We start from the raw sequence: 257,182 nt of genomic DNA, 5'->3' as shown, positions 1-257,182 counted from the left end.
GTCTTGGCGTGTGGCCCAATGATCCCTGTGCCATGAGAGCTTCCTCTTCCCGTGGATGGAGGGATTGAAGGAGATGAGCTATCCCAGCTGGATGAGCTGCTATTCTGAATTAGTCTCTCTCTCTTTTTTTTTTTTTTTTTTATCCCCAATCCAGGGCATTCAGAAAAAAAACATCCCCTGACATCATATCACTCCGAACACGTGTTTCTGCCAGCTCTGCAACACCCAGGAGGCTGCGACCGGCTTTGCAAGGTACTTAGCATGGCACCTGAGAAGGAAAAAAGTGCATTGGCAGCCAGTAGAGCTCTCACCTGGGTTTTTTTTCCCCCAAATCCCAGGAAATTTCTTCAGTGCAATCCCAAGGGTAATTCCTCGAATACCCCAGCCGATGGCCCCAAGCGTGACCAGCAATAGCACATGGCCCCAGTGCTCTTGCAGAGCCTCATATGCAAAAGTACAAAAGCCCGGCTTGGAAAAAGAAAAAAAAAATAAGATATTTATTATGCCTTTGATGTTCCCTAAGAACAGTTGTGGCTTCTGCTTAGTATCCAATGTCCGATTGACAATTGTTTATTAGTTTTAAAATAGCTGAAATTCATGTCAAACATTCCGCATGTTAGAAAAATGTTTATGAAGTGTTATCATAGTTTATTTAACTGTGAATGTTTAGGAAACTAGCATAAAATATAATGGACCACACAAGGCTCTGAGCCGCGTAGTGACGGTACACAGGTTTTAGGGACCACGGGCAGGAGCAACGTCACCTCCAGCCTCACCGCGATGCCAGTGGTGTAAAGCAGGCTCAGGTGCTTCTATGAGGCCCTAAGAGCAAGGCAAGAGGGTTTGTTGGTTTATTTTTAATTTTAAGGACATTCCTGCTAACAGATTAGCCGAAGCAATGCTCATAATTGCTGCTTTTGTACAACTGCACTGCACCAGGTGTAGTTACAGTGTACAAATATAATTCGCATTAATATTTATGGCATCCAAACCAGTGTCATTAGCCTTTGCATTTGGCGGGAAGTGCCTTCCTATTGGCAACAGGTTGGGATGACCTGGAGCTGCAGTTCCCAGCCTGACGGGCCGATGGTTGCGCCAGGCTCTCTGCACATCGCGCTTTGCATTTGGATCATATCCCAGCACTGCCGAGTATCCATGTGGCAAGTGCCAAGGAATGAGGGACTGAACCACTCCCGGGCATCCTCATCACCGGGCAAAGCACCTTCCCTTGCATCAGAGCCGTTCCAGTCCTCGGCACGCAAGCAGGTCTGTTTTAACTGGGTTTCCTGCTGCTTTACAATAAAAGGTGACTCTGTGCCTATATATCTGTCACCCCTGTCCTGGTTCTGTTTCCATGGAAAAAAAAAAAAAAAAAAAGGAAAAAAAATCCCGTTTTTTTTTTGCATGGATGCGAGAGGTCAGAGGGGAGAGTTCCCAGCCCAGCTCTGCAGTGCTGCCAGGCCCAGAGCTGGGAGCGCTTTGCACTTGCCCTCCTGCTGCTCGTGTCACCTTAATCTGAGCATTTCTTTCCCCTCCAATCATAAAATGTCCACTTTTAATATTTTAAACTCTTATTTCTCATAAAACCCCCAAGTATGAAAATTTCTTTTAAAGAAATATACCATTAATGTATCTTTATGATGTGCAGCTGATGCTCACTGCATGGGCTCTGACTTTTTTATGTTCCCTACTTGTCCTTGTGACATTTTATTTTGACACTGTATCCTTATATGTTAAATTAAAACATATTTTTATTATCTGTGATATGCCAGCAGACAGCAGTGCCTTAAAACTGTTGTACAGCAACTCGTGTCCATCCCGGGGCACCTTCCTCCCTGCTCCCCCCTTCCTCCAAAGAAACATGGATCGAGTTATCCCGAGTGACGGCAGTTTACAGTCCCCATTAGCTGCCATATAAATTCCACTGGATCAAGGAGGCTTCTCATAGCCGATATTCCAGCCAGGCTAATAGCTCTGGGATGGCTGCCGTGCCCGGCTCCAGTGAGCAGTGACACGAGTTTGTGCGTCCTCAGTGGTGCCCAGGGAGGCGGCATCCAAATGTTCGGAGTTCGGAAGCGGATGAGCTTTGCCATGCCCATGGATAAGCACCCAGAACCTTTCCAGGGAAAACTTCACCAGCACAGGGGGAAATCCAGGTTATTTTTCCAACCTTCCTGGTAATGTTGACCAAAGTGTCTCCAAGGGATGCAAAACTCAGTTGTTGCAACCAAAAACCTACTGCTGTGCATCACTGCTTTGGGATTTCTTTTTCGGCAGCTGGGATATCACGTTCCTGCTGGATCCCCACCCACACTTCCTAAATGATTCACTGCTGTTTCACACCTCTCCACTTCTCTCCTGTTTGCCAGCTTGCAAATGGGGAAAACTTTTTTTGCCTTTTCATAATTCTTTTAGGAAATGAAGATGAACCCTGTCCTTCGTGCACATTTTCAATAAATTATTTGTGAGCTCTCCCCTTTCACTGTTTGCTGTTTGCCGGCAATTGATTCCTCCCGTCCCGCTCCGGCGCGGGAGGGATTCAGTTACAGCACAATTAGGCCTGACAAGGTTATCAGACGACCTTTGGAAAAACCATAGAGCACTTTCCATCTTTATTCTTGTATTTTTTTGCAAAAACTCCTGTGGGTTTTTGCATCCGCGCGGCCGGGCCGCGGCGCCCCGAGCCCGGCTGTTTATGCCGCGGTATCAGCGGCTCCCCCATAAATCTGAGCTCCTGGCAAGAGCCGCCGGCGCTGGGGCCGGAGCCGGCGCTGGCCGCTCCAGCAGCACCTCATTTGTATGGGGAACCCGCGGGAGCAGCCGGCGCGCGGAGCCGTGTCCAGGGCCGGGAACCTGGCTGGGAAGCAGCTTTCCCAGCGGCGCCTCCGGCCCCTTCCCGGCGTCCGCTGGGTGCCCGGCTCTTGGCTGGCTCCTTCGCTCCATCCGCTTCCATCCAACCCGTTGCTCTCCCTACATTTGCAGTGGGTGTTTGTGGCTCTGGCCAAGCCCTCCTGCTGCAAATTCCTCTTGCTGGGATTTTTTTCTTTTTTTTTGTAAAAAAATAAGGCTTTTCTGCCACTTTTTTCCCTTGAGTTTTCCACAGCGCTGTGATTTCCCCATACATGAGATCTGCTGACAAAACAGGCATTTCCTTAAAAACCCCCAAAAGGAAAATGCACACGGGAGCCCATTCCCAGCTTTCCCAGGAGCAGCAGGACGCACGGCACCGCGGGAATCCGTCTCTCTGCTTCCCACTTGCCGATGCCCAGGAAGGGCCTGGGAGAAGCCCCGTGAGTGCAAGATGAATTCACGTTTAACTTTTTTTTTTTTTCTGATTTTGCAGTAAACCGAAGTTCACTAAATTGATTTTCATAGTAATAAAAGCTGAACACTCATAACCCCCAAAGCGATAAACATTTTACTGCTATTTAGAATTTATATTTTATTTCCAGTCTTTTTCTTGGATATGCCCAAAGGGGGAGTATTTTATGTGCTCTAGAAATGAACTGAGTGCAAATATTTTTATTTTCTTCTAAGTATCAAAATGTTGATGCATTCTCCCAAGACCCAATGCACTTCTGAAAAGTACAGTGCAGCTGGCAGAGCAGGCGGCCTGGTCTTCCTTTTTTGTTTTTTTCCTCCTTTTTTTTTTTTTTTTTGTGGAGACAAAGCAATATCGCTCTCAAGCTGGACACTGGGCGCTGGGCAGAGCAGTCTGGATGCGATAAGCCCCAATGTGTGATCTTCAGCACCGCTTTTCTTGATGCTTTTTCAATCAGCTTTTTTAGTGTTCTTGAGCCCCTGTAATTCCCACTTCTCTCTAAGGGCCAGAAGAAGAGGTGTTAAAGTGCCCCAAGAACCATCCCTATCACTCTCATTGTGGGATTCTCATCTCCTGGTTCAACACAGCCAGGTCTGGCTGTTTCCAGGCTCATTGCACCCATGGAGAAGCTGTTGCACTTTCTAATTGCAGGGATTAATTAGCTGCAGTGCAAATGGAGGGATCAGGCTCTCCAGTATTTACAGATTACTCGGAAGCAGGAGAGCCCACAGGATCCATGCGGTGTTGGTTGGGATGCAGTGTGGGACACCTTCATCCAACGTCTCCCAAGGGCAGGATTTGCGCACCGTTTTGTCCGTCCAGGTGACAACCTGTGATCCATGGGGCAGTCAAGGACACGAGTCCTTCATTGGCAGGACGGGAAGCTCCAGGCATCACCGGCGGATATGCAACGCTAGAGCCGAGACTTGGGAAGTCCCAGGATGCTGGATCTTAAAATAACATCGCAGTGATGGATGAGGAAGACATTGCAGGTGCTTTTTAGAGACTTCGGAAATGCCTCAGCTATAACTCTTCTCTCCTTACAAGTCCTGGGTGGCCAGATTCATGGCAAAAAAAACACCCAGCTGCCTTTTTATGCAAAGGGATAAAAGAAGCAATACATATAAATGATATTAATGCTCCCTAAAATGCCCTGGAAATGTTCCTTCTCTAGAACAGATATGACAGGTACAGATGACATCTCATAAGGTGACCCAAGTGATTCAGCACTTGGCGACACATGAGTAATGTACCCATCTCTATCTCTCTATCAATAACCTCCTTATGCCACGTAACGCCGTCCAGGAGATGATGTACAACGTTTTCCAGGTATTTAAGTGGGAAGGCTGGACAATCCAGCTGCCAGACCTCCGGGAGCTTTCTCAGCCATTGCAATGTCACCAAAAACGGGATCAGAGAGGACAGATCCAGCCCACGAGAGCATCTTAGGGACATGTCCTTTGGTTCGGCCTTCCCATCAGTGCCATTTTGCAGTGAGCCACATTTAATGAGTCAAAATGTTAATTAACACACAGATAAATTCGGCAGCCCTGCCTGGCTAGTAGCTGCAGCTGGGATGGCTGGCACATGCTGCGACTGCGAAATCCTGCCCTCATCATCATCATCATCATCACATTTTCTGCCTCTCTCCACCATTAGTTTTTATGTGATGATTTAATACTGCTGCTAGCTGAAAAGTTATCAGTGCCAGAGTGCACGCACAGTGCACTGCGAGGGAGCAGTAAAACAAGAGGCAATTCCTGCTGCAAAAACATCACCCAAGAGGAGAAACATCTCCCTCGTTCCTGCCAAGGGCTGAGGGGACGTTGAGGGGACAGCAGCAGCACTAGCATAGAGCACTTGAGTCCTGCATACCAGCGAGGCAGGAGGAAAGAGAAAAGTAACTTCTCTGCAGTAAACCTGGATGTCTTGGCCAGAAAGGAGAGGAGCATCAGCTCCTGGGACTGGCATTTTGGAGAACATTGTCTTCTGATTGCAAACCAGGAGCATTTGGGATGAGGTGCAGGGAATGTGTCTTGCACAGGCCACATTACTTTTAAAGCAGGAAAATCTAAATATTTCTCCAGAGGGTCTTCGCTTGCATCACTAATTCCCCTGCTTTGCTGCAGTAACACATAAATTGGATTTCCATTGGGTTCCCTGTGAGGAACTGGAGCTCAGGGATGGTTTTGTTCATTTTCTAACCTTCTTCCACCTTGGAAAACGCAGCTGCAGCGCGTGGTTCGCTGCATTAGCTGCTCAGGTGTGAGCCCAGGAGAGCTCCAGTAGAAATCCAAGTGGGATACTCACAGCCATGGGTCACAAAGGTTGCAGAATAGAGCCCAGAAACGTGTGACCCAGGTGACTTTCCATTCCCATCAGGATTTGTTCAACAAACTCGTTTCATTTTAAATGTGGGGGACCCAGTATCAATCAGCATGGAGAGAAGTGTTTGACAAGGACATCAGAGCCCCTGGGTGGGCTCGCAACAGTTGCTTTTCTTTGGTAATTAGGAAAGATTACGTAGGTGATTAAGCCTTTATTTACCAGCCAGGGACTGGGTTTGCACAGCCGATCTGTCATGCCCACGCTCCCAAATTCCTGCTGCGCTGCAGAAGCCGGACAGGGTTCTGGGAATGGGACGTTTGGAGAACCATCAGGGATGGAGACTTCGATCCTGCCAGACTCCAGCACTGTTTCAGTGGTTGCATTTCGGGAAATGGTCAGGAATGAACCAGTGTGGCCAGCTCTGCATCTCCTGGGGAGGAAAGCCCGGATTTCTCCCACCGTGAATATTTCTCCTGTTGACTCTACATTCCGATTGCTCACAAACCTGGGTTCTCACATCCATCTTCCTCCCTGCCATGGGCTCCGGCCAGGCACTTCTCGCTGGTACAAAACCCCTTCCCTGTAAAGAATAGCAGTTTGTGCAGCTTGGGTGTAGGGTGGCATCTGGCCAGCAAATATATACATACATATGCATATATATATATATATATATAGGTTGTACAGCCAATGCCAACTATTGCTTGGCCCAAGCGACGGTTCTGCTGGAGCTTCAGGAAATCTCCTGAGTGCAGGGAAAGGAAGGACTTGCTGGAGAAGCGCAGGTCTTGCCTGATGGGCCTGGTGCTTTGCTAGCCAAAACGCAGCCACTTCTGCCCTGGCTCAGCGAGATGTCACCACCCCAACCCCTGCCCTGCTGGTGGCAGAGGGGCAGGCGAGAGGACAACAGCCAGCGCTGCAGAGATGAGGGTGAAGGCATCAGGGAGGAAGGAGAGGGCTCGTATATAGAGATCCGCGTTAATGAGTGAGCCATTCATCTGATAGAGACACCGTGCGCTTCGCCCGGACCCGGCCCTCTGCTCAGCAATAGCACTTGGCTTTATCTAGTGCCCAAGTAACACAAACATTTATGGAATTACACTTTAAGGCTTTTAAAGGTGTGTTTAGAGCGTGTTTTCTTTGAAGTGATATCTTTGCAAGCTCTTGTGTGCTGATAAAAGACATGTAGAGCCGCCTCTCGAGGTGCGCTTGAAAGCTGCTGCTCCCAGCGCGGAGCCTCCATCTCCGCGCTCCACATCCGAAGCGAAATCCCACAGTTTCCGCACACGCAAACTCGTTTGGGGAGCGCCGGGGAGGAGGGAAGCGGCGCGAGGAATGACCTCAGCGCGGGATGGTTCCACTTAGCCCCGTCCCTCCTGCCGCGATGAAGACGTCGCTCGCAGCTCATCGCTCACTGCCGCTGGCCCAGCAGCGCACGCAGCCCCAGCGCTAGCCAAATCGACGCGAAACTCCTCAAAATCCGTGCGGCGGCTCCGTGGCTTCGTGCTGCGGGGCTGGCGCTGAGCTGAGCGCTTTGAGGCCTGTCCAGTGCCCTTTCCTAGCCCTTCCCTGGCCCTTTCCATCCATTGCCCTTTCCTAGCCCTTCCCTAGCCCTTTCCATCCATTGCCCTTTCCTAGCCCTTTCCATCCATTGCCCTCTCTCCACGCACGCCTCCACGCCGACGCCGCGAGGCGCAGCGTGCCTGAACGCGTGCCGAACCCGGTAAGCCCTTGGCAGCCTCAGGAATAAATTGTTTTGTGAAAAATGCGGACCATTTTGGGAGGGCCACGGGGAAGGGAAGCGAAAAAAAAGGCAAAAATAGTGGAGAGGTGACAGCTCCTGGGCTGCCCCACAGCAAGGCAGAGAGCCTGGAAAGTGAGCGGGAAGCACAAAGCCAAGTGTTCCTGCCAGGAGCACCGTGTGGATGCCCATCCTGACAAGCAATGCACAGAACATGCTAAAACACCCCCAAAATTATATAGGAAATCAACCTTGCCAGGGAGGACATGGGACCCCTTCCTTGGGTCTGGAAAGGAGGCCGTTCAAATGAATGCTATTCCCAATTGGAGCTTTCGCACTTAGCGAAGGAAATTTCACAGAGGTCTCTCTTATTCATGCTTGCAAGCAAGGCACATAAATCACTCACTAATGCAGTGCGAGCTGCTGCATTGCAACACTGCATCGCTGCTTTTGAAGTGTTGCATCAGATGGATCCAACCGATTATCAATTAGCCCCCAGGGCAAATCTGGCATTTCCAAAGATTTTGGCCCTAGAAGGAGAAAATAATGTTGCCAGGATCAACTCTGCAGTTTGCATGTGTGTGGCACCTGTTTGAACTGAGTCTTTTTTATTTACCTGCTGGGTTTGGAGGATGTGGAAAACATCTTATAGTTTTCCCCTTGCAGTCTCACGTGGCAGAGGGGGATTTTTCTCCCCGGAGAGCTGCAAACTGTCTCCTAAAGAAAATCACCAGCTATGGGGAGACTGGCAGGCAAAATATGCCAAATTAGCGACTCTGGGCACTTTGCAGCTGGTTTAACCTTCATTTTTTCTGCATCATTCAGACTCGGGTCCCTCGTTTGCAAAGAAAAAGCATTTCCAGGGAAAACTCTGCTAACAAAGGAGCCGGGAGAGATATTTCCCATGAGAGTTGCTTCGATGGATGCTCCCAGATGTGCACCCGGGAGCAGGAGGAAATCAGAGCTCAGATGCAAAGGGCTCATCTGCTTCTCCTTCGCAGCGAGGGAGAAATCGCAGCTTAAGGGCAAAACATCAGCAGTGCGAGGCAGAATCTGCAGGGTGGAAGGGAAGGAGAGTTTGGGGCGGGAAATTTCTCCCCCTTCTGTCTGAATCCAGGCAATATATTGCCTTTTGAAGAGGGAAAAGGAGAGGAGAGGAGAGGAGAGGAGAGGAGAGGAGAGGAGAGGAGAGGAGAGGAGAGGAGAGGAGAGGAGAGGAGAGGAGAGGAGAGGAGAGGAGAGGAGAGGAGAGGAGAGGAGAGGAGAGGAGAGGAGAGGAGAGGAGAGGAGAGGAGCCTGGTGTTATTAGATACACTGTTTGTCAGAAAAGGCCTGCTTAAAGGCTATATGTGTGTACATATATATAGATATATATATATAAAGACATATATAGATTTGCTTATTCCAAACAGCCCTTGCAGGAATAGCTGTGCTGGTGCAAGTGTGTAGATCTGAGCAATGGTGCCCTTTTGCTGCAAGTCCAAATGTTCAGTGATTTCCTAAGGGGGAAAAAAAAACCATGATCTTCCGGGCAGAGCGTTTTGCAGCCGTTCGCTCACTCCAACTCCAGGCCCGCAGGCAGATCCGGACGTTGGCATCGCTGAGACGGGACAGCGGGTGGGAAGGGGCCGTGCTGCCTCCACGAGCTCGGGCGGCCGCCAGCTCACGGTGCAGCGAGCCCTGGGCTCATCTCCGCGCTTTTCCAGAGCTTTCCCACCTCGGCGCGGATGGGAGAGGGAGCAGCGAGCTCCGCGCGCGCCGGGCGGCCGCTCGCCTTGCGCAGCCGGCGAGCAGCCTCTGCTGGAGGCAGCCCGCTGTGCGCAGCCCCGCAGCCGCTCCGGCTGGAGATCCGCGTCCTCGGGAACGGCGCCAGCTCCGCAGCATTCCCGCACGGATGTCCCTGAGCACGGGGCTGGCGGGTTGTGCTTGTAGGGTGTCCTCAGAGCACCCGGCTCTGCGGTGTCCCCATGTTCATACCTAGTGCCCGCTGCAGACACGGGTCAGGAGCGGGCTTGCATGAGCTGAGCCCCAGCAGGCTCGCGATCCATCGCCTGTGGAATACACATTTGGTGTTTCTAACCTTTAAGCCTTGCTGCTTTGGCAGCCAGCTCTGTGTCACCACCATCCTCGGTGACTCTGGAGCGTACCCGCCACAGCCCATCCTGGGAGCTGCTCCTGTCCCTGCCAAACCTCAGCAGCAATGGGCAGAGGAGCCAGCGCCGGCGTTTTCCCAGGGAATGCTCAAAGAGCGGCACTTCAAAGGCTCCAGCGTGTCCGCGTTCCCTCCGGCTCTGCCGGCCCAGGGCTTGGTGCTGGGAATTGCTTGTGTCAGCAGCTGGAGCTTGGAGGGATGCCGGGGCGGCCGGCCAGGATCAGCACCAACTACCCTGCCCTTCTTGCCAGTCCCCAAAGCATCCTCCTCTGCTGCAACGTGCCCCTGGGTGGCACTCCGGGGACACAGGCTGCAGTCCAGCATGTGCCAGCAGCAGGCTGCATGAATTCGGCATCACAAGGAATCCATGTGAACCAAGAGCTGTGGATGTTGTGCGATGTGTGCGGAAATCAAGGCTCATCAGGGCCTGTTGGTATCAGAAACAGCAGCGTTACCCATCAATGCCCACGAAGAGCAACAGTGGTTCAGTGGATTGCCCCTGTCCTGTTTTATTTTCTTTTCCTTTCTAAAATAGCTATGTTACATAAAAAGAAATAATTCCCATCTCGGTGGTGGGTGAATTATTCAGATGGGCCTGTTTGCTAATGCGATTGACTCCAACCAACAGCACAGGTCGAGCTGTAATTACAGGAAAACAATCAAATCTCTATCTGGGCTCAAACCCTACCGGTCCTGCCGCTTTCGGAGCTGGAGCAGAACCCGTCGGGCAGCTCGCGCCGAGCTGTGCCTCCTTTCTGCTGCCGGGGCAAAGAATCGCAAACCAGTAAAGCCAGTCGGACTGCAAAGGGGAAAAAAAAAATTATGGCATATTGTCTGTGCAAGTTCACCCACACGGCTCGGTCCTGCTGCTGCGCCCCAGAGCGCGGCGGGAGCGAGCGGAGCGGCGGGAGCGAGCGGAGCGGAGCGGAGCGCGCGGCGGCGGCAGCCCCAGGTGAGCCCCGCACGGCTCCCTGCCCGTCCCGGCCCCACCGCGACCTGCCCTGGGCGGGCAGGGAGCCCCACGCGCGTGCAGAGAGCGGGGGGGTCCCCAAAAATGCCCCTGAGCGCGTGGGGTGGAGCTGCCGCTGGTGCCGGAGCCGGGTCCGGTCGCGCCGTGATGGGCGGGCAGGGCGAGCGCGCGGTGGCCTTGCTCGCATTCCCGCTGCCCGGGTTTGTGGGAGGAAGGTGGGATTCCCAGGGCGGGATCTGTCGCAGTCGGTGCGTGGATGGCTGGTTGCTCCCACGAGAAGCAGGGGGGTGGGTGGGGACAGGGCTGAGTCCTGAGATGGGGACATGTCTGTCCTGCTGAAGGGCAATGTGACAGCATTGGAACCCAAAATACCCCAAATGCAACCCCAAATGCAAAGAAATGGCACCTGTGGCCAGTCCCTTTCACCCAGGGCAGACGTGGCAATCCTGGAGCTTCCCAGCGCTCCAAGGGCCCGCTTGCCATGGGGAGCAATGCTCCCGGGATGCAGAGGGTTTGTCACCTCCCTACCCCACTTCCCACTGACAGCAATGCTGGGATGGTGGCAGGAGCAAGGCTGTAACCACCCTGCACTGCCATCTGGCACTGGGACTTTGTCCTCGTGGGTTGGACCGTGCCCATCACCTGGTCCCCTCTGAACGCGATGGTCCCACGACGGGGAATGTCCTGCAAATGCCACCATGAGGCTGTGGTAGCACCACTCTAAACCCAACCTAGACCATCCTGGACCTCCCTCCTGCTTCCTTGTGAGTTGCAGGGATGACTAAACCATGGAGCGTTAGGGGATTTAGTCCCCAGCATCCTTCATCCCGACCCCGCACTGCTCTCAGTGCCGGGAACCCGACTTCCCGGTCCCTTCCGGAGCCCAGGGAAAGGGCAGGCGGGAGGTGACGGATTTGGGGCTGGCAGCTCCGCGCCCTGCCCTGCACGCGCTGCCTTGAGCTATTCCCTTCGCTGCACCACTTCTCAATTAAAATGCCGGGAAAACGCGATAGAGCTTCATTACCCACTTCCCAGAGCATTTTGAGGCGCTAATTAAGTAATGTTTACCCAAGCTGCGGTTATCCCGAGATGCACGGGCAGATAAGTGACTGGTTTTATCATTTTCCGGCTCCTGGTGCCTGCGCGCAGATGTGCCCCCTGCTCCAGGGTGGCATTGCGGCTCTGTGAGGAGGAGGAAGTAGAAAATCCCTCTCCTTGGGAAGGCTGGAGCCAATTCTCTCCCCCGGCTGAGGGGGATTTTTGCCCCTTTCCAACCAGCTCCGAGGAGAGCAAGTGGGGGCTGTTTCGGGCCAGCCTGTGCCAAGCGAAGTCAGCCGTGAAATAAATAAATGTCCAGAAAAGAAAAAAAGAAAGAGAAAGCTCCAAAGCTGCCAAGTGCACGGAGCACTGGGAAAGCAGAGAAGCTTGGCTTTGGCCTGCAAAATGCTATTGGCACGGGAGATTTTCCATGACTGATCTGCCAGCCTTTCTGAGTGTAAATTCAAGTGATGGGTCTAAAATTAGACCGGGAACACGGAGGGGTCACCAGGAAAACGAAGTTCGGCTGCTGAGAGCAATCCTGCCCAGCAATAACACGGCCAAGGGAGCGTGGCACCGAGCTCGTCCAGAGCGGAGGAACCCCTGCCCTGGCAACTGGGGAATGTTGGAGAGTAAACCCATTAAGCTTGGCTGATCCTACCATGTTAGGACCTTAGAAACTTACAATTTCTTTTTTTCTTTTTTTTTTTTCTTAATTACTTAAGATTATTTAGGTAATAAGATGCATTTTTTTTTTCTTTTTCTTTTTTTGGAAGGAAGCAGTGCCACGGATGGGGCAGCCAAGGGACCGATGCTCATGCAGTATTTGTGTTTCTCCCTTATTTTGGGGGGGGGGTCTACAGAGGAGCTGTGAGCTCCTTGTCAGGAGGCAGCATCCCACCTGCGGGAGAGAGCAGGTGCTGCTCTTTGGGGAAAGCACCAGAAATTGCAATGGCCTCTCACACCTGGAGGGCCTGGATAAAAACCACAGGCAGAGCCCGGCTTCCTTCTTTTCTGAGGAGGGAAATGCAGGTTGTAGATCAGCCCTGACCCAGGCTGCAGCTGCACTGGGAAGCTCTGGGTGTGGAGCTGCTTCCTCTATTCCAAACCCAGTTGTGGTTGCCAAATCCGGACCTGTTGGAGAGGCTCCTAGGGGCTCTTGCCCGTATCCTGGGGGGTTGCTGCCCCTGTGAGTGTCTCTGCAAAGCTGGGATGCAGCAATCCCTGGAAGCGCATCCCCACGCCTGGGTGTGCGAGTGCCAAGGCGGCTGCCGGCTCCGAGGGTGCTTCCTGCTGAGTGCTTGGAGTGGAGCCAGGAATTATTGCTCCTGGCTCATTATTAAACCACAGCTCCCGAGGCCGAGCTGGGAGATCAGTTCCTAATGCCATTTCACGTCGGCTTCGCCCTGCGAGCCGCGACATGCGGCGCCGGCCGCGCTCCGCTCGCCGCAAGGCATCAGCCAGCACTGCAACGCTGTTGGTGTCCCGGGAAGCAGGCACGATGGGTTTCTTTTGGCTTGTTTCCTAAGGTGAGGAATTTTCTACTCCATTTGTACAAGGTGAAACTCCTTTGCAATGAGTTTTTGCAGCTGGGATGTCAGTTGCAAGCTCCTGTTCTCTTGGCCAGTGCTGCGTTTACCAGGTTGCTATTTCACTGCTCGGAGTGCGCTCAGAGCGAGCGAGCAGCACCCACTGCCAGGGCTCGCCTGCGCGTGCCTCATTTCTTTATAAAATGACACCCTTTAGGGGAAAGGTTCTCCTCGCAGCTCCACGTGCCCACGTTTTGCATATGCAGCAGCGGGGCGCTCCTCCGCTCTGCATGCAGAGAGCAGCGCACGGGCAAGCGAGCAGCGCTGGGGCTGCAACAGCTGCTGCAGAGTCCTCCTGCCACCTCTCTGATCCCTTTGCAGAGGCACTGAGGGGCCGTCGGTGGCCTCTCTTGCCTGTTAATCTCCACTGGCCAAAAATGATGAGTTTAAAGTACAATTTTAGAAGTGGAATCATTTGGGGCGGGGGTTGCTTTTGTGGTGCGTTGTGCAGTGGATGGTGCTGGATGTGTCCCGGGTCGCTGTCTGCCTGTCCGGTATCTGGAGGGTTTGCAATGGGGAAGGAAGCAGCCGGCTGTTTCTGGGAAGCGGAGTGTGTTGCCCACCCCCAAGGACCGCGGGGCGCTGCCGCCGGAGCTGAGCGAGCACAGGGTGCTGGGAGCTCCAACGGGGGCTCCAGAGCTGGGAGCGCCCCAGGGCAGGCTGAGCACCCAAGGGTGCTCCCCGTCCCCAGACTCATCCGCACAACAGGGCTAATACACTCCGAGTTTGTGATTCCCGAGGGTTCGGAGTTGCATTCCACGGAGCGCGGACGATGCTGGCCAGGCTGTGGGGCACCATGTGCCACCTTTGCGCAAGCTGCACAGGTTCGAAAATCTGTCTCTGCACAAGCATGCTACTTGTTGTTCTCCTTTTTCAGTTTAGTTCTGCAAATGTTTTTTGCCTTCTCTACCGCAGCAACTCTCCCTTGTCCTAAGACTTTGCAAAACACCATGTACCCAAAATACTCGGGCACTTCTGTTTTACTGGAGGCTTTCTGTGTGTGTGTCCTCTAGACTAGAAGCCAAATGATTTAGAAGGAAAGGAGGTGCAAGCAGAGCATCGGCACAGCCCTGAACATGAGCACGGAGAGCTTTGCAGAGTTCCTGAATAAGCTCAAGGAAATCCATGAGAAGGAGGTCCAAGGTAAGGGACATGAGAAGCAGGGGCACTGGGTCCATGGGAATGGAAAGGCTCATGGCACCTTGATGTCCTTGACCCATCGTTCAGGTGGAGGCTGAGGTTCATGGAGAAAATCAGCGCCTCTTGGGGCTATAAGGAGGAAGGGAGGAAAGAGCCTGTTTTTATGCCTGATTTTGTGGTCCCCAGGGAGGCTCAGTGACTGTGGGGATCGCTTGGAGTTAATCACAGAGGATTTGACCCTTTCCTGCCCTGCTACCATATCCATGATAAAACCAAACTCCCAAGTGCTGCTATTGCCTGAGCTCACCCAGCAGCCTGGGAAAGTCCTCAGGGATCACGGCTGCACCTGGGGCCGAGGCCATGGGGCCTTGGACGATTAGTAAATACTGAATGTGAGGAAGTGAGAAGCTGCAATAACCTGCAAGGCAGAAGGAGCAGGGCTCCGAGCCTCTGCTAAAGTAAACTGCAGAATAAGGATGGATAGTTCAGTCCCCGAGGGAGTTGCCAAGTCATACATTACTAAAATCAGGACCATTAAGTTAAGCAAACAAATGCCAAATCCAATTGTTTTCCTATTAGAATAATTCCCAGTATTAATATTATGAGCACAACAGCAGCGCTTTCGCTGGATTCGGGCTTATGAATTCATTCTTGTCTTGTGTAATTTTAGGCCATGGGAGAGCACAGAGGAAGCTGTTGAGCAATTTAAAGTGCACGCTTGCAGCTATTTTGCATAAAACAGAGCTGGCAGAACCTAATGTCTGCAGATCCATCAGTGAAAGCAGTTCTTGTTGAGCTGTAAATATTCTCCGGGATGCTTTGCAGTCCCAAGAATTATAAAATACTGCCCACCTGGGAAATGCGTGGTGTAACTAGAAGTAAAACGGAACAGACTGCGAGGGTGGAGTGTAAACACATTAAATCATGAAAATACAAAATGTCCTCACATTTGGCACAACTTTTCCCATTCTGTTAAGCTGCTGTCATTTAACACAGGCAAATAAGGAATAGGGTCTGGAAATTGATGCCACTTACTTAAAGTGATGCCCCCTCCTGAAGTCAGGCTGCTACATTTTTGCTTCCAAACCACCTCAGGATCTGCAATAAACGCCCAGTTCTCAGACTCTGCTCCTCATTCCAGGTCTGCAAACAAAGCTAACGGAGCTGACGACGGAGAAATGCCGGTGAGTGACACGGGCTCCACATGTGCTGTGGGTGGGCGAGAGGTGGCTCCATGGTATTTTAAGACCTTCCTAGAAGCTTCTGTGCCTTGAGGTGCCTGCAAAAGTGCCAAGAGCTTTGGAAAGTGTTGCTCGGCTTAGCTTGGGCATTGCCATGTATGGACACAGCTTGGGGCGATGTTTTCCCTGAGACAGTTTGGTTATTCCTAGAACAAGGGCTGAGGAGTGACTTAGATGAAATCCCACCAAACCACGAGTGCCCTCACCAGTGCCCACACAAACTGGCTTCCTCTTCCTCCCCTGCATTTCCTCCAGGGCTGAGCAGGGCTTTCCTTGCACTAGTCCTTGTCTGCCAGCTGGCATCCCAGCACTCCTGCATCCCGGCGTTCCTGCATTCCTGCACCCCAGACCTGTAGTCCTTCAGTGCAGCAGCAAAGCAATGCAGAGGAGAAATCCCTCCTGTGAGCAGTGCCCAGGGATAAAGCCACAGGCTCTGGGGAAAACCAGTAACCTTTTTTTTTGTTTTCTTGCTCTGTGCTGTCTCTCATATCAGTGATGCCCAGCGGATTGAAGAGCTGTTTGCAAAAAATCACCAGTTAAGGGAGCAGCAGAAGGTCCTTAAGGAAAATGTAAAAGTATTAGAAAACAGGTGAGATTTCTTTTTGAAGAAAGCACTGTTTGGGGGTGGTGAGTGCCCCCTCCTGCAAGAACAGCCTGATTTTTCAGGGTATCCCAGCAGTGAGCTGCAGCATGGAAGGGTCTTTTCTCATCACCAGGGGATGCCAGCTCCCATACCAGCAAATGCAAAGGTGTTCCCAAAAAATGAGTGGTGGTAGGATTGGATATGGGGGACTCAGGGGCTGGGCTGCATGGATGGCAATGTCCCCTCACCATGGCAGGACATGGGGTGGCTGTGCGCCGTGGCGAGGGTGACATCAGGGTGCCAGGTCTCGGATAACCCAGGTCTTGGCTCTGCCCCCAGGCTGCGCGCGGGTCTCTGCGACAGATGCATGGTCACCCAGGAGCTGGCGAAAAAGAAGCAGAATGAGTACGAGACGTCCCATTTCCAGAGCCTGCAGCACATCTTCATCCTCAGTACGTACTGAGGTCTGCTCCGAGCTCAACTTTGGTTCTCTAAGCCCTTTCCCTGGTCAGGAAGGGAGATGTTTTCCCATGGGCAGAGGATTGGGAAGGAGCCCTGGCAGCGGGGAGGGCTCAGTGGCAGCTTGGCCGGGCTGTTTATCCCACCCCGTGCTGTCCCTCCTGCTTTCCAGAGTGCTGCTTTCTAGCTGTAATGTGGTGGAAAGGCAATGCTGGCTGCATTGCTCCTGCTGTGCCATGTCTTCCCTGGTCACCTGTCACTGTCACACTCTCTCCAGGAACAAAGGAGGTCTAAGAGACTTCTGGTCCTGGCCAAGCTCTGGTCAGACAGCTGCTTCCTTCTATTCTCAGCACCCAGCACATTTTGGAGAAGGAAGGAAAGCCAGACGAGGTCTGCTGTGGTCCCCTCTCCCTGGCACGGCACCACAGCAGCCTATGGGGAGCTCCAGCATCCCCTGGCACCACCTTAACCCCTTGCCTCTCTCTGCAGCTAACGAAATGAACCGCCTGAAGGAAGAGAACAAAACTCTCAAGGAAGACCTGAAGAGGCTCCGAAGCCTGGAGTAAGCTCCTCTGGGTTTAATTCTTCACGTGGCATGTTGGTCTGGCTAGAGGCTTTCCTATAGCTCAGCAGGGTTATGGTCCAACCACAGCATCCTCAGAGGTGTTTTAGTGTCTGGCTCTCACAGGTTCCAGTAGAAAACAGACACCAGAACACCTCTAATGATCGAAATTTCTTCTGACATCTGCTCACTCCCCGGGTCACCTGCACCTAAGGATTTAATCTGTGGGTTCTTTGGAGCAAGGCATGATTGAGGCAGGATGTAGTGGGATGAGAAGGGCAGGGGTGTCCAGGAAAGATGCGGGTGTTTTCTGGTCCTGCATTTCCCATTAGCCCACCCATGGTGGGCTATCATGGGAAGTGAAACGGGTCTGCTTGGCCACCGCCTTCGCTGTAGGATTTCACAGCTTTTCCATGCCAGCAGCATGAACAGGATAGACCCCTAGCAATACCCAGCACCTCTTTGCAAAGTCAAGGGGCTCTGCATGTGTGTGGGACCCTTTGCAGAGGCAGGTGCCTGAGTCAGTAGAGCAGGAAACAGGTTGCGTTGTGTGGAAGAGCTACAAGCAAGGAAAGGACTGAGCCAAGGTAAAGAGGGAGAAGTGATTTGCTCCAACAGGTTAGTATCTTTGCAGAGTGCTGCGGTGAAAGCCAAGTAACCTGTCACACTAGCCAATATATACAAATCAGCTCATTCCTCAAGGGTTTAAAGTCCAGAGGAATTAGCACCAAGGGATTAGTTTGGAAATGTGTTTTCTTTGGAGATCAGAAAGCCCCATCTGTTTAAAGAGAAACTCTCACTTTTATGTCCCAATGCCTTCCAAGGCCATAGGATTTTCCTAGCCCTAGATCTGGTGAGGTTCTCTGAGCCCTCAGCATTCCTGCTCTACTCTTCCCTGTGCTGCTCAACAGATATTTTCAGCCAAAAACAGGGGGGTCTCCATCAGGGAGTACTTACGGTGGGCATAGGGTTTCGAGTCTCACAGCAAGTCCCTCATACTCACTGAGAGCATCAGGCCCATTGCCTGGAAATGGTAGAGGATGACTGTCCCCAAATCCGTGTGATAAATCCACCCTACTCCATCAGGCTAAAAAGCCCAGCCAGAGACAGACCATTCCTCACCAAACTTCTGCAATAGCTGGAGTTGGATATCTATATATTCATCAGGCTCTATACCTCAGAGCTCACAGTTCCGTGTCTCAAAGGGGCACTCTCCTTCTCCTGCCTCTTCAGTCATTTGTGCCCCTCTCCTTTCAACAGGGACAGGATAAAGCACCCAGGAGTCGTCTCCAGAGAAAGCAGCTCCAGCCCCAGCTCCCCCTTGGCTTTGCTGTCCCCAGGGAGCAGGACTCCTGGCAGTGACAAAGCACCTCGGGGAGGTGCTGAAGAGGAGAACCATGATGTGCACCATGATGTGCACCATGATGTGCCCGGCCTCGAGCTGGCAGAAGGTGAGAGCGGAGGGGAAGCAGAGACCAAGTTTTTGGAAGGTTCTGTAGAGATGGCTGTAGTCAGAAGAGCCGCTGTGTGGGAAACTGCGTGTCAAGAGATAAACACACTGCTCTGTTTTAGGGCAAACAGCCCTTGGAGATGCCTGGGTGCCACTACTGTAAGAAAAATGTAATGCAAGTGTGGACCCACTACCCTTTTGGTGCAAAAACTGTTTGCCTTGCTGCCCACCCCCTGTGCAATAGAGGATACATTAATTCTGGTGCTGGCTTGAGTCGGGCAGAAATCTCAGCCCAAAATTGGCAAGAAAGCTTCCCTAGAAAATGCTCGATGCCTGCCAGGGTGTTCAGGGTTTCCATGCCACCATCAGCAGCAGCTGTGAGACTGGCATGTGGGAGAAGAATGTGGGGCAATTGGGAGCCATCCTGTGGGGCCGTCACGGTCACTGCTTGTGTCTTTGTCTGCAGAAAAGTCTACAGGACCACGAAACTCACCAAGCAGCAGGACCTCCCCAAGCACCGTCCTCCAAGAAACCGGCCTTGCAGAACTGGTGAGAGCGGCCAGCACTTGCCTAATGTTTTCAGGCTTTTTCCCCATCACTTCGGCCACCTTTGCCAGATCAAAGCGGGTGGAGTTAGGGTAGTGAATGACCAAAAGGCACCTAGAAGGTGAAGGAATTGGGCACTGAAAGACTGGGCACTAGGCCCTGAGACTTCCAGACCTGGAGCAGCATTCCTGGCTGTGGGAACTGGAGCCACATCCACACGCATGTGCATGGTTCCGTTCTGGCACCGGATTCACTTACCTGAATCCACAGAAAACTTGAAAGAGCAGGTAAAAGGGGCTTTGGTGAGGCTGCAGCCAGCTGTGAGGATGACTAGTGTCACCAGTGAAGGCTGGTGACTTTTCCCTGCCTACTAGCAAATGTCAAGTCAGAACTTGTTCCGAGCCTTGCATGACAACAGATAAAGATCATGATGTCCTGCCCTTGCAGCTTGGGCCTCCTCTGGAAATATACCCATTAAATAAAGGTATGGTAGGAACTCACATGAATAAAGCTTAGCGGCCTGAAAAGGCATCTAGAAATTTGCAGGGTCTTATCCTGTACAAGTTACTAAATCATGGCTTGACCTGAGAAGGCTCGTGGACCTCCTGGGGCATACACTGGAGCAACCATAAATAATAATAATAATGTAGATCCCATTGGAAAACATGAAGGGGAACTTTTCTGGGAAACCAAATACAAATATTGTTTAGCTGCTGGTTGGAATTGAATCAAATTACTACTTATCACTCGTGGGGTAAAAATTGATTTCAAAAAAGAGATGCTCTGAAGTCTTTCCTATAGAGCACCTGGGAGCTGTCCTTCCCATTTGCAGTGGTGAGGAGCCCTGTCCCTGCTCGTGAGGTTCTCGGCATTGCTCTGGGGGCTGCTCGATCCAAGGGGCACAGCAGAAAGGCTCACACGGACTCTTTCCCCCTGCCACAGACATCCCAGAGGATCTCCAACCAGCTACACGGAACCATTGCCTTGGTGAGACCTGGCTCCAGACCATGTCCCCTGGAAAGAAGTCCAAGAAGTCCTCCAAGAACTGCCCTGTCCCCATCAGCGAGGAAGACCCCTCTCCCAGCGGAGCGCGAGCACAGCCCTGGCCTCGAGGCGTGAGTTACCCTGTCGCAGCTCTCGGAGCGCTTGCGTAGATCTGATCTCCCAATAGCCACCGTCGTCTTCCTCATTCCATACGGGGAGTTTCTTTCCCCACCACTAGCTAGATCTTCCTGTCACCCTATCAGGCTGTGGCCACTCTCACTCATCCCAGCGAATAATGAAGGTTGGGTGGAAATGCTGGATCTGGCAAGCCGGGCTGGAAATGTCACTGAGCAGACTGTGACGAGATGGCCAGTTCTTGCTGTAACCACCCACCTTCTCCAGACTTCTTGTACTGCCCACAGCCCCGAGGATGGGGGGATGGCTCTCCCAGTTCACACCAGCAAAACCGACTGGAATCCAGCCCTACGGGAACCGTCTCTGCATCAGGCAGAACCGGAAAGTGAACCAGCTGCCCCGATCTCCAGCCCGCAGAAGAGCCCAGAGATGACTTCAGCAGCAGGCAGCAATTCCTACTGCTCCTTATCTATTCTAATGGGCTCTTCTGCGGGGCTCAGCACTTTCCAGGGCTTCTCCTTCCTGCTGATTTCAGAAGCAGGGCGCTAAGCAAAGCCAGTGAGTTCACCTGTAGAGACAGCAAGTTCCCCAGAGCAGGAATAGCTCTGCAGTCCCAGTGCTCATGCCCATGGAAGCTGCCAAATAAACAAGAGCAGTGACTGGGTTTGTATGGGCTCCCCATGCTGGCCCTGCTAGCAGGCCTGGAAAAATCTCCCAGTGGTGAGATCAGGGGAGGACAAATTGGTCACCAATGGGTTGACACTGTTCTGGAGGTCTTCAGGGGCCACCAAGAGCATCACCTGCAGAAGCTGGGCAGTTAAATGAAAGCTCTCTAATAAATGTTTTTTTTGTTGTTGTTTCTTTTAGTTATGCAACAGCAAGCAACCCAGACTCCCCCAAGCTTGTTCCATCCCACGAACACCTAAAGCTGATGGCCAGGACGGAGCAGCTCTGCCTCCTCAACAAGCACTTCCCCCTGCACCAGCTGGGGCTGGCGCGGAGCTGCGCCCCGTCTGACGGGGACGGCAGCTTCTCCAGCCGCTTCCTCAGGGCCAAAGAGGCTGGAGGCTGCAGCCGGAGGCCGCGCGACGGCTGGGAAGAGCGCGCGGCCGTGCTCAAGCTCCCCACCGCCGTGGTTTACGTGCGGGACCAGCCCCTGGAGGGGAAGCTCCGCTTGCTCAAGCCCCGCGAGCGGCTCCAGCACCTCCTCGCGCAGCAGCGCCCGCACGGCCGCCACATCGGCGAGGACGGCGACGCCGAGCCCGGCCCTGCGGAGCGGTGCCCGTGGCGGAGCGGTGCAGCCAGGTGCAAAGAGGAGAGCTCCTTCCTGGAGGACGCTGTGGATGGGAAGGACGAGGAAGAGCTTTGGCCGAGCCGGGATGGCTCCGAGCTCCGTGGGAAGGCAGAGGTGGCACGGGATGATGGCGCGGACATGCCGCTGGACCTGTCTGACTCCGGCCGTGGCAGGGACACGGCAGGGGCTCTCCGGGGGCGGCCGAACCCTGTGGAGAGCCCGGCAGCCCGGGGCTCCTGTGTGCGGCACCGGGCAGAGTGGGATGACTTGTGCCTCACCTACCGCCGCCTCCAAGCTGCCAGAGCCCAGCCTGGCGGCATCAAGGAGGAGGAAGAGGAGGAGGAGGAGGAAGCTGTGGTGAGTACAGCCTGCGCTGGCACCAGCTCCATCCCCTGCCCCTCTCCAGGGTGTCTGGCATTGGGTACTGGGGTACAGTGGCCATCAATGTCGTTCTTGAAAAGGCCCACGAGTGGCTTTGCCTCATATGAAGCTGTTGCAGATATATTTGCTCACTATAGTAGTCGCATGCACAGTTTATATTCTTTTGCTGAGGTGAAGAACAGCTTGGAAACTCCCTTCCCCGCTTGTGTCCAAAAGGTTTTTCTTGCAGGCTAGAGTAGCAGTAAGCAGAGAGCTCCCTCAGTTCTGCAGCGGGTCACAGCCGTCTCCAACTGTCCCTGCTGTGCTCATCCCTGCAGCACACGGGGGTGGCAGAGGGCCGTGTTTCTAGGAGCTAAGACCATGGCAAGAGTTTATGGGGCTGCTGCCCTCTGTGCCTTTCAGCTCTCCTTCACACGGGTGCCCCCTACAAGCAAGTTGACATCAAGTGACCCTGAGGCCCTTGTGGAGACCAGGAGGAGGCTGTCCCTGAACGCACGGAAGGAAGAAGCAGGTAAAAAGCCCCAGGGAAATGCCACATTTGAGAAGGCAAGAGCAAAAATGCATTTTGGGTTGTGTCAAGGTGACCCACAGGAGGAAACTCTGTGCTAGACTCTTCAAACACCTGCAATTCCTGCTGCCCAAAGGAATTGCTAAACAGTAAGGAACCCCTTCCAGGTGCACCTGCCCCCAGCATTTTCTGCTCCATCCTGGCTCACCTTGCAAGCCCCACAGAGCAGCCTGTGCCCTCCACTCACCCATTGGGTGGGCAGAGGCTCAAGGAGCCAAAAAGCTGGACATTTGCAGGATTGCACAGAGAAGAGCCACCCGTCCCATCCCCTTTTCTCCAAAGTGTGCCCAAGTTGGCAAGGGCACAAGGTTGAGTGGGGAGCGATGGATGCTCCTGTCTCCAAGAGCTAGGAGGGCCTGTGCTCCTCCAATCTCCCTGCTCCACCCATCGTTAAAACCCATTCCTGTCCCAAAGCGAAGAGCTGAGGACACACAGGGCTGCCCGAGTGGGACATGTGTGGGAGGCGGGTGTCCCCTGGCCATGCCAGGCCGTAGCCATGAGCAGCGCAGGGAGAAGCACGTCCTGGGAGGGCTGCTCCCTACCAGCCCTACTGGCTTGGCCAGAAAGTTGAGCTCGCCCGGATTAGTTGGTCTGGGTGTGTCGGAGTGGTTTGGGAACACTCTCCAGAGCAGGATTTTAAACGGTGGAGGGGAAAAAAAAAAAGTGGAGGGGAGTCCTCTGTGATTTACATGTTAAGGAGATATCATCATGGCACAAGAATTTCAACCGATTACATTCTGGGTGTGGGAAAATACAGGACTTTCTTCAGTTCTCACTTGAAGGTTGACACAAAGCCCAGGAAACAATACCCCAATACTTCTCATTTTCCAGTGAACCTTAACCCCAGCAGGACAAAGCGAGGACAGGAGCAGGTTCTGCAGCTCCGGGAGGGTCCGAAACACGGACGAGGGCTCCAGGCAAGGGCTTTTCTGGAGGAAGGCGGCTCTGCTGACTGTCCCACCCTGCCTAGGCCTGGGACAGGGGCGCAGCGGGACCCTCAGCGTGGTGGCACGAGGCAGCAGGAGGGCTCAGTGTGTTTTGGTGCGGGCAGGTGCCGCGTTAGCGCGTGCCTGGGGCGCGCAGCTCCCTGCCTGCCCTTCCTAGCCCCAGGGCCTGTGTGCAGCAAAACCCTTCTGCCGGGCACGCAGGCAGCGCCTGCCTCTCGCTCCTCTCCTCCGGCGCCAGTTCCCTACTAAACGGGACCAGGAGGAAACTTTGGCAATGGCTATTCCAACCCTTGCAGCCCGTGCCACCTGGGGACTTCCAGGTGTCCCAGTGCAGGCACCTGGTGGCAAAGCCCTGGATTGTGGTATTGCCCACCAGACTCCGCATCTGCCATAAAAACCCCTTCCTTTTGCGTTTCCTTAGATGATGATGATGCCGACTCTGGGAAGCAGGACTCGGAGGAGCCCGACACGACGGACAGCGAGGTTGGTTGGCTCTGCTCAGCCCCATGGCTTCAACTGCCTCTGGGCTGGCAGTGCTTTGGGTCAGGAGCCCTGTGCTGGGAGGCAATGTGAGATGTAGGAGGGACTCACTGGTGACAGCAGCGACGGCTCTTACTACACGAGATGCCAACCCCCTTTCCCACTGCCCGTTTCCAGACTGACCACTCTTCTCCTCTGTGTAGGTGGCTGCCCCATATGAACACAACATCCCCCAAGAAGCCCAAGCTGAAGGGAAATATTCTTGTGCCAAAGACAGAGCTCCTGCACTGCTAAAGAAGAGAAAAAGAGCACAGGATGCCCGGACAAAAGGTAGGAAGGAGAAGTCCATTTTGGGATTAACTCTGTTCTGGTAGAGCTCCGGACATTTATGTGAACGGGTCTGAGTCCTCATGTTTGCTCAGCCATCCCACAGAGGTGTGGATTGCAGAAAGCCAAATTCCCAGCAGGGACTTATTGACACATGGAGGAAAGTTTCTTGCCAACTCTGTCAATTTTTTTTCCAAGAGCGGCTGTAGAGGTTTCAATGGGACATGTTGTACCCTGGCTTCCTACAGGTGAATAAGCAAAAGGTTGTTCTCGATAAGGGCCAGGATAAAACAACGTGCCTGTCAAGCCTGAAATACAGCCCTGTCAGAAATATCCTGTGGTGGCAGTCGGCAAAGAAAGGGCAGTGTTGACCGACGGGAAGGACAGAGAGGGCTCTTGCGTAGGCATCAAAGGGCGCTTGTTTAATGAGGCAGAGCTGCCCCTGCCCTCGTCCGGGCCTGCCGCGATGCCTGGAGAAGCAGAGCCCTGCTCACATCATGGACCTCACTGCGATGCGCTGAACGGGGGGAAATCCCCCCCAAAACGAGTCCTGCTGATCTGGGAAAGGGATGTGGGAACACATCCTTGTTGGGGGTTTCTGTCTGCTTCTCCTCCACACGTGGTTTGTGCTTTAATACCTTCCCACCGCAATGCGAGAGGGTTTCTCTTCAACTCCCCTTTGCTGAGCTTGCTTCCTCCCACACGGTCCATATTTTGGGACTTGGCCATGTTGTCCCTGCGCACCTACATCCATGGCTCTGTGGTTAACACCTGTGCTCTTCCTCCTAACAGCATCGAAGAAGCTGCTCAAAGGAAGAAAGAAAGTCAAAGTCGAGGAGAGCTTGGCAGGGGCACCAGCGCCCACCAAGAGCCTGGAGAACTGCTCCGCTTCCCCCCGCGCCAGCCCCAAGGACAGCTAACAGCAGGAGGAACCTCGGCACAGGGCCACGCACAAAGAGAGGATGTAGGGCTCCATGCCTGCAATGGGATGCATGAGGACTCTGCATGGAGCAGAGCACCCTGGAAAGCCGCCCAGGTGCTCCTGAAGGAGGTGGGTGGATTGGGGGGTGCCTTGGGGCAGCTGCTGGAGCAGCATCAGGTGATGCAGGGCCCAGGTGGGTTCCCATCGCTGTGAGAGGAGGAGGAGGCTCTCAGCTGTGCAACGCCAGACACAGACCCCTTCCTTCCATGGGATTTTGTGCAAGGTGAGCGGCTCTCCCTCCGCCTGCTCCCTGCAACGGGCATCCTCGTGCAGACCCAGGAGGGGCTTGGACACGCACAGGGTCCTGCTCTGCCCATGCACGAAGCTCCAGCCATTAAAGCCCCGCTCAGGATTCCCATCCGCGCTCAGGATTGGTCTCCACGTGGCTCCTTGTGGGAAGGCTGCCCCTTCCCTGCTCCCTGGTTCTCCGCTCCGGTGCAGCGCGTGGCTCAAGCGCAGGAGGGAGCCGGAGGGGAGGGTCACGGAAGGCCGGGGGGATGGGGGGGTTAATCACGCTGCTGCGGGGACCCCCCTCCCCGCACGACGGCGGGAACCCGCGGGCGCGGGAAAAGCGGGGGGGCGGTGCTCAGAGCGCGGGAAAAGGGGGCGGGGCCTGGCGGGGCGCGCGGGCGGCAGCGCCACCTGGCGGGGAGGGGACGCGCGCGAGCGGTCGCGCGTGTTCGGGTTTGTGCGTGTGTTGGTGCGGGCCGGCGTGACCTCGGCCCCCCGACATCCCACGCGGCTTCACAACCCGACTGTGATCGCGGGGGGCAGCATGCGAAGCCACCGCTTGCCCTCTGGGCTCGTGGGTCCGTAACCTTCCCTGTGGGGCATCACTCCCCATGGGGATCTGTGACCCCATCCGTGGGGTCCATCATCCTCCACAGTATCTGTCATGCCCCATGGGGGTCCATCACCCTGCGTGGGGATCCTGGCTCTGCCCTGGTTCAAGTTCCAGACTTGTCTCCCGGCTCATCCAAAGGGCGAGGGGGACCACCCTGCTGGGCTCCCCTAGGCCTTGGGAAGGGCTCAGCAGGGAGCAGGGAGCAACGCGGAGCTGGATCCCACAGCCCCGGGAAGAGCAGCCGGGCACCGCAAGGGACAGCGGCTGTGCTGATTCATCCCAGCTTAAGCGCTCATCGGATCACGGCCCTGGAAGCTGGACCTGGGCCACGACCCTGATCCCTTCCCCTTTGGGCCCTGGCCACCCGGCACCGCATCCGTCACTTGCTCCCGCTGGCTTGCAGGGGGCACCAGCGCCTGGAGCAGCAGGGAACGGCGGCTCAGGGAGTCCTGTAGAAGGATTCAACGGAGAGGGGAAAATGCGACTCTAGTCCTGTAGAGAGGCCCCTCGGCCTGCAGGGAGACAGCCGGAGAGCACAGGCATTTACGGAGGGAAGGAACTTTTATGCAACTATAAAATAATCCCCTCCCTACAACGATTTGATAAGCAAAATGTGCAGAACTTCTGCCAACAATAACAAAGTCTTTTTTTTTTCCCCCCCCTACAAAGAGCTTTTTTTCCTCTTATTGCACAAGACTACCACAAAATTAATCTTCCTTTATTGGGCTTTTCTTTCATCATCTTTTATGTTGCTCCTTGCCTTGTTCCAACAGGCAGCATCAGCCAAATGTCCTGACATCTCCGTGCAAGAGGTGTTGGAAGGGCTGGCCGGGACACATATTTCACAGTTAGGACTATCCCATAACTGTAAAAACAAACAATAGTTTTATAAGAGTTGGGCAAAGTGCTTCTCCAAACAGGCTGCTGAAGTGAAATACAAGTTTATACACTGCACTTTGTCCAGCCCCATAAACTCTGCTCATAGGCATCCCACAGTATGTTGTTATTGCTCTCTCTGCGTGCTCTCCATTAGCTGCAGAAACGTGGATAATTGGGGAAGTCCTTTAATTCTTTTACTTGTGCCTGACAATCTCATGTTAACGTAATTCCTGATAGGCAGATGCATGCAGTGATTTAGTGGTACTACCCGCGCAAAGCCTGAGACTGGAGCTGTTCTGCTGCAATGGGAGATTTGCACGGGCTCCGCGAGCTCCACGGAGGGTTCCACGTGCCGGTTTGGTTCTGCTCGAGGAAGCACATTGGCAGAGACCCAGTGGATGATGTCTAGTCTGATGAGTTAATCCTGCTTCACTAAGGAGCACAGCAGCCTTTTAATAACTTCACTGGAATTTCGCTAATGACTTAAAAGGGCATCTGTGTACAAGGTCGTGAGCTATGGGCTTTGGAGAGGTAAACTTTTTTTTTTTTTGCTACATTTCTGCTTAGCACAAAGACTATTTTACATAGTGATCTTCCTCCCAAAGCCACTAAGTCACCCTTAATATTGTGTGTAAGTCTGTAGAAGCAGAATAGAAGTTGTCTCGTGTACAGATCAGTCCTGCAAGGCTGGCAGCTCTTGTTTGTTTTGTTTAGACAAATTATAGCTCTGATGTCATCAGGAAAGAAATGCAGGATGACTGGAACGATGAGCTGGTTTCCCAGAAGAATTGGTCCAGGGCACAGCTTGGTTTCTGTCAGCTCAGGAGCTGGATCTGAAATCCCACAAACTGGAAGGAACAACTGTGCAGGTACCTAGGGACCTGCTTACTTTTACTCCACCCAAAATAGCAATAGCTCCCGCACTGTCAGGCAAAACATCCCAATAAGAGCCCATCCCAAGCCCTGTCTTACTGACCTTTAAACATTTTCATATGTTCAATCATTCCTACAGCACATATCACTGCTCTCAGCTTGCAAACCTTGGCAATCTACACCAATGCCTTTAGTGTTTACTGTACAAGAGGCTCCCACTACACTCTGCAGTAAACTGTTCCCAGCTATTCTCTAGACTTTGTCTGTAAACTTTTGTAAGGAGTGAATTTGTGCAAATTTAGGCATGGATATAAATCTCTGTCCTGGAGAAAAAAAAAAAAAAAAACTGCCCTTGCCACTGAGATGCTGCTGCGCTGGAGCAGGAAAGCAGGAGGTCGAGGTAGCCAAAAGCAGAAGGGATCCGTGCGGGTGACCCAGCTTGCTGAGAGGCAGGAACTAAAGCAGCAGAAATAGAGAAGTATCAGATTCTCCTCCTTCCCTTACACCCTTCTGCAGGGTTATTTCCTCTCCAGCTGTAAATACGATGCAGATTACATGTTTACGAGCCTGCTAATCTAGTCAGGTGATTTTAACCTTCTCACTGCTGAAAGCTTTGTGTTAATTTGAAGGAATTACTGCTGCGCTCAGGGAAGCTTTCTATAGCATCAGATGTTTAAGCAAGCCCTGTTGCATTCCCCTCGTGTCGCAACCCATGCCCTTTGCAACGAGGCCGATCACCACCCTGCCTGCAGTGAGAGATCTGATTAGTTCAATGAGTTTAAGTGAGATCTGATCAGTAAGTAATGCAATTTATAGTGACGAGTTTGGATACGCAGCTTCGCTCACCAGTTCAATGCAGAAAAGCTCATTCCAGGCATTACGGACATCTTGCATAAGTCCCATTTGGGGGATTTAAGTCAGATGGGCATTTTGTGTAGGTCCTTCCCAAGGGCAGAGGCACCTGTGTTTGTGAGAAGGACAGTGACACGTCCAGGCAGCCTTAACATGCAGGGGCTGTGGGACATTTGACAGGGCAGACTCAAGTGTGCTCAAGGCAAAGGAAAAGGGCAAGATCTTAAACCTTTGAAAGGATTATAGGTGGACTGGGCGAGACTGAGAGATAATGGACAGGTTTAGCAGCTCTGGTGATTGAGCGCAGCATGCAGTGATGGCTCTCGGAAGGAAGGGAATTTAGGAGATCCTATGATGCTGTATTTTCTCTGGTGCAAATTTTCTTGAGCCGAAGAGTGCCTGACCCTTGGTTGATGCTCTCCCTTGAACAGTCGTCCATCCTTCCAAGAATCCCAGCTCTGGCAGGGCTGCTCTGTGTGCTGATCATCACTTCTTCGGAAGATGTGGGACTTCTTTGGAAAACACATCCTTACAAGAGTATCCCATGCACATTATTAGTCTAGGGAAATGCCCCGTACTGCAGCTTCTTTGCCATGTGGTTGGGAAGAGCTGATTTGAATCATTCATTCACAAATCCTCCTATAAACATCCCATACATTTTTCATGTGGTGAGCACACAGCCCTCCCTAGTGTAGAGCTATACAATTAAATCAATCAGAGCCTTATTCTTAAATACTTAATGTCACGTAGGAAAGCCTGAGTCACTTCCCAAGGCACACAGCAATCAGCACAGCGGTCTGCTGGCAGTGTCTTCCTCCTGGGGCTCTGCATGTAACTGTGCTTTAACAAGAAATCTGCAATGACAGGAGAGGATTACATAACTCGTCATGGTTGAACACACATCTATGAGGAATCCGGGAGAAATGTCCATTCTGCACCAATAGGTATCAAAAGAAACTAGGATTTCCAACTGGAAATGACTGTTGTCGTATTAAAAACACTGCACGTCACACGGTTCATGTGACAGTGAGGGCGACATCCCGAATCAATCCTGGCCAGCAGCTTTGGGATGCAAGGAGTGCTGCTTCACCTGCAGGAAACGAGAGGATTTTTCCACAACTGCTAAGGGAAATATTTCAAGTTCTTTTTTTACCAAGCTCCAGCGTGTTTGGGCCTTGGGACAAAAGCAGCATCTTTCTCTCTGTTTCCCTTTTGCTGAGACAGATGGAAAAAAAAAAAAAAGAGAGGAACTGGCAAGAAGAGATACCTGAGTGTGATATATATAGCAATGCTGGACTAGAAAAGGCCTGTTGGATCACCAGGTCTGACTTGACTTTGACTGGAAAAACCTGTACAGAAATTTCTCACACTTCATCTAAATACTAGCAGTTCCTCCAACTGGAACACTGTTCCTCTGATTCCCAGCCTAAAGATATTCCTGACCTGTTTATTTTTGTTTAGTTTTGGGCCATGATTTTGCAAAATTTTAACGCCCAGCCCACATAAGTAGTTTACATACTTTCTCATATCAAATGCTTACGCCAAATCCTGCCATTCTTGAATGTAGAAAACTCACAGTGACTTTGGTAACTCATTCCCCTCATCATGTTGGAATAAAGGCTTGTAGGTTTGACCTCATCCACAGCAGCTCCCAATTCCAGCAACACTTTGACTGCTTGAAGCTATATCTGTGCAGTCCAGTGCTTCCTGTAAGGTAGAGCTTTTAGTCCAGGAGCTTGGACTGGATATTCAAAATGATGTTTTACATTTGTGCCATCATGCTGCTGCAAGCCAGAGCTGCCTGCCTTAATATTTATCTTGGAGGGTTTACAGCAGTTAAGATTGAGGCATCTCTCAGCCCAGAACTTGAAGCTCCTGCGCAGCAACACTGTGACGAGTGAAGCTTTTTGCCAAAATAACTTCAGTGTGCCATGAATTACTGGCACGTTCAGCCAAAACAAGCCCCGTCTCCCTCTGTCCCCACAATACAGTGATTCCCTGAGGGCAGGAAAGGGTCGGAGGAGAAGGCTGCTCTGGATGTATCTATCCCATTACTGTAATTTGTGGGAATGCTGCTGACGTTATGCCCATCTGTTTTAGCAGCAGATTCCTTGAAGCACAGCAATGTGCCTGCTATATTCATGCACTGTGAACTAGTTTGCGTGTCAGATGTAGATGAAAGCTCCCCTGCACCAAAGCGTTAACAGCAGCAATGCTGAAACCTCCGAGCTCAGCTTTGAAGTTAGCAACCCACTAAGATAGCTCCTTTCTGCTTCATCCTGTGCTGACTCAGTGGGACAATTTACATCCTACAGAAAGAATGAAAAAAATACCATTTGTTTTTTAATTCAAATCTTGAGTTCTGGGGAACTCTTTAGAAAAAAAACCTTGCTAAATTTGTACGCCCATTTGTCCCATGAATTATCTCACGAGCTTGCCAGCAAGAAGAGTTTTAATTCTATTTTATCCTTTTTTAATTTTTTTTTTCTGCAAGCGCAGATTTGAAAATCTACCTGCTCTGTGGTGCCCACATTTCAAGCGATATCATTAGACTTCAGCTTGATTCATGGTCTAAACTGCTAACAGTTGTAGTCATTCTCACACTGCACCTATGCCAATGAGGTCCTGGTTGGCAGGGGAAATTACCACTGCCAGGGCTCAGGTTTGCAAATGCACCAGCCTGTGGCCAGCTCTAAATATCTCACTAGTCCCTCTTTGGTGGCAAATCTGACTGGGCGTGCTTGTCCCTATGGCAAAATCCATGCAAGAAAGGGAGCATGGCGAGTCTGCAAGGGCTGTTTTTGACGCTAGTGCTCAGCGCGCTGGCGGGACATGTTTATACAGCACAGCGTAAACATCCAAGCCCAAGGAGCGGCAAACGGAGCTTGAGTCACTGCGTGGAACGTTGCTGAGTTTCTGCTCTCCCCGGTCCCGCTGTGTCCTCTCCCCATCTGCCTTTTCCATACACAGCCCATGCCCAGCCCTGTGCTCTGTCTGCTTTTCCCAGTGACCGGGACACATGGAGATGTGCCCAATGCTGGATTTGGGTGCTGCGAGTGAGTGTCAGCGCGGGGCATCCGGAACCACTTGGAAGGTGTCCAGGCTGGAGTGGCTGTGGGGCGCAGCCGAAGGCCCTTTCCCAGGATGGTAGGCCAGGATAGAACAGCCGCCCTGGGAACGTGAGGCCACCGGTGCGTGCTGCGTGGGGAAGTAGCGGGTGTTGGTGAGGGGACAGGATGGGTGTTTGTGGGGAGACATTGTGGGTGTTTGTGGGGGGAAGTGGTCAGTGAGGGGACCGTGTTTTTATGGGCACACGGTGTGTGTGCGGGAACATGGTGGGTGCTCATGAGGGGACGCGGTGGATGGTTGTGAGGTGACGCCATGGGTGTTGCTGAGGGAATGCCTCGGGTGTTCCTGAGGGGACGCGGATGTGTGGCGGGACATACAGGGTGTGTGGGACATACAAGGCAAGCGAGGAAGGGGCTGCGGGCGGGATGTCGCGGGCAGAGGAGCGGCACGGGCCAGGGGCGGCCGCGGGGTCCCCACAGAGCGCGCGGAGCGACGCGGCCGCCGCCTCCACGACCGCGGCGCGCGGCGCCGGCCGGCGCGGAGGGGGCAGGGCTCGCGCGGAGGACCGGCCGAGCCAATGAGCGCCGCGCCTCCCGCTTGGCTCATTTGCATGGCGGCGCGTCGCGGCCAATGAGCGGGCGCGGCGGCGCCGCGCGCCGCCCCGCGCGGGCGGCCGGGGCCGTCGCGGCTCATTCGGAGAATGGCCGCGGCCCCGGCGTGCGGCTCCGCGCCCGGGCGGCCGCCCCCCCGCGAGCCGCCGCCGCGCAAGCGGGGCGACTCCCGGCGGCGCCAGGCCGCGCTCTTCTTCCTCAGCAACATCTCCCTGGACGGCCGCCCGCCCTGCGCGCCCGCCGAGAGGCCGCCGCCGCCGGGCCCGGAGGAGGCGGAGGCGGCCGCGGCGCTGCCGCGCCTCCCGCCGCCGCTCTCCTGCCCTCCGCCGCCGCCGCCGCCCGCCGCGGGAGCCAAGGGGGAAGCGGAGCCGGCCCGCGCGGGCATCTTCCTGCCGCAGCTGCTGCTGGGCGGCCCGCTGTGCCCGCCGCCCGCGCTGCCGCCGCTGCTGAGCCCCGCGCCGGGCAGCGGCTTCGCGCTCGACGTGCAGCGGCAGAGGTGAGTGCGGCGGCTCCTCCCCGCGGGGCGGCACCCGCCGGCCAACCCCCCCCCTTCCCTCCCGTCGCGTCGTTCCGGGCCGTGGGAAGCGCCCCCGGGAGCCGCCGCTTTCCCAGGGCCCGCGCCGGGGGCTCGCTCGGCCATGGGAACGCGCCGCCCCCGGCGGGCCCGGCCGTGGGAGCGGGCGGCCCCGCCGACGAGGCCCCGGCCCCCGCCGCAGGGGCCCGGGATGCCCGAGCTGCACGAGCGCCCATCGGGAGGGCTCAGGAATATTTCGGCAGCGCAAAGTGCCAGGCAGGGGGATTTGCGGAGTGTTTCCCAATCATAAGGCAGCGGCCGGGACCCTGCAGCGAGCCCGGTGCTCCCGGCTTGGCGCATCCCGCTCCTGCGGCTCCCTGCCTGCGGTAGCCGTGGATGGATGGAGCCGGCCGCAGCGCTGCTAGACGGGCCCTCACGCTGTCCAAGCAGGCTCCTTTTGCCTGAGTTTCTGCTGCTTGTTTGCACGGGGCCTGTGAGAGGATTATTAATGCAGGACGCCTCCGAGTAGACTTCAGAGAAGGACGTGCCAGGCTTCAGAGGGGATCCATGCGCAGCCAGAGCACTTTGGTCGGCCTGGAAGCACGAGGTTTCCAGCCTGCTGGAAGGCAGCATCTCTTTCACATCTGTGGGATACAGGCAGCTTCGCGAGGCCTTTCCGAGCGTGCGGAGGGGCTGACGGCACCGCAGGTACCTGCAGTGGCTTCCAGAGCTCTGCTGGCACCCCCAAATAGGGAGGATTCCTGCACTTTAAAGCTTTGCTAACACAGGCGACTAGTGTTCCCGTTCAGTGCACGTCCACCTGAGGGACGCGTCCTGTTCATGGATGAGGAACTGCTACGTGGTGGCTTCAGTGAATTTTAGAGCAAAGCGGCTATTTGGGAGGAAGGATGTATTTTAAGAGTCGCCCTTGCCAGGTTGGTTTCTTCCTGAATGATCTCGTGCCACTATTGGTTTCACCTCCTTAATGGAAGGGACCTTTTTTTCCCCTGTTTTTAAAGAAAATGAAATTGGGCCTGTGGTTTCAATGCCCTGTGTGCGCTGGTCGCGCTGTTATGTATAGTTTGGGCATTTATTGCTGTGACACAGCTCCTTATGGGCACTCGTGTGGTCTGCAAACACACAGCACGAGGTGTTGTGCCATTCACACTGTTGTTTTAATACAGGCTTTTGAGGGCAAGTTTTGCATTGGTAGAACAGCCTCTGCATGTGGCGCACAGTGTGCTCTGTGCACAGGCATGCTGGATTTTGTCCTGAATAAGGAATTCATGTAAATTATTCATTCCTTTCCTCGCCAAGTTGATAGGACACAAACAGAACATTTATAAATATATATCCCTTGGATTTTTCTCTTGTTTGGTGTCCTTCCGGCCTTTTTCCTTGGCATCTAATTTTAGATGCCGTTACGCTCCACTATAATAATTCTAATCAGTCCTTCTGAAAAGAATGATAAATCGGGACTAAATGGTAGCAAGAAGTGTGAGGATATTCAGAGGAATGAAAGGGCTTCTGCATGAGTAATGATAAAACAGACTATGATTTTCTTCAGCTTGGAAAAAGAGGGCTCCAAGGGTACATGGTGTTGCCACAGTCATTTTACGCACCTCTAATGAAGGTGGTCTGGAGCAAAAGCTTATGTCTTCTTTTTTTTTAAAGACAAAAAAAGTTGCAGGGAGCACTCATTGCGATGTCAAGGCAGACAGCTGCATGTATTTTTTATATTTGCATGATTAAGTTGTTGGATTCATTGCGGCAGGAGCCCCAAAGTGTGAATGGCTTAATATAGGGACTAGACAAATTACTGGATGTCAGGTCTCTTGGATGTTAAATTTGAGCCTGTGTCTTACTGAATTCTTCTCTCCTGGCAAAAGGATGATTTTATGGTGTGGGTGGAGATGTGTTAAAGACTCCCCTAAAGTGTTTGCTACCAGTCTGGCCGGGTGCTGGTGTGGATGGGATGGACTGCCTTGGAAAGGTGCGTTTTAACTGATGGGAAGCGTGAGGGACTTGGAGCTCTTCATCTTCTCCATGTTTGGTTTCACGGCCCATCCCACGGTGGGCAGCAGCCCTCGATCCCCGCAGCGTGTCGGTGTGTCCGTGTCTTGCAAATACCCAGCGCGATTCCATGGGATGCGTTTCCATTACGCAGGACGTTGTTGTTATCCTGCATCTCTCTGTGTACAGTGCAGTGCTTGCAAAATAAGATTCAGAAAGCATCCCAAAGCAGCGCGATACAAACAAACCTCCCTTCAACCAGTCTGTGGCAGGAGCAGCACCCAGATTTACCCGCTTTCGGTGACGAGTGTTGCTGGAGTCCGAAGCCGTGACTGGTGATGTCCCAGCCTTGGTGTGAGCCCAGGTCGCTTTAATTGCCCGGAATGAGCAGTTTCTTTGTGCAGAGCCTCGTTACAGCCTGGATCCTGTTTGACCGTGGGAAGCCGGCGGGACGCGGGGCCGGCTGCACCTTGGGGAGCTGGTCTTGGTTCAGCAGCAGCAGACGAGGGCCCTGGTACCATCCAGAGCACCGGTGACGCCGTGTTGAGTTTCTCAGGGCTGCTCTGCAGCTGTTGGGCCCTGCAGGGTAGAAACTTCAAACTCGTGGGTGCCCATAGTGCTCCCTTGAAGGCCCTTGAAGTGCCTCATTTTGATGCACTGCTGGCTGAGCATTATACACCTAAAATGACTTTAATCATCGTTTTTCTAAAGGCTGCTCTGTTTACAGGGACTCAGATTACAAATCTCTGCTCTACCAGCTTTCTTGCCCGGTTCATCCTCCCTGCTCCTTTTCCATCTTCTCCCATTGTTTTGTTCTTCCAAAGAACAAGCCTAACAAAAAGCAGCAGAGGGAGGCAGCAAATAGTGAACAAATCGGCATTCATAGATTTTAATGAATTTCTGCAGCTGGCTCTGAAGTTGGCAGCGCTTTCTTGGGAACACAAACAACAGAGAGCCCAGAAAATAGCCAGGTTACGAAAGCACGAAGCTTGGGAACAACAGCCCTGAATGTCAGTGCTTGTTGTGCACTTCGGAGCGTGGTGCCACGCAGAGCAGCTATTTTTCCCCCTGTGTTGCTGGGCCTAGGAACAAACACTGAGGCTGAATTATTTGCTTTAAAGCCCGTGATGATCAGTGGTCAAAGACTGAACTGAATGCTGGGCTTTTGCTGATAAATCAGAAATGACTGAGCTGATCTAGATCATTTGCAGGGGAGGGTTTAAACAATAGCTGATAACAGCAGCACTTTGGACTAGTTCTGCTTTTAAGTGTTAATTGGATGCAATTTTGCTGATGTAGCGGTGATCAAATCCTTTCTGTGTGTAAAACAGGTGAAATGCTTGGTCAGGCGTTTATGCTGGTGATGGTTGAGAGATTGTTTTGTCCTACTGACAGTTTCGCTGCTGATACACATATTTTGTTGAGGTGGATGACATCTAATGTTTAATGGTCTCAGTTTTTATTTCTAAGCTACACTTGGAGCAGCCTGAACACATACAATGCCTTTCAGAAAGCAACAGTATTTAGCAGAGTCTGGAGGTTTTGACTTTACAGGCAAGAACAATAGATTGAAGGGTGCTGCTCAGACCTAAAAAACAACTTTCTAAGCCAGTACTTTAAGTAAAGCTCAGCTTTAAAGGTTGCAGTCTTCTTCCTGGCTAATCAGTTGGCTCCAAAAGGGTTTGTCATCCTCACCTCTCCGTCCCTCGCTGCCAGCTTGAAGGAGGTACAGAGGAGAATGCAAGTGATGTTGTCTGGCTTCCTCCAGTCAACGTGTTGTCAGCCAAGCGGGAAAATGCCCCTGAATGAAACCTGAACAACTGAGCAGCTGAAATTCTGGGAGGAATTGGCAGGGTCCTGATGCAGACTTCCAGCAGAAACAAGTCCTGGGGTTTTCGGAGCCGATTTTTCCGATTCCGATGCTGCTATACTGTGGGTTGAATGTATTTCCAGGGCTTTATGTAGTAGTGCGTGGCTGTTTTCTAGCAGTTTACTTGCAATATGACTTTTCAAGGCTTCCATGAAGTCAGAATAATAGCAGTTTTATTAGACTGTTATTTTCAAATGTAACTCTTGGCTCTGAAGTCTGCAGGATCTCAATGTACTGGCTTGAAACGGAGCTTTTTTTGGTTCAGAGGCTAAAATACTTATCTTTTCCCCGTCTCCTCCCACAAATCTTGCTGGTGAAGAAGTGTCTCGGTGGCGTTTTAGCCCTGCAGCGTCACAGACTTCGTGCTGAGCAGCCGCTCTGCGCTGGGAGCTGGAGGGCTGAGTCAGTGTGGAGGTTCTTACTGCTCTTTGCCATCACTCTGCTCGCCACAGAAGTGCTTCTCGAGATGTTTGGTGTTCAAATGGTGTCTGCTCTGCCGTGACCCGCTCCTGCTGATCTGCTACTGGAGCCGTTTTGTCAGGGCTGAAGGGAACCGGTTCGGAAGAACCATCACCTTGGAGCGGCGTTCGTGGCGCTTGTGCTGACGGCGGGATGGGGGACAGGGAGAAATACCTTTGCTCTCACTTGTAAAGGATCGTTTAGAGCTGCAGACCAGCTCTCCTGCCGAGTGTGCAGTTTGAGAGCATTTGGGTTCTTTAGGAGCAGGATATAACGATGATGGAGCTGACTAGTGCAGGTTGGTGGTGCTCAGCTTCAAAAGCCATCACGTTATCTCCTCACACGCAGAGCTTTTAAACTCCGAACCTTTGGGCTACAGTTATTGTGGACAGAATTTACGTAAGACCTCCCTGAGCTTTCTCTGAGGTTTCCCCTAGTCACCTGCTCTGAATTCTTCCCTCTTTCAAGGAAAAAACGAGAAGCTTTCACTTCAAGGGAGTTTTATTACGCTGGGTGCTTTCATTTAAGTAAGGCCCACAACAAAATGGTGCGTCCTGGCCAGCACACATAGCTTCGCCTTGCGGGAAGCAGCTGGGATTTTAGGAGCGGGGTTTGGATGTGTGTAGAAGAAGAGGGCTCTGGGCACAGCAAATCTTACATCTGGCTTGGTAGTTCTGTTGCAACATATGGTTTTCGTAATACTTAACTGGAAGGCATTATTTAATCCTCGGATTGTCTAAACACTCTTAGCACCAAAACAATGTGATATATGAAATGCAGTGAATGCAAAGCTCGTTTCTGAGCAGCATTAGGTTCTTAATCATACGTGGTTGTGAATCAGCAATAACAGAGCAGCCGCTCTGATGAGTATCTGCAGTAATTTCTTTTCTTGTTAGTATTTGGAGGCTTTTAAGACATAGGGAGCTTCTCACTCGCTTCCAACTTAATTCAGTCTCTTTCACTTCTGTTCCTTCTCGCTTATTGCATGTGCTGCATGCTGCGTTGCTGTTTGTTTTACTTCCCTTTCTTTTGGGAAATGCTGTATTTCTTTTTTCCCGGCTCCTCTGGAGCAGCTCTGGTGCAGGGTAGCCCCTTGTGTTGGATAAAAAGCGAGGTCGAGGCACTGCCCTCCTCACTAACCCTGTGAGGTCTGATTGGGACCGGCCCTGAAGCACAGGGGTCCTTCCCATGCTAATTTAGATTAATAATTTGGATTTCTTCCTGAAAAAGACTCTTGGAGAGTGAGAGCTTCCCTCTGTGGCTCTTGCATTTATACCCTGGCAGCCTGGCTTTTTAGGAACAAATCACCAGGCCAGAGGCTTGCGAGGCAAATTGCAGCACCAGGGCCTGCACGGGGGCCCACACGTTCATGCAGCCCACGGTGCTGCCAGGAGCAGGGAGCAGCTCGGCTGGAAGGAGGGGGAACATCAGAGCCCAGCGGCGTCGCTGGCGCGGATGCCCTCTCCACTGCAGCTCTGCAGGGGATGTCAGGCTTGAAAACATCTCTGTGGAAACGTCTGGCTTGGTCCTGGGCATCTTGTGGCACAGACGATTTGCTGCACTGAGCATATGGTTGTGACAATATATTTTGAATGGGATTTGCTATGATTGTGGTTTCTGACTTCTTCTGCCTTTAATTACTGAAAGGTGGCAGCTGCTGGCGAGTTGGACTCGATCTGCTCTTGAGGAGCAGGAAGCTCGTTGCTATAAATCCAGTGGTAACGCAAGGGATGCTCCTAAGAAAATAGGGATTCTTCTTAAATGCAAGACAGTGTCTCTTGGTCTGCCTAAATAATGGCAGATGAGAAAAATTCAACTTTATTTTTATTTTCATCTGCAATGGCAGTGTTCTCACACAGACGGAAGCTCAGCTCATATCTGCTTGGTGGCTTGCATGTGAGGAAGGAAAACTATACAGCTTAATCCTTTAAAGTACACCTTGACAAAACAAACTTGACAGGGATATCTTCCTGTTGTAAACAGAAGCGGGGATCTGGACTTCATGTGCAGATTTCCTTTGGCGGCTCTTCCTAGACTTGTGCTTCTGCAAACCAATAAGTGTTTTTTGCCCTTGTTATATTAATAAATCAGTCAGCTGTTCTCTTGACAGCTGCGGTTATACTGAAGCATGTAAAAGACCTTACAAAAGGAGAGCCGTATTAAAACAAAACTCTTCCATGTGAGAAATGGGGGACCATCTCTCTTAGCCCCTAATTTCAGGTTGTAATTAGAAATCCTTGACCTCTTCTGTTGTATTAGCAGTCTGTATTGCTAAATAGTGACAGGGAATATCAGCCTTGTTGCTAATTTTAGCTGGATGCCCGTGGCTGTGCATGCATGGCTGTGTACTGTATGCATGGCTGTGCATGCACGGCTGTGCATGCATCGTGGCATCCTTCCCTTTGGCAGGCGGGCGATGGATGTGACTCCAGCTGAAATAAGTCAGTGGTGCCCATGCATTTGGCTGGCAGCGACCTGCACTTGTGTCATTGTAGCATTTCTGAGCCCTGGTCTCACCGTGTTTGGTTCCTGCTTTCAATCCTGTGGCTGCTGGGCGCACTGGAAGTGGGATGTGGGTTGGGAGCATGGCAGCAAACGGGCACAGAGCTTCCCATGGAAATTCTGTGCCATAATCCCTGGAGAGGTGACGCTGCCGTGAATTGTCCTAGCAGGTTTCACGCACAAACCTCTGCCTCCCCATGACCATTTTCCAGAGCCTACAGCCAGCGTAATCCTAAATCACTGCTTATCCGTATTGGGAGAGCAAAGCTGAACTGTTAATTTAGAGTTCAGAAATGGAAACGTGTTTCCAGCCAGAAGAGCATGAGCAGCACCTGATCCCTTGATGATCTCAGTGCAGCAGAGGAAGAGGCCGCTGACCTTCCTCACCAGGAATGGTGCAGGAGGAAGCTTGGGTGATAGGAGCCCCTTAGCACTGATCCTTTCCATGTGACATCCTTTCCCCGATGGCTCTGAGGGCTTCTCCAGGGTGCATGAAGTTCTCCAGGCTCATGGTGGGTCAGTCTCCAGATTTCTGTGTCCTGGTACTACCTGAAGCATCGCTGGAGCCGGAGCACCCTGGAGCACAGACACTACCTGGAGCATCACTGGCAACATCTTCATGCTTTTAATGGGGTTCTGTAAAGGGTTAAAGAAAGCCACTGCTTTTAAAGTGCATTTGGATGGGAGGTTTTTGGAAACTTCTGACTTAAACCCTTCCTCAGAAGGGAAGAGACCTGTTGCAGTCGGTTCACTTGCTATGACAGAAATACAGAAACCAGAAGGGTTTAACAGAGACATTTCAAAAAGGTGAAGCAGCAGCTGCATATAAGTAAGATTATTAACCACTGCAATTTAAAGACCAGACTACTCATTTTCACCTCAAGTGGAGATCATGGGATGGGTATTAAGGCTGGGAAGCCTCTGAAGGAAACAGATTGATATGGAAATACCTTTCGGGAGGCTTGGGAAATGCTAGTTAAAATGAGATTCACGAGGGCTGCTGGTTGTGAAGATTATGCAGGAGTGGAGCCTGTGTGTGGCAGCAGGCTCCGTGGCTGCAGTGTTGGTGGCCAGAAGGCTTGGAGGGCCAACACTGTCACTCGGCAGGTGACGCGGCCCAGGAGCAGACGGAGCACAAGAGCTTAAGGCTCGTGCCAGAGGGCACGAGAAGATTGAGTGTCTCTTCCGCATTTGCTCAGGGATGACCAGTCCTCAGCAGTTACCGTGACCTGCCTAATTACAGCAAATTCCTGCAGCTTCACCCGTGTCCTTCGGGGTATCTGCAGAGCAGCCTGTTGGGACAGGGACAAGCTTCTCCTGGCAGGTCATTACAAAGGTCGCTGCTTGTTCTTTAATCTGCTGTGACTGAACCAGTTTTTTCCTTTCAGTTTGCAAGCCGGCCCTTTGGGGATTACTGCTGCTATACATAGGTTGCTCTTAGCTGTGTCCTGTTTGCCTGGGACACTTAAGAGCTGCATAAGCCCCCGACCACGACACCTGCGTGTTGCTTGGCCATCGTTTTGGTTGCTGTTTGCTGGCTGTTTCCCTGTCCACGCTCATCAGGGTGCTTCAGACTGGAAGTAGATGGAGCTCCAAAGTTAGGAATACCAGCAGTTGGGCCCTTCCATGGGAAATCCATCCCAAAGGGATGGGTTGGCTGCTTCACAGGGGGGAGGCAAAACCACAATTTTTAATTTAAGGGCTTTTTTTAATGTTCCCATTTAGCTCACCCCAGATTGAGCAGCAGTGTTGGACAGTGTGTGCGTGTCTGTGCACTGATAAGCGGGGCCTGACCCAGAGCTTCTGCCCTTGACAGCCCCTTATCTCTGTGCGCGTGTTGCCTGCAGTGTCTTCTGGAAGGCGCCCGCGGGCTAGCTGTATAAACACGGGTACTATTTTTAATGCTGAGGTTCTGGGAAGGTCCTGGTTTAGTGGCTCCTCAAACGAGAGGGTACACAGCAAAAGTCATTTCTTGACCCAAAAAAGTAGAAGCAACGACTTCTGTGTAACTGGCATAGAAATATCCCTGCTTGGGGCGGGTTGCTCACAGCCTCGCGCTTCGGTGGGTGTTGGATGCATCCGAGCTGGCCTCGGGATATGCTTGAAATTAGACCCTGCTCCTCCAAACTCATCGCAGCTTGAACATTGGATGCTTTAGCTTTCAGTTGCCAAGCAGGGTGTCGGGAAGGATGTTTTCAAGGTAACTACGGTGCACGTATAGGTTTTTGATGTTCTGTTTCAGTATTTCAGTAGCATTTGGCAACAAATGGGCTCTAGAAACTAATTATAAGCCTTTGAATTCCAGTGGATCAGGGCGCAGGCGAGGAATGTTATCCTAGATGAATCTGCTTAGCGCAGGCTGTGTGTGACTCAACGTTATTTTTCATGGGGCAGAAGCCAGCAGCTGCTAAAGGGATCCCGTGTTCCTGGTGCCGAGGGATGGACTGCCCACAAACTACAACTAAAGCTGGCAGAATCAGCTCGGGGCCTCAGAAAGCCTCAGTTTGCAACTTACTCCATAAAGGCCCTGTCTAACAAAGAAGTTGCTCTGACTGATGTGATTGAGGAGACCTAAGAGTTTGTTGATGGTGGCAGCGACAGAGCGGGATTGCTGTGAGATGTTTATTTGAGCAAATTTACTATTTAAGGTACCATCTCCGACTGGCTTTGAGACCTCTGTGTGTCTAGAGACTTGAGGAGCGTGTCTTGCCCAACACCTTGGATTGCTCCAAGGTGACAACCTGGCTTAGGACAGAAAATATTAGCTTTAAGTGTAGCTAAAAGCGACACTTCCTGCTGGCGCGGCGGGGATGAGTCACTGTGGTTTCGAGCGAATGGGCAGGATCTTCCTTTCATTGCAGCAGGGTTTTTTACTTAGATACACACTTACAGAGCAGCAGGTTCAGGGGTTGTTCCCTCTCAAACCAGCACTGAGAAGACGTGGAGGTTGTTTAGAATAAATGACCGTCTCCACCAGGATGGCTCTCCGAATTGGTCCAGCTCTTCCTATACCCGTCGCTGGTGCCGGAGGCCTCGTTTTTCCCTTGCTCACCCCGATGGGGCTGCTTTCAGGCAGCCTCCAGCCTGGGAGGAACCGTAGCCGTGGCTCTGAGATGGGACTCCGCATTGCAGGAAGGGAGTTTTGTTTTCGCAGCAGCTTGGAGGCCAAGTCCAAGTGGAAAGCCACGTGATGTGAAACTGTTGAACTTTCTCGTTCCATTCTTGCTGAAAGGAACAACAAAAATGTATTTTAAGAGTGAAGTATTGGAGAAGGGCACTGAAGGCATCTCTTAGGGGTGCCAGAAATGTTCTTTAGAGGCTCCCTCAGTAGCTCCTGGTTTGCAGGAGGCAATCGCAAGCAATATAAAGGTGTTGGTTCATTGGAAGGAGTTACCTCCCCTGTGTTTACAGAAACTTCTTTGAATTGCAGGTGCTTTTCTTTTCTACTTTTCTTGCTTTTCCCTTAAGAAAGTCCGACCAGCATGTAGAGAAACTGAAAGCAGTGTCAGATTTACTTTAAGGGAAAAAGAAAGGTTATACAGGGGTGTCAGTTGGTAGAAATTACATTTTAAAGGAGCACTGAAATTGGAAGCAGACTCAGGGAGGTTGAAGAAAAATGTGTGTTTGTTCTCAGGAGGTACTCAAAAACACAAAGAAAATGATAATTTACATTCTTGTGAATGTATGGTGAGGAATTAATTTAGTTTTAGGGGTTCTTGGAGACTGTCTTTTTGGAAAACCTTTCCATAAATATTGGTGCATATAACAGCAGGCATAACATTAGGAACATCACTGCAGAAGTTTGCCTGTGGAACAGCACTGTTAAAATAACCCCTATGCCAATGTATAAGAAGTGCTAGTTTTTCCAGCTTCTTAAACTCAGAAGGACGATCTGATACAGCTTTAAACGAAAGGGAAAATACTCCTGTAGCAAACGACCTGCTTGGCAGGGAAATGTGTAGTTGCCCAGCGAGTGCTGTGTGCTGGTGCCTGCAGCTGGGTGGGATGTGCTGTGCAGTGTCACTGCCACAGCTCGCTGGCTCCCAAATAACTCTGAGAGAGGAAATAACTTGCAGGAAGGAGGAAAAGAGGTGCCAGCACCTGCTCTGGCCCTCGAGCAAGTGCCCACTTGGAGTCTGCAGCAGCTGGATTTTGTTGGTGCCCGATGCTCTGGTGCGCGAGCTGCTGCGGCAACAAAATAGTCTGTGTTTCTTACCCAGCTCAAGCTGAGGAGGATGGAAAGCAAAGTAACCAGGACTAGGAGATTGTTAAACTGTTCTGAAATCTTGACGTGCAGCACTTCAACACCAGACTTAATCCCCAGTAGCTTTTTCTGATATTTAAGTGAAGCTATAAATGTTTTCACTGATTAAGACTTTTCTGTAGCTGCTAGTAATTAATGAATCTCATTTATCCCAGATTTTTTTATTTCCCTGCACCCATGCAGGATTTTGTGCCTATAGCCTCGTGTGGGATGCTCAGCTCCAAGCCTGAGACCCAGGTGCGTGCAGGTGCTCGGAGACCCGGGACCATCTCGAGCAGGGAGCGTGCACAGCAGTGCTGCGAGGGAGGAGGGCTGCTGCCTCTTATCGCAGATCTGTAATTTATTAGAAACAGCAGCAATTTCTTTCTCAAAATATTTAATGTTTTTCTAGGGATGAGATATGCAGAGCTTAAAGCTGCAACTGCAACTTTGTCTAGTGCTGTGGACATTCACAGGAGCGTTGTCCAGCCACTGGGTTACTATGTGACCCTGTAAGAAGAACTGGGAGTTTGGTGCATGTGACTTGTGCTAAAATATAGCATAATATGTGCTTAAACAATGCAGCGAATACAGAATCTGAACGGAGTATTTTGTTGGTGGCAGCTGAATCTGAATGCCCTGTTCTTGCACAGATTGCAGCTGTAGGACTTTGCGGTTCATTTATAGACATCAGCCAACAGAGCATGAGCAGACTTTGACAATGTTAATATATCTTATTTTGACAAGGTCCATATTTCTACTTAAATGTAATAGCTCGTTACTGTTAACTAACTTGCATAATTCCTGCTATTCTTCTCTTTGCATGTTCCATTCTGGGATTTCACATGAGCAGTGAATGCTCCTTCTTCCTCTAATAACCTCCTCTATTGTTTTTCTGAGAGATCTGTCAATTTTATTGAGTAAATGTCACAGACTTTTAGACTGTTGACTCCCAGCGCTGGAGAAACAGCATGTCCTGCATGAAGGGAAAACACAGATATAAAAGGGAAAACACGGACATATAAATGTTCCATCATCATGCAGCTATATCTGTATATATTAGTAGATATTAGTATATTAAATTAGTTAAATGCAGAATTCAAAGTAAGTAAAAAGCTCTAAAGGTCCTGAAATGAGGAGGAAAAATGTTCTTACACTTACAGAAATCTGAAACTCCCAGTTCAGCACTGTTCCAAAACCAAACAAACCAAAACCAGCCCTGCCTTTCGTCAGCATGAACACATAGATCTGTTGCAGTTCTTAAACTCGGAGACCATGAACTAATACTGTTCACTCTTCGTGGTGTTGTGCGTTTTACAGAAGGCGTTTTATCTCCCAGCGCTGCTCTCTAGACTTTTTAGAAGACATAGTGGAATATGCCAGTGTACGAAGGTACTTTTTTCAAAAGCAGCATTAATCTTAACTCGTTGCATGCAGTCCTCTCCTCCTCCACCCTCTTCCACGCCAATATATGAGGTCCTGCATGCCATCTGATCATAAAACTGGCATGACTCTTAGGATTTTTTTGAGCACTTAAGGGTTTTTTTATATATATAATTGCAGAACCAAGCACATCTCGGGGTCTCCAAGACACAAAAGTTTGAAGAAGATGCACTTCATCAAGAACATGAGGCAGTATGACACGAAGAACAGCAGGTAACTTCTGGTAACTTTTACTCACGTGGAGTAGGGTCCTCTCAAAAACAGACCCCAGGAGCCATTTTGTATCAGTGATAATATATATGTGATGTCTATGCGGTCTTGTTAATTTTAAATATATATGTGTTAAATGCATTGCATGTTCATATTTGTTGTAGCTTCAGAAATCTGCTGATGTGGTTCTGCCATCCTTCTTTGAGGAGGAGCTCACAGCATTATCTATGTGATTTACAGAGCAAATTAAAAGAAATCTGGTGTTTGTGTTCCATAAAAAGCTGCTTTGTTGCTGTTTGTAACATCTGAACCTTAATTCTTATCCTGATGTCTTCCTGTCTACTTACAGGATAGTATTAATCTGCGCTAAACGAACACTGTGTGTGGCTTTTTCTATCCTACCTTACGGGGAGAGTTTACGGATCGGGTGAGTCATCTTTAACTGCTTTGTGAAATTTCTGGGATGTTGTTTGCCATAGAGCTTCTTTAAACTGCTACGGTTGTTCTAGCTCCCCAGTTCTGAGGCATGTGAATATTCGACTTGCCACATAAATATATGGACAAGAGCTTGTTGTCAGAAAGTAAAATGGGACATTGGCCCAATGTTCATTGCAACTTCAAGAGAGAATACGGGAAAAGGGCAGCCTTCTCTCCAGGCTTCTCATGCTCAAGACTCCTGCCCAAGGATCCGGTACGATCCTTGTTACCAGCCGGGAATACGTGGCGTGATTTGTTGTACTATAGGAGTATTTCCATACCCCTAAAGTAGTTGACCCAATAGCGTAGCAGAATGAGGAAAACCTGCACCTTAAACACGTCCTTCTGTTGGCATGATGACCTGTCTGCACATACTGCCACTGCAGACCTGTCCCTTTGCCACTTTGAGCACTAACTGCTGATGCTGACAGAGTTCATAGAATAATCTGGACTCAAATATCGTTCTGCTGAATCAGAGCATCCGAGAATGATGTTTGCATTCATTGCTGAAAATATAATGAATGAAAAATATAATGAAACTATATCTAAATAAATTTAAGATGCTCTGTTAGCCTTCAGCTCTTCTAAGCTGTGAGTGTCACTGTATTTGCAGTCTAAGAGAAGCTCAAACAATTTATCCTGATTAATATTGCATTTAGTTTATTTTGAGCTATATTTTTTGTAGAATTGTAAATAAGATCACTTGTGAGAAATAACCTGCTAGCTGGGTTTTCCTGCAGCTTTGCTCAGTCCCTTGTGAACTCTTAAAATGATTGTGTGAAGGTCTGTGATATACAAGTACACTATAAAAATACTCATTTTACTTCAATCCACTTCTGTCAAGACAATTGTGTTGTCACTGCTGCCCTGTACATAACGTATGGCAGAAGGAAACGGATGTTTAGTGGTGGGAATTGTATTGTATTCAAATATGCTTGCTATAAAAATAGTCAATGGGGAAATATTCTTTCATTTTATGGAAAAGCAGCAAGGTCGCTGGAGTTATTTTAGAGCCGTTCTGAGCACTGTGACATTCTGCTCGTGTGTAAGCTGGACATGCAGTTCTTCAACTGAAAGCTGCTTTTTTACACTGGAATTTAGGTGACAGTGCTGCCTGCTGCTATCACTGAAGCAGAGTTCTGCTAGCAAGCCTAATTCTTAGTGTGAGCTTTCTGCACAGTCGTTGGAAAATTGCAATTGAAAGGCAAGTTTCTAATCCTGGAAAGCTAGTAATATAACTCATGCTCAGTGTTAAGCATTTGAGCATTAGCGTGTAGCAAATTGAAGGATTTTATGCAGGAAGACTTTATGTAAAAAAACTGAGTTTACTTTTAGCAGCTGTATTGGTAGAGATGTACAAAATGAGATGAAATCTGATGATTCACTTAATCTCTACATTTGTGAATGGATTGTTCAAAAACGAATGCTCGCTTGGAAATGGGCTCAAGGGGATGCCCCGTTCCCACGCAGCGGAGCGCTGACCTTGCCGTGCTGGCTGCAGACAATGGTTTATCCTGGAGGAAGTTGGGCTTGTGCTGCGTTTTCCACTCACGCTCTCTTGTCTGCATTTAGTGACCTGAAAATGGACGGCCAGAAACAACGACATCCTTCTGGGGGAGTTTCAGTCTCCACTGAGATGGTGCTTGGTCTGGAAGGAGTAGAGCTAGGAGCTGATGGCAAGGTAAGGAAATGCTTCACATCTCTTCATCTGTAATGCTGATGATGAAACTACTGACAGGAGTAGGGGAGGAAGAGCAAAGAAATTAGCCTCTTCCAGCCATGGCATGATGTGACCCTGGGGCAAATCATTTAATTTAAGCTGTGTTTCACCATCCATAAAGTGAGAGCTCTGGCTTTCAGCGCTGTGGAAGTTTGTATTTAAATCCTTAAAGTTTGAGGTGTTGGGACCGAGTTGTGATAATGGTCCTTGTCAGGAGGCTGTCAGAGTGCCTTATTTGTTTCTGAAATTTTATTTAATTCTTGGACCTTGGGCAACTGGTGAAAGATATAACAGAAATGTGAAGAAATAAAAGTAACATTTTCAATTAAATTTATGTGCTGCCTGAAGGTTGTTGATGTGATCCTCCCCTTCTCTTCCACCATCATCTAAATTGCCTACAACTCTTCCATACTGAAGTGATGGAAGAAAGGCTTTTCTGTGTCCAAATTCTTTCCCTTTCCTCCTCTCCCCATTTCCAGGTTTGCTAGAAACAAAGGGGTCTCCAAAACCAAACAGAAATTCCAAGGGTGTCTGTGTTTCAGAAAGTCTTAGTCTGAAAGAAAGTGTTTCAGACTTTCAGAAAGTCTGAAAATAAGTGTTTAATAAAGTTCCTTTTATAACTATTGCAGTTTTTTCTTATTTAAGGTTGTGTCCTATGCAAAATTCTTGTATCCAACCAACGCCCTAGTTGTCCGTAAAACTGACAGCCACAGTGTTGTTCCTGCATGCCGAACTAGTGCTTCCCGGAGCCTCCCTGCAGCAAGGTACAAACCTGTGGCAGCAAAAGCAATACCAGCAGGAGCAGAGATAGGTAAGGTCTGAGCGGAGATTGCTCACCTGCACACACAGCATGAAATGAATGTGTTTGTTAGAAACATTGCAGTTGGTGAAATGCGTTTTTGGAAGGATTTGTTGCAGTTGGAGAGAGACTGTTTTTAACGCATCCTAGCAAAGGTTTGTTAATGAAGTGCAAAGGATGAATCTCAGGAGACTTGCGCACATTCATTACATCCTCTGGATATCTGGCCTAGTTATATTTATGCAATTCAAGAAGTGAAACCTTCTCATCATAAATCTGAGACTTTTTATTTTCAACAAGAAACATCTGATGGACAGGTGGTTCTTCTTGCCTTCCAGTGCCACAGCAATGTCTTAATAAAGAGTTTATGACAAGAATCTGTACTTCTTTTATAAAAGTGCACATCTGACAAACATACCTGAAAGATTTGAGTACATGTGAATGAATTCACTTTTGTGCTGCTGTTTCTTGCACCTGTCTGCAGAGTATGAACTATGAGAATCCGAGTCTAAAATGGTACATCAAGTATCTGTTATATATATAAAAAAAAGTAAAAAACTCTGATTTGTTTTTTATTAATAATTCTAATAACTGACTGGTGTATTTATAGAATACAGACAGGTGGCTGTAGCTGCAGTGTCTGCACACCCCAGTGTACAGGCAAACTCTTATATTTGCTGTTTGAAAGCTCTTTTTAAGAGGAAATACAGAATTTCTAAAGCTGTGTGCTTTCTTTATTCCTTCAGGAAATGAAGCTGGTGAAGCAACAGAATACGATCCAAATCTTCTGGATGATCCTCAGTGGCCCTGTGGGAAACACAAGCGGGTTCTCATCTTTGCCTCTTACATGGTAAGTCACTGACACACCTTTGAAGACCCTCCTGTAAGGAATTACTCCTAGGGAGGGGAGAATAAACAGCTATGGTGGGCTTTTTTTGAGAACTCATTACGAAAATACAGACAATTGGTTTTGTACATTGAGCCTGTGAAGAACCAGCATGGCCTTCAAGTCCATGTTCCTATTTGTTATTTATAGCCATTCATTTACTAGGTTATTAAGACTTCAAGATTGTGGCAGAAACTCAGCCTTGGCTATTAGTTAGCAGGGCATTGCAGAAATATAGAATAGTGATTAATGAAAATTGGTTTTGTCTTTGCTTTAAAGTATCCTTGAAAGGCTTGCCTGCTGTCAATACTGCTGAGCAATGACAAATTTTGTCTCCTGTGTTTCAGACAACAGTCATAGAATATGTGAAACCCTCGGACCTTAAAAAGGATATGAATGAAACCTTTCGAGAGAAGTTTCCTCACATCAAGTTAACACTGAGCAAAATTAGGAGGTAAGAAACAAGAAGTGAGCAATGAGGAAATCTAACACTGTACAAAACTGCTTTCATCTTCACTTACATGAAGCAACTACTAAATCTATTAATAGTATATATGATTAAACACTAATCTCTTGCTGCCAGTTGAGCAGACTGTAGGATGACAGCCTTGTACAGGAATGCTTTGGATTCTGTGAAAGGGTAACGGTCTCCTCATAGTTCAGCCTAAAAGGGTATTGTTTCATCAACTGCAGTGTACGAATAGCTAATTAACAATGAATCAGCATTAGGCCTTGAAACAGATACTTGCAACCTAAGTGTTTGACTATAGTGCAGTTCCACTCTTAACTGGATTATCTCTCTGAACCATTTGGCTATTTTTCCCCTTTCAATTGCAAGACTAGCTGATGGACATGGACTCTTGCCATGATTATAGTATAAAGAGTAATTTTAGAACCCAGGAGCTCAGTAAATAAGGATGCTTCATGTGGGTAGGACTGTGCCAGGCAGAATTCCGTGTCTTCTAGCAATGCTGCTGACTATTCAGCAGTGAGATGCACTGTTGCATCTAAAGAGAGCTGCACTCTTGCTGAACCCCTGAAACAGCCAGCTAAGAACATGATTCTGCTGAATCATTAGAGCTCTTGGCTCTGAGGGGAAGTCTTGCTCAGAGTCTGCGTTTTCTGCCAGCCCGTTCTGCGCATCTCTTCATAGCTGCTTTGTCGACTGTAGGTTACAGAGAGATCCTTGCATGTGTAGCATGAGTGACAGTGACAGAGGGTAGCACCTGTCCCCTGCCAGGTTCCTTTTGTGCTGGAAAGAAGGGCTCAGCACTGCAGGAAATATGTAACCAGCCTCCCTGCCCGCTCGGTCCTGGTTCCTTTAGGTGGTTTGTAGGAAACGGGTCTTGTGTAGCTGTGTGATCCACACAGCTCTCAAGTGACACTGCAGAGGCCAAGGTGATTCAGGCTTACGATATGAATTGCAGGTGGGTTGGGGAGCTCAGAGGGAACTGCACAGCAGCAGGCAGGTGTCAACGAGGCACCTGAGGCGCGGTGGCCCTGGGTAGACGGGAGCGCTCTGCCACCACGGATACTGTCAGACGGGTTCGCTCAGCACCGCGTCCAGCTCGCTGCCAGCTTCCACTCCAGTTAAGATGATACTCATCAGTTTTCCAAAGAGCAGCCTTGCCTGTGTGCTCATAGTTCCCAGGCTGTAGAGTTCCTAATGCATTTCATAAAAAACATTGTGTTTGACAGGGGTTTTTTGACAGGGTTTTTTTTTGTGGTTTTCTCTGTCTACAGCTTAAAGAGAGAGATGCGGAACCTGAGTGAGGAGTGCAGCCTGGAGCCAGTTACTGTGTCCATGGCTTATGTTTATTTTGAGAAGCTTGTTCTCCAAGGCAAACTCAACAAACAGAACCGCAAACTGTGCGCTGGGGCTTGTGTTTTGCTCGCAGCCAAGATAAGCAGTGACCTCAGGAAACACGAAGTCAAACACCTTATAGATGTAAGTACCACCAGGTTTGTTTCAAGTGTTGTCAGGGCCTTGTCTTTATTATGTTGTACAAGATGAAGATTAAAGACAAGGCTTTCAGTATAGCATGCTTGCATTTAACTATCAGTCAAAATCTCATTAGGATTATTATTATTATTATTATTATTGTTAAATGGTATGTGGCTGATACACTCCCATGTCATAGTGATCCTGCAATGAGCTTACTTTTTAATCCATGTATGTTTGTGTGAGAAAGGGTAACTGCTGTGTGGGTGTCACAGCCAAGTTGATTGGCTGGTGAAGCCCTGATCACACAGCACTTAGTCCTATTTTATACTCACTTAATCTAACAGCATGTTGGTGTCTTGTGGATAACTGATTGTTTCTCTCCCTCTCTTTTATTTTTACTATTGTAGAAACTAGAAGAGAGATTCAGGTTCAACCGAAGAGATCTCATTGGTTTCGAATTCACCGTGCTCGTAGCTTTGGAACTGGCTCTCTATCTTCCTGAAAACCAGGTTTTACCTCATTACAGACGGCTCACGCAACAGTCCTAACCAAAGCTCCGGCCCGGCTCCGAGCCGGCAGCTCTGGGACGAGCATCCCCGGACGCTGCTGCTGCGCTCGCCCCGGCCTTCCTGTGCCGCAGATCCCACGTGCCCTTGTGGCTACGGCTGGTTTGAAGCCTGCGGCATTTTTTAGACTGTCAGGGTGGGCGTTATGGGTCTGTATGCTGAGTCTGAGAGATGGTACGGAAAGAGTTGTTGAACTTTATTTTCTTTTGGACATTTAAAGCACAAATATTCACCAGTTGGCTGTCACAGCCACTGATTATTCCTTATTTATCTTTTCAGTTTTACTAAAACTGTTCTTCCCTATGAAGAATTCTATGGTATTGTGGGGGGGTTGGTTTTGCTTTGTATTTTTTGTTTGTTTGTTTGTTTGTTTAAGGCCTTTATTTGCTTCCTTGAAACTAAAGGAAGCATCACTTCCATTCCAGCACATCATAAAGTTCAGATCTTTCTAAGAATCTTCTCACACTGCAACATTAATGAAATGCATACTTTATTTTTTTAAAGATGTGCCTAAAACTGTCTGGTCTGGAACCAGTACTTTTTAAGTTAGTTATGTTGTTTAGTGGAGACTCCTGAATTTATATAGCCATTTATTCTTTACCTGCATTGGCCTTGCATATAGGGAAAAAAATTCCAATATATCTGCACTAATGATACACAGGGCATCTATGGAATACTATAGATCTGTAAGGAGCAAGACTGAAGATAACTCTGTTTCAAATTATTTAACTATAATCTTAATAATACACATTTTATTTTAAAAAGATGGAAAATTTGTCATGAAATTACACATATTGAACAAGGTAGGTACATCAAAGTACCATCCTAATTCACTCTTCCGTGGCAAATGAGCATTTGATAAAAAGCAACTTAGTCAAATGTATCATTTATGATTTTATTTCAGTGTTCTGCAGTCTGTAATGAGTACCTTTTTAGCATGACTGTCATGTATGATCTTGTGTGCTCTAAACAAATTTTTAAGTCAGCAGTTACGGCTGCCGAGCTCGGCCAATGAAACAGTTCACTCAATAGTTAAAATGCTACATTTTTTAATTTTAACTTTGTTCTTCCAAGCATTGTGTCACTGCGGTGGTCCTCATGAAATTGGCATTTGTTGTATATCTGAACAGCCACTCAACTGCTGGTGTCCAGCAGCACTCTGATGCTTATGCAGAGGTTAAATAACTGTGGCCATTGCCTATTCCTTCATGTATTTTTAAAATATTCAGACTGGGGGTCAATTCAGCTACCACAAAAGGTTCCACTTATATTGACTCTTGGTTTTCTTTTCGTAAGCAATATTATTACTGGAGTAACTGTGTCTGTTTGCAAGGAACAAAACTGATGCTTGGATGTTATGGTAGAAAATCTGTAATTTAAGTTTGACTCCTGAATGAAATAGTAGACCTCGTACTGAGGTAAGGATACCTGCTCTCAAATATGTAAAATAATGTAAATTCCTGTTCCATGTATTCAATGTTTATTGTAGATAAAGCTGAAACTGTTCTTCAGCTGTCTTTTCCCTGAAGCTAACCTGGCTTCATTAGAATTGCAGCAAACTTTATTGGAGCCCCTTCCTCTTTTAAGAAAGGCTCAAAATGTATTTTTCATATAACTACAGTGACTCTCAAATCTTTTGTAACTGTGTTCAACTCTGTGTATGTAACTTAAGGTATTTGTGTAAAGTTTAATATGCTTGTAATGTCTCTTTAACACAAAAGGACTTTCCAGTCTTCTCGAATGAGATGATAGCTAACAGGTAGACAATAAGCTTGCCCGTTATCTTCTAAAAGGTGTAAAAAATGTTTACTAGTTAAACTTTCTACTGAATATAACTGTTGCATGCAAGAAATATGTAAGTACTAACATCTAGCATATACATAAGTCTTGAAATTAGCAAGCAGAGGTGAACTCAGCTATAGTGCTCTACAACTTACTGATTGTGGAGCAGAGAGAGGAAAATTACACATAGAAATTTCCCACGCAATATCTCCAGAAATAGTAGAATACTCCAGTTAGTATGAGTGTACTCGGGAAATGTAACTTTCCAGGAACTCATATTCCTGCTTGGTATAAAAAGAGTTTCCTCTAGCAGTTAACTTCTCACAAACTAGAAAAAAAATGCTTTTGAACTCTGAGAGGTCTCTATTCAGTGGAAGTTTGTCTAGTTACAGTGGGCATTTGGACAGAACAGAAGCTGCAGCTTCACCTCATACAGTGGCAAGTTCTTGGGGTTTGTTTTCTTTTAGAAGAACAAACTAGGGTAAATAATATTACATTACAAAATGCTGTTTACTGTTTTAAAGAGAACTGAACACTTGGTCCAGCACATGCAGTTTTTAAGCTCAAAAGCTGTACCAAGTACAGGCCAAAAACGACAGCACGAAGCGACCACGGTGCTTGTATTGCTGGAGCAAGCAAAGCGCTCCTTGAGTGCCACCGTGGGACATTAATTTTGGACTGATGCCAGCCAGCCGCTTAGTGTGTGAGTCTTAACTTGGTACCTCTGTTGTCATCTGTGCAAACAGCCGTTCTGCAGAGATGCGCTAACTTACATGTGTGTTCGTGTTTTCTGTTTCATTACACCCTGTGTGCTAGTATTTATCTCGTTACCTAAAAGCTGCCACCGTGTGGCAAAGAAGTATTACTACGTTACTGCTCAAAACACCCCAAACGGGACCCAAACAGAGCTATCTGCCAGCTTTACGTTTTCCCGGTTCTCTCCTCTTGCTTTGAAGAAAAATGTTGGTTTACGGGGGGGAGAGGGGGAGCTCTGTGTGCTGTGTAAATGCGCGGAGACCCCTCTCGGTAAGAGGCTGCGTATTTTTTTCTGTAAACAGCACTGTTAGGGTTGTGTCCTCGTCCGTTAATTTAAGTGTAGCCTGTTACCTATTTTTTCACCCGAATGAACTCGTGGAATTTCAGACGCTGTGAAATAAAACCCGTTTTGATACACGTTTTGTAACCAACCTGCCTGCGCTGCCCTGGTCTTTGCGTTCGCTCGGGGGTGTTGAGGGCCGGGACAAACCCCGCTGCCTCCGCGGCGCCTCCCGCCGCCCTCAGCCGCGCGGGGGCGGGGCGCGGCCGCGGCGACCGTTAACGGCCGCGCTGGGCCGGAAGCTTCCCCGCCCTTTCCGTTTCCGCCGGCCGCGCTCCTTCCTTTTCGCCGCGCGCTCGCGTGAGGTAAGTGGCGCCGCGGCGCTCGGAGCGGCGCAACCGGGGCCGAACCGGGATGTTACGGGACCCAACGGGGCCTGGCGGAGCCCGGCGGCCCCGGGGGAGGAGAGGAGGGCCCCCATGGGGGGTTCCTGCGGGATTCCGGGTGGCCACGCGGGCGCTGAGGGGGAGCGGGGCCCGCGGAAATGGCCGCCCGCGCTGCCTCCCTCAGGTATCGCCCGCTGCTCGTGCTCGGCGTGAGGCGCAAGATGCAGAACGACGCCGGCGAGTTCGTGGACCTCTACGTGCCGCGCAAATGGTGAGCTGGGGTGCGGGGCCTGCTGTGCCCGGAGGCAGCTCCGTGTAACGGTAACCCCCTTCCTCCACCAACACAGTGGGGTTTTTAGCGTTCGTGGGGAAAAAAAGCACTTCCAAACTTCACTGCATGTGTAAGGGCCATGTTTAATGGAAGATGTATCAGAAATGATGGCATAGACTTTGAAAAAGACTTGATTCCCTTACTGCTTGAGTTTCCTCCAAAGTACAGAAATAACAAACTTTCAGACTCGGCTCTATCAGTGCAAACACAACACGTAACCACCCATTTGTGTTACGGAGCCCGTGGTGCCTCTCCGAACATCAACAGGCACTAGTGCAAGGGTGGTGTGGTGAATAGACAGCGAATCAGAAACATGGAGGTTGGCATGAAATGGCAGCGTAATTTGGACACGTATATATATATATACATATATATATATATGCATTGCTTAAATCCCTTAAATAAAGCACATGGAGACTAAAGTTCTCTAGGAGAGGTTGGACTTTTTCTGCTACATGATGCTTATCCTCGCAGTGGCAGCTGCTGACCTGCACTAACCTGCAGTTCCTTCTGGGAGAAATGCACGTGCTAATTTGTAGGACTGTAACATTTTTGCATTAAGAGCTCTCAGCCTGAACCTCTTGAATCATGTGTTGCCTTGATGCATCTTAAATGCAACATGGAGGTTGCAGCAGATGGGCAGTGAGGAGCTTTTTGTAAACATGTTCATTTAACAAAGTTAGCAGAGAAATGGCTTGTTTTATAGATTTTATAGATTTTTTTTTTAAGGCTAATGATCCCTAAAATGTGTGAGGTTTTTTTGTTGTTGTTGTTGTTTTTCTTGTTTTTGGAGAACTGACATTAGACAACATGAGTGTCTTTGATAGCTGTGACAACTCCCAAAGAAGTTGCAGAAACTGCGTTCTCATGAATTACTTGGATTGTTCCTTTTTATTTTAAACCAGAACTGCCAACTGAACTGCTGTTCTCCTTTAAAAGGTCTTAAAACTGCATTAGCTTCTGAGAGTCAGCTGGAATGTCTGAAACTTTGACTGTTACGCCAAAACTTATTGTGCTGCTTTTATTTCTTGAAGATTTGGTTTTGAATGAAGTCTGTTCATTGTCACTGTCCTTTTCCCTTTTGTTTTAAATATTCATTCTGATTTTATTCCTCAGCTCTGCCAGCAACCGAATAATTGGTGCCAAGGATCATGCTTCTATTCAGATAAATATTTCTGAGGTAAGTTTTCTAATGGAAATAGCTGTTGAGAAAGCTGTTGCTTCAACTTTGGTAGAAGTTAGGAAATACTAAAGGTTTGAGGCATCTACAAGTGGCCCAGTAGCCCTCATATCTAAATAAAATTAGAGGACCTTCAAACATGTTGTATAATTAGGTCACCTCTGGCTATTTTTTTAACCTATTGGAAAATACTTAGTAGAGGGAAATTCATAAATTAATAAATAGTCTGTTCCAGTGCTTAACTGTTAGACTAAATAAAATTTCCAGACTCTAAATATTTAGAGTTGGAAATACAGGAATTTCATATCCTGAAGGGAATAAGCTTGCTTTTTGAATAGCTTCACCTGTCTTTTAAACAATTAAAATTCTTCAGTCTTTCCTTGTGTGTCCTGTTTGTTAAATTTATATTTTGCTGATCTTCTCTGTGTTTTTTCTAACTCGTCCAAACTTTAAGATAATGTAGTTTCCCGAGCCCTTAACCCGGGTGCCATCTTCTGTTAAGCAAGCCACATGCCACCCAGTCTGCAAGACTGCAGAATTAAAAAAACAAGTAACTTCCATCTTTGTTTTGCAAGTGTGATAAGTTTTTCCAGGATTTGTGTAAGAATTTGTTTGTATGGAGTAACTTGCTTGTAATTACAGGTTGACAAGGTAACAGGCAGAGTCAACGGCCAGTTCAAAACTTACGCCATTTGCGGAGCAATTCGTAGGATGGTAGGTACCTCCTTGAGGTAGGAAGCGATAGTGCCCCCTTTGATGCCCCTTAGCCATTCTGTGGATGCAGGTTTTGCATGTGCAGAATGACAGAAGGACACAGAAACTCTTCTGATAGAATGCCCTGAAGGAACATTTATGAGATAAAGGCATATTGAAAGCACGAACAAATTTGCTTGCAGAATCAGTTTCCTCTGTATTCTTTTCCCACTTATTTACTTTGGAGAATTATGTATGTATAAACACATATGTACATAAGATAAAAGTGGAAATTTCCCTTTGCAAATGTACCGATATCTTTGTTTTTTTTTTATCTCGTGCCATCATAATTTAAATTAGCATTAAGCAATCATGATGAGAAGTTTTCCAGAGTTCATCAGAAGCCTGTTTACTCAGAAATGCATCTTGTTAGTACAAGCATATAGTCTATCAAGCTAAAATTATTTATATTTCTGCAGGATGACAGAGAACTTAACAGCTTGTTTTAAAAATGCTAATCTGCACGTATAAAATGCAATGATTTTACTTCTCTTTTTAATGTGGCTTCTTCAGAATTATCTTTTTTATTAAAGGGGGAATCGGATGACTCTATTCTGCGCCTGGCAAAAAATGATGGAATTGTTTCCAAGTACGTATGTTTATCTCGTCTTTGATAACATTTGCAAGAATGATTTCCATACCCAAAGTTAAGTTCTAGAATGAAAATGTATACAGTGTATTTATAGGATGCTTATACGGTTGGTCAAAAACATTTACTCAAACTCTTGAAGTATGTGACTCTGTAACAGATTTTATTGAATTTCTTTTTTTAGGAATTTCTGACTGAAGAACCTCTGGTATGGAACATCTGATGTAAAATAAACAGTTCCACTCTATCTTGTGCTGTGTTTTTATTTCTGATCATAACCAGTCTATTTCTCTGTCTTCAGTGAAAGACACTGTTTGGTGTCTTTGTTTTTCTTCAGAAAGAAAAACTTTCACTGTTTCTTTGCTGCTTTATTATTTATTTATTTCTTATTCCCAGGTTTGATAAGCTGTGCACGTGTAGCTAGTCTCCTTTTTCTGATCTGTAATGGCACATTTTGCAGTGCTGTAGTCTTAATTTGGCTCACTATTTCACTGGAAACTTGCACAGAATATGGCCCATAACAGGGTTGTTTTGGCTATGCTGTCAGTGTTCAGCTTTTCTTTTTTCTCTTTGGCAGAGGCTTACAGCATGTATTCTGCTGTTGATGTACAGGTTCTGAGGGAATTATTAAAACCATGAATGGTTTTATCAGAAATGGCTCTTGGCATGCTGGTAGACCCGTTGCCATGTGAGAGAGACTTGAAGGCTTTACTACTTTATTTTTTGACCTCAATGCTGAAAGTAGGTAAATAATATAAATGAGAAATAAATTTGATATTTTAATAAATAGCTTGATAGCCCTTAATGGCTAGATAATTTTTTTGCTGTATGATGTGTTATTTTTAGTTATCTTACATGCAGAATGCAGGGAGGGGGCAGATGGTTTGAACGAAGCTACATCTGCTGACTCTGCCTCTCCTTATCTGCCAGGTCCCTGTCTCTGGCTAATTGCCACTGCTACTAGCATAATGCACACCAAAGCTCCTGCATCATAGCTGGAAAGGGTTGCTTCCGAATTTTCCCTGCTGTACTTCAGGTGTTTGGTTTTATTTGGTAGTAAATCGGTGCTAGGTAGTTCATCGGTGATAAAAATTTGAAGTTAAAGGTCATGAAAGAGTCATTGTGAAAGGAAAATTAGTATTTGTTTGCTCAGACTGCACTGCCACTCTTGAGAAAATGCCAGCTTTGCTAAATCTGTGTCAGGCATTAACTTCAGCTTTTAAATTACAGATGCAGATACTGCTAATTCTGCAATGCTGAGATTCTAGAGGAACTCTGAAAATTAGGTTTATAGAACTTCTCACCATCCTGATCTTGCGATACTGTATTCTACAATCTCTGAACTTGCTCAGTTCCTCAGACTGAGTCCTCATTGAGTGTTTTGAAAAATTGCTAAAAAAAGTTAGATTCAGCTTGTACAATTTTCACTCTGTGCTGTTTCACTCCACAAGATTCTGGTAGTGCAGAGCCTTTCAGTGCTTGCTGGGTCATGATGTGGCCCCATGGGACGATGTTCTGCGGTTATCACCACTGAAATGTGTGCGCCGGCTTCACCCCGTCCTGTGGCTTCCTCCCGTGATGGAAACGGTTGCGCCGCTGCTTTCCTGTCTGTGCCGTGAGCCGTCCCCACCTAGAGCTGCTCACCAGATAACTCCATTTCTGTCCTGTTTGCGAGTTGCTGTGGATTCGTGTGGGTGTGAGAAACTTCAATCTCAGACTTCTCTGAGCAATGTGAAATAGGGCTATTACCCCCTCCAAACTAAGGAAGAGGGTAAATTAGTCCTATATACAGTATATTTGTCTAATTCTTACATATTTTGAAGGGTAACATATGCTGGAAGATAACTCCTACACTTTTGAGACTCCATAGATATCTGTTGAACTAGGCATAGTACACAGATTTTAATAATGTTTAATGGCACTAAAAATATATTTTAATATTTTTTTTTATTCAAAAAGTGAAGTAGGATTTCATGACTTTGCTACCGTATGGATATGCTGAAGGACGTGGATAAACCTTTGTTGCAGGTGCAGCTTTAGCAGAGATGGCTGAAATCAGCAGGCTACGATCCTTTTTTTCAGTTTAGCTAGGAACTAAAATGTGCTTGGTTGCACATTCTGTCTTCCCACTGATAACATTTACATTTTTTAGCCCTTCTCCAAGCTGCTAGAACTTAAAAAGATAAATAAACTCTCTATGCTTCAAGTAAGCAGGAACTTGCTTGAAAAGACCAAAAAAGGCTTCATGTTGAATTCCTGATGCAAAAGAAGCACCTTCTAAAAAAAAAATGCCCCTTTTTTAGACTTACTGTATTGCAACAAAGTCCATCCAAAAGAAAATGAGACTGTTATTTGTGATTCTCCTGGAAATATTTTTTTTTTTTTTTTCAGTAGATAAATCTCAGAAAACACTTTCTGGAAAAGCAAATCCTGTCTCCACACTGGAGAGAGTTAGGCTTGGCTTGCGTCCAGTCCTCATTACTTTCTTTTGTGCACAGTAAAAGATAACTTTTAATTGGACTTGATCAGAAGTGACTGACATAGCTTAAAATAGCTGCTTCTGTCTCCGCGTCAAGAGTAGAACTTTAAATCCAACCAGTAACTGTTTACTGCTGATAAATGCCTGGTTTACTGAAATGTTTAAATATTGTTGACTTGTTTCTAATCCTTTGAGACTCTTGTTCATCCATGTGGATTTCAGTGGAATTCCCCCATAATGCAAAACAAACAAGCTAAAAGCTCAAGATGAACTAGAGGTCCCTCAAGTCTCTTTTTAGGAAAACGAAGTCCATTGGAATAGGACTAAATTGAGTGAAGTTTACCCTCTTCTCTTAATTGTGTATATGTAAGAATTATGCTCTAAGTTAAACCTTTTTCTCTGCTATGTAATGCTGACAGCTGACTTGTTACTGGAAGTTCAGAAAATTGGACAAAACACTGATTTTTTTTTGTGAGAACAAGGCTGTGAAATGTTGTGATGCTCCGTCCTGAACCATGGTTCAGCTGGAAATGAGCTGGTCCTGCGGCATAGGTGTCCTGAAGTTCACACCTTCCACAGGGAAAAAGGTCGTGGAGCACTAGGTTTTATAGAACTTCCTGCAGGACCCTAGCAAGGGAGAACATGTGTCCCTTTAAAAATGAATTTTGGGCTGCATTTTCTAGTATTGTGATGTAAAATGTCCTTTGTTTTCGTGCGACAGGAATAGTTCAGATCTCCTAGAGCCATGAAAGGGAATGAACTGTACTTGTACTGTACAGGATGGACAGAGTTGCCCTTACATGGTTACACTGCACCCAGTCGTGAAATTCTTTTCTGTTACTTTGCAAGGACTTGGCAGTGGCATCCTGAAGACATCTGATTTAACTGAGGCTATTTTGGTATCTTTGGCCAAATTTTTGCTGCCTGGGCAGAGCTCAACTATCTGCGTCTTAAAGCACCTTCTTTCCTGCTAGGAGCAGAACCAATTCAGTGTCTTTTAAGGCCAGACATGGTTTTAGTGACGTCCATGGTGTTGACAAGCCCTTTCCCTGCGATCAGAGGTGTGCGCTGAGGGGGCTGCTCTCTCTGCTGCTGCTGGGGGCATGGAATTAGCCGTGCTGATAACGAGCCTTGTTTGCAAGACACAAAAACCCTTCCCGGGCTGGGAGGGAGCAGCAGGTGCTGAGCTTGGAGCTCTCCCCTTGCTGGAGAGACGTTGGAAGGAGCGCGAGGGCCGGGGATGGAGCATCCCTGGCTGTAGGGCACGCGGAGCGGAGGCTCCTTCTGTTCCCCGCGCGCACACGCGGTTCATGTTCCATGAGCACCGCGAGCCGCAGCGGAGCTGGAGGGCAGGGGATCGAGCTGAGCCCTTGTGCTAGACCTGGCGGCAGTTTTGTTCCCGTTTGGCTGTTGGGAAGGGCTCTCCGTTACCATCTCCTGCTTGGTCCAGTTGCTGTCACTGCTGGGGATGCACTGGGATAAAAGCCCTTCTCTGCTGCGAGCATCGTTTGAAGGGGTTAAAGGTGCCTTTGGCTCTAGTTAATTCATTGGTGACAGGTGGTGTTTAGACATCCCAGAGGGGACAGATTCCCACATGTATGTTGGACTAATCAACCATAGAATAACCATAGAAAACCAATTAGACACTCATTTCTGCTGGGAAATACACTGTTGTTTAATATCAGGCAGGAGTTCCCCTTGTCTAAATCCTCTATTGAAACTGCAGGTATCTGGATCTTAAGAATTAAAAGCTGTTAATAAGGTCAGTGTGGTGCTGGATGATGAAAAAGGCACTTTACTCGACATGTATTCTCAGCTAGCAGCTGTGAACGTGGTGAAGCAAATGTGGTTGCATTGAACCAAATGAGTCCTCCTGCAGAGCCTGCAGTCTGCCAAGAAATTCTGCTCTGTAGTTTCTTTTTACTGGAAAAGAGCAGCGCAGACAAATAAGCGCATGCTGCTGCTGCCGGGAATTTGTGGACTTCGGTTTGGATATCTGCGAGCTGCTGGCAATTACAAAGGGGAGAGGAACGGGCACTATTAGAGATGATGGCAGGGGAGGCATCTCTGGGGCCTTTAAAGCAGATCCTTTCAGTGAATCCTCTTTCATGATGCCTGTGTTTCTCTTGGCAGTTCTGCTGATATTTAGGCTCTGGATCAAGAGGCACAGATGACAGGGCAGTTAATAAAATTTTGTCTTGTATGCTGAGCCTCCCGCAGCTCATGGGAGGCTTCAGTGGTGCTTATTTTTTTCTGGTGCACTTTTCCCTCAGTAGATCTCTGCCAACTTTATGTGTTTTTATTCTTGTTTTGCCTGTGGAAAAGCGATGCTGTTTTGAAAGTAAAGTGAGCTTAGGTATGGCCATCCAGCAGGCATTTCGTAGCGCCAGGAGTAAATGCAAGAGCCTCAGAGCTGTAAGCATGTTATCCCTTAACCCACAGCAGACGTTCTTTTAAGAAGACCTCAAAAATATCCTGGTGCAAATAGTAGATCTGTTGGGATTTGATTTGGAGTCATTGCATGGATGGAAGTGAAAATTCAGCTTTGTTTTGATGATCTAACTGTAAATGGTGCTAGCACCTGCCCTATTCATCAGAATTTAGCTGTTGCGTACCTGGCTCCTTGATGCAGCTCTGCACCAAATCCAGTCTTTTCCCTGCACCAAATCCAGTCTTTTCCCTGCACCAAATCCAGTCTTTTCCCTGCTCTCGCAGGGCATCGGTGCCCAGGGAGCACCCGTGGTCTGGTGCAGTTATCAACACGTGCTGGGGTGGAATGCGCTGCCTTCCTGATACGGATCTAAGTACAATATTAGGCTGTCGGCCACTCCTGAAATAACTCTGTGTTTTGGCTAGAGGCTTTACCGTGCGTTAAGCCAGGCTCGTAATCCGACTGCGACTGCTATCTGAAAATAGGCAGGCTGCTGCGGAAGTGAGTTGTGGTGTCTGTCATGTAAGGAGGCTTGGATAGAAATGCTGGGACACTGTTTTTTGCATAAGATGTTTAGCACGACTCTATGGTTTGATAGCTGGGTGCTCTTGATGCTGGGAAATGCGATATTATGCCCTTGGAAAAGTGTTTTAAGACTGAAGCATTTTTTATGCTTAAGACTGAGTAAAAATATCTCAGAAAAATAAATTGGACACTGCCCTGGGGAGGTGACAGAAGTCACTGCAGCCTTTCCCTGCTCGGTTCAGTGTTACTGCCTCAGATCTCTGCAAGGCCTGGGAGGGCTGGAGATTTAATCCTCCCTCTGAGCAGGTTGGTGCGAGGAAAAGGGCATTTGTGTGTGTGATTTCTGATCTGGCCAAAGGAAGAATGCTCACAGCAAACTCCCTCTGCATTCTTGGGAAAATCGGGTCATTTGTGCTGGATCCCTTGGCCAGATCTGTGACTACAGCCCAGGACCATCCAGGCTAAGAAATAGTGACCTTAGAAAACTGGCCCTGCTCTCAACTTCACCGCCTAGTGAGGAGTCACTTTTCCTCCTGCCTTGTGTCTCCTCTCAATATTTGAAATCCATCTTCCCAATATTCCCCCAGGAATCTCAAACCTGGAATACTTTCCAGGCAGACCAGCCCAGATCTGAGATCCAAGACTGTGCGTACCCCAGAATAAGTCAATAAAAGGAAGCTGATCCCAGATGGTGCCCACTGAAATGCTCATTACAAAAGGAAGATGAAGGAGGTGGATTTGAGGCTGCAGAGCCTGTTTCAGGCCATAGCTGAGCCAAGCTGTGCATCATTTGATCACGAAGCAAATGGTGCCTTATCAGTTATCTGGACAAGTGATATATAGTGATTACTGTGATTACTGAAGATTTTAATGTTCAAGAAGCTCAAACATACTGCAGTTCCGTATGTGGTCATGTAAAAATTCCAAACTATGACTTGCACAAATAGGTTGTGGCTAATGTCTGTTCTGTTACCCAACCCTCACTGGTTTGGTGCCTTAAATAGAAAAAAAGGGAGGATAGTTGTGCTGATCTCTGCTGAGCCCTCTTGTACTTCCCTCCACGTGCACATTAGGGGCATTGAGAAAAACTAGAGCTCTGGGACAGGGCTTTGGAGACCTGACTTCTGTTTCCGGCCACATCATTTGTTTTAAACAAGACGCTTTGACCCCTTTATGTTAGAATTCAGCCATCTCCAGAATGCATGTGATACAAGTAGCTGCACCAACCTCCATCCAGCAGTGCTCGGAGCCAGGAACAGAGCAAACCAAGCGAAATTCCGGCAAAGGGGGGCGGTGACTGATCCCAGCTCCAGATAGCACTTGTTATCGGAGAAGCTCATAAATCCACCCAATTTAAACAGCACGTCATGCAGCATCCCGTTCTGCACTGCCTGTTGCCTCCAGGGAGGTACAGCTGCTTGCTCTGATCAACAACTTCCATTCTCAATCTTTCAGGTTCCCAAAAGACCCAATTTCCTGGAAGAAAAATCCTTGTGGGGTGCTGATTATCTGTATGGCCTTTGGGAGAAGGAGGAAAACATGTTATAATTTGAATAAACATGCCCCTAACTACTGTTTGGCTGTCGCTTGGAAAGCTGGGGCGCGCACTCGTGAATAAAACAACATACGTTGGCAAAAACTGCTTGCCAGAAGCATGTAAGTTTTTTTAGCAATGGAAAATGTTGACTTTGGGTTCTGATTTTCTGGGCAAAACTATGGTTGTTTTGGTTGCCTTGGAACTTTTCTCTTGTGAGTTGTGTGGTTGTATGTTTGTTTTTTGGTTTGTATGGTTTTGTCTTGTGCTATATATTTTTTTCATATTATTTTGTTTGTTTTCATTGGGTTGGTTGGGATTTTGTTGTTTTTTTTTTTTTTGTGGTGAACGATCCTTTTGAATAAGGAGTTATCATCCCCATGATCGTGACTTTTTGGTGACCTCCAAGAAGCTGGTCCGGATCACGGTGCCACCTCATAAGGGTTGCTGGGAGGCCTTGCCCAGAGCAGGAGGCTCAGCTCCAAGGAACCCGGATGACCCCCAGTATTTTGGATGACCCCCTTTGATCGCCCCATGAAGAGGAGATTTGGGTATGGACCACCAGGGCTTGGTGCCAGTTGAGCAGCTGCTTTGAGTTTCTATTGCAGCCTGCAGCGTAGAGGGGAAGGATCTGGGAAGGTGGGAGGTTCTGCCTGCCAGTTATGCCCTGGTGCACCAGATGAACAGCTCTGGGGTACAGAGTTTAGGGTAAGAGGTTGATAAAATGGAAAATCATTGCCACAATCTTCTTTGTTTACTCTTGTAGGATGCCGTCGAAAGAAAGGAGTGAATAGAAGTGTCCTGGGAAGAGTGAGTGCAGATCAGGTAACATGCTCCTCTTCTTGCTCCAAAATGAGCTGCTTACATAACAGCCGAGCCTGGGATGTTGCTTTCAAGTGTCCCAACGTCACGCAGTCCGGAGGAGCCTGCAGAGCCACACGCTTTGCTCCTGTGTCCTTTGCACTGCTCTGGGTAGGAGACGTTTCGCAGCCGGACATGGCCTCTCTTGCAGTCAGGAAGGGAGGGAGAGTAGCACGTAACAGAGAAGAGGTGAGAGCTGAGGAGAGGCAGAGACGCTCCGGAGGGACAGAGCAGGGAAGCCACAACTGCTGCTGGGAATCCACAGGGCATCCGCCATGGGGCTGGTGCCCTCTCCATGCCTGGCCCTTCCTGCTCGGAAGGAGGGTGCAGGATAAAGGCAGCCGCTTTGGGCAGGTAGTTCCTGGACCGGTTGGGATGGAGCAAGCATGAGGTGAGTGCTCAGTGGTTCAGACTGCAGGAAAGTTTTCAGAAAAGCCACACTGAAATCTGGAGGGAAGGTGCCATTCTGCTGCCTGCCAGAGGAGATAGTGCTTGGGAAATACTTCTCTTTTTTTCCCTTTTCTCTCTTTTTTTTTTTTTTTTTTTGTGCGTTTATAAATCTGGCACGGTGCCTAGATCTCAGGTCACTGTGCAAACCTTTGCAGAATCCCAGACAAGCAGAGCTGGGCTCAGGCACTTTGTACTGGCCGTGCTGCATCCTTTGGAGCTGCCTTTGGAGCGGTTAATGTCAAAAAGGAGCAGCACATTCCCGCCTGCTCGCTAGGAACGACCTCAGCAGCAGCAGTGTAATCACTTGTGTTAAACACATGCTTGGAATCTTTTTGATAAAAGTCCAAGACATAAGACAGCTTTTTGTGCCTGGCTGCCTTGATGGCAGAACTAGCTGTACGATTCCTATTGCAGTGAAATTTCAGAAGTGATTTTGTTCACTCCAATCAGCTTGAATGGAGCATTGGGGTTAAAAACAGGTAGATTGCCAAGGTGGGTATCAGAGATAGAAAGGAAAAGAAGTCATTTTGCAGCTCTCCCTTCCTCCTGGCTTCTTGGTTAGAAACGCTGGTATTTTTTAATTGACTAGTAAATCCTAATCACATGAGGACCTCTCCGCAGGTAATCGCCTGTGATAAATTGCCCACTACTTATGCCAGGGAAGAACTCCACTCCCCTGCTTTGTGAGAATTAATGTGCCCCGTGATTAAGGCTTATTTTTTTGAGAGAAACAGGAAGAATGGATCGTATTTAAATTCAAATTTATTTTAAAAGTCCTTTGACTTTAGATATGGATAAAGATCTCATATGGTAGTCTGCCTGAGGCAGGTCTTTGCACATGTACCTGTTTCCCCATGCTCTCTAACAAGCACTGCCAGGTCTCGGGGATTTAGGCAGCACATAGGGCAGCTGGGTCATCGCACAAGGGCTCAGCTCACAGCGAGCAGGTGGCAAGGAAATGGCCAAGTTAGGCAGGAGCCAGACGTGTTGGAAGGGGCCCAGAAAAGAGAACTTGAAGGTAGAAATAGTAACGAGGTAACAAAGAAGTAACAGAGCAGATAGGAGAGGAAGGAAGCATCAAATCTCGAAGTAAACCTTTCAAGTCTCTGATATTTCCCCATTTGCTTCTGTATTTCTTTTTTTTTTTTTTTCCCCACCGGCTCAGGGATTTCACCAGTGTCTTTGGGACTCTCAGAGCAACCAGAGTCAGCAAGATAGGCCAGGCGCAGAGCGAGGTGCTGGCACCCCAGTGGTGCATGGCTGCTTGTAGAGAGCGAGTGCACAGGGCTGCTTGATACTTCCCGGGATGCTCACAACTCCACTGGCCCTGTTTTCCCAAAATTTTGGGGTGGTAGCACTTGTGCACACTAGAGAAGTCTTTAATCTCAGACCTCCACATCTTGAGGATTCATTGCCTCAGATGCAAGTTTCTATCTGCCTTTGAAGCCCCCTGGTTTTCTAGCCAGCTCTGAGCCTTTTGGCCAGTTTAGCCCCTGGCCATGTCCACTTGAAGATTCCTAATCTGATGTTTTGTGAACTCTCAGGGCAGCACCCCAACAGCAGAGGGCTGGCACTGGATAGGGTGGTGGAAGAAGCCTAGAAGTCGGCTGGGAGGAAACCTTCATTGTGCAAGAGGAGAGAAGGAGCAGCCTGCAGCTCGGCCACGTCCAGGTAGGACAAGAAGCCTGGCCAGGCTGATGAGACTTGTGAGCCAGAGGTATCAAGCAGAGACATGGTCTGCAGCGACTGTCCCTGCCTTAGGGCATCCATGTCCCTGCTAGAGTACAGGACTTCTCTGGCCTCATGCCAAGGCTCCTTGAGCTTTATTTTCCCCATGATTTTAAAGCTCTGACATTAAGGGAAGTGGCACTGGGTTCTGTGGCCATGAGTCACCAGGCTGTTTTTATGGGAATGCTGGAGCCTGGGGCACTTTATCCAGGATGTGTCCCTGGGTACAGCCCAGCAGTGACTGTGCAGGGGCCTGAAGTGCCACCGCGCTTACAGTGGCTCCTTTGACATGGTCCCCCCGATGACCGCGTGTTCCCGAGGCTCCTCGCAGGCATCATCACCACTTCCCTCCCTGCCTGTGAATCATCTCGAGGAAAATATCCGGGCCTGTGTGTCAGCACCAAAGGAATGCCTCCTGCTATCCCTTTCCCTCCTCGCCTTTCTCCCAGCTCCCTCTACATCCATAATAATTTGTACTTCTTTATGACCCCGGAGGCCGTACAGAACAAATGTATTGACATGAAAGAAAGTGCTTTAATCAGTAAAATCGGGAGGGAACAGAATTCTGAAGGGAAAAGAGACTGAGAGAGGAAGAGCAAATAAAAAGAAATGCTATGTATGTTCTGGCCAGGAGCCAGAGGCCCTCTGGGCCAGGTTGGGATAAAACAGGGTTTAATTTTTGGTGAGAAACTGGTGGAGTGAATCTGTAGCAAACAAAGGCCAATTCACATAGGCCGCAATGGAGGAGGAGAGGGCAGCCTGCCAGGTCTGCCAGCTCCAGTGATTTTATCATGTCTCACAGTATCAGATGTTCTGCTTGAAGCCTCATTTTATGCTTGTGCTTTCCTTTTTATTTTTATTTTTTTAAGTGTATTTCTGTTCATAAAGACTGCAGGGAAAAACTTGGAATACAACCCAAAGATGGTCCAGAAATCAAAAGGCAGGTGGAAACCACTGGAGTTCATTAATTTAATGAAAATGAGATTCTTAAGCAGAACTCAGCTGGGGAGAAGGGGGATTTTCAAAAATGAAATCGAGATTGTTAAACTCAGCTGGGGAGAGGGGGATTTTCAGATGTTTGGGCTGGCCACTGTGAAGTGCTTTCTTGGACCATAAACAACTGTTTACATTAGAAAAGAAGTGCTGGGTCAGCAGTCCTGTGGGGCTTCTGGGTCAGTGCCAGCCCTATCTCCATGTAGTGTTTCCAGGGCAGGAGGAGAGCAGGATCTCCCCAAAGATGCCGGAGCTCAGCACTACCCTCTTGCAGCCCCCCAGAGAATCTCCTGCATGGATCGAGGAGGTCAAAGGGACAACATAGAGCTAACTATGCCCAGGGCAGTGCAGATCCTGCAAGGGTGGGAAGTCCTGAGTCTAGTCCACTTTATTTCCAGAGCAGTCCACAGTAAGGTGGTACCAGCAATAAACTAAATATTGGGGTTTGAAAATCTAAAGCTGTTCTATTAACTATATGCTCTACTTATTAGTTTGGCTAATTAAACAGTTATCTGATGGCATATGCTTTTTAAATTACTGAAATTGGAGCAGTGCATTGTGTAACTAGATTTTAAGCAAGGAGGCATTTACTGAAGTTGCAGAAATTAATGGCATCCTGTGCAATGGAGGCAGCTTCTGAGCTGCTTTCAGGGAAGCTGCCTCTGTCCTGAGTTGCTCGTGGGGGACAGCATTGCTTCCCCTGGGGTCTTCCCTCCGTTTTCCCAGGGTATTATCTGATTTTTGAGGCCGGTTCTGGAACTGGGAATTCTGCCCACGCACATTTCTTCTTGCTTTGGTAGGTCCTGCGACAGTAGGTCAGCCCACGCAGGGCAGTCTGTGGCCATTTACCAGCCCAAGTCAACATAAGCTCTTTCTCAACTTTTGATTTCGAAAAAATATAGTTATAGCAGGGCAGTGAAGGGGCCTTTTAGGCCACTAAGTGCACCATGGGCTTGCCTCAAACAACCACATCTTTGGTTTTCCCCATAAACCTGGTGGTGGAGCCCTCAATGCAAGGTGCGTGTGTGGGGCGATTTTGGCAGTTTCTAGGCTCAGTCCCAGCAGAGGCACTTCCACAATATGCTGTTGAATTGCTGTGGCTTGAGCCGGCCAAATCTAATAAGGTTTTCCAAGGGCTGAGGAGCCGAGATGTCGCAGTGACGTTGACCAGAGAAGGCAGAGTTTGCACAACCCACCTGTGCACAGGCACATCTAGACTTCCAGACACCAGCTTGAAATTATCCGCCCGGGGCAACTTATTTTTCCTCCACACGGGTGGTTGTATGGGCTGTGAGCAGTGAGTGCAGTGGTATCTGGACTTCAAAGTGTGGCTTGAATTGAATGCCAGCCTCCCTGCAGACCTGGAGTGATACCCACCCATTGCCCAAAGAGCCTTTGCGCTCGCAGGGCTCCGACAAAAGGGGCTGTGTTCTTGCCGTGTATGATTAACTAAGTGCTGAGGTGGAAGGAGGAGCTGAATGGGGCCCGGGGGACACTGTTTGCCCAGATAAAGGCACCCGGGTGGTGAGGGAAGGAGAAGTCGGGTTTCTGCAAGGGAAACTGCTGGAGGGGACTATCTGCCTGCAACCTGCCCGGGAACCCTCCAGGGATCCGGTTTTCTTGTCCAAACTACCTTCTCCCCAGGCCCACCTCAGTGCTTCTGATAGCGGCTTGCTCACAGAAACCACTTTCCTCACAGATTTTGCTTGTGTCTGTTCCCCTGACCACATGTGCCAAAGTATTTCAAGGATCCAGGTTGTTTTTGGATGAAAGGATACAAATAAGTCTCCAGGACTTTGCGTGCTAACTCATTTCAGCATCACCTGCCTCCACTGCTCATCATCTCTTGCTGTTTTTATTAGTTTAAAATCTTCAGCCGAAGAATAGAGCAGTTTGGGCAGGTCAGGTTGACTGCAAAAGCTTTTGAAGATTGACAGGAGCAACACTTAAACTGTCACATTCCAGTGTGAGCATGCCTTTCCCGTGCCTGGGTAAAATATCCCGGATAAAGTGTCATATATCATGCACGGTGCAGGTTCAGTTTCACCTACAGCATCTGTCTGTGCTATGGCAGCACCCATTAGAAATGAATGATGCCAAAACCAGACGGAGCCTGTGCTCTTAATTGCAGGGGCCCTTTGCTCCGATGACAGACGGTGCCTGCCTGTTTCCACTGCCTTTATCCTCACTCTTGTGTTCCCATGTTTTTGCTGCAGTGGGTTGGTGTGGCGGCAAGTGAGAATATTTTCTTTGCACCATCTGTGCTAGGGTCTTCTGAGTGTTTTGAAGGATGAACTTGTGCTCCTGCCAAGCGTTTCCTCTTTGAACCGGATGGAGAGATGCCCACGGGGATCCGTGCCAGCTCCGGGACTGATCTAGGAGACACCATTCAGAAATTGTAGGGGACAAAACTTCCCCATCCCTTCCTAGCAGGGCTGGGGCTCAGCAGGAGCGGGTGTGGAAGCGAACGTGCTGGAGCTTCCTGTGCAGTTTATTACCCAGACAAAAATCCTCTGCGTGTAGAAAAAGCTCCTTGAATTGTAGGACGAGGTTCATGATTTGCACTTCACTTCTAACAGGTTTTTGTTGGTATCTGCAGCGTGACTTGACACAGCCGGTGGGACCCGGACAGCTACGAGCCTTGTGCTGGGGCCTTTCCAAAATGTGATGAGGAGAATATATCTCTTTGTGTTTTTTTTCTTCTCTCTGCCTATGGATGTGTATATGCCCATGGATATTCCTGGCGAGTCTCTTACATAATGACTCTTTAGCCACCTGCTAGTTGTGTTTTGCAAAGCAAAACTGGCATCTGGTTTCCTATAAACCTCTTCACTTGGGGGTAGCGCCTTGGTAATCCTAATTAAAGCCATTCTGACAGCTTGGACTGATTGTCCCCGTTCATAAAAATGCATCATAATCCCCAGCCCCACTGCCAGCCAAGCTGCTGCCCTGGTTAAAAAGATTTAATTTCTGTCCTGTGGGAATACTGATTCTCATTTTTTAAACTTAGGCTAGAGTTGTCCAGGGATGGAAAATGCCGGCCTACAAGGGGTTTTCCTCTTCAGAATTTCATGTGCCAAATATGTTCAAAAACTTGTGAAATGATTCACTGTTGTATTCTTTATTCCTGTAGCTGCATTAGCGACTCCCTAAGTCCCAGCTCAGCTAAGTAGCAACTCTGCCTTCTCAGAAGCGAAAGGAAAGTATCTTTTGATTTGCTTTTAAAATAATTCTGAAGTTCTGCTCAAGTCCCAGGCTAAAATCATGGTTGGTTTTGGACTATTTACAGCACAAGGTTTTTTTTTTTTTTTTTTTTTTTTTTTAATAGCAAGCCTTCCCTGAACAGTCCCCAGACATGGACAATATAAACTTTTTGCTACTGTATCTTGTACTAATAACAACTTCTTTCCCATGGAACGGTATCAGACAGACATGATCTAATTGAGGTGTGTTTTGGGTCAGATTCCTGTTGTCTTGGAAGAGCAAGCAGACTGCTTGTTTTACATATTTAGGATATTTTCCTGAAAAATCATTTGCACAGCTTGGGTTTTCTATCACCTTTGGGCTCTGTTGAGCCTGCACTGAAAAGCGTGATCACCCCCCAAACACACATTTTGAATTAAGTCATTTTTTGGCTGACAGGAGTCTAAATGGAGACCAGATTAAGCAGCTTGAGTTACGGGCTAGGATCCCCCCGCGGACGGGGTTTGCCCAGCTGAGCCCTTGCTCGTCACTCGCTGAACCTTTGTCAGCGCCGCAGACGATGCGTGTGAAGCTGCACAAGGGGACGAAGCCACCAGGGAACCTTGGTCCGGGCTGGCTCTCGGCACGGGCTGCTTTGGAAAGAGTCCTATGGAAGCGCGCGGGATGGCCCTGGGATTGCCAGGGGAGCTGCTGAGCTCTCGCACACAGAGATCTGGAGAGCGATTAAAGACAGGGGGGCCTAAGGAAATGTCCTGGTTAGCTGAGATTTATGAGCCACCGCCTGATGCGTCGCTCGAAACTGCTGAAACGGGGGATGCCGAAACGCGCCGCGGGAGCGGTCCGTAAAGCAGGATCCAGGGCTGCCCGGCGCGTCCCGCTCCTCTGTTCCTGTGTAGTTCCTGCAGCCACGAGGACGCTCCGCAAGCAGGTCCTGGGGACACCCTGCTCCCTGCAAGGCTGCAGCAGGACCTCACGGGCAGTAAATCCACAGCTCTCCCTTTCTGCCATAATCTGGAACCTTTGGCTGCTCCAACAAGTCTCATGAGATACACTTTTTCTCCCCTCATCGGTTGGTTTTCTCTTGTTAAATACTTCATAGATGAGTGAAGATTCTTCCTGCTTTTTTAAAAAATGCTGTTATGCATCAAGGAATCGCTTTCCTTTCTTAGCAGTCCAATGTTCACAGACATTTTTTGCCCTCTTTTTTTTTTTTTTTTTTTTTTATCTTAAGGTGTACTCCCTGTACTCCTTTTCTGTTCTAATTTTTTTGCTTCTGCCCTCCCAGCTCAGCAGGGAAGCAGAGCCTGCAACACTCACTGCTTCAAAACAGAAGCTGCTACAATATTTTGCATGCTAAGACCGCAGTGTTTGCTGAAGATCAAAGCAACCCTTGCAAACCGCTTAGTTACCATGAAGAGGTGGCAGCCACATCTTGAGTAAATACAAGAACCTTTTCATCCCAGGGAGCAGGGACTGGCATTTCAGATGCCCTAAATCCAGTGACGTGGGCTGGACGTGAGTGAGTTTCTTGCTGGTTTGGGCAGGGCGGTGTTTGCTGAGCTTTGGCCCCCAGAGGATGCTTTGACCCTCGGGATGAATTTAGATCAGCGCCGTGACTTTTCCAAATTCTGCCTGCCAGGGGTCCCGGGGTCAGCGCGCTCTTTCGTCACAGCGTCCCCAGCTCCCAGCGCTCGCCCGGCGCTGTGGGAGCTGCGTCCAGGCAGCGCGGGACGCACACGGCAATGCAAACTGCAAGCAAAGCTGCTGGGGACTGCAATGCATTGGAAAGGTGCCTCTGCTGAGGAAAGGGGCATTGCCTAAAGATGTCCTGGTGTGGGGCAGTCAACAGGCCCCACCTGGTAGCCATCTGCTAGCACTGGGGTTTCTGTGTTTTTTTTTTCTAACACAGTTAAAGCAGAAGCTGCTCTTTTTGCTTAGGTAAGCAGGGTCCCTGTGCGAGTGCCTTGCAGCCCCTGGTTTAATCCCTTCCTGATCTCTGGTTATAAAAGTGATATGTGGAATGTATGCGCCATAAAGATGAGCAATTGCAAAGAGAGTGGAGAATTTATTGGGAAGAATCACCAGGTTTTTCTGCATCCCTGAGGAGCCCCACAGGGATTCCTTTCCTTTGGTGGAGCTTGCCCCGGGCTCCACTCATCTCCTTTCCGGAGCCGGGGGAGATTTTGAGGAGGATTTTCAACTGTTTCTCTCCGAGTCTGGCATGGATTCACTGTGTCCTTCTGCAAACATGACTGTTGTTTGCCTTAATTTCTGCCGTTGTAAAGCAGGGTAACAGGATGTATCTGCCTGTCAAAGAATTTGGGAGATTTATGGCTGGCTTGGAGGGTGCCGCGCAGTTCTCAGGGAAGGAGTCGGATAACTGCTGTTGTGTGGGAAGGAGAGCAGCCCTCCCTCACTGGACATGTCAGCAAATCCATGTGGGATCCTTTGCTTCTAACCCAGGGCAGCAAAACAAGAACCACTACCGCCCTTGGGTGCCTGGTGCCACGTGTGTGGCGTTGAAAAGGTGGAAGTTTGGTGGTTGCCTTAAGTTTTAACCATGCCAAAATGTACAAATTTGCACTGCGAGTCATGTACCTCTCAAAAAACCTTGGTGCTGTCAGAGCCTTCGTGAAATACTCCGGAGCAAAAAGTGAGAAGGTGGCTGGATGCTTCGGGGACCTGGTTCTGACAGCAGCATTTTGCAAATCCATTTCATTGCCCACGTGAAATATATTTGTAAGAAAAAAAAAAAACAAAAACAGGTTCTACTAAAAGATGGCAGGGATATAATCTGGAGGAGGGGAAATGCGTTGAAATTCCCGAGTCTTTACCAGCACCTGCAAGTTGTGGTGCTTTGAGCCCTGAGCTGCGTCTGCGGTAGCGCAGGAAGGGTCGGGGCTGACGGTTGATGCACAGCGGGCGGCAGAGCGGGGCCTCCGGCTCGGAGGGATCTCGGGGGAAACGAGGAGCGTTTGGGATGAGCTTCCGCAGGGTTTTCCCGTGCGGCAGCCGCCTCGGGTCGCCCCGCACCGCAGGAGCGACCCCGGCCTTTCCTTTAGCAGGGAAGTGTCTGCAGCTTGCTGCCGAGATGGGGCTTTATTGGGAATTAGCGCTGCGAGCCGCTTCCGAGACCACCCAGCTCTCGCCCTGAGAACCTGGCTGTGCTTCCAGCTTCCCGGCGGGGGATCCCGTTGCCTTCCCGTTCCTGCGGTGGGCACGGCTGGGAGCTGGGTCTTGCCGACTGCTCGAGAAGCTCCTGACAAAGCAGGGGCTCGACCCGGCTCCCACATAAGCACTGCAGCAAGTAACTGTTTTTCTTTTCCTTTTATTGCTGCTGATTCATCTTTCCAGAGACTGTGTGTGCTGTCCCTGCCACTTATCTGGACTTGACTGGAAATTCCTCAGCAAAACATTCAGGGTTTACGAGCTCTGCAAAACCAGCTGAAACAGCACAACCCGCACACGCTCCTGAGAATTAAAAAAAGCTCAGCTTTGGGTGCATTGACCCATCCTCCCTCCCACACGGTATTTGGTTCTGGCTTGGTTCATCCTCCACACTTGTTTGCATCCTAATTAATATTAGAAATGGTCTTTTCGGTTGTCTTAAATCATCCGGAGCTGGGTGTCCCTCCTTGGACAACTGCTTGTGCTCAGCTGCGTTACCGGCCGGGTGCAGATGTCTGACTTGCCTCACCAAGAGGGCTCTCCACAGGAAGGCTAAACTAGCTTAAAAATAAAAACACCCAAAGTCTCTTGCTCCTGTTTTTAAAGCTGGGTCTGTTCCCTGTGCTGGTTCACAGCCTGGCCTCACAAACGGTTGTGTTGGCACAGCCAGGAGGGGAAGGGGAGCAGATTACACAGATCCTGCTGCCAAAGGCAACATGTTGTCCCTGGCCGCGGGTCCCTCCTGGGCTGGCACCGGGACCAACAAGCGCACGAGCATCGAACCTTCCCTCCCAGCCCCGGCCCGCGATAATAAGGGTTTGATAAACACCCCAATGCGCTAAATCTGCTTTTTTTTCAGTCCGCTGCAGGCCAGGCAACAGTCAGGGAGACATTAAACAGCAGAGCAGAGTGGGTTGTAATTAACTTGAAAGCCCCGTGGAGCTGGCGCGGCTGCGTGTGGCGGGCGCTTTGGGGAGGAAGTTGGGCTTTGTGCAAGTTCTAATCTAGGGATCGAGTCGAGGCTTGTCCGGAGAAAGAGCTTGTGCCTTTATTAGCATGCAAATCACATAGCCGCTGTATTGCACTGTCTCCCCATCCCTCCCACTGGAACTGGTTGATAGAGGCAGGCTCCAACTAATTAAATTCCTTTATTCCTACCTCATGCTTGGAGCACGGCGCCCAGGGCGAGGATGCCAAGGGGCACACGCCTGTGCCCGCTCCACTTCCCGGGAACCTCCTCATCCACAGGGAAGGGAGGAAGCCCCAGTGTGGAGATGGGGGTGTCAGGCACCATCTGCGCAAATCCTGCCAGGGCTTCCCAAGGGGCTTTCACCTTCAGAGCCCTTCGGAGCGCAGGGCTACAGATCAGTCCTGGTGGGCACCTTTCATCAGGAACTCCACATCTGAAGCTCTTAAATAATGTGGCTCTTTTCAATAAAATTTTAAAAGCCCAAACCATCTGAAATGGCAACATACACACAAGTTAATGAATTTAATTACTACAAAATTACTGTACTGTGTACTAGTAATTTTAATCTCCTAATCTGCAAAGTACCTTTTTTTTTTTCTCCCCTTTATTGCTTTTGGTTTCCTTGCCAGTTTTTCAAGGATCTTTGAACACGGAGGAGAAGCCTCCTGCAAATAGCCCAGCTGTGGTTCTGAGGTTTCTTTCTTCTGTATTCTAAACATCACCCTTCATAACAACGCAAAGCCTTTAAAAGCAGTAACATGATCTATCCCAGCACCCCAGCCTTTCTGGGAAGGCCTCTTTGGTTACCGCGGCGGCTGTGCATGGATTATGGACAAGTGCACAGAAGTGATGCCCAACACCAGCATCCTGAACGTGCTGAGGAAATTGCACGTTGGTGTAAGGATGGAAAATCTCATGCTGAAAGTCACCAGCCAAAGAGTAACCCAAGACTGGTCTCTACGATGCTTCCAGCTACCTGATTAAAAGCATCCCTGCTGCAAAACCACACCAGTGTGTGAAACCCAGGGTGTGAAACCCTGTGTTAGCCTTGGAGCTCAGCTTAGGGACTGTAATGTTTCTGAACTGCTTAAACTCTGACAAAGTGGCTGGTTTTTGTGCTAGCTGTTTAATCTGCTGGAAGGCAAACCAGAGAGACTGGGCGGCACGTGCAGGATTTGCACCGAAGGTTGTTGAACCTACGACATCAAGCAGGGCTTAGCTGTTAAATCCGTTTTGAACAGTCTTAAAAATGCTCTAACATTTGGTGGTTGAGTATCTCATAGCTTTTATTCTCATTGCACCCTATGACTGCTACTGTTTTGATTTTAAGTTGGTGACAAGAGGCAAAGAGAAAACTAAGTGATTTGCCTAAGGTCACGCAGTAAACCATAGTGCAGAGAGATCTGAGCCTCAGCTGTAGATTAGCTTCCTGGCTGTGGCACCGTCTTTCTGATGCTAGAAACAGGCAGACAGCTCTTCTATTTTGCAGAAAGCTCCTGTTTTCCTATTTGTTATCTTTTCCTCCTGGGGGGATTTATTTTTAAGTGCAAAATACCTAGCTGCCCATATTAAGCTACTAGGAATAATCAACGTGGAAAAAAACTCAGATGCTTTCCCAAATAGGAAGTAATTTAGATTCCAGATTAATGCCCGTGACAATGGAAATGTGTACAATCTTTTCCTGACAGGGAGCCCGACCCACGGCCGGTTCTTATCTAGGGCGGACGCAGGTGTGATGCGATGGGAGATTTGCTTGTGCTGCGGGCAGGGGACGAGTTCCAGGGAAGGTTCAATATCTCCCTGCCCAAACGCAGCCGCCTTGCGCCCTGGTGTGTCTTGCAGGGACACGTTAGCTTTGATTTGCAGCCCATGTGCACGCAAGGATGACCTGGGATTGCTGGCCAGGCTTTACACCTTGGACATGAGAGCGGCCAAAGCCCCTAACTTTCTCCAGGGTGTCTAATAAATGGCCATTGCCTCCCCCTTGACATAAAGCAGGAGTGTTGGGAGCTTTGCCTGCTGCATGGAAACAGGTGTCTGAATGTTGAGATTATCCCGCTAAAGGAAGTAACACTCTGCATCTCCAAAAAGCCCAAACCAGATAAGAGCTTGTGCACTTGCAGGTCCTCCTTGCAGGTGCTCTGTCCCCAATCCCACCCAGCATAAGTCGAAAGTTAAAATCCAGCCCCAGAAATAGAGTCAGAGGGAGCCATAGGGAGGACAAGGCCTCGGTGTCCCCCCGCTTCCCTCGCTGGGGACCTTAGCAGGGCTGAGTGTTGCCAGATGCATCTCAGCAGATGCCGCCAATTTGCGCTCAGCTGTCGGGCGCCGCTTCTCCGGCCTCGGAAACGCGGCCTGGGAAACCACAGTCCGTGTTAGCGGAGAGGCCGGATGAAAGCGGTGGCGGGGGGAAACGGCAGAGTGAAACGCTGCAGGTTTTCCCTGCTCTTGGTCAAACTACAAAATAATCAGATTAAGCCATAACCGTATAAATGGGGCTTGAGAGTGTTTGCTCTGCTGACTTGGTCATGCATTCAGGACATTCGGCGTGGTGTAACTATAGCCCGGGAGGTATTAGTCACGCTGGGAGAACTTCAGTGAATATAAGAGGGCTTCATCTGGGCAGTTACCAAGGCAACTCTTGCTAATATTTCATTACAATGCTCTCGCCCTCTCCAAGTCCCACGGATTAGGAGTGGGAATCTCGGAAAGAGGCATTTCTTGTCAATATTGTGCTTGGACTGAGTGTGTCCCCAGGAAAAAAAGACAAGAAAAGGAGGCGTTTCCCGGGCTCCATGCAGCTGGAGCCGGTGCAGCAGAGAGAAGGGTCCCTCCTTGCACCCAGAGGTAACTGGAAAGGGCAGGATGAGGACGTGGAGCTCCTCGTCATCCGTGCAAGGTGATGCCCAGGCTGCTGCCTGCAGCTCGGCTCGCACCGGGCAACTTAGTGCAGCGGCCCCACGTCCTCCTTGCACCCATGAGCTTGACCCTCCAAGCCCCTGGGCTTGGGGGATGAGGTTTCCCACATTCGAGAACCACTTTGGAAGGGACAAGGGAGGAAACCCTTCGTTTTTAACATGTTTTTTTCTTTTCAAACTTTGCATCTAACCTCTTTACCAGCTGGCACTGTTTATAAGCCCCACAGTTCTCATTTCATCTGGGAAAACACGTGCAGCACAATTAGAAAAGCTGCTGGGGAGCAGCAAGAACTGGAACTTTACACGGGGAACGTGGCTTTGCTGCTTCCTTCTGTTTTGCTGCACTTTTAAATATCAAACTCAGCTACAGGTTGGAGGTTACAGGGAAAATTCCAACTTTAAATATTTGCTCCTCCAAATTCAACAAATCTACTGGGTGGTCCTGCCAGGGCTGTGCCCCTCTCTCTAACTGCACCCCTTATGATTGATAAGAGACTGGTGTTACTTATTAAACAATCTTTGGAACATTTTCAGCTTTGAAACCTTGTAGAAACCCCTACAGAAACTGCTCACACTGGCGGGGAAGGCAGCTAATGCTTTAGCATGGTGTTTGAGGGCAAAGCTCTATAGGATTCCCACCAAACATCCCACTCTTCCCTTTCAAATACCACTTCTTAAAATTGTATCTGCAAGGAGAGAGTCTTTGCCTGCACCATTGCATGCAACCTATATGAATTTCTATGTGCGTTTGGAGTTTCTGTGTGCATTTTGCATGCAAGTCTCCATTATCTGTTTGACTGGGGAAACCAGCATGTGCCCAAACTTTCAGTTTCCTGACTCAAAAGCAAGCAAAAAGATGCTGCTCTCTGCATTATTTTTTTGCTGGCAACTCAGTACCTTCTTCAGGTTCAGCTGTAGCCAATTGCTCTGTGGAGCCACAGGTGGTGTGTGTTAGGCTGGCGTTAGGCTGGGCTTGCCCTGCAGCTCCCAAAACTCGTTTGCAAAGCACGGGTTTGTTGGGCTAAGGGTGTGTGGAGATACCTGGTTCTGTAGGGTGGCTTGGCTGTGTCTGATGTTGCTGGAGTTTGTTGCTTCTTCTTAATGAGACCTCTCAGGTAAGAGCAGCATCTGTTAATTCCCATTAAAGAAAAGGGCCCTGGAGCCACAGGGAGTTTAGGCTGTAAAAGAAAGGATTTGGGTCAGTGCCAGGTAGAGACAGGGTGAACAAGGCACCTGTGGTGGCTTCGGGAGGGCTGGGGACACTGGGGAGGGCACAGCCTGGCCTTGGAAGGGGCTGACAGCGACGTGTCCCCACGGAGCGGGAAGCGCCTTGATCTCGGTGAGAACGTCCTCGGCAGACAAAACACAGATGCAGCCCTTGCTGTAACCTGAAGGTACTGCCCAGGCCTGGCAAACTGTCCAGAAGTTTTTGAGTCAAAACAGTCTTTCAAGTTTGACTAAATGTTGGAAGAGAGAAGAGTAGTGAGGAAATAAGATACCGTAAAGTAATTTTACAAAAGGGGTAGGGGAATAACGGTTAATTCCAGATGTTTCCCGATTCTCTTCGTGTTCGTTTGATGCTGGTTAGTCCCAGTGATCCATGTTTCCATGTAAAGCAGTTGGGCTCTGGGAAGATAAGCAGGAGACCCTCTGTCTTAGCAGATCTGTTTCCTGGTGCGTTGTCTTATCAGCCTGGTCAGGCCTGGCTGATTTTAACGCTGTTTCTGCTACCGCTGCCAAACCAGCCTCAGCCAGGGAGAGCTGGGCTTGGAGTAGGAGCGCAGGGTGGAAGCTCGTGATTTGGGGTGAACAGGCCAGATCAGGCAGGACTCTGAGTCTAATGGTCCCTTCTGGTTGACCTTCAATTTGTAAGAACTGCTCTTGGAGGCAGATTCTGGTGAAATTCCTCATGCCTTCAACAGAACTCCTGAATTGTTTCCCACCGTAGGAGCAAGCTCTGCCCTAGCTCCTCCTCTGCAGAAGGGTTTAAAAAAAAAGCTGTAATTGAGCTGTCAGTTTGAAGAACAAACAGGGAAAATGTACCTTGGGGCTGTGTTTGCAGAAGTGTCTGGGTGTGCATGTGTGCGAGGGTCTGTATGAACAGGAGGGGAGGCTTTTCCAGGGCTTTGTGAGCTGAGCAAATTCAGCGCAGGTCTCTTGGAAAGACAGAGGACCAGGAACCTACTGGGGGGTTTAGGCCTGGTTTGATTTGGGGGATATTTATTTTACAGTCCCTCTTGTAAAACTACAACTCCGGAGATGTGTCGGGAGGCTTTTGGGTGTTCTTGCTTGTGCTGGTTCAAGAATCAGTTCTTAGCATCTAGTGGTTGCTCTCGACTCCCTTTGTGTGTTTTTCATTTCTCTGTAATAGACAACATTAAAAACACATAAATAAAATAAAACAGAGAAGATAGTTATGGCAAGCAGAGGTTTTCAGCATCAGCACGGAAATACTTGTCAGGCCTTGCTTCTGTCTGTGGGACTTGGCTGCTGCTCTGACTTCTGCAGTGGGCTACAAGTAGGAAAAGTGTTGACTGGTATTTCCTGAATCTTTGTTCTGGTTTAGCAACCAAATTCCCTCACCAGGGAAGAGTTTGGGAACCCAAATGGTAAATTTGCTTTCAGATGTGCTTTAAACTCCTCCTGCCCCTCCACCCTCCCAAAACCTGGCTATCATTCTGCTTATTTGAAGAGCTGGCTATTTCCTATGGGAAGCTCCTTGAGGTCCTGCAAGTTTTAGGGAGGCACAAATAAAGCTCCAGAGGAGCTTGGATGCCTGTAAGGGCTGCAGAGGGATAGCAGCGTGGCTGAAATCATGTTGTTACACGCAGGGTCAGGGAGCAGGTTTGGGTGAGATTGCCACGGGCTGGATTCTTGCAGTTCTTTCCCCATTTGCTGGCAGTGGATGGGGTTTAAACAGAAAATTCTCTTGTGCTTCAGCAGCTCCCCTTTGAGAGCACCTCACTACTGTGAAGCCAAGACAAGAAGCACCATTGCAGGGCACAAGAAGTAAGGTTCAAAGAAAGGGATTCGAGTAGGTACCATGAATGATAAATATTCGGTTTTGGGGGAACAGAGCAGTGCTCCTCTGCCTGCAAGTGGTTTTCACCAGCAATATTTGCCGCTGAGGCCTCTTGGATGAGATGCTGCTAGCGGGGCTCTGGCTGCTGCGGGTCAGCACAAACACCTTGTTCCCCTAAGTGTTTCCCTAAGGGCTGGGGTAGGAGCTCAGGAGGTTAACCGGAATTTTTTGATTAACATCAAAAGAAGGATATTTAATTGTTCTAAGCCCTCTGCCCCCCCCCTCCTCTCTGCTGGAAAAAAACTCAGAACTCTCTGGTTTCAAACTCCTCACGTTGCATCTCTGACAGGCTAACTTATTTGAGGGTATCTAAAGTTAAGTAAGTTCTGGGTCTTTAAAACCATCTTTGCCAACCAGCTACAGGAGCCAGCGCAGGCGGCCAACAGGGCCTTGTTTTCCTGCGTGGTGCTGCTGATTCTGTGCCACAAACCCCACGTGTTCGTGGTGATTTCCCCCCGCATGGGTTGTTCCCTTCCCTTAATTGCATTTTGGAAGGGTGATTAATTACGTGCCACACTGTTGCCACTAGAGGGATTAGGGATATTAGCCCGGCCCACATGTTTAGCCGGATAACTCTTGCGGGGTCACAGAAAGCTGCTTTCCTAAACCCAGTTCCGCTGTTAATTCCCTTTACATATTCCCAGATACCATGGGGCATAAGCAACTAATTAAGTGTGGCGTTTGATGAAGTTAAGGAAGTTTTAAGTTAAGGAGTACCAGTTTCCCCTACATAAACATAAGGTTAGTTAACGATTACTGTGGAGCACCAGTGCATTCAAAGGCAGCTCTTCCACTTTCTCCAGAGGAAGTTTTCCTTTTTAATATGTGGTTTAAAGGGCAAAACCTGCCCAATGTGGTTGGTTTTATGCACGTTTGCCTTAAAAGGGTCTAGTTAGTTATTAAGCGATATGTTCACCTGTTAAGTCAGCAGGGCTTTATACCAAGCCAGGAGGGAATCTCTGAAGACTGGAAAAGCAGGAAGGGGTTGAGGATGTCTGGGAGCCCTTGGGAAGCCTTTGGGTGCACAGGTTTGGCGCTGAGCTCTGGTCCTTCCTTGTCGTGTGAACCCACCAGTGTTGGGTTTGGCACCACCAGCATTTCCAAGAGGATTGTTTCCTTGGAAACTGTCCATAAAATAGAAATGGGATGATGTGGGATGACGGGCAGGTGTGAAGACCTTGTTTGCTTCCCGTTGGGTTTGAGTATTCTTGCAACCCAGCTGCGTGGGCTCTAGGCCTGGCCTCGGTTTGCCTCCATCGTTCATCATTTTTAGTTTGTGCCACCTGAGGCACAACGTGTTCCTTAACAGCACGAATCATTCCGTTATTGGATTTAAAAGGGCCTTTGCGAGCTTGGAAATCCAAGCAGCGTTTTGCCGGGATAATTCCCACACTGTTACATGGAAGTTCTTGCCGTTGACATCCCTAGGACGTCACCTCCCAGCAGTGGCGGGAGCCCCTCCGTGGTGGGGACAGGGAGCAGGCAGGGAGGCTGCTCTGCTGCTTTTCCACCCTCAGGTGAGACCGCAAAGTCCCCTCGGTGGCGGCCACCTGCGAGGAAGCGACCGCTGTCCCCTCACGCGGGGCCCTGAGCGAAGCCAGCAGCTGCCGCGGGAAAAAAATCCCCCTTTTTTTATTATTTTTTTTATTTTTTTAAGCGCCCCCGTTAATCAGCAGCGGGGGCGCCGGGCGCGCGGGGCACAATGGGCCGTTGTTGGCGCCGTCCCCGCCCTGGCCGCTATTGTCACCGCGACGCGCGTCAGGCCGGTGCGGAGCCGGTCCCGCCCCCCACCCGTGACTCCCCTCCCGTCGGGGCGGACGCTGCGGGGCCGCCACGAAGGGGTTAAGGGCTCGGGGGCGCCTCCCCGCCGCGGGCACCGGGGACGGAGCCGGGGCGGCAGCAACAGCAGCAGCGGAGAGGGCTGGGGGCGGGGGGGGGGGGGGGGCAGCCCCTGACTTCCTCCCCTGCCTCCTCCTCCTCCTCCGCCCGCGCTCGGCGTGCGGCGCCGCTGAAGATGGCGAGGGAGCGCGGCCGGGGCGCCGCGCGGCCGCCGCTGTCGCTGCTGCTGTGGCTGTCGCTGCCCGCCGCCGCCGGCCGCCCGCCCGCCTCCTTCCCCGGCGACGTGAACGGGCACAGCCTGCACCCGCCCTACTTCAACCTGGCCGAGGGCACCCGCATCGCCGCCACGGCCACCTGCGGCGAGGAGGCGGCGGGCGGGCGCGCCGTGGAGGATCTCTACTGCAAGCTGGTGGGCGGCCCGGTGGCCGGGGGGGACCCCAACCAGACCATACAGGTACGGGCGGGCACCCCCGCTTTGCCCCCCGTGCGGGGGAATCCCGGGGCGGGCGTCGGAGCCGCCTCCGTGCCCGGGGAAGGGGTGCGAAAGGGGCCTGAGCCCCGCTGCGATTCCCCCTCCGCCGTCGGCGGGAGCCCCGGGCCCCGGTGGGGGGTTTTGGCGGTGCTGGGGGGCTCCGGTGCCGGGTCCCGCCACCGCAAACGCGGGTCTGTCTGACCCGAGCGGGTCTTACCTGGGGGGCCGAGTGGGACATGGGGGCGAACAGCGAGTTTGCAGCGAAGGGACAGAGCGAGGAGCAAAGTCGGAGCGCGCGTTTCGCCCGCGCCGTCCGGGCGCTTTTCCCGGGATCCAGCTCGGAGCGGAGCCGGGAATTCTCACCCGGGAACGCGGCTGGTAAAACCGCTGCGGGGTCTCGCAGGGAGGGTCCCCCAGCAAAGAGCCGTCGCAAAAGTGCTAGTGTGGGACACGGGAGCTCACCTGTCGCAGCAGAGTGCTCGAGTTGTCCCTGTTTCGTGTCCTGGTGATGAGAGGAGGGAAAACCGCCCCCCCACCGCCTTCTCAACTCGAGCCTTTCCTGGCCTTTTGCTGGGGGGACTTTGCTTTAAGATCAGCTTTTGAAGCATTTCGCTTGTTGCAGCTGCGCTGTCCTCAGTTGGTGTGGGACTATTTGCAGATTGGGGCTCTTGTGGGATTGCGACGTGGAATTTTGCCCTGTTTGTTGTAGAAATTATTAAAAATGTGGTGGGGGAGTGATGGGAGGCAGCATGGTCTTTCTGTATTTTGCCATCCTTTAGAGTTAAAGGATCTGTTTCACTTTGCTAAGCTGTTAGATAATATAATTTAAAGGCACTTTGTTTTAAGTAGTAGTAGCAGGAGACTATAGGGACCTAGTCGTTGCATCTAGGTGATGTACGTTAGTTTTCGTGTTAAATGTGGAAAGCAGGAGCAGCGCGGCTGCAAACCGGCCATCTGCCAAGCGAAACTAGCAGCACGCGGCCGCTCGGGAAGGCGGCCCACGCGGCAGGGTCCTCCCTCCGCTCCCGCCGGCCGGCAAACTGCGGGAAGCGGCTCCGAGGAGACGGGGGGTTGTCCCGGCATTGGGGACACTTGTAACTTGTCCGTTGTGTGGCCCCTTTCCGGATGCTCCCAGGGGCGAGCGGGGCTCCTCGGCTGGCAGCAGCGGATCCTGTTGTCCTGGGGGCAGCTCCGGCACCGGGGCGCTTTGATGTGGGTGCTGCTTCCCAGCCCAGTGGCCCTCGTAAACCATTGGCAAAATTCCTTTGTGGCTGCTGCTTTGCAGAGAAGCTCCCCTGCTTAAGGACCTGCTGCAAATATCAGTGCAGCCAGTCAGTGAGTTTAGTCAGTTCTCTCCTTTTCTGCTCGTTTTCACTGGGCATCGGAATCACCTTTCAGAATGAGGGGCCCGCAGGCTTTCCAATGGGATGCTCGGAAAATGCAGAGCTTCGCTCAGCCCTCTGCAGCAGGACTCTCCATCCCGCCGCTTCCCGCCCCATCGGCCTCATCCCGAGCGGCCAGGGATGGATCACGCTCCCTGTGGCTCTCCCCAAGTGAGGTGAGGAGATGTGATGCCGGGTCACAGCAAGGCCACATGAAGAGGACAAAGCCCCCAGCACTGCCCTCATTATCCTCTGGGAAACATCGGCATTCCCGCAGGAAGGGGATCTCTCCAGGCTTCCCCCCTTCCAAATCCCCTCCTTATCTCTCTTTGCTGCTGTTGGCTCCAGAGCAGCGGTATCAGCTTTGCTGCATCCCGTGCAGTTTCCTGGCGCTCCTTAAGCTCTTCCTTTGGCAGACCGAGGAGATTCCCCCTGCTCTCCTGCCCCGGGAGCTGCGACTCCGCGTTGCAGCAGCATTTTAATGAAAATCAGCTGCTGCCATGAGAGCGTCTCTGTGCCCTGGAGTGATCACTGTGCAGAAGAGGGAGCACCTGGAAACAACTTGTGTTTATGCCCAGTGCTGCTGAAACCCCTCTGGACCTGGTACCTCTGTGGGTCCGTGACATCCGTTAGCAGAAATCCTGGCTCAGCCACTGACCCATTCCCAGCTGCAACAGTTGGGAGGGAAACGTGGGCACTGCAGGCGCATGGCGGCTCATCCTAGGGTTAGGCCCCTCCTGTTAAATTTGAAATTCCACTGTACATCCATATGGACTTTAGATTCTGGATTGCTCTTATTCCTGTAGCAAGAACTTAAGGTATTAAAATAATTTCATTTTGTTGTTATTTATCCCCATTTTCTAATGTAGCCTCAGATTTATGCACTGCAGTAGCAATCCCTGCACAACCTGTTGCACCGGCTCCCTTCAAAGCCTCGGGTCACTTTTGTTCTGTGAATGTTTCTCCTCCTTGGAGCACCCTTGGGCAGGAGCTCCCCGCGGGCAGGGGGTTGTGCAGGATGGTTCTGCTGCCCCCTTCTTTGGCCCTCTGCTCACCTGGCTGCTATTTTCGTACCTGTAGCCGACTTAATTAAAAGGTGTGATTGTTTGAAACGATCCGCGTTGCATAATTGCCTGCAAATAACATAGTGCGGGGCCATGGGGAAGAATGCCGGGAATTCTCCATTTCCTACAGGACCGCGATCGCCTCCAGTGCTTGGGGCATCTGGAAAATGGCAAGCGCTTGCTCTGCAGGGTCTTGCTGCAGCCCTTGTGGGGATGCAGCTGGAGGGAGGGAAAGGAGACGGCCCCATCTCAAGACCGTGGCCCTGGTGGGACATGGAAGCAGCTGCTGCTGGGATGGACAGAGCTTCCTTGCCTGGGGACAACGGCACCTTTTGCGTGAGCAAAACTGCCCACAGCAGAGTTCCCTTGTGGGATGCTCATAGCAGCAATTCCAGCAACAGAGCAGAGGCTCCACAAAATTCAAAACTTGGCCATGTGGGGGGCTGTCTGCAGGGTCCGGTAAAATTTGTGGATTAAACAGAAAAGAATTAGCCCCAGCAGCCCAGGTCTTTGTCCGGTCGTGCCGGGGAGGCGCTGCTGAAGTTGCAGAGCTGTTTTCTCTGGCAGCGCGTCCCGGGCGCTGACAAAGCGGCCGCGCCACCAAAGCAGGACAGAGAAGAGCTCGTGAATTTGCTGCACCGAGGTGACAGGGGGGCTGTCCTTTCTGGCCTCACATTGAGCATCACCAGCAGAAAGGGACTTGGCTGCCAGACTACTGAGCATGAAAATGTAGTTGAAAGGCCTCTCCTTGTGAAGTGAATGGGCTGACAAGCACCCGAGGGCTGCGGGTTGAATAGAAGAGCTGGGGGCCTGGTCTGCCTGGTCCGGGCCTGGTCCATCCCAGGAAGGAGCCGTCAGGATCCAGCTTGGGGGGGCTCCACGAGGCTGCAGCCTGCAGGGAGAAACCCAAGGCAGGTGGCCCTGGCCTTGGGGACAGCAGAGAGGGGCCTTGCTCTGCTTGTGCCTGTTCTTTTGCATCTGGCCAGCACTTTCTGTTCAGGCCCCTCTATCCCAACATTTGGTGTGTATCCAAAATACACTAGGGCAGTCCAAAATCTCCCTTTTTTTTATTTTTCCTTTTTCCTTCTTGCTCTTCCTTGTTTCTTTTTCAATCTCTGCTTTAAATTGGTGCATACAAAACGTTCATGTACCGTCGGGCTCAGACTCTGTGTTTCTGAATTGCTCTGGTACCGTTTGCTTTGTGTCGACGTGTTCCTGTTAGAATTTGCTCTCACCCAGCTCGCTGGGCTCTTTCTCGCAGCACTCATAGATGCAGGTTGGAGGGTACTGCTCTTTCAGCGTTGTGTTTTTCTGGCTGTAGCTAAATGCTATTTTTATGCTTTCCAACAGGGCCAGTACTGCGACATCTGCTCCTCTGCCAACAGCAACAAGGCGCATCCCATAAGCAATGCCATCGACGGCACCGAGCGCTGGTGGCAGAGCCCCCCTCTTTCCAGGGGCCTGGAGTTCAACCAGGTCAACGTCACTCTGGACCTCGGACAGGTAACCCAAGTCCTTTGCACTGCTGCTGTGGGCCATGGGGACAAGGACCCGCAGCTCTGGGCTGTCCCACTTGAGCAGGTGACCCTTGCTGAAGGGGTGAGACCAAATGCCCCCTTAATGACAGGGCAGGAGACCCTGGGGGGAAAATGCTGTTGTCCATGTTAAATGCAGCCTGTGTGATTTACTGATACCTCTTAAGGTCTCCCTAAATGTGGGGTCAGCCAACACCACCTGTGAAAGGCCGGTGGGTGAGTTCCACCCCAGCGCACATCACTGACACGCGGCCCTGGGGAATTTAAGGCTACACTGTAAAACTTCAACTGGTGCATTTAAATCTTTGGGGCTCTTAAAGAGCAAGTCTGTTCTGAAGCTCTTCACATTCTTAAAATAAATAAGAAAGGCAAAAAGGGATGATAATGGGTCCTTGGTCTCTAGCTGGCAGTTCAGGGAGCGTTAACATCCTAATGGCTCTGGCCACCAGCCCCGCTGCCTCCTCTGCAGCTCTTATTCGGCATCAAGCCGTGTTGTTCTCTCAAACCTCCCTCAGCACAGGGAAAAGTATTGGAAAAATGTCCTTTCTGAAAGCTGCAGGGAGATGCTGTGGGTGAGAGACCTAAAATGCTGTGGGATGTGGATCTGTTCTTGGTCTGAGGCTGCTGCTCCGGCTGCGGGGCTCGGGGAGCTCCTGGCCTGGGGGGCCGGCGCAGGGAGCACAGGAGGTGCCCCTCGTCCCGTGGGGCTGCAACGTTCCTGTTTGCTGGTTAAACAGCCCCAGTGTGTTGCAAGCATTGGGCAAAGGGGCCTGGAGCATCTCCCAGGAGAGAGGTGCCTGGTGACCCCGCGCGGAGCATGCGCTGGCCGGAGGGACCGGCTGCCGGTGGCGGCCCCAGCTCCTCCGCTGCTGAAACAGGGTGGGCAGAGGAGGCGGGAGCAATTTAGGCCTTGGAATTCGCGGTTTGGATGTTTGCTCTGCAGGCTCCATGTGACAGTTTAGCAGGTCAGTGGGATGCCCCGGGAGTGGGCAGGGAGAGCACTGGTTTCTGCTGCACTTTCCTAGGCTCCGCCGCCAGCCCCGCATAAATCTGCCTTTTCCACCCTCCTTTCCCAAGCTCCTGTGTTTGCTCAGCCGTACCCCGGAGGGTGGGATCGCACCCTTGCTCTGCCAAGGTCGGCAGCTGAAGTTGCAGCTGGGATTGCTGGGCTGGGATCCCTCTGGCTGCCTCCCGCCTCCACCAAGGAGGTGGTTGCCCAGCTTGCCCCAACAGGAGCTCGATCCTTTGGCTTCAGCCCGTTTTTAGCAGCTTCCTCTTTATAGCAATTGCCTACAGTGAGGGCACGTGTCCTAACCTGCTTATACCCGGCGCTGCTTTGCTCTTTCCTCTTTGTTTTGGTGAGTCTGGTTATAGAAATAAGACAAAATGATAGAGAATCCCTGATTTCCTCCATTTGAAGCTGAGGCTGGTCAAAAGGAGGGAGGTAAGGAAAGGAATTCTCGGGAGGCAGCCGACTCCGCGTGCTCCGGCAGGCTGCCGTAACTGGAAGCAAGGCTTGGAAATTCCTTGGATACCTGTGAACCAGCGCAGGTAACACCCTCCAAGGCATGTCTGGGAGCAGCGCTTTTTGGCTGGCAAACACGGCTGCTCTCCCCACGCAGCCCTCTGGGGAGCTTTTGCTCCAATTAAGGTTTATAGAGTGAGGGTCATTAAGAGCTCTCACCCTTTGGGTTGGTCACCGGTACCGGAGCGCAGCCGGCGCGGCGCATCCACGTGGGAGCTGGACGCTCCTCGCAGGGATGCTCAAATCCTCTGGGAAGGAGAGAGGGAGGAATATTGTCCGTGGTGGCAAGCAGCAGTTTAGGAAAGGGCTGGGGGTGGCCACCCGCTGTCCTGAATACTCTGTTGGGTCATCCTGGTGCCAGCGGGGGATTAATCCCACCGGCTTCGCTGGTGCAGCCACGGAGAACTCCCACCCCGCGAGGGAGGAGGTTGTGCTGGTCACTGCCCACGGGGATCCCTCGGAACCCGTCCCCGCAGGGCGGCAGCTGCCCCGGCCTTCCCGCCAAGGGAAGGTTTTTCCTTTTCGGAATGGTTAGGGTGAACAAGTGGAAGAGGAAGAAAAGTCACCTGGAGCTCCTGTGCCCTAGTGTGATCTGAGAGCTAGAAATCAGGCGAACCTTCCCAAGGAGGAACGTTAACTGCACCTTGGAAACTGTTGGGAAGAGAGAATAAGCAGAGAATAAAGATATTTCCTGCTTTAAATCATGATCTTAAGGATTTAGTATGTTTATAATTTAGGATGAATAAATTGGGTGACTTGGTGGGTCTGGATGGTCCAAGTGCCATGTCTTGGCACCCTGCTGACACGCAAGTCACCTTGAGTGGGGCAACTGGAGGATGCTGTTCCCGTGAGGGCAATCCTGAGCCTTGTGCTGCTGCTGGCTAGTCCGGACTTACCTCCAGATCGGATCATCCTGTTCTCACCAGTGCGAAGGGCCGTGGTGGGACCGCGAGGCTGCTGCTGCTGCTCGGCTCCAAGGTCTTCCCTTTCCTGCCCGGAGCCTCCAGGTCAGCTGGGAAACAGGGAAGCATCTGGCACTTGGGGCCTCTGCCACAAAGGGGCTGTGCCAAGCACGAGGACAGGAGGCCGTGACTCACTGCCACCACTGGAATTGTCCTCCGTGATCCGGTTGTGATTCAGTGCCATGGTGGGTGGGGGGAGGAAAGGGTGTGATGGAAGAGGGTTTTTTTTTTTTTTTTCAAGCAGGTCTTTTGAATCAGAGCTGACAAAAATCAGGAGGTTTAAAGCAACATGAATGGCTGGCGCCCTGCCAGGGCCTGACATCTTCCTCGTGTGGAGGTGAAGCCAGGCCAGCCCTTCCCAGGGATGTTTATGGGTAGTTGGTGCTTTGTGATAAATGCTGGGGAGAGGAATGCTCGCAAGTCGTGCGAGAGCAGGAGCTTCGTGCCAGCGCATGCCCGGCGTTAATTACCTGGATAGCATCCCCCGTCCCCCGAGATTCCTGCCCTGGTGACACCGGAGAGGAGCAGAGCTTTGGCGTGAAGCTTTGCAGAGCGCTGTGATTTACACCCCTAGAGGTATCCGCTTCTCCTCCTAGCTGGGAGCAGGATTTATGTGCAAAAGCCTCTGCTGAGGGGGTCGGGGCCGTGTCTGGCAGTGCTTGGAGCGGCGCTCGCGGGGATGCTGCGGAGGGGACGCGGCCTCCGGCCACCCGCGAGAGGAGACCCCTCCTGCCCTGCAGAGCTCCCGGCTGCTGCTGCCGCCACGCAAAAATAAAAAGTCTAACGTGACCTGCATTTTAAGTTGCCTTCATCGGTAACTTATGAAAATAGAAGGAAAGGAAATGAAAAGGATTGAGACTTGAGCTCCTGAGGCCAGTCTGAAGGAACCTTTTGCCATCTCTGAGATGTGTTTAGGTAAGGGAACAGGTCCACAGTTTGTCTTGTATCTAGAGAAGCGTCTCTTGGTCTTCTGGTAGTTACAGTGGGATCAGTCAAAGCTGCCATTTCTCCTGGCCTGACCTTGCTCTGCCTAGACTAGAACTGGCAACGGCTGTTAAATCCAAGCCTTGGGCTGCCCCCTAAACACCTCTAGGTAAAGATGGATGAAAGGATCGTTACTCCTTTTCCAAAGTGCATGCAAGATTTCCACTGTAATTTCTTCCTACATGTGGTTGTGTGTTTCGGTTCCAGTGTGCCGAGCAACAAGGAGGCAGACAGTGGAGTCTCCCGCTGCGCCAGGCTGCCGTTCCTGCCCGGCAAAGCCCTGGGATTCCTCGGGATGAGGGGAGAGGTTGGGCAAGCCGGCAGCTCTGAGCTCTGGAAGGCAAACGTGGGGATTCCTCGCTATTCCAGGGAAAGCTGCTGGGCTGGTACCCAGGAGCTGGCCCTGGCTCGGGTGCAGTGTTTGCAGGTAGACCTGCTCCTGGCTGGCTCCAGGCGAGTTAAAACAGACCACAACTGTCTAGGTCAGGCCTCTGCTTACCAGAATGTTGTGTTTTCCTGCTTAGAACAGATGTTACAGAGCCTTTTTTTTTCCATACAGGTCAGTAGCCAGCCCAAGGTGAGATTCCCTACTCTAGTGCAGAGCGTGCTGGTGGCCTGAGTGGGTTTGTTAGTGGTTTTCCTATCTTAGTCTCCAAAATAGGAAGAACACATCCATCTCTGTAGCTTTGTACGTGCAGTCTTTTACCAAGGCAGAGCCCCCAAAGCCTTGGAGGACAGGTCCAAAAACGATCTGCTGCGGGGAGGAGGAGGAGTATTTCTTGAGCCAAGGCCCCGCTGAAGCTCCTGGCTTTGCTGTGTGCAGCCCTGGCCCAAAGGCTGCCTTCATCTTCACTGCGTGCATCTTCCTCACCTCTCACCACCTCGGCGTGGGGGTACGTGGTGGTCCTGGAGCTCTTGCCCTGCACGAGCACCCGAGGTGCACTCAGTAGCACCAATTCTTGTCCCGGTCTCAATGGAAAGGCCCTGCAAGCGGGAAGTTCCCCCTCCTCCGGGAGCTGTCCCAGCCTCTCCAGCTCCTGGGCTGCTGCTTCCCAGCTCTGATGCACTGGCCTGGCAGGGAAGATGCTGAAATGCACTTGTGATCATGCGCCTGATCCAGCTCCCTCGAGCCTGCTCTATCCCCCCTGCTCCTCTCGTTTGATGCTCTACCAAGCCTGCCTAAGCCCGGCTTTCATCTCTCTGCCTCATCCTTTTATTATAGTCATAAAATGTGGGCCTCCAGGCTGTGCCCAGCCTTGATCCTCGCCGCTTCCTGTTCCCTGCATTGAATGCTCCTCATATCCCACACCTCCTGCCTGTGTCTAATGCCAAGCAGAGCAATATAAATAATACGGTGCTCTGCGGTGATAGAAGACAAGGGGGAGCAGTGCAGAAAGATGCAAGGTGAGAGGCATGTGCCTGGAGGGATGGGACAAAAAAGTCTTCTGTATGGCTCATGGGTACACTGCAGTTGTGCTGGTCAACCCAAGAAAACTGTGATGCTTGAGATGAAGTTTGGGGCACAAATGAGAGTGTTTTGGCTTTGAGGATGGTTAGGAAACAGCTGTGCTGAGTTATAAAGAGCTTGATTGCAAGGCTTGGAGGGAGCCGGGCTGTCTGGCCAAGGAATGGAGTTGAAATATGAAGGTGATATCTGTGTTGCAAAGAGGAACTGGTGCGTTGGATGGCAGTTTTATCCAAGTGGTTGAGGGAGGAAGGAGAAGATTCAAACCTCCGTTTTAGGAGTTTGATCAACTAGCCAGGCAGCCATGAGTAAACTTTGGAAGCAGGAGGTGAAGTTTGGATCAGCGATAGCTAATCTGAGCTCAGGAGATAGAGAGGGCAGATCTTGGTGTCATTTAGGAGCTCAGCATCCAGCTCCTTTCTTAGACCTCTTCTGAGATGGTTTGGACCGAGGACTGAAGGACAGTGGTGGGATGATGCTTTAAGTGTTTTGTCCTTGTCCTTCCTTTCAGTAAATAAGGGGTGGTGAAAGCTTTTGGCTGCTGCTGGAATAATGTTTATGGAAGACATGAGGATCAAGGTGTTCACCAAGCCAGTAGAAAACTTGATCCCTTTGTTCCCAGCCACATCTACCTTCAGAAGCTCCAGTACTCTGCCGTGGGGTTAAATTCGCATTAGGAGATGTATTTGTCCAGCACAAATAGCATAGCTTACCTGGAAATCAGGTTGTGCTGAAATAAAGTCCCTTTTTCCTAGGAAAATTGCACATCATTGATGGCCTGTACCTGCATGTGCTGAAAATCACACATTCTGGGCAGATTTACTTACCATGTATGTAGGTATCGTTCAGCTGTAGTTGCTGTGCTCTCTCTGGGAATGATTGTGCGTCTTCTGCTTGGCATCTTGAGTCTCCTTGGTGGCTGTTTGCAGCGCGTGTCAAGCAAACAGCCAGATCCCGAGATCTGACACACAACTTTTGACAAGCGCTCTTAGCTGCTCTCCCCAATTTGCCTGCTTTGATCCAGAGCACGCTGAGCTCTAACGCATGCCCAGCTGAGCCCTGTTCATGGGTTCCTACAAGTTCCTGGTGCTGCGGACAGGAACGTGCAGCGTGACCAGTAAACAGCTGGCCTGCTGCCGTGGCATCTCTGGATCCAGCTAAACGCCTGTGATGCCAAGCTCTGAGGGGAAGAGGAAAAGAATGACTTTCTGGTGTTTGCACATAGCTGCAAACTGTAAACACAGGCGCAGGACTGCAAACAGTAGTCAGTACCACTGGCTTCATCATGTTGTCCTGGTTGTTTGCTAAAGCTGATGCTTAATCCTTTTTCAGTCTTCTGCAAAGTCTCCATGCACCCAAGTTTCAGCGAGCATCAAACTTTGGCTGGGCTTCAGGATTTTCTGTTTTTCCTTTCTTTACCAGTCATTGCTCTCTGCCTTGGAGCAGGTTGCTTCAAGTATGTGTAAACGAATCTGCAAACACCAGGTTCTTCTGGGTTTTGCTACAAAACCTGTGTATTTGTGAACCTCATGTGCTCCAGTGGCAGCAGGAACTGCCTCCAGGCGCTGGAGCTGCAGCTCTGTGCTGGTGCTAGCAGCGGCATCGGGAATGTTAATCCCGCCGCGGCCGCAGTATGCGCTGCTGTTGGGTCAGCTAAGCCAGCTCGGAACGACGCTGTCGCGGTGGGGGAGCTTGCTGACAAGTGCTAGCGCAGAGCACAGCTAGGACGCAGATTTTTAGAAGAATAAACTTGCCAGCACGTGCTGCGTTTGGCATTGTCAAAATCTGCTAACAACAGGGGTGCTTAGTGCAGTGTTACTGGGGCTTGCAGGAGCCGTGTGGAAAAAATACCAAAAAGTGATATTGCTGGAAGGTCTGGAAGCTGGAGGTGAGCATGGGGATGTCCTTGCTGTGCTTGCGGTCAAGTGCAGAGGCCCTGTGGGAGCTGGATTTTCTCCGTACGTGAATGACCTGGAGCTGCTGCCCAAAGTTGGCTCCTGAAAAGAGTTTCCAGAGCTGAACTGAGCAAGAAGGAAATGGAGGGGGAAGGAAGCGGTAGGGTCGGAAGCAGATAGAGATCGGGTGATTCCAGCCAGTTCTACTCTTGGAATGACTTAGGTACTACTGCTCCTTGGGTGCTGATGAATTTGGGTTTCCCTCAGGTTTGCACAAGTATGAAGATCCCCTTGGTGGCTTTTGTGGCATGCTAGATCCCATCACTTTGTGCCAGTTTTTAGCTAATTCATCCTCTTCCCTTTCCTTCCCCACCTCACCCTTCCCTTGGTTGCAGGTCTGTAACAGGATATCCACTCAATTCAAGGCAATGGGGGAAGTATGTGCTTGCAGCCATGGCCCCTGGCCAAGGTGGCTTTGTTCTCCGTCCTCCAAAAGGACGTCCCAAGGAAACGCTCGGAGCCGGGGGTGCCGTGTAACCTGGAGGGGCTTTCCTGCCGCTCTGGAAGTGCAACGTGTGACCGGGATGTTCTCTGGCACCGTAAGCACAAGGAAGGAGATCACCTTGGTGGCAGTGAGCCAAACAGATCCTTTTCCAAACAAAAGCCTTTCTCTGATGCAAAATTGCTGTCTCGCAGCCATGCAAACTGAGCCTTGTCAAGATTAAAAATGGTAGGTTTTTTTCTTTAGGTGACTTAAGTGCCAAAGTTGTGATAGGCCTAGATTTTCTCGGAGGTTTAGTTGTGTGGTTAAGGTGCTTGTCCCTGCACAATTCACCACTTTGCAGCTTGCAGCTGCAGACTCATCTTGGTGACACCCAAGTCCTCCCATCACTGCAGAATGCCTTTTTTTTTTTTTTTTTTTTTTTGGTAACAAATCCAGATCTGTAATATCTGCAGCAAGAAAAGTGGTAAATTGTCCTGTCTGAATTTGAAAGGATTCTTTTGCCCAGTTTTTCCATCTCAGTTGTAAACTGGTGCAGAAAGTCCTAAGAGTATCTAAAGTTCAAGTTGTCTTGCAAACAAACCTGGGTAGGTATTACTGAAACTTAAACAATATCTAGAATATAGAGTCAGGAAGCTCTGTTTGTTTTGCGTGGTAGGAATGTCCTCTTGAAAATGTGCTGTGCTTTGGTAAGTATGAATAGAAGGGTTTTTTTTCTCTTTTTCTTCTTTTCCACCCCCCACTCCAGGTTTCTGAAGGCCAGCTTAGAAAGGCCGCTAAAGCTGTGCTGATAAGATAGGCAGCAGACGTGATTGAGGGTTAGTGTAGGAACAGAGGCGCTTAAGCTGTTTGCTTTCCCCTTAGCAGTGTGAAAAATGAACGTGTCCCATCTAGGAACCTGGGGAATTGCGTACTCAGAGTAAGGACTGTGCAGAAATATTATTCCTGGCTTAGCTTGGGCCGTGGCCAGCAGCTCAAATGGGTAGAACAGAGTCGTGATTGACTGGGCAGGGGCTGGTGGCTGCTTTGGGCTCTGCAGAGCTGCTGTCGCTCCTGCCTGGTGTCCTGCAGCCCTGGGTTTGGGATGGGTGCGGAGTTGGGATCGCCCCTTGGTGCTGCAAGTGCCCTGTGGCTTGAGATGGGATGGGAGGAGGATGCTCCCTCCGTGCCAGGGTGCCCGGGCACCTGCAGAGCCCCTTGTGAAGAGCCGCTCTTTGTGCTTGGACGTGTTTCGTCAGACTGGGGCACTCATTGCTCAAACCCCTCTTCCCCACCTCCGAAGTGACCGGTATCTGCCCGGTCCCCTCCCTCCGCATGCCTGTGCCCTGCCCTCCTGCGTGGTCTCTTTCAAGTGTGTGTGCTCACACACCCGCCCCCTTTATCTGCACTAAATCGCAGCTTTCTTCCAGCCCGCTCAAGCCCTGCTCCAGCTCTCCCCTTATCTCTGCCCTTCCCGGGCAGTGGGAGCAGGAGGGGCTGCTCGAGCAGCCGGGGTGTTTGCGGGCAGCGATGCTGCGGCTCCCAGAAGCAGGTACCGAGGAGGAGGAGGAGGAGGAGGAAGGTCTTAGGGACCGCTGGAGTTCACCCGAAGTGAAACCGCAAGGAGGCAGTTCCCGTTTGGAGGCTGAGGGCTCCTGGAGCAGGTTGCAGACCCATGGGGACGTGTCGCTGTCCATGCGGATAGCCCGGCCTGGCTCCCACCGGCTGCTGCAACTGCTGCCCCTGATTAGAAACGTTGTGGTTCCTTCTGCTTCTCTCTTGCAGTCCCATTTCAGCTGCTGCTTTGCAGCGGGCGGTCCCCTCCAGGCAGCCCCTGGTCTCGGTGTTGTGTTCACGTGTACACACGGGGCAGGTGTGTTCACGGTGTTGCTTCTTGTGCTTGAGCTTGCAGAAGAGCCTGGGGGGTTTATCGCTGCTCCTTGCAAGGAGATGCCTGTTTGCATGAGAGGGAGCACAGGGTTGAGACCTGCTTCCCTAGGGGGACACGTCTTCTACCTCTGCTGTCCCTGGTGGCACATGGCACCTGCTCCACTTGCACCCTGGCCCTGTCGCGTTGTGGGGCCTCGCGCTCAGGGTTGCATCTTTGCTCTTCCAAGGAACGTGGGTGACGTGGCCGTGTCTGACACCCTGCGCGGTGCAGGCAGCTCCGTGCACGCGCGTGTCCTTTGAATAACGTGCAAATAGTTCTGCCGCGCTGCTGTTCCCGCTCCGTTTATAAGGCATCTGACCTCTCTTTTGCTAAGGCTTTCAACAAGCCAATTTACAGCCTCGGCAGGGACCACCCAGAATCTGCTTTCTTGGCCGAAGCATGGAGGGAGGAGAGGGAGCTCTTCAAAGAGCTGCAGGGGTGAAGTTGCCGCCACCGAGCTGGGATGGATTTCCGAGGCGCACGGTGCCGCGGCGGGTGCCAAACTGCTCTGCTCTTAGCAGGATGTCACCCCGGTGCCTTGGTGGCAGCACTGAGACGATGGCGCTTCCCAGAGCAGATCTGGTTTCTGGAGGCCGTGAGAGTGCTGGGCTTGGTGGCTGCCCCATCTGCTATAACCCTACCAAGAGCTTCCGCACGGCGGTGCCAGCAGTGCTGGTTCCTTGTGGCTGCCCGGTTTGGACACCTGGCCTTGCCTCCCTGCTTTTGAAGAAGACAACTCCTTTTGGAAACAGCAGATCAAGAGTCTGGTCTTGGACATGTTGAAAGACACTGTTTACAAATGCTTATCCTGGAAAATATTTATAATCTCCCCTCGAGGGCCAAGCTGTACCGAGTGGTGGCCTCCCTCGGGCTGCCAAGCACAGCTCGCTCCCAGGCCGGGAATGCCGCCTCCTTCCCCTCTCCTTGCGGACCCTGCAGGGCTGGCAGCATCCTACGTCTGCCACCAGGCACCCACCAAGCTGGCAAGGAAGGGACGTGAACCCGCCGCCGTGTGGAGCGGGAGCTCCTCGGCGCTCTGGTCTGGAGGGGTTTGGGGGTTTTTCTCCCCATTTTGGTGTCTGGTTTCAGCCATGTGACACGGTGTGGTTTGTGCCTCCGCTGGGGCTGTGAACAGGATGAGCCCTGGACAGGATGCAGGTGAATTTGTGGTGTAACTGCCCCAGGTTGGGTTTCCGAGAGGGACAGGGGTGACAGGTGCCTTACGGGACAGTGACGTCTCCGCTGTGCCCAGCGGCGGCTCCTCTGCGAATAGAAACCGTCCGGACTTGAAACTAGGTCAGCAGCACGATCCGAAACGCCCCGCTGCTCCACGCATCCGTGCCGGCTGCTTGGAGCTCTGCCTTTCCTTCCCGTCCTGATGCAGGACTTTGTGCCTCATCAGCCAGAAATTCCCCCCTAGCCGTATGAGCAGGTGGATCAGGGCTGTTTGGGGTTAGATATCACCCGAGCAGGATGGACGTGAATGACGGTGTCTGCAGTTGGCCTCCCCTTGGCATCCTGAAGTCTCTCTGCCCGGTATAGCGGGGCACATAGATGTGTTGAGAGCGTCAGCCCTCGGCCAAGCAGCACCGGCGCCGCTGGAGCGCGCAAGCCGAGCGCCCGCGGGGCTCCCCGTCCCCACGTGCTGTTTATTTGATGTCCTGTTTGTTCTGGCAGAGCCTGGTTGCCTGCTGAGCTGGATAAGAGAGTGCTGGAAAGAGCGGGAGCCAGCTCCGCTCCTCCGGAAAATGCCTCACGTTTGCTAGGAGGAGCAGCAAGGCTCTGGTGAAGGAAAGGGCAGTGTGTGTGTGTGTGTGTGTGTGTGTGTGTGTGTGTGTCCTCAAGGTGGCACGGCTCAGTCTGCAAGGGCCTTTGGGGTCCAGGGTTGCTCCCTGGAGAAGGAAAGCAAGAATGGAGCACGAGGACAGCTCTGGCTCTGCACCTTTCCTCTTGCCCTGCCGTGTCCTTTGGGGGATGTCAGGTGCTTCTGGGGACCACAACCAGCAACAACCACTGGGACAAGTGATACAGTCGGCTGCCATGAGACTGCCTGCATGCTCTTCAGTCCCATTTATTTCCTGTTTTAGCCACAAAAACACAGTGTGGTTTGGAAGCAAGTCCACGTTGGTCCTCCCTCCCAAGGAACTGGGAAGGTTTGGGGAGGCCCAGCACCATCTCAGGACAACACAGTCCAGATGCGGCGAAGGATCGAGATTGGTGCCGCTTCCCCTCATTCCCATCTTGGACCCGCCGCTCCGTGGTGTTTGATTGCTGAACAGCTCCGGACTCTGGGAAGACCCTTAGGGTAGAGACGGAAGGTCTGCGGACGAGTGATGGGGAGCTGGGAAAGGTTTCTCTTAAAACAGGGACATTGGGGCTTGCTGGCTGGGCCGTGGGGCACTGTGGGGACCTCCAAGGAGGATCTGGGGGCAGATGGGAGAATTTGCTCATGTCGAGGCAGCCGATAGGAACCAAAACCTCTGTCTGGGGGAGTTGCTGGATTTCATTAAATCCAAGCGGCCTCCTCGTCCCACTGAGGTCAAGCAGACAGAAACGAGCTGTTGGTATCGCGCTCAGGTTGGTATCGTGATACGATCATCAGCCCTGCCCGGGAGCTGTGGCCAGGTTTAACGTCCTCTTTCCCCACACTGGTCCAGAAGAGCCGCTCTGTCCCAGTGAACGAGCTCACCAGATACTTGCTTTAAAGGCAAAGATAGAAACTTAGGGATTTTCTTTGGCCACCTTTCCAGCTTCCAGCTGTTAAGCACTGGAAATGTGTTCTTCATTATGTCCAAGAGAGAAATGTTTCTTTCTTCCGACGGGGATGGCAATAAATATGTCAAAGCGTAATGCACTGCAGACAAGGGAGCGCGAGCGCTTGTTGAACACGCGCGGGAGCACTGCGGTCTCACCTCGGTCCTTCACTGTCCCTTTCTTTATCTGGATGGAGACTCGATACCCGAGTGTCTCATTCTGTCCCCAGGCAGCTGCTGTTTAATTGAAAAATTGTAAAAAATCAGCAGTTGTCAGTGGCCCCTTCGCGTGAGGCTTTGAGTGCCGCCTCCCTTTGCACAGCACATCCCCAGCCTGCGGCTGCTCTCTCCTCAGCTGACCCCGGAGCTGCCGGGTTTGAAGCCGCCGAGGGGGCTATTTTGGATGAGGAGGAGGAGGGATAAATTCCCGCTCCGTGCAGTGTTCCCGCCTCTGCCAGCATTCGCTTTGCTCATACCGAGGATGCTCCGGCCTGCGTGCTCTAGTGATCCCAGCTGACCAGGACACTTCCACAAATAGGAAGGGCCTAGGACACAGGCTGGCACTATCCTAATCTTGGATAACTGTGTCACTGCAGTTTGGCACGTGGCTTCCCTCTGCTCTCACACAGCCAGGTGCTGTTTGGGGACACAAGGAGATGGGTACATGGACATGGGAATGGACTTGGATGCTGCCTGTGGAGCAAGTTACCCAAAAGTTTGAGCTGCAGAGATTGAATTGAAGCACAAATCACTGCTGCTCTCTCAGGGAGGCCCCATCCTTTTTCTCTTTCTGTCTCCTTTCTTTTCTTACCACAGCCCTAAGCTAAAGGAAGGGGGAAACTGTGAACAGACTTTTCAGCTGTTCTAGATCTTTGTTCCCAATGTGGAAAATACTTTAAAATATCTGTCCCACCCGCAAAGACTACAACATGTTTTCCCTTTAAAATAGTATTTAATAGGAATATTTTTAAAAATTAAAATACCAATAAAAGCAGAAGGGCATAAGCCAAACATTAAGAGCAGACCCTTGAGGATAAAATGAGTTTGTGAGCAACTGGGTCTTGAACTTTGTGGGAACTGGACTGGATTGGTGAAGTATTCCCGGATCTCCCTCCGTAATTTGAAGTCCTAAAAATAACCCAAAACTTACATAGCCCCCGTGACCTCGAAGTTGCTTTGCAAGCGCCTCGCAGCGTAGCCAGAGTAGGTGAATACCCGGCAGCACAGCTGGGTGTCGGAGCCCCCATCCTCCCAATGAGGAGCTAATTGCATGCGGGGCTTCGTTAGCATCAGGTTTGGATGGGCAGGATGCCCGAGCTGGGTTTGGAAATGAGTAAATAGATGCGGAGGGCAGCGGAAAATGCAATTCCTGGAGCAGAGCGGTGATTGTGGCTGCGATTTGTACCTGGAGCCGCCTGGCGAGAACTGGGAATTTGGGGGCTTTTCTTGACCTGAGAGGGCTAGGAGCTTGTTCCTCTGGGCTGCCTCTTTATTTCTTTATCTTGTTGATCCCATTGAGCCTGGGATGTTAAATGTTCTTTCTGAAGCTGGGGCAGGAAGGGGCTGAAGATAAGAAGAGAACCAAAGGCGAACTCCGTGAGGGGAGGTAACGCGTTGCAGCGGCTCCAGCCGAGCTGGCACGCCAGGAAGTTCAAGGAAACCTTTACTTTGGGCCGATGGAGATGCTTATTCTCCTCTGGGACTGCTCCGTGCAGCCTGCTTGAATTGTAGCATATCCCAAATGGCTGCACTTGTGCTTCACTCGGGGCACCTTGCTGCTGAGCGCAAGTTTGTGTTCAAAGCCTTAGGGCATCATGTAGAATACTTCACTTGGAAAGAAAATAAGAAGGGAAAAAAAAAAAAAAGTTGGATTTTAGTCCCCTTAAAGTGTCTGCTCGTCCGCCTGGTCACACGGTCCCTCCCGGAGCCTCCCTCCTGCCCTGCATTCCTGCTCCGCTAATCCTCCGCGTGATGCTGCCCTTTACCCTCCGGCCGGCAGCAGCCCGTCCTGCACCGCGCGGCTCCGCGCGCTCCCCCGCGCCCGCTCCGTTAGGAATTTGGCTTCATCCCGTTGTCTCTTGCCCAATTCTGGATCGAGGGCCGAGCTGGGGACGCGCTGTCGGGGTCGCTCAGCCCCACTGGGGTTTGAGCCTCCCCTAAAGCAGGGCCTGGTCTAGGAGCAGCTCTGGAAAGCTCAGCCCGCCGCTCCCAGGCTACAGTACCAGTTTTTCCTGTTTTTGGTCCTCCCTCCCCTTGCTCTGCTACTTCACTGCATTCGAGCACCCTTTTTTCCATGCAAGCTGGGTTATTTTTCTGTACAGTTTAGCAGCCCCATGCAGGTGCTATATGTTATACCAGCACCACGAGGGTTTTTTTCAGCTTCCTCCCCCAAGCCTGGATGTTTCCATGCAGATGTTGTGCAAAACTAGATGTCCGGGCTGCTGTTTCTTTTTAATTGCAGAAGAGAAGAAACGAAGCAGCCTGAAAGGTCAGAGCAGGCTCCCAGCTAGGAGCAGTTTGGAGGAAGTTGAGGAATTTTGGCCCTCCGCGCTCTGACATTCCGGGGGAGGCAGCTCCGCTCGCCAGCCCGTCGAGGCTCCGTGGATGCCGGCGCTTTGCATCGTGCAATGGAGCTGCTGAAACCCTCTCGAGGGGGCCACTGTCCTTGGCTTGCAGAGGGATGGAGGACGTGGTCTTTTAGTGGGGCTTTTGTGTCACCTTGTGCTCAAGGTTGTTGCTTTGACCCAGTTGGTTTCTATGTGTTGATAGATGGGAGGTGCTGCAGCTGTTAAGAAATATTGCACCTCTCAATTCTCAGTGTTTTTCTTTAATCATGGCAGGGCTGTTTTGGTCCACGACAGACTTTCACGTTCTGACTCCTGTACTTGGCTTTTCTGGTCTTGGGACCTTGAGAAATTTATAAAAAATGAATGAGAGAAGAAAACACCCGTGCTCGGAGGCGGAAGCACCTTTCAAGCTGCCTAGCAGGGTTGAAATCTTTCTTGCGTGATGGGAAGTATGTGTTTACTAACAGTGAAACTAGACCTCTTTAATATAGAGGATCTCTTCTAATATAAAGGTCTCTGGGCTAGGAATATGCATGGGTTTGATGGTTGCAGCTGAGCAGGGGGACAATTAGGTTGCTAACGTGTAAATAGATCACATCAGCGAGAAGAAGTGACTGCAGGTGAAAGATAAGAGCGGGGTAGTTCATGGACCTGGAGTGTCCGGCCATCCAGTGCATCCAGGGAATCCCAAGCAGAAGCAGAGCAGCCCGGTAATGCTATCCATGCGTGTGATCCTGCGGGATATTTAGCAGCAGTTAGGATATTGAGAGATAATGTGTGGTCTGCTTATCCTGAGACAAATATGTGCATTAAATCTGGAGCTTCACCTCCCTTCCCTATGGAGAAGGGAAAAAAAAAAGGACTAAGACTCTGAGAGCATAGAGGTTTTCATTCATCGTGCTGATAATAGGAGCTAAATAAAGGCTCTGGGGGGAAAAAAAGAGATGTTTCTCTTGCCATGTTGGTTGGGCAGAACTGTAGTGAAGCTAAATACAGAATGTGAAGTCTGGCCTTCTTGCCAGTTCTCCCTATTTTTAGAGCTGCTGCGCCGTCTTGGTGAGTTTTCCCAACATATGCGCTGGAAGCAGCAATCTGCCTCCGGCCGGCTCTTGCATTCGGGATGATAAAGCTGTCGGATGGAGGGGCAGGGGAGTCACCAGAGCTGACAAGATGTTTCTCTGAGCGCGAGGATGCGGCTCCTGTCCCAGGACAAGGTTCACTGCGGTCACCGTGGAAGCAGGAACGGGACACTTGAGCAAGAACTTAGCTGAGAGAGCATGGCCAAATCCGCAGGGAAGCAGAAGCGGTTGTGCTTTCCTGCAAAAATCCCCAAGAAAGTGCATAAAGTAACATCTCAGCCCTAGCCTTGGATATCTACCCCTCGTGGTGTGAGTGGGACAGGTCTTTTGGGAAGTTCCCCAGAAGTGAGGATGCAGTTCTGGAGTACAGAGCACAACTCTGGGCTCTCCAGCGCTCAGAAAAGGGGGAAGAAAGGAAGAAAGGACAAGAAAATCCTCCCCAGTGTGTTTCTCAGCAGAGGCCTCGTGTCCATCCACAGGGCTGCGGACCTTCCCCAGCACCTGCGTGTCCTCGGGGCTGGGTGCTCACCAGTGCTGGTTCCATACGAGGAGGGACCCCTCAAGCCACAAATCGCAGCTTTCCCAGCACTGACCCCCCTTTGGGCTTGTTTGGGATGTTAGGAATTTTGTCTGATAAGAGAACTTCGTTTGCCTTTAAAATACGGCTTTCTGACAGCATGATGGAATGGGGGATTCTTGGAGCGAGTCTGTGCCAGACGGGGAAGGGAAATTCTGCTGGAGCTTTTGTTACTCTCTAGGGCTGACATTTTAGCTCTTTAAGGAGCACATCTACTTTGTCCTTGGCAAGGAGGTGTGTGTGCACACATTGGTGTCCAGATGAGTGGGCTGAGCATTACGGCTGTGCTGCAGCCAAGGGGGTCTCCTGGGCTCCCATCCCTGGGGCACATGCAACAAGGAGCCAGGCCAGGGTTTTTCTGCCACCAACTATGAAACTGAGGTCCCTTGGGTGAAGCAGGGGATGTGGAGATGCCGTAACGAAAGATTTAGTGATGCTGCGAGCAAGGTGCAAGGGGATGCCTCTCAGCAGGCCAGGACTCGCAGCAGGCTCTGCAGAGCATCCTTCAGTTGCACCGGGTACCGCTGAGCTCTCCGGGGCGTTCGTGAAGCCTCGCGCACCCACCTAACTCCATGTTCCTCTCTTGCAGCTCTTCCACGTGGCGTACGTCCTCATCAAATTTGCCAATTCTCCTCGTCCTGACCTCTGGGTGCTGGAGCGGTCCACTGACTTCGGCCTTACCTATGAGCCCTGGCAGTATTTTGCCTGTAAGTACGGTGCTGATGCTGGGTGGTGGAGCCGGGCTGGAGAAGGGCCATTTTCCATTGCTGGGCTGGAGAAGGGCTGTTTTCCATTGCCATCTTGCTCCTTATGCACGCCTGGGGTTGGGAGCTGTGTCTGTGTCACTGCTGTGATGCTCCTCCCTGCCCAGCAAGGCAGCAGTGAGGAGATGGTTAAGATCAACTGCAGCTTAAAGTCTATCGAGGATGGAGCTTGGGGCCTTGCAGTCCTTGCCCCAGGGTGCCCCTAAAGGCTGCTTTTCCTGGCTTATCTCTCACCTGTGTGTTATCTCTGCGGCCGTTCCTCATGGAGGCAGGAGCCCGCACTCCTGGGGTTTGACTTACGCTGTCCCAGCCGCCTTGATGCCACGTGCCCACTCTGGCTGCATCCCTGCTGGAGCACCTGGCTCCGTGGTGAATCCTGAAGGAGCTGAGGGTGCTGGGGAGATGCCTTCCTTGCTATGGGCAGTCCCGCTCCATCCCACTGGCTCTGGGGTGTCCCGGGATGAGGGTTCAGGTCCCAGAAGCCAGTGCCATGGCCAGCACTGGGTGACTGGTGGCGCCTGGCCACGAATTTTGGGCAGTTTCAACATTCCTGTTCTCTTTAGCTTTGGCTTAAGGGCTATTGCAGAATTCAGCAACTGACCATGGGGAAGGAGATGTCCTGCAGTGGCCGGGCTGCCTATCCCCGGCACCGCAGGCTCCCTCCCCGCGGCTGCCACCCTGCTCTGTCCGGTGGGAAATGCCCCACGGCCCCTCTCTTAGGAGGCTGCCCCGTGTCTTGCAGTTCCCATTTGCTGGTTCTTTGGGAGATATCCAGGAGATTCAGAAGGGACACGGATGTGAAACGCAGCACCTGGCAAATCAAACCAGCCAAACGCAGAGTAGACGTGGAGCTTGAGCTGGTCAAACTATGAGCTTAAAGCCAAAACTACAGGACAGGTTTTTCTTGCAGCTGGTTACACAGTGTCATTAGTGTCCACTGTCACCTTCTATCACTGAATCATTCACTGCAGTGTGGCCTTCGGAGGGGTTTTTGACTATTCTTGTGGTGGCTCTCAGTGCCTTCTGAGTGGTCTTGGAGAAGAGGACGTATATTTTAGCCGTAGGAGAATGAGTGACGCAAGGCAATATGTATTTAATGAATGCTTAACATGAAGCATATAACCTTCTCTCCAACTGGCGAGTATGGGGAAATTCGGAGCTCCTTCCCTCCTCTTTTCTTACTGCTCTGCCCTCTGCTTGATGAACAGCCTCCAAGCGGGACTGCATAGAGAGGTTTGGCCTGCACACGGTGGATCGCATCGCCAAGGACGACCATGCCATCTGCACCACTGAGTACTCCCGGATCGTGCCCTTGGAAAACGGGGAGGTGAGCGGTTAACTGGCATTCCCTGGATTTCTGTGTCTGGAAAAAAAATGGGGAGACAACTGGGCTTCTCAAGACAAAGAGTCCCAATATGTGAGCATTGATCACTGCTTCCTTGCATGGAAAAGAAAATCCTTTGTCCCTCCAGGCCAGGAGTCCAGCTCCGGAGCAGAGCTGGACACTGATATCCATTTGTGGAAGAGGTGTGGAAATGTTACCTGCTACCTCTTGTGTCTACATCCACAATGATAAATGGCCCCAGGGTGCAGCAGTCGGCAATATCCGTTGCCGGTTGTGCTCCGAGCGGGAGTCACAGGAATTCTTCCAGCCACTGACCGTGACTGCTCTGGCCGGTGTGAACCCACAGAGAAGGTCCAGTGCCCACGGGCATTTCTGTGCACAAAGCACAGGTCCAACAGGAGGCTTTTGAGGATGACAGCAAAGAGGAGGGGAAAACAGAAAGGCCACAAAGACAAAAAAAAAAAAAAAAAAAAAAGCCAATCAGGCACCGCCAAAGCTAAATCCTTTCTCCTCTGTAAGATAAAACCTGTAGACAGATTGGTGCCAGTGTTTGCACTGGACCTGAGCACCCAAGGGGACTGAGCAGCCTTGATGTGAGCCATGGCTTGGCATGAGGGAGAGCTGTGTTTAATGCCAAAACTGTGCGTAGGGATTAGCTCTGTGGAGCTGATTTCTTTGGCAGTCATTTAGGGGTGTAAAAAAGATAAGAGAATTCTGCTTTTGTTTTCTCATGACTGCAGATGCTGTTAGTAATTGGTTCCCTCTTTTGGATGTGAGTTAAGCTACACAGTTGCAGAGAATGAGGCTGGCAGAGAGCTGATTCAGTCTTCTTGAAGGGGGCCAGGTTTGGGTTTGGCTGAGGGGAAAATTAATTTCCTCTCCTCTCAAAGGATCACACTGATTTTTATATTTTTTCTCCTCCTTGCACTCACAGATTGTTGTGTCACTGGTAAACGGGCGTCCAGGAGCCATGAACTTCTCGTATTCACCTCTCCTGCGGAACTTCACTAAAGCCACCAACATCAGACTGCGCTTCCTGCAGACCAACACCCTGCTGGGGCATCTGATGGGAAAAGCTTTACGGGATCCAACGGTGACCAGGAGGGTAAGGCAGCCCTTGGTACCTCCTGCTATGGGGGTGGAAGGTTTTGAGGGCTGTGCGTGCCATCTCTGGGGGCAAAGATGTCCCTGGATTTTGCTTTGGGGTTCCCCCTTGTGCTCTTGCTCTGACCAAGGTGGAGGCATCTGCAGCAGATGCTGCTGCTGGAGGCTTCTACCTTGAGCATTTGGGGAAGAGCCATGCTTGGGGTCAGCAACACGGAGCTGAGGAACTTCGGCTGGACTTGCCCCTGGCTTTTTGGCTGTGTTGGGAGTCACAACTTGTAGTTAATGTCCTCTCTGGCTGGTGGCAGGTGTTGCTGTTGACAGAGATTGCAGCCAGCCATTGCCTCTAGTGAGGCTGAGTTTGCTAACGTGGGGAGACTCGTTTTAGCAAATAAAGCCCTACTGAGTCCCAAGTAAGGCAGTTTTTCATGGTCTGTGTGCATGCATGTGGAAGCACCTGTGAAGGTTAGTCATAACCATATTCATGGCCAACTTTTCTTGTGGTCTCCAGTATTACTACAGCATCAAAGATATCAGCATTGGAGGGCGCTGTGTCTGCCACGGCCACGCGGACGTCTGTGACGCCAAAGACCCTAATGATCCTTACAGGTAGGTTTTTCCAGAGTCACGGGTCTGTGTAAAGTCATTCGAATTTTCATGCTAAAAATGGAAAATGCCAGTGAGTTGTGCCCAGTCCTGCGCTCTCTCTAGTGCCAGCACAGTTGTTCCTGAGTCTGTCCAGAGACCTAGCAACTGGGCCAGCCGAAATAGCAAAACCACAACATTTTTGTTGCATTATTTTGCAGGCAGATCAGTTGCTTGGTCTGGTTTTCTATCCTGTCCACAGCTTTGCCATCCCAGTGGGATCACTGTGCTGAAATGGGAGGGTGGGTTTGCAAAGCCGTTACTGTTGTTGACCATGGAGATTTCTCAGCTTCCCTGGGAAATGCTATGCTCCACATGTGGCTTCCTAAGAACTGGGGCAATGATCTCATAAATAGATGTTTTGCCCCCAGAACAAATTCTGCTGTCTGGTTCTACTCACAAGAACCGTGGACTTGCTGGTATATGTAATGAAACAAATACTCTTTGCAAAAGAACAAGAGCGTGCAAAGCAGTTAGGTTTTGGCTCATGGGACTCCTCCCGCCAGCCTTAGCTACTTGAAATGCCAAAGAGCTGTTTCAAACCATGAAAGTGTTGCTCCTTAGCCATCTGTTTGCAGCCTGAATGTTGCCTTTATAAATGGGATGAGTAGATTCGGCAGGACCAAGCTTATATTTCTTTCTCGTAAGGATCACGTAGAGCTTTTGGATCTTGTAAAATAAAATTCCAGTGAGTCCTAGCCAAGATTAAAAGCTGCTAAGTGTTAAAACAAAGACGTATTGAAAAGCAAGTCTGCGTCAGTGTGCTTAACTCCCTGACAAAGGCGAGTTCATAAATATTTGAATGTATCGTTCCTTAGTTTTGTTTTAGACGTTGGTGTTGCTGGATGCACAGTACACTAGTGTAGAGAACAGAAGGTCTTCATGCTGCAAAATCATTTTTAACACAGGAATGCCCTGGCATTTCTTGGGTATATTGATGGCTCAGGGAGCTCTAGGAAGGGAGGGAAAACTGAGGGAAGATAGATGAGCTGGAAGCCTTGTTCAGTGCCAGTTCTGCTGGTGGTTCTTTGCCTCCCTGAATTTCCCTCCTCCACGTTCATTTGGATGCGTTTGGCGTCTTCGCTGTTGGTCCCAAGCTGTGCTGCGGTACCGCAGCGCGTGTTCGGCAACAGCTGCTGCATTTCACGCTGAGCACATTGCACTTGCCTAGAGGAGAAAACATTTCCTACTTGGGGGCTTTGAACAGTGAGCACATAACATCTGCAGGGCCCTTTGGGTTACCTCCGGACAAGGAAGCTGGGCAAAGAGAGGAACGTCTCATGGCATCGCCGTGACCTATGAGAAGGAGAATGATACCAGGGCACCAGTCACTAGTAACTGTAACAGATTTGTTTCCAAGAAGATGCAGTGAGGAGATGGGATTTGAGCTCTTCTTGCATCTCCCCCACCCATACTCTTGATGAGGTGCTGTGGCCGGGTGGGAGGAAGTGAAATTCCTCTTGCCTTTCAATTGAGAAAACGAGGAATGAGTGGGAATGCTGCAAATTCCCCAAGGCTGCGTGGCAGCTGTTTGCAGTCTTCCAGCTGGAGTGGGCACAGATGGATGGACAGGCCTATGGAGCGAGCTGGGGATACCTGGCATCACGCTGCAGAGCTCTGTCGTTGGCTGTAGCCATCAGGACAACCTCGTTCCTCCATAAATCTGTGCAACCTGCTGGAGAAGGAGGAGCAGTGAGCACGGGTCCTGCCTCTGCAGCGTTGGCATTTGATAGCATCAAGATGAGGAGGTGCAAACAGAGCGGGACACAGAGTCCGTTTTTGCTGGCCCTATTAGAAATCCTGGTAACATCTGGGCATATCTGGGAGGCTCCTGCCCCTCATTTTAACTTCCCTGCTCTGCACATGCCTGTGTTTTTTGTGCCTGTTGCCCAGAAAGGCAGGAGGAACGTGCTGGGAGACGTTAGGACATGATGGAGCGTGTTTCGTGAGCTGACTTCCTGGCTATGAATGAAAATGTTTATTCAACGTAGGGAAATATCTCTGAAGCGCCAAGATGCGGTGGCTGCGCTCTCAGCTGGCAGCAGGTCTTGTCCTGGTGCTGGGGCTTGGGGATGGGGCACAGGCAGCAGTTGGCACTTCTCACAGCTGCCCCGTTAGCAGCACGATGGACTGGGCTGAATTTAGGTGAGGAAAGATCCACTCGTTAAAGGGCAGCACCAGCAGGATGAGACGCAAACCTTCCTCCTGGCAAACAACATGAGCAGGGAGACGAGCCCCAGCAAGTCTGTTTTGCAGGTGATTTTCCTCAGTACCATCAGGAACTACTAGAAAAAGGTTTTGGTTTTTTTTTTTCCCCCTGCAATTTCCTTCTGTCCCAGCCAAATCCAGATGTGGGCACCTCATGAGTCGCTCACTGGAAACCATCCGTGCTCCCCACTACGGAGCATCAGTTCCAGGAGGGAAGCTCGAGTTTTACGTTCAATGTGGGATGAGCAGGAAATACGTGCGTTCTGTGCACATAGCTGCTCCCTCTTCTTCCTTGTATATATTCCATCAATGAAACATGTAAATATTGTAGCTTGCGCACGTTTGTCCATAATCCAGCAGGATAGGCTGGGCACAAGGTGCAGGAAAGCAGCCGTGACGGATGAGCTCTCCGAGAGGTCACTGCCGACTCGGAGCAGCAGAGACTAAATAAATAGCTCCTTCCACGTTTGAAAAGTGTATTTGTGCTCACTGAGTGCCATCTTTCTGCGTTCTGGGAACGGAACCAACGCTTTCCAAACATTTCATCGGCTGCAGAGCCGGGCCGTGCGGCTGGAGCCACGTCCTCGAGCTAGTGAGACTGACACTGCTCAGCAGGTTTACACGTTCCCACGCTCCGTGGATGTCTCACCCCGTGTGTATTTGTACACAGTTTAGTCTTTACCTCGGACTGCTGCTATGAGAAATGTAAGAAAATGCTGTTTCTTTGGAAGTGGTCAGCCAGGGAAGGGGTCTGTGGACAGCTTCAGGACAGAAGCGTGGCCAGATGTTATCCTGCTCCTCTGGTCTCCCTCTTGGGTCTGCACAGCATCATGAGGACAAAGTTCCTGGTGAATGTGCGTGTTCCAGGGTGTGTTTTTGCAGCAGAGGCTCCGAGTAAGCCCCTGTGGGGCTCAGCTTGGCCTGGGGACACGGTGGGGACAGGGCACGAGGAGGGTACAGAGGCAGCTGCAATGAGCGTTTGGTGGAGCCTGCAAGGGGAGGACACGGGACAAGGCTGCGTGGACCTCCCGGGCATTCAGCCTGGGTTCCCATGAATTAACTCATGAAAATGAGTTCATTTGTGCCATGCTGCCACCTCTGCCTGACTGCTGACAACACTCATGCCCGTGGGTCCCACATCTTGAGGATACCTCCAGGTGGAAGCACCCAACAGTAGCAGCTCGTCACAGCAGGGAGGAATGTGCGCGTTGTTGCTTCCCGCTCGGCGTGACTGCTTCATTTGTTCCTAATGTTTTAAGAAATCACAGTTATTTTTAAATGCTGTGTTTGAATGGAGCAGGCTGGGGAGAGCTGGGAGTGGCAGGCCTGCCCTCGGGGCAGTGAGTAATTGCATGGATAAAAGCTGGAACACGCTGTATTAGCCATAAGTCTAAGACAACAGAAAGCGTTTGTGTTGGACGGGGAATCGTCTCCTGCTCCGTGGAAGTTTGGGAGTGATGTCACCGACGTTAATGAATTAGGTGGTGGGCGAGCAGGGATGGGAGTCCTGGCGTCTCCAGAGCTGCCTGTCTGCTCAGCAGAGCCCTCACATGAGCCCCGAAGGCAAGAGGTGCATCTTGCAGAGACTGGGGAAAGTGTCTGCTAACATCATGCTCAAAATTCCCAAATTCACCCTTTGTGGCCTTCTTCCTTTTTGGAAGCATAGCTGCATGTGGAGGGTCAAGTGTGACCTGTGCTGCCCCAAATGTATCCAGCTTTTATTCCTCCCGTGCTGCCCTTACCCAGCGCCAGGACCATCTCCTCTCCACCTGTATCCAGCCTGTATCCTCCCTTTCAAATAATTTGCTTCGGCTCAGGTTTCTCCTGCTGCCCCTCTGACCGTTTCACGCTTCTCTTGTCCATGGGGCTGGCTGGACCTGGGCATAATTTTCTTCTATTCCTTGTCTCCTTGTGAAGAAAGGAAGGGCAAAGGGGGAGAAAAACCAGAAAGGGAGGGAACAGCCCCAAAAGAGGAAGACTTGGAGTTTAGCTCATAGCAAAAGTGCAAATTTGAGATGTCCCAATGTGCCTTTTCTGCCCTGCAGGCTGCAGTGCGACTGCCAGCACAACACGTGCGGCGGCTCCTGCGACCGCTGCTGCCCGGGCTTCAACCAGTTCCCCTGGAAGCCCGCGACCGCCGACAGCGCCAACGAGTGCCAGCGTAAGTCGTGGGGCTCCAGTTGCCCCTTCCTCCCTTCCCGACTGTTTTGCAGGCAGGAGCAAAGCCCAGATCCAAGGTTCACACAGGCAGGTCCGGTTGCTCAATCCGTCTCCAAGATGGATTGCGTTTGGATTGGTTTGCACACAGGACATTTTTATTTGTCTAACAAAACCCTTTGCTCGATGCCGGTGCTGGAATTCATGCCGAACTGGGAATGCAAAGCATGGAGTATAATTACATCACTTAATCTGTTGGAAATGCGGAGCCACCAAGGACCATTGGGTCTTATTGCTGTGTTCCAAAGAACTTCCTCACCCTGTGCTGAACTTCCCAGCTCACCTCCATCCCTGATGGGGTAAAAGCAGATACAGTCAGGAATGTTGCCCGCTACCAAACCACTCGAGGCCCCAAACTGGATAATTTCTTGTCGTGTCTCTACATGCCTGTACATATTTTACTTTGGGGTTTGTGCCTGCTTCACTTTTTGGTTTGCAGACTAGACCTTGTGAAAAGAGTCTGTTCCTCCAGATACGTTTGAGCTTTGTTCCTTAGGAAATGTAATCTGTACCGCACCAAACCCATGAGGAAAGGTCTCATGTTGAGCCCGGGCTGGTGGCAGGAGGATCTCTGTGGAGCAGTGCCTTAATTAATATCTATTTTCAGCTTGCAATTGCAACGGCCATGCCTACGACTGCTACTACGACCCCGAGGTGGATCGCCACAAAGCCAGCAAAAGTCGGGAAGACAAGTTTGAAGGGGGAGGTGTTTGCATTGACTGCCAGGTAGGTCCGAAGGTGTACGATAGAAAAAGCTATTGCAGATCCATGTGTTTGTTTCCACTGTCAGCCTGGAGTGCTGCCTTCCTGGCAAAATCCCTCAACCCCCCACACTTGCTTATCTTAATTAGGTATCCTGGAAATTTGGGCTCTTGGCAACAGATTAAAGGCATGTGTGCTAGTAATGGGAAAGCACTGGAGGTCCTGGTTGTCCCCCTGCAAGCGGAACATTGCCTTTCTAACGCTTCCCAGGGAGGTCTTCTGAGGCACCGGTTTGCATTGCTTCTCCCAGGATCCGAGGGAATTTGGTCTTTTTGCTGCGGAAGGAATGGAGCGAGACTGACACTGCCCACATTGGAAAGGGTGCAATGTGCTCCCTAAGCAACAAAATACTGATCTCAACCCTGAGATTCCCGGCAGAAATTGCCCGTAGAATAGCCTGATAGCATTTCTGCTGCCAAGGGGACACAGGGCCGATTCACACTGTGGCAGGAATCTGTCCTGGCTTTTGGTTCTGCAGCCTGAGGAAGGGGGTCAGTGCTGCCCCCACAGCGCAAAGCACTCGGGGCTGTGTTACCATCTGAAGCGAGCTGGGTGGGTGCAAGGTCACATGTGAACCTGAAACTCGGGCTGGGCTTATGGGAGGATGCGCAGTTTGAAAAAAATATTTTGTTTTCAAATGGGAATATGTGGCATTTTGAGCAGGTTTGGGTCTTCCGTGTACTAGTATTCTTGACCCTGAAGCTGCCAGCACATGTGGCAGATGGACTGATTCCTCTCCTGGAGGAACTCACACCCCTCTAACTGTGTCTTTCAGCATCACACCACGGGCATCAACTGTGAGCGCTGCGTCCCGGGCTACTACCGCTCCCCCGACCACCCCATCGACTCTCCGTACATTTGCTACCGTGAGTGTGATTTGCACTGCAGGCCATGGATGCTCTCCTGGATTTTGTGACCCTGGGAGAGTGGTCTGGGTTGTGAAACAGACATTTCCTGATGATGCTGCGTGGAAATGCGTGTGTGCACGCAGCACAGACAGCGTGGGTGTCCGCAGCAGCCCTGGAATCAGAAGTGGCTGCGTATCCCACAGTTGGAATGAGCTAAAAATGTGTCGTCAACCCAGCTGTGCCTGCAGAGAAGCCCAGGCTTGGCCACCATCTCTGCCTGCTGGCAGGAGCAGCCTGTGGCTCTCCGGGCAGGACAGAGGCATTTCCATCGGCTATAGCTGTCTGGCTGGGGACATTGGCTCTTTCTGCTCATTGTGAAATTTTGGCTCTTCTGCACCACTTCGGAGCAGCAGTGCCATCTCGCCAGGGTAATTTCTGGACAAGTGAACTGGGTTTGTGCTGCTTTCCTCGAGCACCCCCAGTGTCACAAGGACCATGGCAGCAGTGCCCCTTAGCCAGGGCCCTCTCGAAGGGACAATCCTTTTATATTCGGAGAGGACTTGGCAGTGGGAGCTCTCAAAAGGGGCCTTTGCCGATGGCTGCAGCGATGTCCCCCCGTGCCTGCGGCTGCTGGGGGTCTCTGGTGACCGCGTTGTCCTTCTCCCTCTCTTCAGGCTGCAACTGTGAGTCCGACTTCACGGACGGCACCTGCGAGGACCTCACCGGGCGCTGCTACTGCAAGCCCAACTACACCGGGGAGCTCTGCGATGCCTGCGCCGAGGGCTACCTCGACTTCCCGCACTGCTACCGTGAGTGCCGGGGATGGCGGGGGGGAGCCGGCACGCGGGCAGCGGGGTCAAACCCCTCCAGATCCGCTTCCCGGCGTCTTTCTGCACCGCTGCATTCCCTTGTCCTCGTGCACGATCCATGGACAAGACCCCGCTTGGCTCCATGGAGCCTGGAGCGGTGCAAAGCTGGGATGAACGTGGCTCTCAGGAGTCGGGGCAGAGTTCTCCGTTTGGCTGAAGGCTCCTCCTGCACTTTCTGCATAGGGGAGGGAAAGAGATCTCTGCAGAGCCCAAAGCGAGGATAAAAAAGGCTCTAAATAAATGTGGGTTAGTGGGATGTCTGCACTTTGTTCTCACAGTGCATGCTTCTGTTCAGTTTTGGGACCATCAACTCACTGATACGCCAGAAAGGGTTTCTCTGAGCACAGATGCCATAGCTCCGTGCAATCTCTTTTTCTCCATGTAGCTATTCCGGCTTTCGCTGACAACGATACCGGAGCACAAGTGCTTCCTGCAGGACAGATAATAAGTAAGCAATGCAATTTTCCTTGCTGTTTTGGGGGTGCAGATGTTGGGTCTCGCCGCTCTTGCTCCCTCCATTGCTCTGAATTCTCTCCCTTACCCTTCTGCCTCCTTCCTTTCATATCCTCATCCTTCCAAGTCCATCCCTTCCGCATCTTCTCTTGCCTCTTTTCCGACCGCATTTTCCCTTGTGAACTCCTGCTTCCCAGCGCACTCCAGATAACCTTTTCCTTCCTGCTTATATTTTAAGCTCTGTATCTTCCAGGCAGGTTTTTCCTTCCTGAACTGGAATTTCTCACTTCCCTTCTCATCTTCCCCGCTCCTCCTTCCTCCATCTCTTGCACAGCTCTAGCACTTCCACCCCCATTCCTGCACCCCCAGCCCTTGCCACCCTCATCGCCACCCCTTTCCGGGTGGGAACATGCTGGTGGAGCGGGGCTGCCATTCCTGGGCTTCCCGAGGTGTCCCACTGTCCTCCTTGCAGACTGCGACTGCTACGCGGGCGGCACGGAGGGCAACGCGTGCCGCAAGGACGCTCGCGTGGGTGCGTGCGTGTGCAAGCCCAACTTCCAGGGCGCGCAGTGCGACCAGTGCGCGCCGGGACACTACGGACCCAGCTGCCAGCGTGAGTGCCTGCTCCCCGCCGCGGGAATTCCCCGCCTTCCGAGTGACAAATTCCCATGACTTCTGCTGCTATTTCCCACCCAGCCCTGACCCTCTCACCCTTGGGGCTTTCTTGAGGGATTCCCTGTGGATGTGGGCTCTGGGCTGGATGTGCTGCTTCCCAGTGGCTGCTCCGGGGCTTGTGTTTCCCAGGGCTGGTTTTGAAGGGTTCTCGTTGCTTTGCAGCGTGCCAGTGCTCCGGCCCCGGTCAGTACGATGGCAGCTGTGACAGCGAGAGCGGGCAGTGCCTGTGCCGAAGTGGCTTTGAAGGACACACATGCAACCAATGCGCCCCCGGCTACTTCAACTACCCGCTGTGCCAGCGTGCGTATTGGCCCCTGCATCCACGTGCATGCTCCCTGTGGGCACCAATGCCAGCCCCGACCTCAAGAGGCACCAGAGCTTTGGTGCCAGGTGGTGGCAAACACCATAAGGACCATCTCTGCCCTGCTTACGGTCACTCTGGGGGGCAAGAGACATGAGAAAAGGGGGCAAGAGACATGAGAAAATGAGCACGTGGCGGTGGTGGTGGTCAGCGTGGCTGGAACCATCTGCCTCTGCTGCTTTGGGGTAGATGTCCCAGCAAAGCCAGAGACTTCTGCAGGGGTTTTGGAGGGTTGGGGAGTGGTTTTGGGGGTGGTTTTGGAGATCAAGAGGGGCAGCGCTGAGGCCTCTCTCCGTCGCAGTGTGCGGCTGCAGCGCTGTCGGGACACTGCCGGGAGGCTGCGACGGCGCCGGGACGTGTTTCTGCAAGCCGGAGTTCGACGGGCCTCACTGCGACCGCTGCAGCCCCGGGCACCACTCGTACCCGCACTGCTACGGTGAGGATGGCGGCGGCGCCGTGCGCACGCGCAGCCTGGCAGCCAGCACGATAATAGCTCGAAGGTCTCAAATTTTGAGTTATCCACATGTGACGTATTCATGAGGATCAATATTCAGATCCTGTTGCTCCGTCACCTTCTGAAAGCCAGGCCTATTTTGGAATGATGCTGGTATTTTGCAAAACCCGAACCCGTGGGATTTGTCCTGTAAATCTGGCCAGCTGGCTGTGGAGGTGGTGGGCGATGCCAAAGCCTGGGGACAAAGGGTCTTTTATCAGTGCCCTGATCTGTTGTCCCCACTCCTGCGGCTTTGTCAGTTCAGTGCCTTAACCCACCGACCTGCTGCAGTGCTTTGAACGGGCTGTAAAAAACAAACGCCCAGAGTGTTTTCCTGGTGTGGCCACAGCTCTAGACGAGAGTGTTCCCGGGTTGAGAACGAGCCGAGCCCCGGCTTGCAGCTCTCTGACCTCCTCTCCTGCAGCTTGCTCCTGCGACGCCCGCGGCGCGGCGGACAACGACTGCAGCCCCGCGGGGCAGTGCCGGTGCCACGCGAATTTCGGGGGACCCACGTGCAGCCAGTGCGCCCTGGGCTTCTACGGGTTCCCCAGCTGCACGCGTGAGTACGGCCGCAGCGAGGGCCTTGGGGACGCAGAACCTGGTTATGCTGCTCCTGGCCTTTGTAATGGATTTCCTTTCCATAATCCGTCTCCAAAGAGCACCATGCTACGTGCAGGGATCTGAGGATCTCCCTGACCTTTCATGCCATAGGGTGCAGGTTCTGCATGTGCCAAAGCCTTTCCTTGCTTCTGCCCTCAAGCACCAGCAGTCCCTGAGATCCCGGATCCAGGATCCTGAAATCCCAGATGCACTTGCATCCATGGTGCAGATCTGAATTCTGCTCTTAAGTGTTTGGGTGTAAATGGCTTTTTGTAGGAGCTCACCAACATTTTGAGGATAAAATAATGAATTCTCCTTTTCCTTAACCCCTAGCTCCTCCTTCTCACTAAAATGCACTTAAAGACATAGGTGTGAGTTTTTCTTAGTAGGTTATTTTTAACTGGAAGCAAAGAATGAGTGCACATGTTATTTTTAACCCATTTTTTCTGGCTGCTTTGGTGATGGTGAAGGTCAAGCAGACAGAAGAGCTTATTGCTGTAAAGTCTTGAACGCCCAAGTCCTTGTGTCCCTCAGCCACAGGGTGGCTTTGGTGGCACTTGGGGCAAGCTGAGCAGAGCAGGAAGGTCTTGAGCAGAGCTTGTGCTGGGACCTGCCCGCCAGGCCGGGTTTTCGCTGCCGGCCGCTCCGTTTTGCTCGGTGGCAGCTCGTGCCGCGTCCCGCAGGAGGAGCGGGCTCCGCAGCGGATGCTCTCCCCGTTTGCAGCTTGCCAGTGCTCCAGGGAGGGCTCCCTCCACAGCACGTGCGACCAGGACACGGGGCAGTGCAGCTGCCGGCCGCAGGTGACGGGACTGCGCTGCGACGCCTGCGTGCCGGGCGCCTACGGCTTCCCGCACTGCCAAGGTAGCCGCTTTCCGCGTGCTCGGGGCCGCCCGGCAGCACTAGCCAGGACAGCAGCGATCTGCCCCTAACCCTCCCCTTGCACCCTTGCATTGCAGTGGGCTCCTGTAACCCCGCGGGGCTGGTGCCCGCAGACCCCTCGCTGGCCCCGGTGAGTATGGGGTGTCCGCGCTTGCTCCGGCTCCCGCGCCGGCTCCGTCCCCGCGTGTGGCAGCCCGTGTCACGCTCACCTGCGCTCCCTGCTCAGGGCTCCTGCGCGTGCCGGGCGTACGTCGAAGGTCCAGCCTGCAACAGATGCAAACCGCTCTACTGGAACCTGACGCCGGAGAACCCCTACGGCTGCACCAGTAAGGAGAGGTTATTTGTGTGGCCCCGGCACGTCTCCCTCCTGCTGGAATGGGGCAAAGCCCAGACCCAGGCTAGTGGGTAGAAGTGACACTTTTTCGTCATTCTCCACCATGAGGGAACACATCAGAGCTCTAATGGCCTGAGCAGCCCATGCCCGGGAGGGAAAAGGCTGGAGTCTGGAGCTTTGCTTTAAGATACAGAGTTCAGGGTTCATGCAGTGAGTTGTGACGTTCTCAGCCCTCCCTTTGGACTTTGCACTCTTGGGTTTTCATGGAGAGATAAGCAAAAAAGTCAAATGCTTTTGGTAGTTGTGTCTGCAACAGTAACAGTCCAAAACGAAAGCTGAGCCCTTGGGCAGTGCCACCAGCAGCTCCTTTAATCCCTCACAGAGGTCACTGATGTCCTCCGACGTGGTGGGTGCTGTCGTCCATCAGGCTGCTGACACCTCAAGGGCTCCACTGATCTCCTGGCTGTCTTATTTTTCTTCTTCCCATCTCCAGGCTGCAACTGTGATACCCAGGGCACCATCAGTGGAATTGCAGAGTGTCGGCAGGTAGGTTTGCTCCAGGCGTCTGCTCAGCATGGAGAGTGCTTCAACTCTGCCTTTCCTGACAGCTGCTCTAGAGGCCTGTCCTGACACTGAGCACACAGAGCTTGCACCACAGTCTGGGCTTGCATGAGAACATAGGTTAAGACCTGTCATAAATTAGGCACCTAAATGGTAAATATTTCTGGGTCTGGCCCAGCATCCCTGGATTTTTGTTTGCGTGTGTTGGGTAATTGCACTTATCTAGTACTTTTCTGGCCCACCCACGCACAGGAAGCAGATCATGAAACTCAAAATGCTTCTCCAGTGTCTCAGATGAGGACCCTATAGCCAAAAAATGTCTCCTCTGTGGCCGAGGGAACAGGCTCTCCAACTGACCCCATGTCTGCTGTCTCCTAGGGCAATGGGCAGTGCTTCTGCAAACCAAACGTCTGCGGGCAGCTCTGCTCAACGTGCAAAGACGGATACTTCAAGAAGGACAAAGCCAACTACTTTGGCTGCCAAGGTGAGGTGCTGTCGTGGTGTGCTGGGTCTGATGGAGGGGACCACAGCGGGTCCCTGGAGCAAGTGGCCATGTGAAAACATAAGTGGATGGCAGCTTTACAGAGCAGGGGTGGGAGATGTCCTACCCCTTGCTTTTGACCATACCAAGGCATAGAGCAGGAGCAGATCTTGATGAGGATCTGAGAGGCCTCAGTTCACCCTTTGGCCACTGCTGGGCACGGATCAGTCAGGCAAGGGGGAATGAAAGGCTGCAGAAGTTGCCTCCTTAGATGCTGCCGCAGAAACTGGTGCGTTTAACCCCTGGAACCACTTGCTCTTACTGGAAGCAGTAGGCCTGGATGCACAGAGATGGCTTCTCTCCTCCATGCCCTGGAGAAGAGAGGCAGGAGGAGCTCTGGCTGCTCCCAGGCTGGGAAGGGAGAGCAAGGTGGGTGCTGGGGGCCCGGGCTCAGAGCCCGACCATGAGGGTTTGCAGGTTTCTGCTCCTCTCGGTGGCTGTCGGCCGCCTGGAAATAGCTGGGTGCTGAGGTGGAGGAGAAGCCGATCCAAACAGGGCCGGGGCCAACGTGAAAACGGATACAATGGAATAAAAATAGCGGCCTGGCCTCCCCTCTGTCGGGACGCGCCTTTGATTAGCGCTATCGGGAGCTCGTTAGCGTGGCTGGAATGTAAACATGTGCTTCCTGTCCCCAGGCTGCCAGTGCGACGTCGGCGGCTCGCTGGGGCCGGCCTGCGAGGAGCGCACCGGAGCCTGTCCCTGCCGGCAGAGCACCCGCGGCCCCGCGTGCACCCAGTAAGAGCCCACGGCCTCCCCTCGCAGCGGGTGGCGTCCAGCTGAGGGTGCTCCGCGTCCCGCTTGCTCTCCCTGAGGACGCCCTGTGCCGGGTGACTCATCTACTGGGCCACCACCTCATCAGCGCTGGTCCCGGAGGAGGTTTCCTCCTGCCCACGGTGTCCCCACGCACCCCTGAGGAGGTGGTCGGGGCAGGGTGCTGTCCCCAAGTGGGAGATGTTGACATGTACCCCACGAGGATCAACACTAATGTCAGAAAGCTACAGGGGGCTTTTGTGGGGAGATGAGCCCTCCTGCCTGGGTAGCCCAGCAGTAACGGTGCTTCATCTCTTCCGCAGACCTGCAAGGGACCATTATTTTCCTGACCTTCACCACCTGAAATTCGAGCTGGAAGAAGGCACCACGCCGGCCGGCCGGCCTGTGCGCTTTGGCTACAACCCTCTGGAGTTTGAGAACTTCAGCTGGCGCGGGTACGCACAGATGTCTCCCATCCAGGTACGAGTGACGTCTCCGTCCCAGCCGTGCTCCGTGCCGGGCAGGATACGGATGGACGGAGGGCTGACGTGCTTTTGGCACTCGTCTTTCACCCCAAATGCTTCTCAAAGCCCCAAAGTTGCATGATGGCCAATATAAACAGCCCGGTGTATATATAGCCTGTTTGTGCAGAGATTTCCTGTAGTGCTAGGGACGACATAGACTAATGAGAGGAAAGATCCCAAACTGGGAATTCCCTGACGTCCTAATCAGGTTAGACAAAGATGGTATCTTGGTGATTGCTTACAGAGATGTCTATAAACACTGTCTCTAGGTTTGCTTGCGACTCTTTCATCTGCCCGAGCTCTTTCCTGCCACTCTGCCTAATCTCCCTCCCTTTAAAGCAGCTTCTTCTTGACTGCCATACTCAGCTTGACCCTCTTGTTAATGCTCTGCCCAGCCTCCTGCTGACAGACAGTTTGTCATAAAGGTGGTTTATGCTAAACTGGAGTTGTCCAAACCCCAGACGTGATGTTATTTCACCTGCTTCCCCCTTGGTGGGTTCTTCTTCTGCATGGCCCTTACAAAAATATTGCTTGTGTGTCTGTGTGTTTGGGGGACAGGTTGTAGCTCAGGGATCTCTGACTTAATTTCTGTGGTCTTGGCCTGTATAAGAGGTTGCTTGTTCTGATACGTGTACTTTCTGTTTTCCTCACTTTTTTCATGCTTAGGTGAGATAACAGTGATGTACTAGCTATTTCCCATTGAATTATTAGGCACTGGGGAGACAACAGACTTCTGTAGGCTCAAGAAAACCTCAGCCTTAAAGCTTAAGGATGAGCCTCAAGCCTATGTTGTTTGCTTTGCATCCAATATGGCCATTTGAGAAATAGACCTTGACAGAAGGGCTAGCATGTGGCTTTCTGCTGGTGGGTCTCTTCTGTAGCTTGCTCTCTGTGGGGTCCTTCCCGTTTGCTCCGAGAAGACGATGTGTAACCGGAGCTTGGAGGAACACGGCCCATGTCCCTGAGCAAACCCCCGCTTTGTCCCCTAGGCAGGAGGGTATTTAAGCTGCTGCTTAGGTATAGTTGATATTGGTAGGCCTTAAGCATGTGCTTGACCTGTGTCCTGTGGCACCAGGGTGGGCAGCGGGTTGAGGCACCCTGCAGCAGCCCAACACACCCCACAGTTAGCCCCGCACACCACAGTTGGCCCCGAAAGCTCTGGGGGATGAGGCCAGGCCTCTGCTTGCAGCCTTCTCTGGAGGCATCTGGGCAGGACACCTGCAAGCACAAAGATAGGTGCAATTTCATGCTGGTGCCAAGAGGAGGAACTGCTCAAAACCTTCCCTATGGAGCAGACCATGTCCCAGCGCAGGCCACCCCCATGCTGCACCAGAGCGTCTTCCAGATGCTGTTGGAGACTTTCCATCCCCATCCTGCAGACAGGTTGCTGCCTCCGCAGCCAGCCCTGCTCCGCTTCCCGAACGGGACAGCGCGGTGGGAACGCCACACCACCTTGTCCCCGGGCCACGCGCTAGGGCCGCCTGCTTGTCCCCTCGCGGCGCGTGGCTTTGCAAGCAGCGGCGGTGACTGAAGATGCACTCTGCTCCTCTCCCCTTTCTCTTTCCCACCAGCCCAAGGTCGTGGTGACTCTCAATGTGACGTCCCCTGATCTCTTCCGCATCGTCTTCCGCTACGTCAGCCGGGGGCCCACCACTGTGCAAGGGAGGGTCTCGGTCCTTGAGGAAGGAAAGTTTCACGTGTGTGGCAACTGTAAGTGCCTTTCTTCACTTCAGGACTAACTCGGCCCGGCCTGCGCTGAGGCGCGGTGCCACCGGCCCTGCTGCGGTGCCTGGGACCCCCAGGGGAGGGGACGCCAGGCAGGCAGGTGGCCAGGGCTCCCACGGAGCGGGCGAGCGGCCCCGCGCTGCCCCCGCCATGACGTGCCCCCCGTGTGCTGCTTGGCTTCTTGCAGAATAAAGTCAGAGCCGCTGCAGACGCGGCGGGGGCCGAGCTCTGACTGTTCCGTGGCTTCCTGGGGTGTATTAATACAGGAGGGGCCAGTGTGTATGGCAAAATTACAGCTTATCAGCCATGGAGGAGAGATAAGGATCATGGAGCACTCCCCTGCGCCATCGCCACCTCCTCCCCTCCTCCCCCAGGCAAGCTCCGGCAGCGGCTTTTCCAGAGGGCACTTCCACGTGGCTTCATCCCCTAAGTCCTGCCTTTCCAACTCGGCTTTCCCTGCCAGGGCCAGAGGAGCATCGCTCACTGCCCAAGGCAGAATCCAGTCAAGTTTGCACAAAATCAGAATGGGCCAAGTGCTGGGAAGTGGATCCAGGTCTTGGCAGCCGGACCGGGGTGGATTTCTAAGGTCCCCATGCACGGCAGGGCTGCCCTTGCCCTATGCTACCCAGAGCAGCCAGCTGGCTTCGCGAGGGTGCCGGCTTTGGAAGCGGCGTGGAATTGCACACATTGTGCCAGCATTGCGCTCTGGTGGATAGTCGCTATCACAGCACGAGCCACCAGAGAGCAAAAAGAGCCAGGACAGATGGTTGAAGAAGCCTCGAGACCTCTGCATGGAATATACGGGCAGCCAGCGGGAGCCGGAGCACGCGGGGCCAGGGCAGAGGCTGCCCAAGCGCCCTGGTGCGCAGCGCGCTCGTGGATTTCACCCCTCTGAGGCTCCCCAGGAACCCTCTCCTGCTGAGGTTCTCCCTCCAGACCACAGACAAGCCAGTAAGAGCTACCTAATCTATCAGCGTGGAAGTTCTCTCCCTTCCCTTCCATTGACATAGAAGTTGTTTGGACTTGTGAACAGCTGGAGATATGTGCCAAGTCTGACATGCAAATATACTATTTTTCCACTTTTCGACAGGCAAAGATACAATTTTTCCAATTTTTTTTTTTGAGTGAAAGATACCGTTGTTTTTCATGGCCAGTCATGTTACACAGCAGAAAGACAAAAGAAATGTGAGCCACCCTCTTGCCTCAAGATCCCACCTAGGGTCTGAATGGATTTAATCCAGTGGCCAGAGCTCGTGTGCTTTGCAGTGTGCTTTCCTCCTTGCTCAGAAGAAATGTTTGATTTTCTAAAGCTGAAGGCAGCCTCCCAGACTGATGGAACAGCAAATGAGTCCAGGATGGCTACAGAATTGCAGAGTCACCTTCTACCTGGGTGGAATGGACTTCAAATGGTGAAGGACAAGTGGCCTGCAGAGAAACCAGCATTCCGAGTTCGTTTAGTCTCTCCCTGACTGGAAACATAAGTCAGAAGATCTGGCCTGTGACAAACCTGTTCTGTGGTTTGCAGAGCAGTTTCTCCCACCCCAGCTCCACAAGCCATTTCACTTTGAGACATGCATCATCTCCAAGGGACGTCAAGCTGCAACTCTTAGAGACATCTACCCCTTGTTGCCCGATGAGGGAAATGCTGTTCACCCTTTGCATCCCCACCTCCTGCTTCCTCTCTGAGAAAGTGAGGGCTTGGCTAATGCTGGTCATGTAGCGGGGAGAGCACACATGGAAATGGCCACCAGGCCCAGGGTAGCACAAGCCCTTGCCATAGCTTCTCTCCCGGTGAAGTTCCCATTTCCTCCTTCATCTCATCTGCTCCCCACGCAGCTGCGTTTTGGTGACTCCCTCTTGCCGTGAGCTTCAAGACACTTGTGACACATCTAGGCAGGCAAAGAGTGTGTTTCAAGGTGTTCCAGGTTATTACATCCACAGTTAAGGAGTTCGAAGGTTGGGAGAATGTCAGCTGAACCAAGGCGCTGGTCAACAGCAGCAAGATCAGGCCTTAAATCCATTCAGTCCTGTCAGTTGAAATTAATGTCTAAATGTCAGCTGGAGAGAGTTTGTGGCTGGCAGAAAAGGCAAGAGTAAAGCTTTGGGGTCTGAGAGTTTGCTAGAGAAAAGGTATCTCACCTGGGCAGATGGGGTCAGAATATCCATGCGGCCAAAAGTATCTGAGCAATTTTTTTTTTTTTGTCTACCTTAGAACGCATTTTTCCTGGATGAATTCCTTCTCCAGCTGGTGAAATCCTCTTTGGCATGCAATAATCAATGGTTTGCAGCCCAGGGTTGCACAGTTCAGGGCTGTGTGTTAAGGATTGCAGGGATTTTTTTTTCTTTTTCTGTCATTAAGTTACCAGGCAGATTCCATTTGGATGTCTCTGTTATGGGTCAATGTGGTGCATCTGTTATGGCAGCTCCGTGGAAAGCACAAGCCCAGGACTCCCCCACTGCACTACAGATTTGCTTCCCTGCCCATAGCTTCCGATTTGCAGCTCCGGGTTTCCCAACCCTTTCCCAGTGCCTTCACAGCCTCTTGTCCTTCCCGCCCCAGGTACGGAGCAGACCAAGCAGATCGTCTTTGCTCCCAGCACGGAACCAGCCTTTGTCACCGTCCCCCAGAACAGCTTTGGGGAGCCCTTCGTGCTCAACCCCAGCACCTGGTCTCTGGTTGTTGAAGCAGAGGGTGTGCTGCTGGTAAGGACCTGTCTCCGTGCACCGAGAGGGGCTTCAGCAGCATCTCAGGAGCCTGTACCCCAAAGTAACATCCTCTCCTTTCTCTCCTCCTAGGACTATCTGGTTTTGCTACCCAGCTCGTACTATGAAGCTCCAATACTGCAGCTGAAGGTCACAGAGCCGTGTACCTACCAGCCAGCCCCTGAAAGAGCCACGCAGAAGTAAGGATCTTCATGTACTGTGAGGAACAACTCAGGTCCTCTTGGTCTGGGATTAAGAGATAGGTTCAGTCCACACTCTGCGAGATGGTCGGGCAGGGATACCTTGGGTAACACTTGGGCGCTCAGACCTGCCTGGGTCTGGATGCAGTAAAGCTGCGAATGGAGCACTTAGCCAGGGCTGATAATGACTGCTGAACTTGGGCTGGCCCAGGAAGCCATGCCCATCTCTTTGATCCTAGCACAAGCAGCCAAGAGCTGAAGCAGCCAAGGAGAGCGTAGCCCTTTCCCGTACTGGGAACTCCACTATGCTTCAGTCTGCAACCCTGGAAGACCGCAGGCAATGAGCTTACTAGCCTATTTCAAGTGAACTTGCCATTCCTGGTCAGTGCTTCCTGCCCAAGACCTCTCTGCTGATGTTGCTGGGAAGGCTGGATGGGCTCAGGAGAGCATCTCTTCTCTCCTGAGTGAGGATCTCTGGGATGAAGGGCAGTTCACTGCAAAGGGAGAATCTTTTCACTCTTACTGCCTTTCCTTGTCCTATAATGCCTCTTACTCCTTGCTAACCAGGGGTGCCCCTCTGGAGTCGTCATGTTCTCACTGGGCTTGCTCATGACGCCTCTACAATCGTGACGTGAGGACAGTACTTTGCAAATCTTTCCCTGATGCTTTTAGCTGTCTCCTGTACAAGTACTTGTCGGTGGATGGCTTCCCTGCTGCGTCGGCAGAGGAGGCAGTGTGCAGGCTGGACAACCGGCTGCCCAGAGCGTGTCCCACGGAGCAGCTCACCCCCGCTCACCCCCGCATGGCGACGTGCAGCGGCAGTGACGTGAGTAGCTTCTGGCAGGCTACCAGAGGGGCTTTGCATCCCCTGCTCCCCTGTCAGCCCTGGCCTGGTGGGTAGCATGGGCACCCTACGTGCTCTCGCTTTGGGGCCAGGAGACCCCAGCTCACTCGTGTCTCTCTCCTCCAGGTGGAAGTCCAGCTCTCCCTGCCCGTTCCCCAGCCCGGGAAATACGTGCTGGTGGTGGAGTACGCCAACACCAACGCTTTGCAGACGGTGGGAGTTGCTGTGAGCTCGCCCCACTTGGCCATGCAGCAGGGCACGTTCACCTTCTACCCGTGTGTCTACAGGTACGGCCAGGTCTGAGCGAGAGGCAGGGAGAAAGCGTGGGGGAAATTGGAAAAGCCCCTGTTTAGGGCATGGCCTACAGAAGAGTTAATTGGAGCTACTGGTGCAGGTCAAATAGCCTGTCCCTCACTGCACAAGCATCTGATTTCAGATCACCACCTTTGCAATAAGAAACAAAGATCTGGGCTGTCCTTGGGATATTTTACTCTCATGACTTGCCAGAAAAGGCATCAAAAGATATACAGGGACTTTGTATAAATACCTCCAGGACATACAGTGAGCAAGACAAGAAGTGGGTCGTGACCCTGCTCAAGGCTGGCCTCAAAATCTGTTTCATCTTGCAGTTTCCTTTGTCGAGGGATGGCTGTAGATTCTCAGAGCCGCCTGGCAACTTTTGAACTTACCTCGGAGGCGACCGTTCGGTTCATGGCTGATCAGGCTGACTTCTTCCTGGTAAGGCTTCCTGCAAGGACAGCTCTGTTTGCACACTGCAAGAAGGAGAGGTAGGAGCAGTGTCTATCTTGGAGAAAAGCTTTCTGGTCCTCTTTAGAACGATTGCTAGATCTATGTTTATGCCATGAGCAAGGTGGAGATATTCACAGCAATGTGTTTTAAGGTACATCCTGAAACTGGGAGCTGGGAGAGAATAGGAAAGAGAAGCTGCTCTTTGTAGAGGAGCTTTGCAGCAGTGTGACATTCAGCCTCCTATTTTACCTGAAGGCCTTTGTGGCTGATGAGCCAAGATTTTAAGGATCTCATGAAAAAGAGGAGTTCCTAAACCTCGGGGGCTTACACCCTGGAGGAAGGGACAGGAGATGGGGATTTGACCTGATGTGCAGTGCTGGCCCTTTTGTGGAAGATCAAGTTGATGCTCACGATGGTCTCCCAAGGGGCTTGTGTAGCCCACAGCCTGCATGCCCTTAGCTTCTCTCACAGTAGTGTTTGGTGGTGTAGCGTCAGCTCCAGACCTCTGCCAAGCCCAAAGTCTCTCCCTAGCTCTTAACAGGCTGTGAAGGATCTGCTAAGGGAATGCCCAGCATGCCCAGCCTGATCGGTAGGGGACAGGGGACGTGGTGTAACAAGGCCTCTGCTTCCTTCCTGCGTCCAGCACAAGGTCTACCTCGTACCTGCTGCGCGGTTCACTGTGGAGTTTGTGGAGCCGAAGGTGCATTGCATCAGCATCCATGGCACGTTCTCCTCCAACAGGTAACAGGGGCTCGGGTCCCTCTGGATTTTGGCATGAATGCGGCTGTTTCCAAAAGCAGTCGTGTCCCCCACTTCCCTCAGGTTTGGTGCTTCTGAGCTCCTAACACAGGAGAAGGAAAGCTTGGCCGCTTCTGCCTTTCCTTATTGGAGATCCTGACGTCCTGTTTCCTCCTTCCCTCGCAGCAGTTCCTGCATCCCCTCGCGCTTCCTGAAGCTTTCCCAGTCGATCGTGCTGGAGGGAGGCCAGGCTCTGCCCATCGGCCCAGACACCCCCCTGGCGCAGGGGGTCCACGTCGTGCCGGCCGCTGTCCCCGTGGAGCCCGCGCCACGGCCGCCCACCGCGCTGGACCCCTCGGCAGAGCTGATCCTCCTGCAGCCCCCGCAGGTAGCGACAGGGGACCCCCGGGTGGGAACACAGGCACCAGTTAAAAATACAATAGAAAATATCCTGGATGTGAATGCAGATGTCCGATGAGGTTTCTTATGTCTCTGCTCTCCTGTTTGGGGCCAGGCTGCTGTTGTGTTTAGCAGTAGGATCCAGACGCTGGGGCGCTACGCCTTCATCCTGCATTACTACCAGCCCAACCATCCCACCTTCCCTGTGGAAGTGCTAATCAGTGGTGGACGTGTTTGGCAAGGTAAGAAGAGCTGGGTCCTGGGAGACGTTTGTGGAAAAGGGGTCCCAGAAACCTTCGTCATGCCAGGCGGTAACTGCAGGCTCTGTCAGGAGCGTGAAAAACAAAATTTGCCGAACTAATCTCTTCCATCCCCACCAAGAGGGTAGCAGGGTGAGACTGCTCTGCTCCAGGTTGTCAGGTGTCCTCCTCACTTTCTGTCCTTTTCAACCATTTTCAGTTTGGGAACCTGGAAAAAAAAATCTGCTGTAGAGATGAAGACCGCCATGTAGGCATCTGCAGCTTGCTAACAGTAGAGTTCCTTTTCTTCACCAGCTACTGCAAGCCCCTTAAAAGCAGTCCAGGAGGCAATTTGGGGTCTGCAAACCTCTGGTTCCTAGCAGAAAAAGCCTAGACAAGGGTGTTAGAAATGAGATTCCCCTGAGAGCAGGTAGATAGGGTGATGGGGACTGCAAGGGAAACGGGGCTCCACAGGGTTTGTTTTCTTTTCAGGGGAGACCAATGCAACGTTCTGCCCACATGGCTATGGGTGCCGGAGCCTGGTAGTTTCCGAAAACCAGATTATCCTGGATGTTACTGACAACGACCTGACAGTGATTGTGCGAGTGCCAGAGGGGAAGCAGCTGTGGCTGGTGAGCCTCTTCCCAGGGGACTCTGCATGTGGGGGAGTCCTGGAGGATTTTTGCTCCTGTTTGACCATAGGAATATCCATCACTCCGTTTCTGCACTATCTTATAAAGCCACAATCTTAAACCTACTTCATGGTGCAGAACTGAGTGCAGAATTTGCCAAGACAGGCTCTGTGTATGACACGCTTTTCCTGCTGCTGTGTGGCTTCGATAGCAAAACAAGGTGGAAATTGAAGCTGTAGCTTCTGATAATCCCAAACAAACCTTCCTGCCCCAGTGATCCTTGGCACCTGGGTGGCATGGCTTGTCCAGGCATGTCTCATCGTGGGAGCAGGGAGTCTGTGTCATCCTAAGCTCAGCAGAGGAGGACTAGAGGACTGAAGACTAGAAGGGCTAGAAAACTAAAAGGCGGTCCTGGAACCCTGGTCATTTTGTAGCTAGGAGTTTAAGGTGAGAACAGCTGCCCGTCTCCATGGGTTGTTAGAGTAGATGGATCCTGATGGATAAACCCCAATGGAGGGATGGCTTGAGAATTTAAAGGTGCATTTAGCCTCCTGAGTGAGCTCATTTCAGCCTGTGTTGGTCTGGGCTAGCTAAAGAGCCTGACTCGTCCATCTTCTCATGGCAGGATTACATCCTTGTGGTGCCAGAAGAAAGCTACAATTCTCAGTATCTGCAGGAGGAACCTCTGGACAAGTCCTATGACTTCATCAGCAGCTGTGGCATCAACAGCTTCTACATCAAGTGAGATCCTTGGCTTTGGGCTACCCTTTCTGCTGTCCACAGGCTGCCTGTTCCTCAGGAAGCAAGAGCAGCACTTGTGCCCTTCCTGGAGCATTGCAGGTGGCAGGGGCGGGAAGAGTTAGTTGCTCCTATCGAAGTACCAAACCTTTGGGTGTTTGGGGATCTTGGTGTGCAGAGCAGTCCTTCCCCTGCATCTGTAATCGCTGCAGGAGGTCATGCTGGTAATCGCTGCGGGAGGTCCTGCTGGCTTTTGCAGTGACTCCTCGCGCGTTCTCCTGCAGCCCCAGCACGTCGTCGAGGTTCTGCCGCGACTCAGCCACGTCGCTCTCGCTCTTCTACAACAACGGGGCCCAGCCGTGCCGGTGCCACGAGGTCGGCGCGCGGGGCAGCCAGTGCGAGCCCTTCGGCGGGCAGTGTCCCTGCAAGCCCAACGTCATCGGGCGGCAGTGTTCCCGCTGCGCCACCGGCTACTGGGGCTTCCCCAACTGCAGGCGTGAGTTGTCCTGTCCCCAAATGCCTCCGGATTTGGGAGGCGGGTTTGGGAAACGCACTGCCCAGCGCTGCTTTCAGCTGGACGTGTGTCCCGCTACCCTGAGCAGGAGGCAGAAGACAGCCCAGCTCCCAGCTGCAGGGCTGAGCGCCTCTGTCCCCCTTGCAGCGTGCGACTGCGGCCCGCGGCTCTGCGACGAGGTGACGGGGCGCTGCATCTGCCCCCCGCACACGCTGCAGCCGGAGTGCGTGGTCTGCGAGCCCCAGACCTTCGGCTGCCACCCGCTCATCGGCTGCGAGGACTGCAACTGCTCTCGGCCCGGCGTGCAGGAGCTGGCGGAGCCGGGCTGCGACGTGGACAGCGGGCAGTGCAGGTGAGCGGCGCCCAGGGAGCATCGCCCGCTTCCCTGGTCCTCGGCACCCACCTTCTGGTCCTCAACACCCATCTCCTGGTCCTCAACACCTGCCTCCCTGCTCTTCCATTCTGCAATTCATGCTGGCATGAGCAAAGCCCTGACCACCCTGCAGCTCCTCACACAGGATCGTTACGCAGAGGTTTCTCACTCTGCTGCTCTTATATCCTATCCAGGTGCAAGCCCAACATCATAGGTCGGCAATGTGACCTCTGCGCCCCCGGCTACTACCATTACCCCAGCTGCCGGCGGTGTGACTGCCACCAGGCTGGCACTGAAGCGAGCGTGTGTGACCCGGTCACGGGACAGTGTCACTGCAAGGTGAGTCCTCTGAGCGCCTTCGCACGCGGTGTTTCTGCATAGCTGAACCCTGTGCTGCAGCACCTCTACTTGTCCTGCTTTGATAACTCGTACAGCCGTGTCTGTGCTCCACAAGAGCCTAACAGGGAGCAGGTGACAGGTCAAGCGTTGCCTGTCTTTGCCTTATAGGAAAATGTGGAGGGCCCAAGGTGTGACCAGTGCCGCCTGGGGACGTTTTCTTTGGATGCCAGCAACCCCAAGGGTTGCACCAAGTGCTTCTGCTTCGGAGCGACCGACCGCTGCCGCAGTGCTGAGAAGTACCGAGCCGAGGTGAGTGGAGCGGGACTGGAGGCTGCTAGAGCAGGTTCTTCCTGGGCCCTCTGCTCTTCCATCCTGCCCCTGGGGATGGTTTGACATGAGGAGGGTTTTCCTCAGCTCACTGTGCTCTTCTCCCATGTTCAGCTCCCTTCCCTGGTCTCTTGGGTGGGAAGTTGTTGGGCTTTGCCATTGTGCCACAGGACCTCCAGGGGTCCAGAGGGCTGGGGGGTGCCCGCTTCCCAGTGACTTTGGTGAATCACAGAATGGTTAAGGTTAGAAGGGACCTCTAGACCTCTAGAGATCATTTAGTCCAACCCCCTGCTCAAGTAGGGACACCTAGAGCACATGGCAGAGAGGGTGGCATCCAGGTGGGTTTTGAAGATCTCCAAAGAAGGAAAATCATGGACAGCCTGTTCCAACGCTCTGTCACCCTCACAGTAAAGAAGTTCTTCCTCAAGTGGAGATGGAACTTCCTGTGTTTTAATTCGTACCCAAATAGCCATATCCATTGCAAGGCTGTGACCCTGCAGGCATCAGGCCCTGCAGGGAGAATTGTTCTTCTGCAGTGCCAGCATCCAAACGCATTCCATAGCTCCACGAGGAGCTCTGGAAACAGCCCAGGTTCCTGTTTCTGCCCTAGTTCGTCGACATGAGCGGCTGGGTGCTGCTGAGCAGCGACCGCCAGCAGGTGCCCGTCAGCCCGAGCGCGCCGGAGCAGCTCGTTCGCGCCGACCTCAGGAGCCTCCCCGAGGCCTTCCAGGAGCTCTACTGGGCTGCACCCAGCTCCTACCTCGGCGACCGGGTAAGAGCCGCTGCTCGGCGAGGCAGCCGGCCCAGTCGTCACGCGCACCCCGGGCATCCTTCAATGCACGGGCCAGGGGTGCCCAGCGCCGTGCAGGGTTGCTCTGAGCACGGGCAGCTGTGCCCAGCTCACCGAGCGCATCTCCCTCCTGGCCCACAGCGGCATAACTTCACCCCACACGGTTTGGCTCTCGCCTAGGTCTCGTCCTACGGTGGGCATCTGCGCTACGAGCTTCACTCGGACCCGCACCGAGGCGACGTCTTCATTCCCTTGGAGTCCCGCCCGGACGTGATCCTGAAGGTAGAGCCCGAGGAGTGCCCTGGTGCCTCCTGCTGCTGGGTGAGCAGCGTGACACGGTGACTGGCACCTTCCTTCCTTCTCCCAGGGAAACCAGATGAGCATCATGTTCCTGGAAGGCGCCTACCCCTCGCCGGGGGATGTACACCAAGGGCGGCTGCAGCTGGTGGAGGTGAGTTTGCACACACGAGTGACCTTGCATGTCAGTGGGAGGACAATACGAGGATGGAGACAGAAGGGAGAATTGCTTTGAATTCAGCATTTTTAAGTGCTTCCTGTTGCTGCTTTCTTTTTGTCTGAGCTCTCAACCATACAGAGAACAAATTACTTGCCGATTTCAAGCCCTGAGTCTTTCACTTGAAACATCAAAAAAATGAGTGTTCTCTGCATCACTATCTTTGAGCCCAGCATAAATTGCAGCAGCATGTACTGGTCTCTTGGATGTCCATCCGCTCTCAAGGCCCGTGCCAGTCGTTCTGGAATAAAGATCACTGCGGGGTAGCCTCATGCTTGGCAGCCTGTGTTAGTGTTTGGCTGTACTGGGTGTGTTTTCTTAAGTACAGCTCAGCTGCCCTAGGCTCCAGGGCACTATGGCCTTGGATAGTATTGGATGCGTGTGGTAGCAAGACATTAAGACGGTCATAAGGTACTGAAACACCTTGCTCCTAAAGCAGGCAGTTTCAGCAGGCCGGTGCAGCAGAAGACCCAGGGGCTGTTTTGCAGCTGCCTAACACAAAATAAGGGCTTGTGCTTCCTGCCAGTAACACCAAGTCTTCTCCCACTAGGGAAACTTCCGGCACACGGAGACGCACAACCCCGTGTCCCGAGAGGAGCTCATGATGGTCCTGGCAAACCTGGAGCAGCTGCAGATCCGCGCGCTCTTCTCTCAGCTCTCCTCCTCTGTGTCCCTGCACCGCGTGGTCCTGGAGACGGTGACAGATACGGCCACGAGCGTCCGCGCCAGCAACGTGGAGCTCTGCTTCTGTCCAGCCAACTACCAGGGAGACTCCTGCCAGGTAGGGGCAAGAGGGGCTGTGGTTGTACAGGGCAGAATGGGATCGAACGTCGTCTGCTTTGGACATCAGCCACCCCACTGTGCAGCACGGGTGGCAGCCACAGGGTTTGGATGCACTTTGTGTGATGTCTGTGCAGCAGTGGTGCCTCCAAGGCAGCCCCTAAGGGCTCCAGTTCTAATTTCAGAACAGATTGAACCCCAGGAAGAAACCACTGCTCCCAGGCTCCCTCCCAGCACGACACCCATACCTGGGAGAGGGGTGGTAGGGCTCGGGAAGAGTCGTTACAGGAAAACTAAAGGTGTTGTGGGTCAGAGCTAAGGGCAGGCAGTGCCTGGGGGTGGGTCCTTCTGCCTGGCCCTTTATCTCTATTGATGAGGAGCAGGAAAGAGCTGCACTGAGAAATCTTCTTTAGCTGTTGTTGCTTTTAATCTCTTTTCCATCTGCACAACCCTGTGGGAATTCTGCAATGGAAACTAAATCAACCCCTGAATGTGATGGGCTATTTTTAACATCTCTCTTCTTTTTTTCTGTTTCATCTCTCTTTCTTTCTCCTTGTCCCTAGGAATGTGCTCCAGGTTACTACAGGGACACCAAGGGGCTCTTTCTGGGAAAATGCATCCCATGTCATTGCAATGGCCACTCAGACCAGTGCCTGCCAGGATCCGGGATATGCCTGGTAAGTAAATAGCCAGTGAAGCGCTGAGATCTGGATCTGGGAGGGCTGCAGCACATGATTGAAAGGTTTTATGTGTGTAGATCTTGCCTGAACAGGGCCATTAGCTGCATGTGCCATTTTGGGGGTGTCCTGGCTTGGGGTCAGCTTGGGATGAAAGACAGTCCCGGGAGAGAAGGAGGACCAAAGTGTCCAGTTATCTGACAGGGAATTGTCTGCCCTAAGCCCTGTCCGCTCCCGTCCATGCTGAGCGCGTAGCCTCCCTTGTCCTTGCAGAACTGCCAGCACAACACGGAGGGCGAGCACTGCGAGCGCTGCAAGGACGGCTACGTGGGCAGCCGCTCGGCCGAAGGGCTCCTGCAGTGCGTCGGATGCCCCTGTCCTCTCTCGGTCGCCTCCAACAAGTAAGTGCCCTTGGATGGGATCCACTGCTGGGATCTGGATGTCTCAGGAACAACCCTGTGTGCAAGCTGGCTCCAAACCCGAGGTCCCGCTGTCCTCACGAGCAATGGGCTCTGCACGGGTGAGGTGACCGCTCCGTCGTGTCCCTCCTGTCGTTGCAGTTTCGCCGTTGGCTGCGTGCACAAGGGCTCCGGCACGCAGTGTCTCTGCAAGCCCGGCTACGCGGGACCCAACTGCGAGCGGTGAGAGCGGCAGCACCAGCGGCTCTGGGCTGGGACCACAACAACCAGGACAGGCCCCACAGTAGCAAAAAAGTTATCCTAGAAACAGCAGTGGAAGGGTTGGCTCTGACCCGAGCGTGCTTTGCTCGGACAGGGTTTATTTCAGTCCCTTTCAGCCTGCAAAAACCCGCTCAATGTTCCCGCTGCTGCTGTAATGTGTTTTGGGGGGTGTATTCCTTCCCTGTGCTTTAACATGCCGTGTTTCTGCAGATGTGCCCCGGGCTACTACGGCAATCCCTTGGTGATTGGCAGCTCGTGCCAGCCCTGCGAGTGCAGCGGCAACACGGACACCAACATGCTCTTCAGCAGCTGCGACCCGCTGACGGGTGCCTGCACGGGCTGCATGCACCACACGGCCGGGCCCCGCTGCGACGTGTGCGCGCCCGGCTACTACGGGGACGCCGTGGTGGCCAAGAACTGCACCCGTGAGTGGCGGGGGTGCCGGGAGGGCGGACGGACGGATGGAGCGTGACCGCGTGCAGCCCCTTAGCACTTGTGTGTGTTGCCCGGGGCAAACGCGTGCCAAATAACACTGCTAAGGAAGGAACAGCTCCAAAGTCTTCCCTCCTGGGATCACAGCTCTGTAACCTCCTATCTGCCCCCTCTAAGCTGCCCCCAGGCTGGAGCAGGCTCAACCCAAGCAGCTCACCTGGCCGTCGTTCCTGTCGGAGCGTAGCTTTGCCCAATGCGATCCCAACACTGCTTGAGATGGAGGCGAGGGCTGGGGTTTGTTCTAGCTGTGCTAGACAGGTAGAAAATAGGGTTCCCCAGTGGGACCAGGGGTATCTGTGGGTGGCTGTTCGCTCTGGTGAGTTCTCTGTGTGATGGGCTGTGCTCCTCCTGGCAGAGTGCCACTGCTCGCCCTGCGGGACCGACTCGTGCCATCTGCAAACTGGCCAGTGCTTCTGCAAGGCTGGAGTGACGGGCCAGCACTGCGACCGCTGCGAGGTGAGGAGCCCCGTGTGGAGCGTCGGGGACAGGGGGTGCCCCATGGGGACAGGGAGGAGGGCCTGGGAGCGGAGCCAAGTTGGGGGCTTGATACTGCATTTGGGGTCAGTGAGGATCCCTTGGTGCAGCTCCTGCTCCTTGCTTTGCTGGCCTAAGTTTTGGGGGTGTCAAAGCACTTTTGGGGCTGGGATCCCGTGTCCTGAGGCCGAGGCCCGGGTGACAAGCGGGAAGCAAACGCGCTGCTCTTCCCTAGGACGGCTACTACGGCTTCGAGGGCTGCTCGGGCTGCCAGCGGTGCGACTGCGGCGCGGGCTCGGCGGGGCCGCGCTGCCACGCGCAGACCGGGCACTGCAGCTGCCTGCCCGGCGTGAGCGGCCCGCGCTGCCAGCACTGCGCCCCCGGCTACTGGGGCTTCAGCCCCCGAGGCTGCACAAGTGAGTCCCGGGCACGGGCAGGCACCGCTCTCAAATCCCACGTGCGTTTTGGGGCTGAAACGTTGGAGACGAGCAGAGACGCAGCTGCACGTGTGGAATAGATCCACCCCTTGCTCCCCCTCCAGCACCAACCACTGCCATCTTTCTCCTAGCAACCTTTAGGGGGAAAGAAAAGATGTTCAGTTGTTCTCATGATAAAGCTTTTCATGTATCCAAGCAGAATTTCCCCTGAGGCAACTTTTGCAAAGCACTTGGTAGCACTCCACAAGACCCATTCCTGTTTTTCAGGGTCTCTCTTGAACCGGAAAGAGCAAAAACTGAACAATCTGGTCCAGCTGTGACCTAACAAGTCCTGAGTAGAGTGGAAAAATTTCTGATTCGAGAAGTCTTGTACAGATTGGATGCTCCAGGACAGCAATTATTGAATTTGATTCCAATATCTCTCATGCATGCCCTAGTTTGAGCAACTTAAAGCGATTTGGGGAAGGGAAAGGAGAGGTCATAAACAACAGTGCAAGAGGGGGATGGTGGTGACTTTTCCTTGTGCTCCCTCTTCCTGGCTCAAGTGCCACGTTTCTAAGCCGCTTGTCTCGCCGGCAGAGTGCGAGTGCAAAGGCGGCTCCTGCGACCCGCGCACGGGCGAGTGCACGTGCCCCAACGGGCTGGCGGGGAAGCAGTGCGATGTCTGCCTGCAGAAGCATGAGGTCCTCGTGGCAAACGGCGCAGACAGCATGAGGTGCGAAGGTCGGTATCCTGCTGCGACCTCTTCTCCCCGCTCTTCTCTGGCTGCCCTGGCTTCTTTCATCGTGGGATTGGGGCAGCCTGGCTGGAGCAGGAGGCTCTGTCCCTCCTGCGGGCACAGGGAGGGTGCGAGGGAAGCCGGGGAAAGGCTCTCTGCTCACTGCTCCTGTCCCCAACAGTGTGTGACAGCTGCGTGCTGCTCCTGCTCGAAGACCTGCAGAACATCGAGACGTCCTTCCCCTCCATTCGGGGCCAGCTGGTGAACCTGAACGCCAGCTCCATCGCCTGGGCTCGCCTGCACGGCTTCAACAGCACGATGGCCACTGCCACCGTACGTGCAAGGCTTTAACGCTGCCTCCTGCCCCTTTTTTCTGTGCTTGTTTTCCTGATTTCTGCTCTCTCTCACAGAGCCACCTGCGTGAGTACCAGAGAGCCCTGAGCAAGGTCAGGCAACGGGTGGACGAGCTGGAGGATGAGAACGTGGACCTCACACAGGACCTGAATGCACTGCAGCACAAAGTAGGGTGCTTCCTCATCTTCCTCCTCTTGCCAGAGTACAAATCTCTCCTTTTACCAAAAATGAGGGCTTTGAAGGCCAGGAGGAGCCTAGCTCAGACAGGCTGGACCACCTGCCCAGCCCAGCACTAAGCTGCGGGCATCAGGGCCTCTTACTCATGTGCCCGAACTAGATTATATGGATTGGTCCCTTGGAGGGCTGCTAAGCTTACTGTGACATTTTTGGTCATTTCTTGATTTATTACTTCTTTAGGCAGCTCCAGCTTTAACTGGCTGAAAATAAATGCAATAAGACATCCTTTATAAAAGGAGAATGTAGGGAAGACACAAATGGCTAGGTCTGTCCTAGGTGCATCCAGGAGAGCCTTGGCCCTGCCCCTGCCTGAAAGATCACATTAAATATAATCTCATGCTTCAGTTAAACCAGGATTTTGTGTTGTAGATGACAATGACTCAAAGAGAAGCAAACCATTTAGAGCAGCACACAAGAGACACGTACCAGAGGGGTGAGCAGCTCCTGCTAGATATCCAAAGCATCCAGAAAAGCATCGCAGGTAGGTGCTAAAGAGGTGTCTGCGTGGTGGGTGTTTTCCTGCTGGGAACACCACAGTTGTGCTTTGCAAGAAGCACTGCTTCCCTGGGGAAAAGGAAGGGGAAGCACAAATGTAACAGAGATGCTGGATTTTCCACAGAGCTGCTGCAGCAGATGGCCAAGTTTGGGACAGCAAACACCAGCACCACGTCCAGTGAGGAGTTCCGGCAGAAGTTGGCTGAGGTGGAGAGGATGATGAAGGAGATGAAGGAGCGGAGTTTTAGCAGCCATGAAGCGCTGGCAAGGCGCGAGCGCGAGGAGGCTCAGAAGTGTGAGTTTGGCTCTGGGATTTTTTTTTAAATAACTTTTGATTATAGTAGCTGGATAGTTCTGTTTAATAATGAAAAAGTAACAATGCTCAGAAATAGGAATTATTGTAATTATGTGTGTCACGTATTGATATGACGGAATCCCCTCTTGTTCCCTTGTGTCCACTGCCCCATAGAGCTGTTCAGGACAACAGCAGCCATCTCACCACCCGGCCAGCTCGGATGCCAGCCCTGCAACCCCAAGGGCAGCTCTAGCAGGAAGGAAGGGGCCAGATTCTAGTCCAAGCAAAGCCCTGCTGTGTAACTGGGTGCACCAGATGGCACAATAAAATTCAACAGACAAAAGCTAGAAGGATAACTTAGCTTTCACTAGAAATAAGGAGTACTTTTTAATAGTGAAGAAGCACTAGAATCACCCTTAGCTAGTTGTTGTCTGTCACTTGAAGTCTTCCAGTCACAGCTGGGTGTTTTTCTGAAGGGCATGCTGTCTCTCAGACTAACGTTGTGGGTTTGGAGATGATGCTGTATAAGGTCTTGTACTGTGCAGGCTGAGGGAGGAAGAGAGGACCATCTCTTCTGAACTTAATATCTGCAAAATGAGAGCAGAATCAGGCTTTTCCACAGCACAGACACAGAGAGAGCCCTTTAGAACAAGAGAAGAGGTTAGAAACAGGTCTCGTCTCCTCCGTCCTCAGTGCTGCATCGCGTGAAGAACGAGCTGTACACCCGCTGGGAGGCCAACCAGGACCTGGTGAAGAGCATCCGAGAGCGGCTGGCTCAGCACAGCTCTGAGCTCATGGACCTCCGTGATGCCCTCAACGAGGCCGTGAATAAAACCCGGCAGACAGAGGACTTGAACAGCCTCAATCGCAACAACCTCGAGGAGAGTCAGGTAGATCTTCCTTCCCCAGGTGAACCTGTACAGCCATGCGGTGCAAGTGCAGTTAGGGTGGGCCTGTCCTAGGCTCTCTGGCTCCTAACTCCACGTCTGTGTCTCTAGCAAAGGAGCCAGGAGCTCCAGAAGCAGTATGGGCTGGTGCAGGACACCCTGAGGATGGCCAAGGACTCGCTGGCACAGGTCTCCAACTTTCTGCAGAAGATGGAGAGCGCAAAGGAGGTGAGTGGTGGTGCTCCAGCCTGGCCACAGAGTGTGGGGGCAATGGGACCTCACAGCTCCTGACCATGGGTAGGTGAAGGAGGAGAGGGGAGCATAGAGTGACCCTGGCACTGCTGGCCCGGGTGACCAGCCCCGCAGGGGTGTCTACACCTCCCTGGTGCAACACAGGGGAGGCAGCAAGTGTCCCTCAGGAGTGACCCATGTCCTTGCAGGAGTACGAGAGGTTGGCAGCCCTGCTGGATGGGGCCAAGCTGCCTCTGACTGAGCGAGTGAAGAAGTTCTCCCCGGCCAGCAGCAAGATCCCAATTGTAGAACAGGCTGAGGAGCACGCCCGGCTCCTGGACGAGCTCGCGAGGAACCTGTCCAGGTAATGCACCCACCTGGCTCCCTGACAAGCACTGAGCCATCATCCAGCCCTCTGGCCTGGCATGGAGAGCCCCAGGCCAGTCACAGCTCTGCCCATGGGGCTGGCCCCCCTGAAGAGTGTGCAAATCTCCAGGGCTTTAGTGCAGAGCCTAAAAGGCTTTGACCATGGGGCAAGGGCAGGAGCTCACCTTGAGCTCTCTGCAAGGGCCTGACTGCTTCATCTTCAACCACAGCATTATCCAGGGCACGAACCAGGACGGCTTCATCCAGCGAGCGATCGACGCCTCCAACGCCTACGCCAGCATCATCGAGGCTGTGAAGAAAGCCGAGCGAGCTGCCCATGACGCCAACGAGGCGGCCAGCGAGGCTCTGAGGGTATGTGGTGTGCACAGATGAGCAAAATCCAACCCCTTTTGTCCCCTCGACAGCCGTGTGGCTTTCATACCAGCATATTGGCCTCTGTCTGCCCCTTCCTTCCAGGACTTCAGCACTTTTTGCTGGAGAACAGCATTTCTCCAGGGCCAGACTCCTGGGAGTTTGGTGTCCCATAGTCCAGGGCTGTTTACCTGTACCCACCACAGCCCAGCAGCACAGCTGGAGGACCAGGGGCTTGATTTCTCATTCCAGACTCTCAGGCCATGTCCCAGGCAGCGCATGTTTGTTTTATAGAATGTCATGTCAGAAAACCTCGGGGCCATCTCCAAAGAGCTGAAGAAGAACAGCAGCAACCTTGAAGAGGCTGTGGAGAGAGAGCAGAGAAAACTCAACGGGGGTGAGAGCAGCTCCTTGCATAGACACGAGGTTGGGCAGAGAGCAGAAATTGCATCAGATCACGGGGCAAGGAGAGCAGTTTGTTAGGGCTGGCTGGGTGGTGGCTGTGGGTGCAAATAGCAGGGTGTGATGTCCTTTGGGCTGGACTGAGACCCAGCACACAGCTTATGTGTTTATACATTTAATTGCAGCTATTAGAGGCGCTCTGCAGACAGCGAAGGACAAACTGACCGACCTCCGCGTGAAGAAGGAGCAGCTCCTGAGCCAGCTGCAGTCCGTACAAGACACACTGGGCAGGGACCAAGGTTTGTCCTGGGGCAGCTGCTCCTGTTCCCCTCCATCACCTAGGCCATTGCCCACGTGCTCCTTGTAGCTCCACAGCCTGCTTTCTCATAAATCCCTATAAATTCCTTTGCTATCTACACCTTCCCCCCTTAAGGGAGGGCAACTATGGATAGGGCTGGACTTTGAGCATGGGTTAATAGAGGGGTCAGCATCATTTCATGTGGAGCCCCATTGCTTTAGGTAAATGAGCACACGTGTTCCTGTCCCTGGGTGTGCAGAGGTCTCCCAGCACTGCTCCTGCAGCCCCTCAGCCTGGGTCTCCTTGTGAGGGCTGCCATGCAGCTAACCCCAGTTACAAGCTTCACTTCTCCTCCTCTCACCTGTTCAACCCGGAGATTTTCCTGCTTTTCTCGCAGAGGACACCAAGGAGTCAATCCAGAATGCCAAAGCAGCAGCAGCTGAGGCCAACGCAACAGCTGCGAGAGTGGAAGATACCCTGAACACCATGAAGAAGAACCTGGATGAGTGGAAAGACCAATACGGAGACCTACGAAATGAAGACCTGAACCGGGCAGTGCAGGACGCCAGGAAATCGGGTGAGCACTGGGCCCGCTGGGTTCCCTGGGACCAGCTCGGCCTCCATCAGCGCGGCCCAACCTGCCCTTAGCAAGCACCTCACCTCCAGGAGCTGAGACTGGGTGCCTCAACCTTTATTTTATTTTATTTAAAACCCTTTATTTTATTCCCTCGACCTGCAGTGTCACCTCTGTGTTTACTGCAGAGCTTTCCATGCAGTGGAGCATTTTCACAATCTACCAGAGGCTGCTGGTTTTAGGGGATAATTCTGTGACTCAGATTCCAACAGCCACTGCTTGGATTTGCATATCTCAAAACTGCCCCAGCTTTGCATCCCTCTCCCTGACTAACCTTGTTAAACCTTGGCTCCTCCTCTCCGACGCAGTGTCCAGCCTGGAAAGCACCATCCCGCTGCTGCTGGGGAAGCTGAGCAGCCTGGAGAACAGGAGGAACAAGAACGCCACCGTGTCGGAGAACATCGTGCGCATCCGGCAGCTCATCACGCAGGCCAGGAACGCGGCCAGCAAGGTGGGTTCGCCGGAGCAGGAGGGCTGCAGAGCCGGGTCGGGAGCTTGGCATGGATGAGGGCGAGCACGAGGGCAGGACACGAGCACAGGGAAGCTCTGGGGCTTCCAGGCAGTTTCCCTTTTTCACACACAAACTGCAGAAGCGTTTTGTGCAGAGCTGGAAGGGGAGCAGATGCACAGCAGCATTTTCAGCCCTGTGGGGTTGGTTTCTCTCCCTGCAGGTGAAAGTCCCAATGAAGTTCAACGGCAGCTCGGGCGTGCAGGTCCGCATGCCCAGCAACCTGCAGGACCTGGCAGCCTACACGTCCCTCAAGTTCTACATCCAGAACCCCGAGCTCAAGAGCCGGCAGCGGCGCCAGGACAGCGCGGAAGAGGGGCGCTTCGTGCTCTACCTGGGCAGCCGAGAGGTGAGACGGGGCCGCTCGGGCACGGCCGGCAGGAGCAGGGCAGGAGGATGCAGCAATAGGGAGGGCAGTGGGGTTTGCCCAGCCTCCCTCCCTGCACTGGACACGCAGGGGTCGGATGTGCAGCCTTCATCCCCATGTCCTGTCAGAGGAGCCATCACTGGACCCTCCTGTCCATCCTGGAGGGCTTGAACCCCGATCTTGAGCGTTCCCTTCCTTCAGGCCTCTGGAGACTACATGGGCATCGTGCTCAAGGACCGCAAAGTGCAGTGGGTCTACAAACTGGGAGATGAGGACCCAGCCTCCCTGACCGTCGATGAGGAGATTGGAGAGCAGTTTGCCACCATCAGCCTCAACAGGTAGGAGACGGAGGCAAACATTGGCCGTGGCAGGCTCTTCTGAGGGACAGTCATGCAGGAAAAACAAATGGGTGGACCACCCCCAGGGAGAAATACAGCAGTTGCCAAACCCATATCAGGAGTTCAGGAAGGGAAGAGCAGCAGGAGAAAGGCTTTCATGGGAAAAATCCTGAAGAATTTTGTTGGAGAACTGCCCCAGTAGCTGATGTGGGTGCTGCTATATCCAAGTCCAGGCAGGCCCCCAGCTTGTAGAGATGATGTGGAGATCTCCAAAATCCATCAGGAGATGGTGTTCCCAGGTCACAGAGAGGCTGCAAAGCACCTGTGGGAGAGGAGAGATGAAATGTCCATCAAGTCAGCAGCAGGGAGGCTTCTGTGCTTGGGGAGAGTGGACTTGGTCCTCCTCGAGGCTCTTCACTTGTCCTGACCATCCCTCCCCACCACAGGATCCTGCAGTACGGACACATGTCGGTGATCGTGGAGAGGCAGATGGTGCACGAGACCAAGGGAGACAGTGTTGCCAAGGGGGAGCAGGGGCTGCTCAACTTGGACCCACGCAACGTGGTCTTCTACGTGGGTGGCTACCCCTCGAGCTTCACGGTGAGATGGCAGCAGGGAGGGACACCCTGTGGGGAGATGCCGGGTTTCTTGGGAAAGGCGGGAGCAAACTTGCGCCAACTGGCTGGATTTGTTCCCAGCCCCCTCCCACCTTGCGCTACCCCAACTACCGCGGGTGCCTGGAGCTGGACACGCTCAACGAAGAGGTCGTGAGTCTATACAACTTCCAGCACACCTTCCACTTGGATACCGCTGCGGAGAAGCCCTGCGCAAGGTAAGATCCCCTCCCCAGGGTTAGGGCCGCTCCTACCTCCAGAAATTGGGATTATCCCGATCCTTGGTTGTCCCAGAGGGGTACAGGCAGTGATGCTTCATCCCCTCTCGTCCCGGCTCAGGTCCAAGTCCACAGGAGACCCCTGGCTGACAGATGGCTCCTACTTTGATGGCACCGGTTACGCGCAGATCAAGTTCGAGAGCCAGTTTGGCACGACCAAGCGTTTCGAGCAGGAGATCCGGGTGGTCTCCTACAACGGCATCATCTTCTTCCTGGAGAATGAGGCAGGTGCCAGCTCCCCTGTTCCACACGGGACCTCCGGGCAGCCAGAGAGCCTTGGTCCCTCACTGGGGCTGGCCCAGCTCTCCTGAGAGCTGCATTGAGACTTTCCAGGAGAAATCTCATCCAGTCGAGGGAATTACATAGTGGGAAGAGTTTGTCCAGTGTTGGAGAGGCTCCCTTTAACTCTGAGAGCATCCATGCACTTCCAGCCTCCAAGGCCAGCCTCCCTTGGGCAGGCGATACTGCAAGGGGCATTTCCCACCTGTGGTACCTGCCTTATGCCCAGCCCAAGGGCTGCCATTTCCAGGGAAATGTCCCATCACGATCATCTCTGCAGCTCAGGTCAAGGCAGCAGAGCAGGACCTGCTCCTGCTCTTGCTGAAGGCACCGTATCTCCCCAGGGGCAGTTCCTGTGTCTGGCCATCCGGGACGGGAAGCTGGTGCTTTACTACGACTTCAGCGGCGGCCTGGAGACAGCAAAACCCAGCAACAACTCCTTATCCCTCGCCATCGGCAGCACCTCGACCCAAGCGGTGAGGAGCGCGTGGGCCGGCGGGCACGGGGAGCACCAGCCCCCTGGCTCCTGCCCTGTGGGGATCCGCGCGGGCTCAGCCGCTCCATCCTCCGAGGCTGCTCCTTGGTGCAGCTCCCGTGCTGGCTCCTGGCTCCGTCTCTCCCAGTGTTGTTCACCCGCAGGGCACGCGGGATGCTCAGAGCCGCGTTTGGAGAGGGCGTTTGCAGCCTGCAGGCCCTGGGCTTCCCTCGCGGGGTTCCTTCACCCCCAGCTGTGGGCTGGCCGTGCTCTGTGGTCTTTCAAGATAAAACCCATTGCCTCAAATTTCCCCTCTGTCTCCAGATCCAGATTTTCCTCCTGAAAATGAACAATAAGAAACGCATCCTGGTGCGGCTGGAGCGACTCACCATCTTCATGGTGGAGCAGGAGAACTCGCTGGAGAACGCTGTCTCCTACTACCTGGGCGGCGTGCCGCCCGCTGCACTGCCCCCCAGGTGGGTCCAGCCCCATGTGGGCACCACGGGAATGAGCACATGGAGCAAGGCGGGGGAAATTCCAGATCCCAGGTGGCTGAGGGGTCCCTGCAGAGCTGCCAGGAGCTTTTCTCTTCCAGCCCATAGTCATGAGGGACATCCCAACATCTCCATAAGCAACAAGCTGCTCCTGGGTGCCACTGAGGCCTCCTTGGCAGGGCCAGGTGCTTTGGAGCAGCCTCATGCTCAAGGCACCAGAGATGCTCCAAGCATTGTGGTCCCACATAGGTGTTGGATATGAAGGGCTGGAGGGGACCATGGGGCCAGCCTGGTGACACTATCTGCTTCTCCCACAGCTTGAAGGTGCTGTTCCCCACGGGAGGGCCCATCCGGGGCTGCATGAAGGGCTTGAAGGCTCTCGGCAAGTACGTGGACTTGAAGCGCATGAGCACCGTCGGCGTGAGCTACGGCTGCACCTCCGACCTCCTGGTAGGTTGGACGCGGCAGCAGCTCCATCCCAGCTGCCCTCCCCACGTGCCGGGAACCCGCAGCACCGCGAGGTTCAGGGGCACGTCCAGGTCCAGAGCTGTGCTGGGGCTGGCAGCTCCCCTCTCACGCCCCGTCCCACCATGTCCTCGCAGGTGGCCCGCTCCGTCAGCTTCCATGGCCACGGCTACTTGACCCTGTCCCTGCGGAACGTGCCGCAGCTGCGGGACTTCTACAGCGGCTTCAGCTTCCGGACGAGCCAGCGCGAGGGGCTGCTCTACCAGCACAGCACCCAGGTGGTTCCCCCCGGCAGGGCACCAAGGGGACTCGTCCCCCCCTTGGGCCGCCCCGTGCTCACTGTGTGCCCTTGCAGGAGGGGACGTGCCAGGTGTCCCTTGCGGGGGGCCAGCTGGCCTTGACCGTGCTGGGAGCTGAACTCACCACCAAAGACACCTACGCGGACGGCAGGACCCACTACGTGGCCTTCTACAGCGACGCCCACGGGTAGGTCCCAGCGCGGCCGGCGGCGCCGCTCGCCCGGCGCCCGGCTCAGTGTCCCCCTGTCCCCGCAGGCTGCGGCTCTACGTGGACGACGAGCTGCAGGAGGCGGCGGCGGGCGCGGGGCGGCAGCGGCAGCGGCGCCAGGACGGGCAGCAGCTCTTCCAGCTCGGGGGCTCGCCGGAGCCTGGCGCCCGCCGCAACCTCAGCGGCTGCATCAGCAACGTCTTCGTGAAGCGGTGGGTGCCGCGGGGGGACGGGGCTGGCGCCCCTCCTGCTCCCCGCGCCGTCCCGCTGACCCCTGTCCCCTTCGCTGCAGGAAGCTGGAGCCGCAGGCGGTCGTGGACCTGCAGCAGAACGTGCGGAGCGTCAACGTCACCATGAACTGTCCCTGGGGGGAGCAGCCACAGCAGCTCCGTGTCCCTTCCAAGAAGGACAGGCGGAAACCCAAGGTGACCTGGGCCTGGCAACCCGCACCTGCTGGAATTGCCCCCATCTGCCCCGCTGGTTCCCTCCCTTGTTGTCCCTGTCCGTGACACCCACGGCCCCCCTGCCCACCGTGGGACGTGCCACCCATCTCTGCTTTGCCTGGCCGTCCCTGCTCCATGGACTGGCAGAGCTGTGCCCAGCCATGTCCCCCTCACTGCATTTTGGGCTCATTTCACCCAGATCCCGGGCAAAGCCGCCTCCAAGGACCGGCGCCATGACAAGGACAGCGGCTGCCGGTTGCACCTGCAGCCCCACGCGGCCAGAGGCTCCTTCCAGTTCGGGGGCTCCCCAAGCAGCCACTGGGAGTTCAAGGATATCCCGGACTCCTTCCGAACCAGGTGAGGCTCCTCCTGGGACAGCCCCACGTGGACTTGGGCACCTGCAGGAGGATGAGGAGCTCCGAGCCCTGCTGCTCTCCCCACAGGTCCCATTTCTCGCTGGAGGTGAAGCTCAGCTCCTCCAACGGGCTGCTCTTCTACGTGGCTGGTGAGCAGGGCGCCTTCCTGGCGCTCTTGGTCTCCAACGGGCACTTCGTGCTCCTGGCGGAGCTCGGCGGGCACCGGCTGCGCATCCGCAGCAAGGACAAGTACCGGGACCGGCGGTGGCACACGGTGAGCAGCGGCCCCGCGCTCAACTCGCTCTGCATTTGGCTCCTGCTGCTCACGGGGGGGTAATTCCTGCAACTTGGCCATCACCATCGTGTCAGCTCAGCCCTTCCCTGGACCTTGGTCCCAATTGCACAAGAGCTGCAGCAAAGGGAGCAGCGGCTGCACCGCTGGGGCTGGTCAGACCTCCCAGCTGAGGACACCTGGGGATTTGCACCCATCTGACATCAGGGCCCATGGGGACCTCTGTGTCCCCTCAGCACTCTGTGCACTGTCCTCCTGCACCTGGTACCCTCCAGCCCTATTCTCTGGTCTCTGCAGGTCTTCTTCAGCCGCGACCAGAGCCGAGCCCAGCTGGTCATCGATGGGCTGCGAGCCCAGGAGGCCGCCGTGACCAACGCGGGACCCTTCCTAGCCCAGACCCCCTTCTACGTTGGGGGGCTGCCAGCCGGCACGGCCACGGCCCACATCCCGGTAAGGGTCCCGTGGCCTCGCTGCGCCCGCGGCCTTCCCGGCCCCTCTGTGCTCACTCCTGGGCTCTCTCTCTGCAGGTTGCCTTTGCCTCCAGCTTCCACGGGTGCCTGAGGAACCTGCAGCTGGACGGGAGGCCCTTGGGGCCCCCCTCGCACACCGTCGCGGTGACTCCGTGCTATGAGGGCGCCCGGGAAAGCGGCATCTTCTTCTCTGCAGAGGGTGGCTCCATTACCCTAGGTACCTGCCGCAGCCTGGGCTGCTCCCCGTGGATCCTGGTGGCTGCAACTCAAAGCCAGACACCAGCAAGGAGGGACTTGTCTCATGGAAAGCCCCTTGTCCCTGCCCTCCTCCTCACCAGTGACGTTTTCCTTACAGGCGACTTAGTGGCGACCGGGCAGGACTTGGAGGTGACACTGGAGCTCCGTCCCCGCACCGCCTCCGGCCTCGTCTTCCACATCGGCACGAGGAGCAACCCCGAGCTCCAGCTGCACATGGACGGGACAAAGGTAGCAGGAGGGTGGCCCAGGTGGCACCCAGCCACCCCCCCAGCTCTACTAGCCCCTCCAGAGCTTGGAGGGGAAGGGGTGACACCAAAGCCACCCCCTGCATTAGGGCTTCCTTCCCAGGGAAAGCCTGGCTGGAGGGTCACAGGGTGGGAAGGGGGTCCCCATTCCCCAGCTGCACCTTTTCCTGCAAGATGCCACGTCCCTGTGGAGCAGCTGGGCGTTTTGCAGGGAGAGGAGCAGACCCTCATCCGCGGGCTCTGTTTTGCTGCTCTAGGTGACCGCGAGCGCCGGGGGGCTCTCGACGTGGGTGACTCGTCCAGCTCTTTGTGATGGCCGGTGGCACCAAATCACAGGTGAGGGGACAGCCCCGGCCGGGCTGGACCTTGGCTCCTGCAGCTCTGCTCCCATCTCCTGGGAAGGAGCCTAGGCCCCTTCCTGGGCTATTTAAGGCTGGCCCCAGCTCCCACCTGTAAGTAATTAACTTAGGAGATTGTAACTGCTGCTAAGTAATTTTCTAATTAACTTACCTGATATTGGTAGTACCCTGTGCCCTTTTGCAGCCCTAGTCTGAATTCCCTCTGCTATTAACACTTTCTGCTAGGAACAAGCATCCCATTGCCTCTAACCTGGCTCAGTTGGTGTCCAAAGAGTTTAAATCTGACAGCTACATCAGTGTTTTTGAGGAAGAGTATTTTGTATCACCTGGAAGTTGCAAAACTCAGCAATTAGAGTATTTGCTAATGAGGCAGTGCTAAGATTTTGCAGCAGTTTGGTGGGGAAGCACAAGCCCATATGGGAGCAAGGAGATGCAATTGCTCCCCGGGTGAGGACTCTGCACTGACCATTGATTCTGTTCTCAGTTATCAAAAGGAAAACCATAATCCAGATTGATGTGGACACAGAAAGAAACTACACGGTGGGTCTCAGCCATGAGTCCCAGCCTCCTGCAGCCGCTGCGAGGGCAACGTTCCACCTGGGAGGGCTGCCAGGTGAGTGTGGGAAGGGCTGGGAGCAGAGCTCCGCGCTGGAACAAAGCACCACAAGGCCTGAGGTCCCGTTGCTGCTTTAGGAGCCATTCATTCCCTGCTCAGCCTCCAAGGAGGTCGTTGCACAGCATGTCCTTTTGTCCCCACCACCGCAGCGGCTGAAGGTGGGAGCCCGGGGCTGTGTGGACCTGCTGGAGGGCTCAGCAGCTGATGGTGCCCCGGGGCATCTCAGGGCTGACACAGGAGCAGCGGGGCCGAGGCCTCCGCGCTCCCGTCCCCTCGCCAGGCCGGGCAGCGCCGCTCGCACCCGGCCTCACGGCAGGTTCAACCTTCTCCTTTTGCAGAGACAGCCCTGAGCAAGCCCGCGGGGCCGCAGCCTGCCCTCCCGCACTACGTGGGCTGCGTACGGAAGCTGGCGATTAACGGGAACCACGTGAACCTGCTGCAAACCGGGGCTGTCAGGGGCTCGGTTGGCCTCAGGGGTTGCCCCAAGCTCTGAGTGCACCTCGCCGAGAGGCTGGACTCGGAAAGCTGCAGGGCCGGCCCCGGCGGGCACCACGTTTGGAGAGCAGCGCTCAAACACACTCCATCTGCAGAGCCTGCAGGGGCCCAAAGCAGAGAGGGGCCAGGGATCCATGGGGCAGGAGGGCAGGGGAGGAGGGGGCACTTCAGGGACGTCTTTTACAAAAATAACCAAAAAGTTTGAGCAGGAGCTAGGACTAAGGCCCCCCCCGTGGCCAAGGCTCTGCAGCAGGGGCTCATGTTCTCTCCAGGGCATGGCCTTAGGCACGCAGTAGCCACGTGCTCGCATCCCAAATCCTGCTCCCTTTTCCCCCACCTCTACCTTGCACATAGATTTTAGTTCACAGAATACTTGAGATTATTACTAACAGTCACAGACTGTCTTTTGCTAAGGCTCTTGGCAGCCTTTGTTTTATAATAAATGCAATTAGGACAAACTGGATTAATTTTGTCACTTTTGTGACAAGTGCAAGGAAGTATTTAATGCCCCAAGGTCACGCTTGGCTCACGGGCCGCTGCTGTGCAAAATGCTCTGCCACAGGGTTTTTCAAGATGAAATTCTGTTTACAGAACTAGCCTCTTCTGTTCAGATTAACTCAAAACTATTTAAAAAAAATAAAGATAAAATAAATAGAGACAGGCTGGAAGAACTGCTGAGGGAAAGATATCACAACTGCCACACCTCGAGTCTTAACTCTGCAGTTACACTCAGTGCCATTAGATACACTGACAAAAGTCCTGTTATATGAAGTAAGAAAGCATTGCTTGAAAGGGAAGAAATAAAGAAAAATTACCTCTAAGCCTGGCTGGGTTTGAGATATGTTATTTTCGCCCTCACCTGCCCTTCCAACAGTTACCTTCTCCTGCTGGGCTTAACTCACTCCTGCTGTAGTGCAGTTTTCACTTGAAATCAAAACCATTTTCTCCCAAGCCACCTGGTTCACTTGTGCACTTAAACATCATATATATTTGTGAGTATATATATATATATATATATCTAGACACACGAGGACAAAATCTTGCTTCTGAAATGGACTTATAACTTATATCTTTTTTTATGAGGGGTAAATATTGTAAAATGGGTTTTTAACATGTCTATCTTAAATGTAATTATGACCTGTTTTTAAGCTGTAGTATTAAAGATGGTCTTTGTAAATCACTGGTACATCCTTCGGAGTTGAATAAAGTTTTATGTTACTCTCTTTCACTTGACCAGAGAAGAGCAAGCATGAGTTTTATATAGAACTGGAAGAGAAATAATCACCATGTCAGGCAGCATCAGCACGGGAGCCTACCTTTACACCTGCTACAAGCAGTTCCCTCTCTGGCAGCATCTCGGAGCTGCTGCCCTAATTCCTAGGCTGCTCCCTGCACCGTTAGCGCTCGGGAGTTCATGCAGTTGAACCTCACGGAGTTACTGAAGGGACAGGACGCTCCACGCAGCAGCGCATGCGGGACAGCAAACTGGCAGCTTTGCAGAACATGACCTGGTGAGCAAAAAGCTGCATGTGAGTCAGCAAGACACCCTCACAGCTACAAAGGACAACCACATCGGGTTGCATGAGCAGCGGTGCGGCCGGCAGCCTGAGGGAAGTGACTGTTCTGCCTTGGCACAGTGTTAGTAGCTACTTACTCCAATACTCTTTACAGCAATGCAAAATGGCAAAACAACAAAGTAACTTCCCATTTTCCACTCAGAAATAACAACTGAGCATCTACCCAACTACGGAATGAAGACACTAGAGTAGCACAGCAAGTGCTACCAAAGTGCATGCTAAATAGACAGAGAAGCCCAGTATGGCAGATAAAGAAAATTCCTTTATTTGTAGATTTATATAAGCATAATATGAAGTTAGTAATCCTACTACAGTTGCTTAAGTTAGTATCTAGGAATATCTGCAAGGAAAAGCAAATAACTTAATCTAAACTCATATCTTCCTCTTCATCTTTCTTGTCCTTAGAGTCGCCTTCCTTTTGGTCTGACTTGACACTGTTCTGCATTGCTTTGGCAAACGCTTCTACATCTAAAAGTTAAACACATTGGTTACTTAACTCAGGGATGGGATTCAGTCTCCACAAAAGGTTAAGCTTCCTTAGTCAACAAATAAACAGTTCCTTTAGAAAAGTTCTATTAATAGAGAAGACAGTTTTAACATTCATTCAAATATAAAGCACATTTGGAGACCTCTGACATCACCAGCGTTTTATGGAGTTTAGCAGTGTACCGACAGCCTAAGAACAAGGTTAGTTGAATGGAAGGGATTCTAAAGGCTCATCAGGGAACACTGACACCCTCCCTTCCCTCATAGCACTTAAGGCCCCAACTGTGCACTATTTCAAATGATCCATTAAAGATCCTCACAAAAGGAAGCATTCCTAAACTATGACATGTCCAAATCTTATGTAGCTCGTTCAAGAAAACCGTCACAAATCTACTCAGCACATCTGTTTGCAGTACCGTGAAGTCTCCAGTGTCAGTTTGACATTGATAGCTGCAGATACTGAAGAAAACCTGAGCCACGTACATTTCCATTAAAAAAAAAAAGTGGAAGAGTCAGCTTTTGAAAGCTGCTCATAATCCACATGCAACAGTTATGTAAGTGTGAAAGGGCTCCATAATCATGCTCCCAACACCAGAAGTACTTACCACCTTTATTTGCTGCATCTACTGCCTCTGCTGGTAAGCCAAACTGGCTCATTAGAGGGCCAAGCTGTCCAGAAGCCAAGGCAGCACTGAACATGCTCAACGCCTGCAGATTAAAGTCAACAGCATCAAGTTTTCACTGTGTTTCCTCAACAGCACGGGGCACCTAATGACAACAGCAGTCCCTAAATTCCATAAGCTATTGCAGGATGTTGACCTACCTGGGAGCAGCTTCCCTCCTTTACAAGAAAATGACTGCACTGTGGTCACCTCTGAACTGTCCCCATTCACCACAGGCCCTGGGAGCATTTTGCACTCACCAAGACCAATATTTCTTTTAACCAACTAGATGCCAAATAGCCAGGCCCACTGCTGTAGAAACACAAATTGATATGCCCAGATAGCAGCCCAGCAAATCACAGTGACCTAACTTCCAGCTAATTTACAACATGGACAATTTAAGCTTTTCTCTACCTGCAGAATAATGCGTCAAATAGCGAGTGAACAACAGCCCTCACTTATGAAGTCTTGTCTGCACAAAAGAGTAGTCATAGTAACCTAAAGACATCCTTCTTAAATAGTGAAATTCTGTATATTGACAAATTTCAGTCTGCATAGGTCAGGATGGCCTACAATAAAACAGATTTAATCTGACAAAATATGCCCAAACATACTTTGAAATAAGTACTAGTGTTTTAAGGGATGTAAACACCAGCGTCTCCTTCCTTGGTCACCTGTGCAGTCATTTTAGACTAGTTTTAAGTGCAGAAACCATTTTTTTTTTAAACAAAATGATGAATTGGCTGCTATGTCTGCTGTAATTTGCCAGAGATTACATTTATAATACAGAGAAAGATGAAGCCCAGTGCCAAAAGAGAAAGTAAAATAGTCTAATCTGCCCTTGGGCAACCACAGAAAGCAAGGAAGAACAGTGTTTCACTGAGTCATGTCCCTTCCTGCTTCCACTTCTACAGAATAGCTTCCTACTCTGCACAGTGGCAGAAACCTGGAAAAGCAGCACACAAGTCACCTCTTGCCAGGGAGGAGGAGAGCAGAGCGGCACTGACGTGACAGCCAGGCACCCACCTGCTGAAACTGAGGAGAAGTCAGGGTATTTTGAATCTCTTCTGCTGTCTGTGGCAGAGACTCCCCTGAAGGGAGGTAAGGCATCAACCGCTCCTGAACTTCAGCATTGGCCAGGATGGGAGCCATTATCTCAGGAGTCAGCACAGTAGCCAAGTCAACTAGGAAGAAAATAAATGGTTGATTGTTAGACTATGCACAAAAAAACATGTTTTGCCACGTTAACCAAATGATTTTGTCAGTGGAGTACTGAAATGTATTGAGCATATTACTGGCATCCTTTCTCCCTCTCAATTTTGGAACAAGATTAATATTCTTGAAGCAATCAAGAACAACAGCATTTAAATCAATTAAAAAAAAATTAAGAGACCTTTCAAACCAATTTGGAACAGGATAGGACAGCAAAACAGCTCCAAGGACTCCTGGATCCAACAGCTGTCTGGTCAGAACACTGTTACCTTGTCCTCCTGCTCCAGATGGCACATTCATAGTAGCTAAAATGTTCTGAAGGTCACTCAATTGAATGGGCTGGGTTGGGCTTGTGGCTGAGCTGGTTCCATTACCCGAACTCGGTACAGGGCTCGGACTGGTCACGGAAGCGGCCGCAGGAACGGACGGGGCGGGCGTTACACGCGTGGAAGAAGTCGTGGAAGATGGTGTCACAGCAGCGGACTGGCTGCGAGAGCTGGAAGGTAAGTAGTAATAACTAATTAGTAATAACTAATAATTAGTAATAGCTAATTACCTACAAAAAGAGTTCGCTCTCCCCAACCTCTTTTCAAGCCCTTGCAATATAAAGAGCGACCACTGATATTCTAGAGAGGTAATAAGCAGTCTTAATTCCCATTTTATTTTCTGCTCAGTAGGCCACAAACTCCTCCCGCATAAGTGACGATTTTCCATTATAAATTATAACAAACCCAGAGCACACAGGTATCCTACCTTGATGATGAACTGCTGGTCGGTGGTCCCCCACTTCCAAGTAAACTAGCCAGCCCAGGACCCGTCAGTGCACCCAGCCCACCTTCCATAAAGATAAAAAAGGAACAGGTTTAGAAATTTCTATTAATTTTTCACCTCTCTGGTCCAGAGAGGTCATTCTTGTACCTGAAAGGTTTTAATGGCTAAAACAGAGGAGGAGGGGGTGAAAAAGCCTAGACCAACCCCTCCCACCTTCTGTAAATAAAGAGCTCTCATTTTATGATCTTGCATTCCTAGTAGAAAACTTCTTAAAGACATTTATACATCTTAGACATTACTCAGTTTCTAGCTGTTCACAAAGATGAAATGATTTTGGCTTGTGCCATCTACAATCACTATCAGAGAACCCTTGTCTTCTACTAGTTTCCAAAAAAATCCAACATTTCTCTGAACTTGAGAGAGCTCCTAAGCAGAAAGACTAGAGGCAACCTTTGAGTCACCACCAACACTGCAAAGGCAGTGCAAAATAGAGAGCCCCGTGCATAAGGTGCTCCCAGCAGAAGAGTGATCAGGTTAAAAAAAAAAAAAGAAAAAAAATAGGAGAAAACCAACACTTGGCCTTTGAGCCAACTGTCCTATGTAAAAGGAATTAAGAATCACAGCCTCCTTCATCCTTGCTGCTACTCACAACTGTCAAGAACATGTGACAGCAGCAAGAACACTAGCTAAAAAGAATCAGGGAATGGTCTGGCTTCCACCTTGGCTGCATTAGTTATGGGTAACTAGGATTCCTCTGAGCCATGTTGGCCAAAAGCCCCCTTGAGCACATGCTTCCTCTTCAAGGGTTTCTTACACCACTCCTAATTACACACTTTCCTACACAAGAATCTACATCCATTACCCCCTTTTGGGCACTCTCTGCAAACACAGAGGACAGAAAGACAGTGCTCCAATAGCAAACAGCTCCCTGGCTGAAACTGCAGAAATCTGCAGAGACCAGAGCAAGTACTGAGCCATCTGCCTGGCACTTGCCTCCCACCGCAGCAAACACAGCAGGGTAAAGCTAACCAGCTTATAACACGTGCTACTCTAGAGTTTGTCCTTGCTAGGAAAAGTTTACCCAGGAGCTGCAGGAAAAGCAGAGTCCTGAGAGAGATGCAAACAGGATGCAAAAGAACAAGATACTACCAGAGAGAAGGATTCACCCAGTTTCACCAAACCCAGTTTGCAGACTCAGGCAGACGGCTTTCTTTGCTTTAAAATAGTTAGCTTCAGGTCAACTAGATGTAAAGGGAAAGAAAGAGCAGCTGGCAACAAGGATTGAAAGGAAGAGAAAATAAGCTCCAGAAGTCCTGTGAAGCTGCAAGAAGGAAGCGAGAGCCTCTTCCCATACACATGCTAAAAAGTCAGAATCTTCTGACACTTCCTCCACCAACATCAAACTAGCACTTAACACTACAAAGACACTAAGGTGAGATCTACCAAAAAAGAGATTCTGTGAAAAAGGAATTTTGAACTTAAGCACCAAAGCTTTGTCACTGCCACTTACTAAACACTGCTTTGCCTACGTCAACAGCAGGGTCCGATCTCTCAGGAAATGCTCTACTGGGCTTCGAGCAAGGACAGTGCTAAGAGCAGACTGCACCAGTGACCCTAACCTCTCATTTCCCTCAGAAAAACCTCTTCCTAGCAAAGCCCAGGAGAGAAAGCCCTAAACCCTCGTGAGCTACAAACTGCAGTGGGGTAGATACAGTGAATATTTGTTTGCAAAGCAGAATGGCTTCAAAGGGAAGGCTGGAGTGTATCAGAGACAACATACACAAGACTCTGCTAACTAGAGAAGACTCTACTCCGATAACCTGTTGCTTAATCCCTGGTTCAGTGAATATTCAGGAGGAAGAAGAGGGAGGGGGAAGTGAAAGATCCAGTGGAGCAAGGAACAGAACCTACGTTCCTTGCAGACCCAGCTCTAAGGAGGGCTGCATTCTGGTTCCCTTCCTTCCCTACAACCATTTTTTGTTTCTTTTTTTGCCCCATAGCTCATCTTTGAGGTAAGGCCTCATTTCTCATCTCAAGGAAGTGCTATTCAAATAAATAGCACTGCTATTCAAATAAATAGCACTGCTTGAAAATATTCATTGTCAGGTAAGATTTAACCTGGCAGGAGAAAACACCATTTTGGCATAAAGATATTAAAGCATTTTACCAAGTCCTCCTAAGCCCGTTGGTCCGATCAGCTGCATGAGCTGGTTATGGCTCATGTTTCCAAGAAGGCTTTGCAAGCCACCCTCACCTAAAAACAAAAACATTCTGAAACACAACATATTCACAGAGGTTTTTCACAGCACTCCGGCTCAAACAGCAGGAGATTAATTGGCATCACATTCTGTATGGAAAAAAACAGTTTCAAGTGTTTACTGATTCATGGTGCTCATAAAAGATAAATGCAACTTGGCTTCATAAAGAGGTAAGACTCCAGAGAATCTACTGGCAACAAGAGAGATTTCTTCTGGCAGTCTTACCTTCAACCTGCACCTATTACGACAGCGTGTTTTATTCTGCTAAAAACGTGTTTACACTTCTGGTATTAACATTGTTCCCAACTCACCCTCCAAAGTCCTCAGGAATTTCTCCCTGGGAAACTACAAGGGTTTATTGTCTAACGAAGCTTCTCACATTAAAGAGCAGAGAATGGACTGTACCTCCCAACGCTGAGAGCTCGTGGCCTCCACTTGTGTTACCACCCAAAGCCCCAGGCATTGGTGGGTTGTTGAGATACTCATTCACTTTACGGCAATGTTCTTCATCCTTATCTGTCTTCGGCTCCTGTAAGAAAGAGTTTATATATATATATGTATATATATATATATATACACACACACACACACATATTTTCAAGACAAACTAAAATCTTGTTTCAAGACCTAGGTTATTTACTTCTCACAAACCTGCATCCAGAAGAAAAGTCGTTTTGATCCTGCTTTGAATTTCAACACATAGACACGACCAGTCGTACACTGAGGTACCCTCTTGAATTCACAGTCATCAGGAAAAATAATCAAATCCTGGAAAATACGGCAACAGCAAAAAATGTTTTAGGAAATATCTGTTATTCCTTTTAGTCTCCCACAAAGGCCTCTGCCCTCCTGCTCCAACCCTCTTCCCCAAGGTTCCTCAGGGCATTAGGATTTAGATGTGCCCACTATGAAGCCACAGTGCCATTCTCACCCTAATTTGTCTTGAAAAACTCTTTTGCAACGCTGACAAAACAAAGACAAGACAACACTGTGACTCAACACCCTGAAACATGAACTATACTCACGTCTTCAACATTGCCCGAAGTCCTGTCTTTCCAGCAAAAATGGATGAGGGAATCATCAGTTTGCTGGATGTAAACGAGGCCTTTTCTCTTGTCTGGGGTTACAGTACTGCCTTTCAGGGACATCTTTCCGGCCCGAAATTCCACCAGGTATTTGCTGGAAGAGCCACGGGAGCCTGGCACCAGGCTTGGAAACAACGCGCCTGAAGACATCCTGGAACAGAGAGAGATCAAGCAGATGTGAGCAGGAAGCTTCCCACACCCCCTCCTCTCAGCACAAGACTTCACAAAACGAGCTGCACAAAAGGAATCTGTTCCGTGGGCCCAGGAGCTGGAAGGCACTGCAAAAGCCGAGGCAGAACCTAGAGAGCAGCATGAAGAAAAGCTCGTCTGCTGCTAATGCACTGGAAAACGAAATCACTTTCTCCCTGAAACTCCCTCCTTTGGTCTCTACCGCGGTTCCTGGGATCATGGTGTTTTCACTGCATGAACCTCTCCTGCGACTCCGACCTTCGGTGACCGGTGCCCCACACGCGCTCGGTGGTTAACCCCTCCGACACCGCCTCCTCGCACGGATTACGTGTCCCGAGCGGACCGCGACGAAGCAACAAACTGACGTTACTGCCCTAAAACAGCGACCGACGCCGGACCGCGCCGCTTCGCGCCTTAGTTTTAAGTCGCTTCTGAACAGGAGTTCGCCGTTCTTATTAGCTGTCCCCCTCTCCCCCCGCAATTAGGACGCGCGGGGCTACCCCGACCGCCCGCGCTGTGCGGTGCGGGCCGCGCCGCTCCGCAGGGCCCCGCGGCATGCGCTTAGTCACGACGGGCGGGCGGACGGGCGGGCGGGCCGCGGCCGCCCAGGCCGGTCGCTCCCCGCGGCGGGAGCGGCGGCCCCGCAGGGCGCTGCGAGCCCGACCCAGCCCCGCGAGCCCGGCCCGGCCCCGCTGCCGCCGCCGGTACCTGCCGCCGCCGCGCCCGCAGGCCCCGTGCCCCGCTTCCTGCTCCGCGTACCGGAAGCTCCGCCCCCTCCGCGCCCGCCCCCGCAGCCCGTTGGGCGCCGGCGCCGTCACTCAGGCGCGCGGCCAGGCGCGCCCCGCCCCCGCCGTTGTGCTGTGTCATGGGGGCGCGGGGCGGGGCCGCGGGGCAAGATGGCCGCCGCCCCTCCTCCCCCCTCCCGCGGCCCCGCGCTGAGGGAAGCGGAGGCAACAGGCGCAGCCTCTTCTCCAAAATGAGCTTTATTCAGATTTACAGCTTTACAGTTTAACGTGTATGTCCACAAACCTGTACAGACTTCTCTAAAAAGCCGGATGGTTGTTAAGAGACATGGGTATTGACAGTTATTAAATATTATAAAAATAAATCCATTTCACTAGAGCGCTTTTCTCATGCAGACTCAGGGTGAGGGGCAGGGAACGGCCATTGAGTAAGGCAAGAAGCAGCTTCATAGAAGTATAAATCAGAGTGGACTGGAATGCTGGATATAAGCATTTGTTAAACTTTTCATGCTATAAAAACATACTGAGAATGAAGTCAGGTGTCAGAACTATTAGCTTTACATAATTTAAATATTGCTTTATCATACCATTGACCCCAGTCATGGGTGTTTCCAGTGACAGCAAGCTGGAGTGTATCACCAAATTATGGTAGAAATAAACAAGTATTTATGCTTACATCGATCACAAGGACAGGGGTGAGGAGGCCGAGGGCTACAAGAGGAGGGACCGAGGGGACATGGGCCCTCAGAGCAGCCCCTTCATCACACACAACGTCTCCAACCACAGAGCTCGAGTCTTTTACAGCAGTTCTGCTTTAGAAGAGAGGTGGGGGAATGCTTTCTTTTTTAAGTTTCAATGTTTTACTTCCAAAAGTTGAGAAGCATTTTTTAATTACTGAAATGAAATAAATGCTGTAAAGTGGTTGTTTTTCTGACTAATTTAGAGCCTATGCTTTCTGTCATCATTAACCTGGGCACCAATAATTATACAGACATTTGATGTTTGAAAAAAGCTGCTCCTAATTTGCAGTATGACATTGCACCAAAGACACAGAACAAGAGGGCATACAATGTCTGTAAAGGTAGCTTTTCCACTTCCACTTTTTTTTTTTTTTTGTTAAATAAAGTCCACTTATTCCCCTTCCCCAATTAACACTTGGCTTTTATCAGCATTTAGCATCACGCAGCTCCCACAGAACTCCCAGGCCCTTTCTTCTACCTTTTACACTTCAGAAACGAGTTCCACCAACTACGTGCCCTTTGCCATGACAGCTCTCAGTGCACGTTGATATCATCCCACATTTCTTATTTCCAATATGCTGCACAATAAGCAACTGCTAAGAAACTGAGTTCACTTATGTGCGGGAGGCGGGGGGGGGGGAAGCTAAATCTGGGATGGAGGCAGGTGTCAAAGCTCTAATTGAAATCATACTGTCTAATAAGCATCAAGGGAAATACAAAATGCAAGTGATCTGACACTAGCTCAGCAATAAGGGCAGGGTAATCTCCAACTGTTTTCTTGCCCTACGAAACAGTTGTCCTAGTATGAACTGCACTTCACAAAAACCTCTCTCACCATCCAGAGGTCCGAAGTGTTAAGCATTTCTTATAATTTCTTTCTAGATGAGATCTCTGTATAACTATATTAACATATACTAACACAGTCATTTTATATACAGTCAGTGTTTTATCAAGTTATAAAAGTGACATTCTTTTAAAAGGTGCAAAGTTATCAATGCTTTAACAAGTAAACTACCGAGGTGAGAACTGCATTTAAAATAAAACTCTTCTACTCCCAGAGTAATCAAAATTTTGTAGTACGCAACTCCTGGCCAGCCAAACATATACATTTTATCAGTGTTGGGAAAATATTTTTTAAGTATTTTCAATGAGGCAATGAAGAACGTTAAACTATATAGAGAATAGACTGAAACCAAGACAGATATTTTTTTTTTTTTTTTTTTTTTTTTTTTTTTTTTACAAAAATACACTAAAGGAAGGAGAAAAGGAGACAAAGAAAAAATAGGCCTATTTTAGAAATCTTCCCAATTATTATTTTTTTTTTAAATCCATGAAAATGGTATAGTGCACTTTGGATTAAACATGCTGCTACTATGTTTTCATAGTTTTGCATGATTAAAAGGGGTTACATTTTCTGAATTTAAATCATGAACTGCAGAGTTGTTAACCTGTAAATTGCTCCAGAGTATTCCTTCAGCAATTACTATACATTTTTCCATTCAGGTAATTACAATTTAGAAAATATTTTAACACTAATACATTGGACACACTATTTAGTTCAAACAAGTTTTAAACTCCCATGAGATTTTAAATCAGCTTAATATGTGAAATCCTCTCAAGACTCACCTACATAAATGGTTCCCTTACTCTGCCTACAGGGAGTTTAGAGAGGGAGGGGGGAAGAATACAGTGTAAAAGCCATTAAAGTTGTTGTGGTTTTTTTTGTTTGTTTTTGTTTGTTTTTTTAAACACAAAAAGGCTGAAAGTATTATGAAGTATTATGCTGTTCCATGAGGATCAGCAATGTCTTTTAAAAGCCAAGTGTCTATATACTTATTAGGAACAATATTCATTTTCATTGTATTTCAAAGTTAAGTTTTATGTTGGAAAGCTGCAAGCAGCCCCCAAAGTCCTATTTCTGGCAACAGAAAGAAGGTGTCATAAATACATTTTAGATTTTGTCCTCATTTATTGCTTTGATTTTTTACAATTACTCTTGCTTACTTTTTCAATGAAGAAGGCAACTAAATCTCAACAAAATTAATCTGATCTTTAAATACATGACTTCATGTAAAAATATTTTACCAGGGTGATGTTTATGTTGTTTTTTAATCCTCTGTCTGGGAGAAGCAATTCTAAATCTAGTCTTCCAATGAAGCCACAAGTCTGCCTGGGCAATCAATCAGATCAATTCTTCCACTAATTCTTCAAGTTGCTAGTGCCTAGCACTAGCAATATCTAAATTACTGTAAACTTAGCTGCAAATGCAGCCATTCTGCAGCTTTGCCTGGTTACTAAATAAAAAGCTTTCATAAAAAAAAAAAAAAAAAAAAAAAAGAAAAAAGTTAGCTTAAATTGTTCAACCTAGTTTTTCAAGCCTCCTTCCCCCTCTCTGAAGTGTACCGCTTTGAAGGAAAATGAATGCATCAATATAGTAATTGATCTATAGTTCAAATAGTTCCAGTATTATATGGCTTTAATATTTCAATATGGTACCAAAAATATTTTTACTTATATGACCGCACGTGCTCACAGAAATTTTGAAAACTTGTAATAGGTATAACTATGACACAGCTTTAAATTGGTTCTGCTTTTTCACAACATACAGAACAGACATGACCTAATAATGAAAAACATGCAAACAAAAACACCCCCAAAACATGAATGGGTGTGGATATGTCTACCAAGTGCTTCCAAATAAAAGTTTAGTCTAGAAGCATATATAGTGCCAAAGCTGCAAAAAGTAGTGCTGGAGATCTAAGCCTCCAAGTGGTAGCAAGCAATATATTTTACACTGTAACCACTTCAACATTCCTACAATTGTTTCTGAAGTTTCTTATTTTTAAGGACAGCATTTTACATCAGAAAAAGATGACTTTTTTAATGCATCCTTCTCCTATGTTTTATGCAATTTTATCACAGGTACAGAGTTTAATACTCACAGTGTCCAAAGATTGCAAAGATTCTGTAACAGACCACTACAGGTTGAGAAGCTAACATTTTATGCTTTGTTCCCCCAAGTCTTTGAAGTACTGAACTGTACTGAGAGAGAGGAGGGCCAGGAGCTCCAATCCCCATGTAGTGCTACATACTGCTTAGAAATTTCACCTACATCCCTTCATGGGGAATAGCAACTCTACTAGATTTCATCATGTTTGTACCGTACTAATCTTTCATCTCTGTTCCAAATTCCTAACATCCCTTCACTGCTGTACTAAGTAACAAGGATATTATCTCTATTTATTTTATTAAAGTTACATAGTTTTCAAGGTTGTTAAAAGCTCTACCAGATACAGCATACCTTTCTGACAAGAAACTAGGGAAAAAAAAAAAAGAACCCAAAAGGTCCCTTTAAAAAAATTAGTGAAAAACATGATGATTTTCAGCTTTATGCAAGAATGCAACAGTATTTAAATATTTGGCAATCCAAAGTTAGTGATAATTAAATCCTCGATTGTTGAGTGATAGAATTTGTTAAAATTTACCTAGAAAAGCTGGTTTTTGCTATGAACAAAACCAGAGTAACTGGCTTAGAATGAAATCTAGTAACTAGATGTCCAGATGAGATGAGCTATTGGTTCAGTGATTTCAATATATGTCTGGACAGTCCGAGAAATTTCTATCGAAATAACCACCTGAGTACAGCCAATCTGGAGTCCCAGTATATGGGTTAGTACCTTGATGAAACCATCTGTAAAGAAAAAAGAAAAACCAATGAAAATGGTAAAAAACAGGGAGCAGTTATTAAAAGGGAAGGGGAGAATACCCTGCTCCTATCACAAGACATTGTAAAGAGATACTGATTTTTCTAAGAAAAAGCTTATTCTCTCTAGAGGTATTCAGAACTTTTCAAGTATGGCATTAAACCTCTGATGTAATGGTAACCACTCTCTAATTCATCTTTTTATATGAAGTCAAGAAGGTTTTTGAAATGGATTTTTAAATTGCTGTCTCATTCTAAGTATAAAGACTATATTGATTTTTTGATCATTTATCACATATAATCATTTTCCTTAAAAGAATGCCAAGCCTGTTCCACGATCCTTTGTTAACCTGCCCAAACAATAAAAATGGTTTGTGCTCTAGAGCTGTGCTTTGCACAGAATGTCAACAAATGCTCCGGTTTTGGCCATATTGACTGAGATCCAGTTTATGTTATCTAGAAGAGATTTTCAAAGGCATTAATGGGAATAAGTTTGTAGCTGTCCTCTCCAGCCTCTAGAAATAAAATGCTTTCTCTTCTGAATTTCACGGGATCATGGGAACATCCAAAAGTTCTCGCATTTGAAGGAAAGACCTGCACAAATTGGCCTTGTGTGTCCACTTCACTGCATAGCACTGGCATCTAGACAACCAACCATTTCCAAAAGCAGCAGCCAAATCACATTACTCCATGACACAGTCTGAGTGAGAAGTCACTTAAACGTGCTCTCAAAAAGCAATTTCTAAAGTAACCAAGCCAAAAAATACTGACCATCTGAAAGTAAAAAGCCCTGGAGGGCCACAACATGCTATTCAGCTGCCAAAAATTGGACTTGAAGTAGTTAAAGGGGAGTTGAGACTTAACACTTTATTCACTAACATAAAAAGATAACCTCTGTAAGAGAGAAAAAAAAAAAAAAAACCCACACAGTAAAACCCCAGCACACACACAGACACACACAGCATTGCCACAGTAGTTAAATCTTGATACCTGTCATAATTATTGTTGAGAAAATTCTGTCCAGGAGAAGTTAACAGCAATTTTGGCTTTCAGTGACAGTATGTAAAACACTCACCCAGTGAAAGTTTAAGTGACACTAGAAACTGTGCTGTCATGCAAGAAATCAAGCACACACTGTCTTGAATAAAAACATTTCAGGCAGTAAAACCACACCACATTAAATACGTGTCTCATTTCTTCCCCCCTTACCTCGTGTGCCACTCCACTTCGTCTTTTGCACGCTCCTTGCGAGCAGCTCTTTGCTTCTCTTCTAGCCTCTCCTTTTCCTTACTAGCCAGATCTAACAAAACATTTCAGTAAAAAATTATCAAAATAAAAACTTTAAAAAAAGCAGAAAACAGGGAAAAGACTGCAGAGAATCAGAATATGGTTCACTTAAACAAGAAAAGGCATTTGACAATCTCAGTCAACAAAACTAAAGCCATGACTTCAGAAGGGTTGAGATTACAAACAGAATGTAATCAGAAACTTTGGTGTTTTATCTCTTAGAAATACTGCACAAAGTGGGAGGGAAGGCAGGCTGAGCAAAATAAACAGTGTTTTTTTCATTATTTCACGATATGCTTTTGCTGACAAACTCCAGGGCAGAACACATCTGTTCTCCACACACTTTTCCCAGACAAATTCTAGAGCAACAAAGCATGTCTGACAGTTTCCACAAGTTACCAAACATGCAACTGCACTATAATGCAGCACAGTAGTTTTTGGAATCCATCTCGCACACCTCTATTCTCCCAGACTTTTCAGGGAGAAAGATTTTTATATATTGTTCACAAGTACGCTCATTAGAGCAGGATGAAAAAGATAGAGTTACAGGAACTTTGGGAATGAGAACAGAACTGCAGATACAGTCATCTCTCAATCTTAATAATACAAAAATATTTCCTCCAACAAACACATACCCATGTTTCCATCTTCCATGTTTCTGATATCTGGACGCAGTCGACAGTCAGTAGGAGCTAGTATTGCTTCCATACCCTTTTCTAGCTCATTGAGACTCACAGCAAAACTGGTAAAATTGTACATCTTAAAGGGGAATTAAAGATAATATGCAAGTTATTTTGGCAAAGTAGCACTGGACTCCCTACACCAAATTGATACACCAAAATTCCCAAGAGTAACCACCTAGTCAGAACTGCTCCTCCAAGCTATCCCCAAAGTAGCATTTGGCTCATATAAAAGTCCTCACACCTACATTTTTTTAAGCAGTCTTTGCTTTAGAGGACCATGATAGATTTTTCTCCATATCTGACCATTTAATAACATGACTTTTATAAAAGAAAAGCCTAAAACTAAAGAACAAGTTTTCTCAAGAAAGTATGCATTCTTTGCTTTCAGAAGACAATACTCTGGACTTTTTCAAGACAATAGTTGGGTCATATTATAACTTTGCTGCTGCAGCAAAGATCGCCCAAGCAGTAGGCTTAACAGGGCTTGCCTTGAACACTACTCATGTTCGCTTGGAAGAGCCACTTGTGATGGGAATGCTCAACTTGATTGGAACAGTTACCTGTGACGAGTTTGGTGGCCTGCAATTTATTCTCCAAAGCAATTTACTGCCTGGTATGAACTGCACTGTGTCTTGAACCTCTGGCATATCATCGGCCTCATCATTATCAGATTTAATAACATCTTCACTCTGAAACAGAGATAACATTTGGCAGAGAAAACAGGGAAATCATCTAGAGTTCTACCAAGTGACTTCTTAAGAATCTGTTAAGATTCAAAAGACTCCAGTATTTCTGTCTTACCCCTTACATTTGCTTTTCCTCACTCTGTATACTGTTCCTGTCATTTTCATTTTAATATCTTGCTGCTACTATCACTGAATATTCTCTCACCATACCTATGTGCAACTTCACTTTCTGTTTAAAAACAAGAGGTAGTAAATTCATGTTTTTCAGGAATCTTCTAGCTTCCCTTCTTCCCCAATCCCACAGCTTAATTTTGTGCACATAACTATTACTTCCTCAGGTTGGAAGGAGTCAGTACTTTAACATCCACAGTGGCACAGAAAAGTTAATGAATAGGACCATGTCTCCTCTTGGTTAATGCATCATCACTTGCAAAAAAAAGTTGATAATTAAAAAACATACATGCTCATGACCTTTTGCAGTCTTTGTTTTTCTATTAGCAACCATTATCACTGCCAGTTTCCTCACTGTGAAGCTTTGTACTTAAGTTTATAAATAGCATATTTCTAAGTTCCTTTGTACTCAGACCAGTGATGCACTGTTATTATATACAGAAAATCAAGAGGGGTATTCTTCAAAAGGCTCCTCTCAGCACACCAAGTCACAGCAGCCCTATTCCAGACTCTGTTTAGCTGCACATAATAAAAGGACAACAAAAGAGTTCATTTACAGCTCATCTGTGAGGGGTGCAGGGATCTCTCATGCTCTCAAGCACGGGAAGTCTTGCCTTTTTATCAGCCATCCTTCTAAATCTGTGAGGACCTTTAGGCCTGCCAATGATGTCCTTGTAACTTACATTTCTACAGTCTGCTCAGCTGCTGACATTGGAATAAAAATTTCACCGGGGCTTTCAACGATCAAGTGAATCTCTTGCAGAACCCTCTGACATTACAGCAGGGTGACATTCAGCTGCTGGTCTTACCTCTACCTTCATTATTCTTTTCTTGGAGTGAGCTGTCACCTCACACTGCTACTATTCTTAGTGCCTCCAGGGAGGCAAAATAACTATCTATTCTAGGGAATTAAATATTTAAGAACACCTGACCAATTTTATCCCTCTCTACCTAAGAAAAGCTGCCTTTCCCCTACCAGGGCTCACACCCCAGCCAGGGTTATACAGATTCACACATGCGCTGCCTGAGCTGTACTGAGAATTCCACGACTGCTCTTAAAAGGAAGAAATATTTCCCAGGGCTCCGGCCAGCATTCCCAGGCTCAGTGCTACAAGGAAGTTGGATGAATGTCAGCAGTAGCAGTTTCACAAATCCGGACCACAGCTTAAGTTTTCCATAGGAGCAGAAATGGGAAGAAGAGTTTTACTTTAGCACCTTGCTGTTTTATTTCACTGCTTGTTCCACTGATCTCAAGCAATTCTGTGATAGTTTTTTCCATTTTAGGAAAAAATACAGCCTGGTTCTGGAACGTTTGGAGGAAAGAAAGACAGCACAGAACACAAACACAGCAGAAAATAACATCTTCCTCGTAAAGCCAAGAGGCAGGCAGGGCACGTACGAGGCCTGTCTGCACAGGAGCAGAGCAGACAACACAAGCTGCAGCACCAGATGCTTTTTGATCTGGTTGAACAGCAAAGACCACAGATCACCCGGCAGCTTCCTCAGCCTACCTGAAAACCTTTCCTGCATATTTGGTTCTTGTCATCGGCCTGATCTACAGGAGAACTTGACTGCCTCAGGACATGGACTGCTAAATTGTAGATGTTCAGAGGATTCCAGCATAAGAAACTACTAAAAGCCATGACAACCAGAAGGGAAGTTTGGGACAAATTCCTAAAGTGATGATGACAGTTTTCTTCCTTCTCCGTCTCATTTGTGATATGTCATTTATTTTATCCAAAAATACCCTATTAAGCAGGCCCAGTTTTACATGCTGGAAGATGGTTCCATACAGTTCAGATTCTAATTTCAAATCATTTTTTTTGAGTATTCATTTTTTAAAAAGACCCTTTCAGACTATTTTCCACATCAAAATCTGGTTTACTGTTAGATAGTTCCCCATCTAAATATAAATTCAACAGGAAGGAAGGAAATAATTGATTTTCATAAACTGAACAGATTTTTTTTTTTTTTAAAGTCAAAATAAATGTCTGTACCATGACAGAATCCAGAGCCAAAAAACAAGGCCTATTGTTGTTGCTCTAGTTTCTTCTCATGTAAGTGCTTCCCATTCCCACTCCAAGCTTGAGCCTCTTAAACTAAAGCTATTCATTAACTTTATACTATCATTTTCATTTTGAACAAGCAAGCGGAGTCTGCAAGAGCTCTGTTGATATCTGGAAACCCAGCAGCCCTCTGCTGAATCTTCCTACATTTTGCATTTTTCATAAAGCACCATGTTTTAATGGTGCTTAAGTGAACTTTGCAACTAAAGTGAACAAGACAGTCCACTTAGAAGAGAAGAAAAAAAGTTTCCAGACATTCTTGCTGTCAAGCCTACATGAAAAATTCTAAAATATGATGTCAACAAAACAAACCTAAACAAACAAAAAAGCAGAATTGCATTCTTGCTTTCAAACCCCAAATCCTGGAATTTTCATGTCTGGAGCTGGCAACAGAGCCACTTTCCCTATTCAAGGACAGAACAACTTCAACTTGGGAGTTGATATTTGATGACTTCTTCAACAAATCCATTAGCAAATTCTATTTCTGTGAGCTCTCTAAATACCAGCAGCTCTCCCTAAAGTCAACACCAGTTCAAAGTGCACTGCCTTCTCATACGTCTGACACTGCACCGCCTCAAATACAGTCTGGTTTAACCCTTCACTCCCCACCACCTCCCTATTTTTGTGAAGATTATATTGTTACAGGGAGATATTTGTTTCATTTCCCCTTATGTCTTACCTGCTTTGGTTTCTTCTGCTCACCACCTCTCCTTTCATTCTTTTTGTAAGCTTCATATGTGGTGGGATCAGTGCACCATAAGCATTCTGTCCACTTGCCATAAATCACACACAGCTTCTTTTTACTGTAATTAAATAAGTAAAAGAGAGACTCAGCTTTTGCTTTTTTACTTCTACAAAGCCTTCGAAGCTAAAGTCATGCAAATTCTCGTCCTTATTGAATACAAAGATTCCTACTTGGTTGTGTTTTATTTTTCCTTGCAGATTTTTGAGAAAATTTGACTAATACCAGGAAAAGGGTTCAACTTCTTCCAGTTTTGTTGACATTCAGTCCTGCATAACATATCTTCACAAGTTAGTCATACATTTTTGTCAATTAAAATATGAGTATGGGTGCAAAGAATCCAGCAGTTTAAGACAGAGAGACCCAGAGCCACATGACAGGCTTTATCCTCATTAAAATTTTCTAACTTCCATATTCTCAGTATTTGAAACTAAAGACTGGAATTGTGAAGATAATAATAATGTAAATAAGTCAGTTGCAACCACTATGTATTTTCCCCTCTGTTTCAAATCACCGGACTTAAGAGTTTTCCTAATACGTGCTGAGAAGTCACTATTAAACTACTGAAAATCAAGGAATTTAATCACAGAATCACAGAGAACAGAAATGGTTACACTGCTGGAAACTTTGCATCCACACTGGTTGCGGTCACCATGCCAGTGCTAAAGAAATGTCATAGGGCTCAGAAACACAAAAGTAACAAGGCTTTTATCACTCACTTTTTGTCCTGAATGTATCCCTCTACTTTGTGGAGCTCTTTCCCAAACAATCCACATGGTTTAAAATTAAGGACACATTTATCACCAGTACTGTAAAAGAAACAAGAAATAATTTTAAAAACAGAGACTTTGAACATAATAAAACAAAACTCCCATGCAATCTCCTACACACACTAGTATGTTTGCCTTCTTTATCTGCACTTCATTTAGATTTTTTTCTATGGTTTCTATGGTTAACAGGGAGGCAGCAGAGTTGTTATTATTATTAGTTATTGTCTTTTACCTACAGTTGATTATCTGGCAAGAGCATTAAAAGGCACACAAAATTCAGAGTTACACAAAACTAAAAGTGACCAGCATGAAAACAATATGGCCATAATGATATCAAAAGTTTATGACAGTCAACTGAAAATATGAGATAAAACTGAATTTTGTGTATATCTAAAATTTACTGAAGACATTAGGAATAAAATGAATGCAGTCCTGCAGACTGCCTAGTCACAACAGTAACATCATACTTCAAATTAATATCTATTCACAACTATTTTTTTTTTTTTTTAAACAAAATACACAGAAGTTATATGAATGACCAGCATAGGAAAACTAAGCTAAGCGTACTCAAAAATTCTCTCTAAATTGCACTTGTCAGAAATTCTGAGTTAAGATTTCACAAACATAGCCTGTGGTGTATTTCATTATCTTTCTCACATCAACCTGCATACGTGTATAGATTATCTCTGCCTGAAACTCTCCAAGTTTCTGCCAGGCATAGAGCATACAGAAACCTCCCTGGCTCCTTTATGGCAATATAACTGAAACACCTGTAGATCTGACCTTGTGAGAAGTATCAAAATGGCAGGCTGATTGGATTAAGGCTCCCATTTATTGACCCAAAATACAGAGGCAGAACTAGAACAGTTTTCACAATTTTCTCTCCCTCGTCATTACAGGAGGCATTTTCTCCTTTATTTTATATAACATAAAAGCCTATATATGGGCAGTTGGCAGGGCAACTGACACTATAAATTCACACTATTCTACTTTTCTGCCATTTTTCTGTGTTGTACCCCCTCACTTAAGACATCCTCTGTTATGAAAATTGCAAGGAACACAAAGAAGGTCCATGGCAATCCTCCAGCAATTATTCCCATTTTATTATTTTGGGATTAAATAAAGTTTAAATTCTCTGTCAATGGGGCTGAATTTGCATAGGCACTCACATAAATCTAAGTCTTTGTATTCCATATGCCATATAGGTTATTACATTTTTATGTCATTATAATACTATGCATATCATTATAATACTATGAAGAGTCCAATGAAGAGTAAATATTTGTCAGAATAAAGAAAAGTATCTGACAAAAATCAAAGTTTTCTGTAACAAACTTGAAAATGTCCACGCAGTGGTCCCTACAAACCAACCCTCAGTTTCATGGTTAGCGTTACCTGTGATTTACAATTTCTACTGTTCCATACTGTTCTAGCCACAGTTTACCAATAATTACATTATGTACACAACACGTTGGATTTGTCCATGTGTAAGCTTCATTATGCCTGTAACGAAAGCAGAAAAACAAGTCTATTTCTGGTACTTGAGATAGAAGGTAAGCCCGTTTTCTATCGTATTTGTGGCAGGACAAAGTGTTTACCACTCCTGTGAGCAGCAGGGAGTTAACTTCAAAATAGAAGAGGCAGACTTTTCTGTAGAAACCAGCAGCATGTTATATCTAAATAGAACAATATCCTCCCTTAAACTTTCCACTTCTCATAGAGCAGAAATACTAAGTTTTAGAATTGCTGTTTTTGATTATAAACTCCAGCCCAACAAAAACAGTACTACAGGAATGCACCATTTCCATTTGCACCTCTGAAGTCATACATGATATACCAAAATGTTCCAAGAAAAGCAGGAATGATGAAATACTGCATGAAGTCTGCTATCCCACAAAGACCTCTGTTACAAACCTTTACCATAATGCAGAGAGTGCTTCTTTGTGACAAGTAGTTCAGCCTTCACGACTGAAAATGCGTACCTGGGAAGTATAAAGATTCTCAGTGCCACAAGGGCACAAACCAACTTACAGAAAGCAGTGTAAGTTTTAAGAGATGTTAACTGATCAGAAAGAAGTCTAGAAGTAATCTGCAAAGGCACCTGTGATTTTATTAGGAAGGTGACCATCCACAAGAAAAAAAAAAAAGTGTTAAATAGGCAATTGAAATCCTGATGAATTCCTAAGGTTTCCTAGTAGCACAGAGCAACTATGCTGAAGTGATGCTTTTCACAGAAACACATAGATACGTTTTCAAATGTTCAGAACCAACTATGAAATTTAAAAGTACAATGGGCTTGAATGGCTTGGTAATAGGATTTTAGCTCTTTATTCAAATTTTATATGCCTTCAAGGAACTGGTTTTCAGTAGCATTCAATCTAAGAAATGTTAATTTTCATAGTAGAAAAGCAGGGTTTAATTGCTGCAGCTGTGCAAGCATGACATACCTCCAGCAAATGAGCTCTGAAATTAAGCACTGAACAATAACTTGTAAATAAACCTCTGCAATTCCTTTGACAAGAGGTTTTCAGAAACTCGTCTATGAAGAACTAACAGCACGTCATCTATTTTTATACAACTAAGTGTTAAGGAGAGAAGCATAAAAATATTACCTTCCCCCCACCCTACCCCGCCTCATACTCACTTTAGCAGCTCCAAAGTAATTGTTCCCCGAGGCTCAGCTTCTATACTCTTTCCCCAAAATTTTAGTTTGGGGTAGATTGATCCATGGAAAACAAAGTCCTTATTGAGGCCTTCAGAATAAAATGCACTAATAGGCGGGTGATGGCTGACTTGCTCAGATATAAACCTAAAACCTAAATCCTCCCTTAAGAAAACAAACAAACAAAGAAGAAGCATTAAAAGATTAATCAACATCATCTTTTTTCCCTTTTTTCTCACCAGTCTTACAGCGGGGAAAAAAAAAAAAAAAAAGAAAAAGAAACGCACATGCTTATGAGCCAATTCCATGGCACATGAATAACAAAATGAAGAAAACTATATTCCATGAATATCTTCCCTCTTGCACCCCAAAACAATCCACAGTCAACTCTTAAATGACTTTTACCCATAAAGGCATCTGAATGTATTTAAATAACTGTTGAAAATTCTGAAGCTACTTGGGCAGCAGTAGATCTTAATGAGAGTCATTTTTTCCACAGAATATATACAACTAGTTTAAGCAGACTGGAAGTCTCTCAACTTAAATCTTGTACCTGACATGATCAACAGAACACTTAAAATTTCTCCTAACCAAATACTAATGGTTAATTAATGTGTCTCAGACCACTACAGGCCATTTTTTCCTCTTAATAATTCAAAGAAAAGTCTACCTAAACACAGAAATAAAAAAAATAGTTTATAACAACTTCTCAAAGATTTTGTGTTACTGTGGAGAGAAAAAAAAATAGCTGTACTTTAGAAATGTGTTTTGAAGTTTTTTTAATTCACTGCATAAACCACCAAGCTGGCATCACAGTTTGTTAACAACACAAATGGTTCCCAATTTAAAGCAATTATTACCTTGTTAATTCATAGGTTTCTCCTAGAAGTGGGTTAAAGGGTTTGCCAGTTCTCTCCCACTGAGAAGCTACAGCAGAAACTGCAAAAGCAGCTACAGCCTAAAAGCGAACGAGAATAGATGAGAAGAGTACATTAAAAGTACAACTTTTGCATATTATATCTACATATTACCATATTTTGCTATTTGTCCAAAACAAAGGAACTAAATATTGCTTAAGGTTAAAACATTTGTGAGTCATAAGATTTAAATAATATAGAACTGGGGAAAGAGATGCAATTCATAACCATCTCATTTCCAAAATGTGTCCTGGGAACAGGGGCTTGCTTTTCTAAGTACTAGTCAAGCATCATTTCTAATGCAGATGGGATGATTCTTGAATCCTACTAGCAGGCACAAATGACATTTAGAAGCTCTCACAGGCTGGTAAGTAGGGGTATGTGTTATACAAACACAGAATACAACATGTACACTCCAATTTCTCTTAACTAAAATAGACCTAGGAGCAATACCTTAACATAACACCCTAACATACACTGGCTTTGTGCCATCATGTCCAATTCCTTAATGTAAGACTAGTCAGATATTATATTCACTTTGAAGAACCACCAAAGAATGGTAAAGTTTCTCCATATCACAACAATTTTCATCTGTTCATTTAAAAAGCACGGAGTCACTCAACAAATCAATTTACAGGAATTTAAATGCAAGACCTCATCTTCACAAGACACACACAAACACAAGAACATTATGGTTAAGCAGTACTGAAAAGGCTGAGGACCTTGGACATGGTCATTCGAGGCACTCTCCTGCACTAGACTTTTGCCTCAGTATCCATGAGAGCATCAAGTGTGGAAGTGACCCAAGCATCTGATACCAGGCACTATGAAATAAGAAACTTGTCTGAAAGGACAATACGGGGATTCTTATGACTAGCCCCAGAGGGTGCAATGCGCTCCACTGAAACACTGTCTTAAAGAAAAGACTCTGGAAGAGGAATATTTCCCAAGCTAATCAGGAGGAGGAAGCTGGTACATACCTGCATTCTTTCCAGGGGATCTGCTTGACTACAAGCCTTATTAATGAGGTATATATGTTCCATATACTCTGTTATCCGTTGAAGGAAACTCAATGGTTCATTGAAGACAATGGGCATTGTAATTTTAGACAGCTCCTAGATGACAAAAGCAAAAGCTCATTTCCTAGTCACAACTCTAAGTTATCCAACAGCAAGAAGTAAGCAAACAATTCCATTTACTAAACAGACACTGAGATTTAAAGAGTTGCAGTTTACAATGCAACCTACAAATGAAAAAACCAAAAGCTTCCTACAAACCTCCCTACAAATGAAGAATGCATCAGGGATTATTCTGTGTCAAGGTTTTAAACAATAAAGATAAGCAGCTGAAGCTAGCATGGAACAGCACTGTTCATCCAAATTAACTTACCAGTCCAATGCACTTTTTTAATATGCTCCACACACTAAAATCACTTCTAGAAAACATTGGTGCAGGTAATGATGTCCTGTAATAGGAAGAAAACAACAACTATCACTATCAGTCCCTTAAATGAAAGGATGTATTCATTTGTAGATCTGGGAGTACTTCACAAAAGCAGCACACTATTGCTCTATAACTGACAGAAGAGGCACAGCAGGTGAAATATCCTTTGGATTTCAGAAAAATGACCTCTTCCAGTGGTAAAAGTTCTCAAGGCCCCCCAGAGTGAGCTAGCACTTTCATTTCTTTATTATGCATTACTATGTGTTTACCTGTGTCTCTTAATGCCATTTTCTTGAATCTCTGTCTCTCCATTATGTTTTCCAGTCCTACTGCTTTGGCGTGTATCTAGATCAAGCATTTCTGCAGCTTTATGATTCGCTTCTGAAAAGTCCCCTGAAGAATTGTCAGAATCAAAGCCTGTTTAAAAAAAATACAACAATAGTTTTCCTAGGAACCTGATTACTCCCACGGATTGTCAGTCAAATTTTGTGACTCTCATAGCAGAAGTACACTCATACCAGGTTATTTTACTTTGAAAATATCAGAGCAAAGAGCCTTTAGTAAGTGACCTAATTTCCAAGAGTATTTAGAGCCAAGTATCACATTAGAATCAAGCACCCTCAACTACTTTTTTATGCTGCTGAATATAAAACCATTTTAAAATCTTATGAGTTCTTCAATACTCCTAATCAGATTAGCTATATTTTCTCCAGAGCTGCAGTGTGACTACAACAATTTTGTTCGCTTACATTTAATTTTCCCCCAACACCTTAAAAAAATCCAAAAAGAAAAAAGTATGCTTATGGCTACTCATACTGCTAACAAACTTCTGTTACTCTAGTATTCTGGTTAAGATACCTCATTTCTTTTTTTGCCATCCATTTGTACAAAGGCACCTAATACTTTCTTAATGGCTACAGCAGGAAACTGTGAAAAATCAAGATGAATCATTCATTGAGCTCCACAAGTGACCCAAAGTATGACCTGAAGTAAGTGGCCCCATTTCCTACAACTTAACTGCATCCACTTGCAAAGTGGGAATATCCTGGGGAAAAAAAAAAAAAAAAAAAGCTACTGGAAATACTGTTGGAGCCAAACACTAGTACCCAAAATAAAAACATGCCTTGAATAACTTTAATTACCAAAGAAGTTAAAATCCACAGGAATCTACAGAAACACTGGCCTCTATGGTCAAACTACTACTCATTTTTCAGCAACGATTTTTCTTGCATCCACTTTTAAATAAGAAGATTGTGAAAATGTGTGTGTGCATATCTAAAGAACAATTGGATTCTGTACATTGAAATTAATGATTACTAGCACAGATTCCTCAAACATTTACATGCATAAGAAAAAGAAACAAAGCAAGCAGCTTCAGATTCCTCAAGTCTAAGACTAGTTCTAAGGATCTAGAGACTAAATCCTCAAGTTTAAAATCCAAGAAAAGAGAAGCTTCTCTCAAAATCCAGACTAAAACACAGACTGAAGTTCTCAACCATCACATTTTTGGTACCTGAGTATGAAAAACAGGGTTTTGTGTAAACATACAGGTATCCAACTCCAGCCAGTAATAACAGGACAAGACGACATCAAATATTCGGTCACACCTCTCTGTCTACCTTGATCTCCCTGGGAAAATTACTTGAATTCAACACTGAAAGAAAGGCTGCAAAGCAGCTTCATCCTTTACTGAAGAGATGGGCATGAGCTAAACCCAGGACAAAAAAAAAAAAAAAACACCACCACCACACACACAGGAAAAAAAAAAATACAATATCAAACACATAGCAAAGGAGCAAAGCAAATTGTGTGTCTGATTCTGCAGCTGGCAGAGCTACTTTGAAACCGTTTTTGTAGAAGCCTCTCCAACCTGATAAGAAGAAACTAAAGTTCAAGTAAATATACACGCATTTCACACAAATATTAGCCTAGTAAAAAGTATCCTCAGTATAGTGCTTAGATTTTATGAGAGCGTTCAGAATGAAAAAGCTGAAATTTTAGAAGGTATAAAAGCTATATCAATAATCTTCAAAACTCAGAAGGAAGTATCATTGATATTATCTTATTTGGTAAACTGCATGTCTAAAGGGTGATGTAATATATTAATCTCTCCCCTACATTTTGATGTCACAAGCATATAATTATATAGCAATAACCACACCTTAGCAGGTCTTCATAGTTAATTGGAAAGAATGATAGTTACCCTTGCTCAGGTCATTAAAATGAAGACTACCCTGAAACACTTGTCTTAAAAAAAAAAAATATATATATATATATATATATATGTATGTATCTATCTTTAGCCAAACCACAATAAAAGAATATTTATTATTTAAAATTGAGTTTCTAATTATATAGTAGCCTTTTACCGATACCTGTTACAAGGAGATGGAAAAGGCAAGTACTATATCACACAATAATAGAACTTCTTAGTCTAACTGGCGAAATGGGAAAAACAAACAAACAAAAAAGAGATGAGCTTTCAGGCACATGTGTCCTCACCCAGAAAGCTGATACGCATGGCATAACATTAGCAGGTTCTTCAAAGAGCTAAACACACCTAAATGCAAAAGGAAAGTTTCATAAAAGGAAAAGTCAACCGACTTATAGAGGAATGGTCATGAAAAACACCACCAGAACTGCAGCCTCCACAGTGTGCCCCCAGCCTGGCAAATTCTATGAAACAGCCCTATCTTTAGCTATAATAGTTACATTTCTCTGTGATTATTCAGTGTACAAAAAAATTAAACCCTGCTCCAAAACAAAAAGATTCATCAGAAATGTTAGCCCTCTTTGTCAGAGGATATCTTTACCCAGTTATATTTTTTCTTTTTCCCCCTTTTTTTTTTTCTAAATTAAGACTCACAGCTATGTAATCACTTTCAACAGCTGTGACAGCTAGTTTGTCTACTACAATCCAAAGGAGTAAGTTATAGAAGTTGCTTGTTGAGAAAATTCAAGGTGTTATACTTCTACAAAGAGTTATCTATAGGATATTCTTCACAGAGGAATTACTGAACCAGAAAAAAAAAAGCCCAGGGAAATGTTCTGTTGCAGTCCAAGTTGCAAAAAAAAAAAAAAAAAATGTCTCCAGTTGTCATTAAAATCTTGAACTTTTAGGACTGAGTAGGTAAGTTCTACCTACAGGCCAGGTTTTGTAATGAAAATCCCCGGGGAATAAGGACAAAAATGGGTATTTAAAAGGCAGGGCAACCACATACTGAAAGACATAGTTTTAACAATTGGCTAAAGCAAAAGTCCCAACTTATCTGTGTTAAGGAGAAATGAAAGCTCTTAAAAAGCCTTAAATTTGCAAAGTCATTTATAGAGCATATACTTAACTTGGGTGCCAACATTAACATATTTCAAGAGCTTAAAGAAAAAATGACTTGCCAGTAACTCTAGTTTTCGTAGCCTTCCTCTTGCCCATCCTGCAAACGAACTACGTCCACTCAGACTACGCTCTGCGTCCACCTACGAGGCCACGAGGAGGCCCAATATTCTGAGTCACAAGGACACGAGACCGCCCCTTTCATAGGCTGCCAACAACTTCCTTAAACACTAATTAAAACTTGTCACTCAAAACACAAAGGGGATGAAAATAGCCGAGCACCAAAAACCTACAGACCTAGAATGAGAAGCAAGATTAGGGAGGATGCAGGAAATGTAGATCACATGTATCATGAGGCCTTTTCTTTGCCAGAAGTCCCACTTTTCTCCTCTTTCCAATGAGGTCAGTCCTCTCAACATGTAGTTGTATCAAGCTCTTTCCAATAGGAGGCAGGCCGTCCTGTCACAAGGTTTGCATTACTTAAACCCCATGCCAGAATGTCCTGATTCGGTCAGATCCCAATCTTATGAAAACATATGAATTTGGCAGCAAACACCTCATTTCATCCACCCCCAGAGGAAGGAATGGACTACAGGGAGCAATCATCAGGCAGTAGGGAGCAGAAGAGCATCATGTTCACAGACGCGCCAGGCCAGATTAGCCTCACGGACACAAACAGCAGATTCCAGGGAACTGCAGGCTAATATTCCAAAAAATCAAAATAATACGATTATTTTGAAAAACAGGATATTATCCCAGTAATTAGCCAAGCATTTTGCTGTTCTGTCACAAACCTTTCACAAAGTATTTCAACAAACAAATATCTGGTAGAATTAAATAAAAAATATGGCATGCAGCCTCTAACAAGTCCACAATAAGATTAATAAACCCAGGATGACACAGAGCAGAAGGAATTTCTCTAAGCAACATGCTCCCTGCACAGTATTTAGAAAAAATATGAATTCTAAGAATTTACAAGTTTACCTAATCTAATCTCAGAAAAGACTGTTCTTGTGAACACAGTAAATGTTATGCAGAATCAACTGCCACCACCATTAAGATTTCCCAACAGATTCCCAAGGTAAGAATTCATTCATGGAGAGAGATATCACATATCCAACTAGTCAGCAAAGTAATAAACTTTGAACATAAAGAAACTCCATGGCAACTATTCACCATTCACAGGCTCAAGCAAAAAATTCATCACTACATGACACAGTCCATCCTGAATGCTTAGAAGTGCCATCATCATCCAGTCAGGGCAAAATCATCTGCCAGGAAGATGTTTTCCAAGCACACAGCATGCAATTCCACTATATGAGCTTGTCTTTGGAATGTGACAGGGATAGTGTCAAAAATAGAAAAAAAAAAAATCCATCCCAAAGAACAAGTTTCCTTAGGACAGATTCATGTCCTAGAATGGATGTTATTAAACAGTAACTACAGACAACTGTAGTTACTTCAGGTTTCAAATGATTACCAGTAACATCCTAAAAACATCCATGGAGATTTCCAGTTTTTAACAGAACCACTATTTGGATTTTACAGAGGAATTTGGAGCACACGCTCCAAATATCACTGCTAGCTAGCAGGAATGCAATCCAAATCTCCTTTTTCTCTCAGTGGGGGATTTTTGAGAGTCCTGTACACCATTCTATAAATCAATTTGTTTCACCTGCCCCTCCGTTAACTCCTCTGAGGAATTTCAAACCAACAACCTAAGTCCATCTTACCCACTTGTACCTGACATACTACTTTTATTACCTAAATGTTAATGCTTCCTATTATTCCCTAAATGTTAATGCGTCCTATTACTCCCCTTCCATTCGCCTGATTCTAAGCTAAGGGCTCTGCATGCACTATTGCCAGCATTTCCCATTCTACCTCTATTGCAGATTTTCTAAGGAGATATTTAAGTAGAGGAATTTTAAGTTGTTTCAAATTTTTGAAAGGATTTTTTTATTATTAAAATGCCTTAAGCATTTCATTTCACCCCTAAAATCATGCAAGACTCTCATGAATAACCATTGGTCCCTATCAGTTCAAGGGAAAATACTATTGACATGTTGCTCAAATGTGAAGTGATTCATGTTCACTTTTCTAGAGACAACACTTATGGCTCCCCATCTTGAAAGCATATTTTCATAACAATTTGCTTCTGACCAAAGTTCTACTTCAGTTCTTTGGGACAATTTTTCCATTAAAATGAAAATAGATAGCAAGAATCTATAGAAGATGATCCACCTTTCAAAGTGTTTTAGCGGCATCGCCTCAAGCTCCTTTTAAATAGCCTACATTTTACAGAAAATGAAAGACAGACATTAATGCTAAAGAACTAATCATATTACCTGTGATAACAAAGCGATAACCAGAATATTCATTTAAAAGCAAACAAAAAAAAGAAAGCAAACACGACTGAACTGTTTTCCTTCTTCTGAAAATAAAAAGGTCATAGCTAGGGCATTTTATTTCTTATTTATTCTTAACAGAAAGAGATTCCTATCCCCTCACCACAAACACAATAGAGTCTGTAATTTTTTTCAGCATTGCACCCATCACTCACCCGTAACGGCATCATAAAACTCTTCTTCACTGTTCATCCTTCAGCACAAAATCTCTGTACAGCCAATCCAGCTTCCTCTAATGCATCGTTGAGCTTGATTTAAAAATTAAGTATTCTTGTGTCTTGAGATCTTTGTTTGCAAATGCCAAGCTGTTTCAAATGATCTATTTGACAAGACAGGGAAAAAAGAATTAGCACCTTCCATACTTCTTACGCACACACACGCTTTACATTAATTATCCCATTTCTTCCCACAGCAAAAGAAAGCTGCACTCTTGGATTGATGCATTCACGGTAAATAGTCTTTAAACCAAAGTAATCCTGAAGTTGACACTACCTCCCACACAAAGTGAAAAAAAAAATTAATGTATTAGGTCACAGTTGTTTTCTGTGTGTAAATAAATACATCATATATGTTATTGTTAAATATAATTTGCATGCCATAAGTTAAACTCCATGCAAGCAATATAGGCATGGAAAGCAGGGTGGACTCATCCTACACCATCCCACCAGTATATACTGAAATCTGGTCAGACCATTACAGAATTTTTGTCAGGCTACCACTATGAACTCTTGAAGAAACAGCTGGAGACAGAGTGTAAAAAATAAAACACTTTTTCTCAGTAAAGCCACACACACTGCAAATAAGTTAGATTTACAAAGCATTCCAGCTCTGCTTTGTGCACAGGCTAAATTAGATTTATTCCAGATGGTTGGCAATGGTGTAATCTAAGCATGTTTACTTCACCCAGTTTTAGTCCATAGAGAAGAATCGGAAAATTTTGTTTCCACTCTTAAAAATGTTCACAAGGTACAGATGAGCAGCCAAGCACAGTGTTAATGACAGCAGAGCATGCTATCATTATCACCTCCAAGACAACCTAAATCTGTCAGTCTTGATTTTTATGATCCTTGACAATCCCACTGCTTTTGTGGCAGTAGAGTTTTTCCAGAGTAATTATAACTTGCACATTTCCTTTCCAATTAGTAGGAACAAAGACAGAAGTGTACACTATTCCTAGCATCAGCTTGCCACACTTGAAGCCAATTCCTTCTTTTCTTCTCTGTAAGAAAAATTGCATGATTCCCCTTCTACTTCAAGTCTTTTTACCTCACTATCCAGAAATAAAACCATTTTAATACCTCATACACATGCAGTCCCTCCAATTACTCACACAGAAAAAGAGCTAAAATAGCTTACCAATTTTACAGCTCATCTTGGTTAATACTTCAAGGCAAACATTACCTTCATTGTGTCTGTCAGGGCTAGGAATTTCAGTTTGCCACTTGCTCTCTCAGGACTATTCCCTATTTTGTCTGCCAGATTTTGTATCTGTCCTTGCATCATGGTTACTATTTGAGCTTCTACAAAATCTTCAGTAATTTCTTATTTACAAGGCCACTAGGCATAAAACTATATGCAGTTGCCTCTCTCCAGTGTTACTACACTGTTGTTGCAATTGCTCAGCTGTTTCCTTCTCTTTTTCTGTGCTTTTCTGCAGTGACAGACCTTTAAACCTTCAACTTCCTTGCTTAAATCGGAAACTTGTTGCCGACAGATATTCAAAGTATCACATTCTCCTAGGGAAGGACGCAACTGCTCAAAATACTAACAAGGCAGAAGCACGTACACCTGAAGGCTTTCAGTGAAAGATTATCTGCAGATGTTCTGCTTGCAGAAGGCCAAGGAGTAGCAGCTTCGCTTCTAAAAGATACAAGTCGCTCAGCCCACCAGCATTCATGCTGCTATAGAACCAAAGACAGAAACCCTCCTAACCAGTAACTGGCTCAAAGGTAGCAGCTAACTCAGATTCCTGGATCAGCTAACCAGGATGTTAAACAGCATCTCAACAGCAGAATGAATTATGGCGTTTTAAGTGCCTATTTACATTAATAAACTTCATAACCATAATTCACTACCAAGAAATTCAATACTGAAATCCGCACTGTGAGTACAAATCAATGTGCCCATTCCCGCGTTATCGAGCCCAGCGGAAGCCAGTCCTTGCCTTGTAGGAACGCTCGCTCGCACCAAGGCCGCAGCTGGATAAGCAGAGCGCACAGCGCACTCAGGACCAGTGCTACAGGTGCGACCCTTATTCTGTTCACATGCCAAAGCACCCTTCTTCAGGTCGCCTATCCAAACAGTCATGTTCATATCAGCTGGCAAGCTTTACAGATCCCTGATAACAAGCACTGCAGCACATTCTAGTTTCCCAAAGAAGGCACTTGGGAATAAGAACTGGGGCTTAGCAATGATAATAGACATTCTTTAAAAGCCTTAAGTAAACAAGGTCATATAAATGAATGCAAATTTCTCTTCTCCCTCCTCATGATAATCATTGCATTGCAACAGGACTTGGAAATGTATAATGAATACAGTTCCTCTTTGCACTACAGAGATACTCAGGCTTTCCCATAAAAACATTTAGCAAATACAATTGGAGTGAAAGGCTTTAGATAACCAAGAGTTAGGCTATTGAAGAGATCTCTTCACGATATGGACCTCATGCTACACTTTAAGCTCCTGGCTACTTGAAAGTGAGAGTTCAGTCATATCGCTGTAAGTTATAAACGAGATTTGTAGCTATTACCTAAACGAAGAACAAAATATTCATGGCAGTCACTTTAAACAATAGCCACAACATTCTCTTAGGGTACTAGAGTAATTTAAAAAATGATAAAGTAATATACTTTTCATCAGTCACGCTACATAATGCTGGGAAAACTAGTCAGAATACCTGACTTGTAATCAGCTTTCTCAAAGGAACTGGAAATAGTTTAAACACACAATTCTTTCAGATTCAATTCTTTATTTAGCAGAAATAGATGCAAATTCACGTTATCAGAACAAATACTGATTACAGTATTTGGCTTTCCTGAGTAAAAAGGCCACAATAAAAGTATTTTTATTAACTGCACCAACAAAGAGTTACCTCCAAGTAAGCTGAAAAGTCTGAAGACAAAAACACTGTTTGTTTCATATTCAACATTTGTAATCTGCCTCTCCCTACTTTCCATCGTGTACCAAGTCAACTTCACTTACACGCTAACGACTGTAGTTAATGTCTTTCTTAATCAGAATTATCACAGACATGTCAAAGGAAGGGATGCAATATTCCTGCATGAGAAAGCTCCCAGCCCAGGATCAATTTAACCTTTTTTCACATGCAATAATCTCTCTGTGCTTTATCTTCACTGTGACAACACAGGGGCACTACGAAGCATGCAGCTGCATTAAACACTGCAGAAACAGGAGTAAACATCTGCACTGAGTTCACAACACAGCTTGCAACACACTCTGCAGAGGAGGAACTTACTAAGGCTGACACACGGCCTGTCAGAAAAACAGCTGTCCCGGATGACAAGAAATGACTGAGCAACAGCCGTTCGAAGCATGCACGGCACAGCAATGTCCCCACGGCACCGCCGGGACTAGAACAGATCCCAGAGCCAGTCGCTCGGAGGAAAACAGGCCTCCCTCAAGGACCTGCTTTACAGCCTTCATGCAGCGCACTAGCAGCAGTCTAGGGCTAACCAGAAAATTAAAGTATTCCCATCACTTTCACTACCACAACAGCTAAGCTCCCACAATGAAGGTTTTACTACACCTGTCAGTCAACTGCTTATGAACAATGTCAAAGCGTCCTGTCAAGTCCTGCCCTGATTTGGCAGTCTGACAGCAGCACGGCCCAGGGGACCCGGCTCTGAGTACCGTGCTTCGCTCTCCAAACCTTCCCGGCCCAGGGCAGAGGATGCTGGGCAAGGCCGCTGCGCCCCTGAGCAGCACGTGCAGAGAAGAGGCTTCTCTGAAACCAAACGTGTGAGATCCACTGCCTGATGAGACAGGACAGGCTCCTCTCCGCTTCCTACACTCTGCACATGAGGCTGGGGACACTAGCCAGTCTTAGTGTATTAACACTACTTGCTTACAGCTCTGCTGCATACTAGAGGTTGATGTTTTCTATGCCATTCATCTACCTGGACTAGTTATCTCTGAAGTTTGTTACAACATATACTCAAATTCTACTCCTCGACAGAATGCTAAGATCCTGACCTTCCTGTGATTTAAACACTATAACTTTCTATCAGATCTCACATGATTGATATATTGCATAATTCTTGCCAGAGGGGACAAGTGAAGGGAGGAGTCGCATGATTTCTGAAATTCTGAAAGTTCAGAATTTCACTTTAATAGGTAAAGAAGACACAAGCTCAATATATTAGAGATAGTTTGAATAGAACTTAAAATTAGCTTGATGCAAAGGAAGATTTATTCCATCTCTTAATCCATATATGGTCTCTTTAATCCATCTAACAAAGGATTTAATCCATGTGTTTATAAAGAACAACATTTCCATTAGTTGGCTGTCTTCATTCTAAGCTAGGTCCAGGACACAACTTCTTTCCAGAGTAGGAAACCTCAAAAGAGCCTGCAGACCAGTAAATACGAACAGCCTTCATGCCAGCACTAAAAATGTAAGAACTAAAAAATAATAGTCCCACAGCATGACTAGGGAATAAGAGCCAATCCCGTCTTTTCTTGATCTGTCAGCTCAAATAAAACATAGCAGTAATACTTCAAGGGACAGAAATAAACAGCTTCAACTGGAAGATAAATATTCATGTGTTTTTGCTTCATATACATCTCCTCAAAGAATCCAACTGCAATGTTTCATCTCTGAATGAAAGCTTCAGCAACGATGAATCTTAATTGACTTATGAAATGAGGCTACCAACAACACTAGATCTAAAACACCTATAAAAAATGCCAAGAAACCATTTTATTTGGCAACTTTGATACCTGCTGTAATTATTGTGTACTTAAAATCCCTTCAACTAGAGAAGGGCTACACAAACGGCAGCATCCAGAACAGGATTTTATTTACCCAGTTAGATGTGTTTCTTACTCCAAAGTCTTTGTGTATTAACATCTGCTGCCAAGATGTCTTGGCAAGATTAAACTCACCCAGCATCCACATTAAGACAAGTGTAACTTCCTTCTCTAAGCCTGTTAAACAGAGCAGAGAAAGGGCGAGTGAGGAGGATCAGCTGAAAACTTGGCCCACCATCACCTTTCAATTTCTTTGAAGGCTGCAGCTCTCCCAATTAAGAAGCTTCACATTGCTGAGAGTTACAATTAAATGCACCAGGGCCAGTTCCAAGCAGCCCACAAGCTAAGTGCACTGACAGCTTAGTTGAACTTATTTTAAAAAACTTTAAACAATGGTGGCAGCAAACTGCACATCTGAAAGTTTGATTTTGAACACGGTTACCAAATAGATTAATGGCAGATGGTACCACGTTCTGTTTTCTCAAGCCTACAGATTTTTGGTGGTACTTTGTAAGATAAGAGCCAACTGAGATGTCAGGATTCCGGTTTGTTACAGAGTTAAGGCTGCAAAATTTATTTCTACATCAGAACAAACTAAAGCAGTCCCACGTCCTGCATGTGCCCCTTTGCAAGGCTCCTTTATACAAGTCTCGTGTTCAGAAAATCATGCTTCTGATTGATGAAACTGGACTGAAAATACTCTTAGCAGTATAGTGATTAACCACATTAAAAAAGATAGCTATTCCTAGTTTCAGACACAAACTCTATTCTATGGACAAGGATGCTGACTTGCAAAACAGTTAACAAGCCTAATGAAAAGAGTGAGGATAGTATCAAATTAGTATTTTCTGGTCCAAAACACTTGATTGAAATTCCCAAAGAATTCTGTAATTGTTCTCCAACGTTTAACACTGCATCAATACTTGAGACATTTCGCCCCCAAGAGTACCTTGTGTGACCCTTGAACAATTATGGAAATAACCATCCTGCAAAAGCACCACACAGACCATAAGAGCCGACTAACTCAGCGCAAAGTACTAGGCAACTCTATTTTTATGTCCACCAGTTCCTCACACGCTCCAATCCTGCAGCACTGGCTCATGCAAATAGCTTGTAGAACTGTTCCTTTGAAGCTAGCAGACTATTAGGAGTTTTAAGATTAGACCTAGATTTTCTGCCTCGGGAAGTACATCAAAGTCCCTTATCTACCCAAGTGGCAGATAAAGAATGACCAACTTCTTCATAGCTCTTATTTCCCCTTTCATTCACCCAGATGAAGATACTTCCATGTCAAGCACACCATTCATTTATTCAGACTTGGCAAAATAGATATTCAGGACTCCATGTTTAAAACATTCTTGTGGGTCTGATTTTGTGCATTTTGGGGAAAAAAAAAGCATGGGAGAAGCAAAGATGTTAGTTATTTTAAGTGAACAGATTAGACAGCATTTTAAAACACGATACCGGTGTCAAGGACAGTCATTTCTGTTCAAAGATTATCTTCATGACTCAGACGGCAAAATCAATGTTGAGTGAAGGACAGGGAAAAAATGCCAATTTGTAAACTGAAATTCTAGTTATCGAGCAGTATGATGCAACATTACATTGTTCAAGAACAAGCTTCTTCAAATTCCAAAGCCAATTAATTATCTGTTTAAAGATTCAGAGTACTTGCATGTGAAGCTTGCTTTCAAGCAAAAATCATCTGACTGGCAGTACAAAGAATTTTTTAAAAGTACAGCGTTATCAAAGCAAAGAAGCTTTGCTGATTGGTGTGCTTTCCTACCAGCATTAAAATAACAGAACACTAAGCTTTCCACCTCTGTCCCAGGTCAGCATGTGTGAAGTTCACACAGGGGAATTCCTAAGACTGAAAGAAATAACAGTTTTAATTATAAGTCCTGTCAGCTGCAGCAAGAATCTATCACTGAAAGCAGTAACTGTTTTAAAAAAATGACTTAAAGCAGCATTAAATGGTGAAAACTGCCTCCCGTGCTCACAGCTGCCAAAATAAATGCATTTATATAGGTGTCCCAAGCATTGCTAATTACTTGCACCAGCCTCAATTTTCTTGGTTTTCAGCATCACATCAACCAAAATCTCCACTTCCAACTATCTTCAACTACTTCCAGGCAAAGAATGTTATCTAACCATCAATCATCTTCAGCTTTTCAGGTTTATTGGCATTATGAACATTATATTAGCATGGCCGGAGAGGCAGGTTTTGGAAAAAGCTGCACATTTTTTCCTGGACAGTAGATGTCTCCATGTTTTCTGCTCAGCACTCCTTGAAGCTCTAACTTCATTAGGAAGGCAAGCAACATTAAAATCAATCCTGATCTTATCCTAGGAACCCCTCAACTCTCTGTCACATGCTCAAAAGAAAGTAGCTCAGTCTCTTCAGAACTACCACGTGCTTTATATTCTCAACACTTTCATCTAACCAACAACTGCTGTAAACTCCCAATTTAGTTTTACTTTGGGGACCCAAAGAGGCAGCAATTAAAGTTTCCATTAGACTACTATAAAGTCATTTGCATTACAATTATTTTAAGAAAAAGCTGTTTATGCTAAGTGAAAACATACCTAAGGAAAAAAAAATAAATAGCACTTGGAATTTCTTGTGCTTCCATGCTAGTTTAGCCAGTTCTCCTGCTTCCATCCCACAGTACAGTGATTTATAAGTTGCCCAAGTCATCACTTCCAGAAATTGCCCTCAGGTTGTAGAAGTCCCACAACATGCTAGTATAAAGTCTGTAAGAGGACAAACTTTTGGTAGCCCCCACAAACCAACAAGAACGTGGAGTTATTGAACCATTGGCGGAAAAGTTGAACTTAAAAACATGAGTCAGTTTTGTTTTTTCTTACCTGCATGGATAAGCTTGAACACTTTCGGAACAGCAATACATTAATGCTAATCTACACTGCAAACCAGCTCCTCTTTTGCAGTTCTGCTTTTGAAAGCTTAAATGAAGGCTACTTCACTTGAGAAAACTGGGAGCGAATGAAAGGAATAGGTGCAGGGAATGTATTTCTGTGGGCATTTTGAGGGAAACGCAAGTCTATGGCACAAGCCTATGGCAGACACAGCAACCAGAAGGCACTTCTGGGAACCTACCTCCAATTCCCGCCTGCAAGCGCCGCAGAGCAACAAACCCTTTCCTAGGGGAGCCCTGAGTCAAGCACACAGCACAAACAAGGCTAATGTCAATTTAAGTCAACGGCAACATAACTTACACCTTTGTGACCATGCAGAAGTTCTGGTGGCATGTTACTTTTTAATTTAAAAAAAAATGCTTTTTTCCTGTTATTTTTCCCATCTTGCTTGTCTCCCTTTCAGGAGCTCTGTAAGAGAAACACTGAGTGGGTAACTGAAGGAAAAAAAGGAAAAAGAGAAGAAAATGAAAGAAATCCTGACTGCTCTCTGCGCTTTAGCCTAGCCGCGGCCTAGGGAGCCCCGGGAGGCTCGTGCGTCGCCCCGGGGCCGAGCTCGGCGCAGCCACCTCGGGAGCGACATCCCCTCTGCAACCACCTGGCTCCCCGGCAGCCGAGAGGAGCCGGCGGAGCGCGGTCCCCCGTCTCGCTTAAAAATAAATATTAATACGTAGAAGGCGCTAGGAGGGAAGCGCAATTTCCAAAGCGGGTTATTCAGCAGCCGCACAGGCCTACGCGTCACGCAGCCCGGAGAAAACCGCGAGCTACAAGCGGCGGCCCCGGCCCGGCGCGCGGCCCGCTCACCCCCGCCCGCGCGTGAGGAGGAGCCGTTAACGGCCGTTAACGGCCGCCCCGCGCGCACGGAAGGGGGGGCCGCGAGCCCCGGGCGGGGCCGTGGGAGGCGCCGCCGCCGCCGCTGCCCTCGCTGCGGCAGGTGCGGGGAGCCGAGCCCGCCCAGGGCAGCGGCCCCGCAGGGAGGACGCGGCCAGGACGAGGCCAGGCCGAACCCGCGCCCCGCAGGACCTCCCGTCCCGCCATTGCCCGCGGCCACCGGTACCTGTCGCCGCGCTCCCGCGCCGGCCCCAGCGCCACCACCCCCCGCCCGGCGCCGCTGACACCGAGGCGGAAGTGCGGCCCTCGCCGCGGCCGAACGACGTGCCGTGCCGCCAATGGCCGCGAGCCGCCGCCGCCGGGCGGCCAACCAGCGCCGCCGCCCGCCCGCGGAGAGGCGGGGCGAATGCTAATGAGGCGCCACGCCCCACAGCCCCACCACCGCGCCACCGCTGGGGAGAACGCCGGCCAATGGCGCACCGCGAGGGCGTGTCTATGCAGATAAAGGCGGGGACCAGGAGGCCTCGCGCTGTGAAGGGTGATGCGCGCCTCACCTGGGGCCATTTTGGAGGGGACATTGGACCCTCCATCCCACAGACACACACATTCGGGCTAGGACTTGTACTAGGAATGTGGGCTTTGCTGTTACTTGGGGCTCTATGTACCCCGGCGTAGGACGATGCCTCACCATAAACTGTATATATTAGGACCTTATATTAGGCGGCAAACGGAGGGACATATTGTTTTCTGACTCCATCACCTTGCACAGTGTGGGGTTTTGGTGTTTCCTCTGGGGCAGGCACAGCCTGGTGCACCGGGAGCCTCATGCCTGCCAGTATTGTAAGCAGATTATGGGGTAAAATCCCAGGAAAATGACCAACAGAGCCTTAGGTTGGAAGCTCGGGGCTGGCACCTTTCTTTCACTAGCCCTGAGTTTGCGCTTGCCCTCACTCTAGTTAACCCTCTACAAGTCAATAATCTGCAGTAGGAGCTGATGAGATGCAGCACTTGAGTGAACCCAGGGCTGGGGCAAGCTCCAGAGCTGTGACTCAGGCCTTGGAAAAGGCTTTGAACATAACAGCGCTTCTCGGTAACGCCCCTTCTGCTCTTTTCATGATGCTGGAGCCTGCAAGGTGCTTCTGCTTCACACGCACCAAAGGTTTCCACAGCCAGAGAAACCTGAAACTCTTCCTCTCGAATGTCTCCCGCTCTTCCTCCCTTTTTGTACCTGACAGCTAGATCAAATGAAATCTCACAGGATGCAGCAACCAGGACTCTAAAAGAAGAAAGAAAAACCCCAAACTAAACAAATAGATTGCAGACAAATCGCAAGCAGAGCAGGATAGCTGCTGAGGAGCTCCTTCAAAACCTGCAGCAAGTCCAAATTCAGCAATGCACGAGCCTATAGGCTCAGTATCGAGCACATAACTATTCCTGGTGCAGCTTTTATGCAAAGGCCAACACAAGGAGTTTGAGATGACTTGAAGTTATTTTCTGAATCCAGGTCTGGCAGCATGAAGTCTTGCACACAAATAAGCCTGAGCAGCCCTTTGTCATGATTACGCAGTTGATACAGATGAGTTCTCGAAATGGCTCACAGAAAGAGAAATCTGCTTGTTAGATGACCAAGGAACACTCAATTTGTGACAGCTTTTTCAGATCTTAATTGAAGGCATGCAAGTCCTGAATCTGCCACAAAAATCTTTATCCCAAGCATATCATGGGCGTTTGAGAGAAATGCTTTTTTGCTTTACAAAAAACAGGCTAATTGAAAAGTTCTTTCATTGTTAATATTCGAGATACACTGTTCTCTGGAATAACAAAAAAATTATTAATAAAATTGAGACATTGTCAACAGGGACACGAATTTAGGTCTTCATTTATCTTCCCCCCTCAAGTGGACAGGGAGGGAAGTGAGTAGGTGCCTTGATGGCATGCAAAATTTTGCCTTGCTGGCAAAACTTTTGCAATGCTGAAAGTAATTAAAATAGGATTTTGCAGTGGAAAGTATTGAGCAACTGTCTCATGCATAGGTAGAACTATCAGCTTGGCCTGTGCTAAAGCCAGCTATTCAGGTGCTGTGGAGCAATGCAATCGTCTCAAAGAACCGTTCCAAGAAAACCTTGTCACTGTGGCAGATTTACAAAACCTGTTGGCAACAGAATAAGGGTGGGTCAAGTGAAGAAACAAAACACGTTGAATGCTGTGGTCCGGAGAGAACCCCTCAAAATGCCACCTCTTACAGCAAAAACACCGGTCGATTTTCACCCACTGAATGTGAGCAGTGACAAATGCCTCTTCTCCTGCCTGCAGTCGCAGCATCTGCACCCACATGTCTGCACATCTGCACCCACACGTCTGCACATCTGCACTCACACGTCTGCACATCTGCACAGCAAACTGGCCTCTCCCCATGCCCAGCCCCACCTGGGCAGCCCCAGCGCATAGGAAACCCCTGGGCAAATCCTGTCTTTCCCCTTCCCATTACAGGGGCTTCCAAGGACCCGGCAGCGGCCGCGTGCCAGGCGGGCGCGCGCGGGAGCTCCCTCGCCCGCTGGCGGCATCGCCCTGTGTGCGGGACCTGCCTCTGCTTGCCGGTTAATTTGGACTGAGCCAAGGCGTGAATTAAACGCGCCGTCGCTCTCCCAGACGCCACTCTGAGCAGATCAGCCCTCAGGTATCCAAAGGACAGACGAAACCCGCTGCGATCAATAACTGCACAGCCCCGGCCGGGCTGGGTTTGCGCCGGGAGCTCCTGGCCCCGCAGCGAGGAGCAGCCGCCGGCGCCGGCTCCGCGTGCGCTGGGAGCACTTCCCAATGGGAGCCAGTGCTCCCCAGCCGGAGCAGACGCCGGGACGGACACGGCGCTCCGCACCAGCACACGCGGTCGTTTGCACGAGTCGTTCTGCGCGGCGGGGAAATTTTCTTGCTAAATATCAATCACACTCATCCTGACGGTGAGCTGGCGCGCCCATTGATATGGGTGTCGCGCCGCGCTGTGCAAACATGGATTAAAAAGAAACTTTCTGCCTCAAAGAGCTGGCAGAAAAGGGCTCTGCCGCTTGCCAGGAGGCTGCGTTCAGCTACCCGGCTGCGCTGTGCAGAATATGCAGCACCCGAGCGTTCGCACCAGGCCAATATTTTATCGGAGTTTCAGTGTTCTGCATGGCGCTTTCCTCCCTCCACCCACACGCAATCTGAATAGTAAAGATTTCCTCCTCTAGCCTGTCCCGTCTTGCCAGACGCACGTTCAAAACTCTGCTCCCTGTAATGCCATAGCCTGAGCTCGTGGTGCTAAGAAAAGGAAGATAGAGCAAATAAATTCTGTGTCACGGGAATCTGTTGAACATAAAACACGCATGAAAAATCATCCAGGTCCCATCTCACCATCCCTGGGATGCGAGACTGTGGGTTTCTTGCACCCCCATAGCAGGATATGTCAGGAGGGATGAGTTTCAACACCCTTCTTTGATCCCCCAGATGTTTGTGCAGGGCTTGGGAGGCACCATAAGGTTCAGAAACCCAATCCGGGCAGAGAGCCGGGCACAGGCACACCGGGGCCAGGGGTTTCGTTGTGAAATTCTGCAAAAGCAAGTAAAAAGCCAACCAGAATACTTGACTGTGACCAATAACCTCAACTCCTGTCCCGGCTGGATCTGGCAAGGTTGGCTCCAGATCTGGGCTCTGCCCAAGGAGCGATCCCGGCCAGGACCAATCCGTCCCGCGTCCGCTCCAGACGACGGCCCAAAGAACGGGCGGAGAACAGAGGGAAAAAGAACCCCCTTCATTGGTATTCACCATGACATCTTCCACATCCAGCGGTGTTCTCCTCCAAGGGAGCTTTCAGAAAGCGGGAGAAAGAGAGTTACTATGTGGAAGAGCGGCTGCCAGCCGTGAGGAAACGGCTCCGGTGTGGAGAACGGGGCAATATTACTGTAGATATTAAAGCACCATTAATCACTTTAATTGCTTTGTGAGTGTATTTGGTAATTGGGAAGCGAGGGAGCGTGCAAATCCCCCCTTGTCCCCATTTTTTCCTGCAAACTGCCGATCTTCAAGCCCCTGCGCCCGGCTTGGCTCAGCCTGGGGTTTGCTGGTCTGAATAACGCCTGAGTGGATGCAGTTTGCATGAATCATCCCATTGCACAAAGAAACGAAGGAAAAGCCCAGCAGAATCCCAGGAATCCTCCATCTTGGGAGGGATTCAGTGGTGCCCAAAGCCCTCTATCAGAGGGGACACAACTGCCCCCCAGCCAAATTTGCCAGGTTTGGGCTGGACTGAGGTTACCTGCCCACAGCTCCATGCCCTGCACGTGTCCCACTAGCAGAAGTGGAAAGGCTTTTTCCTACCTTTTGTATGTGCAGCCGCTATTTGTTGTAAATGTACTTACCAGAAATTGAATAACTCCCACATGAGTAATTTTATACCCATCCAACATTTAAATTATGAATGCAATAATATCCAGCAGCATGAGTTACAAGAGTTCCCCAGGCGAGAAAAGTCTATTTTTAGGCTTCTCGAGCTCTGATTTTTACTAAACACAGAAAGGGAATTCGCCTCATTCTGTTCCTTTTGCAGTTGATTTGCATGAAAAGATTCAGGAGATGTTTCTCAGGCTTCTGGGTGGTGCCTGCCCCAACACCAGCAAACCAAAACTTTCTACTGCTGGGAAAAGAGCCCAGAAAGGAAGTTTTCCCCTGCTTGCGGTTCTGCAGCAGGGCTGGGGTAATTTATTGCCCAATGTGGTTGTCCTGAGACCAAGGGGAAATGGTGAAACTGCTCATTTCCCTGCGGCCGCCCTCCAGCTGGGATGTGAGCCGGCTCCGGAGCCTTCTCCATGACACGGATCTTTGTGGAATCCTCCCGGTTTTAGGGCAAGTGACTGACAGCTGTTGTGCAGCCCTGAGGTCTGGAGATTTGGGGGAGAAATAAGATGCTCCCGACTCCAAGTTGCACATGGCGTTTACATTCGTGAGCTGTTTTCTTCTCCTGGCTTTTGTATTGAGAGACTTGATGCTCTGCAGGTGGGGGCTGCAGGGTTAGGGATTTGTGTGAGGAAAACCAAGAGTCAGGGAAAATCCTTGTGCTGCCAGAATGGGATGGTCTGCCCCCCCTGCCCTGCTACCCAGCCCTGAAACCGGCTGTTCTTGTGTTAAGTGCCAATATTGTGCGTCTGGGCACCACGTCCGCACCACGTACAGGAACGGGGCTGCGTCTTCATAGGAGCCCAGGTTGCCCCGTTCCCCGCAAAGGCTCTGGCAGAGCAGAGGGACCTTCATTCCCTTCACTCCACAGTGAAATGCACTGATTTCCCCAGTGTCATCAGGCTTCTTCAGCTACACTTGAAAAAGAGATTGTGGTAAATAGAGGTGCAATTCTTTAATTTTTTTTTTTTTTTTGTGAAAAATAGCAGCAACAGAAATTACCTGGAGATCAAAGGGAAAGGATGCTGTACTCAGGGACAACTCCAAAATAATATGGGACAGTTGCTGAGCAACTCTCCAATACAAAGCCCTGCTGTTTTCTGGTGCCTCCTGCATCTGCACAAGAGGGATGGTGTCTAGGATTAGTCAAAGCCAAGTCCATGTGATTGCCCGAGTGCAATTAGATCTAAAGTCTCTGCAAACAGCTCCTATCAATCAACCTCAAGCCATTGATCTTACATCTAAAGCACTTATCAAAAATAAATTATGCTTTTTTGATCTAATCAACTATTAAGGATTCTTCTCTTTCTTTTTGAGGCTGGGTAATAAAAATTCTATCATCAGAACTGGCTTAACAATTATTTGGGACACACAGTGGACCAAATCCTGAGTGAGAAGCAATGACTCAAAACGCAAAGGTCTCTCTGTTTATATATTTTTCCCAGTCTCTTTTTTTGCTGGAATATCTCTTCTTCAAGCTGGCGTTCACACAATTTGGTGGGTGATGCTGCCTATTACCTGCCTGGAGCTGCAGCGCACACGAAACATGGGGTCCGTCTGCTCTGCGCAGCCGCTCGAGCTCCGCTCCCAATGCTGAGACACGTGTCCATTGCCTTTTCCATCCCATGTTTTAAAAAATGCCCCTGAAAAAATGCTTCCTCCTCCCTGTCAGCAGGAATGGGGCAAAGCTCGGAGATGGTACTTTGGAAAATCTGTCTCCAATTGCAAAGTTCTCCAGGAGCCCTGGAGGCAGCACAGGGGAAGCAGAGCTGGCTCCGGCAATTTGTATCCAGCCTCCACATCTGCTCCAGCTGTGCCCACTCCAGGGCACGGGAAAGGTTTTTCCCACTCGATGCTAATGAGAGAAGCTGGGAAGAGCCATTGGGAAGCACAATGGTGGATAATTGCAGCCAAGCAATTAGGGACAGGGAGCTCTGCCCTCCCCGTCCTGCTGACCCCCACTGCCAACGTGTCTTGGGCACTGCTGCTGTCCCTGTCCCACTGGCCTCCTCTGGCCAGAGCTGCCAAAATGAGCATCATTCCAAAAAAAAAAAAAAAAAAAAAGAAGAATCATTCCAAAAAAAAAAAAAAGAATTAAAGGCAAACTGGAATATTTTCTCCTTGAAAAGAGGAGGGGTTTTCAAGAGGTCCCATAACTCGCTGAAACTTTGGCTGCTCTAAGGAGCAACAGCGTGTTTTCCCAAAAGCTTTCACTTCTTGCTCCCAGCAGGTACCCACATCGGATCCGTGCGTGGAAACACGGTGCCCTTTGCCCGGTTCATCAGGCCGTGGCATCCCCCGGGGCGTGCGGGTGCGCAGGCTGCGACGAGCCCCAAGGGATGGATGAGGAAGGAGGGACGGACCCGGTGCCGGGCTCCTCACACTTGTGTTCGTGCAGGAAGGGCTCGAGCAGGTCCAGGCACGGGCAGCAACGCTCCGAGCGTCCTTGCAGCTAACATCTCCTAAATGCTCCGTCTCCCTCTGGTCACCATGTCCCTTTTAATTGCTTTTTCCCAGGCTTTTGCAGCGAGGCGCCTGACCCAGTCGCTATTAGTCTGCTCCGGCTCATAACGAACATCAAAAAGAAGCCTGAGAAGATGAGGAATCGGAGAGCGGGAGTGAGTGCAGTGTCTGATAGGAGTGAATACATTAGGCACGCTGAGGCTCAACACGAGATAAATATTCCATCTGTTTCCGTCAGATGTAAGGGCAGGCTCGACATTGTCACAAGCAGCTGGAGATGGAGGTTAGAGAGAGATTTGTATTAGGAAAGCCGGGAGTCAGGGAAAATCCTTGTGCGGATGGAGTTCTTTCTAAATTAAGCTGATTTGGAGCCCCAAGAGCAATAAAACACAGTTTGGGGAGCACACGGTGGGGGAGGCAGCCTCCCGCCCGGCGGATCTCGGCAGAAGGGCAGGGAGAAGGACAAGGACACGTCGCTGCGGCCCACAGCAGGGAGCTGACAAGGCAGGAAGAGCAGATGGACACGGTTCATTCCTCCAAGGAATGTTATCTTCCTCTGATGGAAATGCACTTCGCTAACGGACTGTGACATTGTTGGACCTTCGCCGGTCTCAGACCAAGTCACCCATCCCAAAGGGATGTGCCCAGTGGAGCAGAGATGACACTGTTTACATGGAGGCCAGACACTGTCTGGCAGCCTGGAGACAACCAGCTTCATCACCAGGGTGCTGGAGAAGCCATTTGGTCAAACCAGCCAGGATAAAAGGTACCTGGACTGCTGGTTTCCCTGAAGCTAAGAATTTTTGGAGATCGTTTCTGATCTCAGCAACAAAGATCATGTTCTGCTCTTCAAGGCTTTAGAGAATGGCCTCTTCTGTATGACATTGCTTTTGCGGCTGGATATTCCGGTGGATTAAATACCAGGCTGCGAGTCCAAATTGGGATTTTCAGAGAAGCTCCTCGAATGTTGCGCCTGAAAACTACTCTAGTTTGTAACATGCTGAACACCTCTCTGAGGGGTCCTAAACATCTCCTGCTTTCAGCTACACCAGTGCGAATCTGAAGGGTCTCTCCTGGTTCAGACAAGGGCAATATTGCTGTTACATTTCCACATGGAATTGCTCTGGAAGAGCAAGAGTGACCTTCTCCTCCCCGGTGCACGCAATGAGCCCATGTGGTTGCCTCTTGCCAGAGAGAATTGGGCCCACATTGAGTGGCAGCAATGAATTTAATTGGATTAAACTTTGATACATATTAAAGATACGTTGGTTTCTATATAAAGTAATATACTTAATTAGTTCAGGAAGTCTGTTAAATATTACATAAGGTTCCCAATGAGTTCCCTGCCTCCGGGTCTCCGTAGGCAGCGGCGAGCTGGGGAGCTGACATTTGCACATCTTCTCCCATAGGAGAAGCTCTGAGGAAAACTATAGTTCCATAAGTGGGTTTGAACTAGACCCTGCTAATTGCTAAGCATCATTAAGTTGTATAAAGTTTGATTAAGTGCTAAGGAGCACACGCTCCCGCAGCTTGTGCCAGCCAAGGTCCAGAGAAGCCCAGCTCATTTCTCTACAGCTGCTGCTTTTCAGCATCCACATGGGAACAAAATTGGCTTTGATTAGAAACCACTCGGTCTTTCTCAAATGCCCCTACTCAGCTTCTAAGCTATGGATCTTATTAAGAGCTTTAGAAATGAAGCCCAGCCCTGCTTCCTTAAAGCGTCACCTGAGGAAGAACAAAGTTTAGCTGATATTTTTTCAAAGAACTGTAACATTTACTCTTCCATGCAGCAAAATGATTCCAGCCTAGCTTGTAACAGCTGTATTATGCCTTGTTATTCAGACCCTGCCATCTCTCTTTGAAAACATCTATTGGTCTTAGCAGATGCCAAATCAGCCCAAGCTGACAGATGTTGGATGACTTTTGTTCTTATTCCCCTTGTGCTCTGAAATTTTAATTTCAAAATGCAATATCGAATTGGCCTTGACAAGAACCAGGTGTTAATTCTGATCAGACAGTTTCTTCATTACAAACCATATTACTCACCCTGTTCAGCTGTGCTTTCCTCCCCAGAGCAGCCAAACTCAGCATTTCTTTGCCCAGGGTGGAGCACAGGACTGGGAATGTGACTTTGCTTGGTGACAAGGTTATTCGTAATTAGTTAGTTAGTTCCCAAGGAGCCAAAATCAGTCACTGCAGTTTGGGACAGGTCCAAGTGAGATCAACCTGGCTTGTGAGGAAGGAAGGAGGGAAAGAAAGAAACTGAAATAAAAGGAAAGTTATAGCAAGCGGCCACCTGAGAGCAGAGCTACAGGGACTGTCTTTACCTGTTTGAAAGCTGAGTTGCATTTTTGAGGGCTGTTCTCATCATTGCCTTGCTTAGCAAATAATAAACCTGCTAAATTAACCCCCTTGAAACCTGTGAAGGAGAAAAAAACCCTCACTCTGCTACCGGAGAAGTCATTGGGACATCTGGCTGAGCAGCAGGACGAAGCGCCACGAGAGCTGATTCATTAAGTCCCGTCCAGGTTTGGGCTGACACGGTGTCTATCGAGCCTAATGTCTCCAAGTTTGACAGGCAAGTTGCTGTTGTTGTTTTTAAAAGGAAAAGATATCAAAGAGCGGTGTTTCAGCAGAGAGGCAGCTCTGGAAGGGGACATGGTTCCCTGGCAGGTTCTGAGCCCTCTCCACTGATGCTACCTGTTAAAAATTCCTATTGGGCTTTGGCACCGCTGGTTATGCCCTGCTGATGGGAGAGGGGAACTCCAAGAAGGGAATTTTCAGAGCCAAAAATACAATTCTTCACAATAAAAGGCAGAAGAAAAGGAAATAAAACAACGGCACAGGTTGCATGCTGACAGATGCTTGGGACAATGCCGGGGCAATTCAGCAAAGACACGAACACAAAGTGAGTTTTTAATCATCCTGTGCTCCAAATTGGCCCCTCTAGGACCTCCAAACTGAAGTGATGCACAGCAGAAGCCGGTGTCACTAAGCCACTTGCATACAGAGCCTCTATAAAATGCCCAGTGAGTGAGGCTGGTTGCCCTTTTCCCCAAAGCAGGAGGAGATGGTCACCGTGCAGGAGCACTGGGGCACCCAGCACAGGGTCTGCAGCAAAAATCCATTTTTTGGATGCTGGAGGCTCCAGCTTCCCAGACAGATGGAAGTCTCAGAAGCTGCTCCTCTCCTGGCCTGGAGCCCTGGCATCACAGGGAAACTTCTTTTAAAGATAGCAAACACCGAGGAATTCATATGCAAGCTATCTGCTTTCCAGAACTGCTTCCCAGCTTCCTTTGTTCCACTACCAAGGTACTTCTTTTTTTTTTTTTTTTTTGTAAAGTTTATTAGATATTTTTTTCCTTCTACAGAAACACAAGATAAATATCAGGAAAACTATAGACTGCTCAGCTCTGTCATCTCTTATTTATCTAATATTCTGGGCAAATTACTCTGGATAAACAATAATTTAGAAGTGGCAGCATTACACTTTGCAAATCACTTTGTAAGTTACCTTAGGTACCAAGTACCATCCCAGCTTCCTATCTGAATAGCAAAAACTTTGTAAATAATGAATGACAGCAACCAAAGAGCAAGCAGCCCGTGGTGATAACACGGCCGCATGCACACAGGAATTTGGCATTTGTAAACATGTTAATGAATATTAATGATTCTCTGAGTGTAGATCACTGACAGCAGCAGAACTTTTTGTTTTTACACCCCAAACGGAGCAGATCTTCTCTGTTTGGGAGCACAGTGGAATTACAGAGCTGATCTGCCATTCACCACCCAGCACGGGATCGGTGGGAAGCTGGTTGGCCTTAAATCAAAGCAACTCTGAAGTCTTGCACAAAGGTCTTCAAAGTCTCCCCAAAGGTGCACCCACCACTTCGAGCTCAGCCCTGAGCTTATTCCTGGCTGGAAATGGGCTCATGTCTCTGTGCTGCCTCTGTGCTCCTCACTCTGCCTGGTGGCCCCATGCTCAGCCCTTTGAGCCCTGTTCTTCAGAAAGGTGCCAGACCCAGGTCAGCCGGTGCAGAGGGGACTCCTGGCCAACATCCCACTAGGGACAAGTCAAGCCTTGGCCTCTGCTCCTCACCATCGATGCAGAGAGCTCGAGGCATCCCCAAAAAGGAGCTGTGCCCACAGCCCTGGGTGGGCACCATCCACACCCCAAAGAGGAGCATGGCAGGGACCACTGGCAGGGTCCCAAGGAATGTCCTGGGTGGAGAGATGGATGCTCTGCAGGGAGAGGGTGATTCCAGCAGAATGGGGAGGGTCTGGGGAACGCAGGGATGCTCCTGGATAGAGATGTGGGGATGCTCTTAGGGATGCAGAGGCATCTCTGAAGATAGGTGCGAGGATGCTCTTGGGGATGCAGGGATGCTCCTGGGTGACCGGGAGGGATGCAGAGATGTTCTGGCAGCTGCTGCGATGCTCTGGGGGGATGAAGGGGATGCAGGGATGCTCTGGGTGAAGGGCACATAAGGTTGCTCTGGTGAGGATGTGGGGATGCAGGGAGGCTGTTTGGGGGCGATGTGGGGACGCTGCTCGTGGCGGGTTGCAGGGAGGACGTGGGGACGCTGCTCCGGGGGCTGCGGGGACGCTCTTGGCGCCTCGGCGATGCTCCGCGGGATGCAGGGCCGCCCTGGGCACGTGTCGCCGGTGCCATCGCCCCGAGGCAGCGGGGCCGGCGCCCCCCTCCCGGCTGTTCCCGGACCCCCGGGCGGGGCGGCGCGGGGCGGAGCGGCGCGGAGCGCGGGCCATGGAGAGCGGCGGGGCGCTGAACGGCTCCGCCGCCGCCGCCGGGCGCTTCGCGGCCGCGGGCACCGCGGCGCTGGGCGCGCTCATGGCGCTGCTCATCGCTGTCACCGTGGCCGGCAATGCCCTGGTCATGCTCGCCTTCGTGGCCGACTCCAGCCTGCGCACGCAGAACAACTTCTTCCTGCTCAACCTGGCCATCTCGGATTTCCTAGTAGGTAAAGTGCCGCTCCGCGCAGCTCCCCCGGCCCGGCGCGGAACTTCGCGGCGGCTGCATCGGGGCTTCCTCCTATGCGACCCTCGCGCCAGCCCCCGGTGTCCTGCATCGACAGCCCCGGCAGCGCAGGGATCCCTGCACCAACAGCTCCCCGTGCCCTGCACCGACAGCGCCGGGATCCCTGCACCGACACCTCCCCGTGCCCTGCACCGACAGCGCCGGGATCCCTGCACCGACACCTCCTCGTGCCCTGCACCGACAGCGCCGGGATCCCGGCACCAACACCTCCCCGTGCCCTGCACCGACAGCCCCGGGATCCCGGCACCGACACCTCCCCCGACAGCCCCGGCAGCCCCTCCAGCAGCAGCCGAGGCTCAAGCCCCTGCACGACTCCCGGCCCTGGGACAGCAGGGCACGTGCAGGCTGCACGGGACCAGGACACGGCAAAGCACCGTGCCCAGAGCCCTGCAGCTCCGAGCAGCAGCCCCGGGCTGCTCCCCCGGGCCGGGGGCTGGAGCTGTGGGGACGTGGGGGACACGCTGGCTGCGGTGTCCCCAGCTGCCACGCGCTCCCCCAGGGCCAGCCCCGTGCAGACCCCTGTCTTTCTGGTTGCAGGTGCCTTCTGCATCCCCTTGTACGTGCCCTATGTGCTGACAGGGAGATGGATCTTCAGCAGAAGCCTTTGCAAACTGTGGCTCGTAGTTGATTACCTGCTCTGCACCTCCTCGGTCTTCAACATTGTACTGATTAGCTATGACAGATTTCTCTCTGTGACAAGAGCGGTGAGTCCTGCCCTGGCAGCTGAGAGGGGAATATTCTCCCCTTGCTTTATTCTCCAGATTCGTTGCAATAATTAAAAGCCTTTTGAATCCTCCAAAATTATGAATCTTTCAGCCTACTGATGGAAAGCAATAATTACCCACAAATACATAATTCAGCTTTAGTTTCAGACTAGCATTTCTGGCACAATTAAATCATTTAAGGTTCAAACCCCATTGTGCAGGTGTTCCCTTCTCAGACGCCAGGAAGATAATATCCAAGTGAGTCAGTGAGCTAAGCAGACCTATTACCAACTTCCAGGGGCTGGTTATCTCCAGGAGAAACAAGGGGGTTGCAATAGGAGCCTTGGCTTCTCCTTGTCTACCAGAGCAGTCCATCTCAGTTCCACTTCTCCCGGGTGCTGCCTAAGGTGTTTAGGCACTATGGCGGAAGACAAAAATATTCAGCATTTTGCAGGAAGCAGCTCAGATCCATTGCATGTTGTTTCCCCTCAGTTCCAGGTATGATACAGACTAGCTACAACGAGCCCAAGTCCAGAGAACCTGAGCAAAGTCTCTGCCCCAGGTTGATGCCCAGGAGGCACAGGGAGCAGCTGGGGACCGCTCAGGGAAGGGGCTGCCGAGCTCCATCCAAGCCAGTACATTTCCACTGAGAAAAGCCAAGTTTGTTTTTGGAGCTGCAAGATGGGGGTTCTAAGTCTTCCCTGCAGGAGTGTGATTTATCTAGCAATTGCTCCCGTTGCCCATACAAATCTGTTGCACTGCTGGGCTATTGCCTAGCAACTTTCCCAGAAAGGCCAATGGTTCCTCTGAGAGGAGCCTCGACCGGCTGGCCGGCGTGGTCACTCCTGAGAAAAGATGTCCCCCTTGCAGGTCGCCTACAGAGCCCAGCAAGGCAACACGAAGCAAGCCGTGCTGAAGATGGTGATGGTTTGGGTGCTGGCCTTCCTGCTCTACGGACCTGCCATTATCAGCTGGGAATACATATCGGGTCAGAGCACCATACCCACTGGGGAATGCTATGCTGAATTTTTCTACAACTGGTATTTTCTCATGACAGCCTCTACATTGGAGTTTTTCACCCCTTTCATCAGTGTAATGTTTTTCAACCTGAGCATTTACCTGAACATACAGAAGCGTACCAAAATACGCCTGGATATTTTCCACAAAGTACACCAGCAGTCCTTTGCTGAAGAGATGGAAACGAGCCCAGAAGAAAAGCTTTCTTTGAAATGCTGCAAGTGGGAACAGAAGGAGGCAGCTGAAACCCTCGACCTCTCCAAGAGCAAAGCACAAGAATCAGCCTCCAGCCCGAGCGCAAAAGATGCGCTGAGAGCCAGCCCGGATTGCTGCGGAAAACCAAAGCATTACCACAAAAAACACTGTAAAAACTCACCAACCACTCCGTCCTTCGAAAAGCGGATGAAGATCGTCTCCCAGAGCATGACTCAACACTTCAGGCTCTCCAGAGACAAGAAAGTGGCCAAATCGCTGGCAATAATTGTGGGCATTTTTGGGGTTTGCTGGGCACCGTACACTCTCCTCATGATCATCCGGGCGGGCTGCCACGGCCACTGCATCTCTGATTACTGGTACGAAACTTCCTTCTGGCTGCTGTGGATCAACTCTGCTGTCAACCCTATCCTGTACCCGCTCTGTCACTACAGCTTCAGAAGAGCTTTTATGAAACTCCTCTGTCCAAAGAAGCTGAAGATTCAACCTCACAACCCACTTCAGAACTGCTGGAAGTGAAGCCAGCCCAGGGTACGGATGAGAAGAGCCTCTTCATTCGCCTGTGTGACAAAGTACTGCAGTTTGCTTCCTCGGAAGAGTCTGCGGGATATGAAGAAGGCAGCAATGAGATCAACATTAATTTCTTCCAGTCCATCAGCAACAGAAAAAAACATACAGAATGGAGGGGTAAGTTTTTGGCATTACCCACCCTCCCCAAATCTGCATCCGCTCCATGAAGCTGCCACAGAAGAGCTCTGCTGCCACCTAGGCAGCCAGAGAGGCACCAGCATTTTGTTAAAACAAGCAAAAATCGAAACTAGTAAGAACTAAAGAATAAAAACATCTAACTTGAACACATTGGACCGAGCTACAAGTTGTCTACATTCAAACCAGATGTTTTTGAGAGAGTTTTCTTACACTTATGGACATGCAATGATGCAAAATTTCAAACTTTCTTTTCAAGAAAAAAACCCACCTCATTTGTCATTAGTGCTACAACTACAACCATAATCTAGACCCCAGTTGCAGATGGTGCAATTGGTATTTGCCCCCAAACGGGTAAATCTTTGTCCCCAGGAGTTTCAGCCAGACTTAGGAGCTCCCAGCATCCTCAAGCACCCTGGTGGCATTTCCTGATCCTTGCTTCAAAACTGATAATATATCTTGATTCTTTTTGATCATCATCTTGATTTATTGATCATCATCTTGATTTCTGTATACTGTTAGCAATCCTGCCTCCTTTGGAAAGCTTACCTCTTCTCTCAAGCATGGTCCCATGTCCTGCAGCAGACTCGTCTGCCTTTCCCATTTAGGATGTCTGCTGCTTGCCTGGCTTTGCAACGGAGAGGACGGAGAAGAGCAACACGATGGGAAGGACTTCCAGGCTGGAGATGCCCAGCAAGAGAAAATGCAGTCACTGATACTCACAGATGCTGAGAGTCAGCAAGTAACATAAGCATCAAATCCTTTTTTCTTCAAGCAGTCAACGAGTTTCATAGCTGCAGTGCCAGCTTCAAGAGACCAGGGCTCTATCATCACTGTCTTAATATGAGACCTTGGGCATTTTGTCTCTGCTTCCCATTTTATACTTCGTAGTAGCCTATTTAGCCTCTAATTTCTGTGGGAACAGATGTAGTATGATCATAAAGCCAACAACTGTAACTCCCACTGTTTAGTGCTGTCGTAATACAAATACATATTTAGTTGCCATGGCAAAAGCTCATATCTAACAGTATTGTACGGGGGAACTCAAAATCATAAGTTTGAAAAATACATTTTCAAATAGAAACCCAAATACTGTAAAGTATCCCCAAAAGCTTAGGATGTTGTGATGGCCAATTACACTTAGTTGTTGTAAGCAAACTGTTTCTTGGCTGTTGCTAGGAATAAAAGAAACAATATTTTTGAACTTTATTGTTGATTAGATCAATATTGTCAGGTTTTAAATGATGTCTTGTTCAGTGAAAATGATATTTCAGTGTTGCCATTCAGACCATTATACACAAGTTAAATCATATCCTGTGATAGAAGTGTACTAAGAGCAGCTAGTGTGCCCGTTGGTGAGCCTGCTTGTACCCTTGCTTATGTCTACCCAGCCTCTGAAAACCTCAATAAAATATTTTCATATGATGCTTGCAAATCCTTTATAGTAAATAGGACTTTGTTGGAAATTACACATCCATTTGAAAAGCCAAGTACCTACAGATTTGTCTGAGGATACAGTTAAAGTCTTTGTGTTTGGAAAAAAACCCAACCAGCCAACCCCCCAGCAAGCTCCTCAGACAGCTAGATTTCTCTTACCACTGATTAGCAAGTCCTGATAGCACATTAACTCCATTAACATTAATTTGGTGAAAGCAAAGCCCTTAATTCTTTCCAAGACTAGTTCTTTCACAGAACATGTTTCACACTGTTTAGATCTGAAAAGGTTATGTTATCATTAAATCTACTTGGGGCTCAAAATGCACTCGTCTGCTTAAAAAAGACAAATTAGCAATACGAACAAATTTCTAGTTCCCAGCTGTGAGTCTTTCCATTTGTTCAGAGAGAGAGATAGGACCACCAGATCATTTGTTCGGGTTATAGAAAAGCTGCCAGCAGTTACATTATTCTAAAGGAAAATGATGGAGGAATTATTGTCTCTCTTTTTACTGTCTGGCACTAAACAATGATTACCTTCTCCACGTTCTTATTATTCAGAAAAAAAGGATTTTATTATCTTCCTTTAAGCTTAAAAATAAGAAACCATCCTACATGATTTTCCAATGGCCAGGGCAAGGTCTCAGAAATACAGAAGAGGCCAAGCATCTATTAAAACTATGCTAAATTGGTTTCAAAATAGAAATAGGTCCCATTCTGCATGGTCTGCCCTCATATATTTGAAACCACAGCTGTTAAAAATGTCCCATTTCTACCTTACAGGCAGAAAACTGCACAATCAGGTCCTTTTTTCAAAAACTATGTAAAAAGGCTTGCCATAGTCAAGCAAATGCAACAGGTACTTGCAGAAGCCCATAGGCACAGAGGAAGAAGAGAGTTATTTCCAGGCAGAAGTATCCAGTTTATACATGGAGTGCTAGTAAACAAAGTAAATGCAGCTGAAAATTGTATCGAGAGGTTTTTTAAAGAATCAGACTAAGTAACTTACTGTAAGTCATGTTTGGAGGGAATGGCAGTTCCCTTAACACAAACCTACACTCCATAAACTGGAGGATGCAAAGGCAGCAATTAGAGTTACCAGGTCTCTGGTCCTTTCCTAGAGCAGTGAGTGCATATCAATACGCTATGAAAGAACATTTTTCAGCACAGCTACTTTCCTTCTGGCTCTGCAATGCTTCCTCCCTAATCACCAATAATGAGATATCTCTTTACACACACAGGAGAACTTTGCTCCCGCTGCCTCTCTCCAACACCCTTCCTCAATTACGATTCCTTATTCGTTCTCTCTAACCTGTAGTTATATAAATTGCTCCATTGTTGCAGAGACGTCGCTGAAGCTTCATTAGCTCAAGTAGGAGGCTAGAGAAGGGACAGCACAAGAAGGAGCTTTTGTTGAAAAACACCTGTCTGGGATAATTAATGAAATTTGCTGAGAGAGAATCTTCGAAATCAGAAAGATGTGATTATATTTTGATTTGAAAGAATGCTAATGATTTCCTTCCATGTTTGCAAATAAATATTAATTTTCATAGCAGTACAGGGATAGAAAGACACTAGGGTGGTATCTCTACTAGACATTAGTTTAGCAACACAATTTCTAAGAGAGGATTAATTTTTCACAACCCTAGTTTCCCATGCACAACCATGGTACCAACACAACTTGGAAGTACTGACCTGCTTGTGGAAGTGAACCCCTCACATTCCAGAGCTTGTTCTGCAAACAGATGGAACAGGAGCATTACCTTCACTTCAGAGGCTGGAATAGCAGGCAGAGAATGAAGCATGTTACTAGCCATGCTGGATAACTGCCACAGAATGCAAAGGCTCCCTGGGTTTCTTGCATTATTACAAAACTAGCCTTTATCATGCAAGGTCTACGTGGATAGTGGGATCTCACAGCACTAAGGTGCTCACTTAACCTTGAGTTGAATCTATTCCTTTCTTCCACTCCATTTCACAACATCTTTTTCTACCAATATCGCTGCTTTTGCAGGATTAGGGAATTACAGTTTTTAGAAAAGCAATCAGGAAAGCTGCAGGGTGTCAGGCACAGCTGTAACCTGGTGCCACCATTTTATTGGGATAGCAAACTGTGTCAGTGGCATTAACTTAAACCAAACCCGCGGGCTCCTGGGAAGGGCGACATGTACGTAGCTCGAAGGCAGGAAACCCAGGTCTGTGTGTAAACCTCTCCTGTGAGCTCAGGAATGCTGGTGACTCACTAAATCCCCACCGTGTCTATCGCTATAGCCCAGGATGCACGAGCACTGCTCGTTACCACGTATTTATAGGTCACACGTTTTTACTCCATAATTTACGAGCTGCTTGTACAGTCCGAGTGCACAACAGGACCAGTACTTAATCCAATTAGCAAACATTAGAGGTAGGGCTGCGCGTGTGCATTTGTGGGGGAAGAACAAGACTATTATTTTTCCATTTGTGAAATTCTACCACCCAATACAATTTTATAAAGTGACTCAGATGTGCCTAGCTGGAGTTTTGTGCTGTGTTGTAAAGGCTTTTCTTACACAGCAAATAGCTGTCAATAACTCCCAAGGCCCCCTGCCTTGGTATACAATGATCATACAAAGAGATGGCAAGGAAAGAGAATAAAGGTGTTATGTGTGTACAGACAACAGAATCCATTCTGTGCATGTAACTGCAAGATTCACAACAACAAACTGAAGTTTTTATAAGTAGACTGTGCCCACAACTAAATATCAGGCTTTCTTTTAAGCACAAAAATGCATTTGGGATGGGTGAATTATTTTTAACATATCATCTAAGGACTTAGCAGCACAGTTAACACTGAAGAAAAGCTGTTTGCGAAGTCCTTAACTATCTTATTCTGGATATCTCTAAGCATTCATGAACAGCAGCTCTCTGCTAGCAGGACAATTCTGGAAAATACTTCAGCCATTATGAATTAAGTAACAGTTAACATACAGCTTTTGGTTCTTAGGCGCTGGTTTTTGAACAACAAACAATATGGGAGCTGCATATAGAATTCCTTGAACACAAGGTTGCACGTACACCCTACAGTGTTCAAGAATTAATGACAGATTGACAAAACAGAGCGGTTACCCTCCATTAAGAATAAAATTTACACTCTAGGAAGCACAAATTCAACAAACTATTACAGCTAAAGCACTGTTTAATATCTCTGATTGAGCATGTATTCAAAATATACTGGGATAAAATAATAGCATTTACAGTACATGCACAAAGCCAAAGTTAAGACCTCACAGAACTAGGAATTAAGCCACTGTTCAACAGATTTTATGGAAATAACAAGTAGGAAGAGCCCCTAGTATTTCTGTTATTATTTTTAATCTACACGAAGGTTTAGAAGTATTTGATAGAACTACATCGGCAGGAGAATGCTGACACATAGCTACTTCTACATTAGACAGAAGACTGGAATCAAAGATGCTCAAATGTTTTCATCTGTTTCAAAAGGATAAAAAGCTGAAATCCTTTAGAGACTTCCCCTCAGAAATCCCATGTGCTTCTGAGCTCAGTTTCAAAGTCACCATCTCAAAAACACCGAGAATGTAGGTAGCTGAGTAATTTCTGTTGAAGAACTAGAAGCCCAATTGACATGACTCGGTACCTCACGTCATCCTGACGTGAGGGAGGCCTGAACTCAGGCACCGAACAGACTGAAAACAGGAAAAACAACCAATAATCAACCAATCTGATTAATAGTAATCATTCATAGAAGTGGCAGGACAAGGCGTCAAATCAGCAAATAACACAGCAGAATAACGCCGCCCCCACACCAAAGCAGCACAGCACAAATTTGACTAAGCTTAAATGTGAACTACACAAGCAGCTCCGATGAGGTACTCGTGTGCCGACAGGATCACACAGGATGCGTTAGAATATGGATATATTATCTATCGGAAAAGAGCAGTATAAAAATTTCTGACCAACTTTGAACAAGTTCCTTCTTTATATTGTTACGTTCATGACTCTCTGTAATCATTGTCTCCAGTAACATATAAGCACTCAGCCTTTACTAGCATAAATTGGAGGCAAAAGCTACTTCTTAGCTTGAATATTCACTAGAAGCAAATTTCATACTGTGCACTCATTCATCAAGTGATCTGATTACTCAAATGTATTATTGATTTTGTTTCGGACTAGGAAATTTATGAAATTAACTTATGTAGCACTGTTCATTTGGGGTGAATATACAATTATGGAACTGTTCTGTCTTGATCAATTTTCTAAGCCACTGGAATACATTTAGTAAGCATTAAAAATCACTTTGTCTTTAGAGCCTTTAATGAACAAACAATGATCTACATGAATTAGCAGCACCAGTTAATAAGCCGTACATGTTCACACGGCAATTTTTGCCATCAATCTGCAAATAAATTCTTATTTACTGGGGAAAAAGTCCTGATTTTCTTTCAGGAAAGAAAGAGTTAGCTCTAATAATGCTAATATCCTCGAAGAGACTGCAATATCATGAAAAAGGCAAAATTGACCCTGAAAAAGTACAATACCTTACAAGAGGGGAAGGCAGATGTGATGCACCATGTAGAACTGAGCATCTCTTCAGCGAGTTGTGTATTTTCATCCTGTACTTCAAGATGAAGCCCACTGAAGCTACAAATGTAAATGCATGTATGGTTATAAATTATATTTGTACAAGCTATCTAGAAAAACAAAAATAACAAAAGCGATTGAGCAAGTTGCTTGGGTCAAGCAGGAAAACATATTCATCGCTCAAAGCCACTTTCTTGGTGTTAGTTAACGAAGTTAGATTTTTTCCGCTGATTTAGAAACACAGGGAAGTTAACTTACCAAAACAAAAAATGTTTTTTACATCTATGGTTACAGGGGCCATCAAGACCTCTGGGAAACAAAACTAATATAAGGACTTAGCCTGTTGCATAGACTGGCAAGCTTCAGAATCACAACTTCTGGCAGGGAAGCTACTAAATGCTACTGGTTCTTGTTTTTCTAGACATTGCTCACTCTCCCAGTGATTGTTTACTTGCACTAATGTTTGAAACTCCCATTCCATGTCTGGCGTGGTGGTGGGTAAATGGAGAAAATAAACATTTTCCAAAACAACCCTGTAAAAAATGTTGATTTAATACAGTGACCTTTTACCAGGTTATTTTTTAAATGTGACAAATGTGTGTCCTGTCTGGCCAAAGCAAACTAGCTGGCCAAACTAATCATCCCAATTTGTGATAGAGAAAAACAACAGGAAATGAATAGCTACAAAAGAGTATGATTTCATGAATAAGATAATCAAAATATGGATACTTCATCTGTAATATCACAGATGTCTTCTTGACAAATAGTTTTAGTTAATTATATCGCCTCATGCAAATATTTTTCTTCATAAGCATTTTCCACATTTAGTGGAAGATTCATTCACCTGGCTTTAGACAGTGCATGTCTAACTTCTATCCACGCCTGATTAGTGTGTGTACAAAGGATACACTGGATGGGGATTCACGTGCCTTTGGAAAACACTGATGTTCCAATCTCAATGGTAAATAAGCACCGAGGAACAAAGTGTCACAACCAAAATGCGGTAACTTAACAATTATGACCAAGTTTCTTCATACATGAAAAAGACTCCAAAACCGAAGATATTTTCCCCAAAATATCTTCCTTATTTCCTAAAATACTCTCATCTATGTCTTTATTGACCATGTATTTCTCCAGTTACAAAGTTAAAAAGACCCCAAATTGAAGATCTGAGTAACAAAAGATGTATTTGTTCTACAGTTAGTTTTCAGTCCTGTTTTTCAGTGTTAATGCCTGGATCTAAGTGCATTTCTAAAGCATACATTTCAAAAGGTAATTTAGTCTGTACAAAACATTTTCAGCATATATGGATAAGACATAACAAATGAAAAGCCTTGTGCTTATTTTACCTAATAACCACAACAAAGTAACAATATTTGCACATACTGCAGTGCTATATTCAGAAGAAAAAAAAAAAAAGAAATAAAATTAAAAATTACCTGGGTCACCACTGCATTATACCAGAGTGACTCCAATTAAAGTCAATAGAATGGTAGCAGAATAAAATGACTTGCAACAAAGTAACCAGTCATATCCATTTCCTCTTACTGAAATTAAGCAAGTAGATATGATTAAGGTATTAAGCCATAACTATATGATTTGATAGCATAGCTATTCTTTTCACTCCAAAGGAAATATACAATACATGTGTATTTCTATCTTCGTGGTGCAGAATTACAGTAATATGTTAAGAACAGAGCCCAAGAAATGCACATTTCAAAAAACCAAAGCAGTATTGCACATAAACAAGCACAGAGGAAAAAAGGTTGATGACAGAATCAGATGCTGTTAAGGCTTCCTCCTTGGACAACTCTTATCTCAATCAGGAAAGAGGAGATGAAAAACTACTCTCAGGGGGAAAATGAAGGACAAACACAATCTCAATATTAAAACAAGCTTGATAAAGATCTCTCTGCCTTTGTCTTGCCAGCTATATTTTATGTCTCAGAAAAATTGGCACATACCACATAATAAGTCTCAGAACTGCAAAGAGGGGAAAAAAAAAAAAAAGGGTGCAGTGTGAAGGTAGCTTGGTTTTATTATCAAGATAGTTGCCCAGCCTCCCCTTATCATTACTGGCACACATACATAACCTGCCATCCAAATATTAATAACTTCAGTCTTTTCAGACCTCTTCAGTGCAGGTACAATTAATCCCTATTTAACAAGACAAGGAAAATTCTTAACAGGGAATAGCATTGGAAGCTGCCGTATGGAAGACACACAGGAAAAAAAAAAAAAAAAAAAAAAAAAAGACTGTTCTTTAAAGACCAGGCAGCAGCAATTCAGGGACAAGGTTTTAATTTATAGCAGAGCCATCTGCACAATGATAGTGAATTTCATTATTAATGGAAGTGGACAAAATGTCCATAGTTTCAAAATGAAAACAGAGCTTTTAGGGTAGTGACCAGGCTGTAGTCCTATTGGAGCTGAAAGCTGAACCATTCTCCGTGCACACATACGATCCTGCTGGTCCAGTAAAGATTTTTTCTCTCTCTCTCTCTCTCTCTCAAAAAGTCTCTCCTCTTGTAACTTTTATGCATATCTCCATATTGCAAGACACAATCTCCCCTAAAATATGAGTTTCCAGTATCAATCTTACAGTTTGAAAAAAATACTATGTATACATAGAGTATATTCTTTTCTTAGAAAAAAATAAGCCCAAACACATATTTATTGTCTTTTAATCCACACCCCAGAGTTAACTGTTCAAATAACACATTAGCATTCCAGCAGCCTTTGTGCTCCCTTTTTATGTTCTACCTACCACCCAATTAATAACTCATTAAGTCGCACACCTGCAACACACCTACCCTCTGATCCCAACATTAACCTGTCATTACAGATGTCACTGTACCAATAAGCCCAGTTAGCAAGAGAGCCTGCAGAAGACAATACAGTGAAGTTATATTGGCATTTTGCATTCAGGAATTTGCATAGACATGATACATATAACAGAGTCCTCTCTATTAGCAGTGGCGCCTCTTGATCCATAGCCACAGACAAAATGTAGTTTTTATTTTTCAGAATAAAACTGCTTTCAAAGCTATTTCCTTGCTCTGTGAGAATTGGTCTGCTCTGCACAAAAGTGTTCAGCTGGGAGGAACCCAAAAATATTTCTTCCTGGACTTAAGTGTGCAATGTCATACCTCACACTGCATGCAGAAACCTGGTGAGACATTTCTCATGCACAGGTGGCTCTGACCTCCACAGACACACGGGTATTGATGCACAGCCCTAGCAGCCAGCGCTGCTGCTCTTCCCCTAAGCAGCAGAAGGGGGTTGAGGAACACAAATCATGAACCAGGTGCTCGTACTCATTGGCAATTCAATTTGTTCATACCACTGTTTATTCCTGAAATATTTCTGGTGCCATGTTATATTTTACCAATCTTTGATACCATTTACAGTAGCAAAAAGATAATTTATTTATACTAGCAAGGAAATATTTTCATCATTAATTATAGCTGTTTCACACTCCTCCCTAAAGGCAGAGAGCAGCTGTCTCCCCTCTGAGGGGAGGGGAAAAAAAATTTAAGAGAAGAAATGAATAAAGGTGGTTATATCATAAAGACAGACAGATAAAAGATCAGCTTATTTTTATTTAGATTTTTTGATTAATGACACTGAGAAGTCACTTTGTTCCAACTCAGAAAAGCAAGTCAACATGGCCTGCAGATCCTGAGTTTCAATCAGTTCCACGAGATAGCATGCTTCATTCCGCAGGTATCTGTCTAATGCCAGAGGGGATCCTGGACGTGGAACTGGAAATTGACAACCGTCATTATTACAACTTCCGTATTTTGTTGCAAAATGCCTGAGAGACTTCAAAGGGAAGCAAAACAAGCAGCTTTCTAACAGAGCAGTCCAGAGTAAATCCATACACTGCACTCCATGCATTTAAAAGGAAGATGTCATCTAATCCATCAAATTATGATATTTTCCCCTCCATTATGGCTCACTGTAGTTCTGCGTCCTACCATTTGATTGGGCTTTTCCCTTGTGATTGTTCTCTTTTCACATAACTGTCATACAGTTCTTTCAAATGCAGCAATAATTCCTCTAGGTTGTCACCTGTCAGTGCAGACAACGCAATGACCCGGTCATCTACTTGTTCTCTGAGAAGTGGCAAATTAATCCTGGACTGGGCAAGGTCAATCTTATTCCCAATGACAACACATGGAATCTTGGACAGTCCTTTTCTATATTGTTCCAGTTCATATTTTAAGTCTTGTAGCTGAATCCAAGGCTGAGATTCAGACAAATCCACCACGTACAGGAGAAAACGACAGCGTTCAATGTGCCTTAGGAAGGCCATCCCGAGGCCCCTGTTTTGATGAGCACCTCTTATTAGGCCAGGAATATCAGCAACTACAGTGAGAGAAATTACACAGTGACTCCAACACATTTAAAAACATCTACCAAGTTGTTTTAATGTCCTGTGATTACTTTTAGAATTACAGATCAATGCATCAATGTAGTACAAAACACAGCAGTCATAAGATACTAAGTTATGTATCCTTTATAGCTCCCCAAAATAGATTATTTCAGTGGAAACAGAATACAGATCCATAGTTCACTATTAAGGGCACATACAAGTGAACATGAAATGTATTTTAAATATTGCGTTGCTACATTAGGTTGGAAGTTTTTTTAGAACAAGCAAGAAGTATAGAGATTTGCTTTATTTTATTCTTACCTGCTACTTGTTCCTGCTAACTCTTACCTGCTACTTGCTCATAGTCCTCATAGTGAACAATGCCAACATGAGGGTTTAGGGTTGTGAATGGGTAGGCAGCCACTGCTGGCTTTGCATTGGAGATTGCTCTCAAAAGCGATGATTTCCCAGCATTGGGAAAACCCACCTGGAATACGAACATTAGTTTAGTAAAGTCACAGTTTCATGTTAATCCCAATAAAAATAAAAGGGTCATTCTAATTCTCTTTTGTATAACACATAAGTACATATTCTCTTCAAATTCAAAACAGTATACCATAAAAACTTTTTCCTCTGAATTGATGCAATGAAATTGTTACAGTCTTTATCTTTTATTTCTCTTTACCAACTGCAGGTGGTTTCTTCTTTTCACCAAAAATCCAGAATTCGCTTTGCCCCTCACTGAATCAGTAATATTATTTCGCCTATAAATAACCAGAACACCTGTAGGCTTGGGATTTTACAGAGCTCTCAGAGTTTTAACGCATAACTATTTAAACAAACCAATCCTAGAAACAAAGTTACTTTTGGATATCCAATGTCTGAATTCTGACATATACGGAGGGCCAATATCACCCAGATGAACACAGACCAGATTTTTTCTTTCTGCTGGTATCAGATACTCAGAATTATTGTCAGAGTACAGAACTCTGCATCAACTCAAATTTCCAAATTGTAAAAAAAAAAACCAAAAAAACAAAAAAAACAAACAAACCAACACACACAACTGGACAAGGTATTCACTTTGACACAGAATTAAGTGCATTGATCCATTATTGCTAACTCCTTTCTTTGTCTCTAAAGAAATCTGCAAAATTCTCCTACACCAAACAGTTATTGTGCAGTTATGGCATTACCATAAGAGCACTTGCACAATTCTAATAGCCAGGATCAAAATATTTCCATATTTAAAAAAAGAAAATTGACTTGGTATTTTCATTTTACAGAATGTTAAACCTAGAACAAAGAAAGTCAAATGTTCGGTATTTGGAGGAAGAAAAAAAAAAAAAGATGAGATAGAAATGACTTGGCCTTTATCAAAGTGCTTTTTTTTTAAAAAAAAAAAAAAAAAAAAAAAAAAAAAAAAAAAGCACATAACACAATGACTCGTTTAGAAGAACTCTCCAGACTGTCCATCTGCAGACAACCCATTGTACATCATCAGTGAGTCTACTAATCAGTGATGAATCTTGTGCATTGTTCTCCTATAGCTACTGTTGATTTTAGCAGAAATAGGATGAGATCAAGTAGCAAAAGAATGACAGCTCTGCAAATCACTCTGGACAGCCTTTCACCAAATAACAGCAAGAAAGCATTGAGCTGCATCTCTGGACAAGCAAGACAGAAGGGTAATAAAATGCTATAAAACATTATTTCTTCCATCAGTCAGGCATCATATTGCAAAGATAAAGGTGAAGAACCACATTAATACTCACCAATCCTGCATGTGCTGTTGTCTTGAGTTCCAAGTGGAGGACTCTTTCCTGGCCTGGCTCTCCAGGAGTAAAGAAGGTTGGAGCTCGGTTCTCATTGGAAAGAAAAAAGCGATTACCTTTTCCTCCAGCTCCCCCATAAGCAGCAACATACTCTTCACCATGTCGAGTGAAGTCAGCCACAACTTTCCCATCCTCCTTAACCAATGTACCTACAGGGACCTGAAAATACAGGCAAATACAAACAATACTGTAGCCGAACTATCTCATCAGACCCTTTGCCAGCTGACTTTAGATTAAAAAAACAAAAAACAAAAAAAACACCCTCTCTATTCTGAAGCAGGGATCTGAAAGAATCCAAAATGACAAGTGTAATTCATGAAGCTCATGTTCTGAACCCAAACACCACTGTCAGACATCTACACTTCATCAGAACTTTAACAGCCCTGTTTTCTGCCTTTGTAACCACAGGTATCTAATTATAGTCGTGACTTTAGAAACACAGTACACCTACGCACCAAACAGGATATGTTTAAAAAAAGAAAACATGAAACAATAAAGTCTGCTCCTATTTAGCAGGTTCTTTGTTCTGAAAATATTAGGCAAGTGAGCCCTGAAAGTAAAACTGTGTTTGTTCTGGCCAGATGCACCTGCCAAGGAAGCGGGGCTTTTATGACTAGTTAAAGCAGCTGGATCTCTGCATGTGCCAACCAGCTCTGGAGATGAAATGCAAAAGTCCCTGTAAAAATGTACACACAAGCGATTTTTCTCACAACTACATCATCCAGCTTGGGAATCTGCGGTGTTTACTCTTAACAACCTTAACTTACTTTAACGTACATGTATGCACCGTTGGATCCATAGCAGTTTTTGCTTCCTCCTTTCTGTCCATGAAAGCCTTGATAGAAGGGGAGGATTGAAGAAAGTGATTTGATTTGGCGGTCAGCTGTAAAGCAAAACATACAGATTTTAAACACGTCATTTTCATAGAGGAACAACCTATTGCCTGTTCTTTCTCTTTACAAATACTGTAGTAATACACATCCTATTCACTGCTTCAACAATAAAAGCAGGAAAGACTACTATTAATATAAGTTATGATGAAGTTTCCACATCTTTATTGATCAGCTTAGGTTTATTGATCACCTTTTTTATAAACTGGTCATTCCAAAGTCTATGCACCTATTACAAAATACTCGAGAAAATGCGCTTGCCAGATTAGCAGATTTTGCAGCAGACTGGAGTGGAAGAAGATTTAGTTAACCTGAAAGTAAAACGCAATGGGTTTTAGCCTTACCATAACAAAGGCAGAGACGAGCAGATATAATGTTTCTGAATTACCTTGTCTCTCCAAACACTTTTTAGGTGATTCTTCTAAGGCTATCAGGGTCATTTAAGTTGTCCCTGTTACCACAGCTTATCACAAGGCTTAAAAAGCAAAGACAGTTTGCGGAGAAACATTTCAGATCTCTCACACTTAAATTTACCAGCTACCAACACTCCAGCACTGGGTTGTTGGGTTGGTTTGGTTGATTGGTGGGGCAATGGGGATTTTTAAAGGATGAGACAGCAGGAAACAAAACAGACTTGGGATTTTTTACCTTTGAAAATGACATGACCCCCATCACCTCCGTTTCCACCATCAGGACCTCCAAATTCTTTTCTGGGCTCACTATAAAAAGAATGGCCCCCTCCTCCGCCATGTCCTCCAATCACTCGCACTTTCCGATGATCCACAAAATATCGTGTCTGCAACAGGGATGGATTTTGTACCACTTCAGTGCAATTTATAAGCCATCCTCCAACAAGTCTGCATATTAGATGATTAAATTAACGCATGTTTCAAACTTAAAAGAATTATGAGTAGTAGCAAAAACAAAGAACAGAAGATATTTGCAAAGAGAATAAGCAGAGAAATACTTTGTATATAGCAGTCAGTTGCACAGGGGGTAAAGAAGACATGGTGTAAAGAAATTTCTGGATCCTGGCTTTGAGAAGGGTTCTGGAATTCCCAAAGGAAAATACTGCAGATGTATTTTCACATGCATGCATGAGACTATTTACATGGCAGACCAAAAAGAGAAAGGGTGAGCATGCATGCAGAGGCACACAGATTCCACAGCTTGGACTTCACGATGAGATTGAACAATATCATTTTCTAATAAGGTGGTCTGAATAGTATGTGCAGGTGAAGTATTGCAGTATAGATATTCATCTGAAAAGAAACATAATTTCTGAATAAATAAAGCTACATTACAATTCCTGACTGCTTTAAAAGACCCTGTTAGGAAAGTATTTAGCACCACCATACGGCAAGATAGTGAACTACCGGAACTTGTTATTTAAAGAATTAGTAAATGAGAGTTCATGTGAAACTTAAATTGGAAAGGAACCACATGAAAACGTCCTAGATTGTGCAGCTTATCAGGCATAACACATAAGTCAGCCTAGCAACTACGGAAGCCCCCAAAGTGAAAAACAAAACAAGGTTTTAATTTTGAGACTGCATAAGGCTCATTTCCTCCAAGTCTGTATGTCTGGGCTAGGAAACACCTAACTCTGAGCACCAACACCTCCACATGAGAAGTAGATTTCCTAAACATTCAAAAAGTTGACTGAACTCCAGAATATATATATATGTATGTGTATATATATATATATATTCACCTCAGAAGTGTGTCTTTTATCACCGTGAGGACCAACAAAACAAACGGCCGCTCCCCCAACACGGACCCGGCCCGTCTGCGGCGGGACTCACCAGCTGCCGCTCCGTCAGGGCTCTCTTCTGCGCGAACCGCCGGCTCTTGGCGCCTCGCGCGCCGCTCGTGGAGAAGGGCGGCGGGCGGCAGCGCGGGGCGCCCAGGAACACGCCGAGGAGCGGGGCTGCCCGCGGCGCCCGGCCGCCCACCACGAGCCGCCGCCACAGCAGCATGGCGGGCGCGGCACCCCCGGGCACGCACCCGTGACGTCACGAGACGTCCCGTGACGTGCGGCCGTTAGGGCCCCGCCCCGCAGCCGTGGCCGCTGCCCGCCGGCGCATGCGCAGCTGCTTGGGCGGGAAGCGCCGTGGCGGGAAGCGCGGCGTGAGGGGAGGCGTTGCCAGGCGGGAGCGGGTGGGCGCCGCGCCCGCGCCCAGGTCTGGTCCCTTCGCGACACGGTCGTTACTGTGTGACAGAAGGGCGTTGTGCGCACCGGGTGATCGTTTTGTGAAGGCAACAAGCGCCCTGGTGATCGCTCCGCTCTGTGGAAATCCAGGGCATCCTTCTGCCCACCATGGTCATGAAGACCTTCACTGTGCCCCAGAGGTTGTGCTGCAGCATCTCAAATAAGGCAGATGCCACCCAAGGGGCCTGTTTTCTACCTCTGCCCCTCTCAGGGAAGCTTCGGTGCACCATGAGTCAGAGGATACATCTCTTCACTCTCTCCTCCACGTTACCTGTGAGGTGAGCCATTAAAACAAGGGCTATTGACACTTGTGCGTATGCACAGTGTTTGCTCATCAAATAGTGCTTAATGAGTCTGAAAGCCGGGACAAACTTGTTATATCTAATAAGCTTTGACACACATCCAAAATTTGAGGAACATGGTGCAACATTGTTTCTAGAAAGACTAATAAAGGACCCTCCCCTTATCACCTGTTTTTTTCTCCTCCCATTCAGAAGCCTGTCATAAAAAAGTACCACCAACTTCATTTTCCAATCATTTTTAACCTAAACAATTTTCAAGCATTCTGTATTACAAAACAGAAGATGATACAATTAATGGAAGAAGTCAAAATGCTGGCATCACTTTTTTTCCACATTAATACATAAAAATGGACAACACATTAAATAAACATTTTGTTATTAACAATTAAAAATATTAACACCAAAAATCATGTATAAATTAGGAAATAAATGTACAAACTATTTCCAAAGTGCTCTTTCAAATACATTATATACACAACATTCAAGAAATTCTTAATGTAAGACATTTCAGCTCGATGTGATGTTGCTGTGTTTTAAGTGTTGTTCGTATCCTCTCAAAAGTATCATTTCAGCACTTTCAAAAACCACATAAAAGGTGTATTTCCAAGTTGGCGAACAGCAATATTGCATTCTTCTGGCTACTTGTACTATTAATATATTATAAAGAATATGGTTGTACTTCCTTTCTGTTCCTTGATATTTGAGAGTACTTATTGGTATGAAAACACCAGCAGGAAAGATGGGAGGAATAAGGACTGAATAAGAAACATGTTTTCTATTTTATCAGCAATTAAAAGTGTTAATGTATCAAGGGCAGTGCTTGCACAATATTTAAGAGTAAACTGTCTGGCTGTTCCATATAAAGACTTCTCCTTCACAGGAAAGAAAATAACGACATGTGAGGTGTTTCCTTTTCCCTGTGGTCTTAGTTTTCCAAAATAGGAAGTACCAGAATTCAAAATCCAATAAATATAGCAGTTTAGACAAAGAAAAGGAGAAAAGCCTGCAGAGGATATATTTACTCTATAGTCTAATTTTCAATTTAGTCCTGCATTAAAAAATGCTCATGAAGTAGAGCCAGCTTAGCCTTTTGCCACTGAGAAATTCGGTACTTCATTTAGCAGTTATATAAGCATTTTTAAAGTGCTTTATTCAACTTCAGCACTTTATAAGAATGTATTCAACTGGATAAAAGTGACTTTTCTTAGTTGTAGTGGCTTCTACATGCCACTATTTCTTATTTCTCAATTCTCCCTCTATAGGTTTTCTCTTACTGCTTGACCCTATTAACAACCCCTCCCCTCTCTGCATAATACGGTTGCAGAATTAAAGCTGAATTTAGTTGTTTAACTGCAAAAAGGACGGATTTTTTCTTCTCAACTACTTTTATCGAGCTACAAAATAAAAATAAAAGTAACGAGGAGCTGTAGGAACAGTCAATCAAAAAACGTGATAATATTCATGGCTATAACACTTGCTGGAAAATCTGAATGAGAGCAATGGGAGAATCAGAATTAAGAAGGATGCCAGCTACCAGCCTGGGAAGTCTGGCACAAAAATACATATGCGATTTATAAAATTTGGAGTAGCATATTTAAGACTGGAGTTCTGCCAGATGTTTTTCTTAGCTTAGTACAATATGCAGCAATATTGACATTTAGTAGGCTGACATTCCAGATCTCAAAGCTCCCTTCCATTTGTCTTTTCACGATAGAAATACTGTAGTTTACATGGATATACAAAAGGTGCCTGTAGTGATTAATGCTTTCTTGAATATATGTTTTCATCATCCTTCTCTGTCTTTTACAACAGAAACATGGACCTATGCAGATATTTTAAATTAGAAGACTTGGGTATTGAGCCCAGTAAGTATTGTGGAAATTGCAGTCAATTTTCTTTTTACCTTACAGCACGGAACTGACTACACAAGGAATGTATCCCTACCCTTACTCTAAAGGAGTAAAGATAAGAGCCACGAATTTCAGAGGCTGGCAGGTAAACTTGAATGCATCACTTAAACAGCAATCAATAACCTCCCCTAGGATACTTCCCTGGGCTGAGATATGACTAAGTGGCTTTGTATTTAACCAGACTTCAGAATAACCTGTCTGTTTTCCAGAACCGGGCAAACTGTGATCAAACGATCCTAGAGCTATTTAGAAACATCAAGGATGGCAGGGGGTAAATGAAAAGAAAAAAAAAAAAAAAAAAGCATTGTATCAACATACAGTACTATACACAGCACCAAATATCAAACCATTAAAGCATTGTCTTGTTATCAGTAGTGCACTGCTTCATATCCAGCATGAAATGAACACTGTTCACATACAGACGCTGCTTTGTGCTAAGGGGTAACCAACATATTACAATTAATCAAAACTGCCTGTACATCCAGTTCATATATACTATTGAAATGAATCTGACACAGGATCATGTTCTTTTATTGCTGGTAATTTCCATATTGTCCCTAAAAAAAAACAAAAACAAAAACACAGAAATATTTGTGTTGGAGAATCACAGAACTGCAGTGATAATACATGCAGTGAAATGGACAATTTTTTTTTTTGACTTTTGAAATATTCAAGAAAATATCACCAATGCGCTTGCATAAAATTGTCGAGCAGATTCACAAGCAGAGCTAAAACCTGCTTTTTTATAGCAGGGACTCAGACAACTTACCTGCTCATAGCCATAAGGCCTCTGTTGCTGGGCAGAGGGTCCTGTCTGGGAAGCTCTGTAGCTTCCATATTGCTGCCCCTGTCCCTGTTGGTAACTGGAATACTGTGAAGAGGCTCCTTGTGCAGGACCTGAGAAGAGAGTGAAATTAGTAAGGCTTAGCTTGCCAGGAGGATTTCTTAGGGTTAACAAAAGGGGTTCAAATATGATGATGGAGAGCACTGCCGCTGGTGACCTGAATCACTCCAAATCCCGCCGGCAATGTTAGCTGCACATTCAAAGCACTTGCACTTTTTCTTTTAGCATCAATTCCTCACCAAGTGATAATAAGGCACATAGAGGATTGCAAGAAATCTAAATGAGGGCAGAGTGATTCTAATTTTAAGATGTTATTTTTCCGTGTCAGTTGCATAAGCATTAGATGTGTAGGAAGCCTGAGAATTGATGTAGTGGCCTCTTAGCTACACTTACAGGGAAGTCACTGTGAGGCATAACATACATAAGATTTCTCCACAACATTTTCAACTCCTCAAAAGAGAACAGGATCCGGTGTGATAATACAGAACTGCATGTCATACTGCTATATTAATGTATGTTACTGTACACAGAATCCCATTTTTCTTCAATGCTGTTGGCTAGTTTTGGTAGGTGGGTGTCAAGATTGCTGAAGAAAATAGTTTACATCATATTTTAGCTTAGGAAAGGAGATGTCAGGATTAAGCATTGCGAGCACTTGCCATGTTGGTGTCAATGACAGCTCTCTTACCATATCCTTGCTGTTGTCCTGGGTAACTTTGCTGATTTGGGTATTGCTGCTGGGAATACGTTTGCTGTTGTGCAGCTCCCTGTTGGTATCCTGCCTGCTGCTGACTATACTGAGAATTTCCTAAAGAGAAAAAACAATTGAAATAGTTTGGTTATAGATGAACCAGGTGTCTCACTATACATGCTAATCATAAATAAAAAGGCAAGTCAGGAGTCTTGACATGGAACTCATAGAAAAGAACTCTTTTCAGAAACAGATGTTTGCATTTTCAATTAGTTGATTTCTCTTGTGAATTTTAGCTCTTTTGAAAGGGAAAGAGTTTGTTTATATATATGCATCACTAAACAAGCAAAGAAACCTGTTTCCAAGAGGTTTTATTTTTTACTCAAAAAGTACTCCAGAAGAACAGAACACAAAGATAAGAGCACAAGGGTGCAATAGCTGGTTCCTTAGCAAGCCCTCCCACAGTATTTTCTTCAAGATAATAATAATGTTTATCTATACACTCCAAAAAGACCAAACATTTAGTTGCTACTGGTATTTCTAAAAACATCTAAGAAGGAAATTCCATTTACAGTATCCTGAAACAACAAAATGTCTCCTACCTCCTTCATAGTAGTGCTGTGTCGAGTCATCGAATGACCTGTCATAGCTCTGCTCAGTATAGGATGACTGCTGATAGGCATAATCACCATGTCCTGCAAGAAAAACATGAAATTGCAAAGATTTACTTAATACATTGTTAATATAATTATATATAATGTTGAATAGAAATACTGAAAAAGTTGCTTATACACGAAGATGAGGAAATAGAGACCCCCTCAGATATGAGGTTGAGTATGACATGAGCATATACACAGCCTCATGTATTAGTATTTTCTAGCACTTAAATTGGAAATGATCCCTATGGATCTGCCACATCCTTCCACGGGCCAGTCATGCTATTCTACACGTCAGCAGTACCACAGAGGAGTTACCGTCCGGATAGTATTGCTGATTCATAGGTTCCGAGGAGCCTTGTCCATGGCTGTACTGCTCGCTGTAATACTCCTCCTGGCCCATGTACTGCTGCGAGGAACCTGCAAGGCAAAGACAAGCGAGTGCCTCTGAGCCTATGCCCTCTCCAGGGATGTTGGTACTGTCCAAATATTTATGCAGAAAAATGACATGGGGATGAGTAAAAACATTACGTATGTTGAGAACTGTTTCGAAGATGGTTTGCTCACTAGAAAAAGGAAGCAAGTTCAAATTCTCAGAAAGAGAAGCTGGCAGGAATTGAAATTATGCAACTGGCAGTAGCATGTCCTAAAACCACTCAGTTATATAGCAATATCAAAAGCACTGGCTATATTTCATTTACTAATCTGAGTTACTGAAAAGCACAGGAATTTATACCATGCTTATTAATACAGTAGGAATTAAATATATTTGTACTTATATATTTATTAACATGTTTATTAATTTTTTTCTTGGCAAAATTCAATTTATATTAGAACCAATCTAGTAGTTTTACTGCTTTATCGAGCTCTTTTTTCCAAAGAGGTTTAGAGCACAGTAGTTTTCCTTTGGTGTTTTCCTTGTCTTGGATGATTTTTTTATACTAATTGCTGGCAAACTGATATCTTGTTTGTGGAAAAGCCTTCCTTGTTAACTCTGCCAACTGATCCACTGCTACTTGAAGAACTGTGCCATGTTATGACTGATTCACTGCTATCTGAAGTAAATCAGAATATTCCCAGTGGCCTCATCAAGCTGTCTATCAAATTGCTCATCCTTTTCTTTAGTGGTATATAATCCCAGTTAAGCGGAATTATTTCTGCAACATTGAAATAAATAAACAAACAGAGTAAAATTCTTCCGATTGCCTTTGTATTCTCGCCATTGGAGATTTCCTCCCTTCCCAACTGGGATTCCCTATTCAAATTAAATGATGTGGAAATCTTGCTGATTTATCTACCCCGCAGGAATGACTGAATCTCATCGACCCAACGAGAGGTCCTACCTTGCTGCGAAGCTCTGTACGGGCCCATGGGGCGCTGACCCATCATGCTGTTGCCCTGGTTGCTCTGGCTCATCATGGCAATCGAGGACTGTCCCTGGTAGTGCTGGCTCCCTCCTTGTGCCGAGTTGTAGTGGGACGTCGCTGCTTGCTGGTGCATCATGGAGACTATAATGTACATGTAAAAAATACTGTTATCTAAAACAAGGTGACAGTTTTCTCCCTAGTCTCTTTGGAAGCAAGTGAAAACCTTCCACAAACTTGCATCCTGATCATTCTGTGAATTTTCCACAGGGGGAGATGTTTTCCTACTACATATACTTAACTCTTCTGCACTGTAATCCAAAAAGGATGTTATTACACTGTCAGTTCTTGCCATTTGTTTTAGTCAGACATTTATCTAAAAAATACACATAACCTTAATTATTATTAGATTATTTAAAAGAATGTAATCATTATTATAGTAGAATTAAAGTAGAATTAAAGAATAGAGTAGAAAGAAATAAGAACTGATATTTGTTCCTCTCTACCTCCTGCCTCATTTATTGCTTCTGTTCTTCACTAATCAACTCTTTCTTCTTCTTCTTCCATCTTATTATACACCTGCTGATAGTTAAAAATAAACAGACATTTTAGGATGCATTTGCTCCCTGAATTTCACATCGTCTGAAAGAATTCTTAAGCTTTGGTATCCCATTCAACACAGTAACAATCACTTTTACAAGTCAGGGATTCATTCTGAGTTGCCTGCTACTCTCTTTATGCCCTTCAAGCAGTGTAAAGTATCAGGAATATAATAAGACTAGGGTAGTAACGCACAAACAATAAATGTGTAATATTCTTTGTCTGGCAGGCTCTTTCAGCAAGGATAAGGGTGCTTTGCCAATTCCTCCCACAGCTGTGGGATTTGCTGGCCGGGGCTGTAACAAGGTGCTGTTGCACTTGCGGCTAAACCTGTTCTCCACAACTCACTGCTAACCAGACCAAGCTGATGTAAGTTAAAGCAAGTTTGAAACCCTCCTGACTTACACCGGTGCCTGACACCTTGAAACGCAAAGAAGTCTTAGAATCACAGAACCATTATGGTTGGAAAAGACCTTCTAGATCATTGAGTCCAACCGTAATTAAACTGTCTTAAGGCTGTCTTTTCCTCTTGGGTGCTCGTCCCTGTCTACAGAAAATATTTACAGAACACATTCATGTGTGGTACACCTCTGAGGTCACTGGAAAGGCATGTTGGCCCAGAAGGAGGAAGAGGGAATTTACCTGGATTAGACTGCATGTTGATGTTTGTTCGAGACACATAATTGCCTATTGACCCCTGGCCTTGCATTGGCACATTCTGAGATGCAGGCACTGTATGGCTATAACCAGGCCCAGTTCCATGACTGCTGACAGTCATACTCAGAGAGGTTGTGGGCATAGTGTTCTGGCCTGACTGCTGCATAGACACGTGATTAGGACCTAGAAAAATTAAAGAGAGCAACAAGAAAATCTGTGCTATTATTGGCAATGTACAGTGAGCATTAAAGCCCTCATAGCCTTCTTTAAATGACTTATGATAAGGCAAACAACAAAAAAAATCCTCATTATTAAAATTTCCTGTTATCTACAGACAGATCAAACCAGCCTCCTGCAAAGCTAGAGTGATGCTCCTGGTCCTGGCTGCCGAACCCAGGCTAGACAGAGCTGCAGACAGGAGATGAGCAGCAATGACATGCAACCAGGTCTTCCCAGGCTGTCACAGCTCCTGCAGGCAGCAGAATTAACAAACGCCAGTGGCTTGAAATACTCCAAAAATACATGGACTCTGGAAGCATCCGAGCCCTTCGAAACTTGTGCTTTCCCTCCCCTTGTGCAGGAGGTTATCGATTCCCCTTGTCCCTTCGCACCAGTGGTGATGAGGGGCAGACACAGTCGTGGCCAACAACCACTTTGTACATTGCTGCACGTGCAGCTCCGTCGTAACCAACACGTTTTCTCCTCACCTGGTGCTTAGGAAGCACCAAGGGACACTCCTCAGAGCACAAGCCGCTCTCTCCCTTTCCTCAAAGTTGACTGTCCTCAGACTTTGTAAAGTCTGTAAAGTCAAAGTCCTCAGACTTTGTAAAGATAAATTTTCCAAGTCACAGTAATAATCCCTGTCAGTATCGTACTGCTTTTCTACATATAATACTAGTGAATATACTGCTTTTTCACTGCATACAACCAAGCTGCTCCAATTGCATTACAGGATTGCCTTATCATCCTGTTTACCTACTGGTATGCTTTTTTTAAGTGCTTATTTTAAGCATTTATTTTTTAAGCATTTATTTTATTTTTTTTAAGTTCTATCACTGTGGAATACTAAAATTGGGGGCAGTCTGTTCTTTTTTTTTGGCTGCTTGCTGCTATAAATACTTGTGAATAAGTCGTGATGAGTTGTTTGTTTTTACTGTGCATCATTTCATGGTTTGTTTTAAGTTAATTTGGGATGGGAGACATGAAGAATCCCCAAAGGAGAAAGAATTATGCTTAGATAATGATATTTAAATTCACAGTTATTGAGCATATCTACAGCCTCTGAAAAATGTGTCTAGTTTTGTTAGCAGAAACATCATTAATTACTCTTAACGGTATTTATAAACTTCAAAATGATAAAATTTGCTGTAGATTATTATATTTTCCTGTGTTGGAGAGAAGCAGGCAGCATTTTCAGTAACAAATAACAGAGCTAGTTCTATTCAAATTACTGGAACCAGGTCAATATATTGCTACAGAAATCAAGTTCCATGTTTTGCCACAATTTTCTACTTTTGCAGTACAACACAGGCCAACGTGGGGTTTGAATGCAGTCTGTGATCATTCTGAGACACAGAGATAATTCTTACAGTTAAGTTGGTATTGGCAAATCTTGCACTATTTTCAGGGAAAAACTTAAGCAGCTCAGCTTTCTTCAAAACAAAAAATGACTTGAGTAATTTGTGGTTGCAAAAAAAATATAAAAGCATAGCCAAAAGTATTTAAATAAAAGCACTAAAACAAAAAGCTGAACACAAAGCATTGAACTTTTTAAAAACTTTCATGAAGCTAGGAAAGTCATGGCTTTTTTGGAAAGGCTTCATTCATAATTTCTGAACAGTTGAGACTCCCAGTGGGTCTCGATTCTGTTTGGACCCAGCTCAGCTCACTGGTTTCAATCTAATGGTTTTGGCCTGCTAAGGAATGAAGAACCACTGCCATATGGCTGATGAATTACTTGAAAACTTCTTTTTTCTTTTTCTAATTGCTCCCATCAACAGAATTATCATTACAGCAGCTCATCTAGCTCATCTAATCATCATGCATGGAGTTACCTAGTTACTGTCTCTGCAGGTGATTCCTGTAAAGTCCTGCCTGGGGACAACAGCTTCCACATGTCCTGCCTCACCCCTCCCTCTTTTGCAATGCTCTTCCTGTCCATTACAGACTTTCATTTCTATTGCCACTAGATTAATTCTGGAGCAAGTACTGGAACCCCTATTATCAGAGTTGCTTGTGTGCATTTATTCCTAAATATATTTAGCATTATTATAATAGCATTATTCCCAGATAATGCTTCTGTGCATTATTTACTGCACTGCAGCAAATAATATGGTCCAATAATTGTTGATCTATGGGAAATAATTTCTCAACGTATATCCACACATCAAAAAAAAAGAAAAGGTGTCCTATGCACAGACACTACACGGACCCTGGCCGGGCTGTTCCTGCTCTGCGACGACTTTCGCCTCCCAAACTGTCAGGCTGGCTCTTTTCATCAGCCCTCAGTTAATGTAAAGCAATGGGGGTGGCAGAGAACAAGAAGAAACAGCTACAATAGCAATGAAAGTGTAGATCTGAGTAACACAAAACGTGTTTTTGATGGATTTCTAATAATGTTTATACTAGGTAATAAAAATCTTCCAGAAGGTACTGATAAATTTAGTAAGTTCACTTTACAAGCTGTAACTGTTTAAAGTAGCTATCTCATCCATCAGTTTTAAAGGTACTATCAGCTTGACCACAAACAGATTTTTTAAAAGTCAGAAGTAATTTCATGGCTTGCATCTACTCTCAAGTCCCCCTGCCAAGGTTTGTGATTTTACAGTCAGATATTTCTATTTATAGAAACTGTTTTTCTTTCTCTGTCACTTCGGGAAAGACCCACAGAAACAAATGAACAAAAAAGACTAAATAACTATGAAGTACAAACTCAACAACAGCGAAATCATACTATAAAATATAGAGAGTGAAAAAATAAAAATCCTTTTCTTTTTCAGATAGTTTCTTTTTAGTTATAAAAACAAAGGAAACAAAATGACCAAGATATATTTTTATCATATATATATGAAATGTCAGTGCAAACCGTCTGGCTATACATGGCTATATGACACAATCTCTGCAAGCCAAAGGACAATGGCTGTAATCTTGGCAAGGACAAAGGCTGATTTAACTCTCTTTTTAAAAAGGCATTTGACCTGGGAGGTCTTTGCAATCTATAGGCTTGGTTCTGCAGCTAGTTGTGCAAATTCTGCTTCACCCTGGCCAACCCAACCCACCTTCAAGGGAAAAATAGTATATGGTATGTGATTTTTCTTATGAAAACCTTGAAGGCATCTTTAATTGTTGATTTTCATTACTTTTTCTTTTTTTTTTTAATTTTCCATCTAGAAACGAATTAAGCAGACTGGCTTCCTTGCAGAACCCAACATCGTTATTGACTGTAGCCATTTTGTGATGATTTCAGCATGTGCCTGAACCCCCCCACGCCGCAAAGGTGAGTTAGAAGAGGTCTCCTACGGCTCCGTAAGTATATTCGGCATTAATGATTTTGTTGCCAGGCAACAGCAAAGCAGCACAAAGGGGACCGGCGCTCACCATTGCTAATCTGACTCTGCATGAGGGAGGAAGGAGGAAGGCCCGTCCCAATTGCATCACTGAGATTGCTCTGTGAATGGAGAGATTGGTTGGACGCGCTCTGAGTCATTCCTCCCGGGCCCAAGTTTATGTTTTGCGTTGGTGGCTGCAAATAACAAGGAGGAGAAGCAAATTTTTGGTTAGGTTTTAATTAGAAAAATAATAATCCCCCAATTAGCCTGACTATGAATAAAAGCTGCCTCAACTAAATCTGCGCTTCCTTCGCTTTGGGGGCTTGCTTACGTAAAGCTGGCTTCATGTGAGTACTATGTGTGCGTGACATTCAGCGTGACACAGGGAAGGCAGCAGGCAGCACAATGAACACCTCAAAATTGTGCTTATTATAGCCAGCCTCTGTGCTCATTTTCCTCTGCTTAAACGAGTTTCATTTTGTGCTGTTTGAGTCTAGCTGCAGAGAGGGTATGCCTCTCAGATGAGAGCAAAGACTATGCATACACAGAAAGGTGTTCACAAATTGACCTTGGACAAGTGTTAGGCTATTCTGCATCCTGTGTTACATGCGATCATTTCAAAATCAGTCCATTTAGCAAGAACAACATTTAAAGACAAACTAATGCCCAGATGCTGAATCAAAATTTTGATATAAAGCACAGTCATTTTTTCCTGAGTAAAGCATACAGTAAGAATAACAAATCTGGAAAAAGGGGTCCTGTCCAGACCTGTACAATTGTAGCATTTACAGTATACAGGCTTTGATCTACAGAGGAGAGAGATTAGGACAAATACCCCACTGTATAGGTTTTAAACACAGTAAAAGTAGTATTTCATTTCTTTAGTGACCTACTGAATACTTGAAAACTTTTCTTAGAAAAATACTGAGAAATCATTTGTTGACAGAGATCAAATCAGTAACAGTATCAAAGAACATTTCCCTTTGACATAATAAATATATCTGACAGGACCACTGGTACTTACAGCAGGAAGCAAGGACTGCATATTCTGGTTAGAATCTGCTATTGTTGCCAAGTAAACCAGGTTTCTGTGCAAGATCTGTTGGTATCTACAGAATAAGGAGTAAAGCTTATTCGGAAGGAGTAAACAATACGGAAAATTCCAAACCTATCTTTTTTGGTACCTACCAATGACTAGTCAGGTTATATTTAGCCCACTCTGTACCTATCATAATAGTAATATTAATGACCTATTTACGTGCTGTCCTGGTTTTCATGAAGGATCAGTGTGTTCCACACCTGTTTCACACATGGGTAAACTCGTGGGAGAAGCTGGAGGTAAAGTAAATACTTCTTCGGAATCATTTTGAATGAACTGTGAAGCTGGGACTCCAGAGTTCGAGTGCCCAGGCCCAGTCAGCTGCTTTAAATTAGCCACAGTTTTTTTCCTCTGTTTAACCAGGGCTCTAATAGTAATTAACTTCCAAAAGTCTGAAAACCAAAACCTGTTTCCCCTGCCAGCAAGCTCGGAAGAACAGGGTTTTTTCAAGAGTGCTTTAACTGGAGTGTTTACTCAAGCGAGTACCACAAGAACCATTTGTGCTTCTTCACAGTTCTCAAACCAGAGGGCACCCAAAACAACCCAATAGTTGTGCCATTGAGCAAAGGGAAGAGTCAGCTTTCGGAAGCAGGGAGAGTTCCAAGAGGGCAAAATAACATGCTTTTTTACAGAGATTTTTCCTTTGATAAGGAGGAAAAAAAAAAAAAAAAAAAGGAAAAGAAAAGTGGGTGGGAAGGGGGAAGAGTGGCCAGAATGAAGCCAGAATGGTGACTTGAGTAAGAGAAAAGGATGGAATTTAGAAGTTTTCTCAGAAATGCATGCACCTCCTGTAATATTACCTTATTTTCAGAAGCATTCAATGACCTTTATTGCTAAAAGTCTTCAATGGATAAATTTCCAAACAGACAGCAAATACATTACTAAATAAAATCTCATGTGATGCACTTATCTAGAGCTGAATCATAAACTCATAAACTCGCTGGGCAAATGTTTCTCTCTTTTTTTTTTTAGACCCTTCCTTTGAAAGTACCACTGTCTAGCTTTGCCCCCATAACTTGACCTCTTATGGGAGACCCTGTCCAATCTTCCTGATTCAACCCATGATGTTTATAAAAGCATTTGTTTTTAAACAGGGAAACAGAGAAATAAACTGGTAAGTCTACACATATTGTTTTAGCCATAGATGATAACATTGCTGATCCTGAATATTTAATTTCTTTCTGATGAAACTGTTACAATTTTGTACCTGATTCTGCTCATACATAATGAGTCCTCACAGAATAAGTAGTCCAATAACCCCAATTTCATAATTCTAAGTATTTTCAGAAATGATCTGTTAAAAGTATTCTAAACACTTCAAACTGCAAGGCATGCATCGTCACGTTGGGACCATAGTCTCTCTTTCTAATGCAACACGCTTTTTTGCACACATTTCTTAAGAATACCCTCAAGAGGAAAACACCTCTCATGCGCTGTTTAACTCACCTGGATATGACATTAACAAATCCAATCTAATTCTGAAGTCCAATCAGCCTTAAAAGCTGGTCAGAAACCTCTGATGAGGTGATCTCAGAGAGTTCCATGTAAGCTAAGGCATGCTGTAATTCTATTTACACCTGGTTTATAAAACACAACTTCAAGGTGGTTTAATCCAAAGTGTTTAGGAAGAATTGAGTCCTTAAAATGACATGGAAGAAAACATTCCACAGTCATAATTTTGTATTTTTCACCAACTAGCTTCTCTACTTTCAGGCTAGCCCATGTACCTAACCCTGATATTTACCTGCAGTTAATATCAGTGAGAGTTCTCGCTACAGAACCAGTCAGAATGAAATGAAATTGAAGTTCAAATTGTGCTGTATTTCAGTGTTTTTTTTTTTATCAATAATAGTCTCTTACATTCCAGAAATGTTCCTCTAAGGAGGGATACTGCAGGGATAAACTATCGTAAGCCTTTAATTTTACTTTATTCAAAACTGTTGGTATTTTCAGCTTTGTTTTTGATTTTAAGAAAGGTTGCTTTACAAACCATTCAGATTTCTTTTAATTTTCCTGTACTTTTTCCTTTGCTTTTATGAACTCCTTTTTTTTTTGAGTGACACTACTCAAAAATGCCAAAGATAATAAAGAAAACTGAGAGAAAAAAAACCTCTCAGTTCCCAATAACAATATATACTTCATATAATATTTAACTTAATTCAAATGAATCTAAAAAAGAATAGTCAAATGTTTTTCAAAAAAAAAAACAATGAACAGAACTGTTGTACTCAATACTATTCTTGATAAAAAAGCATACAAAAAACTCTACCATATCCCAAAACTCATAATACTCACTGAGTACATTCTGCAGTTTTCCCCTTGCTCTGATAATCCATAATACATTGTATTAGGTGGTGATTCTCATCTAGCATCTGCAAAAAAGAAATGTGATCATAATGGTTAGTATGACAAGCAAATTAAAGTTCATTGGTAAAAAACAGATTCAAGTTCTACCTTTTCTTGCCGTTTTGCCGGAGCAGATTCCCTTAGTTTATTTCTGGACTTTCTCTGTATATGCACATGGTAAATGATGCAGTTGAAGAGCTGGAAGTTTTGTTTTGTTCATGTATCTTTGATCACAAGTATATTTGTTATTTATCTTTTATGTACTTTTAGAACCGGGGGCTATGCCTTTTAAAAATATTTCCACTCTGTCCTACAGGTGACCAGAATATAAACTTACATAATGCTATTTGTCATCAATCACTTTGCTATAGTTTGGTATAAAAGGTTTTTAGCTGGAACAGTTTTGGAAACACTCTAATTCCTAGGTGCTAGACAGAAATTCATACAGGTAAATTACATGAGATGAATTTGGTCCCAGTAGTTCGGGAGAAAATGCATTCTCAGCTTAGATTGCACCAGTCCTGAGATGCAGAACATGATGTTACAACCATTAACAGACAGCTGTGTTTAAATGTTAACTTTTTACTGAAACTGGAAACTTTTCCTTACTTTCTTCTGTCTGTTGTCCTCAAAGACAAGAAACATCTGTGACAATTGTAAACCCAACATTTTATAACAATATCTCATAAACCTGCTTCATGAGTATTGGGAGCAGGCTGACTGTCTTCTAATTCCAGAAAATTCTGACCTGATACAGTATCTGACATACAGTAATTTTCAAAGTTGTCAGCTCAGGTGTAACTGTGGTGATGAGACATGTTTAAAATGAACTGAGTCCAGACACTCCACCTTTCCTGAACTTAAATCTCCCCCATTTTCAGATTTGACAGTGAGACATTTACCCCAAGACCCCAGTCTCGGAGAGTCATGTACATTGAACGTGCACATGCCCCAGCCCTAGACCTCAGTGCCTTTGCACACACATTCCTGCACCTTTGCTCAATCGAGTTGGCCTCAGAGCAGCCTCCAAAGAGCACCGGAAGAGCAGGACTTGTGTGTAGGGACTCCAAGACTTCTGGACTCCAAGAAGACGGATAATTCCTAAGGCAGATGGACTTCACTTAGGGGCTGACAGCCTCCCACTCCTTCTGCCTTGACCTCTGTAGCGTTTTTCCATCTTTTTGTGCAGCTATTCAGTGGGCAAAGCAGACAGTGTGGTGCTAAGCAGCCCACTACAACACTGAAAGTGTTTCAAACGCAGCTTATTAAAGCTTATTAAACGCCGCTTCTACAGTTACCTGAAGAACATTTTTTGCTAAGGGAAAAAAAAAAAAAAAAAAGGAATAAGGAATAATCCTGATATCCTGACATTTACTATGAAAAAAGAACTGGTTTCTAATCTCCTTTACATAGGAGAAATGGAAAAGTTAACTTGATAAATAGTCCTAAAGTAACATACCAGCATATGTTCTTGAGACAAGAAATGCTTTTACATGTTATTTGTAAAGAAGAAAGCAACACTTCCAAGCTTCAATAAAGTTCATCAATATAAAAAAAGAAAGCAAGCTGCCCTTTAGGGATACTTTACATAAGTAGTTCCATAGTACAAACTATCTGAACTATGAAATTCCCTCCTAACTCCCCAAAACTCTGGCTAAACAAAGCGGCTAAGAAAAACTTAGCCACTAATTCTGAAATATTTTAGCATTCAAAATCAGCTGGGTCAGAATACTACATGGGCTGCAAGATCTATACAAAATGGGATTAGTTTCCAAACAGTCTCTGGAGATTTAAGTCATACTCCTAAATCTCACTTGTGGCAGTTTGTTCTGCCTTAATCTCTGCTCTGTAACTGCCTTCCATTGAGATTTGCTCATTTTTTTTTTCCTCATAAATTGGCAGCAAGTAACAGTTTGACAGCAAAATGTACCCATGATGGGTTAGTTACCTGCAGGGTTGGCAAAGAGTCTTTCACTGGTCATCATTTACCAATGGGCCATACTACAATATATATGCATTACTCTCATCATATTATACAAAATGCATAAAGAAAATAGTTATATTGTGTAGAACACAATAACAAAAAACAGAGGATAAGCACAGATGCCATAGTGGTCACAGTAAAGCATGCATGTTCTTTATTGACATTTCCAGCCTCTTTCATTATTTACAGTTACAGTCTGCAGAAGGGAAGGGGTGCTGGGCTCGTGTAGATGTTCCCTGCTGTCAATCCTAGGAAATAGGATAACAATAACTTCCAAACTAGACAGCCTTTCCCTTGGCCTCCATATGAAGCCCATGTGGAAAGCCAGCGTGCAATGCAAATCTTTAAGAACCTGTATCTTTAAACAAATGCATTACATATAATAATAATTATAGCATATGAAGCATAGCAGTGATGGGTGCTCCCTCTGTCTTCTAACAGATTGCCATTCTGCACCCAAATACAAAAGAACCCCCTTGCGAATTCAGTATTCCATTTCATTCTTTCCAGTGTATTTATTTTCCAGCCAGGAGCTGACACGCCGTGCAAAATTAAAAACAGGCTGTGCAAATTCCATTGCGATTTTGCAAATTTCATTGCAATTCTGCAAATTCCACCGCAATCCTGCAAATTCCGTTGCCATTTCCCGGTGCATTAGAGGCGGTATCTCCCCCCCTCGCAAGGTGCCCGTCTCCTGCTCGCTCCTCGCGGCGACCCCGGCAGCTCCGCTTTGTTCCTGCTCCTCCTCCTTCCCCCCTCGCTCTCGGGCTCTCCAGCTCCCGGATTCGCGGCTCCTCGCGAGCCCCTCGCACACGAGCTCGTCCCGCGGCCAGCGGGCGCGGAGCACACGGCGCCCGTACAAAAACATGCTCTTTACCTTCTGGATAGTTTGCTGCGTGACCTCCCCTTTGCCTCTTGGGCGAGCAGAAGCAAAGGCAACCGACATGCTGGGGCTTTTTTTTTTTAACCTTTTTTTTTTTTTTTCTCTCTCTCCCTTATTTTATGTATCCCGCCCCCCCCTTATGTGGCTCTGCTACCCCGCTCGCGGGCGCTAATAATATTGTTATTATTGCGGGGCGGCGCCGAGGGGAGCCCGCGCCGATGGTTCGCTCCGCTCCGCGCCGCGCCGCGCCGCCAGCCATGGGCGCCGCGCGCGCGCCCGCGCCGCCCCTTCGCGCGCGCGCCCCCCTTCGCGCGCGCCCCCGCGCGAGCCGCTCACGGGCGCGGGGAGCGCGGGGGAGGCCGCGCGCGGGCGCGCGCGCGCGGGAACTGCCCCCCCTCCCGCCCCGCCGCACATGGTGCGTCCCCGCCGCCCGCCCTCCTGCCGCAGCCAGGTGCGCCGGGTGCGTAGCGTGCGCAGAGTGCGTAAGCGCGGCCATGCGGGCGGCGAGGCGCCTTGCGCAGGCTACGCCGGCTGCGCAGCGCGGGCGCAGCGCGCGCGGCCGGCGCAGGGGGCGCTGTTGGCGCAGCGCGGGGGCGGGGGGATGAGTTTGCGCTTTTGAGGGAGGCGGCTGGTTCCGGCCGCGCCGCGCAGGCCCCGCGGAGCGGCGCGACACGGAGCGGGGCGACCCGGCGCCGCAGCCATGAGCTACGACCGCGCCATCACCGTCTTCTCGCCGGACGGGCACCTCTTCCAGGTGGAGTACGCCCAGGAGGCGGTGAAGAAGGGCTCCACGGCGGTGAGTGAGCGAGCGGCCGTTGGGAGCGGAGCGGCCGTTGGGAGCGGGGGGAAGGGGGCCGCGCTGAGGCGAGGGCGCGCGGCCTCATCGCGAGCGGGAGCGCAGCGCTCTCCCGGCCCGGCCTGCCGGGCCTGGGCCTGCCGCGGGGCCGCAGCCCCCGAGCTCGGCTCGCTGAGCCCCCTCTCACCCGCCATGAGAGTCCCTTGGCTGTGGAAACGCGCGGGAGAGCTTCGGAGCCATCGTTGAGCTTTGAAATAGTTTAAAATATTCTCTTACACTCAACATCCCTTCTATGAAATAAAGAGTTGAAGAGCTGTGTGTTAGAGGGACCCGGCCGCCGCACTGGCCATTTGACCTTGCCCAGGCCACGCAGCCAAGTGAGCGGTGCTGCTGCCTGCCTGCTCCAAGGGAGCAAAGTTGTTAATTGACTGCTGAAAAATAACGATCCCTGTAATTCGTTATTCTACACACCGTGCAAATGGTCATACCGTGTACTAGCATAAACTGCAGATTCCCGTAGGTTGGGAAATCTGTCATTACGGGGAGGTGACTTTCCAACTTTTGGAGACAGTGAGAAAAGCAAAAAAAGCCAGAGAACTTAATGTTTGGGTTAAGAACAACCATAAAAAGATGCATTCTCAAACAGACTCCTCCTCTGTCTTCCTCACACACCTACCACCACTGTCCACCCCAAAAAATGGAGGTGCTGTAAAAGTGGAGCTACCATTTAATAAAACTTAGATGTAGCTTATCCCTTTTTGGATCTCTTAGTGGTTTTAGAAAGACTTGTAACACATAAGAGAAAGGCCACCATATAAGAACAAATTATACATGCCCTCCTATGGAAAGGAGCTGCGTTTAAAAGTATAGAAGGCCCATTTGGAGATTTTACTTGGTTTAATCTTAAGTGTTTGTGGCTCTGATTTGAACAACACCAGTGGACCAGCCATCCTGACAGTCTTACCTTGATCCTGCTTCTGTACCTAAGGCAATGGCTTCATAACCAATTTAAGCTTATTTAGGGTCTTGCTGCTACCAAAAAGAATAGTTCCAGCCACTCAGTCTTGTTACCTTTCGGGGTTTAATTTTCAGCAGGGTCACCTACCTTACCCTCTTTCCTGAGTAGCTGCATAAACACTGATTCTGGTATTGGGAAGAGTTGGGGAAAAAACAGCTGCGAGGAGTGGGAATATACCCCTCAGGAGCAGCATAGATTTAAATGGTGTAAGCTGATTATGAAAACACATTCTGGAATCTAATGCAATTTCTCTTCTTGCATCAGTCCTTTATTTTTCAGGCTGTTGCAATAGAAAACAGCATATTGGCTTCATTTTTTTTTTCTATTCATTTTAGTAAGGTCTGTAACTACTGTTTTTTGGGGCGTATCTTAACTGTTTCTTCTCTCTTGCACATTAAAGGTTGGAGTAAGAGGGAAGGATATTGTTGTTCTGGGTGTGGAGAAGAAGTCTGTGGCAAAACTTCAGGATGAAAGGACTGTACGGAAGATCTGTGCCCTTGATGACAATGTCTGCATGGCTTTTGCAGGTATGTGATCTCTACAGGGTTTCGAGTTAGGTTTAATAGTTATTGGATCTTTGGGAAGGTTTATGAGTTCTGAAAACAAAAATGCTTTGCATAACTGGGGAAGGAATACATACAGTTGTTTGTTCTTTTTGAATGAGACAGCTCAGTATATGTATAAATGTATATAGAGAGTGATGTAATGAAAGGAACCATTTGTTGGAGCTAACAAGGTCCTCTGGGTTAAACATGAGGATGAAAAGAAACAAGTGCTGTGTCACTGGCGCAAATATAGCTGTGTGGTGTAGAGGAGCAGGGATACATGTTAGTACATATCACAGGAGCGATAAGAGGCATTAATCAGTTATAGGTACCTTTTCCTGTGGGCAGCAAGCCAAAAAAAAGCTAAGCTTTGAAAAAGGTCTTGCATAAAACAAAGAAAAATCTTACAGTCTAATTCAGAAGGTTTGCTCTGAATGAACAATGTGTCCCCAGTGGTTTGAAGTATAAAAATTGTACTTTTTTATCTCTTTTTTTTTCCAAATGCCTTGACCAATTTCCATTGTTCCGAACTTACACAAGGGGCATGGAAGTGTGTGTGTGTCTTTATTTTTATTTATTTTTATATATATTCCTTAAGAGCTTTTTCTTTGAAACAAGTTTCAAGCCTTCATACTTATTTTCAGCAACTAGCATTATACTGATACATCCCCAATAACTAAACCAAATTTAGCGGGAAGGCTCATAATTAGGGGGATTGTATAAGAAATTATAACCAAAATGTTTGAGAATTGAAATTGCTTTGCTGAACGGCTGGTTGATGGAACGCTTTCAGTCTGCCAGTAGTGTTCTGATAATACTACATAGTTTTGGACCAAGTAATCTAACTCACAGATGTGGAAGTTGTAAGCTAAAATTTTCTACTTAAACTCCTCCTTATTGCTTCAAAAGTGCTTTTCCTGCACTGCAAACTTGAGGAAAGTGTAATCTCATTTGCTGTGTGACGTGCTGTTCGTTTTTGATCAACCCTGGCCCCTTTGGGGCAGACTAGATGTGTTATTTGTGCGTGCAGCATGAAGCGTGAGCCCGCACGTGCACTGAGCGCATTCTTGTTTCAGGGCTTACAGCTGATGCCAGAATAGTTATAAATAGAGCTCGTGTAGAGTGTCAGAGCCACAGACTCACGGTGGAGGATCCTGTCACTGTGGAATACATCACGCGCTACATCGCCAGCCTGAAGCAGGTATGTTGAACTCTACGGATACCTTTCAAATATGGTCAGTGAGCAGCACTTCAGACCTGGAAGAAAATACACGTATGTTTTATATTTGATATTCATGAATATAAATAAACTATAATGTTAAAATGAACTGCAATGTCAAAATATGCCCAACTGCATTTTGTCATAAAACTATTAAATTGCCATTGCATTAAACTATTTTTCAGCAACTGGTGGGGATTAACAGAAGTCTTTCTCATCTACAGATGCAGCAGTATAGAAATGATAATAGTTTTTTTTTTTTTTTTTTTTTTTAATAATTATTAGTCTACCAGAGCAGAATACTACTTTGGAATTATTTCCTTACAGAAATCTTACTGTAGTCTTTCATTTTGGCCCATTCCCAAATTCTCTAAAACTGTTACAAACTGTAACAGTTTCACTGTCTTAACTATATTCCTATTAAAATAGTGCTGCTGATATCAGGCCTCCTTGCTCATGAGCACTGCTTATGTGCAATGTGGCAACTATTTAGCTAAATTGATGCCAGGGAAACGGCTATAACTTGTGTTTTTTCCTTGCAACTTAGCATCATATGCAGTGACAACTATGTCCTCTAATAGAAAAGTTGCAAACCACTGTTGAAAACTGACTTTGTGTTCAAATGTAATCATCTGCTTTCTTAGCTTCTTAAGTGTGCTTGTCGGAACATAGTTTTATATGTGGGCTTTTAGTCCGCTTCTTGGCAGTAGCCTGCAGACAGAAAGATTCTTTTCTGATAACTAATCATGTGGAAAACTTCATGCATGCTAAGGAGCTGAAAATGAACTTCGTCCTACTTGATTACTTGTGAGCTCTTGTAAGGCAAGGAATACTAACCTCAATAGGTCAGTAAAAGAGACTGTTAAAATACTTCTAATGCCTTTTTTGGTTATAACTTCTACAGATTCTGCTTTTTTGCTCTAGAAAAGCTTTTGGAAACATTTCTGAACAAATATGTCCCTTTTTCTTACCAGAGATACACTCAAAGCAATGGCCGCAGACCTTTTGGGATCTCTGCTCTTATTGTGGGATTTGACTTTGATGGAACTCCCCGGCTGTATCAGACTGACCCATCTGGCACTTACCATGCTTGGAAGGTGAGCTGGTTCCGTCTGTCTGATACGTGATGAAATATTCAAGAGTTAATGTCTCTGTTAAAGAGAGACTGTCAAAAGGAGATGTAACTAGGCAGATGGTGCTGGCTCACAGCTGCAGAAGTCCTTAGTGATCAAATCTACAAAATAACTCATGTAAGATTGTATAAGCTATAAAATAGCTTGCAATTATACAAGTGTACAACCTGTGTAAATGGCATCTTAAGGCAACAAGAAAAAGCCTTCTATGTGTAATCTTTTGTTCAATGTTTTCAGGCTAATGCCATTGGCAGGGGAGCCAAATCTGTGCGTGAATTCCTGGAGAAAAACTACACCGATGAAGCCATCGAAACAGATGACCTAACTATTAAACTTGTCATCAAGGCTCTTCTCGAGGTGAGTGCTTCAGAAGCCTAGTTTGACTTTCCACCATGCATCTATTGACCTCTTGAATATGAGTACATAGAAACATGCGAGCCCCAGGGAAGCACTATAAAATAATCTGCTAAAACTTGGTGTTGTGAACTGAGGGCGCTGTGTGTTTGAATGTGGCACTAAGTTCAAGCTTCAGAGTATTTAAGGCAATGCTTTCCATAATTCACACAGAAGAATTTACTAGCAGTTTTCTGGGGAGGAAAATAGACCAGTTCTGGCAATTAAAACAATTGGCTTAGTGCATCTTTGATACATGTGCACTATGTTTTGCTTTTGTATTAAAATTTAAGGTAGAAAGTTTAGGTCTGTAGTCAGAAATGGAAATTCTGGAAATGTGTTCTCAGTAATGAGTGCCCTGGTACTAGAAGAGTTTTTTTTGCTAGAGTTGTACTAAGGGGAAGGAGACCTTGGGGCTACCAAGCAAAATTCTTCTTGGCTATCTCCCCAGCTGTGAAGATTTTAAAGGTGCTTGTTAGAATTAACTAATGGATGGGCTCTTAACTTTTATTCAGGTTGTACAGTCTGGTGGGAAAAACATTGAGCTGGCAGTTATGAGACGAGATCAGCCACTGAAAGTAAGATGTTGTTTTGCTCCTTTTCGAAGCATGTTTCCCTGATACTGCTCTAGGTTTACAATAACTGCCAGTCCTTAATCACCCATTCTGCTTTGGCAAATGCTCTTATTTGCTATTAGTGACCAAGGAATGCTTAATGTTGCTTTGTCTGCACAATGTAGCTGTGTCTATATAAATGACACAACTTTCTGTTCCTGTCAGCATTACCTATCACTTACTAATACAACTTTGAGGCTTTTATCTTGAGGGTCACTTGTTTTTCTCTCTTAAGATTTTAAGCCCTGAAGAGATTGAGAAGTATGTTGCTGAAATTGAAAAAGAAAAGGAAGAAAATGAAAAGAAAAAACAGAAGAAAACATCATGATGACTGAAATTCAACTGCTTAGCTGCTTTTTAATTCAAGAGATGGGTTACTCTGTATAGACAACACATAGGCATTCCATTTATTCATATGGTGGCCCTCCTGAGACATACAATAAACCTACTTTTTTTTTTTAACTCTTATTTTAAAGATTTTTTTTCCTTTAATTTTAATGACCCTGCAACTATTTTGGTTGACTACAAAATAGCAAGAAAGACCCAGGGAAGAACAAAAGTTTACTTTTTTTTTTTCTCTTCTCCCTGACACTTCACTTCCATGTTTCTCTTCCCCTCTGTCTCAGGTGTTAGCTTTACTCTTTAGCTGGTTGTTGTTATAGTGTTGCAAGCCCTAAGAAGCATGATGATTTATTTTTTTTCCCTAAATTGTACTTCTGGATTTCAAAGCCTGGCACACTTGTACTGCACTTACCTCTGAAGAGCACTGTGAAGGAGGAGGGTGTAATGCTTGGGGAAGCATGAGATGGGTGTAGGTGTATCAGAGCAGCTGGGTGCAGACTTGCTCTTTCACTAGTTTTTGCACCATTCATCTGGTTCAGAATAAAGTGTTGCTGTTGTGACTGCCCACTAGGGGATTTACAGACCTGTGCCTTCCTGCTGCTCAGTAACAGCACAGACTCACCTACCGCAGCTGTCACTAAGGGCAAAGCTCTAGTCAAACTTCTCTTCTTGCACTTCAGTTTGTGCTAGTGCTGCTGTCCAGGGTAGGAGGGACAGTCTGTTCCTGCTCCAGTCTGTTGTTACTGTTCCCATGCAGCGTCTTGCCTCAGTTCCCTCTTCCTTCCTGGAAGGGAAGATCCTGTACCTTCTCTAAGTAAGAGAACTACTTCTATACTATTACACTACTAAAAAGCATGTGTTAGATAGTTTCCAAAGCCCAGAAAATGGTTCTATTTACTGTTCAATAGACTTTGAAACAGGCACATTTGGAAAGGGCAGGTGATAATTGGTTCTGTCTGCTTTTTTTAAAAAAGCATAAAAGAGTTGGCTGTGAAGCAAGGTTTGGGGAGATGTGAGAAGGAGCCTTCACTTTCCCCAGGACCTGTGTGACAGGAGCCTTGCCTAGAGCAGCATCTGCAAAGGGAGATCCAAGCAAAGCCTCGAGGAGGGCCCCATAGCAAGAGGGGGAGAAGCCATGGCCCAGGCAGCAGATAACACAGCCGGCAACAGCTCCTGTTTTTCCTGGCCTGTTGCACCACAACTGAGCAGCTGTTTACAGCAAAGGGCTTCCAGGGGAAGGAAGTGTGGGCAGAGCAGTGCAGTCATCAAGGCCAGGGGAGCTGCACAGATTTTCTCCTCCTCCTGCTCAGGAAGGCATTAGATCCTGTAAGCTGGAGAAGCTGCCCTGCTGGAGCACAGCATGGAGCAAGAGGGGATGAAGCAGCCAAGTGAGGAGTTGGGGAGTGCTGAACTGCCCAGTGCCTGGCAGAAGTCAGCCCCTTCCCTAAAGGAGTTCTCAGGTGAGAGGCCTGTAAGGAAGCACCTGCCTGAGACAACCCGAGGGAGCAGTTGTGGTAGACAGGGGCCAGCAGCCCATGAGCCCAAGAGCCTGAAGGCAGAGCCCTTCGGCTCCTTACCCCACTACAAAGTGCACAGATGATGCAGGTACAGCACTACACTGAACAACTTCACTATCATCAGAAACACCAGTCATGGCCTGAGGCTTAAGGTGCAACAAAGGAAACTACTGCCTTAAAAAACTGTTATGCAGCATTTAATTTTGGTCTCATTTCACTACAGTTATATAGGAGAAGCTATGAAGTACTGATTGCTTAGTTATTCTGGCAATGCAATTCTATCTTAACACATGTCACACTGGCTGTTTCACCAGCAGAGAAATTAAAGGCTTGCAGCAGCTTCCAGATTATTTTAGCACACACCCTCTTTTGCTGGTATGAGCCCAGCTACTGAAACCATTCATGGCTACTGCATGGCTACTCCAGTGCTACTGAAGCATTTGCCACCCAAAACCAAGTCTAGCTAAGCTGCACCACCAATACAGAGGCATCAGGTTCCAGCAGGCGCACAAGGAAGGAGGCACACAGCGCTGTTTGGGCAACTCTTCCATTCACTAGGTAGGGTTCCTCAATGCTCAGGTCTCCCCAGAGCAATCAAACTTAAGAATGCAGAGGGCAGTAAAGAGGGCTCAAAGGCTCACAGGGATTTTAAACTCCCTGTACAAATACCATATAGTACTTTCAGGCTCACTAAAACTGCAACACAGTTTTTCTTTTGACTTAGATTATTGTACAAGTCCTACAGACTGATGTTGCTGGGTTGTGTACAGAACACACAAGGGAAAAAACATTAAACATTTACATGTTTATTATAATTACAATTTACATTACTCCAAAGAGCAGCCCCACTGCTATGTTCTAATTCTGAGCAAGAAAGTCCTACAAAAATAAATCCAAGCTTTTACAGTAACCTAAGTCAATGCATAACTAAAAATTCTAGCTATTTAAGGGGTTCAGTCGTCAAGGTGCTTTTTCAACAGAATTCCCTAACAAACAGAAACAGGACACATGCCTATAGCAATTTAACCCACTTATTCATGCAAACAGATTTAACCCCCTCCCTCCCAGCCCCTTTCCCCACATACAGATTTTAAAAACAAAAGAACAACTAAACTATTTACAGTATGGGGGGGGGTTAGAGGAAACAAATTAAACATGCCCATCTGTTAAGCTTCATTATACGGACTCCCCATCCCTAGTTTAATGAAAACATTCCATAGTGTTCCACCACAGTCTACTAGTGTACAGAGAACTGTTTGCCATTAGCACTGCCCATGAGCGAGGTCCGAACGTGGCGCGCGGAGCTCCGAGCTCCTTCCTGGGAGTTCCGTACTGCAGGGGACTGGAGCAGGGGGCAGAGCCCCGGCTGCTCCTCCCGCAGGAGCGAGTGCCCAGCACCTTGGTGGGCTGGGGGCCTGCAGTACCCGCACAGCTGGCAAACAGTTGTCCAGTCCTTTACACTACTACATGATCAACAATCCAGTATTCCCAAGTGACAATATACACAACTCCTCAGCACCAGGAATCCACTCGTCCAGATACCAAGTGCTACCTCACACGCTGCCTCCAACAACAAGACCAGCAGCACCAAAGAATCCATTTGGTTACTCAGAACAAGTTAGCTGGTTTATTTCAAGTGAGCTTTGGTTCCACGTTAAAATAGCATGATTATCTTCTTCAGGGTACAGAAAAGGAGTCTGACTTTAAGCTTCGACTATAGCAGCCTTTGAGAAACCCAGAAAGAAGAACCATGTTGTAAATTAGTCTGCACTTAAAAACAAAACAAAAAACAAAAATTAAAGCCACCCTGAAGAAGGTACCCCTGAACACATTCCCTCTTCTAAATAATATTCCAGCTGTTAATTGCTGGTCCAAAATAAGTCCAGAATAGAAGCAGTAGTACATGAAGTTCTGTCATTTGAGCTGAGACAGTAAACAATATGAACCATTTTCCCACATTAGTGCAGCAGTTGGTCGTTTTCTTTCTATGTACAGTTTCATTTTCTCAGGAGAAATGTTAGAACCTGGTCAGGAGAGGAAAAAAAAGTAGATTTAGACTTCATCCCAAAGACACCCATTCCCAACAAGAATAAAGCAATGGCATTTTTACCCTGGTATCACCTCTGGAATTCTTAGCTATAAAGCCTCAAACATCTCTGCAGCTGGAACAAGCAGCTCCCACTTTCTGAAGCAAGCTAGCTCCAGAAATCCACAGAACAAAGACTAAGCACTTTAGGCTCATATTTACTTTTATCACTTGGAAAGATATACCAGATCCCATAAGGAACCATTTCTGATGTGTTCCTGGGATTAGAAAGCAAAATGTATTGCACAGAGATTAGGCGACAAGAGACAGAGCGAGCTCTGAGCTAGGGTCAGCTCTCGCTGCAGAACTTGCCTCTGCAGTTACACCCTGCCCGTGCCAGCTCTGTGAGTGGGTTGGGTCCTCCTGGCTGCTCCGCTGCCCCTTCCACCTCGAAAGCCACCGCGAAAGCTGCGGCCACGAAGGAACCGTCCGGACACTCCAAACGTCTCCGTATTCAGCTTCCTTTCTTCAGCCCACGTCGTGCGCCTAGAACTGAGCACCACCACATTCAGACTCCACATTCAGGTTAAATAAACATTAAATAGTCCCCAGCTCATGCATTGGGAGCCTTCAAACTCCCCACTTTGTCAAACTAAAAGACTTCCCTTCTTTCAAGGGGCTGCATCCAGAACAAGCTGCAGTGTTGATGCCATCACTGCCTCAATTCCTGTGGCAATCAGGGGTTTCCAAGTGACAGCTACTGCCTTTCACAAGCTCTTTTTTCAGACCAGAAAACTAAAGATGGGCCTAGAATGGGCCTTGAAAGGGCTTCACTAGCAATTCAAACCCCAGGGTATTTTCTCAAAAAAAAAAAAAAATCCCAATTCTAGTGAAGCTTCTCTGGAAGTCTTGGCATGACTGAGCTGAGGGTCAGCAAACACCTACTCAGGTAGCTCCACAGCACCAGGTTGCTTCTTTGTGCAGAACACTGCATGTCTCACACCACACTCGCAGAAAAGCTTTGTTCTTTGTTGTGAAAAGGGAAGCAGAACCATTACCAAGGGAATTTTACACACTGGCACTGCAGGGAAGCCTAACTTCACCATGTGGTTAATAATCTGCTGCTGCTGATGTGAGTTATTGAAAAAAGCTAGATTAATGTTCCCAGTACTTAACTCATGTCTACAGACAGTCTTGAACTCCTCCCTGTCCAGACTCCAAACTCAGCCTGCTCCTGTCTCCAAGCTGCACCTGCTTCAGCACAGCATGACCCTGTTTGCCTCCTCCCACAAATCAGATAAGATATTTTTCTAAGCCAGACAGGTGCAAAGTCAGTACTAGAAGAGACAGTTGGAAATTCTTGTATCATAGTTTAGATGAGGTGGATCAGAACTAGCTGAAACCTTTGCTTTTTGTTCCTCTCACTGCATGAAGCTTAGCAATATGACTACTGGAGCCATGAGATGCAGGGCAGTCCTCCCTTCTAAAGAAGATTTTGCCAGTTGTCTTGCACTGAGTTTTAAAGAATTAAACCACTTTCCATGGAACATGCCTAGGATCCTAGGCCTGTAATTGCATACCATAGCCCAAACTATTTTGATGAGCTGAAAAGGTAAAGAAAGTTTTCCAAAAATATTTACCTAGATTTCAGTTCTGAAGAGATGTTGTCAAAGAAAGACTTTGATTTATCATAATAGCAGTTGGGTCCCAGAAGGTCCTCCTCTGCATTACCATCATTGTTTTGAGTTGCCACTCCAGGGTCGCCTTTTTCTTCCCCTGTCTCTGCTTTGTCATCTGAAGATAATAAAATGTATTACACTGATGCATACTGAAGAGCCATCTGTTTTCTTGCTCCCTCAGACAACATTTGAGTTGCTGCCACATGTAATCATGCAATTTTCAGAATGAGTTTCTCTATGCAGTATTTACTACTAGCTCAGCAATTTGTATTTAATGAAGCCACAAACCTTTAAAGTTCAGTTTCTTCTTGAATTCTTTATCAAGTTCCTCTCTGTTGAATTGTGCATTTGCACTTTCAAAGTCAAAGTCACCTTCAAACTTTATTGTATTTTCCTTCACAGTAGTTGGTCTGTTTTGTCCTCTAGAACGATTTCTGGTTCTCCTGTTTCCTGAAAGCAGGAGAGTTTAAACACTTGGTAACACGCAGGGAAGTTAAATGACTTGCTCAAGACCAGAGGAAACCAGGCTTAGAACTCAGGAGTTTCTGGCTTCCAGTCCTGTGGTTAGGCCACACCTCTTTGAAAGTAACTTCTGAACTTGGCTGTAGAAAACACATTACAGCAACACTTTAACTTTCTGGACAGCATTTCAGGAGGTTAGTCTTAATAAAACAGATTATTCCCAACTTTCCTTTCAGTGTGAGGAAAAGAAATCAAAACAAGTACTATATAAAGTAAAACTGTGGGAAAAGGAGGGTTTTTTTTTTTTTGCTATTCATTTGCAAGCATCTTACTGTAATTACTCTGCAAATCTGCCATGACAGCAGAAAGGTATAGGACTACAAAATCACCCAGGAATTATGCAGCCATGACAGCTTTTATTTTGAGAACTCGGGTATGCTGCAAGAACTACACAATTCAGAAATCATTGAATTTTTCCTTGGAGAAGCTATACCCGCCTTGAATAGTGTTATCTTCAGGCAAATTGATTTGAAAACTTGAGTCTCAAGTTTTGCTTCCTGCCTCCTCATTTTGCTTGGGCAGGAACATGTCTTTAGATCTGAAGCTCATTCCACTTTCTTTTGCTTACTAGCAGACAGTCTCAATCAGATAAAACACTTGTATGGAACCAAGGATTCCTATCATTTGGGGGCTACCAATTCTTAAACAGGCTGCCCTTTCCAGTAAAAATACTTCAGGTTTTACAGAAATCTAGTTGTTGTTGGCACCTCATATCATCAATTTTTATGATAAAATTTCAAGCTTCTAGGGGCTGGGAAAATGGACACACCAACACTAAGATTTTAGCCCTGGAATGTTTGCAATGCCTAAGGCTCAAGAACTTACTTTGTGAGGGAAGCACTTCTCAATGGCCAAAGCCTCAACAAGCCTTGCTTTGCTCCCCTGATCTTCTGCCCAGTCACCTTCACTGGAGTTAACATACTTGCTTTTATAAGCTAAAGCAAATGCTTAGTGTCAGGGTAACCTACCTGATCTTCTCCTCTGAGGTCTTCTATTTTCATCATTCACCTGTCCTTGGGTTTGCACAGGTGTTGCCTGAACTGTATCTACAGAAACTTAAAGAGGGGAAAAACCTTAATACAGGAGCACAAGAATAAAACTGGAACAGTTTTGTCTTTCCTTACTATGCAACTTAGAACACTTCTAAAGGGCACTTTCCTTCACACGGAGTGTGGAAGGACAACTCCAAATGACACTTTCGGGGCCAGAGCAGCACATACCACTTGTCTTGCTGCTTGGGGTCTGCGGCAGCTGCCGCCCGTTGCGCTGAACCCCTGGAGTTACTTTCACAGGGGGCGGCTTCTGCGAGTTCATGTTGTCCACGGGGCCGGTCTGGACAGCCTGCTCCACCATGGGGCTTTTGCGGACGGGGTGAACAGGAGGGAAGGCAGCACCTGCAGAAACGCCAAGGACAGAGCACTTTAGACTGTGCAGGACACTGCGCAGGCCCTATCCATGTCTATGGAGAAATCACTTCTTTCAGGAATTATTGAAGAACTTCAGCGTGTCATTATACACTATTCCTAAGTGCAAAAACACTAGGGCAAAGCATTACTGCCATACAGGTTGTCTTGGCTCCCAAATCCAGTGCCTTTAATCAGTAAATCTGCCCATTTATTTCTTAAACCAAGTTAGACGCATGTTAGATATGCAAGCCAAGGCAGTCTCTTAATAGAAAGTTTATACTGGAATCCAATTTCTTTGTGTATCTTTGGTTATACAGGACTTTACTTTGCAGGATTACTTTACATGATACCTTAAATTTAAAGGAAAAAAATTACCATTTTGAAATTGCTCAAAGAAAGCTCACCCGCTTTGTCAAAAAAAAAAAAAAAGCTGCAGAGGCTTAATAATCTCAACTGTACCATTTTGTAAGCCATCTTCAAAAGCTCTTCAACTATTTGAAGTACTGTCAGGGCTTATTGATAGCTTTCAAACAAATAAAACCTGAAACCAGACCAGGATCTCAAAAGTTACCCTTTTAAATTCCTTCTTGGTCAAGGCCAAAGTGTTACCCAAGACTTCTGTAGCTCTTCCATCCAGGCTTATTTATTCACACTACAAAACACGTAAATACTTTTCATGGTTTGGTATACCTTACACCAATTATATTATAAAGTGACAGTCTTCAGTACTCAGAAGAAATACTGCATTCTGCATTTAATTAGAAGCTTTGGATTACTACAGACATGTAGTTATGCATAAAAAATGCTTGGAAGCAAACTTTTAGCTCAATACAGTTTAAGACCAAGGAAAGCAACAAGCCACAGACACTTTGGATGATTTAAGCCCACATTAAATATATCCAGGACATAACATCATGCAGGTTCCCAGTTACATACACCTGGAAAACTTGCAAAGACAACAGACAGAGCCTAAGGATTATTCAGTAGGACAAAGCTGCTGTGAAAGTTTAACGTAAGAGTTTTAAAGCTTAGCCAGAACACTGAAAAAAAGTACAGGCTGATGGCCAAAACAAGAAAGGAGCATAATTTCATGCCAACACAAGCATACATGCTTAAGTTAAAAACAGGTGGAACTAATTACCATGTTTAAATGCAGGCTGCACCTGGTCTCTGCTCTGAAGATGGTCAGTCTAGTACCTCTACTCAACCTCCTTTAAAAGTATTTTGGTTTTTCTTTAAGCATAGAAGCAAACAGCCAGAACTATTATCCTAGTTCACCACAGCTCCACACTCTGGAATTGCTTCCCAAGTTGTTAGTCATGCTTTACTAATTGAGAGTCTTGACAAGATACCCTGCCCCATCATGCACCCTAAAATTCCCTCCAATACAGCACTACTCCCAATTTTTCCACTGACCTAACTTTAACAGCAAGGCTGCCCACGATTTAAACAGTGTGCTTGTCTTTCTAGGAAAGACTGTTCAGTCTTAAGTCAGCAACTGTTTCTTGATAGGATGCAGCACATGAGCATCCCCAGAGCTCAGTACCCTCCTGATACTTACAGTAGATCAACTGATCCATACTTGTTTTCTGCTGTCTTTCTAATCAGTACTTGTAGAGCAGGAGGAAGTCATGTTGCACAAAGAAAGCAGCAATAGCCAAGAACTAGTTCTACCACCATTACCCATGGAAGTGCTATCATTCTAGAAGGGGTCAACAAAAACAATGTGTGCAAGTGCCATGCAGTTCTTCCAAATATTTGGAGTCCTCAAACTGCTGTTACCCTTGGAAGAGAGCTGATGGGGCTCTGAAGACATGTCAGGCTCTGAAACAGGTTGTGGAGACGGAGAAGAACTAGGGCTGGAAGCAGCTGCTGATGCTGGAGGGCTTACCAATTTCTCTAAAGAGATAGAGGGAAGAAGAGAAAGCAAAAAAGATATATGGATAAGATACAAAGTAATGAAACATCTGAAGGACTTGGAAAGAGATTCAAGAACCTCTAGAATAGCATTAGAGCAGCTTATTTACAGTCCTCTCTGGGAATACTGGTTCTCTTTACACACATACAGTTTATGTAAGGAAGGCTAGACTAGGAATGAACTGTCCTCAACCCTTAAGTATTTACATTACTTTCGGAAAGATCCTTTAGCTGTGCAAGGGTGTGCGAGTGTGCATGTATAAGATGGGTCTCCCTGCAATCACATCATCTTAACTATTTGCTGTTTATTGTCTGACACTTGGCAAGGAATTCCACAAGAGGTGCTGTAATTTACTTTCACAGCAGCTGCATACAGGGACCATATCTTTAATTCCAGTAAGCAAAGTTTTTACTTACCTAAACCTAACGAAGCTGCATATTGCTGGCTAAGCAAAGAGCTGGCAGCAAGCTGGCTGTAAGGTGGCATACCTCTAAATGGGCTGTAAGGCACATGTGGCTGAAAGGAGGATGTAGAGGCAGAGCCCAGCGAAGACTGTAACAAGACAAAGTACATTTACAGTGCCCAGAAGTCAACTTGCTTTGGCAGTGAGTCTCTGCCAAGTACAGCATTATTAGAGTTAAACACTGAGAAGTGTTAGTTTACCTCTTTTCCTGCATTCTTAGGTAGGTAAACTAGAAAGTGACTGAAGCCTTTAAAACTGTCGATATTTTAAATATTAAGATGAAATTGGGTATGCTTCAGACACGTCATCCGAAAATTCCTGGATACAATTAAGTAGCCTTTGTTTAAGTTCGTACTAAAATCCAGCCTTTCATTGGCAGTGTTTTATCAGAGTTTTCTATCAATGCTTCAGGTTAACTTACTTGAACAATGGCAGGGTCTTGTGGCAGAGTATGCTGAGCTTTTGGAGGTTCACAGACAGTGATGTCTTTGATGTCACTTCCCCGGAAAATGATGTATTCATAGATTTCTTCCCTTGGAGGAGCAGGTCTGTCTGTGGGCCGGTCTTCAGTACCAAAGGATCGCACTTCAGCATTAAAAAGATTATTATTAGCCTCATGTTATCTTTGCAGCACCATATTCATAAGTTACAATTTAGGCAATTAAGTATTCCTACAATACTTGCCAAAAATAACAAAAAAGTAGGCCACTTCCAGAACCCCAATTCCCCTTATCCCACACATCTGTTCCCTCAAACAGACCTTCTTCCAGCAGCCTGTATAAACACATTTGTTTATATCAAGCTATGACCATAGACTGTGTGGAGCAAGGCAGGCTCCCCCAGAACCAAGGGCCTCCCCTGTAGTGCCACACTGCACTTCATTCCCCTTCTCCCTCCAGCCCCTGTCCCACATGGGCATTGAGCTCAGAACAGCTGCCCCTAAAGCAGCAGGGAACAATTCTTACGTGGCTTTATAGCTCAGATCATCTGTTGTGTATGTTTACTGTACAGACAACAGCAAAGTTTTGCTAATGACAGAAATAGAATTTCGACAGGGAGCTTTTAACGCCATTCCATCCCTTTGGCTTTATGATCACTGCAGAACAACTCCAAAGCAATCTCCAGTCACAAAACTAAGGCTGAGGCATTAGAGTGCCAGCTCTCAGAACACTCGTGCAGGCACTAGCCAGCACAATGTTACACAATGGAGTGAAAGGAGGTTGTAATTGACTGTGCAGCTACCAAGGAGGAGTCTAAACCCGAGCCTCTAGGCAGGAGGATGATGGAGTCCGACTTACTGGAGTGTTAATGCAGGAAGGAAAACAGGCAGCATGGTCACATTTGGAGGCTGAGATATAAGAGCTTGAAATGGGCTACAGAATAAGCATGATGCACATGGATGGAGATTTTCAGTCAAAAGTCACAGAATTTCATCAATTGACTAATTTTCTGTTTTCTTTAGGCAGATTTGGATAAGCATCAGTACAGATCAAACTATGCTTCCTGGTATAGCAAGAATTCCTTGTTAGAGCTGCTGCAATTGCTTCTGACAGGTAGCATAGAAATACTTAACCTGTCAACCTGGACATGGCAAGAAGCCTGCAGTACATCCTAAACACCCTCAAAACTCCTTGCATAAGGACATGCTATTTCACAGTATGCTCATGTGCCAGCCAGCTGCTACTCCCATTATACAGCTGGAGAGAAAAATGTAGACACAGGAAAATAGTAACAAAGAGTAGATCAAGCCAGACGCAGTGCTGAGCATCCCTGGTATGCCACAGTGACACTAACTGATTACAGGTGAAGGAGGCTGTAGGCAGGCCTGTTCATCAGGAGTCCTCCTCAGAGATGTAAAGCCACATTCAAGCATGCCTTTTCTCCCCACAACCCTCCTCCCAAAATACACACTGGAATATCCATGGAATACACACTACTAGCTGTATTCCAGTTTTACCTCCAGTTGAAAATGAAGAGAGCTCACAGGGAGGAACAAGCTTGGGGTGCAGCCAATCCCTGCCAAACTCTCCCCATTTCATTGATGCTGTTTATTAGCACCTTAGCTCATACTAACTGGAAGAGAATCCTAACGGGCACAAGGACAAGCTGCCAGTCGCTTCCCCAGTGGCTGTCCCCTGCTAGTTACTAGGGTTTGCAACCTCTGAGTTATTTTTGATCTCCAGCTGTTGCTTGATCATATTACAACTGTAACCTAGTCAACTAGGAGCAGATAATAAACTGAAAGCAATGCTTATGGCCTTTTAGACATGAACCAAGGCAACATCCCTGAGCAAGATTAGATTATTACGGCATGCAGCTCAGTGATATATACACCAAAGTTACCCAGGGACTGCTGGAGAACAAGGCAGCTTCGCAGTGCTGAGCACCAGATTCTATGTTCTGGAATCAGTCTGCCAGGTTTCACACAGACCTGCAAGGTCTGAAGCTTTCCAGGCAGTCTCAGTAGGTTAGCCCAAAATATCCTGGGTTTCTAACCAGAAGCATGGAAAACACTGTCCTTACAGACCTATAGACAAACTATATCCTTATAGACAAAGAGATTTGAACATGCCTGCCCCTACACATGAAGGGATTAATGACTTCAAGTACATCCCAAAGCAGTTTCAAGTTTTTGAGGAGGTCTGAAGGGCTGACTACCACAATAGTTAGTGACTATTGTTTACAGATGAACAGAAGAAAACCAACAAAAACAGATAACTACAAAGTCCTGCCCTGCTAGTATTTTGTAACATAGTCTGTACTCATGTGCAGCACTCTGAAGTGCTAGACCACAGAAGAGTCAAGAGAAGTAACCAGAATGATCCAGCATCTGAAAAGCTGAGCCTACACAGATATTCCTCACCCCCAAGTCTGGTCCCTTCAGGCTTCTGCAGCAGGGGAACAGGCTCACCAGTGTTAACCTCTCACATTGGTAATTTAGCATCTAACAAGAGTGACAAGTCTCGCAGTGTTTAGCTGAGCATGTGGAATCTTCTTATGCAGTGTTTAAGTTATTGTCTATGTATCTGGATTTAAGAAAAGGAGAATACGAATCAACTCATACTCACCCTGCCTTGAGAATGAGGCCAAATTAGATCCTTTCTTGAAGCCTCTTTCAACTAAATTTTTTATTTGTATTGCATAGATGATAGAAATCAGGAGAAGAGATCACTAAGCTGGCATTAAACTTATCCTGGCCTCGAACATAAGCATTTTGGACTCAGCAGTAGCTTTGTAGCAACATGAAGCACATACCAGTAGCTCAATGCTTCTATCCCTATGCTGTTGTGACTGCAACATTCGCACCAGAGTAGCAACAACTTTGATATAAAGTCTATTTATTTTAAAGAGGAGACACTGAGCTAAATGAAAAGCTATGTTTGTACTGCTAAGTTTATAAAACAGCACATGGAGTGTGTGTGTAGGGGGAAGGAATATGCTGGCTTTTTTTCCCAGTCTATTGTAACAACAACTTTTTTAGGAATTCCAGTTAATCAAAACTAACCTCTAGGAGACCAATGCAAGCAAGACATAGCCAGAAATCTCACACGAAGCATGCATTTTCTCTCACTATGAAGTAATTTAATCACATAGGCCTTTGAAACAAACCACTTAGCCCTTGCTGCTAAAGGGTTTATGTGGAAGCCAGAACTATGGAAGAAACCACCTCTTCCTGCTGAGTAAAGGTGAAGACCATCCTGCACAGACAGGAAAGGAATTCCACCTTTCCTGCAGCCCCTCAGTCCACTATTTTGACTGAAACACTGACATGAACAGTTCATTTTTTACGGTTCTACAGTTACTTCTCTGGAGAAGAAAGGACGCACATTTTTCATGTACAATGAGCACCAAGGGGTTCCAAACGCTGGTGCCAGCCCCGCTCGAGCCTCGCCACGCAGACAGGGCTGCCGTGCGTGGGGCCGAGCTGTGGCAGGCACCGCTTTGAGACAAAAGACGTCGCTTTCTGAACCACCCCGAAGGGCCTTCAAGGGGGCTGTCGAAGGCCGCAAACGGCCTGAACTTTCCAGAACGACGAAAAGGGGAAAAACTCTGAGAGATGGGGGAGAAAACCAACGCAACGGCAACAACAAAAGGCGGAGGGGAGCGGGAGCAGCCAGGCTGGGCGCGGAGGCACCAAGAAAGGAGACGCTGCCGCGGAGACGGGGCGGGTTTCCCGGGAGGGGGGAGCGCGGGCAGGGCCGGCGCAGCCCCCGCCGCGGCCGCGCTCCGGAGCGCGGCGGGAACAAAGAGCGGGGCCGCCCGCGCGGCGCCTCACGCAGCCCGCGCCGGGCGGAGCGGCGGCAGCTCCCGCGCCGGGCCCCGCTGCTGACTCACGGCCGCCGGGCCAGGCCCGAGGCGCCGCGCGGGGCCTGGCCCGCCCCCCTCCGCCGCCGCTCACCCTTGGCCAGCGCCACGGTGGAGTTCTCGGTGTCGATGGTGTAGAGGATGCCCTCATAGCGGATCTGCGCCTTGGAGATGAGGCTGATCTTGCTGCCGATGTAGGGGGTGCCCGAGCTCATGGCTCCGCCGGGGCCGCGCGCACACGCGCGCGCACAGACACACGCAGGAGGAGGGAGAGGAGCGCGGCCGCAGCGCGGGAGGGGCCGCAGCGCGGGCGCGGAGCCGCCGCGCCGCCCACGCGCACTGCGGAGCCGCGAGCGCCGCCGCGCGCGCCTTAAATAGGGCGGAGGGAGCGCGGAGCGTGCGGGGGGGGGGCACCGCGCATGCGCCGCCGCCCGCCCCCCCGCACCAGACGGGGACGGGGTCAGACGGGGAGGGGCGGGGCGGGGGGAAGCCCGGCGCCGCGTCACGTGAGCGGCCCCGGCGCGGGTGCCACGTGCGGGCGGGGCGGGGCGCGCGCCCTTCCCGCCCTTCCCGCGCGCGCCGCCGCCGTGAGGGGAGCGCGGCGCCAGCCCCGCCCGGCGGCCGGTAACGGTCGCGGCCGGCGGTTGGAGCGGGGGGGGGCTGCTCCCTGCGCTGACCATGAAGGGAAGGGGCCGTGTGTCGCCCCCTCCGCCGCCACCCGCCCCCCGCCCCGGGCCCGGCCTTTGTGCAGGGGATGGCGGCGAGTGGCGTCGCGGCCGAAGGATCTGGGCCGCAGCTG

At 48.1% G+C, this 257,182-nt stretch overlaps 11 protein-coding genes across 16 annotated transcripts; 6 read left to right on the top strand and 5 right to left on the bottom strand.

Annotated features, from left to right (window-relative positions):
* Positions 1-14,213: 14,213 nt before the first annotated feature.
* On the top strand, positions 14,214-25,154 carry RBBP8NL (RBBP8 N-terminal like). Its single transcript, XM_088527964.1, has 13 exons — positions 14,214-14,280; positions 15,419-15,461; positions 16,012-16,107; positions 16,441-16,553; positions 17,050-17,122; positions 18,383-18,573; positions 19,039-19,121; positions 20,061-20,233; positions 21,105-21,888; positions 22,315-22,423; positions 23,849-23,910; positions 24,111-24,237; positions 25,027-25,154. The coding sequence occupies exons 1-13, from the start codon at positions 14,214-14,216 to the stop codon at positions 25,152-25,154; spliced, it is 2,049 nt and encodes a 682-aa protein (XP_088384090.1).
* Positions 25,155-32,418: 7,264 nt separating this feature from the next.
* Positions 32,419-52,675, top strand: CABLES2 (Cdk5 and Abl enzyme substrate 2). Of its 2 annotated transcripts, XM_088529084.1 has the most exons (10): positions 32,419-32,840; positions 45,266-45,337; positions 45,509-45,601; positions 45,948-46,025; positions 47,648-47,756; positions 48,441-48,606; positions 49,341-49,444; positions 49,828-49,934; positions 51,224-51,428; positions 51,833-52,675. In XM_088529084.1, exons 1-10 carry the CDS (start codon positions 32,434-32,436, stop codon positions 51,971-51,973), a joined length of 1,482 nt encoding a protein of 493 aa, XP_088385210.1. In that variant the 5' UTR covers positions 32,419-32,433; the 3' UTR covers positions 51,974-52,675. The 2 variants fall into 2 exon arrangements, with proteins under 2 accessions (XP_088385210.1, XP_088385202.1); XM_088529076.1 differs by lacking the exon at positions 45,266-45,337 and having other exon boundaries at positions 32,434-32,840.
* A 2,435-nt stretch (positions 52,676-55,110) lies between these two features.
* Positions 55,111-58,295, top strand: RPS21 (ribosomal protein S21). The gene is given in 7 exon segments (XM_088527958.1): positions 55,111-55,174; positions 55,380-55,466; positions 56,643-56,706; positions 57,349-57,420; positions 57,993-58,029; positions 58,032-58,048; positions 58,233-58,295. Coding segments are annotated over 6 exon segments (279 nt in total). The 5' UTR covers positions 55,111-55,174; positions 55,380-55,416; the 3' UTR covers positions 58,272-58,295.
* Positions 58,296-84,390: 26,095 nt separating this feature from the next.
* On the top strand, positions 84,391-150,345 carry LAMA5 (laminin subunit alpha 5). Its single transcript, XM_088527717.1, has 80 exons — positions 84,391-84,684; positions 88,499-88,651; positions 105,491-105,608; positions 106,874-106,992; positions 107,945-108,115; positions 108,626-108,723; positions 113,013-113,128; positions 113,792-113,910; positions 114,722-114,812; positions 115,469-115,603; positions 116,049-116,111; positions 116,589-116,729; positions 116,954-117,091; positions 117,454-117,588; positions 118,070-118,204; positions 118,969-119,106; positions 119,202-119,254; positions 119,351-119,450; positions 119,952-120,004; positions 120,398-120,503; positions 121,196-121,295; positions 121,634-121,790; positions 123,406-123,544; positions 126,120-126,262; positions 126,356-126,462; positions 127,135-127,288; positions 127,433-127,593; positions 127,936-128,044; positions 128,700-128,797; positions 128,981-129,182; positions 129,309-129,435; positions 129,925-130,064; positions 130,690-130,805; positions 131,087-131,298; positions 131,464-131,668; positions 131,884-132,028; positions 132,197-132,337; positions 132,966-133,127; positions 133,326-133,427; positions 133,513-133,596; positions 134,210-134,440; positions 135,003-135,116; positions 135,390-135,517; positions 135,677-135,757; positions 136,007-136,221; positions 136,644-136,744; positions 136,998-137,178; positions 137,779-137,922; positions 138,099-138,250; positions 138,328-138,438; positions 138,878-138,989; positions 139,128-139,298; positions 139,992-140,188; positions 140,297-140,413; positions 140,626-140,780; positions 141,013-141,154; positions 141,449-141,551; positions 141,742-141,855; positions 142,252-142,431; positions 142,797-142,939; positions 143,160-143,345; positions 143,565-143,701; positions 144,148-144,301; positions 144,400-144,533; positions 144,655-144,817; positions 145,217-145,348; positions 145,672-145,823; positions 146,159-146,291; positions 146,444-146,584; positions 146,662-146,792; positions 146,861-147,025; positions 147,106-147,238; positions 147,456-147,613; positions 147,700-147,886; positions 148,202-148,354; positions 148,432-148,591; positions 148,730-148,860; positions 149,135-149,213; positions 149,721-149,849; positions 150,191-150,345. Exons 1-80 carry the CDS (start codon positions 84,406-84,408, stop codon positions 150,343-150,345), a joined length of 11,070 nt encoding a protein of 3,689 aa, XP_088383843.1. The 5' UTR covers positions 84,391-84,405.
* Positions 150,346-152,166: 1,821 nt separating this feature from the next.
* Positions 152,167-159,360, bottom strand: ADRM1 (ADRM1 26S proteasome ubiquitin receptor). Its single transcript, XM_088529048.1, has 10 exons — positions 159,296-159,360; positions 158,339-158,549; positions 157,965-158,081; positions 157,719-157,842; positions 157,223-157,309; positions 155,038-155,119; positions 154,554-154,780; positions 154,099-154,256; positions 153,016-153,118; positions 152,167-152,392 (listed from the first exon to the last, which is right to left on the bottom strand). The coding sequence occupies exons 2-10, from the start codon at positions 158,546-158,548 to the stop codon at positions 152,286-152,288; spliced, it is 1,215 nt and encodes a 404-aa protein (XP_088385174.1). The 5' UTR covers position 158,549; positions 159,296-159,360; the 3' UTR covers positions 152,167-152,285.
* A 4,077-nt stretch (positions 159,361-163,437) lies between these two features.
* On the bottom strand, positions 163,438-181,258 carry OSBPL2 (oxysterol binding protein like 2). 2 transcript variants are annotated; one of them, XM_010219687.2, is made up of 13 exons: positions 181,095-181,258; positions 175,470-175,617; positions 175,147-175,222; positions 174,738-174,872; positions 173,701-173,798; positions 172,823-173,005; positions 171,574-171,681; positions 170,128-170,217; positions 169,346-169,469; positions 166,304-166,432; positions 165,696-165,819; positions 164,983-165,073; positions 163,438-163,761 (listed from the first exon to the last, which is right to left on the bottom strand). In XM_010219687.2, the coding sequence occupies exons 1-13, from the start codon at positions 181,129-181,131 to the stop codon at positions 163,659-163,661; spliced, it is 1,446 nt and encodes a 481-aa protein (XP_010217989.1). In that variant the 5' UTR covers positions 181,132-181,258; the 3' UTR covers positions 163,438-163,658. The 2 variants fall into 2 exon arrangements, with proteins under 2 accessions (XP_010217989.1, XP_088385160.1); XM_088529034.1 differs by having other exon boundaries at positions 166,304-166,439; positions 169,347-169,469.
* Positions 181,259-201,346: 20,088 nt separating this feature from the next.
* Positions 201,347-204,127, top strand: HRH3 (histamine receptor H3). Its single transcript, XM_088527949.1, has 3 exons — positions 201,347-201,560; positions 202,175-202,341; positions 203,212-204,127. Exons 1-3 carry the CDS (start codon positions 201,347-201,349, stop codon positions 204,088-204,090), a joined length of 1,260 nt encoding a protein of 419 aa, XP_088384075.1. The 3' UTR covers positions 204,091-204,127.
* A 9,732-nt stretch (positions 204,128-213,859) lies between these two features.
* MTG2 (mitochondrial ribosome associated GTPase 2) lies at positions 213,860-219,370 on the bottom strand. The gene is made up of 6 exons (XM_088527706.1): positions 219,197-219,370; positions 218,040-218,187; positions 217,269-217,384; positions 216,442-216,660; positions 215,015-215,153; positions 213,860-214,659 (listed from the first exon to the last, which is right to left on the bottom strand). Exons 1-6 carry the CDS (start codon positions 219,368-219,370, stop codon positions 214,265-214,267), a joined length of 1,191 nt encoding a protein of 396 aa, XP_088383832.1. The 3' UTR covers positions 213,860-214,264.
* A 2,762-nt stretch (positions 219,371-222,132) lies between these two features.
* Positions 222,133-236,769, bottom strand: SS18L1 (SS18L1 subunit of BAF chromatin remodeling complex). Of its 2 annotated transcripts, XM_010221441.2 has the most exons (11): positions 236,482-236,769; positions 233,570-233,646; positions 231,200-231,284; positions 230,225-230,369; positions 226,613-226,810; positions 225,350-225,514; positions 224,325-224,426; positions 223,953-224,045; positions 223,348-223,467; positions 222,585-222,712; positions 222,133-222,372 (listed from the first exon to the last, which is right to left on the bottom strand). In XM_010221441.2, the coding sequence occupies exons 1-11, from the start codon at positions 236,548-236,550 to the stop codon at positions 222,346-222,348; spliced, it is 1,209 nt and encodes a 402-aa protein (XP_010219743.1). In that variant the 5' UTR covers positions 236,551-236,769; the 3' UTR covers positions 222,133-222,345. The 2 variants fall into 2 exon arrangements, with proteins under 2 accessions (XP_010219743.1, XP_010219744.1); XM_010221442.2 differs by lacking the exon at positions 226,613-226,810.
* A 314-nt stretch (positions 236,770-237,083) lies between these two features.
* Positions 237,084-242,667, top strand: PSMA7 (proteasome 20S subunit alpha 7). The gene is made up of 7 exons (XM_088529013.1): positions 237,084-237,283; positions 238,702-238,828; positions 239,923-240,047; positions 241,040-241,162; positions 241,436-241,555; positions 242,107-242,169; positions 242,441-242,667. The coding sequence occupies exons 1-7, from the start codon at positions 237,188-237,190 to the stop codon at positions 242,531-242,533; spliced, it is 747 nt and encodes a 248-aa protein (XP_088385139.1). The 5' UTR covers positions 237,084-237,187; the 3' UTR covers positions 242,534-242,667.
* A 2,840-nt stretch (positions 242,668-245,507) lies between these two features.
* On the bottom strand, positions 245,508-256,644 carry LSM14B (LSM family member 14B). 3 transcript variants are annotated; one of them, XM_088528993.1, is made up of 10 exons: positions 256,478-256,644; positions 252,500-252,663; positions 252,032-252,167; positions 251,480-251,596; positions 249,512-249,685; positions 249,260-249,346; positions 248,058-248,219; positions 247,731-247,884; positions 246,463-246,642; positions 245,508-246,088 (listed from the first exon to the last, which is right to left on the bottom strand). In XM_088528993.1, exons 1-9 carry the CDS (start codon positions 256,596-256,598, stop codon positions 246,471-246,473), a joined length of 1,287 nt encoding a protein of 428 aa, XP_088385119.1. In that variant the 5' UTR covers positions 256,599-256,644; the 3' UTR covers positions 245,508-246,088; positions 246,463-246,470. The 3 variants fall into 3 exon arrangements, with proteins under 3 accessions (XP_088385119.1, XP_088385126.1, XP_088385133.1); XM_088529000.1 differs by having other exon boundaries at positions 252,104-252,167; XM_088529007.1 differs by lacking the exon at positions 251,480-251,596.
* Between the last annotated feature and the right edge of the window lie 538 nt (positions 256,645-257,182).

This window comes from Tinamus guttatus, unplaced genomic scaffold (assembly GCF_059628265.1).
Source record: "Tinamus guttatus ecotype Peru unplaced genomic scaffold, ASM5962826v1 Tinamus_guttatus_pri_ptg000027l, whole genome shotgun sequence".
Classification (NCBI taxonomy): domain Eukaryota; kingdom Metazoa; phylum Chordata; class Aves; order Tinamiformes; family Tinamidae; genus Tinamus; species Tinamus guttatus.
Note: the sequence above shows the minus strand (reverse complement) of the source record. Positions and strands in the feature narration are given on the sequence as shown.

Bases quoted from the DNA above. Each gene is read 5' to 3' on its own strand.
- RBBP8NL (XM_088527964.1), top strand. From the start codon at position 14,214: ATGAGCACGGAGAGCTTTGCAGAGTTCCTGAATAAGCTCAAGGAAATC. The intron at 21,889-22,314 runs GTGAGTACAGCC...TGTGCCTTTCAG, and splicing joins AGGAGGAGGAGGAAGCTGTG to CTCTCCTTCACACGGGTGCC. The intron at 24,238-25,026 runs GTAGGAAGGAGA...TCCTCCTAACAG, and splicing joins ACAGGATGCCCGGACAAAAG to CATCGAAGAAGCTGCTCAAA.
- CABLES2 (XM_088529084.1), top strand. From the start codon at position 32,434: ATGGCCGCGGCCCCGGCGTGCGGCTCCGCGCCCGGGCGGCCGCCCCCC. The intron at 32,841-45,265 runs GTGAGTGCGGCG...TGCGTTTTACAG, and splicing joins CTCGACGTGCAGCGGCAGAG to AAGGCGTTTTATCTCCCAGC. The intron at 49,445-49,827 runs GTAAGTCACTGA...CCTGTGTTTCAG, and splicing joins TCATCTTTGCCTCTTACATG to ACAACAGTCATAGAATATGT.
- LAMA5 (XM_088527717.1), top strand. From the start codon at position 84,406: ATGGCGAGGGAGCGCGGCCGGGGCGCCGCGCGGCCGCCGCTGTCGCTG. The intron at 121,296-121,633 runs GTAAGAGCCCAC...TCTCTTCCGCAG, and splicing joins CGCGGCCCCGCGTGCACCCA to ACCTGCAAGGGACCATTATT. The intron at 138,990-139,127 runs GTAGGTGCTAAA...GATTTTCCACAG, and splicing joins CATCCAGAAAAGCATCGCAG to AGCTGCTGCAGCAGATGGCC.
- ADRM1 (XM_088529048.1), bottom strand. From the start codon at position 158,548: ATGTCTTCAGGCGCGTTGTTTCCAAGCCTGGTGCCAGGCTCCCGTGGC. The intron at 158,082-158,338 runs GTGAGTATAGTT...CGTATTTTCCAG, and splicing joins CTTCGGGCAATGTTGAAGAC to GATTTGATTATTTTTCCTGA. The intron at 154,257-154,553 runs GTAACAGTGTTC...TTTTCTTCCTAG, and splicing joins ATCTGGAGCAGGAGGACAAG to TTGACTTGGCTACTGTGCTG.
- OSBPL2 (XM_088529034.1), bottom strand. From the start codon at position 181,131: ATGAACAGTGAAGAAGAGTTTTATGATGCCGTTACGG. The intron at 175,223-175,469 runs GTAAACACATAG...TTCCTATTACAG, and splicing joins AATGGCATTAAGAGACACAG to GACATCATTACCTGCACCAA. The intron at 174,873-175,146 runs GTAAGTTAATTT...TTTGTCATCTAG, and splicing joins TAAAAAAGTGCATTGGACTG to GAGCTGTCTAAAATTACAAT.
- HRH3 (XM_088527949.1), top strand. From the start codon at position 201,347: ATGGAGAGCGGCGGGGCGCTGAACGGCTCCGCCGCCGCCGCCGGGCGC. The intron at 201,561-202,174 runs GTAAAGTGCCGC...TTCTGGTTGCAG, and splicing joins CATCTCGGATTTCCTAGTAG to GTGCCTTCTGCATCCCCTTG. The intron at 202,342-203,211 runs GTGAGTCCTGCC...TCCCCCTTGCAG, and splicing joins TTCTCTCTGTGACAAGAGCG to GTCGCCTACAGAGCCCAGCA.
- MTG2 (XM_088527706.1), bottom strand. From the start codon at position 219,370: ATGCTGCTGTGGCGGCGGCTCGTGGTGGGCGGCCGGGCGCCGCGGGCA. The intron at 217,385-218,039 runs GTAAAAAATCCC...TTTGCTTTACAG, and splicing joins GGGTCATGTCATTTTCAAAG to CTGACCGCCAAATCAAATCA. The intron at 214,660-215,014 runs GTAAGAGTTAGC...CTCTCACTGTAG, and splicing joins GGACTATGAGCAAGTAGCAG to TTGCTGATATTCCTGGCCTA.
- SS18L1 (XM_010221441.2), bottom strand. From the start codon at position 236,550: ATGTCGGTTGCCTTTGCTTCTGCTCGCCCAAGAGGCAAAGGGGAGGTC. The intron at 225,515-226,612 runs GTAAATTCCCTC...TGTACATTATAG, and splicing joins CAACATGCAGTCTAATCCAG to TCTCCATGATGCACCAGCAA. The intron at 223,468-223,952 runs GTAGGAGACATT...TTTTCTCTTTAG, and splicing joins ACAGCACTACTATGAAGGAG to GAAATTCTCAGTATAGTCAG.
- PSMA7 (XM_088529013.1), top strand. From the start codon at position 237,188: ATGAGCTACGACCGCGCCATCACCGTCTTCTCGCCGGACGGGCACCTC. The intron at 240,048-241,039 runs GTATGTTGAACT...TTTTCTTACCAG, and splicing joins ACATCGCCAGCCTGAAGCAG to AGATACACTCAAAGCAATGG. The intron at 242,170-242,440 runs GTAAGATGTTGT...TTCTCTCTTAAG, and splicing joins GACGAGATCAGCCACTGAAA to ATTTTAAGCCCTGAAGAGAT.
- LSM14B (XM_088528993.1), bottom strand. From the start codon at position 256,598: ATGAGCTCGGGCACCCCCTACATCGGCAGCAAGATCAGCCTCATCTCC. The intron at 249,347-249,511 runs GTATGTGCTGCT...CCCCTCTTTAAG, and splicing joins CCCAAGCAGCAAGACAAGTG to TTTCTGTAGATACAGTTCAG. The intron at 247,885-248,057 runs GTTTGTGGCTTC...TATTATCTTCAG, and splicing joins GAAGAAACTGAACTTTAAAG to ATGACAAAGCAGAGACAGGG.